Genomic DNA, 288,358 nt, shown 5'->3' with positions numbered 1-288,358 from the left:
TTTTTAGAATAAATCCTAGAAGTGAAAATCCTGGGTCAGAGGGTACAGCCTATGTCACTGCTAAATATTACAAAATTCCCACCAAAAATGTATGGGAATGCCTGGTCACTCAAAGGCTCCTCAATGTGTGTTGCCAAGCTTTAGAATGTCTGCCGATTTGACAGATGAGAAATGGCATTTCAGTGCAGTGGGATTTGCATTAAAACTTCTCATATGTCTCAGTCCCATTCGGATATACATTTCCCCAGGAGAAGGGCCACATCCCAGTAGATAGATTTCAGGCTGGTTGGTGGCTCAGGGGCCAGTGGGGTCTCCACAGAGAATTGTAGTTCCTCACTCCCCTTCTCTGGTTCCTCACAGCCACTAACCCTTCCCTCAGCCCCCCACCACGCCAACCGCCTCCTCCACACAAAGAAGACTCTGAGTGAGGAGAATGACTTGGCCTCTGAGAAATGCTGAAGTCTTGACCTCCCCCACAGCTCAGAGAGCCAGCTGGGCCGAGGAATGACGAAGTCAGGACCACAGGGTGCAAAGGATTGGGGTGGGACTGCTGCTTGAGGAAGCTGGATTTGGAGACACAGGGCACCCAGTCTCCCCGGGATGACTGACACAGTCTCTTGCTTACCTCTCAGACCTAAGGCTCATCAAGTCCATCCTCCCCTACCTGGCTGCCTGCATGACATGCCTACAACTTAGAGGTGACCAAGGCACTCGTGTATTACAGACTTCTTTTGGCTTCCAGTTGGGATCTGACCTCTACTCATTTTCTGAATAGAAGCTCCCTCCTTCCCTTCTTATCCCATATTCATCCATCCTTTCATCCATCTGTCCACTCATCCATCCATATTAGTTAGATGCACAACAAATTACCTCTAGCTCAGCATTTGAAATGAAAACAAACACTTATTTTTTTACAGTTTCTGGGGATCAGGTGTTTGGAAGCAGCTTAGCTAGGTGGGTCTGGCTTAGGGTCTCTCATGAGGTTGCAATCAAGTTGTTAGCCGGGGCTGCAAAGCCCCAAAGCCTTGACTGGGCTGGAGGGTCCACTTGCAAGATGGCTTGCTCACACAGCCACCAAGTTGAGCAACATGGCTGTTGGCAGAAGACCTCTGTTCCTTGACACATGAGCGTTTCCACAGAGCTACTCGAGTGTCCTAACAACACGGCGGCTGGCTTCCCCCTCACTGATTGATCCAAGAGACAGCAAGGTGGAAGCCACAATGTCTTTTATGACCTAGTCTTACAAGTCACACACTATCACTGCCTCCACATTTGATTCTTTTAAAGTGAGTCTCTAGATCCAACCCACACTGAAGGCGGCTCCACTTTGGGAAGGGGTGAGTGTGAAGAAATCTGTGGACATGTTTTAGAATCACCATGCTATCCATCCACTTAGCCAACAAACGTTAGTTGAGCACCTGTTGTGTGCCTGGCCTTGTGAGCAGCTCATAGTCTAGAACCTTTAAAAGCATAACATTTAGATCAGGGATGCAAACTCAGATGTCTGCAGGGTCCCGGAAGTAGCACGAACAAGTAAACTGAACCAAGCAGGGACACTGGTGAGCTGGCTACCACATGCCTGGATGCAGGGAGAAGTTGATGCCCTGCTTCAGAAGTTTATGTGATGCATCCTTATTTTTAGACACTGACAACTAATGTGGTTTTGGGTTTCTTTTAAAACTTCTGTATGGGTTTGGCCCATATGCCACCAGTTTGCAGCCACACGAAATTTCTCAACGTTCCCCCCAAATATTCATTCATTCATTCCACAAACATCTGTATGCACTGAGCCCCTTTCACACTACAGCAACGCCCTGCAGTCACGCCCTGCACACTCTGTTTCCTTGGCCTGGAGGGCCTTCTCATCCTTCTCCCCATAGTGAACTTCTATTCCTCCTTCACAGCCCAGGCCTGCGTCCCTGCCTCTGGGAAAGCCCCTTGGACCCCACTCTAGAGGGTGTTACTGGTTCCCCCCTCTAGGCTCCCATCAGGTTTGTGTCCACAGCTCCATTATAGCACTTTCCTGTTTCCTGGGCTCCTGAGGGATGAATGAAAAAACAGGTGCTGCTGAGCAGAGCTGGGGAAGATCACCTGGGGCCACTGGGCAGGGCTTCCAGGAGGTGGCGGTCCTGGGAGGATGAACAGGACTTGCACAAAGGGGATCTCTTGGCACGCGGAAGAGGATGAGCAAACCCCAGAGGCAGGAAAGCGTGGGTCGTGCCTGAGGCTGGCAGAGGACCAGCTCTTTCCTCCTTGGACCTCCCAGCAGCCGGACAGGCTCTTGGCGGCCTCCCCAGATGATGAGGGGCGAGGTCTACAGGCCCCGAGGAGCTCAAAGTAGCCGGGGAAGGGGAGACGGCTGGAATAAGAAACCCAACTCCTGGATGAGTCATCCATGGAGTCCGTCCCACAATAACAAGTGAGGGCTGGACCAGGAGGAAAAGAGAGGGCACAGACGGGTGGGGGCTAAGGGATGGAACAAGGGAAGCCATGGCCCTCAGTGCCCGCTGCCTCGGGACCTCCAGCCTCAAGTTCCCCTGGGGCCTTGGCTCCTGGTTTCTATTGCTCTTGGAGCTCAACTCTTCCCTAGCCCTCAAGAGACCCTTTGCTGGTGGGTTGGTCTCCTTGCAGCCTCTGCCTTCCCTCTACTGTGTCCTCCACCCAGAGCTAGAGGAATCTGGAAAAAAAAAAGTGATCATATTACTTCCTCTTTAATTCCTTCCCTCCATGGCTTTTCATGGTTCTAAGGAGAAAATTCAAGCTCTCTGTGATCTGCAGAACCTGGTCCACCTCTCCCACTTCTTCTCGTGTCCCTGTCCTTCTCACTCTGCCTCTTTTCCCTGCCCCTCTCACTCTGCCTCTTTTGTGCCATCAACCTGCTCTCCTGCCACAGGACTTTTGCATGTGCTGTTCCCTCTGAATGTAATGCTCTTCCTTGACTTCCTTCACCAGTTGATTCTTCCTCTAAGGTCAGATCTCAGCTTAAGCCTTCAGGGCAGCCTAGAATCTTCCTATTCCTTAATAGGTATACTTTTTCCCTTTTGACAACTGTATCACCATTTATATGATGCACTCATTATTAAGATTCGGTCCCTTCCTTACCACACTGTGAGCTACACAAGGGCTGCCAGTCATGTTCACCCTGCTATTCCAGCACCCAGCACACACGCTGTGCCTGGAAGAGAGTGGGCCATCAATCAGTGCATCTCAGGAACTGCTACCCCATGCTGGACGTGACAACTGCTCATGGCTATTGCCTCACAGCAAGCAGGGAAGGAAGCCAAAGCAGACGAAGTTATTAGTTCCATTGTACAGCTGAGAAAATTGAGGTTCAGAGAATTTAGGCAAAACCCCGTGATCTCCCAGGGAGGTGGTGGGCAGACAGGGACTTGAACTCAGGGCCCCTACATATATATCACGGGCTTCTCTACCAGGAAGCATATTTTTTCCCCCACAATATAAAAATATTTATTAGCAGGGGACTGCATGTGCATCTTGCCAGGTAGTTGTCCTGGCTGGGCAGTGTGACACAGTGCGAGTCACCCCTCTCTGGGTAGATCTCCCTGCTGTAAATTAGGACAGTTGAACAAGTTAGGGTTTAAGTCTCAGGGGTGATAAGAGGTTTTGTTCTCACGGGTTTGGGCAGCCTTCCCAAATCTCTGTCCCTGCCACCAGATTGTAGGCATCCTAGGAGAGGGTGGGACGGTGTCTGAGGTAACTGTGTATCCATGGGAGTCCTCCACTTCCGTCCCAACACCTGGTATCAGGGACCTGAGTGAGGCACCATATTTTCTCCTGCAAGAACAGAAATTCATTGAGGGAGAAAACCATGTCATTTCCATCTTTTTTCATCCCAGTATTTATGAAGTGGGCCATGATCATCAGAGCTTTTGTTAGCTTAACCTGTGTTTCCATCTTCTTTCTGGTTTCTTTCAAGAACTTCTCCTGACTCCATGGAGTCCTGGTAGAGCTACGATCATGTGTTCCCACCTAGGGGTGAGCATAGAATCTCTTCTGGTCAATCAGAGTATCCTTGTTACCCTGACTATACTGATTGGTTCAGGAATAGACACGTGACCCATGCAAGGCCAATCAGGGTCTTCTCTAGAATTAGTATATAGATGTAGGGGGAAAATGTTGTCATTGTACCAGGACTGCAGAGCTGAGACCATGTAAGCCTGGAGTTCCTGGAGGCCGTCTTCCCTGGCCACAGAGGAGAAACTGCCAGAAGAATGATGACAGGGCTCTGGCACCAGTTCTTATTACTTTTAAGACCTTAAAGTCCCTTTTTACTTAAGCTAGGTTGAGTTGAACTTCTGTCACTTACAATCAAGAATCCTTGATGGGTGAGGCCAATTTCATTCAGGGGAGGCCATGGGTTATGTTACTGTGCCCTTCAGCCTCCCTGTTCTGGGTCGCTTTTGGCCCCCAGCACTCACAGTAATCTCTGTGCCAACCACTACTGTCACCATCAGAGAGGTGGAGCAAGCCACTCCTTTCCAACCCAGACTTACACAACTCAGTGCTGTGTTAGTTGCAGCCTCTGAGAAACAGAAGCCAAAGACAGAGTTAGAAGTACAAGAGATTCATTGGGGGTGATGCCCGTGAGGATAAAGGGGAGAGGAAGCAGGCAAGGAAGAGCCTTCAGACCACAGGTCCGACATCTGTGAAAGGAAAGGGGGAAGAAAGGAGGATTGGGTAGAAAGAACTTCAGACTGAGGTGCAGCACTGAAGACGTCTCTGCCAGCCCAGTGGGGAGCTCTGGTGCAGAGGCTGTTTATGGAAGAACCCCACATCTGGCAGAAGTGGGGAACCCTCACACACGGTGTGCTCAGTCGAGGGCTGCCCAGCAAGTATGTGTTCTCAGCCACAAGCTGTATCCTGAGGCATCCCCAGCTCACTGAACTCCCTGCAGCGGGTTCTCTCATGAAGGGAGATGTGAGAGGCAAGCTCCACGGCTGACACAATGTCTCGGTACCTACTCATTTTGTAAGGGTATATAGGGGCTCCTAAGGCAAGATTCAAACCCAAGTCTTCGGCCTCCAGAGTCTGTGTCTTCTCCGATATCAATCTTCCTTATACACTAGGGACCACAGACAATTCAAAAAAAAAAAAAAGCATTGTCTCTAATGCCAACTCATACTGATTGGTAGCAGCTGCTGGGGCTCTGTGTTGAGGAGGATTCTGAGGCTGCCTTCTAGGTTCAGCAGCAAGTTCCATGATCGATTAGTGATGTCTACCGGGGGTTGTGGGTAGGAGACGTGTGCACGTACACATGTGTGCCAAGTATTTACTATCCTGATAGTAGGAAAAAATACACATTTGTTGAATGAATGAATTCTGAATCCCATGACATTCTTTTAAATTAGGCTACTCTCTTCCCCCAAGTAAGACTGTCCTCTGCTGAGATGTTCTGGCACCTGGCCCTAGGAATCTCAGAATCTTAGGGAGAGCTGCCAGGGACCTATTATATGCCAAGCACTATGTTAAGCCCTTTCAATGCGTTATCTCACTGAATTCTCACAAAAGTCTCGTGAAGAGAGGCTTCTAACCTCCGTTTTCTGCCGAGGATACCATGGCCTCAATCTGTGCAGGGCTACACAGCAAACCAGGGGTAAAGTCCATCCCCCCATCACTTCCCTGTTTTCTCTACTCCACCATATGTAAGACCGGTGATGGATTTTGTTATTTCTCCAAATTCAGTGCAGCAATTGGAGCAAGATTCGGTTATTCATTTACCAACGAGAGAGGAAATGAATACTTGAATAGTCCTTGGAAAACCCTCTGGAAAGTTCCTGAGAGATGAACCAAGTCCAAGTTAAGGCTGTGTATTTAGAGGCTGATTTCACAACCATTGGCCCCTAACATAAACAACACCATTTTAAGTGTTGTATATTAATTCTACAGGGTACCAGACACAGTGCAAAGCACCTTACACTCATTAACTTATTTAATCTCCTCCGTAGTCCTGTGAGGAATTAAATATTATTCTGCCTTACAAAGGATGAATCGGAGGCTCAGGAAGGTGAACCTACTTGAGGTCACACACAATATGAGGCCAAGGCTATATGGATAAGTGTGTGTACTTTTTGGTTTCATGTGGAATTGTACCATATAAGTAGGAAGTATTTTTGGAAGTACATGTGATGGGAATAAACTTGCAAAGGATGTCAAGAGGCCCAAGCAATGAACTTTAAAATGAGCACTTGTGGTTTATAAGCCATTTCAGATCCATTCCCACCCCTCATATACAACCAAATTTCCCTTTGCATGACCAACTATTCCTGAAATGTTCAGTGTTAGTGGGACCTTGGGCACGTGGCCCAATGAGAATCTCTCTTTTAAGTCTTTGAACCTTTTGAGGAGAGCACTCGGCTTGAGATTCATTCTGGTAGCACAGGAAGGTAGCTCACAGCATAATTTCTGGAAATGGATAGCCTTGTCTAATTCCGGACTCCACAGTTACCTAGCTGTCCAACAATGGGCAAGCTGCATAACCTCTCTGTGCCTCAGTTTCTTCCTCTTTAAAATGAGGACAGTAATAGAATCTACTTCATAATTGTCACATGCTTACAGAAGTGCCTGGCACATGGAAAGTTCTACTTTGGTGTGTTTGATTGTCTTGATGTAATTCCTTTAGTCTTCAAGTGTTTACAACTCATTCCTGCCAAGGAGACCCCTGGAGCATCTTGCTTATCTTGTGCTTTTCAGAGGATGGACCCCAGCCTTCTCACTGATTCTGATACTCTACCAATCCTCCACTTCTCTGCTTAACTAACACAGAGTCAGTCTGTGCTGTCTGCAAACCGAGAACACTAAATGTCATGTCAATGCTGTCTCACTGCAAAGTCGGAACTCTAGAACCCCCAAGCCATGATCCCCCAACTCCCACCAAAACCATCCAGACTGACTCCTGCGGGTTGGAGAGGGTTTATTTGACTGCTGAATACATACCACTGAGGGATCCTCTGGGCTGGATGGCATGGTGGAGCTATTGTTAGTCCTGAATTAACAATGAGCAAACGGCGGTCCAAGGATGTGAAGGAACTTGTTATAAGTTACATAGCAAGATGAGATGGCTCCTAGTTCACGTTCTTTCTACTAAAAGACTAATTCACCTATGTGGGTTGGGAGATGGACTGTGAATGATGCTTGGACTTTGAACTTAAACCCTTCCTACTATACGCGTCTGTTTTCAGTTCTTCACTTACTCTCAACTTTCCTTAAGCTTAATACACTACCTCAGGGCCTTTGTACATTCTGTTCCTTTTGCCTGGAACTCTGTTTCCCCTACCGCACCCCCCACCCCCCACTCTTCATTTATTCCTTCTCCCCTTTCAGATCTAGGCTTCTCTCCCACTTCCTAGACCACCAGCTGTAAGTTGATCTCCCTACTGTGCCCAGTGTTAACATCTGTCTGTTTCCTTCGTAACAGTTTCCACACTCAGGTTTGGTTTTTTTTTTTTCGTTTTTCTGCTTCTTGCCTATCTTCCCTACTAGACCTGTACATTACCTGAGGGCAGGGGCTCTGACTTGTTCTGGGTCAGTGCTTTACACAATGTTTCGACAAAGAAATGGATGCATCCCAGAGTCATCTAACCAGAACTAACTTCAGTTGTCATCTGGTTTCCCAGTTTCTCCCCAAAGCTGAGTCCTAGCAGAGAACAATGGCTTGGCCACAGTCACACAGCCAGTCACTATCTGAAAGAAACAAGACCAGAACTTGCAAACAGCCAACATCATCTCAGGTGGCCATGGTGGAGCGTGGGGTGGGCTTCACAGAGGAAGGGGGTTGGGACATATGCTTACTCCTCACCACCAAATCTAAGAGCCAGGTACTGTCATCACCACCACCATCATCACCACCATCATCATCACCGTCATCCCAACTCTTACAGGTGAGGAAACTGAGACTTATGAGTTCGTGACTTGTCAGAATCCTTCAACTGGCAAGTGGACGAGGAAGAGGCGCCACCCCAGCTCTGGCTCCGAAGTCAGTATGGGCTCCACGCAGCGCCTGGACGGTGGCGCGGGAGCCTCTCTCTGCCAGCCTGTACGGTGGGGGCTGCTGGGACCGGCAAGCTGCGAGACGGAGGCTGGAGCGCGGGGGAAGAGGGAGGAGCGGGGCCGGCTCAGCTCCCCTTGGCAGCCGGCGCGGCCCTGGGCCTGGAGGGGGGCGCCTGGTTCTCATCACGCGCTGCGGCGGGCGGGGCGGGGGCGCGGCGCCGGCTCAGAGGGGCCGCCGCCGGCCGCCGCCGGGTCCCACGCGGGGAGCAGCCCCCGCCGCGCCCGCCCCGCCCCTGCCGCCGCCTTCGGTGGTGGCCTGGCCAGCCCGCCCGCGGCTCTCCCCTTCTCTCCCTGTCTCCAGTCTCGGTCTCCACGAGTCTATCCCACACCCCTTCTCTCCGCCTCTCTTTCTCTCCGTCTCCCTCGCTCCCCTCGGAGATGAGGCCGGGGTCGGCACCCCAGGCCAGCCCGCTCAGCCCTCTCCAGGGATAGGCCGGGGCGGGGAGCTGCACTGGACAGACTGCACTGGACAGCTGCACCGACCAACTAAGCCGGAGCCCAGCCGGGGAGAGGAACACGCTGCCAGCCGTGCCCCGTCACCATGGTAATGCCTGCCAAGGCTTGGACCACCTTGCTTTTTCCCCTTCTGGTGGGACACAGCCCCCAAGGGGGTGTCCAGGGCAGACCCTTACCTTTTACACTGAGACAACCTTAAGTTCCTGGCCAGGGGTCTGTGCCTAACTGCCCCCACCAGCAAGGGTCGGGTGGAGGGTGCAGGATCCCATCTCCTCTCTCCTCTCTCCTCTCCGGGCCTCCATCTGTCCACGTGTGAAGTGGATGGAGTAAGACAGGATGTCTGATAGGCTTTGATCCTGTCCCATCCCATCACACAGGTCAGAGCTGGAATCCTAGCTATGGGCCGTGGACAAACTTGGGTTGGTGTTGCATTTCAGACTTGGGCTTAGGGTCAGATATGTCCACTGTTGCCACAGGGGCTTGGTGAGGATGGGGATAAAATCTCTTCAGCCCAGTCTGGCAGCACAGTCAAGGAAGGTTAAGGGTGCAGAATGGAGGGGAGGGAGTTGCTCACCAAAACTTGTGGTAGTTCTACTTTAAACTCAGGGCACCAAAGTCAAATGTGCACATTGTCCCTGCGTGAGATGCTCCATGGGAATTGGGTGGGGAGGTAGACCTAGGGGAGTGGGGAGTGGGAGGGCAATATCCCCACCCCGTGGTTTCCTGGGCTGGCACCTCGAGAAGGTTGAGGTGCTGTGTGTGTGTGTGTGTGTGTGTGTGTGCGCCAAGATCTGGAAACAGAGAATGAAAGGAAAGTCTGTTTTCAGGGAATCCCAGCCCAGCTCCAGACAGGAGCCCCGGGTGGATTCATAGGAGCGGTGGGGATTTGGAAAAGGGCTGTGAGGACAGGCCATGGCTTTAACCCCTTGACTGTGATCCACACGTTGAATTTGTGTGGGTTTTCACTATGTGAATATGCACATGTTGAATTCTACATAGACATGTTCACACACACACACACACACACACACACACAGAGCATCAAAACATGCTCCTACTAACTCACATGGCTGCACACACATACCCTCTCACACACACAAGCCTTGTCCACCTGATCTCCCAGACCACTAACATACGAGCATACACCTGCATACACACCACAGACACATTACAAAACAGGCTTCTAAATCCATACCCCACAGGGCAGGTGTACACACACGTTGCTCTTGGAGCTGTTTGACAATAATCATAAGCTAATGATTATTCACCTCTCGCCGCAGGCAAGGCCCTGAACTAAGCTATTTACATGCAGGAGATTTTGTAACTCACGTCAATTCTAATAATAAACCTGCTGGTGTCTCCACCCCACAGATGGAGACCCAGAGCTCTGGGGGCTTAAGTGGCTGCCCAAGGTCACTCTGCCAGGAGGTGGCAGTTCGGACAGCCTGAATTCTGAACCTGCACTCAGAACCACCTGCCCCAAGCAATATTTGCCAATCTTCGCCCAGTTTCAGACCTATCCCAGTTACTAGTTTTAGAATCCAGGAATTTCTCACTGAGGCTTAGACCCGTAGATCAAGGGTCAGGTGCTTGGTGGCTCCTCTCAAAGAGTGAACAATTCTTTCCTGAACGGGAGTGATGGACAGATTTTCCTCCCACCTTTGTCTTTAACTATTAAAGGTTGTCATCTGCCTGCCTCTCTGGCCTCATCTCGGTAATTAGTACTCAGGCGCCACAAACTGGTCTGTACTGGCCCCCGCCCAGCCCTGGAGCGGGCAGAGCAGGCTGGCCCCGGGTACCAAAGTCACTCTGACTTTCATTCAGAACCTCGTATGTTTCGTGCTGCCTCCTGCCACAGGGCCTCTGCACATGCTGTTCTTCCTGGGTGGAACACCTTCCCCTACTGAATTCCTAATCATGCTGTAATTTTGTGGGCTGATTTGATTAGTGGCTGTTTAGTGTTCTGGGGCAGCCCAATGTCAGAGCATCTTATGACAGGGCCTTAGAGTTTATCCAGTCCCTCGTTTCTGGAATTTCATTATCATCATAACAATTTTTGAGTATCACCTTACTGGATAAGGTATTACAAAGAAACTGATGAAATTGGCTACTTATTATTTGCTTAATATTTTTCTTTAAATCAACTTACTTTATAAACTGAAGAATACGTTTAAATAGGAAATGTCACATCATGACCGTGAAAATCAGTATTCATTGTCATAAACAGAAAGTAACTGTAAAAATATATACTATGAAGGCAAATCTACATCAGAAAATCCTGGCTGAATCTAGTTGGAAGTGGGTGATTCTGAGCACAAGGACTACTTTCTTTTTCTTCAAAGGAGTAATAGCTAAATGTCGGAGAGGGGTTCGAGGAAAACTGGCACTGGACTATCCCTTTGGTGTCATCAAGAGGACTGGGAGAGAACTGGAGCGCCTTTCTTACTGTGATTTCACACCAAGTTCGCTTCCTCCCCCAAATCGTTCTGTGATCCCTTCCCATGTTTTGAGAAAAACTGATTGAGTCCAATTCAATTCATTCAACGTTGCCGAAGTACCTATCTCATGGTGGTCCCCCAAAATACCTACTGTGTGCCAGGCCCTGTGTAAGGACCGGGGCATGGAGATAAGTAAGCTCTGGTCCCTGCCCTGGGGGCTGGCAGTCCATGGGAAAGGCAGACCACTCACTGAGGACTCTCTCCTGGACCCCTTTGCCTGGAAGCACATGCATCATGAAAAGAGAAGAGAAGCAGGTCGGGCAGGGCTCTCAAGGGTGGGAAGGAGCTCATCCCATCTGGGGAGGGGTGCAGAGAAGTTCCGGTAGTGCTTCCCAAAGTGGGGAACCCACCATGGGTCCTAGGAGGGGAGACTTTCAATGACACTTTTTTTTTACAATTTTTTTTTTACAGCTTTTCATCTTATTGAGTGTTAGGAAGTGATTTAAACAGCACAAATGCATGATAATAAATACAAATAAATTTAAGTTGAAAATGAATTGACAAAAAGATGAATATGAAATAAATAATTAACAGTAAGGAAACAATAGGTGAGGTGAACAGCAAGAAAAACTCATGAATGCAGTGCACGGGACATTGAGAAGCCCGGAGCTGGAGTGGAAAGTGTATTAGACACAGGAAGGGTGTGCTAGGTGTAGACTGATAGGCTGCTAATGCCAGACTGAGTTGCTCGGGCAGTGGGGAACCACTCAAGATCGTTGAGTAGTGGAGGGTCCAAGTTGGATCTGTGTGTTAGAAAGGCCATTGTGGTGGCCAGAGGGGAGCCTGGCCTGGTGACAGGGAGCCTGAGGAAGGGGCAGAAGAGCGGGTAGTTGTGTGTGCAGGTTCGTACCCCAGCTCTACCATTCACTGGTGGGAGAACCTTGGGCTCAGTTTCTTAACCTGTAAAATGGGAATAAATATACCCATCCCATAGAATTGTTAGGAAGGAACAAACCCAAGTCTAAGGCCCAAAGAGGTGAACTAACTTGCTCAAGCTCACACAGATGACATATAACAAAGCTGGACTTGAACGTGGGTCTTCTAATGCTCACTCGCTTCTCAGTTCACTGCGTCTGGGTTGTTTTTCCAGTTTCTGAAAGTTTTTTTTTTTTTTTTTAAACAAGGAGCCAATTCTCACTCATACCTCCACCCACACAAAACTAATAAGGATTTAAAGAGGGAGATGCTTTAGTTGGATGTGAGCAACAACTTCCTGGCAGCCAGAGCAACAAAACACTGGGTTTGGACTCTCCAGCCTGGAGAAGTTCAAGAGGAGAGTCTGGGTAGTTGAGCCTAGTGGTCACAGTCTAACACCCACTGGGCTGCATTTGGCTCACAGATGTGTTTGCTTTGACCCACCTTTAACATATTGGGAGGTTCAACTAAAATATCAATAGACCTGGCAATGCTGGCCAAAGGCAACACTTGACAGGAGCTGATGAGATGGGGTGTGCACCCGAGGCCCCACTGCTCCCTGTTGCTTCTCTGACATTGAGGCTGACTATCAGGGGCCACTCAACGAAGGGCTCGGGAGCTAATTCCTCACACCTGGACCAGTTCTGTCTTCCATGTCAACTTTCAGGCCCCTGTAGCACTTGCCTTTGTGGCTGCCAGTTTAGACCCTCCCTGGGCCTGAGTAAGGAGATGGATGAGACAGATCTTTGTAAACTTTCTCACCAACTGAGGGTTAACTGATTTCATTTGGGAACCACCTCCCAGGTTCAAACCTTCCTGAACCTGATTGTGCCTTGAATTCTAGAAAGACCCCACTGGACGGGCCCTTAGAGATAGATAAGCCCAGTGCCCCTATTTTATAGATGAGGAAACTGAGGCCAATATGATGCAATGCGTCAAGGGTGGAATCTCCCCTTACCCGGGCATTCCTGCCATAGGAGGAGCGTAGGGGTTGAAGGCAGTAGCCCTAGGACCCTGCCTGCCTCGACTTTCCTTAATCCTCTCTCTTCCCAAGCTAGGAGGTGTGATACTTGGTGATGCTAACATTTTTGCCTGTTGGAGTAAATGGATCAATCTGAACCTTTAAGAAGAGCTCAGCCCACATCTCAGAAGGCCCAACTAACAACATCTGGTGAGACCATTTAAAAGGGAACCAGACTTAAAAAAACCATGCACAATCACACTTTTATTCCACCCTCCCCCCCCCGCCCACCCCCAATTATAAAAGCTCTGTAGGCTGGTTACAGAGTTTGGAAAATCCAGCAACTATGAAGATAATTAAAACTGTGACTTACAAGGCCCCTGCCCCTCGCAGCCCTCAGGGGTAACTGCAGTTAACACTTTATTTCATGGCCTCTTGGCTTAACATTTTTACATGATGGGGATCATACCATATAGGAATTTTTCTTTAAAAAAAAAAATTCCAGTGGTCAGAAGAGTAGTTACCGCTGGGGTGGGGAGTGGTCTGGGAGGGGGCCTCTTTCTGGGGTGGTGGAAATCTTGTATTTCAGTCTGGGTGGTGCTTACAGGCGGGATGTACAGAGGTAAAAATGCATCAATCTATGCACTTCATATTTGTTTTGCTTCATAAAGATAAGACTTAAAATTGTAATATGAATAGAGGCTCATTGCAAAGACATTGAAACAGAAGTTGACAAACCCCCGTCCTCCCCGCCCCGCCCATGCCCAGACAGGACTGCTGGGAACAGACACTTTTCTATGTCCTTTGGCACCGTACATGTTTCCTTGGATCGGTCCAGAAGGTCTGTGAGCATCGTTTAGGCCCCAGCCCTGCGGGCCAGTCCTGCGAGCTGGTCTTGTCAGCCCCCTTGGTGGCCTCCTTCTCTGGATTGCAGGGGAGGGGGCTGGAGGGCTGTAGACTGGCTCTGGCCTGTGACATCCTTTTCCTTTTCAACTTCACGATGTCTCCTGCCTCAGCTCCCGCCCAGGAACAGTTAAAGGCCCAGACAGGCTGTGCTCACTGGGGAAGAATGGAAACACGTTGATTAAGTTTCACGGAAATCATTTTGAGGGGCCCACGTCTGGCCGACGGTGTTTGGGTTCCTGTGGTCCCAGGCTGGGCTGCCCGGTTGATTTGGAGTGGAGAGTGGCCAGCTCTCCTCCCTGCAGCCGTCACCCTGTGCTTCCCCCCATACTTGGACAGCTTTTGAGCTCCTGGGGTTCAGGCCCACAGCAGGTAATGCTCTGGCCAAGAGCTCCGAGACCCGTTAACTCGGAACATTCTTCCTTTTTCCTGGCTGCCCCTTATATGGTTACAGTGTGCAGCCGGCCGAGCCAGTTTGCAAAAGCCAAGGCGTCCCAGTATGTGAGCCTTGGTCTGTGAGAGGTAAACAGCATCATTAGGCCTCACTTGAAACAGCGCAGGACAGGCAGCGGGGAAGGTGGCCCCCAAGGCTGGTGGCTGCTGGTGGCCCCAAGGCGGACGAGGCACCCATCTTATTTATGCTCATCTTACTTTACCTCCCTCAGTGTTAGATGGACCCAGAGCTTGCAACCAGTCTGGGGCAACCAGAGTGGCTTTCATCAGGCTTTTGAAGAGTTGAAAATCATTCCCCAGGGATTCTATTACAGGTCCCTGGTTGGGAACCTCAGGTCTTGTCCCACTTGCCAATTTTTCAGATGGAAAAAGTGTGATTCAGGCAGAGCCACTTTATTCATCCTTTTATGTTTCTTGAGCATCTATTTTGTGCCAGGAACTGAGACCTTGGAGGAGAAGGAGCCAGTGCCTGCTGTGTTAGTTTCCATTGCTGCTGGAAGAAATGATCCCCAATTTAGTAGCTGACAGCAACATCAATTTGTCATCTTGCAGCTCTGTAGATCAGAAGTCCAACACGGGTCTCTCTGGGCTCACATCAAGGCCTTGGCAGGCTGTGTTCTTTTCTGGAGACTCTCAGGGAGAATCTGTTTGCCTTTTCCAGCTTCTAGGAACCGCCCAGATTCCTTGGCTCTGCCTCCGTTTTCAAAGCCTGCAGCATCGCCGCTCTCTGATGATTCTTCCATGGTCACATTTCCTTCCAACTCTCATCTCTTCTGCATTCTCTTCCACTTTTGAGGACTCTTGTGACTGGATTGGGCCCACCTGAATAATCCAGAATAATCTCCCTGTTTAAGGCCAGCTGATTAGCAACTTTTATTCCATCTGCAACCTTAATTCCTCTTTGCCTTGTAACAGGACAGAGTCCTGGGTGCCATAGAGTAGGATGTGGGCGTTTGGTGGTGGTGGTGGGGTGCATTATTCTGCTTACCACCCCTGTCCTCAGGGAGCCCGGGATCCACGGAGGGGGATAAAATCAGTGTGGGAACCACCAGGGAAGCTTAGAAAAGGGGACATCTGACCCAGGTCGGACGGGAGTGGGAGATCAGAGAAAGTCTCCCGGAAGAGAGGAAGGTTGATCTGAATCTTGCAAAAAGAGAAGGAGTCAGCAGGTGACAAGGGAGTGGAAGGGGAAGGCATTCCCGGGGGAAGGAACAGCCTGTACAGAGTCACGGAGGTGAGGGAGAGACTGTATGACTGCATGGGTCACTGTGGGGGAAACCTGGGGAGAACAGTGAGGCTAGAGGCAAGGCTGGATGCTTTCTGAAGGTGGTGACACACCCTTGAGCAGGTTTTGAGCAGGAGGCTGACCAGGCCAGATTTGCATTTGAGAAAGGTCACTCTGGGGCCTTGGTAGAGAGACATGGCTGGAAGTGAGGAAGACTAGATTGGAAAACAGTGAGGAAGGGATTCAATGGAAGAGGTGATGGGGTCCTGGATCAGGGCAGGGCAAGCGAACAGAGCAGAGGGAATAGGTTGGTGAGCTTTTGTAGGTGAGAAGACTATGTAGAACATGGCTAAGGGTTGTTTGTGGGCAGGGGAGGCAGGAGGAGGGGGCAGGATGATAAGCAGATTTTTGACCTAGGAGTTTGGATGGTGGGGCCATCACTAAGGTAAGGATGCAGTAGAGAGGAGTAGACTTAGGGAGGTATTGCATTGGGTTTATGTGTTGGTGTTCTGTGCCTGATAAACATCTAGGGGGAGCATCCTGGAGAGATATGGAGCTCATATATCAATTATATCAACTTGTATAAGTTAGTTATTGCTGTGTAACAAACCAACCCAACTGTGTGGTATAGAAGAGCAGTCACTTACTATCACTCATACATCTGCATGTGGTTTGGGGCTTGTCTGATCTAGTTGGGCTTCACTGGCGGCTTAGCTTCAAACTGCAGGTCTGCAGGTCAGCCAGGTGGTGGGATTTGGGGATGCTGACCTCCCTTTTCCCCTCTGGTCCTGACCTGGGTGCCTTCCCCAATTCTTCTACTCCACCTTGGACCAGCAGATGATATGTGAGCCAAGATCTGCAGGAGATGAGGGAATGAGGAAGTCTTAAGGAGGAATGTTGTATGCAGAGGGGACAGCTAGTGCAAAAGCCCTGAGGTGGGATTGTGCCTGGTATGTTTGAAGAACAGGAAAGAAGGCCATTATGGCTGGAGGGAGTGTGTGAGCCAGAGGGGGTTGGAGAGGAAGTCAAGAAGTTAACAGAGTCCTCAGTCAAATGGGACCAGGAAGGTCATGGGGAATGGCCACTACCCTTATTATTATTGTTGCTATCACTTTTTATCCTCTCCTCTGTCCCCACAGGACCCCCCATCCCTGGACACAGCCATCCAGCACGCCCTGGCAGGTCTCTATCCCCCTTTTGAGGCCACAGCACCCACCATCTTGGGTCAAGTGTTCCGTCTCCTGGATTCTGACTTCCGGGGCGATGGGCTGAGCTTCCTCCTGGACTTCCTGATCCCTGCCAAGCGCCTGTGTGAACAAGTGCGTGAAGCAGCCTGTGTAAGTCTGAAGGGACGTGGGGCCAGGGGACAAGCTCTCCCAGAAGGCCAGGGGCTGAAGGCGAGCAGGGAAGGAAGTGGGCTGGTGTGTGTCTTGTCTCAGAGCAAGAACTGAGGACGTGAGTTCTTAGGTATAACTGCTTCCCCAAAAAGAGACTTCAGCACCACAAATGGACAGGAGGGTCACTTGGCCCTTTACCCTCTGACATCGAGGAGTCAATCATGTTTGCACTTTGTCTAGTAGGGAGGGAGGCTTGGATAAAGCGCCCTTGTGGGTTCCCCAGCCCCTGGGAGCTGCCACTGTGGGCATTGCCAGGCTGCCTTGGCTGAAGTGGAGCAGCTTCGATGGAAACAGCAGAGAAAGTCCCAGACCTTCTCTGGAGCCCCTGTAGCGTCAGGAATCTTGCTTTCTTCCCTGGAGACTCCTTCAAACCCAGAGCTCAGGGAGACCTCTTCCTGAGGCAAAGTGGAAAGAAAAGTGTTTCAGGCAGGACTCATTGGCTGCAAATGATAAAGCCTTAGTCAGACCAGGACAAGGTGATCTGGACCCAGACCCAAGCTGATCTACTGATCAAACCCCTTGAGGACTTTCTGTCTCTTGTCTCCACTTCTAGAACTTGCCAGCATCATTCTTATAGGCTGAGTGTTCCCACAAGGCTGGAGCCCAGGGCAGCACTGGGATTAAATCCTACCCTGGAGAGGAAAATGAACACTTTCCCATTAGTTGCAGATTGAAAATTACAAGGAAGGATCCTGATTGGCTGGGCTTGGGTCCTGTGCCCATCCCTGGACCAATCACTGCAGTGAGAGGAAGGTAATAGGACTGGCCAGGCTTGAGTCATATGCCTACCTCTACGGTCAGAGGGTGGAGATTGTTTTGAGGAAAAAGGGGGGGGGAGAGGCCTTTGGAGACCAAAGCCTCAGATGCCCACTGCTGGAGCTTTCCCACACCCTTCACACAGTTGCTGACTGTGCCCTGCTCTGCTGTTGTTCAGTGCTCACCCACTGCTGCCCCTGCCTCAAAAATCACTAGGAGCATCTTAGGCTCCACCAGCTTTTCCTGAGTTGCTCGTGCTTGTCAGGGACATGGCCCAAAAGGAGCACAAAGTAAGAGGAGGGGACCATGTGTGTAATTTCAGTGATAGAAAGAAATTGAATGTAGTAGCTAAAAGTTCAGGCTTGGGAGCCAGAATTAGAGATGATTGGAACCAGAAGGAAACAGATCATTCATTTAATGTGCTTAGCACAGTGCCTGGCACATTGAAATAGCTCCTTACCCATTCACTGTTTTTGTAGGAGAAGGGTGAGTCTCATTGAAACACTGCCTGCCAATTTCCATGTATCCACGTTAACACTATTTAAGCCATATCCCTTCCCCTATCCTTATTTCTTTTCCCTGACAAGCTATGCAACCATCTGCTTCCTTTATTTGGCCATTAAAACTGCATTTGCACTGTTCCTTTCCACATTTCTTCCAGAGACAAGGGTCACAACATTTTGATTTCTCTATTTTTAATTATAGGCAACTTTAATTGTAATTATAGGTGAATTCACGTCACTTCAGAGCAAGGGGTAGTAGCATGGGATTAATATATGCCCTCAGAGGTCAGATGCCCCAGGGTCAAATCCAGTCTCCATCACTGTGAACTTGTGGGATCCATGTCACCTCTCTGAGCTTCAGTTTCCTCATATGGGAAGTGGGAATGTTAGTAACCCAGGACGTACCTCGCCTGAGATAATATACACAGCTCAGCACGGAGCCTGGCATGAAGTAATTGCTTAGTAGCTGCTGCCTGTTACTGTCTCTTTTCTCTCTCTGAAGCAAGAATGTGCCAGCCTCAAAGTGTGTCTTTGTAACCGCCAGCACCCTAGACAGTCAGCCACCATCAATGAAGTCTAGTGGGGGCTGGGGACAGACACAGCCAACTCCAAATGTGAAGGTCTAGGCACAGTCCTGCTTTTGCTGCTTTTCAGTTGGGTGACTATGAGCCAAAGCTTGCACCTCTCTGAGCCCCAGTTTCCTCATCTGTAAACAGAGAATAATAATTCCCAAGCTGCCCACCCCACTGAGTTACTGTGAGTCAAAAAGGATGATCATAACAGTCATTCCTATGGTGCTTTGCTATTTGCAAAATACCGCTGGGCCGTTTCATCTTATTCACTGAGAAAGTGAGGGAAAGGATGTTGTAAACAGCAGAGGGCTAAGTGAAAAGGAGGGACTCACTCACAGACTCGTGAGATGTATAGATATGAAGTCCCTTGGAGACAGCCAGATCTGCAGTGTAACTGAAATGAACTGGTTTATCAGCGTGATCAGTACAAGTATGGTCGGACCTCATTATTTCCCCAATTAATAATTCTAGGAAACACCTGCTTAATTAGCAGGAATTTCAGTGTCACTCTGTGGAGGTCTCCCACATACACCACATCCACATCCAAATTTTATAAGATTATCCAGGACTTATTCCATCTGCAGGAATCGGACTAGACTCTTCCAAAAGTCAGGTAGAGATAGACCTGTTGACAGTCCGCTGGAGCTGTTGTTTCTTTTGTTGCCACATGGTGTCACTGTTGAACACTGGGCCTGCACAGCCCTTGCAGCACCATCGGGAGGAATCACTGTGTGGAAGGAGGCTGGCCGGGGATGACTGACTGCGTCTACCTATACAGAGAATTGCTGGCATCTTCTGTTTAAAAGGTTGACGTTCAGACCCAGAAGAGTGGAATGGCTTTTTCAGGGTCATCTAGCATGTCAGTGGCAGGGTCAGATTTCCTAACTTCCCACTTCATAATGTTTCTGCTTCACTCCCTAATCTCTCTACTTTACAAATTAGAGAATGGCATGAAGGCAGTAAATAGCCTTTTTTTTTTAAATGGGATAATCTGAGAATTTTTCAAAATATTGCCAAAGGGAAAGAAAATTAAATATTTATTGAACTTCTATTTATTATAGGTTATGCACTGTGTTGGTTTTAAAAAATAGATGTATTAATTTTTAAAAATTTTTTGGGGGGGAGGTAATTTTGTTTTATTTATTTATTTAAGTCTTTTTTTTTTTTTTTTTTTAATGACAGTACTGGAGATTGGACCCAGGACCTCGTGCATGCTAGACATGCACTCTACCCCTGAACTTTACCCTCCCCCACTTAAAAAATATATGTATTTATTAACTCAATCCTCATCCCAACCCAATAATACCAGTACGTATCATTATTCTTGTTTGCAAATAGGGAAGCTGAAGCTCAAAGGTGTTACGTTGTTTGCACAAATGAACTGTTATTCAGACCTTAGGGACCTTGTCTTCCTGGCCCAACAGTGGAAGGCTCAGCTTGAGCTGGGTTAACAGAAGCTTTGATGGATGGAGAGAAGGGAGGCAGCAGGACCATCTTCATGGGAAAGGCGCATGCTAACTGGCGCCTGGTGCTCAGAGCTTTTCTCCCCCGACCCAGTAGGCCAACAAGTATTTACAAGGTCAGGGCCAAGACTAGGGTGAGGCAAGAAGCACCGAAGGCACAACATTTAAGAGGGGTGCTCGCTCTTGGGCTGTGTGACTTGCAGGATGCTGAGAGTGGGGCGTCCTGGGATGCTGTGTCCTAGGCATCTCTCTTGCCTCACCGGAGTCCTCGACCTGTTCAAGGTTCCTTTCAGGAGAGGGAAGGAAGCAAACCCACTGGCGGGGGGCTTTCAGGGCCAGATTCTCTAAAGCCATCCCCTTCTCTCCGCAGGCCCCCTACTCACACCGCGTCTTCCTGCACGAGGGCTGGCCGCTGTGCCTGCGGAATGAGGTTGTGGTCCACCTGGCACCCCTCAATCCCCTCTTACTGCGCCAGGGGGACTTCTACCTCCAAGTTGAGCCCCAGGAGGAGCAGTCTGTCTGCATCATGATCAAGTGCCTCTCTGTGGACCTCCGCACAGTGGACACGAAGCCTGTTCCCGTGGCATCCTACCCTGTACTTTTCACCCAAGCATGGCTGGAGGCCATCAACGGTGACTTTGAGGGAAGTCCCCTACACAACTGCCTGGTAGCTTCAGGAGATGGGATTGCCCCCTGTGCCCTGGACCAAGATAACCAGTCCAGAGTTTGTGGATGACAGACCCCAAGCAGTAAATGTCCTCTCCTCTGCTTGGAGATCCCTTCAATTAGAAGCACTGGATTTGAGCAGCCCTCAAGAGCTGCACCAGGCCAGGTCCCCTGGCAGCCAGGTGCTGCTCACCCAGAGTTTGGCCAAGGGCAAGGGCAGGACATATGGGAACAAGTATCCAGGACTCATCAAGGTGGAGCAAACTGGGCCTGGGGAGGTGGCCTTTAGGATGGATGACGTGACCAGTCAGGACTTGGAGGGAGATTACGTGGCTCTCCTGGACTTTTCCCAAGAGAGCAGAGGAGTGTCTCCCAGGAAGGAGATGGAGACATCCAATGGGTGTCGTTTGGGGGCACTGGTAGAGCTATCTGGAGCAAAGGAAATCCCTTTCTCGCAAAGGATTCTGCCTCTCTCAGGGGCCAGTGGAGGGCATTCCTTGGAAAAATGGGCTTGTGAGAAGCCAGCAAGCTCAGAGGAGGAACTCTGTGTTTTGGGCTTGAGGACAAAGGTTAATCATAAAGTCCCCACCCAAGACTCAGAACACCAACCCCAAGAGCCCTACCTCAGCATCCTTGTAAACCCACTGCATTGTGCCTCTGGCCTCAGGGTGGGTGTCTCAGAAGAGCCTGCTGCGTCCAAGACACAGGGACCTCTGGGAAACCCAGAGAGTATGGTCCAGTTCAGTCTTGGACCAAAACAAGCATCCTCTCCCCGGCTGCGCCCATCTTCTCCTCCTGCTGCTCCAGCCCCTGAAACCAAGATGGAAGAGAGGACCAAACAGGGAGATGGGAGACTTCCCAAGCCTGTGACCAGCCCCAGTAGAAACACTTCCTCTTTCAGTTCCCCCGCTCCTGGGCTCAAACTCTCACTCTTAAAGGGGCAGAGGCAAGCCCGTGCACCCCCGGAAAAAGTCTCACTCCAGCATGATGGGCCCTGGAAGGTCTTGTGTTCGCTCTACTCTCCCAAACCCAGCCAAGCCAAGTGCTTGGGGAAAGGTAAGATGCCCACTCACTCAGCTGGACTGGGGAACTGTTCTCTGGATGTTTTCAGGTGACAAGGTGGTACAGGCTGTTGGGGACAGAAACACACCTGAGCTGACTCAGTCTCAGAGGTTTAGAGCACAGGGTGGCATGTCAAGAAGCTTGAAGTTTCATGGGCTTGGAATTGAGCAAGGTGCTGTGACCATGTTGAGACAGCCTGAGTCTATACCCCAGCTTGGCCACATGCTGGCTGGGTGACCTTGATCAAGGACTTAACCTTCCTAAGTCCATGTCTCCCTCCCTGTGCAGTGTCGATCCTGCCTGCCTCCTGGAGTTGTTTTGAGGTTCAGAGACACAGAAATAAGGAGCTTAGCACAATGCCTGCCACATAGAAGGAGACCAGTATTGTCAGCTAGTCATATTACTCAAGAGAAAACATTTTCTCTGGGAAAATCCATCTTTTGCTTAACACCCTTTTTTGTTGTTGTTGTTGCTTTTCCCCAGCTGGAACAACTCAGACCAAAACATCTGGCCCAGACGCTGACTCAGACCCACTGACTGAGCAAAAGGATGGCTTCCCAGAAGCTTTGGCAGGCCCTCCAGAGAAAGGCCCCACTCTGACAGAGGACCCCCCAGGGCCTGAGCCCAGGATTGGGACTCTGAGTGTTGAGATCTTCCGTTCCAGGATAGCATGCCTGCCAGGTTCTCAGGGATTGTAGGGGCAGGGGGAGGGGGAGAGGAGGAGCAGTGGGGGTGGGGGTGGGAGTCCCTGAGCATCCTTAGATGCTGGTGGGTGGAAGGGAGGTAGGGAAAGTCCGGGAGGCCTGTGTTCTGGACCAAGCCTCCCTGGGACTCAGATTCCTCATCTTTTCAATGAAGGAGTTGGCTTATATGAGAGCAATGTCTAGGTATTCATCCATTCAACCTTCCATCCATCCATTTATCCATCCATCCATCCATCCATGCATCCATCCATTCGTTCATCCTACCTTCAGTGAGGGCATCAAGATAGATGTCTTAGGTCAGGCTCCCTAGAAGCAGAGCCTAAGACAGGGATATTTGGGAAAGTGATCTGTTTCACGGAAGGTGGCTCTCAGGGGAAGGGGAGGGAGGAAAACGTCCTCTTCTTTTAAGGACCCACGTCATATTAGGTTAGGGCCCACCCTCATGGCCTCATTTTAATTTAATCACCTCTTTAAAGACCCTATCTCCAAATGCAACCACATTTTGAGGTACTGAGGGGTTCGAGCTTCAACATAGGAATTTTGAGTGGGGAGAGGACAGCCTATAACCCAAAATGTAGGAAATGAGGTGAGTAGAGCTTACAGATCTTGGGGAGACTTAAGTACCAGGTTGAGAAGTTTGTCCTTTCTGCATGAGGCCTCGAGGATCCATGGAAGGTTATAGAGCAGGGGAGTGGCACCACGGGTACAGCAGACAAAATCTCTCTGTGTGGCGCAGGGTCAAGGGCTGAATCCGTCACGACCCCCACATTTGTTGGCAAATTGGCATTTGGATCTGTGGGATTGGAAAGCTGCTTCCCCACTCCAGGCCTCAGTTTCCTCATCAGTAAAATGGGCCCAGGGACATGAGGTAACATTTCTTGACCTGAGGAACCCAATGGTTCTAAGAGGATTTCAGAAGGGTCTAGACAAACATCTCTAACTTTGCAACTTACTGCAATTATTTTTTCATTTAAAAAAATATTTTAATTATTTCACATTTTAAAAACTTTCTTTCATGAACAATTTCAAACATACAGAGAAGTAGAGACTACAGTATAATGAAGACTCATATATCCAGTCCTCAGATTTAATAAATCTAAACCTTTTGGCATGTTTCACCTTTTTTTTTCCTGAAGCATTTTAAAGTAAATTACAGATTTTCATATTTTACCTGTAAATATTTCAGTGAGCATCCCTTAACTAGAGGACATTTCCCTTATAACCACAGTGTTATTCAATACACCTAACAAAATTAAAAATAATTCCAAATACTATTCAATACCCAGCTCATATTCAAATTTCCCATATTGTTCCCAGCAAAATGTTTCCCTTTTGGAATTTATAAATGAATATTAGGAAAAATCAAATGCATGATATCAAGAAGATACAAAGTTTATCTGTCTACACACACATACACAAATGTATATATTTGTGTAACATACAGTTATATATATTAATGTATACGTTTTGTATAAAAATATATATGCAAATGTAGATTTAAAAATTTTTTAAATTATGTGAAATTTCCAAACCTGTGTGAAACAAAGAATGTTCTAGATGGTTGCACCCCTGTGTAAGGCAGCACTTGTGAAGGTGGTTAAGTTTGTCTCAGGCTTCATGAGCTACAAAGGGTCTTACATGCTTACACACTGTGGAGGGTTGTGCCCACAAGGCGTAGGTGGTGGTCCTTGCAGGGTAGCCCTGAGAGAGGTGCCTCTGGAGGGCAGGGCTCCAAGCCCAGGCTGCAGGGCTGGCCCTGTTTCCAGAGGCCTGGGCCTCTTCCCCTCAGCTGTAGCCAGGCTGTGGGCCCCTGTGGAGAGAGAGGGGCACACAGCCCTGATTCCTGGAGCAGGAAGTAGTCAGTGGAGAGCTCACGGCTGGAGGTGGGCAAGAATAAATAGTCAGCCGGCGGCAAAGGCTGCACACTCACCACGTGGGAGGCCAGAGGCCGGGACAGAGATGATGATCATTGTAACAAGTGCTGTTTATTAGGCCTTTGCCATGTGTTATGTGCTCCTCGGGAACTGTAAAATTTAATCCTCCAAACAACCTAATAAGCTCAGTATTTTATCTTCCCCATTTAACAGATGGGGAAACTGAGACTCAGAGACACACTCACTTGCCCAAGGAAACACAGCAAGTCAGTGCAAAGCTGGGACTTAAACCCCTGTTTGTGTGACCCCAAAACTCATTCCGGGCTTCGCTTCCCAGGTGCCCAGTACAGAGGGACTCCAGAGGAGGGTGAGGCTGCCTCTGCATGGAGGACAGTCTCTGGAATGACTTTTCTGAGGAAGTGGCTTTTGAGCTGGGTCTTGAAGAATGAATGGTTCAGAGTTCACAGGGGAGAGAAAGGGCATTCCGGGCAGAGGGAGCAGTGTGGGCAAAGGCCTGAGGCCACAGAGCAGGTTCCCATAGTGGGGCTCCACCGAGGTTCTCACTGCTCGCTTGTGCCCTCTCTTCTCCAGGCGGTCGGGACAGGGCGGGGCGGCCCCTGCTTCTGGTGTCCACCACCAAGGGCCCCTGGGAGGCGCCATGGTGCACGGCCTCAGAGGTCACCAAGCTGTTCTCCTACCTGTGCACCGTCCCCAGGTAAGGGGCTGGGCCAGTCTAACTGCTCCATCCCCCCTCAACCTCTCAGCCCAGAGTCCAGGACCAGGTACCAGATGGAGAGACACCATATTCTTAGTCCCTGACCTCAGGGCATTCCCAGGCTGGCGGGGGAGATAGACAGCATGCAAGAAACAGAAGTGGACAAGCATCTCTCAGGAATGTTAGTGTGGTGAAGGAAATAGTGGAACATATATCTGTGGTTTGCAAACTCAAATGTGCATCAGAATCTCATGGAAGGTTCTTAAAAATGTTCTCTGGGCCCCACCCCTCAGAGTTTCTGATTCAGTAGGTCTGGGCTGGGGCCTGAGAATTTACATGTCTAACATGTTTCCTGGAATACTGATGCTGCTGGGCTGGGGACACATTTTGAGAGCCACTGTTGTAGAGTGAGAACAGTGGGGGACTAGTTTCAATTGAGAAATCAGGGAAGGCTTCCCTGAGGAGATGATAATTGAGCTGGCAACTGAATTCTAAATATTTGTTGAATAAATTAAGGAAAGAGTGAATGAGTGAGAGAGTGAAAGTATGAGTGAATGATGAGTGACCAGGCTGATTTCTAATACCGCTCTTCCCCTCTGGCCCCCATTCAGACTTTACGTTGGACTGGCTGGGTAAGAGACGCCATCTTCCCTCTGAGTCCCAGCCCCCAGCCAGGGTGGTCTCAGAGGTGATGTGGCTCAGGACTTTGGCTATAGATGCCAACCTAGAGGTTCTATGCTAGGGGTAGGGGGTGAAGGGACTTATGGAACCCTTTGGAACCTTCTCCATGCACTCCACCCTGTGGGAGCCACCACTGCCACCTGCTGGCCATTGAGATTTTTCTTCCTCTTGTCCAAGGTGGACTGGCTTTTCTGGCCCTAGGGGAAGACGGAGCCCACCTTTTTGTGCTAAGTGGCCAGAGTGGTAGACAGAATGCTGGAATCCCACCAACTTGCCGTATGAACTGGGGCAGCTAACCCCCCCTCTCTGAGGCTCACTTGAAAAAGGGGGATGACCAAGTGGGCTCTTAGGACCAAGGATGGTCACTAGAGGTGGGGGTGAGGTGCAGTGTGAACTGTACGTGGGGTTCTCGTGGGCTGGGCTTGCTTCTCCACCCCTGCTTTGAACCACCATTCTTGGGCAGCTGCCTTGGTCCCAGCTTCGTGTTGGGCTATGCTAAGGACCCAGATGCTCCTCCACTGGGCCCTGCCCTCTAGGGGCCTCCAGGCTGGTGATGGAGGCAGGTGTGGAAACAAACCTCTCTCCTAGCCTGGGCATAGCCAGAGGCAGGTGAAGAGTGGGACACAAAGTCAAAGACCCGGCCTCACCTCCAAGAGCCTCCTCACTGTCCACCATGTGACCACCCTGTGCTTGTTTCCCCTCCTAGGATAGTGGTAACAGCACACATTTACATCCCCGTTACTCCCCGCAGTCACTGAGGACCTCGCTGTAATGAACCCATCAGTCCTCACCACAGCCCCCTGCAGCCCGCCTGTTATTATCCCTATTTACAGACGGGAAATTGACTCCCCGAGAGATGAAACAATGCCTGCAAGTGACTAGACACTGTGGCAGTGTCACAGCTCCACCCCCACGCTGGCCACCTCTGGTTTTGTCTGTGAACTGGCTGGTTGTAAGGCTTGAAGGCAGTTGGGGGTTATTTTCCCAGCCTGGCTGAATAGCCAGGGCACTAGGAACCACAGACCCCCTGGCTCCACCCCCTACCTGCTGGACAGATTTCTTGGGGGACAGAATCGGGGTGGGTGAGGAATCGGTATTTTAACAAGTCCTGACAATTGGGCCAGTTTGAAAAATCTTAAGGTAATCACTGAAAAGTGCACCATGAACCAGGGAGTGTGTTTTGGCTACAAGTAAAAAATTCCAATTCAAAATGTCTTATCTGATAAGAAAATGTATCATACTATGTCTCTGACTTATATTTCTTTGTAAGAACTTTTTAAAGGAGAGAATGGCTTTCCCAGAAGTTCCTGTCAAACTTCCCCTCACATCTTATTGGCCAGAGAATGTCACATGGCCCCTATCTAAACCAATCATTGGCCAGGGGAATTGGGTCACAACTTTTGGCCTCAACCAATTAGAGACCAGCCCTTGAGGGGCAAGGAAGATGATTATATGGAGGGAGTTGGGTTCTTGAACAAAGTGAGCCTTCTGCCCACACAAAAGGGGTGGATGAAGGTTGGGTGACTTACCTACCGCACCTGGGATAGTGGCTTATAGTTTGTGATTATTGGTTTGAAAGAGAGGGCTGTGTGAGGTACTGTGGGAGTACTGAAGAGAGAGCAATGTATTATGCCTGGAGAAGAATCATGGAGGGCCTCCTGGAAATGGTGTGTGTTGCTGGGGGCAGGGTGAATACTGCAACTTTGTCTTGCAGGATAAAGAGTTCACCAGTAAATCCAGGCTTCTAGCAGCCAGTTTCCCTCGCTGTCTGCTAGGTCCTTCTGCTGGAGAACCCTGGTTTATCCAGCAAGACTGCCAATTCTATTTACCACCCACAGGCCTGAAGATAAAACCAAGGGGCTGGCAGTTGTGATTGATGCCAGGAAACAGCCCCCACATCCTGGTCTGGTCAGTGCCCTGCAGGCCACCCAGGTGAGTGGGAGGTAGACAGCCTCAGCCTAGCAAGTCTTGGGAGCACCAGATATTCACGGATCCTGGAGGGGCTCAGAGCTGGGACCAGAACCCCAAGCAAGGACTCTTAGTTGCAGATAACAGAAACCCCAGCCAAACATGCTTAAAGACAAAGGGTGTCCATTGGTTTATGTGACTCAGCAGTCCAGGAGTTAAATCCACCACGTGGACCCCAGCCAGCTGCCTAAGTATGGTTTGATTCAGGGGCTCAAATATTGTCACCAAGATCTGGTTCCTCTCTTTCCATTTCTGGCCCGTTCTCTGGGAGAGAGCCATTTGCAGCCAGGTCCCCCTCTTGGTGGCAGTCTGGTTCTAGCAGCTCTAACTTCATATGGTTTTCCATTTAAGTCCAGCGATTCCTTTCCCTGAGGTCCCAGCAAAAGTTTCTTTGTGTCTCTTTAGCCCCAGTTGGCTCAGGTGTCCATCCATCACCCAGTCTCCGTGGTCAGAGAAATGTGACACAATGATTGGCTTAGGCTGAGCACAAGTAAACCTCATGAACTGAGAATGAGGGAGGGAAGGGATTCCTAACTAACCACTATGGGTAGCAGAATCAGTGGAAGTTTGGCGTATGCTCACATCGTAGTCTGACCTCCACCTCCTCTTCCTCCTCCTTCTCCCTTTATAGATTGGGAAACTGAGACCCAGAGGGGGCGGGACTCTAGGAAGTTTGCAACCCAGCTTGGACCTGCTGTTCTCTTGACTTCCAATGACTCCCAATAAGTCATTTATTTGACTCACTCTCCAAATAAGGATCCCAGCCCTCCATACCACATAAGGATCCCAGCCATGGGGAATCTCCACTCGTGTCCCTGTGGCCCATTTGCCTACATCTTAGCAGAGATGCTCAGTGAAGGCCTAGGCAGATCAGCCCTAAAACGGTTCTCTCTGACAGGCTCTGGTTCCAGCCTCCATCCGTGCTATGCTATTCCTGGGGGAGAAGGAGGCTGCTCTCCAGCTGGAGGCATTACCTGACATCCAGGTGAGGCAGGCGGCAGCATTGGCTGAGGGGAAGAGGAGTTGAGCTTGAGCTGAGCACAACTGTGCTGGGTAAGGGCCCAGCTCAGAGGGAAGGAGTGCTGCTGTTGATTAGTGATGTCTGCCATGGGCACAGGCTAGGACAGTTGCAGTATGAATGCTGTTTATTTGCCATTCCTTACAGGACCTGGTTCTGAAATTTGATTTGTCAGAGTTTCCAGAGAAGATCCTTTGTCCAGAAAGCAACTCTTAAAGCCAGGACTAACCTTACTTGTGGGAGGTGGAGTGATGCTGGGCCACGGGTCTGGGTAGGACTTTCTCAAACATCTGTCTCTACATTGAGTCCTCTGGTCCTTCTAACTTGCTTCTTTTGTCTGCAGGTAGAGGTGCTGACCTCACTGAAGGCCCTCAGTCACCACGTGGACCCCAGCCAGCTGCCCACGGCCCTGGAAGGCCCCTTCCCCTACTGCCATGGCGAGTGGGTGCAATTCTTCCAGGTGTCTACCATCACAGCCTTTACCCCTCACCTTCACCCTTTCTCTTTCTCCCCTCACTGTCCTGCCTCACAGATCTATTGAGTTTGTTGGGTTCAAAAATAGTCATTCAACAAACACTTATAATAAGTGTACAGAGTGGAGTGATTGAGAACTTAGGCTCTGGGGCCCGGCTTCCTGGGTTCCAATCCCAGCTCTGCTGTGTGACCTTGGGTAAATTATATACCTTCTCTGAGCCCTTTTCCTCAACTACAAAATGAGGGGTAATGATAGTACCTCCTCATGGGGGCTGATGTGAGGATCGAGTGAAGGGGGTTAAAGCACTTAGAAGAGTGTCTGGTACAGCTCAGAGCTATGTTAATCTTAGCTGAAAAAAAATTTACAGACATCTGTGCTGTGGATTCATACAACTCACAGAGCTTGGGGGCTGGTGGAGGAAGCAGATGTGCTCCCTCCTGTGAGAGGGAGGAAGTAGGGACGCGGCCAGGGCTGGGCTCCTTTCCTGTGTGACCTCAATCCCTCCTCACCACAACCTCTCAAGGGGGCATCTCATGCCCAGTTTAACACCCACGGACCCACAGGATGGGCATGACTTGTGCACCGCACACAGGAGATTACAGGCTTAAACTGCACCAGGACCAGTGCCCATAAATGCCTGCCCGGGGATTTCTCTGGACCAGGCTGCTCGACCTCAGCGCTATTCACATTTGGGGCCAGATAAACCTGTTTTCGGGGAGCTGTCTTGTGCACTGTTGCATGATTAGCACCATGCCTGGTGCACCCTACAAATTATGACAACCACAGATGTCTCTAGACGTTGGCAAATTCCCCTGGGGGGCAAAACCACCCCCTACTGAGAACCACTGGTCTCCAGTCTAATGTGACCATTTGTTTATTTGCTTTTGGCCTGCTGTTCTTCTTTTAAAGATTGTGTCTATTTTTGAGTAGACTATATGTTCAAAATTCACGTGGTCCAGAAGGGTAGATATTGAAAAATCTCTTTTCCTACTTGTCCCTTCTCCAGTTTATCCGGTGTCTTTTGAACTGTATTTTTGCTTTTTAAATGAACTCTTACCTATAGTCCCAGAATATGAGACTGATCGTGATGATGACTGTGGTGCTGAGTGCCTGGCACACATTGATCCCATTTAATCCTCATACCAGCCTCTGGGGCAGGAACTACTCTGACTGAATTTTGCAGAGGAGAAAGCAGAGGCACAGAGAAGTTAGGAAACTTGCCCAAGGCCTCCCAGCTTGTAAGCCGGGCTGAAGCGGGACCCAGCAGAGGATGTCTTCCTACCCTGCCCTCTCCCTCCCACAAGGGCAGCCCCGCTGGCCTGGGAGTAGGTCAGGCCTACCTTCTTTCTTTTTCTCCCTCATTCCTAGCATGAGTGCTTCTCAAACTGTGGTCCCAGGACCAGCAGCATCAGCATCGCCTGGGAACTAGTGAGAAATGCACAGTCACAGGCCCTGCCCCAGAGGAACTAAACCAGAGACTCAGGAGGAGGGCTCTGCGGCCTGGGTTTTAACCAGCTTTCCAGGTGATTCTGATGCAGCTAAAGTTTGAGGACCACCATCTAATGTCACCACATGTCCTCCTGATGAGGGAGGGAAGGGACCCTCCTCACTGGCCCAGGCTGACACCCCTACTCTGGCCTCCTGTCCTGCAGAAGCTGGACCCTTTCCTTGCTGACCTCCGCCAGGCTTCCTCCCTGCTAAAGGCTTCCATCAAGGAGTTTGAGAAGTGCGACCCCCCTGGAGGGGTGCAGGTGAGCCAGAAGCACGAGGCAGGGAAGCCGCACCACACCCTGGCTTCCGCAGACCAAGGGCTCAGTGAAGGGGACTTGTTTTCATTCATTCATTTGACTGATATGACAGTCACTAGGTGTCACGCCCTGGAGACCCAGCCTGGGGCAAATCGACTTGTCCCTGTCCTCATGGGGCTCCTGGTGCAGCGGTAGAAGTTGCCATTAAAAAAGCAAACAAATAAATGGACGTTTAGCAGGGGAGGATAATAGCTCAGTGGTAGAAGCCTATGCTTAGTATGCACGAGGTCCTGGGTTCAATCCATAGCACCTCCATTAAAAAATAATTTTAAAAAGGAAGAAAAAAAGAAATAGATGTGTAGTTACAAGTTGTACTGAATGCTACAAAAGTAAGATTGAGACTAATGGGGAAGGAGGGAGAACCTGCCTGACAAGGTGGTGTTGAAGTTCAGCCTTGAAGGGTGAGACGGAACCTGCCATGGGAAGGCACTTTGTGCTTCATACATTCAGCTCTTCTGGACCCATGGGGCTGTATCAAGGAGTAGGTAGGTTGGGATTTGATTCTAAATGGGCAAAGAAACCACTGGGAAGTTCTAAGCAGCAACGGAGTGATCAGCTTGGTACTTAGAAATCCTTCCAGTTGTCATGCAGAGAATAGACTGCAGGGGGAGTCACAGTGCTGTGGGGAGATCCATGAAGAGGCTGGGATGGGTGTCCAGCAAGAGATTGTGGCCTTGGACCAGTGAGGTTGCCATGGAGATAAGAGGAGGCTCAGCTTGAGATGTTTTTAGAGATAGAAAGGATACACTTTCTGTAGGACCTTGAATGTCAAACTGGGGGAGTCAGGTGGGGAGTGCCAGAAGATTGTAGGGAGAGAATGGGAATGGGCCTCAGGCCACCTCCCTACCCTGGCAGGAGGCCTCTAGGTGTCTGAGCAAATCCAAGGAGCTGATGGAGGCCGTGCTGAGGGACCCAGGCCTCCTGGGCCTCCAGCGGGAAGGTGGAGCCACGCTGGCCAGGCTGCGGCAGGAAGGCAGCAGGCTGGACTTCAACCCGGACGTCAGGTATGGACATCAGGCTTTTCCACCCCCAATCCATCCTGTTCCCCCAGCTGGGGCTTGGACTGGGGACACACAGGGTAGGCACCACGGATGCCCAGAGTGTGGTGTTTGCAAGGCCCATATCCTGGGCTGAGGCCTGGTCACAGGCCCCTGTGTCTTGGCAAATTTCCATTCCCTTCTCTGCCTGTCCTCAGCCCCAGCCATCTTCAGCCTGGGGTGGGAATCAGAGGACCACTCTTGACCATTTCTGGTCACCCTCGTGGACCAAGCACTCTCTCTGACCCAGACACCGGGCTGAGCCCTTTCAAGGACCCACCTCTTTTATTCCTCATAAGACCATGTGAGGCTCACATCTTCCTATTTGACTGATGGACACCTGAGGCTGAGTGAAGAGAAGTAACAGCCAGGCCATCAGAGCACTAACCTCTGCACTGTCCTGCCTTCCCTGGCAGGGCCGGGAGAACCTCATGGTGTGTCGGGGTCTCCGAACCACAGAACAAACAATACACATTCCTAGAAAGTACCAATTTTCTTAAATTTAAGGGCGAGGGGAGTCAAATCAATAATTAAATCAGCCAGTAATTGTAAATATTTTATTTCTATTAGGACGAACACAACTGCAAGGTTTGCATAAGCTTCCAAGAACATTTTGTCTATTTAACCAACCTTAAATAGCACTTAGTATGAACAGAGCATTGTTCTAAGGACTTTACCAATATTAACTTGTTTAATTCCCCACCCCTACTGAAGTGGATCCTCGTATTTTCCTCGAGTGGAGGAGCCTGAGGCTTAGAGAGAGATTAAGTGACTTGCCCAGGGTCGCACAGCTTGGACGTGGTTGGGGCCAGGACTTGAATCCATGCAGGCTGGCCCAAAATCTCGAATACATCACTTGGAGCTGTGCCCGCAGACAGATTCGCACTAATGTGAGCAGTGGGGGATGCTGGATGTGGAGTTGTCCTCCTGCCCCTCATACGGCCTGGAGGCGGCTGGCACTGGGCCCCTCTGGTCCACGGTGGGCCCCTCCAGACCGCTGGCCACCAGCATCTCCACCAGGGGGCGCTGTTGTCCCATGTGAGCCACTCTACGTGTTTGCTTTGCAGCTCCTGCCTGTCGGCCCCTTCCTCCCTCCCTCTGCCTGGCATTGTCCATCCCGTTCACGTACCCTGGCTGCTCACCCTTTCCCTGGAAAGGCAGTGACCCATGGGAAGCTGCAGACAAAGAGGCTCAGAGCAAGGCTCCCTCCAGGAAAACAGACTCTCCTTCCATCTCCTCTTTTCCCTTTTCTGTCTAAAGGACCCATAGGGCAGAGGTGGGTGGGGTGGGATTTGAGCAGTATTGAGAAGACCCCGAGGTTCCTCCCTTCACCCAAGTGTCACCACACCTGAAACCCCATCTGCACCCCTTCATTTATGTCTTACTGGCTTTGACCATTTTAAAAAATAATGTGCAGAAGAGGCCATGAACTGGGTTCCAATGCAGACTTATGCATGCGAGTCAGTTCCTCTCTCCAGACCTCAGTTTTTCCATCTGTAAAATGGAGACCAGAGTGGAGAGGTGTGTTACAACCACTCACCATCATTGTAACAGAAATAACAAGCACTAACAACATTTTGGGCTGGACACTATGTTAAATATTTTGAGTGCATGAGGGCAGGTTTGCACTGATGTCCAGGCCGCACTCAGAGACAGGCTTGGTTGGCCTGGGTTGGGGAGGGGCCTGGGCTTTGAGATTTTTGAAGCTCCCAGAGCAAGTTCTAATGTGTAGCCAGGGTTGAGAGCCAGAGGGTTAGATCATTTAATTCTCACAAGCACCCTATGAAGGGGTTCTGTTATCCCCACTGTTCATAGCTGAGAAAACGGGGATACAGAAAGGGTGAGAAGTTTGCACGAGCTCCTAGTACTAGAAGGTAGCAGGGCTGGAATTTGAACCTAGATCTGTCCAGCTTGGCTCACATCTTCCCAGGGAAAGGGAGGGTCATTTGGTTTCTTGCTGTGTCCTCTGGTCTTCCCAGTCCCATGGAAGGCCAAGACTGAGGCCCAGAGAGGTGTAAGGACCTGCCCAAGGTCACACAGCAAGTCAGCAGCTGTAACATGCAGGCCAGGGCCACAGAGTTGTTGGGCGTCAGGGAGGCAGGTCTATGCTGAGCAGGAGCACTGGGGGTGGGGGATGGGGGCAAGCACCTGGGTTTTCTCTCATCCTCCTTGGCCTCCCAGGAGCCACCTGGCTGAAGCTGCTGCTCTGTACAGCCTCGTGGATGAGCAGCTGCATGTCCTTGTCACCGCGTCCAACCATCTCCTGAGGAGGCTGGAGCTCCGGGTCCGCCTGGGCCGCCTGGAGGCTGCCATCCACCAGGTGAGAGAGGAGGCTGGCCCAGGGACGTGGGGGCTTCTGCCTGCTCTGGACCCTGCCCCAGCCAGGGGCTTTGCTCTGGTATAAGGACACCAGGCTGTGCGAGAGCCAGGCAGTCATTCTCAGGACCTGGCCCCGGACATGCACCCCGTAAGCTTAGTGGGTGAAGACAGAGCTCCAGAAGCTGTATTTATTAAATGCCAGCTTTGTGCCAGGCCCTGGGTCAGAGCCTTTGCTTACATCACTGCCTTCCAACCTCACCCCTGACCAGTGATGTGGGAATGATGCTAGGGTTTCTCCTACTCACTGATAAGGAAACAGGCTGGCAGACATGATGTCACCTGCCCGTGGTCGCACACCTGGCGACCACTCTGTCCAATGGCCAGTGCCTGGAACCAACACATCTCTTCACGGGCTGGGCCGTGGAGCCCAGCGTGCCGGAGCCAGATGGCCTGGGTTCCAGTCCCGGCTCCAGCACTTACTAGTGGTGTGAATCTAAATGGGTTATTAAACCTCAGTCTCCTCATCTGTTAAATGGGGAATAATGTTAGTGCCCACTACATGGGCTTTGTGAGGATAAGCTGGGTGATGCTCCTCGAGACACCCCAGAATATGAAGAGAACTTCTGTTTGTGGGGGCAAGAGCCATCTTACCCTCTCTGTCCCTCTTCGAATCCTCACACCTACTTCATTTTGCCACAGAATAGACTGAAGCCCAGAAAAGGGGAGTGGTTTGCCCAGTTCGCTCGGTGAGTTCACTGCAGGCCCATGCACCTTCCTCTACAGCAAGCAGCTTTCTCCCTCTTGCTGTTTGCATGCCCCTAGGGACAGGGAGCTCATCACTCCTGAGGCTGCCCCTCTTATGGCTGGGCAGCACTCAGTGGTTAGAGTCAGCCTGAATTTACCATCCTGTGACTTCATTCTGACAAGTATGCATGGAGGGCCTACTATGCACATGGCTCTGGCTTTCTAGGGTCCCACTTAGGGAACCCTCTCTCCTTGAGTTATTTGAAGAACATGACAGTGCACACCCTCCCCCAGCTGTCTCTTTTCTCCTCCCCAGAACTGGGAGCACTTCAGTCCAGGCCAGTGGGCACAGGTCTAGCCCCTGAATGACTGAGGACAGGAAGACCTCAGCCTCCCAGGAAGGCGGGTAGCTGGCCAATGGATGTCTCTGCAGTAGCCCCTCATGCGCAAACCTCCCTCCCCTGCCCCAGGTCGGCAACTGGATAGAGCAGGAAGGAAACCGGTGCCTGCAGGTGCTGACCCCCAAGGACGGAAGCTTGGAGACAGTGGAGAAAGCCCATGCAGAGTTTGAGGACTTCTTCCTTCAGGCTGCGGTGCGTTCCTGAAACGAGAAGCAGGATGGGAGCAGATGGAGAGGACAGGGCAGGGGGTGGCACTGCTGGGCACAGGTGAGGGGGTGGGAGAGTGCAAGAAATTTTCCCAAGACAGGGAGGAGAGCAGCTTGGATCACAAAGTGTTCAGCTTAGATATCATTTCCTCCAGAAGTCTTCCTGACTACCAAGTCCAAAGATGATCAATCTCAGAATCCCTGGAGGATTTCTTAAAATACACATTCCAGAATCCTATTCTAGTCCTGCTGAATCAGCGTCAGAGAGCAGGGGCAGGAATCTGCATCCTGGATGTGCTGGGTCCTGGGACACAGGGTGATTCAGCCTCTGTTACAGCCCTCTGGGAACTCCCAGGCCAGTGATGGGTATAGGTGGGGGACCAACAGGGAAATAACCAGAAAGGGAGAACTGTGGGGACACAGATGAGGAGCCTCTAATTCAGACCCTAAGGTTGGGGAGTTTTTCCGGAAGGAGGTGACACCAAGCAGAGTCCCAGCTGGGCAAAGTGAACCCAGGGCTCCCATTTTATAGATGAAAAAACTGAGGCTCAGGAAGTCTCATAACTCAGCAGCGGGGCAGCAGGAGGTTCTTGACCTCTTGGGGAGACCTCAGCCTAGCTGTGAGCTGAGTAGACACCCCCTCCCTCCCTGCTCAGGCCCAGTACCGCCATGGCCTGGAGCTGTCCAAGGAGGCGGCCCAGCTGGGAGCTGCAGCCCGAGGGTCCGGGGAGGCAGGAGGGACGGAGCTTCCGGAGCTGGTAGCCTTCTCCTTCACCCAGCGGGCCTTCCAGGCTAAGCTGACCCACTTCTACATGGCGGCTGAGCGGCAACGCACCGACCTGGAGACCCTGCTCCACCTCCACCACTTCTGTAAGAAGGTGAGCCCGGGCGTCCCAGGTCCCACCCGCATAGATTCCCCCGCCCCTGCCATCAGCACCTAGGAGGTAGGGTGGGGACAGGGAGTGGCGAAGACGCAGCCCCAGGCTCTTTGCCTGATTCACACCCCAGCCCCACGATGGGGAGAAAGCATGACCTGCATTTTCCAGAAGCGAAACAAGGTTTGAGAGGTTAAGTTACCCTCCTAAACCAGGCCTGGCTGATCCCTGTCCCCAGCTTGTCCCGCAATACCAGGCAGCCTCCCCGTGACCTGGACATAAACTCTCAAAGGACTCTCAAAAATCACCTGCTTCTTAAATGTTGGGATTAAGGGCAGAGCCTGGGGATTTCCATAAGTTGGGTCAAACCTATAGACTTTTCCTCTATACACAGACCTTTGCAGACAACTTCACGGGGTCCAGACCAGGCTAAGAACCTTGATCTTGTCCCACTCCTCTGTTGCAGAGTTGGGAAAACAGGTTCAGAGAAGGGCCATCACTTAGCCAAGGGCACACAGCAAGCCAAGCACCATTCTTGTACGCTTTCCCATGCCCCACCTTGAGCCGTGCAGATGGGGGGGGGTGGGACGCAGCTGGGAAAGGAGGGACAGCTGGCTGAGGACGGGCCCTGAGGCTGCTCTGAGCCCCTTCAGAACAGAGGCCTCAGTCCTCGCCATGAATTCAGAGTTTGGCCACGAGGGAGGAGGAGAGGGTCAGGTTTCTGGGACAACGGTTCAGGGGAGGGTGGGCAGAGGTGAGGTAGGAGGCAAGAAGAAGGCCATCACTTTGCATCTGTTGTCCCTTGGCAACTCAGTGTGGCAAGGTTGATCTGCCTCATTTCACAGATGAGGAAGCTGAGGCCCACAGGGGAAGTACCTTGCCCAAGGCCACACAGTTAGAGGAAAGAACAGCTAGAATTTGAACCCAGATGCATCCATATGTTATGTTCTTCGCCAAAGGGGAGCGGGGAGTGACAGTTCCCATGTCCAAGCAGGCAAGCTGATGATGGTGACAGAGATTAGGTGACTATTAGGGGGTAGCCCATGTTACTGACACTGTACTCCACGCCAGACCCTCCAAACCCTGCCTGATTTAATTCTCACCATCTCTTTCTGAGGGAGGAGCACCAGCGTTGTTTCTATTTTACAGATGAAGAAACTAAGGCCCAAAGAGGAAAGTGGCTTGCTCAAGGTCCCCCAGAGGGCCGGTGGTCGGGCAGGATTTGACTTAAGAGTCCCACCCCCCACACCTCCTAAATCCCTTTGGCCAAATCCTGCATTTTTCCTGCTGGGGAAACTGAGGCCTAGGTGGGCCAGGGAGCAGCCTGGCGGGAGCTGTACCCAGATGAGATGAGAGCACACACTGCTGGCCTGGGCCCTCTGCCCTCAGCTGCCCCGGAGTGTGGGAAGAGCCTGACCCCAGCCTCCCAGCTGTCAGGCCAGCCAGCACACAGGGGACGAGAACACAGTATGCTTCGGTGGCAGCGAGAGGAATGCCGGTCAACTCCCGCCTGGGGCGCTGGGAGGACAGGCCCAGGCTGCTCTCTGTCTCCCTGGGGCGGCTGGCAAGGGAGGCAGATGTGGGCAGAGGCAGTGACAGTTCCCCGGCTCCTACCTATTCAGAGATTAGAGAGAGAGACAGTAGCAGGATCTGAGACGTAGAGTCAGGGCTGTGCCTGCCCAGGCTGTGTGACCTCAACAGCCGTCTTCACTGCTCTGGGCCTCAGTTCCTCGTCACTGGTAATGATAGTGATGATGATGATGATGATGATGATGATGATAATAATAATAATAGTAGTAGTAGTAGTAATAACAACAACAACAACAACAATAGCAACCAATGCTTATGTACAGAGTTCTTATTATATACCAGGCCCTGTTCTAGCCATTTCATACAATTTTATTGTCACACCAACCCTGTGAGGCAGGAAACTCAGAGAAGTCAAGTAACCCACCCAGGGTCACACAACTAGGAAGCGGCATTGCTGAGATTCAGACCCAGGTCATCTGGCTCTAGTGCTGGCCTTGCAAGGTAGTGAGAGAATTAAATTCAGTGTGGGCACCCTCCTGCCCCTATCCCGGGCTTTGTTCAAATTGGAAATTATTATTTTTAACACCCACATTATTATTACCATTAAGAGGAGGAGGAGTCATGCCTCATGGGTTAAGAGTATCTGGAAGCTTCTCTCCCTTGTTTACTAATTTTAGCCAATTTCAGCCCCCTTGGCCTTCCCTGGAGAAACCAAACCAGCTGCAGCTCTGAGGCCTTTGCACAGGCTGTTCCCTCAGCCTGGAAAACTCTTCCCCTCGAGGGGCTGGCTTCTTGCCTTTTGTATGACTCAGCTCACAAGTCCCTTCTTCACAGAGGCCCTTCCTGACCTCCGAGCACCTGCCCCTTATCTGCCTTCACCCTGTGCTGACGACTGCATGACGCTCTTTGTAATCCAAGATTATCCTGTTGCTTCATCACCTGCTCACCTGTCCCTTATCTGTCACCTGTGAGCTGGGCTCTCCGAGGCAGGGAAGGGGTCTGACTGGGTCCTGTTCTACTGCAGCACCCAGCACAGGGTCAGCCTCCAGAGGAGCTGGGTAACCGGCCCAGTGAATGGAGGAGGAGTGAGGAGGCCCAGGAGGAAGGAAGGCTGGGGTACGTGTGCCAGGGCGGAGTCTGTCGCAGGCCTTACAGGACAGGAGGGGGCGGCCTTGACCCTGAGTCCCACCTTGGCCATCTCTCGCTATTCCACCGGCCCCTTCTCCTCTCTGGCCCTGAATTGTAATCCGCACAACAAGGGGTTGGGCAAGATGATTTCCGACGAGCCTCTGACCAGCTCAGCCTGGAAGATCCAGTCCCAGACAGACAGACAGGACGGCTCAGTGCTGGGCTCAGCCCCAGCGGCTGGCGGCAGCTTTGGCACTAAATAATAATAACCCGACTGTGCCGCTAACGGAGATTTATAGAGCCCTTTCCCAGCCGTGAGCTCAGTGTGCTTCCGCGAATATGAAGCCATTTATCTAAAGACAAGTTCCCTTAATCCGCGGAAAGATGGTTTCCTCGGAGAAAATGGTTCTCCAATCCTCACCGCCTAACAGCTCGCTGTCGGCTTCTAAATTAATGGAGAGAAAGATTATGTTTTTCACAAGCTGCTGGGAACGTGTTGGCTCCTTTGCAGCCTACAGACATTTTGTGGGTGAAGTGGGGACAGGCAGTATTCCCCAAATGGGGCAGAGGCCTGTCCGGAGTGAGGAGGCCTCCGGGCCTGGGCTGGCTGACAGTCTCGCTGTGTGACTGCAAGGGCACTGCCCTGCCTGGGCCAGTTTCTCCTGTGCAAGGTGATGCTTGGAAGATACCCTCTTGGAGGCTGGACAGAGCTGAGTTCAAATCCCAGCTCCTCCTCAACTTGCAGTGTGACCTGGGGCAAGTGATGTCATGTTTCTGAGCCTCAGTTTCCTCCTCTGCAAAATGGGCTGCTGGTTCAGTGTGATCATATATGAGACGCACAGAGCCTAGCAAACAGTCAGTACTCCATACACAGCAGCTGGACTCCTCCCTGTGCACCACGTATAAAGGAATTCCTACAGTCTGAGAATCCAAGTTTTCAGCTCTCAAATTTTCCTGATTATCTAGCACAATTTACCGAGGGAGAAACACCCCTAAAGAGGTCCTTGCTGGCCCAGAATTCTATGAGACTGTGCCTGAAGATCTCAAGGATGTTGGGCCTGTATCCTGGTGGGCGCTGGAGGGCGGTATTGCCTGGGGAAGAGAGGGAAATAGTGTCATCATCGTCAGCGCAGAAAATCGCGACCACGTTGATTGGGCGTTTATTATCAATTCAGCCTCCCAATGCTTATTCTCCAAGCCCCGCCCCCACCGATCTGCTTGGAGAGGCACATTGCTGTCCCCACAGAGCCCCCACCTCCCTCTCTTTTTGTCTCCCAGGTGACCTGGTTCCACATGGACTGTCAGGACCTGATGGCCCAACTCAGGCTTGGCAAGGCCCAAAAGGCCAGCCCTGGGGACCAGCGCCGCCTCCACCGTTACCTGCAGCGCCTGGCGTCTGAGTTCCCTGCTGAGAAGCTCACAGCCGTGGGGCTGCAGGTGGCCTCTCTGAGCCAGGAGGGCGTGGGCCGGGACCTGTGGGAGGAAGCCCGGGTGAGACATGAGGAGATCCAGACCCTCCTGAAGAAGGCACTGGCCCACTGTCCATGCCCAGCAGGCCCCACTGCCCACCTGGCATGCCTGGAACTCAGAGGGGTGGCCATCAAGGGCCAGGGGCTGGAAGGAGAAGTCACTTGCAAGGGAAGACGGGACCTGCCACTCCAGAACTCACCGGGCCTGGATCATTCACCAAAATCCTGTTGGCCTCCTTGGGCGCCCAGACGGGGACAGAACAGAAATTTCCGGGCAGACCCTCCACCCCAGGAAGCTGGCCAGGCTGTTGAGGCTGGTGAAGGTAAAAGCATCCCCAGGCCCCTCGATTCTGCCCCCGAGCGTTTTCTGGCCACCCTCTTCTCCTGGCAGCGGCTCCCCAGGCAGAGTCAGATCCCCCGTCCCCCTGGGGGCAGCTTCTCCTCGGAGGGGACAGACTCACAGACGTCTCTGGAAGACTCACCACAGACAAGTCCTCCCGCGTCCCTCTAGCTGGGAGCGCCTGTCAATCACACCAGGCTCCCAGGTCAGGGGTGGCTGGGGTGGGGCCCAGCTACAGAGAAAGCTGGGGAGCCCTGGACGATCCATCGAGACTTGGCCACTGAGTTTGGCCTGTGCTGGGAAGACAAGTCCCGCACCTGCTCCCGGCCCCCGGAACGTCCAGGAAGACCTGACTCCACACATTCAGAAGAGTGAGAGTGGAGGTTGGCGCAGGATGCGGTAGAGTGTGGGATTGGCTCCAAAACCCCAAACTCTCACTGTGGAAAGAGCTATGGTACAGACCCTTCCAGAGGTCTCGGATGTGTGCAGGCCAGACGCCCACCTGGAATTCAGGGATATGCGAGCTTGCTTTTGGGGCACGAGGGGCAGGTTGCCCTCATACGGAACACCAAGTGGGCAGACTGGACAGTGGCTTCTTGTCTTAAGGTCCCACGAAACAGACCCTAGACAAGGATTCGAGTGTGCATTTATTTGGCAGGGATCCCAGGAGCCACTGGTGAAGGAGCAGGGAGGCGAGGCTGGGAAGGATGTAAAGGGTGTGCTGTCAAGCAGATTACCGCATGTAATTTTTTCGCTGTCACCACTGGCCTCGGGCAAAGCGAATCACCTGCTGGAGGCCAGTGAGTACGCAAGGGATGGGGAAGGGCGGTGGACTGTCTGCTGCGTCTCTGCTGTGTCATTTGGCTCCTCCAACTGCCATGGGCCATCAGTCGTGAGTTCAAGGAACCCCAGAGAGGACCCCCTCCCTCTCCCATGATCTCTGTCTTCTCCTCCTCCTCACCACTGGCTCCTTAGAGCCTCCATCCACTCTCCCCACCCTCAAGCCCCCTCTCAATTTAGGCACAGTCTCTGGTGCCCAGTGTCATCGGGTTCTGCTGTGGTTGAGACTGGGAGTGGGGGCAGTCTCCATCCAGCAGGTGGTGTGGGGAGACAGTGGGAAAAGGCCTTTCCACCTCTGATCTCAGAGCATTTGGAAGACAGAGAGCCTTTCCCACTGCCCAGAGTGACCCTGGCTAGCGCCTCCCCTGAATGTCATCATCCTGAGAGTGTGCGCCCCCTGCCTCTGCCTTAGGATGAGACCAAGATGACTTCTGGCAGCCTAGCCCTAGAATTTTCCTGGCTCCGGGGAGAGGGTGGGGCACACATCCTCCCACAAAATGAGGAGGCAGAAGGAGAGGGAGGCAGGACCAGAGCGGGCCAGGGAGGACAAAGAGGGTTTCTCAGGAGTCTCCTTGGCAGAGAGAGCCGCACAAACCTCAACGCCCAAAATGTCTTCAGGAATCTTCCAAGACTGAATATTTCGTCAAGAGTAGTCTGGGGCCTGTCTGTCTCAGAACCACAGGCAGAGCTCATCAAAGGTAGCTTCCTAGGAGATCCCACCCCAGATAATTAAAATCAGACCCTTGGGGACAGGGGTGGCTAGAATCTGCATCTGTAACCAACTACTCGGGTATAACCCATGCAACACAGTGAGGTGGGGGTGCCGTTGGGAAACGCTTGGGGCTGAGGTCTGAGCCGGCCCCCCGCCCGGAGCCAGCTCTGATGCTCCCGTTCCACTCTCCTGCCTTCTGTCCACACAGGCCTGAGGATGCAGGAGGCATTTGATCAGCCCATCTCCAGCCATGCCTATTGCCTCAGAGGGGGGCCAAAGTCTCTTAAAATGCTGTTGCTGTAGCAACAGCATCCAGCCAGTGGGGACCACAGGCAGGGAGCCAGGGTACCTGGGGTGCAAGTATGAAAACTGACTTCTAAGAGACTACAGCTACATCTAGGGATAAGGGGGGTTCAAGCACAGTGTGGATAATCCAAGAATCCTTGGGAGGGAGGGGTCCCTGAAGCCATCTTATGCATCTCTCTGTCTCCAAAAGAGCCAAGCCTCAACAACCTGTCTACTCACAGGAGCCCATGGAGGAGGAGGGGATGCAGAAATGAAATATAATAATATTAATAGCGAACATTTACTCTACATTTTCTTTGTGCCTGGCTTGGTGCTAAGCCCTTTATAAACTTGGTAGGGCTTGTTGCATTTTTCACAACAATCTGATGAAACCAATACTAATTTCACCCCATTTTACTGAGGAGGAAACTGACACTCAGAGAAGTCAAGGTGATACCTTGCCTAGTGTTATGTAGCGAGTGGCCAAGCTAGTACTTGATACAACACTGATGCTCTGGACTCACCCTCAGACAAACCTGGGCTAATCACTGGTTCTGCAGTGGCCACGGGCTTTGTCCCCTCAGCAGTCCTGCTATGCCTGGACTGTGCCCAGGGGCTTGGGCTGGGCAGGGCTTGGCCCTTTGGGCAGTGCTTACCCTGGCCTCCTGTACCCAAGGCAGTGTGGCGCAGAGGTCAGTCACATGGTTCTGGAGTCGGATGGACAGGTCCCCAGCCCAGGCTCCGTGACTTACAGGCTGAGTTCTTGGCCAAGATATGCCCCGTCCCTGCGCCTTGGTTCCCTCACCTGTAAAATGAGAATCATCAGACCCCAGAGGCTTGCTGTGAGTATTAAATGAGTTAATATGCGGAAAGCCTTAAAAAGGCCCCTGGACCACAGTAAGTGCTCATTAAATGGTATGTAGTATTATACTTTGGCTCCAGCCCAGCCAGCCTGTGCTTTCATTATCCAACAAATCAAGGAAGACATTTCTCCAGAGGCCACCAATGAATTCCCAAAGAGTTTTTCGCTCTTTGAATCATGTAGATTACCTCATTAGCTTTCAGGATTCCCCAGTTGTCTCTCAAAGGCCAAAGAAACCCAACTGATTGACTTTTGCCCTGACCTGCCCATGGAGGGGGCATGGCGTGGCCTCCGCAAAAGATTCCCACTGACCCCCAGAGGCTGCGCTGAGGAGATGGCGGTGTGTCTCTTCGTCGGATCTTTTAAGAAAGTTTGCAGCCTGTTCTGGTGGGAAGAATTTGGGGCTGATAGGGGACCCCACGTCTGCCAGTGACATGACTGGGAATAGCCCACAGTGATGGGAGCCCCCTTTTCAAGCTCCAGGGGTTGGTGGGCAAGGGGTGTTGTTAGGAGGAGTATGGCCTGGGAGCCAGGGACCTTTTGTGACACTTCTGCCCTGTTGCTGACTGCCTGTGTGACCCCAGGCAGGTTGCTTCCCCTTTCTGGCTCTCAGTTTATCTTATCTGTCCAAACAGGTCATTGAATGGTTAAGGATCTTTCTCATCTTTGGAATCAGAGAAACCGGCCTTCGAATCCTAACAGCCTGGTGACCCTGAGCAGATGGCTGACTCTCAGTTTTCCCCATCTATCTAATGGGTTTGTTAAGGATACTGGGCCAGGATAAGAAAGGATCCCTGAGCTCTACACAAGCCTTTTCCTCTCCAGAGGGGTGGCCATCATGTGAAGTCTGAGAAGTCCACTGGGCAATAGCTTGGGGCAGAGATAGGACTGAGCCCAAATAAAAGTTTAGGCAGTTTGCAGTTTACAGTTTACAAAGTACTTTTTTGTCCATTCATTTCTTCACCTGGTATTCCCTACAACCCTGAGGGCACAGAAGTCATACTCTAGGATGTCTCCATTTTACAGCTGAGAAGATTGAAGACTGGAGAGAGAGGTGATGTGCCCAAGGTCACACAGCAGGAAAAGGCCTAGAGAAGGGGAAACCTCAGATCCGGGCCTCATTCTGGTCCATGCCAAATCCTGGAGAGCAGATGTCGGCCATTCTGAGGTGGGCACCCCACATCCTCATGCCTTCAAGTCACCCACACCAAACCCAGACAGGGAAGCTGGCCAGGGTCAGGGCATAGGCTGCCCTCATGAAACTGAGATATTCTGTTCTCTGTGAGCTGTGAACTGGCTTCCAGCCCAGAACAAAACCATTAGGCCTGAAACCCCACCCTCTCCCAGTTGCAAAATAGCTCTCTGAGGCCAAGCCAGTGGGCCCCCTAGAGAATAAACAAGTCCTCTGGCTGGGCAGCAGGACCCTTGGATCCCATCCCCTCAGGTCTGGGGCATGATGGGGACCTGGAAGAATCACTGCACTTCCTTAGGCCTCATTTTCTCCTTCTGTGAAATGGGGGGATTGGGCATGACCAGGGATGGCAAACTGATGTGGTCTGGCCTGTGGAACTCCTGATCTACCCTCCCAGTTCTGCCTCCCTCTCTATGCACTGACCATCCATCCAGGCGCCCAGGCTGGAAACCTACAAGTTGTCCTTGAACTTCCCCACAGCTCCTAAATCCATGCCCTCTAATCTCTCCTTAATCTATTTCTCTCTCCCTCCAGCTTCCCACCCTTATCCCACCCTCCATCCCCTCTCCCCTGGACCATTGTAACAGCATCCTTGAGGGTCTTCTTGTAGCCACGTGGGCCCTTTTATCCATCCTCCACACAGAGAGGGACCTTTGCAAAATGTAAAATGATGACAGTCCCCACTTAACACAGCCCAGTGGACCCCATGGCTCTCCAAATGACCCCCACCCCGTCCATGGCTGTGATCTACAAAGCTCTGTGTGGTCAGGTCTCTGTGGTCAGACCACTGTAGCCTCTCCTTACCCCAATCTCCAGGTTCTCTGAGTTCCAGCAACACGGACTGCCTTTTAGTTCCTCAGCCATTCCAAGCCCTTTCTGAGGTCTAGTTCCCCTAGAAGCGGACCTGGCAATGAGGATTCAGGTGCAGGTGATTTGCTGAAGAGGCGATCATGAGAGAAACCATGGGAAGAGGGAAACAGGATGGAGAAACGAAGGAAGCCAAGGTGTAATTCCAGACCAAGGCTCAACCTCGCCTGATCACAAGAGGAGCTCTGGAGGGTATTTTTATTCCTCCGAGGCGCTGCACAAACTCCTACCTCCCAAAGCAGAGTCCAGGAACTCTAGGGCAGTGTTTGGAGAAGGGTTGCAGGTGTGGACTGAAGAAGATAATATTCTGAATACAAGTATACAGCAAGCTCTCACCACTAAACTTTAATAGGTAAAGGATGTGAACAGGCATTTCTCCAAAGAAAGTACACAACATGCCAATAAGCTTTTGAAAAGATGCTCAACATCATTAATCATCAAGGAAATGCAAATGAAAACCGCAACGAGATACCACTTCACATATCCTAGGATGGCTAGAATTTTAAAAGTCCAGTAATAAGTATTGACAAGAAGGTGGAGAAATTGGAACCCTCATGCGTTGCTGGTGGGAATGTAAAATAATGCAGCTGCTCTGGAAAACAGTTTGGTAGGTCTTCAAATGGTTAAACATCCAAGTTACCATATGACCCAGCAATTCCACTCCTAGCTATATACCCCAGAGAAATGCAAACATATGTCCATAAAAATTTCTACATAAGGTTTGTAGTAGAATTATGCATCATAGTGCAAAGGTAGAAGCAACCCAAATAATGGTCAACCAGTGAATGGATAAACAAACTGTAGTATATCCACACAATGGGATATTATTCAGCCATGAAAAAGAATTAAGTCACCTTCTAACTTATTCTGTGAAGTAAGCATTATCCTGATACCAAAGCCAGATAAATTTTTCACAAAAAGAAAATTATAGACCAATATACCTTATGAATCTAGATGCAAAAATCCTCAACAAAATACTAGCAAACCAAACACAATAGCACATTAAAAGAATTATACAGTGTAACCAAGTGGGATTTCTCCTGAGAATGCAAAGGCAGTTAAACACAAGAAAATCAATCATATTAATAGAATGAAGGGAGAAAAACAGGATCATCTCAATTGCAGAAAAGACATTTGACAAAGTATAACAGCCTTTCATGATTAAAAACAAACAGAAAAGAACAAAAACAAGAACAAGAAAAACTAGGACTAAAAGGGAACTTAACGTGATCAATGACATTTATGAAAAACCCACAACTAAGATCAAACTCAGTGGTGGAAGACTGCAAGCTCTCCCCCTAGGATCAGGAGCCACACAGGATGCCTTTTCACCACTGCTATTCAACATTGTACTGAAGTTCTAGACAAGAAAATTAGGCAAGAAAAAGAAATAGAAATCATCCAATTAGACAAGAAAAAGAACAATTAGCCTGCCCCCACTCAAAGAAAGGAAAGGTATCCAAAATGGAAAGGAAGAAATAAAGTTGTTTATACTCACAGATGACATGATTCTGTGCATAGATAATGCCAAATAATCCACAAGAAAGCTACTAGAGCTAATAGATTCAGCAAAGTTGCGGTCAACTTTGCAATCAACACACAAAAGTTGTGTTTTTACACATCAGCAATGGACAATCTGAAAAAGGAATTAAGAATGCAATTTCATTTCCAAAAGCATCTAAAAGAATAAAATACTTAGGAATAAATTTAACCAAGGAGGTAAGAGACTGATACAACACGAACTATAAAACATTGCTGAAAGAAATTAAGCAAGACCTAAATTATTGGAAAAACATTGTGTCCATGGGTAGGAAGACTTAACATTGTTAAAATGTCAATGCTACCCAAAGCAATCCCGATTCAACATAATCTCTATCCAAATTCCAACAGCCTCTTTTGCAGAAATAGAAAAGCTGACTCTCAAATTCATGCAGGATTGCAAGAGGCCCCAAGTAGCCAAAATAACTTGAAAAAGAAGAACTTGGAGGAGTCTCAGTTTCCAATTTCAAAACTTACTACAAACTTACAGTAATCAAGAGTGTGCTACTGTCAGAAGAACAGACGGCGAGACAAATGGAATCAGAATAAACCCACACATCTACGGTCAATTGATTTTCAACAAGGGTGCCAAGTCCATTCAATGGGGGAAAGAAAAAGCTCTTAAATGGTGCTGGAACAACTGGGTTTCTACATGTAAAATAATGAAGTTGGACCTCTGCTTCACACCACCTATGACAATTAACTCAACATAGATCAACAACCTGGCAGACTTTATGTTATATATATTTTACCAGAATAAAAATCTTTTTAAGGAAAGAAGTACTGATATTTGTCACAACATGGATGAACCTTGCAAATTTTAGGCCAAATGGAAGAAGCCAGTTATGAGACACTACATATTGTATGCTTCTATTTATATGAAATGTCTGGAAAAGGCAAATCTAGAGAAATGGAATTTGATTAGTGGTTGCTTAGGGCTGGGAGTGTGGAATGGGAGGGTATGAATCCATAAAGAGCAAAGCTGGTTTATAAACAAGAAGGTCATGCTGTATCGCGCAGGGAGCTATATTCGGTATCTTGTGGTAACTTATGGTGAAAAAGAATATGAAAACGAATATGTGTATGTTCATGTGTGACTGAAGCATTACGCTGTACACCAGACATTGACACAATATTGTAAGCTGACTATACTTCAATAAAGCAAAGCAGGTTTTTTTTGAGGTCGTGAAAATGTTCCAAAATTGACTACAGTAAAGGTTGCATGTATCTGTGAATATACTAAAAAGTATTGATTTGTATATTTTAAATAAGTGAATTGTATGACATATGAACTATATCTCAATAAATCTTTTCCTTTAAAAAAAAAAAAGGTAGACAGAAGCCAGGGGAGGGATGCACAGAAGCAAAAAAATGATCCTAGTTAATCTGGGTGAAGCACTGACAATGTCTACTTATACTCGCTTTCTTGTCTCCCACTTTTCAGTTAGTTAAGCTCCCTTCTCATTTCAGATATCAGCAACAGGGTCAGGCTTTCCTGGCTGCTTTGAAAGAGTCAAAATCCCCCTTTATAAAAACCTTGTAGTTCTCCTTCAGAGCACTTATCTCCATTGCCATTTTGCAATATTTTATTAATGCTCATATTCTCCACTGAACTCTGAGTTTCATGAGAGCAGGAACTGAACCTGCCTGTTCAATGTATCCTTGGCACAGGGAAGAAACTCAACACAATTTGCTAGATGAGTGGATTAATGAATGAATGCCAACTTTGATCAATTAGTAGGGACTGCTTAGAGCACCTGGTTGGCTCAGGAAGAAGACATTCTATGACTGATTAATGATGTCTGCCATGGATGAGGGCAGGGGTAGAGGTAATAGATGTGTCCTAAATTTGCCATCCCTGAGCTACACAGGGCCATGCCCCAGGGTCCCCCATCAGAGGGCGCTCTAAAAGCAGTCTCATCTCCCTCAGTTCCCAGGAGGGGAGTGCTGTTGTCATTCCACCTAGCCTTGATAATCAATCACACAGACACGCGGTGCCCATTAGAATTTGTCACTGTGCCACATCCAGGTGCACCAGGCAGGAGCAAGCGGGCTCATTTGCATCTCATCTACGTGGAAATTTGCATACGCCTCCACAGCTTTGGCTCCTTGCAATTTTCAAGCTAAAATGTCATTATCACTCCTGTGAAGCCTGTTATTTCTTGATTTCATTCTCCCTGCTCCTCTACCCCGACTCCCTCCTAAGCCCCAGATACTCAAGCCTGGGCTGGAAGAAGGAAATGGATTTGAGCTCTGGTTCTGCTGCTGATTCACTTGTGACTTCCCTCTCTGGGCTGCATCCGTGCTACTGGGAACAGGGACAGGGCTGGTCCTATGGGAGCTGCCCTTTAAGCAGCCACAGGACGGATGCCACAAACAGCCACTCAGGGCTCTCTACGTGAAGCTTCTGATTTCCCACCTTTAAGCCTTTGACCATGCTGTGCCCTTATCCTGGAAAAGCCTTCTCCCTTTTCTATAGGGTGAATGTCCCACGTCTCATTCTTTAGCTCTCTGCTCATACCGTGTCACAGCCTCTTGGTCATAAACAGGGTGGATGAACAGATAGACACGTGACCCAAGCTCATCAATAAGGTTTCTTCCCCCAGATTTGGATTTGGGAATCACAGATGCTAGGCATTTTCTGAACTGAGAGTGTAAACTTGAGTTCAAAGGGCCACTGTGTCCAGCTGTGCCATAGAAAGCGGGAAAGTAGTTCTTGGTTGGGGAGGACCAAAACTGATGGGCTGAGAGCCAGGTTCAAGAGACAGAGGCAGCAAAGGTCCTGGTTCCCGGTCCAGCCCCCATCCCCAAGCCTCAGCCCCACAGTCAGACCACCCTGCCTATAATTGGTTCCAACACCCAGCACCCCCGACCCCCGCCTGCTTTCATGCTTCAGCAAGCTCTAGCGCCTTGTGTTCCTTGTGACTGGGATGAAACAATAGGATGGAACGTGAGCTCAGGGACCCCAAAAGGAACTTTTGTGGCAAACGAATTTGATATTTGACATCTCCAAAAGAACATGGAAGTTGTCATGAAAAGAGAAAGCAGAACATAGAAGAACTTTCTTTTTTGGTGTTTATACCGAGAAAAGCCGGCATCATAAGTTCTTTACAAACAGGAGCTATGATTTTTTCTTTCTTTTTAAAAAAATTTTGTTGAGGTAGACTTGATTTACAATATTATATAAGTTTCAGGTGTACAACATAGTGATTCACAATTTTTAAATGTTACATTCCACTAGTAATTATTATAAAATATTGGCTATAGTCCCTGTGCTGTACAATACATCCTTGTAGCTTATTTATTTTATACGCAGTAGTTAGTGCCTCTTAATCCCTTCCCCTTATCTTGCCCTCTCTCGTTCCCTCTCCCCACTGGTAACCACTAGTTTGTTCTCTACATCTGTGAGTCTGCTTCTGCTTTATTATGCTCACTAGTTTATGTATTTTTTTGGATTCCACATATAAGTGATATCATACAGTATTTGTCTTTCTTTGTCTGAATTATTTCCCTAAGCATGATACCTTCTAAGTCATCCAAGTTGCTGCAAATGCCAAATTTCATTTTTTTTATCATTGAGTAGTATTCCATTGTGTGTGTGTGTGCGTGTGTGTGTGTGAAACTTTTTTTTATTTATTCACCTGTTGATGGACACTTGAGTTTCTTCCATATCTTAGCTACTGTAAATGATGCTGCTATGAATATTGGGGTACGTATATCCTTTTGAATTAATGTTTTCATTTCCTTTGAGAAACAGAAGCTAAGATCTTAATCTTCCAAAGAGCCTGGGCCATGACCCTTCCAGAGGCTACCTCCGCCAGGATGCTCACTCTGATACCCCCATTCAAGTCAGAAAGACCCTCCCACATCTCTAAACCCCACAGCCCTCTGTCTGTCCCTTCATGCCTAGCACTCACTCCCTGAACCTGGCCTTCATTCCCAAGGGACTGTGTGTGACCAGAGGGCAGGGCCCCATCTGAGGCCAGGAGGTCTGCCCACCTTGCTACCTGACACTGTTAATTAATAATAATAAAATGAATACAAAATAACAATGACCTTTTATTTATTGAGCATTTCTTCTGTGCCAGCATTGTTGTGGATGCTTTACCTGGGTTATATCATTTCATCCCTCACAACAGTCCTTTGCGGGTAGGTTGGTTTTATAAAGGAGAAAACCGAGGGTCAGAGAGGTTAGGTAATAGGCCTGAGCTCACACAGCCCATAGAAACAGGACGCAAACCCAGGCAGTCTCATTTCAGAGTATGTGCTCTGACCCTCTACACATAGATTTGATCCTCCCTCCCAGGGGTCCCCTATGATTTGAGGAGTTCTCAAAAATACACCTGCCCCAGAAGTCTTCTGTCCTAGCTTGTGGCTCGTGCCTGAGTGTCTGACATTTGTGCTTCTAATACTTTGAGTTAAGCAATGACCCATCAGTAGGGTACCCAGATATCTGACTCGGACAGTCTCAGTACCTGCTGTCCCCATATAATTATTAATAGCACCCCAAAATGTTCTAGTTTGGACAATAAATTACAAGGTCACCATACCTATCTGGTGCATTTCACTGAAGAACAATGCCCCTCTGGGAACAGAGGGTGGGGATGGCAGTGTTGTGCCCCCCTCACTGCTGAAGAACAAGGCTGGAGCAGGGAGGCAGAGGGTAGGGCAGCGTCAGGGCCACTGGGATGTGGGGATGAGTCATGGGGACCATCTGACCAGCTGAGGTCTGCAGGGAGGGAGCTGCTGGCTCATCCCTGTTCCTCCATCATTCCCACACATCCTGCTCACCCTGGGGAAGGAGCCGTGGGAGGATGTTAGCCAGGGTCCAGCTGCAGCTTCTGCTCTCCACCCTCAACTCCTCCAGAAAGGAGGTGACCTGGTTTTCTCTCTGGACTTCAGTTTGCCCATCTGTTACAATGGGGGAAGTTACTGGCTCTAACTGCTAGGAAGCTGGGATAGGATGGCTGGGGTCCTGGGATGCCTGTAGGGCCCACTGCATCCATACACCTCTCCCCCAACCCCATGAACTCTTACTGACATAGTCACATCTGCCTGGGGCTCCTGGAAGTTCTAGTTGCCAGTGGCCTGAGATAGGAAGCTCCAGTGCACCTGAGCAAGGGCTGGGAATATCCCAGCATTTCCAGCGCTCTCAGGATGGGCCAGTTCCCTCCCTGTAAACGTGCACCTGAGCATGAGGGCTGGGTTTAGGATCTCATCTCACTCAATCCGTTAATCCCTGTAAGTCACATTTCCTCCTTTGGAAAGTGGGGTTGCCAGTAAGAGTTCCTACCCTTCAGGGCTGTCGTGGGGTTGGAGATGCACGTGATGCTCAGCATTGGAGGGCTGTGAGTGGGAGGTGGCATTGTCATTAACAACTCATTTACAGGGGATTCAGAACCCTAAGAGGCCTCTGCAGGACCCTTCAGTGGAACGAGGCAAGGACTAGGGTTTGAGTCCCAGCTGGGCCACTGGTTTACTGTGACCCCAGGCAAGCCCCTCTCATTCTCTAAGCCCCAGAATCTCCTCTCATTGCTGGGGAGGGTATCAGATGGTGGAGGAGGTGGAAGTCTGGACTCATCTGAATCAGGGAACTGTTAATGTACCTGGGGGCTGGTCCGGCTCTTGTATCTCCCCCCAGAATCTCAGCAACCCTGATCTCAATGATTCTTTCCACTCTGCTCATGGCCATGTGACCCTGGGGGTGCCCTTCAGGCGCCCTATTTCAATCACCTGCTCTCTGAGGGTCTCTGCTCTGTGGATCCAGTCCAGAATCCCAGCCCCACCCTCCAGCCCTCAATCCATAACCACATCCTGGGACTCAAGGAAGCATTTCCCAGCTGGTTTTGTCTCAACATTTCCCCATCTGCTTAACCAACTGTCCTGCGAAAGCTGGGGTCACCAGGGCTGATGGATGCTTGGGTGGGGGTTTTGCTTTTGTTTCCTTCAATATTTATAAGGAAAAGGCTTAACAACTCTGACTGTTAATACATTCTTGCTGCAGGAATGGCCCTGGGATTAGCTCTGGAAGGAGACTGAGCATGAGCTGGGTTTGACCAGAACAGGCACAACTGGGTCTGAGGGAGGGGTCTGAGCCACATGGTCTCCCAGTGACAGGGCCAATGAGGCCTTGAACCAGAAGATCCAGGGCCCAGACCCCACTCGGGGGCCCTCACATCATCACATGGGGCAAACTGTAACTTCCCTGGGTGGCCGCGACAGCATCTACCATCTCACCTGCTTTTTTTACAGTGTGACCCTGACTTTCCTTCTGTTGAGCAATGAGGTCTGTTTCCTCCCTTTTGTGACTGCTTTGACCAACAGAGCGTGGCCAAAGCAGCTTCCAAAACTAGGTCATAAAAATGCAAATCTACTTGACTCTCTTTGTTACTGGAAGCAATGGGTCTGTTGCTTGGGGTGCTTAGCCAACGAACACACCAAGTATTTTCGATTAAAGCAGAAGCATTTATTACTTGTGATAAGTAAAGAGACAGGGAATTAGCTCTCAAAGCACTGTCTCCCCACATAGCAAGATCAGGGAAGTTTTAAGCTAAGGGTGCATGCATATGCATGGAAGGGTGAGTGTGGTCTTCCACGCAGAGGTGGAGCTCTAGATGAGATTGTGCAGTCAGACAACAGGTTCAAACATACTTTGCCTGTTCAAAAATGGTGGCCATCTCCACCCTCGGGGTGGAGATTTTAGCGTCAAAATGATGCAGCGCTTACTTTAGGTTGACAAACGCCAGACAGTATCTGAGTGAAGCCACGAGGGTCAGCAAAGTTCAGCATCACCATTCCTTAGGCTCCAGTTAGTCTGGTGGTTGAGTGCTCAAGGGGGTCTGGATCCTGCTGAAGGCTCAAGAATGTGCTTCAAGCTGATCTTTATCTTTGAAACAGAACTGGGAGTCTTTAGGATTGATTTATTATCTTGGCTATGGTTACTTCTTTTGCCTGATAACAGTCATTTGTTCCTGCACTTTATTCTTTTTAAAATCATTAATTACTGAGACCTATTCTTTGTTTCCACATGAAGACTTAAGAGGCTACTGGTCACCCTTCTCCTGATCATCAGTAAAGAGAACACAGAAGGGTTCTGAAATTCATGCTCTGGTTCTTACCTGAAGCTTGTCCAGCACGTGTTACAACTTCTCTTATTGCCTGATATTTTATTTCAGCAAGATATGAGGTAGTCTGGTTTAACCCCACCCTTTCTTTATTACTGTCTCGCTAATATCTTGGAACCCAGCCACCATGCTATAAGGCAGCCCAAAATAGTCCACATGGAGAGGGACCACCGGGAGGGGCCCTGTGTAGGCGACGGGCCCCACTGAGCTCCTAGCTGACAGCCAGCATCAAACTCCAGACCTGCAAGTGAGGATGCTCCTGCATGACTCCGGCCTCCAGCCACTGAATCACCCTTTAAGTGCTCCCAGCCGACAACATGGATCAGGACAAACTGTCCTGAGCTGTGCCATGTCCAAATTTCTGGCCCACAGAATCAGGGAGCATCATAAATTGGTTGTCTTATACCAGGAAGTTTGGGGTGGTTTGCGATGCAGGGATAGCACCAGAACAGTGGCCTTGCTGGGGGCTGCCCTACCCAAAGTTCTGAGCCCTGCCCTCACCGTTGTGGGTCTCAGCCCCCTCTCCTCGCTGAACCTCACTCAGAACCTTACCCAGAACATCTTTTTATTTAGGTAAAGAAACAGTTTCAGGGGGACCAGGGACTTACCTGGGGTCCCACAGCCTTCAGGGGCTAGCTACCCTGTTGCAGGGGAAGCTCTGATTAAACCAGATCTCTTAGAGCAATCCACCAACTTGGCCATGGGGTTGGCCCACTGCCTGTTTTTGTGAATAAAGTTTTATTGTAACAGCCTTCCTTACTCATTTACATAGCTCTTGTGGCTGCTTTCATACTGCAAGAGCACAGTTGTGAATGGTCCACAAAGGCTAAAACGTTTACTACTGGGCCCTTTACTGAAAGTTTGCCTTCCTTAAAGACTTGTGGAAGCTGCAGCCTCTCCAGGAAGCTCAAACCTCCCCAGGGGACTAGTTGGAAAATTTGCAGCAAAAAGCTCTAAGTTCAACCCTGGGAGACCTGGGTTCTAATCTCCTCCTTCTCTCCAGACCTCCTTCCATAAAATAGAGCAATAGCTGGTCCTGCTTCTGCCAGGTGCAGGGCGGATGGAGCAAGTAATGAGGGTAAAAGCCCTCTGCCTATAAGCCCTGGCACGTGGCGGGGCCCTCAGTCCTGTGAGCACCTGCCCAGCCCCTTCCCTTCCCTCCTTGAGGAGTTTCTGGCTTGCAGGGAGGGGCAAGAACTGAGCTGGAGCCTTCAGAGAAATTAGTTCCTGGGCCCCGTGGCTTCACCTCATTTGTGATGTTAATTGCATAGATTTGCATAATGTGCTCACTGAGGTGTTATTTCACTTGCACATTTAAATCATTTAATCATCTGTGTTTTCCCCCTCTTAATCTTGAGATGCCAAGATGAGGAGGGGGAGGTGAAAGAAAGACAGGAGACTGTAAATGCACTCCCAAATGCAACCCCGATGTTCAACACGCTCTCCATCTCCAATACTGGACTCCAGCCACACTGCCTCAAGCACACCCCTGCCTCAGGACCTTTGCACTTGCCTTCTCCTCGGCTTGGTATACCCTTTCTCCAGATATCCACACAGTTCCCTCTCTCACTTTATTCAGGTGTTTACTGAATATCACCTCTTCAGGGAATAAATACTTCCTTGACCTCCTTGTCTTATTTAGTAGCTTCTATCCTTTTTGCATCTTCCTGTAAAGCACTTGTCACCACTCGACATTGTACATTTGTCTGTTTTTCCCTTGTCAATGCTCTTAACAGAATTCGAGCTTCACAAGGGCAGGGTCTGTTTTTGTGTTACTTTGCTGGTTTTTTGTTTACTCTTGTCTCTCCTAGTGCCTAGAACAGTGCTTGGCACATAGTAGATACACAGTAAATGTTTGTCAAATTAATGAACACACATCGAAGGCTCAAAGGCCCCAAAAGGATAAGATATGATGACTGCACAGTCACAGTTGCCCAAGGACACACCCTGAGGCACTGTCAGCCGAGTCCAGGACTCAGGTTTGCTACCAGTGAGGCCAGGCTTTTTCCAGAAGTGGAGTTGTTTCTGGAAGTGCTCTCGAAACCCTGACCCCAGGTCAGCCTCCCCCTGGGGGCTGACATGTCCTGGGCAGGCAAGAACAGCCGTCTGGGGTTTGGGCCGAGGGAGTCTGTACTAGCAGCCTTCTGGGGAACTGGGCAGTTGTTTTGCAACCCGAGTGTCATCTGTGGCAAAACTCAGCGGTCAGACTGATAAGCCCCGAGGTCCCACTCTGACCACAAAGGGCACGAGAAGGAAGGCTCTGGGTCACAGGAACAGAGGTCACTGAGATTCCTGAGAAGATTGCTGTTTCCTCTTCTCAGTGGATATTTTGAGCCGAGAATCAGAGCTGGAAATTCAAGCCTCCTCTGTACCATTGTACAGATGAGGAAACTGAGGCTTAGCCCAGGGAATTGGCTTGTCTGAGTGTCCTGAGCAGGATTCACCTCCTAAAAGAGCTCCTGGGTGGAGAGGCCTTGATTGAGGAAGCTTCGGGCACTGTTCCCACTGCCTGTGTTGCATTCCTTCCTCCTCCAGAGCCTCCTCAGATGTCACTTCCTCCAGGAAACCCTCACTGATACCCGGGCCTGGGATATAGTAGGTGGGCGAACAAATGTTTGGTGAACGAATGAATGAATGAAGACATCAAGCCACCCTCAGATTTACCATCTAAGTTGGTAGCTCAGATGTCAGCGGGGTGGGGATACAACTGCTCATTGTAGGTTTATCTGGTTGGGGGTTTCATTTCATTTTCGGTTTTTCTTTTTCTAAGGAAATGGTTTCAGTCCCCAGGGGCCCTGTCGTAGCTCTCTCATTACCAGGAAATCATGGGCCCTGGCATCATGGGAACATGTGGCTGGTCCTGGGGAAGCTACTGACACCCTCCCCTTTGGGGTTTTCCCAGCACACACTGCACTCTCTTTGAGCCTCTTCCCACCTCCTCTGGGAGGCCTTGCAGGGTGTGGAGAGCTGGACTTGGGAGTCAGACAGATCTGAGTTTGAGTCTCAGGCTTGTTTCTCTGCTGGCTAATTGACCTTGGATGAGTCACTTCCCTGATCACTGCCTCGATCTCCCCACCTGATAAACGAGCATCTTCGAAGTCCTTGTAGGCACTCCGGGGCTCCTCTTCTTGTCTCTTGGCCTTGGGGGAAATGAAGGACCAAAACATGTGCTCAGAGAGCAAACAGGAGTCTGTTTTCCGAAGGGTAGGCTGGAGCCCGGGACCGGGCTGGGAGCCTCACACTCTTGGAGCTGACCGTCCTGCCAAGTGCAGCCTGGGTCCCGGGGAGGGCGGCCTTGCTACCAGGCTCCCAGCATGGCTGGGCAGGCTGAGCTGGCAGAGGGAGGAGTCTTATTTTTCAGAACCTGACCTTCTCTGGGGGCAGCCCCTCCTTAGCCTCAGGGCTTGGCCCAGCCCCCGTTACAGCCAGGCCTCAGCTGGGATGGGAGGTACCAGGGGGTGATCCTGGCCTGGCCCCACTTTGGCATTTCCTGCTTTTCAGCCTGGATATATCTCCCCTGGAGGCCACCCACAGGGGCCTGGATCTCCTAGATCAGGGACCAGCAGTGGTGAGGACCAAGGGGGCTGCCTGTAGCAGTGACCAGAGGGATCTACCAGGGCGAGATTTCTGGACCAGCATAGCATGGCGGTGAAGGGCCTGATGACTGTTTTTAAATTTTTGCCGGGGGAGGTAAAGGGATTGAACGCAGGACCTCGTGCCTGCTAGGCACACACTCTACCACTGAGCTATACCCTCCCCCTTCTGATGGCTGCTTTTTAAAATCCCAGCTCTGCCTTCTTACTTTGCTGGGCCTCGGTTTACTCATCTGTCGAATAACATCCACCTTTTGGCGTGGCTAAAAGGATTGGATAAGTGATATTATATTCGCTTGGCACACAGCCAATGCTTTATAGTAAGTCCGTACTCAGGTTCAGGGACCTGTGGGAGACCAGAAGTCCAGACCCTTCTCTGAAAATCTGGTTCATGGGGACCTAAGCAACACCAAACAGATGGGCAGCAGGACAGACAGAGTGTGCAGGGAGGGAGGGGAGGAGAGGGAGGCTCCCAGGCAGGGCAGAACATGGGGTAGGTGGAGGGGATCTTTGGCTGGGAGGATAGATCAGTTTGCTTTTACACACCTAAGGGCGTGTGCATGTGGGGAGGGTAGGACGGGGGTGAGGGTGATGCCCTGGACTGGGCAATGGCTTCCATCTCACCCAGAGTAAAAGACAGTGACTTTGGAATGTTCTAGAAGGCCTAAACAGTCTGCTCCTCCTTGCTGGCTCCTTCCAGTAAATACCCCTGGGAGGTAAGCAAGGGAGGAGGGATTGCTCTCACTGTACAGATAGGGAAACAGAGGCCTGGAGGATGGAAACTCGGTGCTTGGGCCACCCATTCCGGGGCTCTGTCCACCACTCTGTTCTGGATGCCTGAGCAAGCGGCTGCTAGTGTCCAGTCTGTTGGGCCGCCCAGCCCGTCCTCTCCACGGAGTGCTGGCGTCCTGCCCACTCTTCAGAGACAAGCCAGATGACAAAACAGACTTGAGGACATGATGCCCTTGGCTGGGAGAGGTCCCTGGATTCCACCCCTTTTTAGGCCAGATCAGAGCAGTGCACTGTCCACGCTGGGCTGCGGAGTAGCCATCAGAGGAATGTAAATCTCCTGGGGCCTGGAGTGGGAGAGCCCTGGGGCAGCCGGCTGTACCTCACTCTGACTCTCCTTTGCAGAGTGACCTTGCGCAAGTCACTTCTCTGTTCTGAGTGGCAATTTTTCCACTCTAATGAAGTTCTGATGTTTAAGCATTCTAAGAATAAGCTGATGTAACATGGGGTGCATCCTGTGAGACCGACAAATAACCAGAAGCCAGAAGAGGTCAAATACCAGCTCACTGTTGGCCCAAGGAAAGGTCTAGGGTGGACTGTCCCAGGATTCTGTCCCAGTCCCATCCTGTTCAAGTGTCTATCCATCATTTTAAGGTGGAAAAATGGCTTTTTGCAGTGTGGCTGGGAGGGGCAAATGAGACATTGGATATCCGAACCAGGGTGTCCAAAGACCTTGACCAGCAGGACCAATGGGCTAACTATAAGAAGATGAAATTTAATAAGAGTGAATGTCAATCCCTGTAATTGAACCCAAACCCCAACAACTGAGTTTGGGATGTAGAGAACAGGATTGAGATGAAGCTGATTTAAGCCAGTAGTTCTCTTGGGAGCATTTTACAAATTCATGATGTCATTTTGGGCTGTCACTACAATTGGGGGACCCCAGTGACATTTACGGGGCAAGGACCAGGGATCCTGGCCAACTCACATGCACAGAACAGTCTCACACTATTGAAAATTGCCCTGCTTCCTTCATAACTTTCAAATGTCCACCCAATGAAAACTCGGGACAAATATAAACAGGTCGGGCTTTAGTGCATCATAATACTGAAAGGTTTTCATGAGACGTCATGAAGAAAACCCAATGACTTAGGAGAAGTTTGTTATTGACAGGGACACAAAAATGATGTAAGGACAGTAACTCAATTACTGACAACTATCGAATAATTTTCTCTTTCTGAAGTCTGTCACCAACTACATACCCACAAGAAAAAGGTTCCAGGGCATGGATGCAGTTACTGCAAAAATGGTGAAACCAACTGTAAATATTTAATAGAGGAGATCTATAGCTTTTTTCTTTTATTTTTTGGGGGGGGGGGTTTAGGGCCAGATATTAATAAATTAGAAATGCAAGAAACCTCACTGAATTTCTTTAAGAATAGTTGTTTCAAATCGATGTTGTGAAAATTACATGTTGAGATGATTTATTCGGGGGTTACCTTTTGTTTTTCAGTCTTACTCAGGAATTGTCCCCAGGGATGCACCACATGATTTCTCGATAGCATCAGATGGAAAACTTTCTTTTGTGATCCATCTGTTCATTCCTAATGAGGGATGTGGTCGCAAAGGGCTTTTTTTCCCCTTTTTTTTAAATTTCCGAAGGCAGAATGCACCTTCTGTTGAGGAGTGAGATTCTAAGGAGGACGTGTTTCTGCGTGGCCACACCCTTCCCCTGTCCGGTGCCCTAAGAGGGGAGTTATTATCACTACACTCAGATGCTCATCTTCCTCATTCTCTCCAAATGACAGGCTGTGATATGTCTCGGTGTGTTCTCCCTACTTCAATTAAGATTCTTTCTCTCTTTCTCTTATCATACACAAATGGGTCAGGTCTGCTGTGTCTTGTCCTAACGATAGTTTTTGTTTTAATTTTCACCTGCACCTCCTGCCCTGTCATTTCTCTGCATTTCTTGTGTATAATGGTGTCTGATCTGCTTACATCTCTGGAATCCAAACTTATTCATTACGAGTAGATAGGGGTTGTTATGTCTTTTTGGGTAGTTGTGCCCAAGAACATATGGCGATACACATGGTTTTATTATAAATGACTTCCTTTTATACCTCCTTTATATTACAGACTGGGCATCATCTTGACATATATGTATTTCAGTAGATTATCACTCACGAATTTCATTTCAGAAAATTAAGTTGAAAGGAAGTATAAAATCTTCACTATGAAAAAGGGGCTTTGGCAAAATTATACCTTGAGGTTTATATCTGACTAGAATGTTAGGTATCATCAAAAGACATGGGCAAGAATGCTGGTGACAGCACATTTGTAAAAATCTAAACTGGAAACAACAGAATAGCTGTCAAAGATGGATGGATGGGTGGATGGATGCATAAACTGAGGTGAGCCACACGACGGAATCTTCCAGAGAAAAAAGAATGAGCTATTTGCAAGTATATGCAACAATGCAGATAAATCTTACCTGAACGCGCATTTGGATGAAAGAAGCCAGACACAAAAGAGGTCATCCGAAACAATGCCATTTCTAATTGTTTGTTTGTTTGTTTGTTGTACACAGAGGTACTGGGGACTGAGCCCAGGACCTCATGCATGCTAAGCACGTGTTCTGCCACTGAGTTATACCCTCCCACACCATTTCCATAAAATCCTAAAACCAGCACTAATCCATGCTGTTAGAAGTTGGCATATTATATATACGTATGTGTATACACACACATACACACACACACACATATATATGTTAGTATAGACTAATCTATGCTATTAGAAGTCAGGATAGCGGTTACTTCAGGGGGGTTAGTGATGGGATGAAAGCACAGGGAAAATGATGGTTAAGTCCTGTTTCTTGTTTAGCATGTTCAGTTTGTGAAAATTCATCACACTCTACCTTTTTGTCCACTTCCTGTATATATGCTTGTATTAAAGTTTTCCTGAAAAAGAGAACCAACAGGTGATATATATATATATATATATATATATATATCCTTCAACTGATTAAATGAGGCTCACCCACATTATGGAGAATAATCTGCTTTACTCAAGGGTTACTGATGTAAATGTTAATCGCATCTTAAAAAATATCCCCACAGAAACATGTAGAATACTGTTTGGCCAAATATCTGGACACTGGCCTAGCCGAGTTGACACATAGCAATGCTTTATCTCAATAAAAAGCTATTAGAGGGGGAGGAGGGGCTTTGGACTGACAGGGTTGAGAACTACTAATTTAGCCGAAGCTTATAAGGAAATCTACATTATGATCAGTCGTCATAGAGCCTATTCTACATTAAGTTGCATAAGTAGGAGTATTTTAACTAGATCAGGGAAGATGATTCATTCCATCTTTCTCTCTCTCTCTGTTGATCAGTCATCACCTGGAGAGTTTTGGTCATTTCTAGAGGTTACCCGTTCATAGTGACACAGGTTGTCACTGGAATGATGTGGCCAAGAGAGTGACCAAAGGAAAATAACTGGGACGTCAAAGGGACATGATTCATGTAACAAAGCAAAAGTCAAAAAATGGGTGAGTCCTCAACCTGATAAAAGGCTAACATCATACTTCCTGGAGAAAGATGAGATGTTTTCTGAGCTCAGAAACAAACCAATGACATCTGCTCTTGCCAGTTATGTTCCATATAGTACTGGAGGTTCTAACCATAATAATCAGTTAAGGAATATTATCTGGCAATAAAAAGCAGTGAAATTCTGATTTTTGCTACAACATGGACAAACTTTGAAATGGTTATGCCAAGTGAAAAAGGCCAGTCACAAAAGATCATGTATTGCATGACTGTATTTATATAAAGTGCCCAGAATAGGCAAATCCATAGAGACAGAAAGTAGATTAGTGGTTGCCTAAGGAATGGGAAGGAGAGTGGAGAGTGACTGCTAGTGGGTATGGAGTTTTTTTGGGGGGGAGTGAAGAAAATGTCCTGATATTAGATTGTAGTGATGGATCCACAACTCTGAGTATATTAAAAACCATGAAATTGTGCACTTTAAATGGATGAATTTTACAGTATGTTAATTATATCTCAATAAAATCATTTAAACAAAGAATGAATCCTTGATTGTATGGTTAGAAAATTCATTCTGAGACAATAATTGTCAACAGGCTCAAAATTGTAGTTTATATTATTCAGAGTTAAGTTGCAGGAAGCAGAAACCACATTTATGACTTTAAACAGAAAGGAAGTTGGGTTCTTGCGAAATTGTTGAAAGTCTTGGAGAGTGGGATGCATCTCCAGGAATGACTCTCATAACATCACCACTACACTGGCTATGCATGGGAGCTGCTGCCTCTACCACTTCCTGGAAGCTTGGTAACAGCTGTCTTTAGAAATTTGTCACTTTAGCTTTCACCTAGGGGTCAGATGTTGCTGATGCCCCCATTCACATTTTTGGATACCCATGAGCTGGTGACTGGACACTGAGATCATGGCTGCAGAAAATCTTAATGCATTCACAGTTGGCAGGAAACAGCCAAAGCAAGAAGACATCTTACTTCCTCCACCTTACTTTGCCTTTAAATCTCACACACGCATTTAATGGGCATGACCGAATTGGTCTCAAACCCTTCTTCACCTTTCCAGCCCCTGCAATACTGGAAGGAACATCGAAAGAAGTTGAAATGGATGTTGAATGAGCCAAGGCACTATAACCAATGGTTGCAGGGGTGACCACTGTTTGAAGTAGTGAAAACATAGGAAACAAATGTGCAACAAAAGGGGTTTGATAAATTAGGCTTCATCTTTTTGATGAAATTCTAGACAAACAAAAAAGGCATTGTAGAAACACATGTTGTGACTTGAAACATGTTAGACAATGAAAAGAAGGACTGGTGACAGAGTAGTATTTATAGGCAGTTTTCATGACATTAGGAACCACATCTGTCTTGTCCACCTGTGTATCCCACAGACTGGTATATGGTTGGCATACAGTAGGTGCTCAAAATACATTTCTTGGATAATGGAAAGTAATTCCATCCTTAGAAGTTAAATACATACTTATACGTATTTACACATACATATACTTAAATATGATATAGCAAGCCTGAAAGACAGAAAAATGTTAATAGTTTTTCTCTCTGATGATGATATTTGGAGTGACTTCTACTTCCCCCTCCTGGCTTTTACAACTTTTGAACAGTGAACATGCATTCAATCAATTAGAAAAATCCCCCACAGATGTTCTGTTAAAGTCACAGGAAGAAAACATGCCTGCCCCATTTTTCTGTCTCCCATAGGGCCTGGCACAGGTGTGGACCCCAATCCATGTAGGGTGACCAAGTGACTGCATTCTCCACTTGCTGCTTGAGGGATTTCTGGGTCTTTCTCAAGCAGACTGAGATAGAGTTGAGCTTCCAGGATAATCCTGACTCTAACACAGCATGCTTGTCCCAGCTAAAACTGGTCAAGTGCCAAAGTCATGTGACTTTCCCCAAGTGCCAGTCTTGAGTGTTGCAGAGGCTGTGCCAGGATAAGGTCATGCTCAAGGGTCTTGAAGTGCTAGATCAACGACTCAGTCCTGCCCTTCCCATGCACCCATCAGTCCCTGGACCCACTGATGCTTTGGCCTGCCGAGGCTGACGTCACCGCTACCAGCTGGGGTTAGCTAGGCAAAGGCTCTGGGGGGACTGGAAGAGCCGTATCTGTCCTTCTCCAAGGATGCCCCTTGATATTGTAAGTAATCTCTCAGTGGATGGCTTTTATCACCTTCACTTACACAGCTCCATTAAGAAGAGTATAGGGACCAGAATGAGAAAAGTGAATGTCCAATTGGCTCTGTGCCACCCAGAGCCACACTCAGGGTTATCAGGTAAATCATTGACCTTGTTTCCCCATCTCACTAAGAGCAACCCTCTGCCTGACACCTCCTGCCAGTGGACAGGAAACGTGGTCTTCTGCCTGGTCTTCTTCCTCCTTGGGGCCTTAGTGAGGGCTGGGGAGGCCCCAGGATGTTTGATAGTCAGCACCAGCCATCACTTCATTTATTACATCCATCAGCCAGTTGGAAAAACCGAAGCTACAGAAGGGAAGGGACATGGTCAGGGTCACACAACCAAAAAGGAACGTAGAAGCAGAGGACTCCCATATCTACCACAGCCTTTGGAGACTCTAGGGCTGGACCAAAGAAGAGAAGCGGAGAGAGGGACATCAAAGAGGATGGGAACAGTTCCTATTTGGAACCTCACAGGACATGCAAACATATCCCAGCCTTGAGATCAGCCTGTCTGCAGCGCCCAGCTGGGGGAAAATGTTTCTGCCCCTGACCAGCTGTGGCTGCCATATTTGGGCCTCAAATTGCTCATCTTTAAAATAGGGCCCAGGGAACATGATAATCACTAAACTGAAGCTCTAAAATTCCATGGTTAATGACTACACCGTTATCTTCCTAAACCTTAGCCCCAACTACGCTACTCCCTCATTTAAAATTTTTCCCACTGCTTCCTATGGCCTGAACTTAGACTGGAATTCAAGACCCTTTGTGGTCTGGGCACCACCATTTTTTCCAACCTTAACATTCCTTCCAAGTACCCCTAAACTCCAGCCACACTATAAGACACCCCCTTCTCATGAATTCGCAACACTCTTCCTCATCCCTCTGACTTTGCCTCTGTATGCAGAGAGATCCCTTTTCATGAAATGCTCCTCTCGGTAGTAGCTACCCAACAAACTCCTACTCATACTGCAAAACCCAGATTAAGTATTACCTCTTCCGTGAAGCCTGAGCCTGATCTGACACACAGAGAGTCTCTCTCCCATCTGGGTTCCCTCAGAACCCAAGCTTTTCTCCATCACAACCTTGAACACAGTATATGGAAATTAATATTTACATAGTGAGTCCTTGTAACCTGTTTCCTCCACTGATCTGAGAGTTCCTTGACAGCAAGAACTGTCTCACTCGTGATTCAACCCACAGTAAGTGCTCAATAAGTAAATTATTCAGTAAGTAAAATAATCTCTTTAAAAAAGAAAAAAAAAAAAAACAGCTTTGTCTCTAACCCTTTGTAGTCTCGAGACAACGTGCGCCTTAGTGCCCTAACTAGAAAATGGCAAGGCTGAACCGGTTGGCTTCAGAGGGCGTGAACTCTCTCTTCCCACAAGCTGTGATGACCCAGAGACACCTGGGATGATGTCAGCTCAATTAAGAGCTAAAGGAATCAATTTTTTTTAAAAGAGCTAAAGAGGAAATCGAGACAGAAGGCAGTTCTGCAATCTCTAAGGTCACCCAGCATCTAATGCACAGGGACCAACCCTTCACCCCTTCTTTCACTGAGTTTCCTCCAAGCTGAATGCAGCCCACTATTCAGATGCAGCATACGCTTCTCGGGCACTCACGCTGTACCCACATCACCACATCAGGGAAAAGCATCTCAGGCAGAGGGGACAGCCAGTCCAAAAGCTCTTAACTGGGAAGGTGCCTAGGGAGCTGAAGGAGCGTCAGGGAGACCAGCATGGCGGGAGCTGCAGAAGCAGGGAGAGAACAGAGATGATGGATGAAAAACACAGGTCCCCGCACGCAGTGAGTGCTTAGGGAATGATGGCCATGCAGCTGCTGATGTGGAGGCTGTTGGCAGGACATGTGACCTTGGGGTTAATATGAGAAGGACAGACAAGTACAAAGAACAGAGGGCAAAGGTACCAAGGGGTGGACAGGGCCCACCACCTCCCTAGCGTGAGCCTCCGTCTCCTCCCACCTGGACTCTGACACCAGCCTCTTGCCTGTTCTCTGCACGTCTTTACTCCCACCCTAGTGAGCAATTAGCCCATTGACAGGGGAAAGATATTGGTAAAAAGCATGGGTTTTGGAGCTGAGCAGCCTTGGTCCTGGGCAAGTGTGTCAGTTTCCCATCTGTTAAAGGGAGAGGGGTCCTGAAAACGCTTTAACAAAAGCCACTGGAGGTGGCTGAGCTGGTGTTTGCTACTCCCTGTGAACCTGGGAGGGAAAATTCATGAAGGCCAAAGACCTGTTGGCCTCTGCCTCCTTGGGGCACCACAATGGATGGCCTGTCTGAGCTCTAGCAAGGCAATCCCAGTGAGTCTTGGAGCTGCTGGTCTAGAAAGATGCACTTTTCCCGGGACTGTCTGATGGCAGCCAGGAAAGGGCAGGAGTAAGGAAGGCAAGTGAAGGTGGCCCTTTGGGTTCAGCTGGAGAGATGGGTCAGAACACAGGACTGGGACCCACAGGGAAGGGGCAGACCAAGAAAGAACCCACTCTGAGGGACCCCAGAGCCCATCCCAGCTCTGAAAGTTCCACCCCGTGACTGTGGGCAATCTTCTTGATCTCTCTGGACCTCACTCTTCTTATCTGGAAATTGGCCAATAGAGCCGTTCATCATGCAGACAGAGACAATGACAACTTAGGGTCTTCAAGGGGCCAGATGGAGCTATTTAAAAACAAAAAAAAAAACCAAAAAACAATGAAAAGCATAGAACAAAGAATGTGCATAAATCTCCACACAGAGCTGGCACACAGTAGGTGTCCGGGAAGATAGTGTCCCCTCTCACCCAAGCCCCAGAGCGTTGAGGGAGCAAAGGAAATCAAGGTGGTTGAGGCTCTTGAAAATATTAAGATTCATCAAAACTGCCAACATTTATGCAGCTTTGGCTGTGCCCTACCCTACCCCATGCAACTACTCATTTATTCTCGAGCTTGGCATAAGATTGGACAGCTGGGAGCTGTTGAACCCCGGAGCTCCCCATCACTCTGCCTCCCGGCTTCCTGATAAGCCTGAATACCACCCAGGGAGGGTTGGTGACCTGGGAAGAAGGTGGGTCCTGATGCAGGACTTGTCCTGATCTGAAATGGAGCATCAGTCACTTCCCTCTTCCCATCTCTCCATCCTCAAACAAAGCCAACAGCCCGACTGCCGCTTAGGAAAGGACAGGGTTAATCTAATTTGAGCCTCTAGAATGTGCACAAGGTGATTCATTTTATTTTAAAAAGCTTAAAAAAAAAAAAAAAAGAAAGAGAGAGAACTCGACCTGTCAGGTCTTATTTAGAAACCTGAATATTCTGAAAATATTGATGAAGAAAGGGGGCTGCATTCATGAGAAGATTCTCAGTGAAAGGGGTGATGATAATCCAATGTGACAGGGGTATTTTTTTTCTTAAGCCAGAAAGTCAGAGGGTGCAAATTGCTCCTCTGGGGGTCAACCAACTAGGGTGCAAGCTCAGGAAGCCATCTGTGGGGGCTGCTGTCGGGTGAGCGCTGGCGCCCCTCCCCCACCAGCTACATTTCCCAGGAATTGTAGATCAGTGGACTCCATCTTAGTCACAGGATGTTGAAATCACAACCTTGTCATTTCTCAAATGAGCAAACTGAGACCAGGAAAGGGAGTAAAGCATTCTACCAACCATCAGTCAATCAACATTTATTAGAACCCAAATTTTGAAGCCACTCTCCTCCCACCAAGATGACCTAGGGCTTTAGAAAGGCAGCTGTGGCTCCCTTCATGACTTTGATTTGGATTCAGGTCCCTGCTGTGTGGTCCAGGGCAGGTTATTGAGGCTCTCTGAGCCTCAATTTCCTCTGTAAAATGAGAACAATAATCCCTGAACCCCACAGAGTCATTGGGAGAATTAAATGAGAGAAATGTCTGTTCCAGTCTTTGGTTACGTGAACAGGCACAGACTCAGGGCAGCTTAACAATTCCCCAAAAAATCAATTGGAAGGACATGGGGATGGCTCACAGGTATTTACTCGAAAGAAATGAAAAAATATGTCCACACAAAGAGCCGTACCTCTGCGTTCATAGCAGGCTCTAGCCATAATCGCCCAGAACAACCCAAATGTCCTTCAACTGGTTAATGTAGAAATAACGACAGTAATGTATTCATTCGATGGAATACTTACTACTCAGCAACACAAAGGAAGGAACTGCCGACACTTGCAACAATTGGATGACTCTCAAATGCTTTAATGCTAAATGAGAGAAGCCAGACTCAAAATGCTATCTATTATATGATTCCATTTATATGACATTCTGGAAAAGACAAAACAGTAGGAACAGTAATCAGTCAGCAGTTGCCAGGGACAGAGGGAGTGGGGAAAGAATTACCAGGAAAAGGGCAGGGGGGAAATTTGAGGGGTGATGGAAACGTTCTATATCATGATTGTGATGTAGCGACAGGACAGTATATGTTTGCCAGCTCACTGAACTGTACACCTCAAAAGGGTGAAATGAATTGCATATAAATCGTAACTCAATAAATATGACTTTTTAAAAAGTCAAATAAAAGCTGAAAAGCCTAGCTTTAGAAAAGACAAGAAGTAAAGAAATTTTAGGAATGAACCAGTGAACTTTAGCCATCATTTAGAACTTGTGTTGGAGCTGGAAGATTCAAAGTCCCAGGAGAGCACCTGACTGGCTGAGTTTGGGCCCCAGGCCCACCCTTAACTAGAGTTGGGCAGGGCCATTTGATTGACAGCCCCATCAAGCCTGTAGGAAAGGGCAGTTTACCCAGAAGTAAATTGGTGGACCAGCTGTGTCTAACAAAGAGGGCACCATCAACTGCAGAGGACTGTAGCCTTGGGGTTTATTATCCTGGACACCAAGTTGTGCCTTTGCAGGAATGAGGCCAAACCTTCCAGCTCCTGTGACAACGGGACATGTTGACTGCAGAGTCCCCTCAAATGTGAAAATTGGGTTTCAGACTAACTGAGTCAAGCAGAGTGCTGCTTCAGACCTACAAATAATGGGTTCAGACAGTCGCCCAACTGGTTCATCAAACAGGCAGGAGAAACAAGTGGTTAGTACAGCCACATAAGTGTTCAATTTAGCTGGACGTGCTCAGCCACTGCCCTAGAGGGTCATTTATTTCCATGAAAGAAAGTGGGTTTTACTCTTATTGACTGAATGAGGTGTGTCAGGCAGACCCAACCAATGACTCAGCCAAAGTGGGGGAGATACAGGGCAATGATCCAGAATCCATGGTTCATCCCCCATGTCGCTGGCAGCCCCAACTGACCGTGGGGGCTTATCCAGGCCCCCACTTCAAGGCTGAACTCCCCTGGCATGAAGTTCCAGCAGATCAATTACAACTATGGACTTCAGAACACTGGCTCTGCCCCTTCTGAGCTTTGTGACCTTGGGCAAGTCACTTCACCTCTCTGATCATCCTTTTAACACAATAAAAGATTTTTCAAGCACTTTCTTGGATTTTACTGGAATAAAGTGCTCCAGAAGCATTTAAAGGCAAAAATAGGATTGTGAAGTAAACAGAAACTCAGTGTACCATTGGCAAAGTTCCGAATCTCAGATGTAGGAAAGCTCATAAATTTCCTCTTTATTCATGTGCAGTGCTTGTGGGTTTGGTTTTGTAAAATTGTGCCAATATTGACAAAAGTTTTTTATGGGATGATTGTGGATTTTTTTGGTAGATTTATTTTCTCTTTTATCTCCATCTATATTTTTTCTACCCACTTCACCAGAAATTCTTTATTTTGGAGTATTTCCATTTTCATAAAAGCCCAATTCTAAATATAAATAGATTATTCTTTTTCTCTCGAAACATTCATCATTAATAATCAAAGTGGTCCATAAAAACATTTTCCCACTTAAAAATTTTCTCTGCAGCCATTATGGAAAACAGTATGGAGATTCCTCAAAAAACTGAAAATAGACTTATCCTATGATGCAGCAATCCCACTCCTGGGCATATATCCAGAGGAAACTCTAATTCAAAAAGATACATGCACTCCAATGTTCATAGCAGTACTATTTATGATAGCCAAGACCTGGAAACAACCTAAATGTCCATTGATGGATGACTGGATAAAGAAGTTGTGGTATATATAAACAATGGAATACTACTCAGTCATAAAAAAGAATAAAATAATTCCATTTGCAGCAAGATGGGTGGACCCAGAGATTGTCACACTAAGTGAAGTAAACCAGGAAGAGAAAGAAAAATACCGTATGATATCACTTATATGTGGAATCTTAAAAAAAATCAACACAGATTAACTTATTTACAAAACAGAGACAGACTCACAGACATAGAACACAAACTTGTGGTTACTGGGGGGAAAATGGGTGGGGAGGGATAAATTGAGAGCCAGAGATTTGTGGATACTAACTACTATATATAAAATAGATAAACAGCAAGGTCTTACTGTATAGCACAGGGAACTATATTCAATACCTTGTAACGGCCTTCATGAAAAAGAATATGAAAAGGAATTTATATATATATATAAATGAATCACTATGTTGTACACCAGCAGTTAACACAACATTGTAAATTGACTATACTTCAATTAAAAATATTTTTTTCTCACCTAGGGAATACTGAAACCGCCTTTAATCACCAATACTCACCCTCTGATTATGGCCCCAGTACTCCTCCCATCACTGTTAGCAATTTGGAGTGGATTTTTCCAAAGCTTCTTCTATATACGTTCATTTAAACATTTTACATATAATTACTTACTTGTTCTCATAGGAAATGAACAGTCTTGTGGAATCATCCCTTACATAATGTCCTGCAATTTGCTTTCTTAGCTCAACATTATGACTTGGAATTGTTTCCATGTCCATACACAAAGGATGACCTCTTCTGCTTTTTAACTGCTGTGTAACATTTTCAGGCATGGTTTATTTATCCATCCCTCTTTCCTGGGCACTTAGGTTGTGGCCAATTTTTGCCGTAATAAATAATGCTCTAAAGACCCTCCCTGTACACACCCCTCAGGCACAAGTGCAAGTATTTCTTTTAGGTTTTTGATTTGAGGATGGGACCATATTTGCAAAGGCTTTCAGAGCTGTATTTCTCGGCTTTTTGTTGTTTGTTTTGTTAACTGCCATTTTTAAAAACTATTGCAAAAACCGTGCTATTGAGATATAACTTACACACCATAGAATTCATCCATGTATAATGCACAATTCAACAGTTTTTAGTATATTCACAGATTTGTGCAACCATCTTCACAACCTACTATCAGAACATTTTCTTCTCCTCACAGAGAAACCCTGTACCCATTAGCAGTCACTTTTCATTGCCTCTCCCTTTAGTTCCTGACAATCACTAATCTACTTTCTGTCTCTATGGATTTGCCTATTCTGGGCATTTCATATAAATCCAATAATACTATAAGTAGTCTTCTGTGTTTGGCTTCTTGGATTCTTTGGAAATTCATCCATGTTGTAGCATTTTTTTTTTTTTAATGGAGGTACTGGGGATTGAACCCAGGACTTCGTGCATGCTAAGCATGCACTCTACCATTGAGCTACACCCTCCCCACTACTTCATTCCTTTCCATTGTCAAATAATCAACCACTCTTTTTGAATGCTTATTCTCTACCAGGCATGCTGTTAATCCTCAGAAAAAGCCTGAGACAGTAGGCACTATTATTATCATATTCATTCTACAGATGAGGAAACTGGGGCTTGGAAGTGCTGGGGCTTTGCCAAGATCACCCAGGAAAGTAAATGGCAGAGCTGGATTTAAACCCAGATCTGTTGAGCTGAACTGTGTCCTTATAGCTGAACTACACTGCTTAGAGGAAGCAGGCGGGGAGTGAAAAGTGTCTCAGGGGCTCAATGTGCAGATCACAAAGTCCCTTTTACTCATAGGATGCCTCTGGGTCCCTGTCATGACCGCTGATGACGGCCCTGTGAAGGCTGGTTAGAGTGAGCAGGACTATTTACCCAACTCGAAATGGTCCCACATCTTACCAACGTCAGAGCCCCTGGGCCTGCTTGTGCTGTTTTTCTGACATTTCTCTGTCTGTCTGTCTGTCTGTCTGTCTGTCTGTCTGTCTGTCTCTCTCTCTCTCTCTCTCGGCATTTCCCACCTCTAGCGTTTCTTCTCCCCAGTCCTAATGTCAGCTTCTAACCTTTAGGGGCTGTTACATCAGTTAGGGTGTTACATCTTTCTTAGGACTGTATGCCAAGTAAGTGATCATTGGTTGTGAGTAAGGGTCTGAAGTGGGTTTTCCTATGAGTAAAGCAAATCTTACTGCCTGAAATGGTCAGGACGCTACTCTCAAAAATCCTAAAGCTCTCCATTCCCTGGGGTGTCTGGAGAGTCAAGAACAGTAACCACTTACTGGTGACAACAGTAATAGAATCAACTCATTCTCCTTGGGAGGGATTTCCACTTCTTCTTTGCGTCTCCTCCTCTGAGCCCAGTGGGTCCTTTTTTATAAGAGATTAAGACTTGAGGCCACACAGCCAGTGAGAGAGGGGCCAGGAGCTGTCAGACCCCGTGTCAGCCCCCACCACAACTCACCCTGGTTCCATCATGCAAGTCTCATATTCTACTCCGTTCTCTGCTACAATGCTGTGCCCAACTGCAAGTTAAATCAAAGCATCTTTCTACCTTTTCAAAGTTGGGAGTAGAGGTACAGGCCAGTACTTACTTTTCTGTGGGGTTTGGAGGTCCCATCCTGAGTCTGCCCGAACTTGCTGTGTGATCTGGAGAAAGTTGTTTGCGCTCTCTGAGGCTCACCAGTGGCTCTTCCTACCTCTGGGATGTGACTGGGCAGTAAATTGGGCCCAGACCTCTCATCTCTGATGGAGGTAACAAGAGATGCCCCAGTACCATGCCCTGGCTCTTGGTCCTGCCCCAGGCAACCAGCACACAGATCCTGCCAACCAACGCTCTGGGCTCTTCCCTCAAGGCTTGAACAAGTGTATCTCTCTGTTTCTGTCTCTCTCTGTCACAATCACTTATTCATTCAACAAACATTTATTGAGCAGTGACTAAGAGCCAGGTAGGTGGTCAGAGACAGAGACACACACACATTGGTCCTTATACAAGGCAGACTGTGACTGTGTCCTGTGGGTGTTGGGTGGAAGGGAATGGAAATCCTGCTCTGGATGGCCTCTGGGAGGAGGTGGCCTTTGGAGGGTCCCAAAGCCTGGGTGAAACTTTGATAGGTTAATACAGGAGGGTATCTTAGAGGGCACAGCTTGAGCAAAAGCCTGGAGGTAGCTAACTGCAAGGTGCATTTGGGGGCTGGTAGAGTGTCTAGTGAGGCTGAAGGGTGCAAACGTGGGAGGCACAGTAAACAGGGAAGTTGGATCAGACCAGCAGGGCCTAAAATTTGTGGCCGAAGAGCGCAAATTTTCCTCTGAGGGGTTTCAGCAGAAGAGGGACAAGCTCAGACTCTTCTCAGAAGGCTCCTCTTGGCCCCACTCCTCCTCTTATCCTCACAGCAGCCCTGTGAAGTCTGGGTCATGATTCCTGCTTTTACAGAAACAGAAACTGAAGTTTCGGAGAAGTAAACTCAAGTGTCCACAGTCCTCAGAGCTTAACTGGCAGAGTTGGGGCAGAGACCCCATGCTGGGGGAAAGGGCAGTGGAGAGAGCGACACATTGTAAGGGCAGAGCTAAGGACACTGGCCAGATCAGTTTTCCTATCTGCAAAATGGACACATTAGGAGGGCCCTCCCCAATCAGGTGCCCTGCTCTCTGCTCCCCGTGGCCTGGGACACCCAGATCTTGCCTGGGACAGGCCACTCACCACCCACACTCCCCTCTCAAAGGGCCTGAAAGGTCACACTTACTCCTTGACATTTTCCCCAAGTCTCCTGTCCTAACCCCCCTACCTCAGCCACTCCCACCTCAGGGGAGTCTGGCCCTGCTTTCCCTGGGCTTCATGCTAGACGCTGCTCATCTGCCATTAGTCACCAGCTGGTAGAAAAGCTGAGACCAAATCCTATCGTGGTCCCACCCACTACTGCCCAGACCTCCCTCCCCTCCCAGCTCAGCCATCCGGTGCCATCTCTGGTTGGGGGGTGGGGGTCCCTTGTCCTTGGGGAATACCTGAGCCGAGTCAGGGCCTGGGAGCCCAGCTGTGCTGTGTGACCTCAGTTTCCCTAACATCTCTGAACCTTAAACCTTCTCCTTTTCCTCCCTTCCTTCCTTTTTTCCAGTCTTCCTTTAACTCTCTCTGACTCATCCCTCCCTCTCATGCCATAGACATTTATTGAATGTCTACAGTGCACCAGGCACCATGGGTCACAAGCATGGACCACTGCCCCTGGAGGTCTTACTCGCCAAGGGCTACATGACTAGACAGGACCCTGGGTGGATGGGAGCGGGGGAGAGGAGGAGCACAGGACTAACCTCTGAACCATGGAAGAGCCAGCACAGGCTTTTGAACCAATTCTGGGTTCCATGTTCCCACTTACTGTGTGACCTTGGGCAAATCACTTTACCTCTCTGACCCCAGTTCCTCACTTAATAAACGACAAAAATCATATTATAAGATTTAAATGGGCTATCTGGCTGGTAATGGGTCATTCTAAAGTTCTAAAAATTCATCTTTATTTCCACCTTGAGGCCTGAAAGCCCTAATGGAGTGAAAGACAGATCCCTCTGATGGCGGGGGTGGGGGTGGGGGGGTTCAGGCATCAGTCAATGACCCTGGGTACAAGACTTATTGGGAGGCAAGTGTTTCTTCTAAGCAACCCCCTAACAAATATTTTAAATTGTTTGCAACCTGCTTCACCTTCATGTAAAAATTTCCCTTTTGTGGGGGAAAGGGAATCCTGACTTGATAGCATCATTATAAAAGATTTTAGGTGACATTTATGAGCACTTACTGTGTGCCCCCCACTGCACGACATGATCTCTGATTCCCAGAGGTGGTAACTCTTACAATACCCATTTTAGAGAGAAGGAAATTGAAGCCTGGAGGAGTCTACTAACTTGCCCAGGATCACACAGCCAAGAGTGGCCTCAGCTGGGCCCTGCACATCATCCCCCTGCATGGGGTGAGGAAGGGCCCCTTCCTGTACTGTCTGGGGACCTTGAGCCCATGACTCCCCTCCCTGGGCCTCAGTTTCACCCTCAACAAAACAGAATTTTGAGTCTTTACTAGCACAATGAGGTAAGACAAGGCAGGGTTTCCCGGCCCCTATGAACAGATGGGAAAACTGAGGCCCGGAGTGAGGCCAGGGCTCCCTGGTCACCCAGCCAGAAGCCTGGTTTTTGGGCCCAGCCTGGGGTCTGTTCTCTATCCGCCACTTCTTGGAAGGTAGTCCTGTCCCAGCTGGTCCTGTCTTGGGATTGCTCAAGGCACTGCGTCACCTTAGGTGGTTCCAGTACCACAGAAGCGGGGAGAGAAAGGAAGAGGAGGCCACTGGCTGAGTCAGGGTTTGGGACTCTGGGCCAAGCCCAATGCTGGGTGTGAGGAGCACCCTGAGGGGTATTCTACAGAGATCCACTGGATTCCTGCCCTCCAGGGAGCTCTCAGATGAGGGTTGTAATGGGGGATTAGTACCAAGTGGAGGAGAATGTGTAGTTTTCAAATGGAGAAGAATGGACAAAGGCCAAGCCATCCTTTCTTTTGGGGCAGGGCTGACACTTGTAGAAACAGAGAGCCTGCAGCCTTCCTTCTGCAAAGCCTGACTGTCCCCTGGGGCCTCCTGTTTCTCTTTGAGGTCCCTGTACCCCAGGGCCAGGTTCTGGGACACATGGCATTTTTGCTCCAAAACTCAGAGACCCCAGTTACCAAGTGCTCACTACGTCCTCGGTGCCCACCCTGAGTCATTCTGGTTGAGTCTATCCCCAGGCCTATGAGGGAGGAAATTCTTGCTCCCATTTTGCAGATGGGGAAACTAAGGTCCGGAGAGCCAAAATACCTGCCCATGGCTCCACAGTGGGAACTCAAACCCTGGCTTCTTGACTCCCGTCCCCTCCCCCTGCTTCTCCCTCTCAGCTCTCACCAGCTGCAGGGAACAGTTTCTATTAAAAAAAAAAAATCTGTAAAACGGGGCCATTACAAGGTTCACCCATGGGGCCCTTTTATGGGTCAGCAGGGCCCCAAACTGTTGTGAGCTTATTCAATAAGATGCCAGGCAGGGTCCATTTGACTCACGGATAAACATCCACTAAAGCAATACAGGTTTATTCCCTGTGCTGAGTCACATAGGAATGGAAACTGGGACCCATTTTGTAGCCCAAATCCATCCTAAATATGGAACTTATCCTGGAAAAAAAGGGCTGGGGGGAGGCTCACAGGCCCCTGTATCGCCAAGAACCCTCCCTGCTCTGAACTCATGGTGGGTAAGAATCCCCACCCACGGTGCTAGGAGTGAGAAGTCAGAGGTTGAGTCCCTGGGAGGTGGGCTTTGTTTCTTTCTGGCACACAGTGGGTCTGCAAGGAACTTCATCAATGCAAGGAGGAAGGGGAAGGGGAGTAAGTGGATGGGTGGCGAGTGGATGGATGGATGAATGATTAGATGGATGATGATTAGATGGCTAAAAGGACGGATGAGACAGGAAGATTGTCTGAGTTTTGCTACAGCGACAGGTGTGATGTGTCTGTCTTTGTGGGTGTGTCTGCATGTCTGTACGTGAGGCTGTGTTGGTATGTGTGTCCGTCTCCCAGTATCTGCATCTTTGTGTGTCTGTAGGTGCCCCAATCTGTAAATGTCCACATCTGAGGATGTGTTGTCTGTGTGTGTCTGTGAGCTGTGTGCATCTGGATACCTGCATATTTGTATGTGGCTTTTGGTGGTACCTGTCCATGTATGGCTGGTTGTGTCTATGTACTGGCACGTCTCTGATTTTAATCTGATTTTGTGTCCATGTCACCATGTCTCTGTGTCCAGGTTTATCTCCTGTATCTGTCAAAGTGTGTCTGTGTCTCTGGTTGTGTGTCTATGTCTGCTCCATGTGTATCTGTTTCCGTGTGTGTGTGTGTGTGACCTGTCTCCCAGGTCTGACCTGACTATGGCTCCACATCTATGTATCCAATTACGCCTGTGTGTCCTGGTGCAATTGTGTGTGTGTTTCTGTGTCCAGGTGTCTCTGTTACCCAAGATCCAACTCTGTGTATCCAGGTGTGTCTGGGTATCCTAGCCTGTGCGTTCCATGGCTGCTGTCCCAGCCCTGAGCTCTGTAAGCTCCCCCAGGGGGCGCCCTTACCTAGCCGCCACTTCCTCCCTTGAGCTCCTGCCCCCATGGCTGCGCCCCAGCGAGCTGCCCCGGACTGGGCAATGCTGGTCTCACCAGGTCCCCGCCTTCCCGTGAGGCCCCGCCCCTGGCCCGCCCCTAAACGAGCTATAAGTTCTCGTGGCTCTCGGCTTCTGCATTGCCGGCTGCCAGCAGTTCCGCACTTGGAGGGTCCTGCCACCAGTCTGAGGTACAGCCACCACCTGACCATGGCCGAGGGTGAGTATCAGAGTCAGCGCCACTGCCGCTTACAGGGTCCCGTGTCTGGCAATCCCTCCCTGGTTTCAGTGGTCCCACTGGTGCACGGGGGGTCAGGACTGGGCTGGGACCCAATCCCTAAGTCCCCCGTTTGGAGCACAGAAAGATGGTTGGGCTGGGTGAGAGGTCTCTGGCTCCGGGTGCTGGCTCTGCCTGGGGCCTCAGTTTCCCTATCCTCAGGGCACAATGATTAACCCCTGACTCCCTGGATCAGATGAGGCAGTGAAACACAAAGGTGTGTCGTAATTGTAAGGCACCGTGTTAGTGGACCACTGTCACCTCGTCCTCAGTCAGTGAGTGGGGGCTGGCTCCCTGCTGTGCGCCCCACGTGAAGCTGTGCAGAGGGTGCCGGCCTGGCCTCAGATACTTAGCTTTGGTTTGTCCCTGGTGCTGTGTACACCAAGTCTGTCTGATTCCTTGGCTGTAGGGGCCGGAGAGGAGCTTCTAGCATCTTATGGGGGAGTGCGCTGAGAGCAGGCTTGTTCTTCTAGGTCCCTCCCTGCCCTCAAGTTCTGCAACCCTCGTCCTTGGTGGCTTGTTGAGTGTCAGTTTCCCCTTCTGTAAAACATGGACAGTCAAGCCAGCCCTTGGTACATCTGTGAGGGCTGTGAGGAGGGGAGAAGGGCTGAATTCATTTCCTACTTGCCCCCTACACACACACACACACACACACACACACACACACACACACACGGGCAGGGATACCATCTGGGAGGAGGAATTTCTGTGATGGGGGATGCGCTGCACTAACACTTCTGGACTCAGCATCCTGGCTGACTTTTGGGTCAAGTCCATTTAGAGATGGCCCCTGCAACACACCGCCGAGGAAGGACAGTGGGCAGAGGGAATGTGGACAGGGATATGCGGCAGGTGGAGCAGGAACGAGAAAGGGGGACCGTGGCCCTGCCTGCCTGCTGTGTGACCTCAGGCCACCTTTGTCCCTCTCTGGGACCCAGTGCCCCAACACATGCAATCAAAAACCAGCTCAAGGCTGGCTGTGGACTTGTCACCTAGGTGGCCACTTGTGCCCGATGCAGTTTCCCACCCCTATCCCCAAGAGTGGGGCTCAGTAGGGCTGGAGGACCCTGGAGATGCCAGTTATGATAAACCCCCTGCCCCACTGCCAGAGTGGCTACTTCCTACAAGGGTCCCAGTGGCCTGGAAGACCTCCGGTCCTTTCTCAGTGCAGAAATCTGATGATCCTAGACCCCAGTATTTGTGCACCTCCAGGGTTGGGCAAGATTTCTGGAAATCCTTTTTTAGACAATAGCATGAGAAAGCGCCCCATCTGTCCCAGAGCAGGAATTGACCATCTCTCTAAGGTCTCCCAGAGGGACAACGGTGGCCTCTTTCCTGCCTGAGTTCTCTGGAGTTGAAGTTTCCCCAGACTGTTTCTTCACCCCAGCGGGTCAGCAGGAAGTTCTTCCTTGTGGCTAGCGGAGGTCTCCCCTGCTATGATTGCAGGGGCCTCAACTTCCCCCATGTCTCCTTCCAGGCTTGAAACAACAAAGGACTTGGGCGGGGGGGGGGGGCGGGGGGAGGAGTGGAGGGGGAGGCAGGGGATGGAGAACAAATCCTGAACTGTGAATGAGGTGGTGTCCAGTGTGGGCTCCAGCATCTGCAGCCCTGGAGTCAAACCCCAAAGCCGTGGCTGGCGCTGGCTGTGAGACCCAGGGCTGCGTGCTGTCTTTCTACAAAACGGGGATAGCGAGAGTAGCTGTGTAAGCGGGGTAGTTGTGAGGTTTGGCAGAGATAATCCACATAGATGCCCTCGGCAGACACTAGGCAATGTATTTGCCCCTCATTTGAGAGATGTTCCATGTAGGAGGTAGGAGACCTGCATGGATGTCCCCATGAAAGAACCTACTTGCTGGGTGACTTTGGCAAGTCCCTGCCCCTGGGCCTCAGGGGGACCACATACTCTCAAAGGTCCTACAACTCTGAGAGTCTGCCTTGCCCGCTCCTCCTACCCTACAGTCCCACTAATCTTGACCTAGAGTAGGTCAGATTGAGCTTGCCAAGGTTTATGAGATTTGTGCTTCCCTTAAACCCTCACTCTCCCTTCGCCCCCACTCCTGCCCTGGTCTTCAGCTCCCTCTGAAACTATAAAGAGAACTTTCCCATATCAAACTCTTCGCCCTAAGTTAGTCCCTGAGGACAGGGTGCCCTCTCCTAGCCCTTACAGCCGCCCTTTGAAGCTTCAAAAAAGGAGGCACAGAGAGGGAGAGACACCTACCCAGGATTACACAGCAGCACAGCAGAACTAAAATCCAGAAGACTCCAAACCCCTGTCACTTGAAAAACCTTTATTATGGAGAATACTGAACATACATAAAAGTAGAGAGAATAATATAATAAATGCCTATGTTTTCATCACCCAGTCCCGACCACCACCAGCATACGGTTACTGCTGCCTCCTGCCCCTCTCACCACTCCCTACCCACTCTTTGGGAGCAAATCCCAGACATCACCTCATTTCATCTGTAAATATTTCAATGTATCTCTCCAAAGAGATGGTCTTTTTTTAGACATAAACAAATTAAAAAGTCCTCAATATCACCATTATTCCATCAGTCTTCAAATTTCCAATGGTCTCGTGCATGTAATAAATGTTTAAAATAGTTTTTAAAATCAGAATCCAAATAAGGCTCACACAGCTCTGTGGGCTGAAATGTCTCTTCGGTTTCTCTTAGTCTCTAGGTTCTCCCTTCAGCTTTTTTTTCAATTTTTTTTCTTGCAATTTACTGGTTAAAAGAACCAAATGCTTGACCTAGAGTTTCCCAGAGTAGGAATGTCGTTGATCACGTCCTGGTTCTGTGTTTAACGTGTTCCTCAGTCCTCTGCATTTCCTGGAAATTGGAAATTGAATGTACAAGGCAAAGTCAGTCATGACAGCCTAGCTTGTGTTTAGTGAGCATTTATTATGCACCAGACATGAGGCTAAATAACTCACCACAGCCCTGCGAGGTGGGTCCTGCTGTCCCCTACCTGTGGATACAGATGGGGGAAGTGAGCTGCCCGAGGTCCCACGGCTGAGAGGCAGCAGAGCCTTCCCGACATGCCTCAGTGCACCACCCGTGATTGAGTCAGGCCATCAGCCCCTGGGTGACCGGGCGGGTAGGGGTTGGAAGGACTGGCTCCCAGGAGGCCCTGATGCCCCAAGTTCAGGGATCCCAGGGCTCACAGCTGGCTGAGGGATGGACCACAGCTCAAGCCCCTCACTGTCCCCACAGATCTGGTTCTGGAGAGATGCGACCTGGAGCTAGAGGCCAATGGCCGTGATCACCACACAGCCGAACTGTGCAGGGAGAGGCTGGTGGTGCGGCGTGGCCAGCTCTTCCGGCTGACGCTGCACTTCGAGGGCCGGAGCTATGAGGCCAGCGTGGACAGCCTCACCTTCAGTGCTGTGACCGGTGAGTCCCTCCCCCGCCTCCCTCCTCTCGACCTCCCTGTTCTGTGATTTCGTGGTGCCCTGATGGACCATGGGACAGGGTACGCCATTCCTCTTTGCCCCCTGAGAAATTCCCAGTAGTCAATACCCCATGTTACAGATGAGGGACCTGAGGCCCAGGAAGTGGAGTGATGTCACCAGTGAGCCACTCAGCTTTGTAGACACGGCTGTGCTCCTGGACACCTGGGTTTCTGACAACCTGTTAGCACCAGGGCTGGGGGAAGTTTCCTTCCTCGCAGATGCATCAAGACCCTGCCCGCCCTTTCCCACATCAAAACAACTTTACAGTTCTTATCAACAGCTGCTTCCCCAAGCCCACACAACCTGACAAGTCCTCTGGGATCAGACCCAAATGGCGTCTGGGTGGCAGAGAGAACTCAGCTGGCTCCAGCCTGCTGAGTGAGCAGTTTTGTGTTCCCATGGTTCCTTCTCTAAGCCTTGGGAGGCTGCCTCAGGTTCAGGGGCTGGACAGATGGACCTGGGTTCTGGTGTGGCCCAGACTGCATACCCGCTGTGTGACCTTGGATAAGTTGCTTAGCCTTTCTGAGCTAAGGCACTTCTGGCTCAGGGTTGTTAGGTGAGAAGGGCCTGACACGGGAGGGTGCCCGGCCAACGTGAGCAGCTGTTGCTGGTCTTGTTCCAGGGACTCCAGTGATGGAGGAGGGACAATGAGGGCCCAGCCACCCCATCCCTAGATGTCCAAAATCTCATCTTCTTTGTTTGCCGTTCTCAGGAAAGTGGCCTTGAATGCCAAATCTCTGGGTTTGGCTTCTGGTGGGAACCACTCCCTCGAGGTCAATGAGGGGCCACCTGGCTGGGACTCTGGCCCGAGGGTGGGAAAGGCCAGCTCTTTCTGAGGGCTGCGAGGTCAGAGAGAGCAGCGAGTGGGCTGAGGTCCGTATTTACCTGGGAAGCCGTTTGATAAGGCTTATCACAGAGCCTGCAGACTGGCCCCGGATATCCCCTCCATCCCTCTCCTCCCCACCGCTTCCCTTCAGGCAGGGGCACACCTACTAGCCAGGGGCACCCCCCACACACACACATACTCAACACCCCTGTGGTCCCTGAAGGGCCTCCAGCAAGTCTCTAATCTTTCCAGCCTCAGATTTCCCCCTCTGTAAAGTGGAAGGCTGGATCCATGGCAGTGAAGGGCTGGATGTGGTATCCTGAGAAGAGCCAGGCTTGGGCTGAAGAAAATTACAATGTCTTTGAGCACCCACTGTGTGCAAGCTCATTCTGAATCCTGCTGTTGTAGAGGCATAATGAGCCCCCATTTTACAGATGGGAGCACTGAGGTGCGGAATGGTCAAGTTACTTGCCTAGGTCACACAGTGAGTTAGGGACATGGCAAGATTCAAACCCTGACCCCAGAGTTGAGGTTTTCTGGTGCTGTGACCTGACAGCAGGGACATTTATCTCTTTACCACCTGCTGGGCTTCAGTTTGTTCCTCCATGAAATGGGTGGTAGATGAGCTGCTGGCCTGGGCAGCTTGGGATTTCTCACCTTCTTTTTCCTTCTTTCATTCTCAGGGTGTTCCCCCTTCTTCTCCATTTGTCTAGGCCGCCTGGCACTAGGTAATAAGGCCCCAAGTTCAGGGTTGAGGCCACAAGGGAAGTGGGCAGCAACTAATCTCTGTTCTCCAGTCTCCGACCGACTTATCTCAAACCATTGCCAACCGCCCGGGTGACTCCCACAGCCCCCGGGGCAGCCACGGAAGGCACTGTATCTCTGGGTGCACACGGCTTCCCTGAGTTACCAAGACCCTCCCGCAGGCTGGGGAAGCTAAGGGACTAATACCAGGAAGCCAGGCTTCCCCCACTCAAGGCCTGGCTTGGGTCAGCTTCCAGCCCTGGGCCTGGCCTGAGCATACTGCTCTTGTCAGGACCTTCTAGCTTACAGTCAGCCTGTCCTATCTCTTCAGGGAAACTGAGGCCCAGAGAGGGGAGAGGAGCTGGCAAAGGTCACTCACCGAATGGCCTGGTCCCCAGCCCTATCTGGATGCTGTGCATTTTACCCAGGCAGTTGGAGACCGGACAGGCTCTGTTGTGGGGTACAGGCCACAGCAGACAAGCACCCTCCTTGTTATAGAATAAAGCTCTGCTTCCCCAAAGGGGGGCAAGGGTTTGGAGGGTGGGTGAGGTGAGAGTGAGGTCAGCCTGAAGCGGTGAAAAGAGCCCTTATACAGCTAATAGAGGGCTTAACCTTGGAAGGTTCCCCTCATCCACCCCACCCGGCCCCTCACTGCTGTGGTCGGGATAGTGGCCAGGACCCCTCAGATCTCCAGGGTCATTTAGGTCTTAGAGGGGTCTCTGCGGTGCCTCTGGCCCCACAAAGAGTACCGTGTGGAATCACAGCCAAGGAATTTTCTAAACCAGCTTACGTGAGCAGTGGTGGGGCCAGGGGAACAGCCTGTCCTCATTCCACCCATCAGGACCCCTCAGAAGAAAGGGGTGTGTGTGTGTGTGTGTGTGTGTGTGTGTACACAGCTGCCCCGGGACAGAGAGAAAGGGAAATGTGTTTCCTGACCTGCCCCCGAGGGTGGTGTGTCAACAGTGACAGTGGCTATGGGACCTGGCCCAGGCTGTTACCATGGTGACCAGATCATTGATCATCCAAATAGTCTTTTCTGAGAATGAAAAGGGTGCTGTTAAGAATTATGCTGGGACCATAGGCATAAAATAGGACTGTCCTAGGAAAACTGGGACATACCGGTCACGCCAACTTTACCCCTCTTGCCCTCAGTTCCCATATCTGTGAAGTGATTCAATTGAACTAGACAATTTCTACATTTCACTCCAGTCCTCAAAACCTGTTATTTGGCCTGAGAATTCTGATTTTTTTTTTTTTTGATGGAGGTACTGGGGATAGAACCCAGGACCTCGTGCATACTAAGCACATGCTCTACCACTGAGCTATACCACCCCCCCTGAGAATTCTGATTTGTGATGGTCCTTTTTGATGACACTGAGGATAGCGCATGTTCGCTGCATAATTACGACGTCCTTGTCACTGAAATGCTTTCTGTGAACTCTCACTAATTCCTCTGATCAGCATTAGGAGGTGGTCATGACAGTAATAAACAGTAACTATCATTTACTGAGCACTTACAACGTGCCAGGCACTTTGTAATGTGCTTTACAAGCCTCACCTTCTTTAAGCCTCGAGATAACCTTATGAGGAGGGACTACAATCAATTCCATTCTACACATGAGGAAACTGAGGCACAGAGAAGCCAAATAGCTTGTCCAGGGTCACAGAGCCAGTTTTGGACCCAGAATCGGACCTTTCCAGGCATGTGATCTAAGCCTATTTTCTTCTTTGATGAGAAAGCTGCAGATCAGAGAGGCCTGGGGACTTAGCCCGGGTCACACATCTCTCAGGGCCTGAGTGGAGGAGCCGGACCCAGGCTGGTTCTTGGGCCCCAGTGCTGTCCAACTCCTCGAAATACTGACTCTGGAAGACAGTGTTTAAAGGCTTACAGCTGTCTCCTGGCACCCAGACAGGGCCCCAGAAGCCTGTGTCATGCCTGTTAGCTCATGGTTATATTTGGGCCTGGGTGTGGGTGTGGGTGGGGCTGGCAGGTAGCCCCTCGGTGAGCAGGCCCCCATATTGTCAGCAGTGGGCGGGCAGAGCTGCAGGGAGGGAGATGGAAGAATAAACATAAGCCCTCCCGGGCAGCCGCCCAGCCAAGCAGAGAAGTTTCTGTTTCTTCTCTCCGCCACCCAGTCCAGAAAGAGTGACAGCCCCCACCCATGCCCTCCCCATGACTCAGCCCTGCCTGCATGGGCTGGGCCCTCCCCTCCACCTGAAAAGGAGCCAGTTCAGGGCAGGCTTTCAGCACACCGAGCCCTGAGACCCCTGCTAGGGAGCATCCTCTTTGGGAATGAGATGCACTGTGGGGACAGCCGGAGCCTAGAGACCTGGACTCAGATGCTAGCTTTGCCACAGATCCCTGGGGGATTCTGGGAGAGCCCTTCTCTCGGAGCCTCAGTTTTCCCTCCTGTATAAGGGGTCTTGAGGGAAGGGGGAAGTGCCACGCCACTTTGTGAAGTGTAAAAGGCTGTAGGGAGGTGAGAGATGGTTCAGACCATCTCACTGGAGCTGCCGATGGAGATACCCAGGTCAAATGTTGGAGGGGGCCTGGAGAGACAGACACCTAGACCTGCATTGTTCAGCATCTCTGCTAGCCAACAGCGTGCGGGCTTTCAGACTGGCCCTACTGGACATCAGAGGACCAAGTTCCCATTTTACTCAGAGTCTGGGCTTCTTTTACTGAAAGGGAAAGGAGGATACTAACAGGTGGAGGATACTAACAGGTAAAGGATTTAGGCTGAAAAGAGGACCCTTGGGGAGTGTCTTGCCTAATTCCTGTCCATGCTACAGATGGGAAGACTGAGCCGAGAGAGGAGGATGGTCTTGGCCAAAGTCACGCCAGTCCAAAGCAGTGTGACAGTGACCCTGCCCCAGGCCACGCTGTTCCTCCTCCCAAGAGGACTCTCCCAGGAGACTGAAGACGTGCTGTATGCCTGCAGTTTTTTGTGCATTCCCACAAAACCACCCTGATTTCCATTTTACAGATGAGACAGCTGAGGCTCAGAGAGTAGAAAGCTCTCATCAATGTTCCCTCAATGGTCAGTGGCAGAACGAAGCCTCAAACCCAGGCCGAAGGGACCCTCCGGGTGTGTGCTCTGCCCCTGCCAGCCCTGGCTCTCACCCTCCCTCACCACCCTGACTCACAGCCCCTGCTTGCTCCCTCTGCAGGCCCAGCCCCCAGCGAGGAGGCCGGGACCAAGGCCCGCTTCAGGCTGTCTGATGCTGTAGAAGAGGGTGCCTGGGCGGCCGCAGGTGGTGGACCAGCAAGACGGCGCCCTCTCGCTGCAGCTCAGCACCCCGGCCAATGCCCCCATCGGTCTGTACCGTCTCAGCCTGGAGGCCTCCACCGGCTACCAGGGCTCCAGCTTCGTGCTAGGTCACTTCACCCTGCTCTTCAACACCTGGTGCCCAGGTGAGCTGCGCTTCATCTATGGGCAGGGTGGGGAGATGGGCAGGACCCGCCCGTGGGAACCACTAGGGTGGGGGAGTGGGGCGGGAGAGACCTCCAAGTGGATTGAGTGAGGCCCGCTCCGTACAGCTCCGGGCCCCAGCCTCCTCCGCCAAACCTCATGACGTCAGGACTCTCATTATGCCTATTTACGGAGGAGAGACAGGCTCACAGAAGCAAAATGACTTGCCCCAGGTCACACAGCGACCAAGGGATCTCACCCCCCACCCCACCCCTGTCTGAGGCCCGTAGGTGCCCCGGGCACTGTGAGCTGGGCATGGAGGTGGGTTCAGAAGCCCCATTCAAGAAAGGGCAGCCCAGCAGACACCCAGGGCCATACCTTCACTCTGGGCTCTGTTCTGCAGGGCTCTATTCTAATCTCACCAGGCTGGCTCGGGGAAGGGAAACTGAGGGAGGTGGTGGGGTGGGTAGCCAGGGGAGGTGGGCAGGAGCAGCTGGGTCCCCTTAGTGCCTCCTTATACACGCTCTCCATGATTCCTCTCAGCAGTCCCCGGGGTTGGTGGGGGTCGGCATCCTAGTTTTACAGGCAGGAAACTGAGGCTCAGAGATAAATGACTTTTGGCAGCTCCTTCAAGAAGCAAGTGGACCGTGCGGGACAAAACTAGAGGGTTAAGAAAGAGCTGAGTGTGTCTGGAGCAGGAGGGAGGAGGCGGGGGCTGCCACACCCCTTCCCCGGCCTCAGTTTCCCCATCTGACTCACAAGCCAGTGGAATCTCTCTGCCTACGCAGCAAGGCAGAGAGAGAGGCCATGTGGGCAGGCCCAGTCTGGGAATGGGCGCTGCTCCTCAAAGCCTAGGCCCAGAGCAGAAATTCTGGCCACTCCAGCATCGGACAACTAGTTTCCTCCTGGGCCAATGCTTTATTTGTTTATTCTCTTCTCCATTTTGGAACATTTTATGTCATATTTGAACAGAAAGATTTTTTTTTAATTTTCTCTCTTACACACTTTGGCTTCTATTTCTCATTATAACAGCAAGACGTGAGAACATCTTCTTTATAAAACCTTCAAGTTCTGCAGAGACACAGCCCCTCTTTGGCTTTCCTCCTTGGGAATCCCCATTATTTGCCGTCTTTGGGGGGCTCATCTCCGTAGATTCGAGTGTATGTGCCTGGAGACGTTGCTGTGCTTCTTTTTCTTCCAGTTTTATTGAGATGTAATTGACGCACAGCCCTGCAAAAGTGTTAAGTGTACAGCATCATGATTTGACTTACATGCATCATGAAATCATTATGACTACAAGCTTAGATCATCTCATACAGATACAAAATTTAAGAAATAGAAAAGAAGTTTTTCTCCTTGTGAGAACTCTTAGGATATACTCTCTTAACAACGTTCATACAGCAGTTTTAATTATATTTATCATGTTGTATGAGACATCGGCGTATTACAGGTCTCTCTGTCTGTCTTAAACATCAAAGGATCCCATGGTGTACAGCAGCCGACATCTTGGGTTGTTTTTTTCTTACCTCTTCTGTACAGGCTTAACATTCTTTCCACATCAGTCTGCATACATCTGCTCATCTTTTTTAAGAGCCGGGAGTGGCTGGGTCTTGCCAGGTGGACCGTTCATTCATTTGGCTCCCACCCATGGACATGAGGTGGTCCCCCGTGGCCCATCACAGGGAGGAGCCCCCTTGCTCACAGGCCCCATTGCCACACGGAATGGTTTCTCAGGACAGAAGTGGCCTTGCTGGACCCGCTGTACATTCATGTTGATTTTAGTCAATCTGAACTTACAGCTAGTTGGTGACCTTCACCACGAAGCAGGAACATGGCAGTGTGCCTCCCCCACCCCAACACCTCAAGGTTGCAGAGTTCAGGGAACGGGGAGCGAGGTTGGGGGACTCTCCGGTCCTCTAGTCCTGCCCCTTCCCTGCCTGGCGGGTTGAGGTGGTGGTGAGCCAAGCAGCACAGTGACTAAAGGGACCTACATCCCAGGGTGGGAGCTGGTGATGCACAGGGAGGAGTTGGGCTCAGTGGGGGTTGAGGTGCGGGGGGGAGGTATATGGCTCTCCCTCTGAGGGGAGAGGGCGGATCCGCCCTTGATAGGGGCGCCTCCTGTCCTTCAGGTGCCTCTGAGCTCCAACATGGACAGGATCGACAGCCAGTTTTGAGGCTTCTTATGCCCAGAGCCTCCACCCTTACCAGACAGAGACTTGAGCAGGGACATCATATTCTGGGCTTCCTGGGCTGTGGGGGGGACAGTTCCGTATGTTCTGACACTCCCATTCGAAAGGAAAACACCAAGGGCTTTTCTTTCTCTTAAATTCTTTCTCCTGCACTGCCAGCTGATTGACAGCCACATAGTTCATTGATCTCAAGGCTGATTTTCATTGCACGGTCTCAGGGCCAAAGGGCAAGATGCATAAGGCACTTGGCACCTTTCACATTTGCTTCCTTCAAGTGAGCGGCAAGAGTGGGGGTTGCTGGTCGCTGCAGATGTCCCCAGGGATCCAAGGGGCCAGGGCCTCTGCATCCGGGCCCCGCTCCACCAGGCACTGGACCTCCTTCCCCGGGCTGACTTCAGTAGGCACACCACCTGGGACCTGCTGTACTTTTAAGGACCTATGAAAATGTGTTCACTTCTTTTAAAATCAAGAGAGAAAAAATGAACTTTTAGGCTAGAGAATGTATTTTAACATGTGATATTCATATATCATCATTATACCAACGCAGTCATAAAATACATTTTTAATTTTTTTTAAATGGAGGAAGGGTCCCATAGAGGCAACAATGCCCAGGGCTCCCCAAAGTCAGAATGTGGCTCTAGATTTCCCCTTCCCAGCTTCAATTTCTTCCCCTGTGAAGTGGGACAGGAAAGGCCAGCCTGACCTTTGACCTCCTGCCCTCTGGCCTGACTACCCCAGGCCCTTTTCTGTCCTCACCAGTCACAGAGAACTAAGTGCCCTGCATTTTCCAGCCTCATCTCTGTGCTCTCTGGTCCTCTGCTTAGAATGTCATCAAGGCCACCTTCAGATACAACCTGGCCCCCAAGCTGGACAGGACCCCACCTGACCCTTTCTCGGCTTTCCCTCCACCCTGAGTCATGCTCCTTCCTTGAGCTGACTCAGGACTTCACTTTGCAAAGCATTGTTCAGATCTGTGGTCACATTTTACTCCCAGGGAAGACAATCAGGTGACAGGAGAAGGGAACTGCCCAGGGTCACACAGCAAAAGAGAATCAGAGCCAGGGCTACCTAACTTCTGGCCTAGAGTGCCTCTGTCTCCTGTTCTGGCATCAGCTTTCCCATCTGTGAAATCTTCCTGAGCCTCAGTTTTGCCATCTGTGAAATGGGGCCTCCAAGAATCCCTCCCACACAGGGTTTTTGTGGAGATTAAACAAGTTAATGTATGTCATACATTTATCACAGGTCCCACATGGGGTAAATATGGGATAAAAGACAGCTGTTGTTGTCACTAACCAATAACACCTTGTCTCATTGACAAAGGATTATTAATTAATGATTAGTATTTCTGATTAAAAGAGAGAAAGGCTGCTGAGAAGCCAGCCTGGCCCTGGGGAGCTGGCCCCTCGCCAGACCCAGAGCTGAGGCCCTTTCCTTTCCACCTGCAGCGGACGCTGTGTACCTGGACTTGGAAGAGGAGCGGCGGGAGTACGTCCTTACCCAGCAGGGCTTCATCTACCAGGGCTCAGCCAAGTTCATCAAGAACATACCTTGGAATTTTGGGCAGGTAGGGCCATGCCCTGCCCCTCCAACCCTCTTGGGCCCACTGCGTGCTGGGCCCTGAGTCTGACGCAGTCAAAGTCAAAAGTGTGAGCAGAGTCACCCATCCCATGCTGTCAAGGATTCAAGGGCCCCAAAATGGCTGGAGGCTCAGAGAGGGCCCAGTCCAGGCCTGAAGTCACACAGCAAAGGGTGGCCCTACCCACCATGGGAGCATCAGCTCTGGATTCAGGGTGGGAAGGAATCAGGAGAGCCTTTGAGATTTGTGGGGCTGACAGGTACTCTAAGAGGGAGAATGGGAACATTCAAGGCCATATATCAAAATCATAGGCAGCACTTGGAGAATGCTTACTGTGTGCTAGGCATGTGCTGAGAGGGGCTTTAAAACATTATCTAGATCAGTGGTCTCAAACTTAAATATACATCAGAATCACTGGAAAAGTGTTAAAACACAGGTCACTGGGTCCAGCCCCTAGTTTCTGATCTAAATCAGAAGTAGATCTGGGTGTGGGCTGAGAATTTACATTTTTAGCGAGGTCTCAACTGATGCTGATGCTACTGATCCAGTGTCCATACTTTGAGAATCCCTGGTCTGGTGTATCAGCTAGCTACTGCTGACTAACAAACAAACCCAAACTGTGGAGGCTTAAAAAAAATCATTTATTATTTCTCCTAAATCTATGGGGCAGCCAGGACATGGCTGTCTAGGCTGGGCTTGGCTGATCTCAGCTGGACGGCTCATCTCTGTTCCACATGGTTCCTCCTTGTCCAGCGGGCCAGCCTGAACTGGGTCTCTAAACCAGTGCTTTTATTTCCTCTACTATCCAGCATCCCATAAGAATTCTTGAGATATTGCTGAGAAAACTCATGAAGCAAGAACCATCACACCCTTGGCCTCTCAACCTCCGGGTGTTTTAGTGGATGTTGGCCTCCTGGGGGTCAGGTTCTCCTTGGGACACTTCCCAGCAGCCCCCGGATCAGGGTCCAGTGTTCAGGACTAAGGAATCCTGCCCTGGGACCACAGGAAAGTCCTCCCTAAGATCTGGGGCTCTGGCCTCAGTTTCCTCTTCTGAATATTGGGTATAATCATTGCAAAAATATCTTCCCCCAAATAATTGCCAAAACCCTGGAGCCAGCTGTGGGCTGTAAATGAAATGGTGACATGACTGCAATATATCAAAAAGGAATTGGCTCATGTTCCCCGGGGCTCTGTATTCTCCCCTGAGAAACAGAACAAAACCTTTCTGAAGAAAGAGTCTCCCTTTCATTTCCTGAGTTCCTGATCTGTGTCCAGTCTCTGCACAGCCTTGGGACATGGCTTTGCAAAGCTTCTGGAAGTCATCATGACCCAAGATGATAAGACCTAAAGGAAGGAGGGGAATGACTGCCTGTGGGCATCAGGGCAGGTCCTGAAATAGGCATCTGGGCTTTGAAGGTGGGTGCACAGTATTCTAGGCAAAGGGAATTGCGTGTACAGAAGCTCAGAGGTGGGAAAGTTTACATTATACCTAAGAAGTATGTTGTAGCTTGGGGAGCACTTTATAAGAGAAGGGGCCCCAGGAGATGACAGCGGGAGAAGTCAGCAGTGTTTAGGTTGTGAACAGCCCTGAATGTCAGGCTGATGGCAATAGGGAGCCACAGAATGGTTCAAGCCAGGGAGGACTGTTCTGCAGCATGGAGACAAGGCCTGGTTTGGGACAAGACCACAGAGATGGGGAGCAGGGGGCAGACAGGAGAGCCTTTGAACACGACAGATGGGTGGCCCAATGGAAGGTGACAAGGACGGATTTTGATAAAGATAACTTCTGAGTTGCAAGGATGAGAAGGTGTGAGTCATACAGGGAGAGGCAGGAAGAGCATTCTAAGCAAAGGAAATAGCAAGTGCAAAGGCTCTGAGGCCATGAGCCTGGGGCAGGATGAGTATGAGTGAGAGTGGTGAGAGATGAGGTCAAATTGGGGGTGGGACACAGATCACAATGGCCCTGCAGGCCACAGGGAGACGTCTGGAGGTTACTCTGGGTGCAGTGAAACAGGAGTGATAAGGTTAGATTTGTATCTTTATAATCTACTTGGGTTCCAATCTGAGCAGTGTGTGTGGGTGGGGTGGGGGGAAGAGGGACACTTATCAGCTCTGCAGGATGAGTCAGGCTTTAGAGAAGTGGAGGTTTGGCTGAGCAGAGAGGGAAGGGGCAGTGGCATGGCTTGAGGTGACCCTGAGGCTCCTGAGGGACACCCCAGGGATGCTGAGCTTTCACTCTGTGGTCTCCACTACAAATTCCCAGGACCGCAGCCTGGATGCAGGCACACCCAGCCTGGATGCAGGCACACCCTCCCCCATTTTCTCTCACACTGTCATTATCCCATCCCACCCTGTGAAGCTGGCACCCCAGAGAGGTGACAGACCCAGCCTGAGCCCCCAGGTCTGGTGTGTAAGACAGAATAGAGAGGTCCCACAGCTGCTGGACTTCAAGTTAGCCTTCCTGGAGGAGGTGACATCTCATCTCCCTCATCCTCCTCTTGTTTCCTCTGACACAGTTTGAAGACGGGATCCTGGACATCTGCCTGATGCTCCTGGACATCAACCCCAAGTTCCTGAAGGACGCCGGCCGCGACTGCTCCCGCCGCAGCAGCCCGGTCTACGTGGGCCGGGTGGTGAGCGGCATGGTGAGTGAGTGGAAGGCCCACCCCAGGGTCCCTCCCTTCCTGTGATGATGGGGGTCAGGGCCTGTTCTGGGTACAATGAGGGGACCTAGGAGCTGGGCTAGTCTCAGCTACGAGAGCTTATATTTGGAAAGACAAGATTTACACAAATGAGAGTAATGCCATGTGGTCCCTCAAAGCAGTTCATTCATTCATCCATTCATTCACTCACTCACTCATCCAGCAAGTTTTTATCAAGTGTACCCATGGGCTAGGCCTGAGGGAAAAGCAGGTGTAAGACATGAATGGTCTCCAACTTCCTAGAGCTTCCGTTCTAGTGGATGCATGGGAGGAGACAGACATTAACCACCATATCATGGGAGCACACAGTCATAGGTCATGATGGACGCGCCGAAGGAACCAGGCATATGAGTGTCTCCTACAGGACTAACCCCAGCAGTGGGGCTGAGGGACCTCCCTAAGTTATGATTCATGAGTTGATGTAGTAACTGGGAGGAGAGGAGTGTCTCAGGCAGAGGGGACAGCCTGCGCAAAGGCTCTCTCAGGAGGGATGACTATTGCAAGTTGGAGGAGCAGAAGGGACGCTGGTGTGGCTGAAGCAAAACGCAAGCAGGAGGGGCGGGACTGTGGAGGGGGCTGGGGCCAGACTGTGCAGGTCTCCTGGGCCATGGTTCTTGAGGCTGCCTTGTGTTCTCCAGGTTATGGGTGTATAGGGGGAATGACACAATCTGGATGGGTCTCTGTAAAGCAGATCACGCCATGTCACTCGCCTGCCACCCTGGGACAAATCCACATCCCCAGCATAATCTCCTTCGCAACCTTGACCCCTCTCCACCTCCTCCTTCCTGTTTCTCCCTCCTGCACCCCAGCCTCCAGCCCCAGCCATCTCCAACATCCCAGTCGGCCACACCTTGGTATCTTTGCACCTGTTGTTCCCTCATCCTGGAACACCCTTCCCTGCCTTTCACCACATGCTGAACTCTCACTCACCCTAGCCCAGTCGTCACCCTCTCCCCAGGCTCGGTCCCTCTGATGCCCCACTGGTTGCAGGTCAACTGCAACGATGACCAGGGTGTGCTGCTAGGACGCTGGGACAACAACTATGGGGACGGCGTCAGCCCCATGTTCTGGATTGGCAGTGTGGACATCCTGCGGCGCTGGAAGAACTACGGCTGCCAGCGTGTCAAGTATGGCCAGTGCTGGGTCTTCGCTGCCGTGGCCTGCACTGGTGAGCTGCGCACTGGGCTGTGGGAAGGTCTGGAGCCTGCTCTGGGAACCCTGGGAGTGGGGCCCAGAGAGTACTGGAGTGGGAACTGGGAGACCCCAGTTCAGTGCCACCCACGTACTGTGTGGCCTGGAGTCGGTGGCTGCCCTTCTCTGGTCCTTTTTCCAACAACTCCCCTCCTCCACCCACCAGGTGGTTGTTCAGATCCAGAGATGTTAGGAGGCAGCACAAGCTTAGGGTTGAGAATATGGGCTTTAGAGCCAGGCAGACCTAAATTTAAAATCCCCAGTTACGCTCACTTGCTCTGTGACCCTGTGCAAATGACTTCTCTTGGAACCTCAGTTTCCGCATCTGTAAAATGGGGACAACAACATGACCTGCCTCCTAGGGTGATGACATAAAGCCGCTCAACACAGAACTTGGCCCCAGGCTAGCTCTCAGGAAACATTAGCTGTTCATAACTTGATAATAACAGTAATATCTATTGATGTCAAGAAAGAGAAGGCGCTTTCTGAAATGTAAAGGAGGAAAGCTAAAGCTATTTTAAACCAAAAAAGTAAACTACAAACCAAGTTTCTTTAAAAAAACCTTGAATATTTGAGCCCAGAAGACGTTGAAGAGAATTCCCTTATGAGAACAGGCTAGTATCATACGCTCGTTAAAAGCAAAGACTTTGGAATCAAGGCCTGAATTCAAATTCCAGCTCTGTTTCTTACCACTGTGTCTTCGCTGTGTGTTTTTGAGGAAGTTACTTAACTCTTCAGAGCCTCAGTGCTGTTATATGTAAAATGGGCATGATAACAGTGCCTTTATCCTGGGATGGTTGTGAGTTACCATGTGTGAAGTGCTTAAAATGGTTTCAGGTGCGTAGCAGCAAATGTATAGTGCTGCCACTTACTATTATTACTGTTACTACTATTATTGTTATTATTATTATCCCTCAGCTCAGGAAATCTAACAGGCTGATCTTGGGTTCCTAGCTTTTTTGACTCCAAGACCAGCGCTCAGGCCCAGAGCAGGGTCCCGGGGAGCCTGTCGACCTATGCTCCACACCAGCAGTCTGGGGGTGGGGGCAGCCTGGCCGAGGTTCCCAGCTGGGCTTTCTCTGCTCTCCCTGTGACCTCTGAATTCCCCTTTCTTATGGAAACTGCCTCACCTCAGACCCTTCCCTCTGATGGGCCTAAAGCCCCGTGGGTTTTCTGGAGAAACCTCACCGCCCATGGCCCCAGACTCGCTTGCAGATGCCTTCTTCACTCTGGGCTGTGACCGTCTGAAGGTTTAGTTTCAGAAGCTGCCCTCAGTTGTCCTCCCTCCAGGCCCGGGGCTGAGTCCGGTCCCTGCAGCCTTCTCCCAGGCCTGATGTGTAACACAGCCAGGGAAAAAACTTGGTCAATTAAGGCGGCGTCAGACCCCGATGGCCACAGGGTTTCTGCAGGGAGCTAAGTGGTGGGTCGGCCCAGGGACTCGAGCTGAACTACCTGGTCTGAATCCCAGTTCTGCCGCTAACCCCTGGGTGAACTTGGGCTACAGAGCCAGTGTCTCCAAGCCTCAGTTTTGTCACCTGTAACATGGAGACAGTGTAGACTGACCGGAGTCACAGGGAGCTCTGGGGACCCGGGGTGATGCCACTTAGCACGGCCTCTGGTTCAGGGTAGGCTGGGTTTGTGGGATTCTGAGGGCAGCTGGGATTCTTCAGCTGGATCGCAGGGTATTTTCTCTGTGTCTACGAGTCAGTCGACAGTGACCGGATGGACATTGGCAGTGACGGGCATGGTGACACACTTTGCTGTTCTGCCAGACTGCCCGCACCCACCAGCCTTCTGAATCATCACAGCATCCCGACAAGCTGCTATTATTAGTGCTTCTTGGAGGAGGAAATGGAGGCTCAGAGAGGGAAGTGGCTTGCCCAAGGTCACACAGCTGGTGTGTGGCACAGCCAGGCTCGGAACCAGGTAGGCCCGATCTGGTGCAGCCTCCTGACCTTGGACTGTGATAATGAGGCCTCCTGGGACAGCATTCCTGGGACAGGAGTGCAGCCTTGCTTCTTGCACAGCTGGGGACAGAACTCCCCAAGCCTCAGGTGTCTACTCCGAAGCCTGTCACAGTGGTGGGACGGTGGGATGGGGCCTGGGATTGGGACACCAGCCTCTCCCACGGGCAGCAGAGCATCTGACCCCTACCCAGGCCAAAGGGCACAGGAACACCAGGCAGGAGGTGGAGGGTCACAGCTGTTTCTTCATCTGGCCCTCACATCTCTTGGCCAGAATCCAGGGCCATCCGGGAATCCCTTCCCTGGTTGATGGCGGGCACGGGGCAAAGGTCACATCCCTGCCCCTCCCTCATCTCTGAGACTCAACTTCAGTCAAAACTGAAAGTAAAAAAAATTCCTACAGGTTACAGTTAGTAGGGCTTTCTGTTTCACTTTTTTCTTTTCTTTTTTTTCGGTTTTACTTTCCTCTGTCTTACCCCGAGAATGTGTTACTTTTACAGTACACAAAAAAAGTGGCATCCCCTCTGTCAGGAGCACCTAGCACCACCATTCGGGCAGGATTTGCCCGGGCTCTTCGTCCCTCCTCTGTGGCTGCAGATGCCACTTGACATCCTGCTTCTTTGTCACTTATCACTGCAACACCTGTCCCTTTCCCAGTGAGTGTGGTCTCTCTGTAAACTGGGCTGCAGCACGAGTGCAGGTCCTCCTTGTTCACGATGGAGTCCCAGCACACCCGAGGACCCTGCACCTGTGCCGTCCCCGTGCTAAGGAGGTGGAAACAAGGCCCAGAGAGGTGAAGGGACTGGCCCCAGCCTGAAGCAGCTGGGGCTGGAACAGAAGGTGTCCTGACTTGTTTCCTCTTCTGCCAGCTCTGCTATTTACTTCTCCCTCTGAATCTGTCATTTCTTCACTTCTTCCCTTCCTCCTTCTCTTCCTTTCTTCCTTCTTCTCTTTCTACTTCACTCACTCCTTCACCCCATTTGACAAAATCGTCTGTGCCAGGCCTGTGCTGGACTCTGGGGATTTAAAATAAGACAGAGCCCTTGCTGCCTTCAGAGGACTAATTAAAGAATCTCTCACATACCCATCCATTGAGAATGAGGATGAATCCTCAGTCTTGCTATGAATGCAAATGATGGAATAATCTAAACCTGGCTTCATGGCTGTGGGAACAGCATGTGCCAATGTCCTGGGGCAGGTGGGAGCATGGAGTCCTGGAGGAGCACTGAAGCCATGTGGCTGGAGCAAAGTGTGCAGGAGGTGGTTAAGGGACAGACCCCGCAGGGTCAAGGGGCACAGTGGAGGTCTGGCCTTGACTTCGAGGGCCATGGGGAGCCATTGCAGAGGGGTGTTAATGTCAGATTTGCATTTGAGAGTCTTCTTCTGTTCACTGTGATGTGAAGGGGAAAGAGTGGACATGGGGCAGCTAGAGAGGTGGACGCCATTGTCTTGGCAAGGGGATTTGCACACCACCTGGACAATGGGTGCAGTGCTCCCTGGTGTACAGATGGGCACGTGGAGGCCCAAGCAGGACAGGTATCTCTAGGGCCTCAGCCAGTCCCCTAAGCTCTCTCCATCACGTTCCCCCACCGCCCCCAGTGCTCCGGTGCCTCGGCATCCCGACTCGCGTCGTGACCAACTATAACTCGGCCCATGACCAGAACAGCAACCTGCTCATCGAGTACTTCCGCAACGAGTTCGGGGAGATCGAGAGTGACAAGAGCGAGATGATCTGGTGAGGTGGGGCCCCGGGGAGGGTCCCCTGCAGAGGACACGTGGGTTGATTTCTCAGAGGAGGCCACATTTGAATTGGGTTTCAAAGTTGAACAGTGTTTAGACCAAAGGAAACAGTGCCTGGGAAGGCTCGCCGGGATGGGAAGAGCATGAACGGAGGCTAAGAAGAAGGGAGGTCAAGGCACAGTGCTGAAAAGGGTGTCAGGGAGAGCACCTTGTCCGGAGTCTGGACAGCCAACCTGGGAGACTGGGCTTAATTCTAAAGGCTTCCGACTGGAGAGGGGCATGCTGACAACTGTGGAGCAGGAGGTCTGGTGGGAACAGATTGGAAGAAGGGGGCTGGGGTGTGGTCCAGGTGGATGATGATGGGGCCCAAATCCAGACAGAACCTGTGGGCTGGAAAAGACAGAACAGTCAAGAAAATTACAAGGTCAGGTCAGCTGGACTTGAGAGCCACTGAGAGAGGAAGGGAGGTGGGGAGAGCAGTTGAGGAGGAGCAAAGAGGAGGGAAGTGGGAAGAGGGGTGTCGAGGGACATGCTGGGCTCAGCTTAGGACACGGCAAGTGTGGACGGACTGGCTGCAGGAGGTGACAGTGGAAGTCAGAGTGTGAGTCCTTACCCAGTGTTCTGCTTCGTCTCCCCGACAGGAACTTCCACTGCTGGGTGGAGTCGTGGATGGACAGGCCAGACCTAAAGCCGGGGATATGAAGGATGGCAGGCCCTCGACCCCACGCCCCAGGAGAAGAGTGAAGGTGGGTGGTGGGCATGGCCCCGTTACCCAGAGGAGGAAACAGAGGCTCACCCAGGGTCCCTCGGCTGGAGAGGGGGCAGAGCTGGGATTCTAACCCAAAGGCTATCGACTGGTCCACATGAGTGCCAGGTGGACCTCACTGATATTTTATAATACGCCTCTTTGATGATTTGAAAAATAATTCACACACAGCAGAAAATATGGAGAAGCATAAAGACCAAAATCAAACATCTTTGTCCTCGTCCGTATCATTAATGCTCACACACAGCTTCCAATAATTTCAAATGAATCCTTTCTCAGAATAATAGTTTAAATATACACAGAATATAATAGCTAGGCTCTAATGATGTTGAGATCTTGTTATTAGAACTTTTTAAAAATCACTTTGTGATATAATAATACATGTTTTATAGAACAAGATCTAGTCGTGGAGTCAACAAGTCCCCTCGTTTGCTGGTAGAGATGAACAGTTGTTTATTTATTTATTTCCGGTTATCTGTGACACTATGGAGTGATACGAAAATATCTGTGGTTCTTATGAGTGACAAGTCAACAGGGCACCTAAGACTGTGGTTTGTGGTCTGCTTTCACAATCAAAGGAAGTGTTATCAAAATATAGTGAAAATAAAGATGTCATTTTTTTTCTCATCTGAGTTCATGAACTCTTGAATTCCTATTTCCTGCGCCCTGGGCGGGGGCGGTCCATGGACCCCGAGCGAGGAACTCTGGCCGCACGTGGCCTTTTATTCTGGCCCTGTCACTCCTCCATATAGTACGAGCATGTCTTTATCAGATACTTTTCTGTGATTTACGTTTTAATTTAATGTTACCTCATTCCATCAAATGGATGCATCGTAATAGAGCTACCAAGTGGCTAGTCCTCAACATTTAAATCTGTGACCAGTTTGAGGCAGTCGTAAACCACACCAAGATAAACATCTAGCTCTCCTGTCCTGCAGTCAGCGCACACTCCCTGACGATGTGTTGGGCACTGACTGCTACTCAGTCTGGGCAGGAAACCAGACAGACACACGCCCTTGCAAAGTATTGCGAACTGCTTGGCGCCCTCATTTCCTTAAGTGCCTTGGGATAACTTTTTTATCTATCAAACAGATAGCATTTTGTGCATCCTCTATTAGGTGGATACAAATATCCCCATGTGAAGCTAGGACTTAGAGAAGTGAAGTAGCCTCCCCGAGGTCACACAGCTCATAAGAGGCTGGGCTCAGATTTGAACCCCAGAAGCTGCATTCCAGAGTCCCCATTCTTAATTCTTGCCCCATGTCGCCTTCTTAGAAATGGAGTCCCTGAGTCGAAGGGCTGAATGATCTCGAGGTTTCCTGCTACGTGTGGTTGAACTGTGGAAGGTTTTGGAGGGTGTCATCCTCCCTAAAGCCCAGGTCCATCTCTCCCTCCTCCTCCCCCGACCAGGGACATACTGCTGCGGCCCTGTTCCCGTTCGTGCCATCAAGGAGGGCGACCTGAGCACCAAATACGACGCCCCTTTCGTCTTTGCTGAGGTCAACGCTGACGTGATAGACTGGATCCGGCAGGATGATGGGTCTGTGCACAAGTCCATCAACCACTCTCTGGTCGTGGGGCTGAAGATCAGCACGAAGAGTGTGGGCAGAGACGACAGGGAGGACATCACCCACACCTACAAGTACCCGGAGGGTAGGTGCCTGCAGGCTCAGAGCCGCCCATCAGCTCTGCCTTGCAGATAAGCAGCCGATTTCACCAGCCCGTCGGGCTTGTGTGTACGTGCTCGTGGGCGCGTGTGTGTTTTATCTAGCAGCCTGCATACAACAGCGACCTGTAGATCACGCTCCATTTTAAGGAATTTTTTGGAAACCAAGTGCAAACTTGACAAACATACTGTGAGGACAGTGGTGAAGGATGATTCATTTAGGAAAAGAATTCTGTATTCCATAAAAGGATTCCGTTTGGTTTTTAAGCCTCACTTTCTTGGTGGGTTTGACTCTTAATAAAACCAAAAGGGACGGCTGTTACATACGAGGGGCATGCATCTCGACAGAAGAATTATAATGTCCATGTTGTTTGTTAACAGAACTTATCAGTAGTGGGGGCTACAGCGATAGATGGGCACATCTGTGCTTTTTTATTGTGATGTGTTTGTGGTGGAGAGGCTTGAAAGTTCAGAAGGGCCATGGAAGAGAGGTTCCTGGAACCCTGTAGCGTTTATTGTTGCAGTATTTCATGTACAGCTGGGGAAAACGGGCATGAAGATAGATGGGGAAGGTTTAAATTAAAGAGAAATGGGCCAAAAGAAACTCATACTAAGATGGGCTCAATCAGACATAAAGATGAAGCTTCTTTCTGCTACCAGCGTTAAATCAGTAGGGGGAAAGGACGTGGTTTATTTTAAAAATTGGATTTTAGCACATCCAATGGCCAATTCAAGATGACAGTTATTTTCTAAGCATCTACTATGTGCCAGGCACAGTGGGATTCAGAGAAGGGACTAAGAAACCAGAGCCCCTGCCTCATCTGACCCCCACTGACTTTCCAGGGCTGACTGGGGTTGGGTATTAAGTGGTCATACTCTAGATGGAAGGGATAAAACGGAAGGAAAAGGTGCATTCCCTGAAAGGCTGAGAGCTGATGGTTTGATAGAAAAAATAGCTGTGTACCCAACAACACTGGGGAAAAAAAAGGAGCATAGGGGAGAGGTAAACGGAAGGTAAAGGAAGGGACAGCCATTCCTACTGGAGGGCATAACAGGGAGAAGGGAGGGAAAGGATTTCAGGTAGAAGTAGTCCCCGTGCAAATGCTTGGAGGTGATGAAGTCTCCATTGTAGTAGTGCCTACTATGCACCAAGAACTGTTGTAGGCATTGGATATGACTTAGTCCTCAAGATTCCAGAGTGTAAGCACATGAACAGAAAACAACCTGGTAGGCTAAAAAAAAAAAAACAAACATGTTAGGCAATAGGCAGCTGTGAAACTCCGGAAGACATTGTGACTCATTCATCTTGGGGAAGGAGGAGTCAGAAGGCTTCCTGGACTAGGGGTCCTTTGGGGCTGGGTCTTGAAGGATGATAGGAGTTTGCGCATGGGAAGTAAATCAAATACTCTCCTCTTCCTGGCACAGTGATGTAAAGAAGGGGCTCCTTCAGGGCTGCTCTGAGTCACCAGGACTCTGAGAAGCCAGCTTGCCCTGCCCCAGTCTCCTTCTCGCTGATCCCCCTTCCAGCTCTGCTGAAGCTCTCTTCCCTGTCCCCACAGGATCCCCAGAGGAGAGGGAAGCCTTCACCAGGGCCAACCACCTGAACAAGCGTGCTGATAAAGAGGAGACGGGGGTAGCCATGCGAATCCGTGTGGGCCAGGACATGAACTTGGGCAGCGACTTTGACGTCTTTGCCCACGTCACCAACAACACCACCGAGGAGCACACAGGCCGCCTCCTGCTCTGTGCCCGCACTGTCAGCTACAACGGGATCCTGGGCCCCGAGTGTGGCACCAAAGACCTGCTCAACTTTTCCCTGGAGCCCTTCTCCGGTAAGGCCCTGTGTTCCTGGGGCAGCTGTTGACCACACTGACGACGTGCAAGGTAGTGCCCTGAGCACTGAACGTGTACAGTCCATCCCCCTCACTCTGGGTCAGGCCCTGTCCTCAGCACTTTATAAACAGCAACCGGTTAATTCTTATAACGAAAGTAGGAGGTGGATTCTTTTATGGCCCCCACTTTCCAAATGAAAAGAGTGATCATAGAGAGGTTAAGTAACTTTCCCAAGGCCACACAGTCATGGAGTGACAGGACTGAGACTTGAATCTGTACGCTTAGCAGCTATACTATTTGTTCCATCTCATCTTCGCGTGACCCCTGACTGCTTTCCCAGACTCTCTGCTGCCCCTTCCAGAGAGTTCCTTTTCTCTGTCTCCAGCAACTCACAGCACAGGAGCCTCTCCCCAGAGCCCCTTTGAGAACCTCTCCTGTTCCTATAGAGGGTCTCAGGCTCAGGCAGAAGAGGTTCGAGACCAGCGCTGCCCAGAGAACTTTCTGTGATGGTGAAGATGTTCTGGGTCTGCGTTGTCTGGTGCGGTGCCCACTAGCCCAGTGTGGCTGTTGAGCACTTGAAATGTGGCTAGTGCCACAGCTGAACTAAAGTTCTAATTTCTTAACTTAATTAAATAACAAAGTTGAACAGCCGCACGTAGCCAGAAGCTGCCCTGTTGGACCGTGTAGCTCTAACAGCGATGGGAGAGGAGAGTGCTTTCCATCCAGCCCTGATCGCCTCCTCTTAAATGGCTCCGGCGACTGGCCTGGCCTCCCTGTGAGCAGATCCCCTTCCCTGTTTGGGGCTGAAAGAATGTAAGTACTTAACTCAGCCCTCAGCCCTGGGCAGAGCCTCTGTCGCCCCAGCTTCCTGGTCATTGTCCGCTTGATCCCTTTCACCGCCGGCATTGTCTCCATGCCTGGTTACCTCCCTAAAACTAAGCCGGAGGCCCTGAGAGGGGTTGTGGCTGCCGAGGTCACTCAGTGAGGCCACATTGAGCTTGGTCTCCTGTCCCTACCCCCCAGCAGCCTGATCCTGTTTCTTGTGTTTGGAGCCTGCAGGCGTGAGGGGGGCGGAGGGGTCTTGGAGTTGGGAGAGGACCCAGGGACAGTGTGATGTGAATAAAACATCAGTCCACCCTGGGCCTCTGTCTCAGCCACCATGGGCACTCCCGGAGCCACACGCCCAGCTCAGGCCCTCTGTCAGGGTCTCTGAGCAGGGGTGAAGCTCTCATGACAGAGCCATTTGACACCAGGGCAGGGGCCCCAACACTTAAGCTGTTAAAAGGCATGTTTGGAGGCCAGACTTGGCTTTAAATCTGGCCTCTCCCACCTTCTAGATATACAAACTTGGGCCTCGAATCATCTCGCCCCTCAAATGGGGCAATAGCACGCCCCTGATGGGCCGCTGTGAGGACTGAAGGAGATACGTGCTCAGGAAATATCTGGAGAGTGTGAAACTGATAGGGTGGGGCCCTTCGCTCCTCACTGAGCAGCAGTGCAGACAAGCGTGGGGAGACTGAGAAGCGCCGTGGGCCTTTCCTGAGCACCTGCCTCCCCAGACAGTGGTCTCAGGGCTGGGCTCAGTGGATCCTGATACCCTGCTAATCTTGATGGCACACAGAGGCCCCGGCCCTCACCTCTGCATCCAGGCCCCGAGTCAGGGGCGGGGGTCTGTCCCTACAGGTGTGTGGAGTGGCCGGGACACCCAGTTCCCAGTTCCTGCAATTCTGCCGAGAGGCTGTGGGCTCCTGGCTACTTCTCTTCTCCATTGCAGGCGTCAGGTTCCCCATTCGTACAAAGGCTGGTTCATCTTTGAAGAGCCCTCCCAGCTCCTTTGTGCGAATGCACACATGTCAGTTCCTTCTCATGCTCAGAACTGCTTGAAAGGGAAGACGTGTCTTTCCTGGAATCTGGATAAGAAGGTGAACTCTAGCCCTGAGCCTCGGATGCCAGAATAACTTCCTCCCAGGCCTCGGTTGAGTCACCCTTTGCCTCTCAGATGCGTGGGGGCTCTTTGGAGCTTTGTTTTGCTTCAGTCATGCCCACCAGCGTTTCTCATCTCCCCGGGGATGTGTTCACAGCAGAGGGGTCCCTCCTGTTGAGGAGACCCAGGAGGGGCACAGCCTGCCTGCCAGGAGAGGCCAGAGGAGGGCAGAGATCCTATGTGTCGCCCTCAGGCTGGAAAGGGGAGCTAGTCCAGATGTCCTATTGAGGCCCCCAAGGCCAAGGTCAACCTGAGACAGAGTCTCCCACCCTTGGAGATCCTGCGCTTTGGCTGAGTTGCCAGTTATTCTTTGATGATAAGATCTGGGGAATTTCCACATGTTAGTCGACAGGAAGGCAGGCCCAGGACAGCTGATCGGAATCCAGGCGCAACCACCGCTGCCTCCAAGCTGTCCTGCTCTCTACCTTCCTGCCCCCACCCTTTCGCTTTCTCTGTGCCCTCCCCTCTCCAGGTGGGTCCCTGGGAAGGCAGCCAGCTCCATCTCTGTGATTACTTAAGGAAACATCTAAGGAATGAGTGAGACCAACTGTACACGTTTTCTTCTCTCGGCCAGCATCTGGCCCGAGGCGAAGGCCAAGGTCCCTGCTGTGGATGGCAGTTCTCAAAGGTCCAGCCCCATCCTGGCCTCAGCCTCTTGGAAAAGTGAACAGTTGGGGCCACCTCCTCCAGCTCCGGGAGGACAATGTTTCCCTTCTTTCCTGTGGAGCTGGTCAGTGTTTCCACTCTGCGCCACCAGGTCCTGACCTAGGAATTTTCACTCCTTTTTGTCCTCTTTGGCAGAAGCTTTGGTTTGCCTCCCCCCTCCCCTCGCCACCACGTCTTCTGAGCAGAGGTGGGGCAGATCCAACCTGGGAATGAATGGCTAGGAGGGTGGGCACGCATTTTCCAGAGAGCGGGATGGGGACATCAGCATGCACGTCCAGGACCTAGACCTTGACTCACACGGAGAAGTTGTCTGTCTACCCAGGTCTTATAGATGACCTCTCAGTGGGCGCTAACTGGTCTAGGAACCCCTGACCCTTGCTACCCTCCCTGTTTCATAGTCAGCGTGGGTCTCAAACTCGGAGCCCCTCAGCAGACAAGAATATGCAGCCCAAACTGAATAAACTTGACTTTGTTTGCTGATGTTTGCTTTTATCAGCTCCACTTACGGCAAATAATGATGAAAAGGTTCTCTAAGCAAAAAAGGTTAAAAAGTACACAGCGAGTGGACGGAAAGAAAAATAATGAGCAAATCGTGAGGATTTTTTCCGATGTCTAAAAAATCCCATGAATGGCTGGAGTTTGGGAAATGCTGGTCTGGTTGGGGGAGGGAGGACGGGTGGCAAAAAAGAGGCACCAGCATCTCCCGTCATGGCACTGGGATGGCAAGGAGAGGTTGGCTGGGCTCCACGGAGCCCCAAGACCATCCCTCCAACATTCTCGTTTGACAGGGAGGCCTGAGGAGCAGAAGGAATTTGCCCAGGTTTCTCTGTGACCCAGTGGACAAGCAGGGCCTGGCCCAGGCCTGTGGATTCTCAGCGCTGTGACCTTTTCATTGCTCTCTGCCTCCTATAAGCTGACCTCTGGTGCCCTAGGGCTTCAGTGTTCTTGTCAGGAAAATGGGGCTAAAATCCACACTGTGCTTCTCTGCAGTGGGAGGAGTGGGCTCTCCCGGCCTCTTTCTCACCCCATTGCTGTGTCACTTTTGCTTTGAAATGACCTCTGGTCTTAGCTCTGCCTAGCAGGTGCCAGATGTGGAGAACAGAGGAGAAACAGAGAGGGGAGGTCACCTTCCCAGGCTCGCACAGCCAGTCAGTGGCCATGCAGGGCCAGCTTTCCCGATTTGAACACTTACTGGCAGAAGTATTTCTTCATCTGTAAAATGGGTACAATTCCACTAACTTAATGGAGGGAAATGGAGGTTCTGACAGGTGGAATGACTTGTTAGCTATCACCGGCTAGCAAAGGGCAGGGGTAGGATTAAAGCCAAGGCCTGTCAGAGCTCCAGCCTCCCCTCCCCACTTCCTCCCTGGGAGCCCTGAAGCCAGGGCAGGTAAGGGAAAGTCTTGGGACCTGCCCATCCATTCCCCAGCTGTGTGACCTCAAGCTCATTCCTTGCCCTCTCTGTGCCTCGTGGAAATGCCATCGGAGAGGTGGGGGCCATGATTCAGACATCATGAGTGTTCTCCCTTCTCCCCTCCTGCAGAGAAGAGCATTCCCCTTCGCATCCTCTACGAAAAGTACTGTGACTGCCTGACCGAGTCAAATCTCATCAAGGTGCGGGGCCTTCTCATCGAGCCAGCTGCCAACAGCTACCTGCTGGCCGAGAGAGACATCTACCTGGAGAATCCAGAAATCAAGATCCGGGTAAGGGCCACATCCCAGGACACGTCCCCACTGCATCCCTGCAACCTCAAGATGCTCCAGACTTCCTCAGATCCTAGCTTCACCGAAGAAAAGCATCGTGAAGCAGACAGAACTTGGGACTCAAAGCCCCTAGGAATGAATCCTAAAGTCCCAGAGTGCTAGGGTCATGGCATTTAAGGATCTCAGAATCATGGACTCTTAAACCCTAAGCTCCTGAGCCTATAGCCCCAAGCCCTGAGGCCCTGGTGGGTCAGGAAACGGTGGGAGAGTTAAGGGCATGGACTCTGGAGTCTGACTGCTTGGGTTTATGCCTGGGTGGCCCTAGCATGTTACTTTGCCCCCAGTGCCTCAGTTTATTCATCTGGAAAATGGGTGTTGTAAGGATTAAATATGCATCTATAGGAAGCACATAGACCCATATCCAGTGCATTTTAAGGGCTCAATATAAACTAACTATTCTTATCACCATCTTCATGGTCATCACAGTGATTCACTTGGAAGAGCCACAGCCCCAGAGCCCCAAAGGCAACAGTTACAAATAACTGGTAAAGAGTGGAGGGGGAGGGAGGGAGTGCTGTGTGCCATACTGTCTGCTGGGAACTTGCTCAGTTAATCTTCATGAGAACCCTGCAGTCAGGCATTTCTCTTCTATGAAGAAACCGAGGCTCAGAGAGGGTAGTAACTTTGCCAAGGTCACACAACGAGGAAAGGGAAGAGATCGGCCTGGCTCCAAATCCTTTGCTCTTTCCACTCCAGACTCCAGAACAAAGGAGGTACTTTACACATCCCGTGGGTGGCATAGAGCATCACTGCATGAAGGAGGCCTGGGCAGGTATCCTTATCTGTGTTCCTGGATGAGGCAGGAGTGATTGTGGCAGAGCTCGGCAAACACTGGGCCAAAGTGCAGCAAAGACAGAGATGGCCCAGTCGGGACCCTGCCTGCCCTCGAGGGGCTCTGGGCCCCTCTCCTTCAATGCTGCCCCTGACATCTGCCCTGTGCCTCTTCCAGATCCTGGGAGAGCCCAAGCAGAACCGCAAGCTGGTGGCTGAGGTGTCGCTGCGGAACCCACTTACGGTGCCCCTATCTGGCTGCGCCTTCACTGTGGAGGGGGCAGGCCTGACCGAGGAGCAGAAGGTGGTGGAGATGTAAGTGCTGGGCCCTCCAGCGTGGGGGCCCTGGGAGCAGAGGGCAGAGGCTCGTGCGGGGTAGGGTGCCCTCAGGCCCCAAATCCATGTCTGTAACCCCCTCCTCTCATCGCTCACTCACCCACCCGCACATCTGCCTAATATCCCCGAGTCTATTCCCAAATACCCACACGTTAACTGCATTCTGTGCACACATCTTCACAAACCCGAACAGTTACACTTTTAATCACCAAGCACTACCTCCGGATACAGAGGTCTTCACAAACACACAGGTGTCCACAACTGAATGTCTCCCTGTGTGCCCGTGTGATGTTCCCTCGTGGGTACATGTTTATATACACATACACATTTCTTATTTTTCATTTTGTCATTGTAATGCAATTTACATACAGTAAAAAATCACGGAGGTACAGTCCAAGGTCATGCATGTGATCCCGTGAGCATCCACACTCTTACCCCCAAGCACACCATCCACTTACACACACACACTCCCACATACACACACCCTGGCTCCTCTGCACATAGAAGGGCAGGTTGCCCAGGCCCTCAGAGAGCGGAGAGTGGTGAGCAGGGCCCATTTTATTCTTGTCAGCATTAAGCTATACATCCCTGGAGGCTGTGGGCTAAGATCTCAGTAGTCACATGTCATCCTGGCCTGTCCCCAACACGAGGACCAGACCAGACTAGGGCCCCTCTCCTCATGTTCTTTCTCTCTCTCCCTACAGCCCGGACCCTGTGGAGGCAGGGGAGGAAGTCAAGGTGAGGGTGGACCTGCTGCCCATGAATGTGGGCCGCCACAAGCTGGTGGTGAACTTTGAGAGCGACAGGCTGAAGGCAGTGAAGGGCTTCAGGAACGTCATCGTCGGCCCTTCCTAACGGGCCCCCGTGCCAGCCCCACCTCAGCCAGCTGAGGGCCCCAAATTGACCCCAATCTTTATCCCAAGCTAATGAGCAAAATTTGCCCCTTCCTGGGCCTCAGACCCCAGGGCAGGGGTGGGATGCTGGTAGGGGTCTTTGGAATGGAATGTCTTTCTCTCCTATCTTGTTCCCCTGAACCTGGCTCCCCACCCCCTCATCTGTGAGGGATGTTTTGTGCTTCCTCCGTGGGAGTCCTGATCTTGGCTGACTGGGCCTGGGGCAGGGGGAGGTTAGAGGGGCTGGGGAGGCAGGCCTCCTGCCTCCCTTTCCAGCCCAGATGCCTGCTGGAAACCAACCGACCAATCGCCATATTGTTTGATCTACCCCAGGGCCCCTTGGAGTAGACAAAAAAAAATTATGCCCAATAGCCAGATCAAGGAACGCAACTCTTTAGAGTGTCCTGAACCCCTTCCCCAGACTGTGCCCGGGCCCTAGGGCCCCTTGGCAGAGCCAGAGCAGGTGCGGATGGGAAGGGTCCCGGGAATAGGCCAGACCCATGCTCCCCACAACATCCCAGCAACCCTGGCCCCATAGTCCTCCCTGCCACCCCCACCTCTAGTTATGAGGCACCTACTAAGTGCCAGGTGCTTCCTGTGCTCACTGGTACTCACACAACCACCAGCCCATGTCATCATGACAAGAAACTGCAGAGGAGGGGCTGCTTTCCCAATGAGGAGACTGTGGCTGGAAGAAGGGAGGCGGCCCACTCTGCACCCGTGGGCTCCTGGATGTTTGCAAGGCCTGGGTAATGTGAAGGGGCCAGCATGGAGCCCGGGCCTTTTGACTCTGAGTCCACTGCCCTGTTAAGGCGCCCAGAGCTGAGAATGTCAGAGAGGCCATTTGCGACCTGTTAGAAAAGGATCCAGTGAGGAGGTGGGGGCGGGGATCGGAGGGGTCAGAGCCCTAGGTTGGAGCCCCAAGTCCAGCCAGCCACTGCCTTCCCCTCACTGGGCCTCGGTCTCTTCATTGGTCACAGGAGTGCTTGAACACAAGCGCATCCCCAAGGCCCTCTCAGCCCTGCACTTCCAGTGCCTTATGTGGCCCAGCCTTGCCAGTGACAGGGAGTCCTACTCCCTGTCTTCGCAGAGCCTTGGGTCACAGGCCCACGGATTCTGAGTGCGAAACTATGACCATGAGCACCCTCCTGCCCCAACCCTGAGTCCCTCACCTGTGCCCAGGCACCTTGCTTCAGAGCCCCATTCAGGAGAAAAGAGCCCCAGGGGCCCCTGTCCTACCCATGAGCCTGCCCACCGCAATGCCTAGACGTCACAAGAGCCTTAGCTGCCTGTGCTGGTCACTCACCAACAAGACTGCATCTCAGCAACGCCCTCTTTGAGGAGCCTGGGCCCTGGAACACAGCCCTTGCCCCAACCAAGCGCGGGGATCCCACGAGTTGCCTTTTCTGGCTTTAACCCTCTCTGTCTCCATGTGCCTGGGCTTCCCTCAGCCTGGAAGAGGGAAGCGGGGAGAGTTCTGTATCTGGAGAGGGGTCACAGCCTCCTGGGCCCCCAGAATCCCAGAAGGGGACGTGGGGAGAGTCACGCTGATGCACTTAGAACTATCTGCTTTGCACAGGATGAAGCACAAAATGAGCCGACGTGTATATGTTCTATATAAATATTGCTCAATTTCTCTATGGTTTTATAAACACTTTGGGGTTCCAAACAGTAGATATGCTTTTGAGCCATAAGGAGCGAGCACTGAAATAAAGAGTTTATTTTTCACATTCAAACAAGGTCTGGTCCATTCCTCTGCATGCTTTTGAGGAGCATGGGTGGGTGAGCTCACTTACATTGGACCAGCCACCTCCTGCCTAAAGCCTTTCCCCAGCCTCAGCACCTCCCTCAGATCTAAACTTTACTAGCATTTAAGGCTCTACACTGTCCAGCTCCATCCTCATCCCCTTCTTTGAACAAGCCATGTTTGTGCCTGAATGAACTTCCTGTTTCCCTTCTAACATCCTGTGCACTCGTCAACCTTTTGGCTTTTGCATGTATGTAATTCCCTGAGCTTAGAGTACCCCTCTTCTTACTCATCTTGTGAATACCTACTCATCCTATAATGCTTAACACCAAAGTCACCTCTTCTGGGAAGCCTGCCCAGATTTCTTCTCAGGCCCCTAGAGCTCTGGAACACAGACCAACTCAAACATTTATCCCCGTGACTTTCAGTTCCATGTTGATATATCTATCCCCTTCCCCATCCTGTCTGAAGTCCTCAAGGCCAGGGACCAAGTATCTCTTAAACAGATGCTAATAAATGCTGAATTGGTAAATCATTGTGTTTCAAATCAGCTCGCATAAGACCAGTGCTGTCCAGTAGAAATATAACTTGAACCACAAATGCAAGCCACATATGTAAATTTAAATTATTCCAGTGGCCATATTACAAAGAGAAAAAAAAACAGGTAAAATGCATTTAACCTAGTATGACTGAAATACTGTTACTGTAACAGAATTAGCATAAAAATTATTAGTGAGATATTTTACATTCTTGTTTTCATACAAAGTCTTTGAAATGTGGTGTATATTTTGCACTGACAGCCTGTTTCAATTCAGACTAGCTGCTTTTCAAGTGCTCCGTGGCCACGGCGGGCTCTGGCTACCACATTGTTACTGAACAAGGACTCGTGCACCCACAGTGTAGAAAGTCAAACTTTGCCTGTGGGTGTTTGCAGCAAAGGGTTTATTTGTAGGGCACCAAGCAAAGAGAACAGGCAGCTCAGTCTCCAAAGACCCAAACTCCCCGATGGCTTTCAGACAAGGGTTTTAAAAGTTGTAGGATGCACGATCCGCTCATGGACCTTCTTCGGACTGGTTGGCGGTGTAGTAACAGGTGATGTTTCAGGAATCTCAACCTTCTGGTTCCAACCAGTCTGGGGTCTACGTGCTTGTGGTCAGCCCATAGTCACCCTCCTTCACCTGGGCGGGGGGTCTTAGTTTCTGCTAAAACGACTGAAAGATACACATCAGATTGTTATCTATATCCCTTCAGGAGGAACTAGGAGTGTCCTGTGACTCTGTTGTCCTCATTACTAACTGCTTGATTCTGCTCTTTGGAACTCAGGAAGGCCTAGGAGACAAAAGCCTTTCTTTTTTTAAACAAACAAGAAACGGGAGACACAGGCTACCTGAGAAGCCTCCACAGGGTCCTGCTTGGTTTCAATCCCCACTTGTCTCTGATATTCCTCAATCCTGAGGGGAACAGAGGTGGGACAAGGAAGGGAATAAAGTTTGGGATGGAGAGGTTAATCATAAACTTGGCAGGGGGACTCAGTTTCAGTTGGACGGCACCAGGTCTAGATTGATTCCAGGAGTGTGGGGACTTGGTCATTCATCTCATTCCCCACCAGTGAAGCACAGATAAATGTTTGTTGATTGAATAGATGATGGAGGGCAATCCCTGCCCTCAGGGAATCATGTTGAAACATCTGACATGCACCTAAAAAATAAATCAAAATCAAAGTGCGACATCACATTTTCTGGGGGCCGAATCCTTCTGTCCCTTGAAAACTACTCTGGCTTAGATGGCCTGAACATTTTATCAATTAGTGGCCAGCAAGGAAATAAAAACCACTTGGTTATTTCAGGTGGAGAGGGAGTTCATAAGGGAAATTGATGCCAAAGGCATCTGAAGTGCTAAGAGCAGAGGGAGCAGGAGTGTTGCCCAGAAATTGGGAAGCAGCTGCTGCCTGGGATGGTCAGGAGCCCAGGAGCCGGTACCCACCATCCAGCTGCTGGAGGCACTGCCACTGCACCCCTGGAACCAAAATGCTGCTGAATCTATGAATCCTGCTGAAGTTGGTCCCGGCAGGAGCCAGAGGGAGAGGGGTATCTCTCATGGTTCTGCCTTCTCCCCCCCGGCAGACCCTAACCAGAAACTAGCTGGTCGGGGGCTCTGGCAAATATCATTTTCAGGCTTCCAGTCCCTGAAAAACAGAGATGACAAGGCAAGGGTCCAGGGGGAATGGAGCTGAGTAGCTGATACCTGCTGCTCTCTCTGCGAAGAACACACTTACCCTCACCTCCACCTAAGGAACTCTTCCTCAGCCTCCAAAACCCTGCTCCAAAGACATCTCCTCTGCTAAGCCTTCCTGGACTACAGCCAACTGCTTCAACCTCTGGCTCCTCTCCGCATATTATAGAGAAACTTTTGCAACACTCAGGTTGGCCTGGATCAGGACCAGCTGGGTGTACTCCTGGCTCACGCTCTGGAGCACTCCAAGAGCTGGGTCAGGGCACCCCTCCCACAGGGCGACCCCCAGGTGGACTCAGGACTGGCACCTCTAGCTCCCAAGCCTGACTGCCTCCCCTCTAAAGAACAGGGACAGGGCTGGCCCAGCCAGGTCTGCCAATGCTGGGTTCTGATGTCCAACAGACCCTGGATCAAATTCTGGCTCTGCCACGGATTCACAGTGTGGCTTCAGGCAGATTCTCAACCTCTCTGTGCCTTTGCATCCTTACCTGTAGAATAAGGATGATTTGGTGTTTACTTTCATGACCAATGCACAAGTTCAGTAAAGCAGTGCACATAACATATTTAGCTGGCTCTTGGCACATTCTAATCGTAACAGCCAACTTTCCTCCAGGTCAGGAACTTTTACATGCACTGAGTTACTGACTCCTCAAACAATCTTATCAGGCTGTCCCCCCCATTTTACAGATTTGATAGTCACACAGCCAGTAAGGTGCAGAGCGGGGATTTGAACCCAGGCAGCCTGCCCTCTCCAGTGCATGGCCTAGCCCAGAGGAGGTCTGATTTCTACCTGGACCCTCCCTTCCCACCATGTCCCCAGGTGCACAAGGCAGAGGCTTCCACAAAAGCCCTCGTGGAGGGGGGAGGGGAGGTCTGATCAGGTCCATCTTTCCACCCCTAAAAGTCCCTCTCCTCTCCAGCTGCTCTTGTTTACCTAGGATGCCTGCCAGCTCACCCCTTGGCCTCAAGCCAAGCCCAGAATAACAGAATGTTGACCAAGTCCTAGAGGCGAGGCTTAAGAGGGAGGGCCAGGCAGGGGCCTCCTAGAAACACATGCACCCTGGGGCCAGGACTGGGTCGGCACATACACTTCCCAGCCTCCCCACCTCCCTCCCTGACAGGCCTGAGCAGATGCACAGAGACACCCGCCCACAAGATCGTGAAGCCCTGTGTTTTGTTTCAAGAGGCAAAGTCAAAAGTGTTCCATTAAAAGCAGAAGAAATGAAACAATGGTGATGCACGCTTGAGAACAGGGATCCCTAACGACCGAAGCTGAGCAAGAGAAGCAGACACCAAAGACCACGATCCACATAATTCCACCTGTGTGAAGTTCATGAACTCATCGACAGTATCAGAAGCTGGTGTTGTGAATGGAGAAAAATGGATTAAGACAAAAGTGCTGTGATAACACACAACCAAGACAGGGTTCTTTTAAAATGGATTTTACGAAATGAATGAAGATATAGGTTTCTTATTCAACACAAATGGACAGTGGATTTGACTTTCTAAAGACTTTTTGTATCATTAAAACAAGAACATTTTTGATGTTGGAAAAGAAAGATGGCACATTAACAGATGAAAGTTTGTATGCCTGGAATTTTTTGCAGTTGGATTTGAATGAGTATGACCTTGTGGAATGTGACTTTAGTAAAATTTCTAACACTTTGAAAAAAAAAAGGAGTTAAGGCTGTTTTTTCCTGCAGGGGAGAGACTGGACAGGAGCACGAGGAGGCTTGGGGGCTTTGGGATGGCTTTGGTTTTCTTCATCTGGGTGCTGGGTTACCAAGTACATCAGCCTGTGAAAATGTATCTTCTATACACATATAGTGGTGCTCTTTGTATATGTAGGGTTGACTTCAATAAAAGTTCAAAAATGTAGTTCTGGAATGTTCTAGAATTAAGTCCAAAGTGGGGTGGAAACTTGATCCATAGACCTAGGACAATGGGAGTAGTATGTCTCCCCTCAACAGGGAAAGGTCAAGAGAAAGCCAAGAGCTAGAAGGTTGGGCTCAAAAACGTAGTTACCATGTGACCCAGCATTTCCACACCTGGGTATAAACCCAAGAGAACTGAGAACATACAACCACACAGGAAGTTGCATATACATGTTCATAGCAGCCTTATTCATAATAGCCAAAAAGTGGAAACAAACTAAATGTCCATCAACCAATGAATGTTTAAACAAAATATGGCCTATCCACACAGTGGAATATTATTCAGCAATGAAAAGGAATGAGGTACTGATACACGTTCCACATGGATGGACCTTGAAAACATACTCAGTGAAAAGAAGGCAGTTACAAAAGACCACATATTGTGAGTTCATTTCTATGAAATATCCAGAAAAGGCAAATGTATGGAGTGATTATCTGGGGCTGGGGTGGGGTTGTAGGGACTGGGAGACGGGGACAGCTCAAAAGCATGGGGTTTCTTTTTGGGGTAATGAAAATGTTCTAAATTTGATTGTGATGCACAATTCTTTCCAAAAAGCCATAGAATTATACACTTTAAAAGGGTGAGTTGCAGCAAGTAGGGTATAGCTCAGTGGTAGAGTGCATGCTTAGCATGCACAAGGTCTTGGGTTCAATCCCTAGTACCTCCATTTGAAAAACCAAATAAATAAATAAATAAGCCTAATTAACTCTCCCCTGAAAAAAAGTTTAAAAAAATCTTTAAAGGGTAAGTTGCAAGGAATGTGTATTATAGCTCATTAAAGCAATTTGAAAATAAATAATACTCAACAGGGAAAAAAAAGGAAGGCTGAGCCCCAGAATCTCAGACTTGATTTAGGCTTAGGAAGTCTGCCTGGGTGTGCGCATGACCTTGGGTAAAGCTCTTCCCTTCTCTGGGCCTTAGTTGGCCCTGCTGTCAAAGGGGAGACAAGGGAGTTGCAGCAGAAAGGCCACCGATGTGGGCATGTTGTCCATGACCACGTCTGCTCCTTGCCCAGCCTGTGAAGTCCGGGGGTCGTCCGGGGGCTGGTAAACCCCTAGTTGTTCATCGAGGTCTTTGCACTCACAGTCAACAGGCCACATTTCATCAGTGGCCTTTAAAAGTGGCAGAAGAGACGCTTTTCCAAACATTGTTCCCGGCCACTGCTCCATGTCAAGGATACCAGAGGCACAGGTGAAAACCCCAGTTTCTCTCCAGGCCCTTAGTCAGCTCCCAACTCCCCATTAGCTCATTCCAAAGTCATCTGGAGTAGACAGACAGACAGACAGATGAGGGCCCGGGGAGAAATGCCAGCCAGACCAAGTAAGACAGGGATCTGGCTTCACTTGGTAAGTTAACCCCATTCACCCCATTCAGAAGGGGAAACAGCACTGGTGGGGCAGGGGCAGGGCCACGATCCCAGAGCCAAGGCTGAATCCAAGGACTTTCCTCTTTCCACTTGTCTCAAACAAGCCTAAGTGCGGACTATGTGCTCAGCCTGGCTGTTGTCCAGAAATGGTGAGAGAGGTGCCATGACCAAGGGTGGGCAGCCCCTCCCTGGGAGGCCTGGGCCTGTGTCCCCTCTCCCTTCTCTCTTGCTGTTTGACTTTGAGGAAGCCACTCTCCCTCTGGAGGCCTTTGTCACATTGGTGCTTTCAATTACTGCCCTGTTACCCAACCCAGGGATGTAATGATGGAAGGGAACGGGACTTGTAAATTGTAAAGGGCTGTAGACATGGAAGCCAACAGAAATTCTGGTCTTGGCTGAGGCTCATTTGTTTAACCCGTGCCTGCTACGGGTCAGGAAGGGATGCTGGTGGCCTGGACCAGGGTGTGGCTGCCTTGGAGTCATCTGAATGGATCTGAGGCATGCAGAGGAGATTCACTCATTCAACATCTTTTTTGGCTCCTACTGTGGGCCAGGTGCTGCATTAGGCCCTGGGGAGACAGTGGTCAGCGCGGCAGGCCTGTCCTACAGAGCAGTTAAGCAGCTCACCAGCGTAAAGTGACGTGTGTCAGAAAAATAGTCTAAGGCTCGGGACAACAGGGCCACCAGGACCATGATAGAAGCGAGGGGGCCGAGCATTACACGCATTAACTTGCTGGGTCCTCACAACACCCCATGAGGTGGGAGCTAGCATTACTTTCTCTGCTCTACAGGTGAGGAAACTGAGGCCCAGAGTGGTTATGTGACTTGTCCAAGGTCACACAGCTAGCAAACGGTGGAGACAGGATGCCAACCAGGCAGGTTGGGTCCACAGCAACTTTTCCTAACCCCTTGCTTTGTCATCATCTGTCTGGGGATGCAGACTTAGAAAACGAGAGGGTCTTCTTTGACAAGGAGGTCAGAGAAGACCTTCTGAGAATCTGATGCAGAAGCTGAGACCCTAGGGAAGAGGAGCTCGGCCAGGGAAGGGTTGGGGTGGGCGGGGCAGAGGCCGTTCCCCAGACAGCTGATGCTCTAGGTTCTGGGCCCCTCACTTGTGTGGGGCCTTGCTGACACCAGGATGGCAGGCAGCTGTGGAGTATTCCAGGCAGGGAGGGAAGCCAGGTTGCTATCAGGAAGCATTTCAGTGTAAACATTTCTGGGAAACAGCCTCAAAAACTCTCACTCAGAAGAAGGGAATCTGCAGCTTGTAAGTCTCCAGCAATTTGTTATGATTTCTTCTCACATTGCTCAGAAATTTTCACTTTTGTACCCAATTTTATATTTATAATTTTATTTTGTATTCTTTTTATTAAAGATAACTCTCCCAAATTAAAACTAAATCAGGGGGAGGGTATAGCTCAGTGGTACAGCACATGCTTAGCACGCACATGGTTCTGGGTTCAATCCCCAGTACCTCCATTAAATAAATAAATAAATGAATGAATAAACGTAATTACCCACCCACTTCACCCCCAAATCTAAATCCACAACGTGATAACACATGCTTCTCACCAGAATGGCTAAAATGCAATATATATATATATATCTATCTCAAATTGTCGGTGAAGATATGGAACAATGGGAACTTTTCTATGTGAGGGCCTGTAAATATGTATGACCCCTTTGGAAAACTATTTGCAGTATCTAAATGGAAGTTCATTTATCTTTGTGAGGCAGCAATTCCTCTCATGGATGTTTACCCAACAGGAATGAATCCATATATTCCCCGAAAGACATGTGCAAGAATGTTCTAAGCAGCCTTTTTTTTCCCCTAGTATTCCAAAGCTGAAAACAGCCTTAAAGTCCAACACTAGCAGAACGGGTTACAAATTGGTATAGTCATTCCAAGTAACGGAATGAATGAGGAAGAATAAATGACAGCTACATGCAACAACTTAATTGAATCTCACAAGCATGTTAAGCAAAAGATGCCAATCACACAGTACACACTGAATGATTTTATTCAGGTGAAGTTCAAACCTTGGCAAAACTCATGTGTGATGTTTGAAGTCAAATTGTGCTAACTTTTAGGGGATGGGTAGTAACTGGAAAGGGGCACCAGGGAGGTGTCTGGGGAGCTGATGATGGGCTGATCCTTTAGCTGGGAGCTGGTTTGTATGGGTGTGTTCAGTTTGGGGGAATTCATCCAGCCGTATGCATGTTGTACTCTAAGGAACCCCCACTCTAACGATATAAGCTTTAAGCCCCTTGAAACCTCGCCCTTGAGACTAGAGGAGGGTTTGAAATTTATTATCATGCAGTGGTTCCCACTGAAGGGTTGTGAGCAGCAGGTGATATAATCTCCTTGATGCTTTAGGAAGCTCCCTCCAGCCACCCCAGGGAGGGCGTGATAGCGCCAGGGTGGCAGTGGGGAGACTTGGGAGGGGCTGCAGAGGTGGCCACTGAAGGGAGAGGGGCAGAGAAGTCTTCCTGGGGGGGAACCTCAAGGGCACGCCTGGCATGGAAGAGGTGGAGGTGAGTGAGGAGGATTGTTTGGGCAAAGAGGGGGAGACTGAAATACAACAGGAGCAGCCAGTGTGGGGGTCCGAGGAGCAGAGGGAGGTCTGGTCTCTGATTATTCCACAAGTGCTTGGTTGCCCTCCGCCTAGCCAGGCCTTGAGCTCTAGCCCTGGCACCACCCGGAAGCCAACTCTCTCTCAGCCAACTCCCTTTTCATCCCTTTCCAGGCCCTGCCAGGCCCTCTAATGGAAACTTTGAGGGGCCCACAGCCAGCTCTTGGCGGCCACCCAGACCCTCACAGCGCTGACAATTTATCTCTCCTCAGTCATGACTGGTTTTTTTTTTTTTTTTTTCCTCTTTCTGGTTTTATTGACCCAAGCCTTCGTGAGGGCCTCTTTGGGGCAGACTTCAGGACTGACAATGTTGTATCTTGTCTCATTGAGGTGCCTGGAGGCACCCATTTTACAGATGAGGAAAGTGAGTTCTGACAAGCTGAAGTGACTTGGGGCCAAGATTACCCACTCAATAGGGGGCAGAGCTAGATGTCAGCAATAATGCCAATGATAGCTGCCATGTACTCGCACGCAGGGGTGCCAGTGCAGTGCCAAAACCAGTGCAGCAGTGCATGCATTGGTTCATTCGGTCCCCCGCTGTGACCCAGGGAAGGGAGCTTCAATTATTATCACTCCCTTAAAAAAAAACCTGTTTATTGAAGCCTTACAGGCCTGTGCAGAAAAGTCCACAAATAACAGCCTGATGAGTTTCCACAAACTGAATTCACCCAAGAAACCTGCACTCAGGTTCAAAAAAATAGAACAATTGATACAACACCAAAAGCATAAGTGATAAAAGAGAAGACTGATAAATTGGGCTTCATAAACATTTACTACTTCTGTGTTTCAAAGGGTACCATCCAGAAAGTGAAAAGACAACACACAGCACGGGGAAAATATTTGAAATCATCTCTCTGATAAGTCCAGAATCTATAAAGATCCTTTACAATTCAATAATAAAAAGGCAAGTAACCAAGTTTAAAATAGGCAAAGGACTTGAATATACATTTCTCCAAAAAAGATATACAGATGCTAATAAACAAATGAAGATATGGTCAACATATTTAGCCATTAAGAAATGAAAATAGAAACCACAGAGAGATGCCACTTCCCAGCAACCAGATAGCTACGATCAGTAAGACAGATAACAAGTGTGGGTGAGGATATGGAAAAATTGGAACCCTCATATATTGCTGCTGGAAACATAAAATGGTATACAGCTGCTTCGGAAAACAGTTTGACAGCTCTTCAAAAACACAGAGTTAAACACAGAGTTACTGTTTGATTCATCAGTTCCACTCCTAGCGGAATCAGAGAAAAAACACATTATGTCCACACAAAAAGTTGAACACAAATACTCACAGAAGCATTATTCATAGTAGCTAAAAAGTAGAAACAACTTAAATGTCCACCAACTTATGAATGGATAAATAAAATGTGGTATATCCATACAATGGAATATTATTTAGCATTAAAAAGCAATAAAGTATTGATACATGCTACAACATGGATGAAACCTGAAAACATTTTCCTAAATGAAAAGGCCACATATTCCATGATTCCAATTTTATGACATGTCCAGAATAAACAAATAGAAAATAGATTAGTGGTTACCTAGAGTCAGGAGATGAGGGAGGGTGAAGGTGAGGTCAAGAGGATTAGGGTGACTTTTTTTTCTTTTCCTTTTTTTTTATTAAAAAAATTTTTAATTGAAGTATAGTTGATTTATGGTGTTGTATTAGTTTCTGGTGAACAGCACAGTGATTCAGATATATATATAGATAGATAGATAGATAGATAGATAGATAGATAGATAGATAGATAGAGATAGATAGATAGATAGATAGATAGATAGATAGATAGATAGATATATGTATATACACACACACACGTATATATTCTTTTTCATTATGGGGTACTATAAGCTATTGAATATAGTTCCTTGTACTATACAGTAGGACCTTGTTGTTTATCTACTGTGTACATAGTAGTTTGTATCAGCCAATCCCAAACTCCCAATTTAACCCCCTTTCCATCCTGGTAACCATATGTTTGTTTTCTATGTCTATGAGTCTCTATCTGTTTTGTAAATAAGTTCATTTGTGTCATTTTTTAGATTCCACTTATAAGTGATGTCATTTTCTTCTGACTGACTTACTTCACTTAGTATGATAATCTCTAGATCCACCCATGTTGCTGCAAATGACATTATTTCATCCTTTTTTATGGCTGAGTAGTGTTCCATTGTGTGTGTGTGTGTGTGTGTGTGTGTGTGTGTGTGTGTGTGTGTGTGTATACCACCTTTTCTTTATCCATTCATTTGTTGATGGACATTTAGGTTGCTTCCATGTCTTGGCTATTGTAAAATGTGCTATGAACATTGGAGTGTGTATGGCTTTTCAAATTAGAGTTTTCTCCAGATATATGCCCAGGATTGGGATTGCTTGATCCATATGGTAGCTCTATTTTTAGTTTTTAAAGAACTTCCATACTGTTTTCCATAGTGGCTGCATCAATTTACATTCCCACCAAGAGTGTAGGAGAGTTCCTTTTTCTCCACACCTTCTCCAAGGGGTGACTGCTAATGAGTATTTTCTTTGGAGGAATGATGAAAATGTTCTAAAATAATATTATGATAATGGTTGCATAACTTGTAAATATACTTAAAAACCATTGAATTTTACACTTTAAATAAATGAACTTTGTGGTATGTAAATTATATCTCAATAAAGCTGTTAAAAAATAAAAAGATACTCCATGCCTTTTTTCACGCTGTTCCAATTCCTGGATTGCCCCTACCTTCTAGTTATCTGAATGCCCCCCAAAAAAGACAATTTCTAAGGCCCAACTCAAGTGCATTACAATGATTTCCTTGATCCATTCTCATTAGAAGCAATTTCTCTCTCCTCTGAACTCCCACATTAATTCAAGTCATTCACTCAGAGGTGATTTATAAGACATCTATCATGTGTCTGGCTGGCACTTATTATATTTCACATGATTATTTAAGACCTGATTTCATCTCTGCTACTATATTGTAAGCTTTTGGAGGGAGGAGATTATATCTTGTTCCATTCTGTGTACTCAGAACCCAGCCATGTGACTGGCACACAAAAGGCATTCAAGGAAGGTATGTAGAATTCCTTCTACATTTCCTTTTTCTCATATCAGCCTCCTTCCAGGACATAGCTTCTCAATGGAAGGTTCCAGGCCTGACGCATCCTTGTATTCCCCATAGAAACAGCCCAGTACTTAGTAGATATTTTTTAGTAAACACAAAATGACTAAGTGATGAAGATGGCTTTAGTTTCCATCATAACTGTCCAGTGAAAGGTTTTGAAAGGAGGTGAGACTTACATCCATGTATGGAGGATGTGTAGGGATAAGTGAGGATTTTAAATCCAAATGGGAAACAGTAGGAAGGAAGGGATGTGATCTTGCAAATATCTGCATGGAACAGGAAACCATAAGAGATACCTAGAAGAATTAAAATGAGAATGAAACAAAAGTTCTAGAAATAAAAATATAATAACTGAATCTTAAAACTCAATGATTAAGCTTGATCATGGATTAGACAGAGCTGAAGAGAGAATTAGTGAAGCAGAAGATAAATGATCTAGAATATAGCACAGAGAAATATGTAGATGTAAAATATAAAAGAGAAATTAGAAGGCATGGAAGATAGGGTGAGAAAGTGTAAAACAGCTTTATTAGGAATTTCAGAAGGATACAAAAGAGAATAAGAGGCAGACACAATAATTGAAGGGATAATGACTGAGAGCTCTCCAAAACTGATGAGAGCTAATAATCCACAAATTCAGGAATCTCAACAAACCCCAAGCTAAACAATAAAGATAAATCCATGTCTAAACACAAAATGGTAAAGCTAAAGAATATCAAAGACAAAGAGAAAAATCTAATGAGCATCCAGAGAATAAGAGAAATACCTTCAAAAGAATGACTGAGTGATGCTGAGTTCCAAATAGCAACAGTCAGTGGAAGCCAAGTGATGGTGAAATGGTATCTTTGATGTGCCAAGAGGAAATATCTACCCAACTAAAATTCTATACTCACCAAAAAGTACCTGAAGAACAGGGCTTAAATGAAGACATTTTCAGATAAACAAAATAAGAGCTTTCTGCTCATATAACCTCATTCAAGAAAATCCTAAAGGATGTATTTCATGTAGTAGGAATATGAACCCTGACAGAGGGCTTGAGACAAAAGAAGGAATGAAGAGCAAAGAAATAGATAAATATATCTGCAGGTATATTTGACCATTAGCTATACAAACAGTAATATTAATGTCTTGTAGAATTTCTTTCTCTCTTTTTTATTTGACAGATTTATAATACAAGAAAAATATGCCATACACATCGAGGTAGCATTTTGGTGGCTGGAAAAAAATTAAGGTACTGACTATATAAAGTTAAATAATCATGTTGTAATTTCAGGGGTAATATTTTAAAAAATAGAAACAATGTATAATCTCCACACTAGTGGAGAGAGGAAACAGAATTTTAAAAATCAATCTAAAATAGCACAAAAAGAATAGAAAAATAACATAGAAAGGGTGAGATAAAGCACAAAATAAGCTAGTGGATTTACACCCATATACATCAATATTGTTATTAAATATCGAAAAGCTAAATGCTTCAGTTAAAATACAAAGATCGATGTATAGCTTGGATTTGAAAAATCCAACTATATGTGGTTTGTAAGAGGCATATGGGAAACATAGAGATATAAAAGGATGGAGAGATTTATGTAACTTATAAAAGAATGGTGGTGTAACTATATTAATATAAAATAAAATGTATTATTAAAAATATTACTAGAGATAAGAAGGGTGCTGTATAAGGGTAAAAGTAATTTTAATTTATAAACGCATATAACTGTTTTAATTTTGTATATACCTAATGACACAGTTTCAAACTATACAAAACAAAAATTGAGAGAACAATAAGGAGAAAAATACAAATTTAAATCATAATGAAAGATTTTAATATAGCTCTCTCAGTATTTGACAGAACATGGAGACAAAAAGTCAGCATGGATATAGAAGATGGATTTATCAGATAGGGATAGGTTGTGCTGCAATAACAAAAAAATCCAGTCTCAGTGGCTCAGTACAACAAAGGTTTATTTCTCACTTACACAAAGTCCAGTGGAGTCAGGCAGTTCTCAGGAACAGTTCTCCTCCAGGCAGTGGCCCGGAGACCAGTCTTTTCCCATCACATGCCTCTGCCATCTCAACGTGTGGTTTCCACAACTGTATCTCAAGAAGATTGAGTGTAGAGGTAGCACACTGGCTCTTAAATGCCTTGGCCCAGAAGTTACACACACATCACTTCCATTCATATCCTCTTTAGCCAGAACTGGTCACATGGTCTCTCCTATTCTAAGGGTACTGAGAAGTATAGTCTGCCTTTGTTTCCAGAAAAGAGAGGAAAACCAGGTAGGAATGAGCATTTATAGTCTCTATGCAGGGGATTTAAACCAAACGATGAACAAATTTGACCTAATAGACACATATAGCTAATTCTGTGTCCAACATCTTATTTTCAAACACCTAAGACAATTTACAGAATGTAACTACAACCTGGGCTATAAAGCCAGTCTCACCAAATTTCAAAGAACTAAAATCATATGGAGCATATTACCTAACCATCTAGTTCTTATAACTAAGGTATAAATCAATAATGACAGATAATTAGAAATCTCCATAAGCTAGGAAATTTAAAAATACACTTCTAAATAACCCATGGGTTAAAGAAGAACTGACAAAGGAGGCTAGAAAATCTTTTGAATCAATTGATAACAAAGAAAATTCATATCAAAATTTGTAAGTGTAGATACATCAGTATGAAGAGGGAAATTTATAGTCTGACGTATGTCAGAGAGGAAAAGAAGCTGAAAATTGGTAAAATCAATATCCATCCAAAGAAGTTATAAAAAGAATGTCAAAACAAACCCAGTAAAAGCAGGAAGAAGTAAACAATAAAGGCAAAACCGAGAAATTAACAAAATAAGAAAGCAGAGATTAAAACAGAGCCAGAAGATGGTTCTTTGAAAAGACAGCAAAATGGACAAATCTTTCAATGAAATTCTTCTAGAGAAAAACAGAACTGGCATCAAAAAAAAAAAAAAAAAGAGTTACGAATAAAAACTGGGACATCAATGCAGATCCTGCCAATATTAAAGAAAACAGAGGGTATTCTGAACAACTTTCAGTCAATACATTTGAAAGTTTCAGTGACATGAGACCAACCAACAACCTAGCAAGGTGTAATATACCAATTTTCACTCAAGACAAAAGAAAATCTAGAGAATCCTCTAACAATTAAGAACACTGAAAACCCCTTTCATTAAGAAAACTTCAAGTCTAGATGGCTTCACTGGTAAGTTCTATCCAATATTCAGAGAAGAAGCAATTTTGGTCTTCCAGAGAATAGAAAAACAGTAAACAATTCCCAGATCATTTCATAAGACTAACATAACCCGCATACCAAAACAGCACAAAGACATAGCAAGAAAAGAAAATTACAGGCCAATTTTACTTGTAAAGCTAAATGAAAAATCCTTAATAAAGTATTAGCCATAAAAATCCATCAATATATAAAAGGTTATCACAACCAAAGTGGGGCTATTCCCAGGAACACAAGGTTGGTTTAACATTAGAAAATCTATTCATGCAATTCAGCACATAAACTGATTAAAGGACAAAAACTACATGGAGAAAACCACTTGATAAAAAAAATTAATATTGGAGAGGGGAGGGTATAGCTCAGTGGTAGAACACATGATTAGCATGCATGAGGTCCTGGGTTCAGTCCCCAGTATCTCCATTAAAAATAAACCTAGTTACCTATCCCCCCACAAAAAATTAAAAATAAATAAAAGGCCTTGCAAAAAAAATTTGTGATGAGAACAAGTTTTTTTAAATTAATATTTACTCACGATTTTAAAACTAAAAAATTATAATCTATAAAATTATGAACAGAAAGGAATTTCCATACTTTGATAAAGATTATGTCTGCAGCTAACATAATGAATGGTAAAATATTGCAGGCTTTCCTTTTGAGATCAGGAAGTTAAGGACGCCCACTGCACCCATTTTATTCAACATTTTACTGGCAGTCTTATTCAGTGTAGTGAGGCGAAATAAGAAATAACAGTCATCCCTGGAAAAATTGTATTTGGAAAAGTTGTATTTGGAAAAGAAATAAAAGTCATCTTTCAAAGGTGCTATAATTAGCATGTATAGAGAAACGTCAAAATGATCTACAACTGTGTTATTTAAATTAACAAGAAAATTTAGCATTTTTATTAACTACAAAATAAACGTATTAAAAATATGTTTCTACATAACGACCTACTGAATTATCGAATGAAGCTGCAGTGGGAAGCCGGGAAGATTTGCACTTGAGAGGCAAGAAGATCTTCTGAGCGTTCAGAGGTCAGTGGGTGCGAAGGGGTTACTCTGTGTGTGAGTGAGCTTCCCATAACTGGAAGGGTTCAAGCAGGGGCAGGACAGGATGGGCTGCATACAGCGGTGCTGGAGAAGGAAACTGGACTCATGGTGAGAGGCTTGTTCTCCCCAGGCTGGACCTCAGCTCTTCTCACAGTTAGCCCTGGGAGGCAGCCTCTTTTCTTTCTTTCGGCGCCTCTCAAAATCAATTTAATCCTGGTCAAGTGGGTAAAATAAGCCAGGATTTAAGGTTCTGGAACATGTTTGTAATAATCCCTAATCTTATCTCTGTCCACCCCTATCTCCTAGGCGCTCCTTTCAGAGAAAACCCACAATGGTATTTCTCTTGCCCTCTCCTGTCCTACTCCACCCCACCAACTTATCTTCCAAGTTCAAGCTCTGTGGTAGAGCGCACAGCTCCCCTGAGTGTGGTGGGTGTTAGCCTTGGAGCTTCAGGAACAAACTTGAGAGGGTTCACCCTGTTCAAAGCCTTCAAAGGCTCCCTACTGCCTAGAATGATGTTTGTTTGTTTTTTGTGTTTTTTTCCAACACACAGACCCCTTGGAGAAAGGCAAATCCTTCTTGCAAACAGCACCCTGGAGTATCTACTATGTGCCCAGCCCTCTGCTATGGCTTTACAGGCTTAACTTCATTGAACACCCATGATTGCCATGAGGTAGGACCTATTATTAGCTCCCCAGGTCACACACTAAATGGGGATTTGGGATTGGAACATTCTCAGTACAGCCCACACATTCTGAAACACCATGCTACCTGGTCTGGTTTGGTTTGATTTTTGTAGCTTTGTTTTCCAAGTCAAATTTGACATGCTCCCCTAAAGGCACAACATGGAAGAGTGGGAATGCTTTTACAGGGGGCCTGGACTCCTCAACTCTCCCAGTTGATCCCCCAAAGTAGCTCCCCCCAAACCACTAAGCCACCAGATCCCCAATCCTCACCAGAGGGGCCCAGGAGGCAGAGCACATAAGCGTGCAGATGTTAGCGTCAGACGGCCCTGTGCTTTCCAGCTACCTGACCTAGGGCCTCAGTTTCCTCACCTGCAAAATGGGGCTCATGGGCTTTCCTACTTTTGCAGGGTTATTTTGAGGATTAAATGAGACGGTGAATGTAGGGCTCGTCACCCAGGAGGTGCTGCAAACATGTTGTCTGTGGTTACTGGCAGCCTCTGGGGTTTGGGGTAGCCCCTCAGCACCTCTCTCTGGACTCTCAACACAGCAGATTAGGGGCCATGAACTCCAGAAGGTGCTGCCACCCAGGAAATGAGGCAGCCCTGACCCCTGCAGGGACATGGCCATAGAACCTCATTGGCTCTACCTGCCGCTGGAGAATCAGAGGCAGATGCCGGGAAATGAGGCTGTTAATAAATCTGTCAGTTTCCAGGATCCCGCTCCATCCACAGTCCGGGGCCCCTGCTCTGACAGGCACTGCAGGAGGGCGGAGGCCCAGCTGGCAGCAGACCCAACTGTTGGCAGAGCTGCTAGATAACTCTGTAATGAACTGTCCCTCAAGTGGGAGGCATTAACAGTGCTGCATGGCCCCTGGGGTTAACCCTTCCCTTTCCAGGCCCAGGGAAGCTGAAAGCACATCTTGTGTGAGGGAGGGCTATAGGATTACCTATTGCTGCCTAACAAGTTACCCCAAAATTCAGCAGCTGGAAATAAAAAATAACTATTAACTCTCAGTTTCTGTGGCTCAGGAGTCTGAAAATGGCTTAACTTAACTCAAGATTTTCCAGATAGTGGCAATCCAGCTGTCAGCCTTGGTGGCAGTCAGGTCAAGGCTTGACTTGGGGAGGATCAGATTCCAAACTCACTCGCACAGCTGTTGGCCGGCCTCCAAACAGCTGTGTCCAAGCTCACTCACACGGGCCTGTCCACAAAGCTGCCTCACGTCAAGGCAGCTGTCTTTCCCCAGGCAAGCGATGAAGAGGAAGCAGGAGAAAGCAGCCAAGATGGGAGGCACAGTCCTTTCAGAACCCCACATTTTTACCTGTCACTTCTGACATTTTCAATTTGTTAGTTGTCAGTCAGTAAGTCCAGCCCACACTCAGGAGGGAATTACACAAGGGTGGGAACCGGGAAGCAGGGGATCCCTGGGGGTCATCTCAGAGGCTGCCCATGTCAGGGGGCTGCTGCCAGGACACACACATAGATTAGAGGCCTGGTGCTCCTGCCCAGAGAGCCAGGCGTTGGCCTCAACTCCTCATTCCATCTATCGCCAAACCCTGCTGATTCAAAGTCCTAACTAGCTCTCAAGTCTCAGCACTCGCCATCTCTTGACCATCATGGCTCCGCCCAGGCCCCCATCAAGTCTCACAGGATGTCCTCACTCGTCACCACCTGCTTGCTGGTCCCCCTCGCATCTATTCTGCTCCCCTTGGTACCCCCCATCCCTCCCACCATCACCTGCTGCTTCCCAATAGTATTCAGAGGAGTCTTTTCAAAACACAGATCTGACACGGTTTTGCCTTGCTGAGAATCCTTTGGAGGCTTTCCAAGATTCTTAGCATGAAGACCCAAGTCTTCTCCGTGGATGACAAGATTCTGCAGGGTCTGGCTCGCCCTGACCCTCAGCGGCCCCACCACACAGCAGTGCTGGCCCCTTTCAGTGCCTCGAACATGCCTTGTGCCCTCCCGGCACGGCCTTCACATGTGACGTGCTTCCTGTGGAAACATTTTTCTCATCCCCTTCACTTAGTTAACTCCTCATCACCCTTGGGATCTCGGCTCAAGAGTCATTTCCTTGAAGAAGCTGTCCCCATCCAAGCCTAACTAGGTTCAATTCACCTGTTGAAAACACATCCTCGTGTCACAGCACTTTGCCAGGCCCACTGCGCCTTCACCTGACTGGTCACTGTCTGTCTCCCCTGAGATTCTAAATGCTTGATGGCAGGGACTGTATCTGGCTTTGCCAGCTGCATCCACAGTGCCTATCACCAGTGGGTGTTTAAGAAACACATACTGAATTAAGAAAAAAATTAAAGTCCTTGGGCAGATGATAAAACCACAACTTTGAAACATAATTCTTTAGAATCACAGACCTCCAGGGCTGCAAAGGGCTCAGAAACCAGCCAGCCAACCTCCTCAGAGGACACTGAGGCCCAGAGACAGGGGAGAACTGTCCGGGCTGCAGAGTGAGTGGGAACAGGGCAAGAGCCAGTCTCCTGTGTGACCCCCTCACCTGCCATTTCCCATCTGTCATAAGACTCACTTACCTTCTGTCACCACCGAAACTTCACCACTGGCACTTGATGAACGCTAACAGATTATCTCCATCAGCCCTAAAACCTTGGCACAAAAACTCCAGAAGCTGCAAAGCCTCCCTTCTGGTAAACTCTTTTCTTAGCTCTGGAACTACCAGTTCCAAAAATGCAGAGACAGTTCTGAAAACAGCCATTTCGCCCATATCAAGAATAAGGCTTGCTTTTGAAAATTCTCCGTTTGGGGTTCCTCCAAACAGAGCCCTAGACCATCTGAGATGGCAGGGCCCTGAGATATTCTGGGCCAATTCCAGAAGGGGAAACTGAGGCCAGAGAAGGACAGGGAATTTCCCAAGGTCACCCAGGGAATCAGAGACAGGGCTGGGACCAGAACCTGGGCCCCCTCCACTCTCTGGCCAGTGCTCCTGTCTCTACAGCAGGCTGCAAGTAGCCAGACTGAATTAACCTCAAGGTTCCTGCAAGTTCTGGTCTGAGGCTAAGATTCTTCTAAGAACAGGGATTCATCCTCGGACTATAGTCAGCTTTGCAGACTCCTGTTGCAAGTCCTCAGCAGAGACTGATTTTCTACGTGCGAAAATGACAATATAGCATTCCAAAATAAAGTGGCATTCTAAGGACAAACTGATATTGAAAAATAATTCAAAATTGGGATCCAAATCAGTTGCCAATGTTTAAAAACTAAAATATTTTATTTGCAAATCCAGTTTTCCACATTCTCTTAGAAAAATTGGACAACCTGGCAATACTGATTCTCCCTTACGGCATGCGACACTTGGCTGAACTGCACAGTGCTGTCACACACTCGCCTGTCCGCAGCTGGCCAAGTTACGTCCTTTCTATTGCCTTCCCAGGTCTTGAAGGCATTTGAGTTTGTACCCCTGTTCTATTGGATTTGAGAATCCCCTCTGTAACTATTCCCCAGATGAGGGGTAGCATAGGCACTGTTTGTTGCCTCCAGGGGCAGGGAGTTTGCTTCCAGTCTGTTACATGGCTGGTCAAGTGGATGGTGGTGGGGAGGGAGAGCTTGATTTGAACCATGGCTTATCTGAATCCATGTATAACAAGTCATGCTGTCTAATGAACTTTAATTACCTTGGAATGAGGACTCTCCATGCTTGTTTTGGCTGAGGCAGATAAGAAAGCCACTCTTGGGAATGACTTCATAGATTTCCAGGCCATCAGAATGAAATCCAGATGCCATTGCATTCCAGGCAGACTAGGGGCCAGGTCTGGATGGTCCTTTTGAAGTTTCAAAGGCAACCCGTGCTGATATCCAACGAGGGTTTGGAGGTCTGTCTTCAGGTTCTTGAGCAATGATAGCTGTCAGTTAAATTGCCTTCCTATGACCTTGCCAGGAGCTGTCACCACCAACCCATGTTTCATCATCCATTGGGGTGGGGGGTCTTACAGGCATCTCAGGCCGCTGAGTACCTCATCAGGAGGTCACCCAGGGAATCTGGGTAGACACTCTTATAGAGTTCTTGGCGAGCTTCAGGCTTTGGAACTTTGAAAGCAATGGCTTTGTTCCTACCACACTTATCAGTAGTCAAATCTCAAAGCCAATGGAAACATTGGAGTCCAGGACTGTTCCTTCTGGGAGGGCCCTTGTATACTTCATCTCCTCTAACTCTCTGCCTTAACTAAGCAGCTCCCAAAGGCACCCCAGACAAGGAGAGTCAGCCAGCCTTGGTGGGGCAGTGTCTTCTGGATAATGGGTCAGAAGCTCTCCCCATTTTCAACTCCCGCCCTCTGTTTTATCCTCAACTTAAGGACCGTTTTTCCTGCCTGTCTTCATCTACCTACACTGAGCACCACCACATTTACTCTCTCGTCTGCAGACTAAACTGTTCCAGGTCATCCTTCCTGGGAGGCCTTGATCTTGAGGCTTGGCCACTCTCCTGCAACTGGCCGGTGTCCCTCCTCAGTATCTTCTCACAACAGCTGTGACTGTAAGAGGACACAGTTCTTGCTCTATGACTCCCGGAGAAGAACAGCCGAGTCCAGACAGCTGTCCCACATCCCAGGCTCACATGCCCAGAGTTTGCACGGATTGCTCCATATCAGTAAACAGCTTTTATTTATTTAACAAATACTCATGTAGCTCAGCTTACTTTAGCAATATTTATCAAATCCCCATAATGCTCAGCATTAAGAGCCTATTATCATCCAGGGTGTACAGATGATGAAACCAAGACACAGGGAAGAAAGTTACTTGGCCAAAGTGTCAGTTAAGTGGGGAGATCGGGACTTAAACTCAGATCATTGGAGACTGGAACTAGTGCTCGCAACCACCCCGTGCTGCCTCTCCATGCAGTTGTTAACGTTAAACACAAGGATGAAGATCTCCAGGGAGATCTGGAAATACCAAGTGTTCCCGATATGTCAGCCTCACCCTGAGATGTGAAGAGACTTGTCTGAAGTCACTCCATTCATCACTGACGGAGTTGGGACTTCAACAGGGTTCCAAATTTAGGGCTCTTTGCTCTAACCTAGAGCATGCCAAGTGAACTAATCAGATTTAATTGAAGCGGAATCCTCCAGGGTGGCATCACAAAGATTCTATCCAGGGAAGTGAAATGGATTTTAACCTGGCTTTGAGCCCACATGTTTATCTAACAGGCCACAATTACCCACTGGGTTCCTGGCCAGGGAGAGAGAACCACCCAACCTAGGCATCTGATAGTTTGAAAGTGCATATGTTAGGAGATACATGGAGACCACATTAATTCATAGCCCAATAATGTGCAAGTCATCATGGTCTCTGTTGGGCTGAAGTGTATATTACATTAATTCGGGGATGGGCAAACTTTTGTAAAGGGTCAGATAGTAAATATGTTGGGAAAGGCGGTGGTCCCGGAGACTGAAACATTTTCTTACAGGAAGATAAGGATGCTCACAGCCAACGCTGGACATACCACCTTGTTTGCAAATGTCTTTCCCCTGCTAACAGGCTTGATGTGCATGTCTTTGTTCTGCTTAAGCATGTGCATCATAAGGCACGTGGCCAACCCCACTGCTTGTATCTACTCCTGGTGGGAGGTCCTCCTCCTGCAGAACAAGAGGGGCGCGTGCAGATCATCTTCCTGCATCAGCTACAGGACAGGACCTGCTGGCCCTGGGGAACCAATGCTCACTATTAAAGCAGATCTTGTGTGGTCTCTTCTCCCTGTGAGTGAAGCATCTTTCTACCTAGTTGCCTAGGTGACCCATGTCTTTCTTGGTGACTCTGACACCTGAAACCACGCACTTTAAATTTCTTACTATCTCTGCCTTTTAATTGAGGCATTTAGACAATTCATATTTAATGTGATGACTGATACGATCGGATATTAGTGTATCATCTTGCTGTTTGCTTTCTACATGCATCAACTATTCTTGGCTCCATTTTTTTCCTCCCTTCTTTTGGAATAATTGAATAATTTTTATGATTTCATTGCATCTCCATTGTTTACTTACTAGCTACAACTCTGTTATTTCAGTGGTTGTTTTAGTTTTTTTAGTGTATATCTTTACCTTATCCCTTATCACATTATACCCTCAAGTGACATTATAACTTCATAAATACTATAAGATCCTTTTAATAAAATACTTCCATTTTTCTCCCTTCTGACTTTGTTATTGTTGTCATACATTTTGCTTTTTTGTATGTTATAAAACCCCAGTACATTATTATTTTTGTTTAAACAGCCAATAATCTTTTACAGACACTTAAATTATAAGAAAAAATTATATACTTCCCTGTGGAGTCATTTTTAGTGCTCTCCATTCCTTCGTGTAGATCCAGATTTCTATTTGATATCATTTTTCTTCAGTCTAAAAAACTTCCTTTAATATTTTTTATAATTCAGGTCTAGTGGTGATGAATTAGTTCAGCTTTTGTTGCTTTGAGAAAGTTTTTCTTTCACCTTCATTTTTTTCTTCTTCTCTTTTTAAATTAAAGTAAAATTGACTTACAAAATTAAATTAGTTTCAGCATAGTGACAATATTTTTAAACATTATAAAATGATCATCACAATAAGTCTAGTTACCACCTGTCACCACACACAGTTATTCCGATATTATTGACTATACTCCCTATGCTGTACAATACATCCCATGGCTTATTTATAATTGGAAGTTTGTTCCTCTTAATCTCCCTCACCTATTTCATCCATTCCCCCAACCACCTTTCCGTCTGGCAACCACCAGTTTGACCTCTGTATCTATGAGTCTGTTCTGTTTTGTTATGCTTGCTTTGTTTTTTAAATTCCACATATAAGTGAAATCATATGTGTTTGTCTTTCTCTGTCTGACTTATTTCACTTAGCATAATACCCTCTAGGTCCACCCATGTTGTCACAAATGGCAAGATCTCGTTCTTTTTTAGAGCTGAGTAATATTTCATTGTACATCTATATCCCATCTTCTTTATCCATTCACCCGTTGATGGTCACTTAGGTTACTTCTATATCTTGGCTATTGTAAATAATGCTGCAATGAGCATAGGGGTCCATATATCTTTTCAAATTAGTGTTTTTGTTTTCTTCAGAAAAATACCCAGAAGTAGAATTGCTGGATCACGTGGCAGTTCTATCTTTATTTTCTTGAGGAAACTTCATACTGTTTTCCATGGTGGCTGCACCAGTTTACATTCTCACCAACCGGGCACAAGGGTTCTGTTTTCTCTGACTCCTCACCAACTTTTGTTATTTATTGTTGTTGTTGTTTTTCTTTTGATGACAGCCATTCTGACAGGTGTGAGGTGACATCTCCTTGTGGTTTGATTTGCATTTCCCTGATGATTAGTGATGTTGAGCGTCTTTCATGTGTCTGTTGGCCAATTGTGTGTCTTCTTTGGAAAAAAGATCTATTCAGGTCCGCTGCCCATTTTATAATAGGTTTTTTTTTTTTATATTGAGCTGTATATTTTGGATATTAACCCCCTTTTTGCTAATGTTTGCAAATATCTTCTTCCATTCAGGTATTTTTAAAAATGTCCTCAGCAATCCACTGGTTGTTTAGTAGCATATTGTTTAGCCTCCATGTGTTTGTGTTTTATGTTGTTTTCTTTTTCCTTATAGTTGATTTCTAGTCTCATAATCATGGTCAGCAAAGATGCCTGGTATGATTTCAATCTATTTAAATTTACTGAGACTTGTTTGTGACCCAGCATGTGTTCTCTTCTGAAGAATGTTCCATATGCACTTGAAAAGAATGTCTATTTTGCTGCTTTTAGATGGAATATTCTCTCTCTATGTATATCTATTAAGTTAATCTGGTCTAATGTGTCGGTCAAGGACAGTGTCTTACTGATTTTCTGTCTGGATGATCTGTCCATGGATGTAAGTGGGGTGTTAATGTCCCCTACTATTATTGTGTTACTGTCAATTTCTCCCTTTCTGTTTGCTATGATTTGCTGTATGTATTTAGGTACTCCTATGTTAGGTGCATATGTATTTAAAATCATTATATCTTTTCATTGTTCCTTTTTTCATTATATAATGTCCTTTGTCTCTTGTTACAGACTTTGTTTTAAAGGCTATTTTATCTAAGCATTGCTACCCAAGCTTTCTTTTACTTTCTGTTCACATAGAATCCATTTTTTCATCCTCTCACTTTCAGTAGTGTTGAGTCTTTAGATCTAAAGTGAGTCTTGTAGGTGGTATATACATGGGTCTTTTTTTTTTTTTTAATTCATTCAGCTACTCTATGTTTTTCATTGGAGCATTTAGTCCATTTACATTTAAAGTAATTGATAGGTATGTACTTGAGGCCATTTTGTTCATTGTCTTCTGGTTGTTTCTGTAGTTCCTTTCTGTTCCTTTCTTCTTTTGCTCTCTTCCTTAGTGATTTAATGACTATCTTTAGTGCTATGTTTGGATTCCTTTCTCTTTGTGTGTGTGTGTGTATCTATTACAGCTTTTTGGCTTGTGGCTACCATGCGGTTCATTTATAACTATATATACCTATATATACACACACATATATATTGTATATTTTAAGTTGATGATCTCTTAAGTTCAAACACATTCTAACAACCAAGCATTTTTATTCCCCCAGCCCATGTTAAATGTTTTTGACATATTTTACACCTTTTTGTTTTGTGCATCCCTGAACTACTTATTGTAGATATAGATGATTTACTACTTTTGACTTTTAACCTTCCCACTAGCTTTATAAGTGATCAATCTACCACCTTTACTGAATGTTTTCCTGTACCAATGAGATTTTTCCTTTTGTAATTTTCATATGTCTAGTTGTAGTATTATCTCTTCTGCTTGGAGAAGTCCCTTTAACACTTCTTGTAAAGTCAGTTTAGTGGTGCTGGACTATTTTAGCTTTTGCTTGTCTGTGAAACTCTTGGTCGCTCTTTCAAATCTGAATGACAGCCTTGCTGGGTAGAGTATTCTTCCTTGTAGGTTTTTTCCTTTCATCACTTTAAATATATCATGGTACTTCTTTTTGACCTGCAAAGTTTCTGCTGAAAAGTCAGCTGATAGTCTAATGGGAGTTCCCTTCTATGTAACTTGTTGCTTTTCTGTTGCTGCTTTTAAGAGTCTCTCTTTGTCTTTAATTTTTTGCCAGTTTAATCATAATGTGTCTTGTGGAAATTTTTGGGTTCATTTAGTTTAGCCATTTAAGAGAGGACTCTATTTCCTATAGCCCTCCAGCTCTCCTGTATGCAAGCCTGCTGGCCTTCAAAATCAGACATTCTGGTGGCTTATCTTCTTGGTGCTGGACCCCTAGACTGGGGAGCCTGATGTGGGGCTCAGACCCCTCGCTCCTAAGGAAGAGCCCCTGCAAATGTGATTATCCTCCCAATTGTGGGTCACCTACCTGGGGGTGTGGGTCCTGACTACACTGCATCTTCACCCCATCCTACCCATCTTGTTGCCTGTGGGAGGAGGTGAGCTCAGGGTCTTCCTACTCTGCCATCTTGGCCACACCCCTATCCATTTTTGAAAGACATTTTTGATAAATATAGAATTCTAAATATTTTTCTTTTCCCATTCAACACTGTAAAGATGTTATGCCATTCCTTTTTGGCTTGCACAGTTTATGACAAGAAGTCTGCTGCTACTCTGATCTGTATTCTTCTGTATGTGTTTCTTTTTATTCATTATCAGTGGTTTAGCAATTTGACTATGATGTGTCTTGGGATGTAATTTTTTTTCCATGTTTATTCTGCTTGAGGACACTGAGTTTCTTGGACCCATGCCTCTATCATTTTCATCATATTTGAGGAATGGCCATTATTTCTTCAAATATTTTTTCCGTCTCTTTCTTTCCTCTCCTGGTACGTATTTTTTACACTTGGTATTGTTTCATAGGCTATACCGTTCATTCCTTTTCTGACACTTTCTCTTTGTGCTTCATTTTGAATCATGTTTTATTTCTATGCCTGTAATTTCACTGATCTGTTCTGCTGCAAATTCTCATTTCTTCTGCTGGTAATCCCATTCAGTTTAATTTCTATGCATCCTCTCCAAAAATTTGATTTGGATTTAAAAAAAAATATGTATCATGTGTCTTTCCTCATTATATTCATGGCTTCCTTTATATCCTTAAGTATTTATAATATTATTTAAGGTCTTTTCAGCTAATTCTATCGTTTGTGTCATTCTGGATCTACTGAATTATTTTTCTCCTGGTTCTGATCATATTTTTCTACTTCTTTTCATGCCTGGTGATTTTGTGGTTGTTGTTGGATGCCAAACATAATAGATTTTATGTTGTTTAGTGCTGAGTTTTGTGTATTTTTTTAAATGATGCTGGACTTTGTTCTGCCAAGCAGTTACATCACTTGCAGATCAGTTTCAGGATTAATATTAAGCTTGTTTTACGGCAAGCTAAAAGCAGTCTTTACTCTAGGACTAGTCTGCCTGTCACTACAAAGGCATAACCTTAAGATTTTATCCAACACACTGTGTTACAAGGCCTCTTTAGCCTGGCTAGCAGACACTTCAACTATCCCTAGACCTCTGTGAGCCCTTGGAATTACTTGACCTGCTTCTTTCTATTTTTCCTTTCTCTGGTTGCATGGAGTTTCATCCCACACATATCCTGATCAGAACTCACCTAAGGGTCAAGGGCACCCTCGCGGATTTTCTGAGCTCTGTCTCTGTGCAGCTACCTCCTCTCTGTTGTTTTTCCCTGTAAATTTTAGCTGTCTCAGCCTTCCTGAACTCTGATCTCTGTGTCCTCAATTCAGTGATAACAGTGGGCCTCTGGTTCCACATCTCTGTGCTGAAGATTTGAAACATCCTAAATGAATAAGGTGAGCAATCACCTCTACCTGTGTTTCCTTCTCTCAGGGATTCACAGCCCTGTGCTTCCTGACATCCAATGTCTGAAAATACTTGTTTTATATATTTTGTCTGCTTTTCTAGTTGTTTATGATGGAGGGCAAGTTCCATAGCACTTAATCCTTCCTGGGTGGAACTGAAAATCCCTACCCTAGTTGTTTTCACCATTGGTTTATACTTCAAAATATCATTTAACTAATAGACGGTGACTTCATTAAAAGTTGTTAGAGACAGTTTAAGAAAATTGTGTTTGGCGTTAGTTCATGAGTATTTTTGAGTTTTATAGTTCTACCAGGAAGTCAGGCTCTGTCAAGATTTTATGAAAAGTCGAACTGGGAAAAGGTTGACCCGAATTGATCAAGACACAATCCATTACTTAATCTTTAAATTCACCTTTAAAAGTGTTCAAGATTTTGACAGTGGTGCCAAGACCATTCAAGGGGAAAGAGTAATCTCTTCAGCAGATGGTGCTGGGTGAGATAACTGCATATCCACGTGCAAGCATGAGGCTGAACCCTTACATCACACCGTATGCAAAACTTAACTTAAAAATGTACCAGTTACCTCAGTGTAAGAGCTAAAATTATAAAATCCTAGAAGAAAACATAGGGATAAACTTTCATGGCATTGGATTTGGCAGTGTTTACTTAGATATGACACAAAAGCACCAGCAGCACAAGAAAAAAAACAGGTAATAGAATTCATCAAAAATTAAAATTTATGTACATCAAAGGACACCATCAAGAGAGTGAAAAGACACCTATATCATAGGAGAAAATATCTGCAAATTATGTATCTGGTAAGGATCTAGTATCCAAAATACATAAAGAACTCTTACAATTCAACAACAACAGAGGTAACCCAATTCAAAAATGGGCAAAGGACTTGAATAGACATTTCTCCAGAGAAGATCTATAAATGGGCAGTAAGCACATGAAAAGATGCTCAATGTCATTAGGAAAATGCAAATCAAAACCACAATGAGCTATCACTTCATATCCCCTAGGATAGCTATTGTTATGGATTGAATTGTGTCCCCCTCCCCACCAAAATGTTCCTGACCTCCAGTATCTGTGAATGTGAACTTATTTGGAAATACAATCTTTACAGATGTAATCAAGCGAGGATGAGGTCATTAAGGTGGACCTTAATCCAATATGACTTGGGTACATATAAAAGGGCGAGATTTGGACAAAGGCACAGAGGGAAGATGGCCATGTGAAGATGGAGGCAGAGATTATAGAGTTACGATACCATAAACCAAGGAATGCCTGGGGCTACCAGAAGCTGGAAGAGGCAATGAAGGATCCTCTCCTAGGGATCTGGAGGGACCGTGGCCCTGTGAACACCGTCATTTTGGATTTCTAGCCTCCAGAACTATGAGACAATACATTTGCTGTTTTTAGCTACCGAGTTTGTGGTACTTTCTTATGGAGCCCTAGGACAGCAATACAGCTGTAATTTTAGATATGGAAAATAACAAATGTTGGCAAATGTGATGGTTAATTTTATGTGTCTACTTGGCTGGGCCACAGTGCCCATATATTTGGTCAGACATTAATTTGGATTTTTCTGTGAAGTTGTTTTTAGTATGAGATTAACATTTAAATTGATGGACTTTTGAGAAGATCAGATTACCTTCCACAATGTGGGTGGGTCTCATCTAATCAGTCAACGATCTTAATGAAACAAAGACTGATACTCCTCTTGAGTAAGAAAGAATTCTGCCAGCAGACTGCCTCTGGATTTAAACTGTATGTCTTTCTTGGGTCTCCAGGTGCTTGTTTACTCTGCAGACTTTACACTTACTAAGCTTCCACAATTGTGTGAGCAAATTCTGTAAAAGAAATTATCTATCTATCATCTATCTAGCTATCTATCTATCTAAACCTCTTGTTGATTCTGTTTCTCTGGAAAGCCCTGACTAATAGAGGAAAGAAGTGGAGAATTTAGTACCCTCGTACATTGCTGATGGAAATGTAAATGGTGCAGCCACTGTGGAAAATCATTTGGTGGTTCCACAATCAGTTAAACATAGAGTTAACATACGACCCAGCATTTCCACTCCAAGGCATATATCTAAAACAACTGAAAACAGGTGTTTGGGGTTGTGGGGTATAGCTCTGTGGTAGTGTGTGTGCTTGGCATGCACAAGGTCCTGGGTTCAATCCCCAGTGCCTCTGTTAAAAACAAAAAACAGGTGTTCAAACAAAAATTTGTATGAGAATGTTCATAGCTAGGTTCAGGGTTAGGGCTAGGTGCGTAGTTAAGGCTAGGTTCAAAAAAAAAAAAAAAAAAAAAAAGAATGTTCATAACAACACTACTGACAATAGCCAAAAAGGCAAAAGCCACTCAAATGTCCATCAGCTGACTGATAAATATTGGTGGATATAAGGCATATCCATACAATGGAATATTATTCAACCATTAAAAAATAAAATCCTGATAAATGCTACAACATTAATGAACATTGATAACATTATGGTGAGTGGACAAAAAGACACAAAAAGTCACATATTGTATAATTCCATTTATATTAAATATCCAGAATAGGCAATTTCATAAAGACACAAAGCAGATTAGTGGTTCCCAGGGGCGTGGGAGTAGGAGTGATTGCTTAATGACTATGGGGTTTCCTTTTCCTTTTAAGGGGATGAAAATATTCTAAAACTAGCTTGTGATGGTTGCACAACACTGTAAATGTATTAAATACCACTGAATCATACACTTTTCCCCCTTTTCTCTTTTTTTGTGTGGAGGTACTAGGGATTAAACTCAAGACCTCGTTCATGCTAAGTATGTGCTCTACCACCGAGTTATACTGACCCCCTAGTCATACACTTTTAAAATGGCTAAAATGGTAAATTCATATCATGCATTTTATGACAACTTAAAAAACTGTGCTCAATACACACATAATTCTTGAACCTATTAATTAAGAAACAAATTGAACTTGTGGAAATGCACTTTTTAACAAAAATGAAACAATGAATCAAGAATTAAAGGCCATAAAACAAATCATGTGTGTAACCATTACGATAAACAAGGAGGCTTGTGGAATTATAATCACAAAGCAACTGTATTTTTGTCTCATACTGTCCCTTGCAATCCAACTTGTAAGTGTATCCCTTAACTCTAGAAGCAAACTCAGGCCTCTACAACTTCTCTAGTCAATCTTATTTAATAACAACAACAACAACAATAATATCACTCTGTGGTAACAGTTAAGGTGCAAAACAGTAGTCTCAGTTCAAAAATTTAAATGTCCAATCCTGGTTATGATCAAAATGGCTTATCATCTGAAGCTGAGGCTTCTCTGGGCCTCCTGCAGACGGGAAGCCAGCATCAGGGAAGTGAGATCTTCCTTGTGTATTAAGGTTTCTGATGGTTCCATGGGAACCGGGACATGGGAGTGAGGAAAGGAAGGCAAAGCAAGAAAAAAATGCTTAGCTGAGATGTGGTGACTGGGCACTAGCTTGGCAAGAGTTTAACTGCATCTTTCTCCTCCGACATGGGCTCCTCCAATGCTCCCCAGGATGGCTCATCCATCCTCTCCCTTCTCCCAGTCATCCCACCTTCATCCCCCAGGGATCTCAGGGGTGACGCCTTCCCCCGTGGCTCTGCTTTCTGCTCCACTGTCAGCACTGTGAGTCGGAAGTCTAAGTCCACCTCCTGGAGGAAAACTTCGCCTCTTGGTCAGGCTCTGAGATGACCCTGTGCCAGCTCTCTTGCACACAGCCCCCATCTGGTCCTCGGGAGGTGCGCGTGCATCCCCTGCCCCAATCAGCTCCAGAAGTGAAGGCTGCACTCAGCTGAGACACCACTCCTTTGCTCCATCATCAAAGTACGCAGACAGCCACTGGTATCTAACCCTTTCGATTTTTCCAGGCCAAGGTCTGGTTAATCCATGGAACTGTCACCCTCTAGAGGATGCAAATTAAGCTCCACTGAGGCCCTTTCTCTATCTGTGAGGTGAGGGGCAGCTGGCAGCCACTACTCTCCCTTAGGAGATTCCAAACACACAAACGGCTCTCTTTAAAGAAATCCCCACCCAAAACTCTCCTTCAACTTTTTTTATACCCTCAGTGTGGGTAAGGGAGTGTAAGAGGGCTACAGGTTTCTGACCATCTCCATTATAAATACAGCATACCATATAGATATGTGGTATCTATTATCGCCTTTCTCCAAAACATCCATTTTAACCTCATTAAATGTACATTTAAATACCTGCAATCATTACTGAATATAGTAACATCTACTGCTGAGCCCGATCTGTCCCAGACATGGCATTAGGCCCTTTTAACAAACATCATTTAAAGTTATTAATAGGTATGTTTGTAACGACTCTGATTTATCAATTTCTTAAGAGTTCATACAGATGACTGTCATTTAAAAATCTACAGAGTGCAGTATTATTGATTCTCAGGAGCAAGAAACACTCTGAAAACCTAGTTGCAGAACTTTCGATCTGGAAAGGACTTCAGAGGTGAGTTAACCTCACTCATTTCCTTCAAGCAGCAGCTGAGGTCCCGAGAGGCTGAGGGACTTGACCAAGGTCATCACAGTGAGAGATCAGAAGATGGGGGTTATCACTTTCCACAGCTGCCTCTTATTCATAAAAAGTATTAAGTTCTGATTCATATTGCTCATTTTAATATTTATCAAACCAGTGGTAGAAATGAATTCTTAATGCAAAATAATTATTTCAGAGTCTTAAAAAATTGAACAAACTGGGCTTTCAACACTAGATAAAGCTGTGTGAGTCCCAATCTACTGTACAGGAGAAGAATGGATTCTTAATTGTATCTGTGCTTCAGAGTGGAAGAATGATTTTTAAATGGAAAATCCCACGGAGGTGGCGATGAGAAATGAGTTTAGCTAGATGAATGATCTTAGGAGAAAGTAAGATAGCAAGCCAGGCTGAAGAGTAGCTTTTTCGTTGAGTTCAACTAAACCACATGTAGATTGTCTGTGCCCAGACAGTGAACTACCGCGTTTACTTTCATCTTCCTAGTCTTGGCACTGTCTCTTACGTTCTGATCCTTGTGGTCTACAGTCTTCAGGATTTCATATATATTTTTAAGAAAGTTGAGTGTACACAGCACAATGATGACGTTATTAATCTATCTAACAAACACTCCTGGGAACCTAGGACATGCCATCCAGCACTCTGATTTCAGTCCTGCATTCTTCTGCAACACAACTACCATATGCTTTAGGGCTGGCAGGGTGTCTAGAAATAACTCAGACCAGCACATTTCAGAGATAAGCAAACTGAGGCCCAGAGAAGAAAGTACCTCACCCAGGAGGGGCACACAGAGAGTTCATGGCTCTAGTCACAAAAGTTAAGCATTTTGACAGATTCATGAACCCTTGGGCAGTTCTGGCTTCTGCTCTGAGGACCTCAGAGTCACATTTTGTAGCCTGAAGTGCTAATTAAACCAGAGGAGTTACGGAGTTACTATTGATAGGAAGGAGGCAAGACATTAACTAGGCCACGAAACCTGGGGACACAGAAGGAGAACTCGTCTCCTGAGACTCACATATTATATTCAACCTTTATATTTTAAGACTGAAGTTGGTTTAATGCAGTCTCAACTTCCCAAATCTGGACTTTGACTTGAGTTGCATTTAGCCTTGAAGGACTACGGCTGCTGCAGTTCGCATCATGAGATAAACAGGATAAACGGGTAACCCTACTTCTCAGAAATGCTGCCCTCACCCAGTAGAAAGATTAAAACTAAAACCATCCTTCTAAATCCATCAGTTGCTTCAAAGGAAGCTACTTCAAACCATTTTCCTATTATTTTGAGTTGTAATCAATAATACTCAGTTGCAACCAACTGAATTTAAAGGTAAAAAGAAAGTAGAAAAGAAACCCACAAAAATGTTTTTAAAAGACATACTACTTGAGTTTGCAATTATCTCACATTTTTCTTTTTACTGATCGGAGTGGCTTTCGCTGTACTGCCAAAATCAAATCTCTCTCAGAAGGCCTAGTGGTGTGAACAAAAGCACTGGAATCAAAGAACTTACCAGTTTTAATCTGTCAGAGACTGTGTGGTACTCGGGAAAGAGTCATTTAACCTCTCTCCATTTGTCCCAGTTCTGTACAATAAGGTAAACTATGAGTACTGTGTGGACTGGCCAATTAAGCTAATTAACCCCCTGGAAAGTATCCAAAAATACTATTTATGGGCCACTAACAGTCACAGAAACTCCTAAGAGATTCTGTACAGACAGCACAATCTCTGCGGGTGTCACTTTACCCACAGCTTACAAAGAAAGCGCTGGGTGTTCCCTAACACAGGAGGAAAAAGAAACAGCACACGCTGTCGTTCAGCAACACCATCTTTATTCAAAAATATATATCTATGAGACATTTCAGAATATACTGCTACCGCCAATGGCAGCCTATACTTCTAAATAAAGTCCTAAATTAATATACAAATTTAAGCTTTAAAAATATTCTTTAAGAAAACAAAACAAAACAAAAAACAAAGGAAGAGTGAAGACTCTCTGAGGAACATGACCTAAAGGAAAGGTCTTTGAGGCCAACGGATGCCCTAAATAAAGGAAAAAACACAAGACAAAAACCACCCACCCCACCCCGCCAGATCGCCTCATACGTACAAGGAGAAAGGTTCATTTAAATTAAACAAATGAAGTAATAAGCACACTTGGGGACGATGTGGGAGAATTAAGATCTAAAAAACAAGAGCATTTCATTGAAAAACAAAAATAGAACTAACTTCCTCACAGGAAGTCCACAAGTAACAGGTGTTAAGAAGCCAACACATTCATTTACATAATTGCTACGGGTTTCATTTCTTGCTCCTGCTGTAATAATTATGCACCAATTGCTGGTCAGAGACTCAATCAGGTAAAACACAGCAGTGGGCAAAATCCATTATGTTATGTAACATTTTCATCTAGCTGATCAGAGCAAATAACCAGTATACCTTTTTGGTTGGTTTGTGGCTGGTAAAATTTTGCTTTCTTGCTGAAAGAAAGCATAGAGAATGTCCAGGATGGGTCTGTTCAGAAGCAAGCTCATTCACAGGACTGAAGCAGCACACCATGTGGGGAGGGGGCTTTTGCACAGAAACAGCAAAGACTGGAATTTATTTTGCAATTTGAGTAAAGTCACTTACTGCCCTATGGCCTCTGGGAGAAAAACTTCCAGACTCGTTAATTTAATAATGGCAGGACAATAGGCAGTGTCAATACGCAAAAAACACAGTCTGTATTCAATCTGAAAAATAGCTTAAATGCTACTAGGTTCTACACAGAGTTAAACTGCATACCTGCTAGGGCTTTCCAGCATTTTCACTTCATGGCAGGCAGGAGAGCTTTTTGAAGGGAAGTCTGTTACACTTTTAAAAACATACATTCCATTCTAACACGTTGAATATGTAAAATTCCATGTAATTGGCTTTCCAATTGGTAATCCTGAAAATAGCAACTCAAAATAATGGAGTTCTGAAGCCCCCTCCTCTGAATTCCTTTTTATAGCTTTTGGACTTCAGCCTCTGGGCTACAATTCCTATTACACTATTGGGGCAAATTGTTTTCTGCCCTTTCCAATGTCAAAAATAAGCCTGCCCAGTTAGAATGATTTATAGTCAGCAGGTCTAACCTTTACTAAAAGCAAGGTAAAAATCCTCTCTAACTACCTTATACAGTCATAATGTCAGCTGGCATGATAATGGAATTAAAACCCCCAATTAATATCCTTCACTTTCCCCCTTCCCGAGATGAACATTCAGTAACACCTGATGCAAAGTTTTCCTCCTGCTGTGGGCACAAGGACACGTGCAGTGGTGTGAACTGAAGGACACATATGCGCAGTGTCATACTTGCAGGGGAGATTCAAGTGTAGTCACCATGCCGTGGACATGTGCCCACACCGCAAATTAAACGTTAGTGTGCACCCTACTCCCCAAAGGAAAGGGTCAAAGCAACACCCATGCAGAGCCCGGGCTCCCAGTATGCCTTTAGCTTTGGGGGCCCACCAGCACCATTTCTAACAACAGCCTTCACAACCAACTTGGGCAAAGACCATGTTTCAAGGAAGGCGCTCTCTGACAGTGGGTGGAACCCTAGATAAGTGCAGCCTGGGAGGGTCATCAGTAGGAACCCAAAGCAAGTAACTCATGTTTAACTCATGCTTGTGATCCCTGTTAGTCTGTCTCTGAACTGTGACTTGATGTCCCAGATCAGCTTTGAATCTTTTCGCTGGATTCTCTAGTCTGCTCACAAAGCAAATGCACCTAACCTTCGTCTACGCATTGCTAGAAGTCCTGGTAAGAGAGAAGCAGAGACCTGGCAAAGTCTTTCTGGCGAAGCTGCTTATCAGTCGTGACTCCAACCTTTGGGGTGGCAGCCAGGAAAGCCAACGGCTCCAGACTGAGTCCCTCAGTGGAAGCCTGTACTGAACTTGAACAAGCCCCACTCAGAAAGGAGAGGCTGCTTGCATGACACAGTGTTGTCATAAGGGACAAGATTCTTCTGAAAGCTTCCAGAAGTACACATGATTTTCATAACTTCTTGGGTGTAGACAGAGAATGGAAAAGAATGGAAAACCAACAGGGGCAAGGAAACATGAAGTGAGACAGTTCTTTCCAAATATAAATCTAAACTGGATTCCACTTGCCACTGCTATGAATTGTGCTCAAGAGGAGAGGCCGGAGAGGAGAATCAGAATCTGTGGTTCTTTCTTGAGGCTCGGGGGGCAGGTGGAAAGAGTGATACAACCAGGGGCTACTAGGTTATTTCCAACCATGACTTGCCCTCTTTCTGCTGGTACAGATGGGAATCTGGGGCATGACACCTGCCCTAGTCAGTTGAAAACAGGTCACCAGCAGAGGGCAGGGGGGCCAAGCCTCCTGTGACGTTGGGCAGCAATGAGAGGTCTGGCAAGCTCTGAATATGGGACTTCAGTTCCTTGCGGACCTGGGTTACCCGAGCAAGCTTCTGTTTATATTCCTAAGGAGACAAAGAGAAGACAATGCAGTTAAGTCTGCGTGTGCTGATGGTCAGGTTTAAGGAGCCAACACAGATACTTTCACCCTCTTGCCCTACATGCTCCTCACCAGATCGCCCTCCCCCATTCAGCTACACTATAATCCATGGGTTTTCAAACACTCAAAAGGCAAAACTTTATATAAAAAAGGAAACTCGAGAGTTCAATACCGGCAACAGTGAATTAAACGGTATATAACTTAGCACTTGAGATCTGGAAGTAAAAAAAGTGACGTTTTGTATTTGCAGTGTCTTTGGTTCTTATCTATTTCAAAATGCTTTATAAAATAAAACTGCAAAGCTCAGGCTTTACAATTATTTTGAAGGCTCTACCTAGACAGGGCTAGAAAAATCACTATGAAGTTATATTTTGTGTGTTAAACTTAGATTAGCCCAGATTTATTGTTTTCGCAGTCAAGGACTATGGAAGCTCAAATTCCCACCATCCCCGCCTGTGTCCAGAACCTCCTCACTCCACACCTGAGTAACTGCAAGTCCCTGATGAGGCCCTCTAGTGGTCTCCCCTCAACGTGCCAGACTTACCTTCCACAAGCCCAGCTATCATCAAGTCACTGCTCTGAGAACGTGGGGCATGGCAGCACTACCTCCACCACTGCTCAGAAGTCCAGGTCTTCTAAAATTAGCTCCTGCCCACATGCATTCTCACAGCCTTCCCAGGGCCAGAGCCTGCACGGGCCGTTTGTACAGAATTCCCCTCAAGCCCGAGGGATGTCTTTCTTCTGGTCCCAGCAAAGTCTTGACTCCACTCCTCTGCCTACCTGCTGAGTCCCACATCTCAAGAAAAGTCCTTCCTGCTCATCCAGGAGATCTGTCCCCATCTCCGCTGGCCCCGGAGCCCTCCTGTACACTGAGTGTGCATCTGCGCCCCTGACAGGCTGCTCTGAGGTGCTCTCTCCATACAGGTTAGATTTCTATGTTCCTCTGAAATATGACTCCCCTGGTGACAGGAATAAATATACTATTTTCTTTCCTCAGCTCACAACTAAAGGTCCTCTTGGTAAATGTATGGAATAATAATCCTGGCCCTGTCAGTTCTGTGGTATATGGCTCTCTTGGGGTTTGACTTTTTTTCCTCTCGCTGTTACCCCCCATCCCCGCAGGGGTTTCTGCAAAGACAGGGAGGTTTCTGAGGCTGGGCCCTCGCTGACTATAGCCTCTCCTGCAGGAATGTAGCTGAAAGCACGGGGCTGATTCTCAAAGCTCTGGGTTTAGTTCTGGCTCTGACTCTGAGCTGCTGTGTGACTGTGGACGTGCTCCCTCTCCTCCTTCATCCATCCTTATCTGCAAATGAAGGAATTAGACCTCCTGTAAGATTTTTCTTCAAGTTCCAGATTCCCTCATGCCAGATACCTTATGCATATTTGGGGAGGCAAAGGGTTTGAGGGCACAAGCTTTAGCACTCCTAGGAAGAGTGATAAGTGAGGAAATAGGTTAAATGAAGAACACTTAATCTGAGTTGTAAACAAAAATTCCAAGCAAGGAGTGGGAGAGGGGGTATCAGGGAAATGGGCAGGGAGGCTCTGCCCCACATCACTGCAGGCAGTCACCCTTCCACTTGAAATGAGAGCTGCTCACAAAAGCCATCAAATGAAGATACAAGGCACAAGTTAAGAAAGTAATAAGCTCTCTTAGTATCCCATTTCTTTCATTTGTAGATGTAATAAAACTAAAATAATGACTTAAGTAAATCATTAATAGTGACTTCCCATCAAACTAGTAAGCTTGAGGAGGCCAGGCCCAGGCCCATCTGCTTCACCCAGCATCCACCATGCCCAGCAGTGCCCTGTAAACAGTGGGTGTGACGCAGCTGCCTGATGAATTAACAATATATAAAATGTAACATCACATACAGGTACACCACATGAAGTAGTCACCTTTCATTCTTGAAATTGAAAACTCATTTCAAATCTGAGGGTCTGAAATCTCAAGGTTCCCTGTCCTCTCTACAAACAGTTTTCTTCTTTGGCTTTATAGACCTCATGGGAAATTAATAGAGGAGATCAATTCTCTATTACAGGACATGGATTCATCTAACTTCTTCTGAATTCTAGGTACAAAAAGGGTGAAATAATTACTGAATAATTACCCCCATGCTCTCCGCCCAAATCCTCTGACCAAAGCTGACAAATGAAAGCCACCTGAACTTGGAGCCATCCACTCTTGGCAGCCACAGAGCACTTCAGCTGAAGGAATTCCTCAAGAGCAGTCTGAAAATAGTACTGAGTCTCTAATGAGCTGACCTGGGATCAGAATCCCAGGCGCCTCGCTCTCGGGTGATCCTCAGACTGATACATCTGCCCAAACCCACAGAATGTACACCACCAAAGTGAACCCTAATGTAAACTTTAGACTCTGGGTGATTATGATGTGTCACTGTGGGTTCATCAACAGTAACAAATGTACCACACCTGTGGGGTGTTGCTAGTGGGGGAGATGTACAGTATAATGTGTAGGGATGGGGGTATACGGCAAATCTCTGCACCTTCCTCTTAATTTTGCTATGAACCTAAAACTGCTCTAAAGATAGCTTTTTTAAAAAATGACCTATGGACCAAGACATTTCAATCTGTGACTAGGTACATACTCTCAATATCCAAATACAGATAAAGACTGCCTCTAAAACTGTTAAAACACGTACCTGCTTAACCAGGACAGTTGAATGACCTACCTTAATGCCTTGAGGAGAGATGAGCAGGTTAGAATTCACAGCAAGTTCTGATTGAGTCAAACTGAAGCTACAGTAACTTTAGAGTCCCCTAAATAGATTCAGCAGTGCCCCTGTGATCCCCTCTTCTCCCCCACTTTTAAAAATTAAATTTAGTCTTTTCCCAAATACAGTCATTATAATGTTGCCACAGACCAACAAAAAAAATTAAGAGTGAATCCAAATAAAACTCTCTCCCAAATAAAAATCCAGCCTTCACTTGCCTCCAATTCCCCCCCCCCCCTTTTACACTCCCTCGTTCGGGTCACTCCCTCACAGCTGTCTTTCCAGCTATTCTCTTAGGTCTGGATGGGCAAAGGAGACAGAGCTCAGGAGAATCCAAGAATCTTTTCTCTCAATCTACTAGACTGCCTTCTGTCAAGTGCAGGCCCCAAGCTCTGCTGCTGTCAGGTTCCTAACCTCAGCTGCTCCCGCGCTCGGCAGGAATCCAGGCTTCTCCTTTTCATAACATGAAAACCAACTTCAAACTGGTGCGACCCGCTCAGATCCTTTTGACTCATTTAAGTGTGCTGCATCCCACAGTCTTTTCCCTACACCAAGTACCACTCAGAGAAATGATGTGACAAGACAGTCACGTGCTCCTTGTTTAAAATACCTTACTCTCGTGTGTAAGAGAGGGCTTAGCCTTTAATCTAGTGCGCACGCTACCCTGCCTGGTACGGAATCCCGCCTTGTCTGTACCAGCAGATGACACCGCTGCACGGCACCTGCTCATCACTCCTCTCTCCCTGCTGGCTGACTCACCTCACCCACGCTGCACGTGGCTCTTTTCTGCACTCTCGTCTTCAGGCACTTGCCTTTTCCTCCACTACCAATCTTAGACAAGAAAAGACAAGGCAAACCCAGGTAGTTCTGTTCCTTTTCCTTCCCTGCTGATGCATAATTTCTATCAGGGCGGTGGCAGAGGTGAGGGGTTGAGATGAATCCTCCATTCAGCTCCAGGCACCTACTGCAGCAAGCCCCACCTCACCCCAGAGAGGCCGTGGGGAGCCATGGAACAGGTAAGCGTTCTACCAGACTTGCTGCTACTGCTGCCCGGTGTCAGGATCCTTGAGGAGAGGAGACGGAGGGGAGAGCGGGCTCCTGTGATGAACTGCCTAGGTTTACTTGACTGCCAAGAAGTGTGTAACATGTGGAGGCTCAAGGTCCCAATGTGTAGTTCTGAGATAATGCCCAGGATTTATGCTCCTGGCAAAGCTCTGGAATCTTGCCTCACAGACTCTCTGAACTTCAGGAGAAAACGTGTTCAACATCCCCCTGCTTCCTGTGGATCCAGCTGACGCTGTGGGAACACAGATCAGTATGGAGCACCGAGACAACTGGCTGAAGGAAGCAAGGCCGACACATTCTTTGCCTTTTTTGGTGAGAGCAGTAAGCCAGACCTGACATGCTGCAGACCAGCTCGGGGATAAGGCGCTTAGAAGTGACAAGGGGCTGACACTGCAATGACCTTTCACAGGAATTTCAATTTCAAAACAAACAAAATTGTAAGTATTTCCTCTAGCAACTCATGTAAGAAATACCAATCAAAATGTAAACACTGTCAAACCTACTTTTTTTTCTTGCTAAGAAGTATTTACGTAAGAAAAATTTATGTTAGAAATAACACCACAGGCAGGGGCTTGATTTGATAAGCTCTCCAGTAACAAGACTCTCGTCTTCCTTTTACCCTGCCCTGTTGTGCTATAGGACCTGGTATATAAAAAACACTCACTGCTCAGCTACTCCTAATTAAGAATCATACAGGATTATTATGCACGAAGAGGTTTACAAAGGGCCCCGTTTTAAAGGTGACCTGTCACACTCTTTGACTGAATTTAAGTCAAAGAGTGGCTTCATCGCACGAAGGGTGAGAGCCAGGCACAAAGGGGAAGCTGATCCTCGCCCTAATGTTACTTAACACACCCACTCAGCCCCCCTCCTCCTGCCAGGAGGCTTACGAGATCTACACTTAGAAATCACAGCTTCTACTCAAACCACAATTAATTAATTGATTAAATTTTTCTTTCATTTATTTTTTTAAAGGGAAAACACAATATATAAATCTTTGGACTAAAAATAAGAATGCAGCTTTTTTCTTCAAGGATCTATGCAGGAACGTTAAAAAAACCATCACTGACCTGCATCTCTCTCCTAGCCAGCTCCGTGATCCATATGACTTAGTGGCAGCTGCCACATTTCAAAATGATACATTCTGGGATGTCACAGCAGGGCTGGAGCTGCTGAGTAAGACGCTGGGGAAGATACAGGAAAAGAGGAAGTTGTGGCTCCAATCCCAGTGCTCAGGGCCTCTGAGCTCCATTACCAAAGCCAGTTAACAAAGGTACTGCTGGGGCTGAGTGGGTCACCCCAAAATATGCCACAATGACATATTGATTATTTTGAATTAAAGCTGCCTGCAAAGCAGCCAATGCAAGAAAAAAACTCCGACCCTCCTCTGAAAAGCAGGAAATAAATTTCTCATGTGAAAGACTCACTCCCTGCACGTGGAGGCCGAACACCCTTACTGTCAGAGTCAGAGAATTCAGAGTGGAGAAGCCTGTGTAAACAAACCTTGTTGCTTCTTTAATTTACTACCCCAAACCCAAACTCTGTTCAGATTTTTTACTAGTTAAGCACCCAAAGCCTAAGTTTCTTTGTTCTGTCAATTCCTCACAAATTTATTGCTTGTGTAAAAAGTATAAAAGCTGCCTGCTTTGGACACTTCTTTGGTCTCATTTCTGTGAGACCTCCCTGTGCATGATTAAAATTTGTTTCTTTCTCTCCTATTTATCTGCCTTCTGTCAATTTTATTATCTGTCCAGCCACAAGAGCCCAAGAGGGGCTGAGGGGGAAACTCCTCATGCCTCCCACCAACAGGACACACAAAGTGCTTCCCAGAAGGGAAAATGACAAAATGAGCACAGAGAAACAGTCTCAGAGCAATTCAACGATCCACTGGAGGAATCAAATGGGAAGTCTTCTGAAGCCTGAAACCATACCTCAAAGTGTTTTCGGTGTTATTTTTTTCTCCTCAGAGGGCCCTCTACACAAAGGGCTTAGGAGCTTCTACCACCATAACAAAACCCCCCATTCTAGCAGGGATTTGCAAAAGCAAGGGAAGAAGAATGAAAAGTTAGTGTCTCCATGTAGCTAAACTAATACAAAAGAAACTAATAAAAATAAAATCAATTTTAGGAGCAGGTGAATTTGCAAACCTTAATGTAGTTATAAAGTTCAAATTTACAACTTAACAGATGTCCATAAAAGTACTTTTAAAAGAGACATTAAAAAATGCACCTGGACCTTCAAAAATGCTTACACCATTTATGCAATGGGTCCCTCATTATATAAAACCAGGTAAAACCAAAATACTAATGTACAAGAAGAATTCTTTATAATGAATTCTTTTTTTTTAAGTTAACCATCAAAAATGCAAGCCTTATGCAAATAACAAAGCCCCCACAAGCTTCCTTAACAACCATTTTAATAAAAAACCAGGTCGCTGATGTTGTGCAAACATCAAAGGACGCAGAACTTTAAACCGTTTCTCCCTTTGAGCCAAATACTGGTGGAGTCAAGCATTCCTGGAGGGCAGATGAGAAGCAAAGGGTAGAAAGGAAAAGAATATTTTTCACAGAAAATAATTTTAAGCAATGTGTATTACATTTTTAAGTACTAAGAGGTCTGCCTGGAACAAGGCAACCCGTAGGCTACTGCACTGTGTTTGGATACAGTTCTCTCTACAAGCAATAAAAAGACCAATTCCTTCCCATTAAAAACAAAAAAAGGAAGAAAATGCATTTCCTAGCTCCTCCAAAAGACTGAGGGTGTGTCGTATCCCTCCCAAGGGAGGAAGGTCTCTGGCAGAACAGAAAAAACTGAGTCAGAAAATCCTACTCTATCCCTTGCCTGTGGTGTGACATATGACTTCACCTGGCTGGGCTAAGTGTCCTTCTAGCTCAGATAGGAATGGAAATAGTGCCTATGTCCTGGGGTAATGGTAAGATATGAAGAAGACTAGGCACTTGTTAAATCGCTCAAAGTCAATTAAGCAGATTTGAGGAGGAAAAGAACAATCACCCTCTCCCATGTTTATTATTTTACAAGCAATAGTTAATCCTCCTGGATTTACATGTTAAGAAAAGATGTGCAAAACTGAAGAAAAAGAGAATTATTAATGGAATACAAAATCCTTCTTCCCACAAACCATTTGAGCATGTCCTGAAACTTCAGCATATTTACTAGAAGCTGGCTTGAGAAAATGAAAGCGCCCTCGACTTCCAAGACTTTGGGCAAAAAAGTCACAGAATTTTATAATCAGGTGGCACCACAGTCCAACCTTATCAATCTAAGGACTGACAGAGGGGAAAGCTTTTGTCTCAGGAGTAAAGCTAGATCTTGTGAGAACATCCTCAACCAGAAGGAGTCCCCATCAAATATATGCTCTGACCTAGCCTGGAGGTGAACTGAGCTGCAACCGTACCTGCCACCTGAGCTGTCAGATGCCGAGACAAGCATCAGGATAGGGTTGGAGATGAAAGAGTGACAATACAGACAGGATTCTGCAAACTGCTCAGAGAAATAACCAAACAATCCATAAATAGAATGACAAACTATGAAGCCAAATGATAGGGAGCTATCACAGTATATGGGGGGTGGGGGAGAGACCTGGCTTTTTGGGGTGGAGGTGGGTGTCCTGTGTGATGAGGAAGGGCAGATACTAACAACTCAGGTTTGACTGTGTTGGAACCTGTTTGCCCCAGGTGAAGGTAAAATTGTTATTTTATAAATGAAAAACCACACCAAAGATAAGAGGCTACAAAGACCACTGGCCGCAACAGAGAAAGCCAGAAAGAGCCCAGAATGGAAACTGAAGATCCTCATCACAAAATCCTAACGGGGGTAAATGGTATCTTTCTGGGAATAAAGCCCATGTCCCACAGAACAGGAACACTGTGGGTAAAATAAAGGGACTTGGAAAAGCACCAAATACACCATACCAGACATCATGAAGAAAAAATGGGATGTGTGTATTTATAATCATTAGCCAAACCCCAAGAATGCTCAGAAAGCCGCTGGCAAGTTTCTGTTGAGCTGAAATTTGCAAAGTTACTTTGCTTAAAATTCTCGAAGTACCCAATGACAGGATTAAGCAAGGGAATTGTCCACACTTTTCCCTAAAGAATCTGAAAAAGGAATAGAATAAATAAGGAGGCTTGCCAAGTCATAAAGACAGTTGGCTGGTACCACATCTTCACACAAAGCCTTCGGAGATGAGGGTCTTTGTTTGAAAAGGTTTCATTTTAACTCCTGATTATAATCATGCACATTTTTGCTCTAACCACGGAAAAAGACTCACTCTGACCTTATTTCAAGTTCTACATTTTAATAGAGAAAAATGAAGTCAAAGGTGTAACTTCCAAGGTTGCAGAGTATGCCACAATCCAATTTTCCTTTCTTCAAAAATCACAACTTGAAGAAAGTCCACCTTAACAGGAGTAGGAACATTCATAAAGACTAAAATAGAACTTTGCTCAAAATAACATGCACCCATTGGGTCAAACAGGCACTTAGACACAAGTGCTCAAATTTCTGTAATCTGAACTCTGCCCTCAGTTATGCTCCCTCAAGTCAATGTTAGAAGTAGCTATTTTCCCACAGCTGTTTCAAATGTAAACGGGTAACTTAAAACCCAGACAAGAACTCCATTTGTCTAATTAAACTATTCAATGTTCATTCCTTCATTAAACATAGATTAATCCTTAACTTGTCGATATATATGTCTTCTGACTGTAAATAAAGCTCAATGAAGTTCTAGACTGCTTAAGAATGCTTTGAAAAAGAGCAAGAACTTCTAAGACAGAAATGCACAGTGGTGGCAAAGGCCTTGTAATGTATATGACCTTCAGCATACTTCAAGATAAGCAGACATCTGTAGCATAACAGAATCCATTTTTAGAAATTCATAGGAAGACAATAATCCAAATACAGAAAGTTAGCCCAAAGGAAAGAAAAGTAGGAAGCGAAGGAAGGAGGAAAAGGAAACATAAATGCTCAATAAAAATAATCACTGAATATTCAACCACAGGTATTCAAGTAGCCTTCCAAAATGTTTATAAAGTTTTTGTTAATAAGGAAAAATGAGATCACATAAAGTTAAAAAAAGCATGACATTATGATAATTTTAATTTTAGAACAGGAGGAAAAAATAAAAGAACTATACCAAAATTAAAAGTAGTTATCTCTGGGTAATGAGATTATGATTTTTTTCTTTACATTTATTTTCTAAGTTTCCTATGACATGCTTCCTTTATAATCAGAGAAAAAGAAAAAGAACTGAATTTTAGCTGAGTAAGAATGGCAGACAAGCAGTGACACGGCGCCCAGATGCTGTTTGACTTAACATGTACATGCACTTTATAAATAAGTATGAAAAGTTAGCGCTACATACACTAGCTAAAATCTATGGAGCTGCTTCAGGAAGCAGGAGGAATTATCAAAAGTTGAACTATTAATATGAAAAAACGCTATGGCTGAAAGTATGGAATTCAAGCTGGGGAGCTTTGAAATCATGTTGCCTTTTTCAGAGTGAAGTCTCAACTGTTGATGAACACGCCCTTAGGCCACCAAGTACGTGAAGTACCTTATATGTGGCTTTTTTTTTTCTTCCTGGAGTGAAAAGAGATTAATAAAGAAAGAACACACACGCACCTGCACACATATCCTGACAGATAAAAGCTCCAAATCCAGCATGAGCTATAAGGGTCAGTAGTGCCTGAAATGAATGGAAGGAATCCAAAGACCTAACACACAGCCTCCAAACTCCAAATTACTTCACAGAACCACACAGCTCAAGAAAAGCCCCCAGCTACCAGGGGGAAACCTATTTAAAAAAAAAAAAGGCTCTGACATCAAAGCAAGGATGTAAAGCAGCGGACAAGCCAAGGCCTGCCGTAAGAAGGAGACGACTTCTTTGGTGTGAGCAGACTGACCCACTTCAACAACCATTAGAATGGCCTGCAGTGCTGACAGCGCTGCCAGCCTAGGGAGGAGGGAATTACACGCTAAAGAAGGGCAGTGAGGCTAAGGACCAGTCGGCAGGGGGCCAGACAGGGCTGTGAGGGGCGGCCTCAGACAGGGCCTCTCAGCTCCCATGGGAACACAGCAGATGATCACTGGAGTCTGGAGACTGGGGTTCTGGTTCTCACTGACTTCCTCTGCGACCCTGAACTGCTCATATAAACGCTAAACTGTTTTCTCATCTAAAAATGAGGATTAGATTACCTGTTCCCATCTGCCCTTACTGTAATGGACAATGAGATGCCGGCTTTCATCACCATGGGGAATGGGGAGAATTTACTCCAAAGCTGACAAAAAAGGAGCTCTCTATCCCCACCTATTGCCTGCCCTATTACTGAAGTGAACACTTTTAACCATCTGCACCCTGTAGGAGGTGGGGGATGCTGCCAAAAACAACAGACGGCCATCAGTTTGGTTTAGTACCCCCTCAGCTATAGCCAAAGAATTTCTCAAGTTGTTATAACCAAATTACAAACAGATATATGAAGAGTCATAAGGCAATGCCGGATCCTGGGCCATTTCCCCCTTCCCAGCTGTGCTGTCTGAAGCAGAAAGCTGTACTCCTGAGTATTCATTACAGCCAAGGGGGAGGTGCCAAGCTAGGGAGAAAGAGCAGCAGGCCCAAGTTCAATGAGCTGACTTCTTCCTTCCCCTCAGAGCAAGAGTAGGCAGTTACGGCAGGAGGGCGCTTAGAACCTTGGTGGCAGACGTGGGCTCTCCCAAACTCAGAAAGATTTTCTCAGGGGCCACTCTAGAACACTTTCATGCAACCATTTTAATCCCCCTACATAAGATGTCATACCTCTAAAACAAGATTCTTGGGATTGTTGAAATGATTCAACTCTGGCTACTCTCTTGTGTAAGGATGTCTTTGTGCTGTTGCACTTGAACTTATGAAATAAACCACCAAAAGCCCACAGCAAACAAACAAAAACACAAATTTTTGGATGGAAAATTATAAGATGTCTGCCTTAAACTGTATGCCTGGTCTGAGGCTAACTCCCCAGCTCTGGGCCTGAGTTTCTTTACCAATCCATAAGTCAGACTGCACGATCTCTAAGGTTCTGTCCAGCTCAATAATCCTTAACGACCTTACCCAGACCGCCAGGCCTTATGTGCCACTTTACTCTGCAGAGGGAAGCTGGCTGTCATGACTGTGCCCTGGTGATTCTGGTGAGCAAACACGCACATATACGCATACCTGCTAGAGGTGGGTACACACTACCTATTGAAAGGAGGCACATACTGACCTCTACCGTGGTCCCCAACACCAATGGCACCTAAACAGGGCCTCTGTAATGTCAAATGCATCAGTGATACTCGAGTATGCCTTTTAAAATTCTGCAACAGAAACGAAAGAATATCTAAATAAATGGAAAGACATCCTGTGTTCATGGCTTAAAAGACTTAAGACTGTTAAGATGGCAATAGTCCCCAAAGCAATCTCCAGATTCAATACAACTCCTTTTAAAATTCCAACAGCCTTTTTTGCAGAAATGAAAAAGCTGATCCTCAATTCACACAGAACTGCAAGAAGCCCCAAACAGCCAAAACAATATTGAAAAGAAGAACAAAGTTCGAGGACACATTTTCTGATCTTAAAACTTAACTATGAAACTATAGTGATCAAAATAGTTGTGATATTGGCACAGGATAGACAGACATATCAATGGAATAGAATAGAGTCCAGAAATAAACCCATACATCTATGACCAAGTGATTTTTGACAAAAGTGCCAAGAAGGAAAGAATCACCTCTTCAACAAATGGTGCTGTGACAACTGGATATCTATATGCAAATAATGAAGCTGCCCCCCACTCCGGCCACATACAAAAATTAACTCCATCAATGACCTAAATGTAACAGCTGAAAGTATAAAAATTTCTATTAGAAAACACAGGAGTAAATCTTTATGACCTGGGACTTGCCAATGAATTCTTAAATGTGACATGAAAACACAAGCAATACAAGAAAAAATAATTAGAATTCATCAAAATTAAAAATGTACATGCTTCAAAGGACATTATGAAGAAAGTGAAGACAATTTGCAAAAGAAAGTGAAGAAAATATCTGCAAACCATGTTATCTGATAAGAGTCTAATACCCAGAACATACAAAGAACACTTACAATTCAAGAACAAGAAAACCAAACAACCCAATTCAAAAATAGGCACAGGACTTGAACAAACACTGCTCAAAAAAATATACACGTGGCCAACAAGCACATGCTAAGATGCTCATCACCATTAGTTCACAGGGAAATGCAAATCAAAACCACAAGATATCACTTCCCATCTACTGGGATGGCTAGAACTTTCAAAAGGTCAGACAATAACAGCGTTGACAAGAAATGTAGAGAAACTGGAACTCTCATACACTGCTGGTAGGAATGTAAAATGGTACAGCCTCTGTGGGAAACAGTTTTGATGGCTCCTCAAAAAGTTAAACATAGAATTACCATATGACCCAGCAATTCCACTCGTAGGTATACATAAACCCAAGAGAAGTAAAAACATATGTCCAACACAAAAACTTGTACACAAGTGTTTATAGCAGCATTACTTTGTCCAAAAGGTAGAAACAACCCAAAAGTCCATCAACAAATTAACTGATGGGTAGACAAGTTGTTGCATAACCATACAGTAGATAACTCAGCTATAAAAAGAAATGAAGCACTAATATATGCTACAATGTGGATGAACCTCAAAAACATGCTAAGTGAAAGAGGCCAGGCACAACTACATGAAATAATGGGCACAGGCAAATCCACAGGGACAGAAAGCAGACTGGTGGTTGCTGAGCTGGGAGGAGGGGCCCACAGAGAGGGACTGGCTAACTGGGAACAGGGAGGGATTCCTTCGGGTATGATGAAATGTGCAATGCTGTGGACTCTGGTACAGGTGGTGGCTGCACATACTGTGGATGTACAAAAAATGTCACTGAAATGCATACACCTTAAAATCGTTATTCTCTGTCTGTGAGTCTATTTCTGTCCTGTATTTACACTTGGTTTTTGTTTGTTTGTTTTTGTTTTTGTTTTTTAGATTCCACATATGAGCGATCTCATATTGTATTTTTCTTTCTCTTTCTGGCTTACTTCACTTAGAATGACATTCTCCAGGAGCATCCATGTTGCTGCAAATGGCATTATGTTGTCGGTTTTTATGGCTGAGTAGTATTCCATTGTATAAATATACCACATCTTCTTTGTCCAGTCACCTGTTGATGGACATTTAGGCTGTTTCCATGTTTTGGCTATTGTAAATAGTGCTGCTATGAAAATTGGGTGGAGGGTGGGAAGGGATAGACTGGGATTTCAAAATTGTAGAATAGATAAACAAGGTTACACTGTATAGCACAGGGAAATATACACAAAATGTTATGATAACTCACAGAGGAAAAAAATGTGACAATGAGTGTGTATATGTCCATGAATGACTGAAAAATTGTGCTGAACACTGGAATTTGACACAACATTGTAAAATGATTATAAATCAATAAAAAATGTTAAAAAAATCGTTATTTACTTTTATGTTCTATAAATTTCACCTCAATTTAAAAACAAAAACCCTGCAGATAGGAACACACTGCCCCAGAGTCCCCTCCTGTGTGGTGGATCATCGGTGTGTGCACCAAGTGGCACGTATGTCACACAGAACGGTCTGCTTTCAATTCTAGAGCACCGCTAGTCAAACACCATGATGTAAAATCATGAAATATGAAAATAACTGACACATTAAGGTGGTAGAATTATGGCGACCCGCCCTGATCAGTCAGACGGAACACACCCACATCGTGCTTTCTCCAAACTGACAGGACAGGAACTCTGTCCATTCTACTCTATGGCTTGTCAGCTCCTACCAGTCACATGGGGTAATGGTCACCTCTGTCACCCAGAAACAGACCTTCCCTGTGCTCTAAGAACTGAAGTTAAGAGGCTTTTCTGGTACCTTTGGCTTTTTCTTTTTTGAATCAACCTTCTTCTCTATCTTCCAAATTCCTTAACCTTACCTCTGGGCTGCTACCTGTGCTTCCTTCTACATGCCTTCTTTCCCATTTCTATGTTTCCTCATGTTCAGGACAAGAGCACGACAAGAATAGTTCTCCTTTTTTATTTTTAAATGGAGGCACTGGGGATTAAACCCAGGACCTCATGCATGCTAAGCATGCCCTCTACCACTGAGCCATACCCATCCCCTAAGCAGCTTTCCTTCTAACCTTGCTTAGAGGTTAAGGGAAAGGTGGGAGGCCAAAGTCAACCGTAACACCCAAAGCAAAAGCAAAACAAACATAAAAACAGATTAAAAAAAAAACACCATCTCAAAATGAATCATGATTCTACTTAAAGGAAAAAAGGAAAGTACTACAAAAAGAAAGCCCACAGGATTTTCTATCTAATAGTCACCTTTCTTTACTAATATGTTCTTTACAACAAAATTTAATCAGATTTGTTAAACCACTTTTAATGCAATCTCAAAAGTCATCCTCTTTATAGAATAAGGTTACATCAGGTGATGAATTTCAGTCACAGGACAAATATACATTGAGAAACAATTATGGTCCTGACATTGTACGAGCAGCCAAAGAGCAAAGTCTAGTGGATTCGGAAGACCCACTGAAGGCATTACGGTGTTCAGAGACTGCCTGTGGGTTTTATAATTCTCTTATATTTTTAATAAACTTCTAATCAAATTAATATATTATTAGTAACATTTTCGTTTTTTCTTGGTCTGTTTCAGCTTAGGCACAATGAGGTAGGCTGTTCCCCTCACTTATAACCGCCCTCACATTCTACTTTAACTCCTTGTTTGCCTGCCGTTTCTCCCCGACTGGAGTGTGAGCTCGTTGAGGGGAGAAAGCACCTCCTGCTCATCTTCGTATACCCCTCCTGCTGGTGTGGGCTTTGGTGACGTCACCAGTGAATAAGTAGCTCCTTACAGAGTACACAGCCTAATCCCCACAGGTGGGCTCCGGCACCCCGTCCCACACCTTCTGTCTTTTGTCTTCGTTCACACATCTGTCTGCTCTTATAAATTCCCCTTCTTTGACTTCTTTTACAAACAGCCTTTATTGCCTGCCAGAAGTTTGGACTTAACCTTAAGCCACAATCACAGTTGCCAATTGTCTCTCTGCATCTATATTACACATCGTCCCTCGCTTTGGTTTTATGTTCACCCACGCTGTTTATGCAAGAATACAATTTCCTTGAGGGCAGAAACACAATCTCTCTGTGAGCTGTAACTCTGTCCTCTACATCCCAGAGTCTGAATCATTACACTCTTATCCCAAAGTTTAGGAGACACTGAGAAATCTAAAATAAAATTCTCAAGTTCAAGGAAAAGAAGGTATACTTATTATATAAGAAGATACAAATTCAAAGAAAAAGCTTACACGTTAACAAATGAGAACTTTAAGAAGAGACTCTCAAGCAAATAATTACATTTCCAGAGTTCTAAGAATTTCATGTTTATACATTGAAGGCAATGAAACGAATGAAAAATAAAAGCAGACTTCATTAGCATTCTGATGTGGCCAGTAGCATTAAAAAAAAATAAGAATGTTAGAAAGATACATATACTTTATGTATTGTCCTCCATCAATAAGAGACTGTGAGAAGATTCAGAAGTCACAGTACTAATGGATCTTTCAAGTGGCACATACTTAGCAAGTTTTGTCATCGCCATAAAGATATAATGGAATTAAGACCAGTCTATTATAGGATGTGAGAGAAAAATCCCCGATTCTAGGGAGCAGACCGTTCATATTTTTAGCAAACATGGTTAAAGAGAGAATTAAAGCCATCTCTCAATATTTTACGTTGTATGCAGTAGTTTGGTTTTTTAAATGCAGCAAATTTAGCTCCACTTTTACAACAAATAGTTTTCTCAAGTGGCTGAGAGGAATGGTTTGGAGTAAGAACTGTTAGTTCAGAAAATGTATTTCCAGTGGTGGGACATTCCTGGTCTGATTCTTAAGCAATGCAATTCCAATACCCAGATGAGTAAAGACATTTGGGCTGGAAAGCTACAGAACAGACTCAAATCTCTGATCCATCTTTCTGCCTTAATGACCTCTTGTGGCATCTAGCAAACCACTGGTTCTACAGAAAGCAGAATGATCCCCCAAGAAATAGAGGGAGGGAAGTACCACTATGAGGCAGGGAGACGACCAAAGAGTTAATCCACTCTACCAACCCAATCTCCTTCTCAAAGACTCTGTCCTCTATGGGAGCTTGCCACGTTCCACCCAACAGCAGCTGCTCATGATAATCAATGTCTGACAGATCAGAGAAAGCCCTTAATGTGTCGCCAAGGGGCAGTTCAACAGATGGCATGGTGACTTACAACCAGAATCATTAATTACACTCTCTTATTAGTCCCGGGGCACAGTGCTGAAAATGCTTCCTCAGTGAAAGATGAGCATTTCAGATAAATGACCGTCTGGTACTGCCTGTGAAACTCCCTTCAGGATTTCTGGTCAGTGTCGATTTCTAAATCCAAGTCATACCATTTTTACAGCTGTTTCCTATCTTCCACTTTCAAGCTGGTTAGGAATATGAAGTTCTCACTACCACTACCCATCACAGTTCCCGTAATCATTGCAGGTAATGACATGGTAAAGAGTGCCCATCCTTCACTTCCCCACACAAGTCAGACGACTGTGCTGAAAGGCAAACGCAGGAATGTCAGCCACAGGGCTGGCTCACGTTCCCTCCCTCTGTGCCAGAGAAACATGTTTCTGAGTGCAGGGCTGGTCTGCTCTGATCTACTCTGCTGTTTCTTGTCATATGTAACTGATTCTCCAACTCAAAACTGTCTTTCCTTCCCAAACCACTGGCTGCCACTCTTTTGCATCATGTCTCTTTGAGAAAAAGAAAGGCAGACATTCCTGAAAAGGAAGCCTAGCAGCTTGAAGCAAGTAAAAGTTCCCAAATGTCCACACTGTTGGTTCTGTTACCCGAAAGGACTAAGCACTGAGGTTAAACCACCAAGTACTTAATGAAGACCCCAAACAGGAAAGGAAACTAGTTTTGAAGCCTCTTCCGAAGGGCACTCAGACAACATCAACTCAGGGTAGAAATCAGTTCCTTCTCAATGGTTTGAGAACTGGGCTCCATAAACGTGACTATGCTTATGTGAAATTTCAGAACAGACTGTAGACAGAGCTTGGAGGCAGACTACTTACTAGCCTTAGCATGGATACAAGTTGGAAATAAATCTCAATATAACCCAGAAGAAAGAAAATTTTATGCATTTCCCAAATATTACCAATCATTCTTTGGTTTTGCTGAACACCTGTTCTTGGACCTCAAATTACAACTGGTTTTTTTGCTCTTTTTTAAAATGTGAGTACAAACTAAAGCAACAGTATGACCCTAAATGCTGTGATTTAACACTTCATTGCTTTCTGCATTCCCACTTGTTCTTTCCTGGACATATAAAAACATGACTTCAATTTTCAACTAGGTTCAAATAATTACAGTATCTGATGGATGTTCTCATTCCATGAATTTTTTTAAAGAAAAAAATATATTAATTAAAGCATAATAAGAACCTCCAAATGTGGGCTATAGAAAGGGAAACTTGGGAAGCCTGGGCCTGTCTTGCAATGTACTCACTTCTAGTTTTTTCTCCTTTTCTGACAAAACATCTTTCTGGTTCTGGGTGTACTCCACCAACATCCGAGCCAGCTGGCGGCGGTCTTCCAGTTCTGCTGCCAGGCGCCCGTTATATTCCGCGAGTAACAGACATGCTTCATCTACTGTTTTAGAAAGACGTTCAGCTGCCTCTTTGTCTAAGTACAAATGAGACCAAAAAAGAGAGATGATATACAAATCACACAGGCATGATTGCAAACATTTCTGGGGGAGGTTAGCAGCTTATCCCCTAACATCTAAGTCCAAGAGTACGCCAGAACCTGTAGATAAACAATGGACTGATGGACAAAGAAATCCAACGGTACTGACTCCTGTCAACAAGATGGGACATTTCTGAATTACCCAAAGTGAGGCAGCTGTACAAAGAGGGGAATCTGGCAAAGGATGTCGAAATGCCTATTCCTGCAAAAGCCCTACAAATAAACAGAAAGAGAATTTCAAAAGTGCTTTCATTCATATTATTTCACCAAATATTCTCTGCACATTCCTCTGAAATACAAAAGCAAGCACTAATTTCTTGGGTGTGGAAACTAAGACTTGTAAATAAAAGCTACACGATAGGTGTGGTATCATGCGCTTCACTGAGGAGCTGGGACTCAAAATCAGGTCTCTGAACTGGACCCACAGGACCCGGCTCTTAAACTGTGCCAGCCTTGAACCTTGGAATGAGCTCTCTTCTGCTCAGCAAAACACAGGGTCTGAGAAGAAGAGACACTTTCAGATGCTTTTAAATATGATCTACACTAAGAAATATACTTTATATAAACATAAAAGTAAAAGAAACAGAAATTTCGTAAAACAATGCTTTCCTCAGTCTGTGCAGAGTGTCCTCTGTTCTATTAAAAAAAAAAGTTAGTCATTACCTCCCGGACTGATTTCAGGTCTAATTAATGGGCTGCAACTCAGTGTTTGGGGAAAAACTGTGCTGAAGAATCAATTATGAGAAAGGGTAGGCTTGGAAAGAAGCAGTGGACAAGGCCCAGAGTTAGGAAATGAAAGAAAGGACAGGATGATTTGTACTTCAAAGAATTGACATAATTAATTACATGTGGGTGTGGTGAGATTAGAAGTTACATATATACACCTCATTTTAAAAAGGCCTTCAAGGATCCAAAGGGTAGATCGGTGCTTTGAAACCAAGCACTGGAGACTCCAGTCGTTCTAGGGGACAAACTAGAAGTCAGTATGTTGCTTCCTGTGCACACAGGTCATCCGAGGTGGGAGACCCCGGCGCTGTCACAGGTCACTGCAATTTAAGAATTCCCAACGCAGTCTCTCTGGCAAACAGTCTGTCTGACTTTCAGATGCCTTCTTAGTATGAATACTGGAAGATGAACTGTTGAGGGATTCCAAATTAGGTCTCATGCCAAAGATCAGGTACTTCTACGCTCCTTGGGGATAGGGAAACAAAAGGATGTTCTTGGCGGAGGAGGAGGAATGCACCAAAGAGAACACAAAGGAAAGAGACAATGTCAGTTGCCAAGGATGAAGAGGACAGGAAAACGTATTCTACCTTGGAGGTGCAGTCTGGGAACACGCTGCTGGGGTGCTTAGGCTGGTTTAGCTTTGTCACTGCTTAACCATTTTTTTAACTGGTTTTTAAACGGTTAATTCATTAAGATGTTTAAGTGCAAAAAATGACAAGGAAAACACTAATTTTTGAGATTTTTTAAAAAATCAATTCTCACATTCTAAGAAATTGTATAAGGGAGGTAATTCATTCACAATTACAATTTCTGTAAAACATTACACAAAAAGACCCTGTAACAGTTTCATGAGCAATAGAAAAAATGCAGTCAGAATGTAGCAGTGAGATGCTCACTTAGAGAACTGACCTGTGGCTGTCCTCACAGCTCTGCCCTCCCTGTTACGCAGACGAGTGGTTGTATGCCCCTTCGGCCAATCCCCTCACTTGTGCATGGGCACCCCACCCCTCCTGCTTACTCCAAGATTCAGTTTCTGGGACTGTCCCCTGTTTCTCCACACCTCATCGATGTCTCTCTCCCTCCAGAAGCACTCCCACCTGCATCCACACATGCCACCCTGTCTTCTAGCGTGTCCCTCTCCAGCTATGGCCCCTTGTCCCGGCTCCCTTCACAGCAGGAATTCTCAAGAGAGCTGTCTGTCCTCTGCATACTCACCTCCCCTCCCACCACTGTCACCAAACCCACTCCAATCAGACTTTTATACCCCAAGCCTTCCAGTTAGCCTGACTCCTATCGTGTGTCCAACACTCTTCTAGGCTTTGGGCCAACAAGTTAACACAAAGGACAAAAACTCTCTGCCCCCAACTTTGCATTATCAGGGAGGAAGAAAAACAATATACCATACTTCACTTATTTATTAGCTGAAGATAAGAACTCAAGACAAAAATAGGGCAAAGGATTAAAAATAGGGGCACTCAAGGGAGGAAGGCAATTTCAAATAAGGTAGCCACGGGTAGGCTTCCCTGAGGTGACATGAAAACCAAGGGCTGGAGGTTGTGAGAACAACGCATGTAACTATCTGGGGAAGGTCATTCCAGGCAGAGGAAACAGGCAAGGACAAAGGCCCTTGGAGGTGAAAGTGTCTGGCAAGGAGCCCATATGATAAGTGCTCTGAGAAGAAGGGGGAAATGATCCACTTCCATTTTAATGGTCCTCTCTGGTTACTATGCTGAGGACAGGATGATGGCTGGGGGACAAGGAGGAAGCAGGGAGAACACATGGGAAGCTACTGCAATAAGCCAAGTGAAGGTGGTGTGACTCGCACCAAGTGGCGGCAGTAGAGATGCTAACAAGGTATCAGATACAGGGTGTTAGCCCAGATCACAGGAATACGAGGGGTCATTTACTGAGATGGGGAAGGCCATGAGAGAGATTCTGGAGGGAAGATGAGAAGTTTGGTTTGGGACAGGTGAAGTCTGAAATGCCTTTTAAGATAACCAACCAGTTAACACTGAGCAGGAGGCTCGATGTGTGGGTCTCCAATTCAAGGGAGAGGTCAACACTAGAGATGTGAATTAGGGAATCATTAAGATTATTATTTAAAGCCATCAAAAAGGATGAGAGGAACTATCAGTGACACCAACTAAGGAGGAGGGCTAAGTACTCAAAATTAGGAGGCCACAGGAGAAGGGAAGAAACCAGAAAAGGAGACTGAAAAGACATGGCCCGAGAGAGAAGAGGAACGCTAGAATATGGGGTCCTAGTTTCCTCCCGCTGCTGTAACAAATCACCACAAACCTGGTGGCATAAAACACCACAAATGTATTCTCTTACTATTTACTATGATGGCCTCTTCCTCCATCTTCAAATGCATCTCTCCAATTTCTGCTTCCATAGTCACACCTCCTCTCTGACTCTTGCCCTGCTATGTCTCTCTTCTGAGGACTGGGCCCACTTGACTCATCCACAATAATCTCCCCATCTCAAGATTCTTAACTTAATCACATCCGCAAGGTCCCCTTTCCCACGTAAGATAATATATTCCCAGGCTTTGGGGATTAAGACATGGACATTTTGGGAGGGTCTGTCTACCACACCAAGTGAGAAAGTATTTTCAGGAAGAAGAAATGACCAATCGGGCCAGATGTTACTGAAATCAAGTTAAGAAGACCTCAAGGTAAGATTGGGCAAAAAACTTCACCGCTGAATTGAGCAACATGGAAGTCATCAGCAACACTGATGAGAGCGGCGTCGGTGAAGTGGAAGCAACAGAATGGGGGATTGGGTGTGGAGAGAGCCGAGCACAGGCAATCTATTCTGAATGTTCTTCTATAAAGAACAGAGAAATGAGACAGGAGCTAGAGGAAGATATAGGTCAAGAAGAAAAAATTTTCTCACATGGGAAAATAATACATGTGTTTATGCAATGGAGAGTGACCCAGCAAAGGGGAAGAAATCAGAGATGCAGGGGAAGAGGGGAGACCTGCTAGAGCAGCATCGTCCAGCAGGTCAGGAGGCAAAGGTCTAACAGACAGAGAGGCTGGTCAAGGAAACAGCATGTTCATCCACAGAAATAGGAAGAAAAGTCAGCCACTGTTTGTTGTTTGTTTTTCCCAGCACGTTCAGCTGTGCAGATCCAGGAAAAAAATAGATTAAAAGGCTGGATTTAAGAATGGTGGCTGCCAGGAGGTGGGAAGTGGGGGAAATGAGTTTTTGTTATTTAATAGTATAAAGCTTCAGTGTTGCAAGATGAAAAGAGTTCTGGAAATCAGCTGTACAATGTGAATATACCCGTTACTTCCGAATGGCACACTTAAAAATGGTTCAGATGGTAAACTGTTAGGTGTATTTCACTGTAACTAAAAATCAAAATAAACAAATAATTTTTAACAGCTCTATAAGTCCTTTAGGCTGAGTGAAAACAGATAAATGAAATCACTTACACTGCTAGTTTTATATTAATTTGCTTCCAATTTTGAAAATTAAGACTTCTGACAGTAAGAATAAATGAGGCTGGTTCTTATAAGAACAACAACATTGGAGTTAACCTGGAGAAAAGATGGGTTTTTGCCAGGAGACTACAGTGAAGGGGAAGGGGAGTAAAAGGGACGGAGGGTGTATGTGAGAGAGTGATTGATCATAAAGACCCTAAGCTGAGTAAAGAAGACAAGGCCGTAAGGAGAGTACAGGCTGGGAAAAGGTGGGAGGATCAATGGACTGTGAGATCAATAGGCTGATAAATCCAGTGGATTTAACTGCTGGGGGAGGGTAGTAGAGAGAGTGAGCCAAAATGCTTCCTGTACGATTTACATAAGGCCTCTGTGTTGTGTTCTCCAACTAAGCCTACCCCTGCCTGAAGGTCTTTCCCTGTACTGCTCCCTCTGCCTGGAGACACTGCCCTCCCTCACGGCTCCTCACAGCTTGCTTCCTAATTTTCGGGGGCCCCTGGTCAAAGACCATCTCATCAGGAAGACCGGCCTTGCGCACCTTTATAACACATCTCCCTCAGTCACTCTCCACCCCCACAACACCTCTGTTTTCTTTTTCTATTGGGCATCTAACCTGAGAGAGGATGTGGGTGAGGGGATGTGGGTGGGGTACCGAGAGCAGATACTACACAGTGCATCTCAACTATCAGTTGAATGAAGGAACTATTTAACGGACAAACTTGATTTCCTTTAAACGGAAATGGAGGAAGCTAGTGAAGCAGCCAAGTCAAGGGACTGGAGGAGGAAGCAGGGGCCCTCGGAAGAGAATGGAATGAGAAATCTGAGCTTTTCTAATGGAAAGAACACAGGCTCCGTGCCGGGGCTGGAAGCAGCACCCAGCACAGCGCGCTCTATGCAAGTTCACACTTTACTCCTTCCACTGCCCACGCATAAAGCAGGGACAGAGCCGACCGCCCCTCCCTGTTTAATTGGGTTTGGTCATCAAGAGGGCAAATCACACGACTGACAGCACAAACCTGGAGTTCCCGGCACTGAAGACACCATCATCTGTGAGGTGTGTCAGTGTGTGGTGTGTAAGTCACAGCACTGAATCATAATCTTTTTATAAGAGGGTCATGAGTTTAAATGCCTCCCCAGTCCCCCAACCCCGGTCCCCCTCACACACAACTGGCAGTTTTCAACAAACCTTATTTGTACTGAGTCCCACAGGTCGTGGCATGCTAGCATTTCTACACTAGTTCCTAGAGCCACTATTCAAGCTCGGACTATTCCAGCAGCTTCATTGTTCAGTATGTGAGTTATGTTTGCAAATTTCAAGATGACAGAGAACCCAACACTACGTGGAAAGTCTGGACCTGCAGACATAAGCATGTCCTGGTGTTTGATGCATTAGAGATAGGTCCCTCTTCCCTCATCTTTCACCCAAACTCTACCTTCTCACCTGTTATTTTTTCCAAAAGAGAAACATCTTGCACTTCTTGGGGTAAAGAAGCAATTTTCTGTCGAACAGTAGCATCCCCTGATGCAGCATTTTCCAGGTCCTGCAAAGCTTTGATTAGTTCCTCAGTCTGCACAGTAAAAACACAAACAACACTATTCATTAAGACCTATGGGATTTAAAGAAAATTAGTTGGAGTTAAATGAGATGGAAGTAAATTCTAAAAATGATCTTTCCCGAGATTTAAAAAAAATCATTGGTCTTAGCCCTAGAGCATATACTGAAGTCAATGATACAGATTTTAAAAGAACGTACATAGTTAATTTTTCTATGCCCACAGAAGAACAAAAATGAAATTTAAATAACTATTGAAAGAAAATTTTTTTAAGAGCATGTTTCTGGTGACTTAAGACAATGGAGTCTGGTTCATATTGCTTAGTTTCAAAGGATGCATGATTTCTAGTATAGAATGGCCTCCAGTATAAAATAAAGATACACATACCAGACGCTAGGCAATTGTTTACAGACTAAACGAAATGACACCACCTACTTCGGTTCTTCCTTGGATTTGCTCTACAAAACGAATGTCACAAAGATGACATTTTCAATTCTCGCAGCCACTCCCAAAATGAAATGTGTCAAACTCATTAATTACAAAGAGGGAAGAAAATCAAGAAGAGCAAACCAAGAATACATATTCTTGCATGAAAATGTTGATAATTCAGGCTGTTCTCTTGTGTTTTTAAATGCAAAGATACACGGTCTAGCACTGCTTTCATTCTAACTCAACATTTTAACATAACACAAATCAGATATGCTTCCTATTTATACAGGCCTTAAACACACCCATGCGCAATAAAGTAAAGCTATTTTAGGCAAAATGAGAGGGAGTCCAACTCAGTGAAAAGAGCATGGGGCTCTGAGGTCAGTCAGACACAGATGTAATTAAGACATTGGACAAGTTACTTAATGTGTCTCGAGCCTTGCTTTGACTGTAAATGAAGAAATAAATAAAAAAACAAACAGCTAAAATGAACCAACCACACAGAGTTCATGAGCTAACTTAACATAAAGGGTCAAACAATGCAAACATATGTCTAAAAACTTAGTAAATGCTAGCTCCCTGTTTTAATATTTAAATAGGTTATACTGTAGCAAATTTGCTATTGTTACAGACTGTCCTTAGAAGCTAATACGTTGTTTACTTATCAGAAACAAGCATGTATTGGATATAAGCCATAGTAGAGGACTTCTGAATGTCTTTGTAACATTATTTACTTCTTTACAAAAGTGTATTTTTAAAGAACATTTTCAACTTCTAGAGTGAAAAAAAGCCAAAGCCAAGTACTCTGTAAAACACGAATTTATCCCAGAGTCGGGACATGCAAAGACAAAACCAAGCCTGCTGACTAGCAAGCTCCACCAGGTGGATCTTGCACCCAGTACCATGAGCGACCCTCTGGTGAGTCCATACTATTGGTCATCGGCGCCACCTTGTGGCCAGAATCTTCAACTAAAGGTCATGAAAGTCACTCTGGGGGTCAAAACATACCAAGAGGGGTCCTGCGGAAGGATCTTGGGGAGAGTAGCTTCCAGGGTAGTCGTCATCCTCCTCCTCTTGTATTTGTTGAAAAGTTCGCTTCAGAGATTTCTTCTCCTCTGTTGCTAGAGGAAAGAAAAAAGTGACAAACTTGGGTCACCATAGCCTGTATAGGTGAGAGTCAAATGCTATGTACAATGGGTCACATGTAAAAACCGGCAAAGGGGTGTACATTTCCAGAAACGGCTTAACATTAACCTTTACACCAGCTATTTTCAATTGGTGGTCACTCCCTACATGACTGAAAAGAGTCAAAATCGCCTTGGTATGTCATCTCTGATTGACTCATTGGAAAAACACTACTGAAAAAAAAAATTTTTAAGTGTAACTTACCAAACCAGCATATTTCATTTAAAACTTCATTATCTTAAAAAAAGTTAACACAAAAGGTAATACGGTAAGAGACCTTATCAGCCAATATAATGAAGCAAGCCAGTGTGTGAGAGGGTCTGCAGAGGATATATTATGTATAAAATGAGATATTTTAACGCTTTTCAGGATAATTTCAGAAAATAAGTAGTAGCAAGAAACCCATCAATAAAATTGATAAAGCAAATATCCTTTAAACTATCCTTTTAAAAATAAAACACTTAGTTTTACTTTAAAATTTTAAATAACCATTGCTGAACAATGTGACTGATACTACCGAGAGAAATTACTTAAGTCAATATTTTTAAATTAACCACTTTTGAGGCTAACAGGTTACATTTTTTATTATCTGTACCACATGCTTTTAAATTGTTACGATAGATGTGTTAATTCCAAAATCATTCCTTTTGCATTAAATTGGACAATACAAAATAAATGCCAAACAACTGAGAGACATAAATCTAAATGACAAATTCAGGTTTGGAAAGTATTAAAAGACTTTAAAGAAACTATTGGTCACCTAACATGTGCCAAGCATTGCAATAGTTTCTTTTCATTTCATCCTTCCAACAATCCTAAGAAGCAGTAGCTCCATTTTACAGATGAGAAAATGAAGACCCAGAGAGGCTAAGTAACCCATGTTAAGGTATGACTTCAAAATCTGTGCTCTTTCCACAGCACCACACAGTTTCCCTCTCATCTGTCAGATGAGGGGACACCATGCACCTTCCTCAGAACTCTGTTATAAACAGAATAATGTACTCCTCCTGCTTACTTAAATGTTTTCTTCTGTAACCAAGGATGTAGTTCCTGTTCTCTACCTTACACATTAACTCACCACACTACGTTTGACGTGAAAGCCAAGTCAATACCGTGGGTTTTATTTTCTCTTTAATTGTTTTTTGTTTGTCTGTTCTAAAGAAAAGAAACAGCAACATTTGCATTACTGGCAGTCCTGGCTTTGCCCTATTCTACTATGCACAGATTTATTACCTCGGTTTGGTTAAATGACATCATTCCCCCAACAACAGAGTTCAAATTTCAGTTACCACCGCATATTTACGCTGAGTAATTGCATAAAGAACAAACCTCCCTGCTAACTTCAGTCCACAAATCACTACATAAATAATCGAAGTGCATCGTGATTAGCGACCACATCACTTCTTTCAAGGTCAGTAACTGGTCACTGCACATCTGTTATTCAGTTCACACACAGATAGCAAAGTGTTTGGCTGTGTTGTCTGCTAGTGACAAAACCCACATGATATTTAATAAAAACGAATAATCAAAACACGGAAATGACTGACAAAAAATGAGAGCCACGAAGAACTTAAAACTAATGCTGGAAGTGAAATCCAAATGGAACATAAATGGAGCTGTGGAAGAACAGCTGGCACCGGGGATGCTGGCGCTGCCCTGCCTTTCCAGAGACTATGGACTCACAGCCAGAAGACGGTAGTGAAGGCCAATCCATCAACAGAAATGAAAGACGTGAAGAAAGGTTGTGGTTGTGATGAAAAGGATGACAATGTCCCCGAGGAAGTGAAGCTGACAAAACTTCATATTAACAGCACTCTCAGAGATACTGCGCTACCCTAAAAGCACAAAGGAAAAATGTTGGAAGCTAATCCAAACTTAGGGAGCAGTATGCCAGAGATGGAAAAGATGCTTGCTCCAGGTCATAAGTTATCCAAGAAGACAAACTGTTCAAACTACTCTTGATAAGTTTGTTAGAAATAAAAACTTTAATTCACGATGTTTCTAATTTATATTAAAGAATGCTAAATAAGTCTTAATTTTACTCCCTTTTTTGTTTCCTCACACAATACCTGGCTCCTGTACCTGGGGAGACAGGTATATAAACTCAAGCAAACTCTAGTTCTAAAACAAAATCCCTAAGCTCACACATTCTCCAATGTTAGAACTGTTTAAGTTCCACAGGAAAATTTTCATTCCAGAGGTAATAAAGTTGTCTGAAAACAGAGAATTATCCATAAATTAAGGCTGGAGTATAAAAGGACAATTTAAATTTGGAAATAAGCTTCTGGAAAACTCATCAATATTTTGAAAGGACTGTATAAAATATTCTGATATCAGGTACAAAGAAGACAGAAGACAGAGTGAGTTAGCTGAGACTATCTACACACACTAGAAACTTTCAATACGTGTTTTCATCTTTCCAGACGAATGAAAGAGAAATTATCTTTATATCCGCATTATCCTGCACATTAGAGGAATACCGCCTCTATTGTTGTTAATGTCTGGACACTCAAAAAAAATAAGAAACACAACAGAGCTATTTTCCAACCTACCACCGCCACAAATCCCCCAATTTGTCCAACTGCTCCGAGTGCGGAACTGTTCCTCACTCCTCTCTTGGTCTTTCATGTGCCATCTAGCATATCTGTTTACTCAAAGCACATGTCTGGCAAATGCCTAAGGAACTGAAATTCAGCACTTGGCTTCAAACATCATCTTTCAGTGCTCTCCTACTTACCCAAAGGTGTTTTTAAAAAATAAGGACTATTTACCAATGAACTTGAAGTCAGAGAGAAAAGAATGCTGGCTAATTCCCCAACACTGTGCAGAATTCCTCCAAAGGACACAATACAAACACTGCTAGAATCAAAAGTAGGAAACATCTTCCTTTTTTCTCAGAAGCCACCACCAGAGTGATCCCAAATTGTTTTCTATCAACTCCAAGTAAAATAACGACCTGCAGCCTGAAAGCACTCATGTCATTCATTCTTAGAAAGCCTCTAACCTCTAGTTTCACAGCAAAGTTGCCTCACCTTAAAATGCATATAAATTTAGACCTGGAAGAGACCATGAAAGCTACATAATAAAGAGCTGCTGAATGAATAATATTATCACGTATGCTAATCATGGTTAAAGTCTGCAGCAGAGGCATGTACAAGTACCAGAGGAACATAGAAGGAATGGCTACATGTGCCCAGACAAGCTAGTGAAGATGTCAGAATGAGAGCAGCATTCTTGAATGAGTTCAGTGCACAGTGAAAGGGGCAGAAGGATGTTTTAGGCAGAGGTAACAGTAGATGCAGAGGATGGAGTAAAAGCAGAGCATCCAAAGGGGAAATTGTTGGGTATGGCCAAAGAATATGGTTCATGGGAGGAAATGGCAGAAGAATCTGGAAAAGTAAACTAGTTCACATTATAAAGGGTCCTAAATACTATGTTAGTACCTGGACTTGATCCTCCAGGCAATGAGTATGTGGGCAGCCAGATCAGACCTGTAGCTTAGAAACATGTCATGCCAACTCGAATTAAACCACAACTAACCAGAAGCCAAGGAACCAAGTAACATTCAATCTTACTCCTCTTTAAAGAAAAAAAATAACGGCTCTTAAGGACTTGGTAAAATTCACACACATAACACGTACACACTACCTGAGGAGATTCTGGGTTTAGTAAAGACCAGTATCAATTTCAGTCAGCAAGCTGACAACCATCAAAAGTATGTCCCCAGACCACATCAATATTTAATGAAACCAAGTTCTATAAGGGCTAAAGGACTTATCCAAGATCCTATAATAGTTAGGGGCAGGGCTGGGACAAAAATCTTAGTCCCGGTATTTCCCAGTCCCCTACAACTCTAAACAATTTTGTTGTTCCTTTCCCTTGTGCAAGGAAAGTCTCCAAAAGGCAGAAAAGAGCCAAGGAGAATACAGAGCAAAAGGTAGGGTATGAGATGATGAACAGCATGAATACTAGAACCAGGCTTACACGCTGCAAGCACTACATAAATTCTCACCATCATTTACGATCATCTCTCTCTGAAGAATCATATAATCGCTGGTGGTTCACAGCAACCCCCACTGCAGCTTTTCACATTTGATTCGAAAGTAGGCAAAGACCAAGAGCTGTAAACATGTGGTGATGTTTCTACCTTTGGGGGGAGGGCTCTTGGAGTCCTCCATAGACAGCTTCAGCTGCTGTATGAACTCGCCGCCATACACACTTCTTTCTTGCCAGATGTTCAGCAATCTTTCTAAAGGTTTTTTACAGCCTTCATCTGCCTCTCTGCCCAGAAAAGACGAAAAGATATATATAAGCTTAAGATTTTTTGGTTTTAATTAGGACAGATTTACTTTAAAAAAAAAAATCAACAACTGACTAAATGGTTTACATATTTAAAAACAGAAGGAAGATTAAGGTACATATTGTAATTAATAGATAACCAAAATTTGACCAAAAACTACATTCTTCCTGTGGTGTGTAGGAAACAGAGAGGGATTATGTTACAGGAAGTAATCTGTGTCTTTTAACCTCTTTGAAAAATGGGGCAAACAGAGCAAAAAGCCAAAGGCTGATTTTTACCTACAGAGAATTATCAAAAAATCAATCATATTAATTGCGACAGCTTGCTTTTTAGAAGGCACTAATTGAAATCTAGTGCCAGACATACTGCCAGAAATTGAAGCAGGCCAAAACTTTTTAAAGATAGGGAAAGAATGATTAAAACCAAATGTTTAAATGGGTAATAAATTCCCAATAACTCATCGGTGCTAACATACCAACACCTCTAACATGCATAAACACAATTGTACACACATATATGCCAAGACTGATCTCAACTTTAAATTTACTACTTCATAATCATCTTAATTCTGGGCTAGGTCTGTGTTCCAGGTTCAAACAAAGGTGTCTAGTAGATAATCTTAGAACACACCGAGCATGATACAATCCTTTGTAATTTACACCTGAAAGAAGCTAGATGGTTTTTTCCCTGACGTATTACTTTCTTAAAACAAGAGTATTTTCCAATGATGTGACTATAATTCGCACTCATTGTGAACCAGTTGCTTACCACAGAACGTCAGACAGCAAGTGGAAGTGTGGGGGAAAGACTTTCCAAAAAGAAACAAATTTCCTCACCATCCACTGTGTTACTATGAATTGTTCTGTTTTGTGGGGCTGTCCGGATGTCAGTGATTTTACAGAGCAACTTTAAACAAAGGGATACCCTGACACCTTAGTATCTAAGTCAGGATCTTTAATAGGTTTCTCAAGAAGAAACCACACCAAATTCAACTCAGATGGGAATTTCATCCACTCCCAGCCCTGCCAGCTCTTTTCTAAAACTTACTGTTAACACTGAAGGTGAGCTGAGGTTTCAGCCTTATCTGTCAGATTATATTACTTATGAATTATTAGTGGCAAATTTCACTAAACTGGAGTCAGTGTACTAAATCCAGATATATACAAACTAATTATTCTTTTGCTAAAGCTTTTTTTTTGTCAGAGATAAGGGTGAGGAAAAACAGGGAAAAAAATTTCCACTGATAGTTTAGATATGAGCTTGATATTTGTGATAAAAACACCTTTACTCCCCCTTCAAAATACACCTAGAAACAAATTACTTCTCACCTCTTTCTCTGCTGTCAGCCTGATCCAAGCCGCTACCATCTCGTGCCTGATGACTGCCACAGCCTCATTACTAGTCTCCCTGCTTTCTCCCTGTCCTCCGACAACCTTATTTATCAAGTTTTAAAAATACAATTCTAACTGCTGTGTCATGGCAGATCATTGCTCCTTTGCTCAAAACTTCCAAGGGTTCTTCTCGTTCTCCCTTAGAATGAAAATCCTAATAAAGCCTACAAAGCAGTTCTCATTATTTCTCTGACCTCACCTCCTACCCTCACTCTCCTTCCCTCCTCAATAGCTCCCTGGCCCTCCTGCCTCAGGGCCTTTGCACTTAAAATTCACTGTCTGGAACCACATTTCCCCAGATGGCTCAAGGCTCAGGAAAGCTCAAGGCCAGGCTCTTCTGCTCTCCTCATCACATGTATAGTTATTCACACATCCTTCCCTAATTTCCCTACTGAAAATTACACCCCCTACTCCAACTTAATTTTTCTCCAACAATTTGTCTTCTGATATGCTCTATGGTTTCCCTGCTGTTTATACTCTCTTTCCACTTGAATTTAACTTCCACAAGCAGCAGGGATTTGTCTTTTTCCCCCACTGCTATGTCTTAGAACAAGCACAACAAATATTTAATTGCAATCTTTTTGAAAATTTTTAGATAGGTTTCAGTAGGCCAAACAAATTAGTTAATTTTCAACAATCATTTTACTACATCAAGGTCATTCGTGTCAGACATCAGCTAAGCACTCACCTGCTCATTCACGGAGGTTTACGAAATACTGTGCTTGGAATACAAAGAACAAGGCCTAGGTCCTGACCTCTGGCGCTTGACCCACAGCCCTTCACCTTTCCATACCCTACCTGAGGTGCCACATTCCAGAAACGCTCTACTGGAAGTATTTCCTACTCAGCACTTGCTGCCACCAGTGCACATGCCTGGGCTCATGCTAGCTCCTCTCCTTTGAATGGGGGCCCCCAAACAGAACAAGGTGGCCAGAGTATATGGGGAGTGTGTGGAAACAGGAGAAGAATCTGGAGCGACAGAGTGGAAATAGATTATAGAGGATAGAGGACCCTGAATGCCATATTAAGCATGTGGCCTTTATCCTGAAGGCAATGGGAAGGCTCTAATGTGATCAAACATACCACTTTAGAAAAATAAGTCATTATAACTACTGTAACAAAATCACACCTAATCACAGAACTTAATCAACTGGTTGGTACTTTTAACATAAAACTCTGCAAATTCTCTTAAAAGAGAAATCAATCATGACAACAAATTCTTATAAAGGATTTAGTTAAAAGGGATGGGAGAGACACAGCACCCACCCACCCACCATTCACCATTTCTGGGGCTATCTGGGGCTACCTGGGGCTCGATTAAGCCTGATTGTGATAACAGCCTCATCCACATTACTGTAACAGTGGATACTGATGCTCAAACCCATTATAACCAAGACATTTTTCTACAGGTTTTCACTACTAAAGGCTAAAGCCAAAAGAGGGTTCTAGTTTAATTAGTGAATGTAATTAACCATGATAGGCTAATTCTTATAGCACTATAGTAAATCAAGGTTGTGACAGTTAAGTTCCAAAGATACAGACACGAGAGTCAAGAAATCTTTTTACTGATGAGGTTTTGCCATAAGGAGCTCCAATGAAGTGGAAGTCACTTTAGTACCTGGAATTGGATACAACTAAAGCAGTAATTTTATGACAGAAGGAGATACCTTTTCAAGTTGCACTAACTCCATTCTAAATTGAGAAATCTTTTAAGAGAAAAAATACCCCCAAAAAATCTTTGCCACTTCTCAATGAATAAACTGAAAGATGATAAATAAGTACATACATAACTTATTATGTAGAACATAACTTAGTACGTATCTTAATTCTAATTAATTATGAAATTCAATCACTGAAAACTCGATCTGAGAAGTGAAAACTGTGTATCACACACACATAGGACCACTGCCTGAAGCGTCAGCGGGACACTTGAGGGCGTGCCCAGCCAGCCTGGGGGCCTTTCCTTCTGCAGTTCTAATGGCACCGCCTTGGTGCACCCACTGTAATTTGTGTGTTTCTGTCTTATCCCATGCACAGGAGGCCTATGGAAGGCCTACTCACGGCAGAAATTCTAAGTATCCTTAGCACTTCCAAGAGCATCTTAATGTAAAGCTGGAGCAGAAACCATCCTTTGCAATTGTCAGAAAAGAGTTAACATAGCAGGTCTGAGACTGCTGCCCTGAGAAAAGACCTGCTCACAAGGTTGGCCCTTGACTGGCATCTGGGAACCTGGATTTCAGGAGTGTTCCCACCATTTCCTAACTGATAGGGGTGGTGTACTGTGCCTAGACTGTCTGTACAAATACAATTTATGCTGAACACCGGCTTTCCTTCTGGGAGTCTAGAATTTTGGCAAAGGGTACCTGTGACCAATCCCAATAAAACCTCTACACTAAATCTCTAATGGGCTTCTCAGGTAGACACTTCACATGTGTTGTCACAATTCAACGTGGGAGGAATTAAGCATGTCTTGTGTGACTCCACGGTGAGAAGACTCTTGGAAGCTTATGCCTGGTCTCCTTTAGACTTCATGCCTTGCACTTTTCCCCTGGCTCATTTTGTTTTGTATCCTGTATCATAGCCATGAACACAACTAGACAGACCTGTGAGTCCTCCGAGCAAGTCACTGAACGTGGAAGTGGTCCTGGGGACCCATGATCTAACAGGAAACAAATATGTATATAGTGATAATTTCAAATTCATGTCTTGAGGAATTAATTTCCGACTAAGCTTCAGACTATTTCATCCATCTGCCTGTCTGGCATCATCCCTTGAAAAATCTATTAGCCATCTTGAACTTAACACAGCCACGACAAAACTTGATTTCCTCTACCAAATCATTCCCCCAATCTCCATTTCAGTAAACAGCACTATCAGCCATTCTCTTACTCATGTCTAAAACCCAGAAATAATCTTTGATTTCTCTTTTCCCTCACTACCAGTTCCCACTCAACTTCTTCGAATTCTATCAGTTTTACATGGGGGAGTGGGGGTGGAGAGAAGGGACACACAAATTACCCATAAAGTAAACATTCAATAAACAGAAGCTATTATCTTCTCCGTGCTCCTGAGTCCTGGCCATTGTCATCTCCAGCCTATACTAGAGCAATACCCTCCACACTCAGGGCTCTGGCCCTCCTCCCTTGGCCTTTATAATCAAATTCTGCACCCCAAGCTGGAAGAATCTTTTAACAAGGTATTTGAAATATATCATTCCCCTGCTTAAAACTCACTGACATCCCATCAGAACAAAATCCTCTCTCCCAAGGCTCACAAGGCATATGTGACTGGCCCCTGCCTGTCTCTCTGATCTCATCTGGATGTCACTTTCCCTTTGCTCACTGTGTTCTAGCCATAATGGACTTCATTCTGACCCTCTTAATATGCCAAGATTATTTCTACCTTAGGTTCTTTTTAATAGCCGTTCCTACTTCGCATGATTACCTCAAATGTCATTTCCTTAGAGAGGCTTCCTTCACCACGCTAGAAGAGATATCACTCCACAGTGTCATTCTATTTTATTATGTCCCTAATATGACTCTCTGAAAGTATCTTGTTCATTCTGTCCTTCCCTGCCTTGTTCACCACTGCTCCCCTAGTGTCTGGATTAGTACTTTGTACAAAGAAGGCACTCAAATATATTCTGAAGGAAAAATGAGGTGTACAACTATCTCCCAACTGAGAAAAAATGAGGCATTTGTGTGGAAGATAAGTTTAAAGTCTGCTAACTTAACCTGATACTCAAATTAAATCTACCCTATGAGCTTGACAGCTTTCTCTGACTTGAGCGGTTTGTTGGTTTTTCCCTACAGGGCAGGGGTTTGGAGGAAGGAGGTAGGAAATTATCATAAACAGATTTCTTATCAATTTTGGTCAGTATTAACTGGCCCGCTATCTTTGTTAATTAATTGGCCACAAAAAAACCGTACAGAGAACACTTCTTACTGTTGGTAAGGTGCATCAGGATCCAGGTTGAGAGGCTGGACTTTCTAATAATGGAGGTGGGGGGGTAGGGAGGGAGCTTAGAAACATGGGGACCTTGAATATAATAACCAAACAGGACCTTAAAAGAACTAGAAGAACGCAAAAAAGAAAAGTAACAGGGCTTTTTTTATTTAAAAGGACCAGGTCTATTTTCTCCACAGTGCTACAGAATTTGCTAAGACATTTTTACAATGCCTCCTAGGCAGGTTTTAGGATGGTATCAAGGAGAAAAGGAATTTTTAATCCTGGTATCACTCATTCCCCCTTCTCATTACCCTTTTCTGGTTTGGGGGCAAACGGTCCAATTTTTAAGTAAAAATGTTATGCTTACTATCCCTATAGGAAATTATTTTAGTCAATGTCCTATACTCTAAATTGATTAGCTTATTCAGCAACTATTTACTGAATCCATACTCTGTGATGGGGCAGACCACAATGTTGCTCAGCTTCTGGAACACCATTCACATCAAGACTATCTAAATGGTGTTCCCTAAGCTACGTAACCCCGTAGCTCTGTGCCAGACACTCCACTAGGTGCCTGGGATACAGCAAAAAACAAAAGGAAACAGTCCTTCTCTTCAAAGTTTATAATTTAGTATGCTCCCGTGGACAAGCAAAGAGCGTGGATTGGGCACTGTTGTCTTACTTTAGCCTCACAACAACTCTAGTGAGATAGGTGGTGACATCCCCTTTTAACCAACTAGGAAACTTGGGCTCAAAAAGCTAAGTAACATGTCCAAGGCCACCCGGACAGTGCTGGAGGCGGAGCTACAGCCAACATCTAAGAAACTGTGAACTAAATCTCCTCAAAACAAGAAAATGCCTATCTCCAGTTTCAGACAGCTACTCTAGCGTCTGTTCTAAACTTACTCTCGGCTATGAGGATTCAGTATTTTTCCAAGTTCCTAACACATTCTGCTTTTTCAGTATCCATGTTCACACACACACAAAAAAGAGCCAGCTGACAAACAAGTCTTTTTCCCATCTCTATAAAGTTAAATGTCATTTCTTTCTTTTGGATGTTTCATTTCATTCCTTCAAACTTTTCAAATCTTTCATGGAATGTCGGACTTATTTTCACACTTAAGGTCTTTCACTTACACTTTAGACACTAGAACAATTTCTGTTTAACCCACTAGTCTCCTTCTCACCCTTCCCAGTTTCCTTTTGCAAAGACGTTTAGTTTCATATGCTAACTTAGTAAAACTCTACTGAAAAAATAGTTTTCCTTTGCTCCTCCTGGGCAACTAACTTGTGTCCACAAAAAAGTTTGTTTTTAAATCAATAAAAATGATCTATAAAACCTTAATTCCAAAGTATATTTTTTGTGACATCAGCTATACGTATATTCTACACCCCTGTCCTCCCTGTGTCACATCAGTGGCAGGGACTTAACATGACAGAGCCAGAGCAAATCTCTACTTTCCACATTAATAATTATTATCTTTGCAGTTACAGTAATGACTACTATTTTAAGTCAAGTTAGACATCTAGACATCAAGAAGGAAGTATATAAAAATGAAGGCACAAGCAACTAATTTCTTGCTGTTAAGGTTTTGTTACTGGAAAATTCCCTTGTACTATTTAGCTTTTTTTTTTTTTTTTGAGACAATAAGCTAAAGAGACAACTCAGTCAAACCAAGGAAAAATACCATATTCAAGCAATGAATTCAATAATGAATACATCACAGACAAAAGATGTGCTTTAAGTGCTAGACTGAGTCCCTTCAATGCATAAAAATATTTACATGTCTGAGATAGTTCTCACAGGCCCAGTCAAAATATAAAACCATAATTTGGCCTCTGCAATACTCTCTATAAAGCACATCTCTTTAAGGTATGAAGTTGTCAAGTTACAAAGGCTATCACACACACACAAAAAAGAAAATGAAAAGGAGGAAAAGGTAATTCATTTAAAAACAAAGCAAAACAAAACAAAAAAACAGAAAACATACCTGGCAACATGAGAAAAAGCATCCACAAGGACAGATTCAAATTCTCTAGTGAATTCAGGTCCTTTCCTTTTACTGTTCTGAATGACATCATTTGCTAAGTACAGAAAAGTAAGCTTTCTATTTGATTTGGCTGGAAAAAAAGAAAAGAAGATAATTTAACTTACACAAAGGAAATTCTCAATCCATAATTCTTTTGCCCTAAGCTACTCCTAAAGAACACTAAGACAAGCATTATCTACTTGAGGTCAAGACTGCTGTGTTTGAAAAAACAATTTAAGGAACTCCTGGAGGTCTCTAATAAAACAGGTTCAAGAATACAATTTTGAAAATAAAAAACAATAAACAAGAATGAGCCCTCTTAATTTCTGTGCTATTTTAAGTAGGGAAATTAAGTGGCAGTAAAAATGAAGATAATCCAAAGAAAATTCCTTAAAGAAAAGCAGTCAATATTCTATAGAAGATGTGTTAAAATCAAGGTTTTCATTTATTCTATTGCAAAGATGAACATTTCTAACTCACTGTTAATTACCAAATACCACAGAATGAAAGGCTGAGTTAGGTTTCAATTTTAAAATAGCTTCTTGCAATTTATGCTCCTAGACCAAGAATTTCTCTTTGAACATTCCAATAACCATCATCAGTCAATGATGTCAACTCTACAATTCTGACAAATCTCTAGATGCACAAATGATATTTATCTCAAATACAAATATACATTAATGATACATCATCATTGAAAATTTACATGTCTGAAATCTGTGTATGCAAAATTATGGCTCCCACAAAAGCCATAATTCTTCTCTCTTATACCTCTAAATGTAGTACTTCGTATTACTCTATATGGTATCATATATTAAACCATAAAAACCTCATGCAGTATGTCTGAGTTACAGTTGTTTGGGGGAATATTTGTGAATTTCCTGGCTTCTATGCACATAACTTCTCAACTGTAAAGTTACATCACTGCTGTTTTTGGTCCCAGCTTTCTTTTAAAAGAAATAAATAAGAACACAATCAGGTAGTTCAAAACATTAAGTTTTCTCCAATGCTAAAGTACCCGAAAAATTCAAGCAAGCCCTATGTCAACCTTTACACACCTGAATTACTAGTCCTTACTCCACTGCGCTCAGAAACCATTTTTGTTTCTTTTGAAATGTACACAACATGTATAAATTCTGACACCACAGGCATAAGATACAACATTTTAAAATGTAGCTACAGGAGAATAACCCAAGTTAAAAACAAGATTTTGAAAGCATGTTAGAGTTTAAACTGATGACTTAAAGTGCTCATAAAATTAAATATGGATATCCTAAACTGTATAAACCTTCTGGTAATAACCTAGTTTAGATGGCCAACTGATGAGAATATTAAAAACCTGGAGCTATCTTTAACTGTTTCAGTTATTATTCAAATGCAGAACAAAAGTGTCAATAGTTACAATATCCCACTGTTGCTACAAAGGTACAATTATGGCAAAAGTTTTTTTTTTTTTTTAAGCACATTTTGTTCTAGGATGTTGCAGCAGGTAAAACTGCCAAGTCTACATCACTATGAAAGTCAGCAGATTCAAAAGTAAAACAGAACTTCGACAAAGAAAATTGGAGTAAGTGAAGCTTTACAAATTTGATATACTTCATGTTAAAAAACCCAGAATCTATATTGTAAAACGTCAGTTTGGCCATTCAAGACTAGATACATTTTTCAGTATTACAAGCTAAGAGGACAGTCATAAAGTTTTCACTATCTACAATGCCAATTAATCTTCATTACCCTCAAACTTAACAATGGGGATTTATTTAGGATAAATCTTTATCCCTCCACATCCAGCATCCTGCATAGTCAACATAAGCACCATATGTGCGAAGGTAATAGAACAAAGCCCTAAAGTACCTGAACACACACAATCACACAATACACACAACACACATACCCTCTACTCCAACCCTGGGTGATAACTCACTTGTTCAGATGTCTTTCCAGTATGACACTACAGATCCTTTTTCTCCCTACAGAGGCCCATTCCAAATTGGCTGAAATAGTTATTGAGCAAAAATTCTCACTTGTTTGGCTGGTTTTGACATCTAGAGAAAGTAATTTTTTTTTCTTTTTAAAAAAGGCTTGTTTACCTGCAACCAGGCCAAGGTACAAAAACATTACTAAAAAACGTTCATCTAAGAGCATTTTACCCCAAACTGCTCCAAAAAGAAAGGTTCTACCTGGAACAGAGCCCAAAGGGATAAATTAAGAATTACTCCTAGGAAATGGAAAGAAAGTAACATATCAGGAATAGAAGTAGTATTTAAGCAAGAAAAAGAAAAAATTAAGGCTTTAATTTTTAAGTACTTTTAAATACTTTTATTTAAAATTAAATTCTTTGAAGGCAACTCAGAGACAACTGTGAATGTCTCAGGGAAGTGACTGCAGATAGAAATGTTCACTTTTAAAGACTTGGAGAGGGTGGATAGAACCTAAGGGGCTAGTCAACTTGATTATTAGGGCACAAAATCTTTTCCCACTTTAGTATGGGGGCATTTTCAAATCATGAAGGAAGTCTGGGTATTAGGAAGCTGTACACTGATGCCTGGAAGAGCATCCTCTAGTTCTGCACTGTCCAGTATGGCAGCTGCTGGCCACACGTGGCTATTGGACACTTGATCTGTGGCTAACAAAATTCAGGAACTGAATTTTCAGTTGTATTTATTTGAAACTTTAGTTCCTTAGTCACACATTTCAAGTGCTCATGCAAGAGGCTACCTTGCTGGGCAGCACAGACATAAAATATTTCTATCATCACAGAAAGCTCTGTTAGACAGTGCTGCTTGGATCCCTTACTCAGCCATAAAAATGATGCCAGAGACCACAATTTAACTCCTAAACTATGTTTTAACTGTGTAACAGGCACCATGCTAAATGCTGTGGACATTACAAACTAGAAGGCCTAGTGTCTCCCTCAAAACACAATCTAGTGAAAGAGACAGAACTAGCAAAAATAAAATAACTGCTGATTAATTCTAATAAATGAAAGCACTACAGATTTGGCTGGAGTCAGATGATCACCTTCACTTATTAAGTACACTGATGCACTGGGTACTTGATAACAAGTTTGGTACTTGATAACAAGTTTTGGTGACAGAGAGCTCTGGGCTCATGTCCCAACTGTACACTCCCTAACAAAGCACTTAATCTCTTCACACCTTTATCTTCTCATCTATAAAATGGGGATAATAATGCTGGCCTACTTACAGCATAAGGTTCCATCATAAGAGATTAGGGTTAAAGGAGCTTCCTAAATAGAAGTACCCTTTAAATTGTTATTCCTGGTAACTCAAATAGGGCGAGGTGGGGCATCAAGAAGGCTTCACAAAAGAAGTGACATTTGAGAGGGATTTTGACCTGCCTCTGAGATCCTACCAGACAGGATCCTGTAGACGCAATTCAGATTTCTCCTCCACATTTCAAATGATAGAAATAGTATCTGAATGGCTCAGTGGGGTATGTGAAGGAGGCTCTGGAGCCCCAGGCTCAATCCCCGAACTACCTAGAGGGCTGAGGGGACCCCATTTCAGTACAGCACATGATATTTGGGGGGTCTCTGCCAGAGGACTAGAACTGGGTCTCCTGAGAGAATCCTGGATTTTGGTGTCTGCCAGCTTGATGTTCTGAGCCTCACTGGTTCTAAGGCCTTGAAAATACCATTTAGCCACTTCAGTTTCCTCATCTGTAAAACAAGGTGACATCCTGACCTCAGCAGAGAATACATGTGAAGGCACTTCCTATGCTATAAAGGGCCTACTACCCACAGGTTGTCCAAAGCAGCACTAAGCTTCATTTCTTCAGCTTTCTGCTATGGAGCGCACTGGTGTATCAGATAGTTGGGTAGGTGCCCATTTTTCCCCATTAGATTGTAAGCAACTTGAGGTAAAGATCACACCCCACACTGAGTAATCAGTATTCGACCTCACCATTACTTATCCAATGCCTGCACTGTACCTGACACCATGTTAGACGATCTTTTGTGTCATCCTGCTTACTTCTTCACCATAAGTCATTTGAGCCTCAGTTTTTTTCTCATCTGCCAAGCTTCTACTTAGGACTCTGAAAATTTAAAAACTGACAATGTCTGTAAAGATATCAGTACTGTACTTGGCACAGAAAAAAGGCACAGTAAATATCAGCATCATCTCCATTTTACAGATCAGGAAACTGAGGAACAGAGAAGTTAAGCTGCAGGGGGTCAGGGAGTGGCACAGTCAGGCTTAAATTCCTGGCAGTTGGCCGCGGGAGCCAACATGCTATCATGCTCCTAACCCAGTGCCTGGCACATAACAGGCTGAGCTCAATCAGTGGCTGTCAGATCCTGAGCAAGATCTAGAACCAATGAAAGTTGCATGAAAACAGGAGCCTGAGAGGCAAGGTCTAGATGATGTGGCCCCTTACCTTCTCTATAACGACAGTAATTGTACCCTCCTCTCTGAGCAATGCTGAGAATTGACTGTGAGGATATACATAAGGTCTTAGCATGGTGACTGTACAGAATAAAGGCTCTGTAAGTGGCAGCTACTCTTGTCCTCATTATACAGATGAAAAAACAGAGGCACAGAGAGAAGAAACTTGGCCGACATCACTCAGCTAGCAACTGGTTGGGCCAGAACTAGATCTCAGCAGTCTCACTCCTAATGCCCAGTAGGCGCCTGGCACACAACAGGCTAGGGCCTGTCTCCTCCACAAGGCGCTCAACACCTCCGAGAGAATAGTCATAAGCATCAGGAGGAGAGGGAGGGGGAAACGGCTGAATGATCTGGGAGTCTAGGCACCTGAGCTTTGCTCGGTAGAAACCCAGACAAGTACCTTAAACCTTCCCGGGCCTCGGTTTCCTTCTCCGAGAAATGGGGATAACACTATCTCCAACCACAGAAGTGCAATCAATCAGAGGCCCGGGCCTGGAAAGGAAGGTTCTTCTAAGAAGCTAGAGGGGCCTCGATAGACAGTGGGAGAGGGCAACCGGGAGGAGGACCAAGGGGGTGGGAGAGGGTGTTTACCTTTGCGGAGCTCGCGGTGCCACACCGAGACGATGGGTCCCGCGTGCTTGCGGTGGTGGATGAGCCACAGGGAGAGGGTTTGCACGCTCTGCTGAGAGTTGCTCAGCTCCGAGAGCTTCTTCTCCAGCGCCGACTCGGAGAAGGAGGACATGGTGGCAGCGGTGAGGCCCGGCAGGGAGCGGCCTGGGCCGCCCAGTGCGGCGGGAAGAGCGTCGGCACGAGGCCTGGCCTCACCTGACCGCCTGCAGGACTCTCTACTGACTGTCAGACAGCCCAGGGGGCCAGGAGGGGGAGGGGATGGGTCTCCGCAGTAACAGCCACCCGCGCCGCCGCCACAAGATGGCCACCGACCTCTCACCCCGCCGCGAGAGCAGGGTCAAAGGGCAAGGGCCGGAGTGGCGGGGCACCAGGAGATGTCAGAGCTATAGAAAAACGCCCCTCCAGTGGCGGCGGCCTCTCTGAACCTCGCTCGGGACACTCCGAAAGCGACAAACCTGGAAAAGAGCGCAGTTCGGCGGCCTCCGGAAGGCGCTTTGACCGCTCGCGCCCGCACGCAAGCGCAATGCGTCTCACCGGAACCCTTTCTCCCGCTCTCGCAGAACCTTTCTGGCGCGGTGCGACGCGCGAGTTAGTACGTCACTTCCGGCGGGGCGGAGAAGGCGGGAGAGTGAGGGAAAGACTGGAAGACGAGGTAAGGGAAGAGTGGCGCGAGCAAGAGGGAGTCCAGCAACCGCGAGCCCCTAGAGGGTGATCCGGAAGGAACGCTGAGGCTGAGAGATTTTGACCTGAGAATGGGACAGGGCCTTTCTCCCCAACCTGGCAGGCCCCAGGGCACACTTTTCCTCCGTATATGTCTTGCTTTCTGTCCACCCCCAACCCTCCCCCGAGAAAGCTTCTTTTAATTGTGCCAAGCCACCCACATGCACTTTTCACGCCTTGGCTCTTGCTGTTCTTTTTGCAAAGGTGACGCACTCCCCCCTTTTCACCGAGTGGGCTCCCGCTCGGCCTCCAGGACCACCCTTTACTGTCCAGTCTGTGACGGCACCGCTATAAAACACAAACTTTGTGCTCTCAGCTCCTGCTTGTTGTATTCAGGGAATTACGGGCAGCCCTTGCTCGCCGGGGGTCCATTTGACTGTTGCTCAAATTTAAGGAATATGTCAGCTTTGTGAGGGGTGGGGGCAAGGAAGTCAATGAGTTCATTGACCGTCAAGAAACACTATTTGAGAAGCTGTTCCCTTTTTCCTGTTTTTAAAAAAAAGTTAAATTCCAGTTATCAAATCAGCAGAGAAATTTGTCCTTCTAACTGCTATTAAGTTGTGGTGGGGAGTTAGGTTATTGTAGACCTAACAGAATTAAAATGTCCCGACCGTAGTGGAACTGACCAGTTGTGAGCAGATTCCAGTCAGGAGACATAGTGGTAGAACGCCTATTTTTGCTCTTACTGCGCTGTGTTGTTTTTCTTTGCTTAGATGCTTTTACTCCTCCTCCAGACTAGAATCATCATAATCATAGCCAGTGTAGTGAGTAGTTACAATGGGCTAGACACTGTTTTCACATAGGAACTCAATTTAATCCTCACAACAAAGCTATGAGATAGGTATTAATGTTATTCCCATTTGGCAAATGAGGAAACAGGCCGAGAGGCTTAGGTGACCTACCCAAGATCACATAACTAAGGTTAGAGAGAAGAGGCTATTTACCCATCTTTTTTACTCCAGCACTTGATTCATAACTGATTGAATTAATATGAAAGAGGTGAATGGCCTAAAATCACACTAGTAAATATCTAGTCATAATTATAACCTAGGGCCTTTGAGTCCAAATTGAGGCCATCTTTCTGTATTAAGTAACAGTGTCATACTGAGCACTTTTATACCAAGTCACTGTGTATTAAGCACATTACATATATTCGTTTATTTAATCCTTACAGCAGTCCTATGGGGGTGGAGGTTATTATCAGTATTTCATGGTATTTCAGATTTCGTGATCTGTTAAATGTCACTTGGACACAGGAAATGACAGAAACAGGACTCAAATCAAGATTATTTTAGTCCAAATCCTTTATTCCCATGCCATTGGTTCATTTATTCATTTAGCCAGTAATTTTTGAGTGCTTATGTCCGAAGCACTATTCTAGGCAAGCAGACAGAATCTGTGTTCTTGGAGGCTTACCTTCTGCAGGGGAAGATAAACAAACTGTAAAATGAGTTGGAAAGTTATGGGTCTTTCTTGAATAAAAATAAAAATAAAAGAAGGTAAGAGGGATGAGGAATGCATGTATGGGCAGATAGGTGTCTGGTCAGAGAAGGCCTCACTGATACAGTGACATTTGATCAGAGCTTTGAAAGAAATGAGAGAGAAAGCCCTATGCTGTGTGTTGGAATGTTGTGCCAGGCAGAGGGAAAACCAAGTACAGAGTCCTAAGATTAGACCATTGTTGGCATTTTCAAGGAACAGCCAGGACAGCTGGAGAGATGTGAACTGGAAGGCTGGAAATGAGCTCAGAAACTAAGTTCTCAGGGGCCACATCACATGGGAACTTGTAGGCAATAGTAAGGACTGGGTATTACAATGAAATAAGTCCACTGGATGGTTTTAAGCAAAGGAGGAACATGTGGCTGTTAAGTAGAAAATGGTAAGCAGAAGAGTGGGAGCAGGAAAACCAGTTCAGCTGCCCTTGTGATAACCCAGGTGAAAGGAATACTCAGACCAGGTAGAGAGAAAGGGTCAGATTCTGGGGATCTTTAGAGGAAGAGATCGCAGGATTTGCTGACAGAGTAGATAGGAGGTGTAAAGGAAACAAGAATTTGTATGGCCCTAAGGATTTTAGCCTAAGCAACCATAAGAATGGAATTTGCATTTATGTACTTAATTGTGGGAAGAGATGGTTTGGAGTGTGAGAACAGCTGATTTGTATATGTCCTATCCAAGTAGAGATGTCTCATAGGCAATTAGATTTATGGGTCTGGAGTTCATGGGAGAGATCTGGAGTAGAGATATACGTCATAAGGGAGAGTCATAAGGGGGAATAGGTGTAGAGAGAAAAGGAACCCAGTGACTGAGTCCTAGGACACTTCATACATTCAGAGATCAGAAAGATGAGGATGATATATAATCATATGATTTTTCTTCTTTAGCTTGTTAATATTAATTATGCTGATTGATTTTCAAATACTGGACCAGCCTTACATCCCTGGAATCAATCCTATTTTGCCATGATGTATAATTTTTTTTATAAACTGCTGAATTTTATTTCCTAATATTTTGTTTAGGATTTTGGTATCTGTATTCATTAGGGAGATTGGTCTGCAGTTTAAAAAAATTTTAGTATCATCTTTGTTGGGTTTTTGTATTAGGATAATAGTAGCTTCATAAAATGGATTGGAAAGTGTTTCTTCCTCTTCCATTTCCAGAAGATTGCATAGAATTGATGTTAACTTCCTTTAAATGGTTGGTAGAAGTTTGCAGTGAAACCATCTGGGCCTGAAGGTTTCTTATTTCTTTCTCTTATTTTTATTTTTTAAATTTTGTGAGTTTTTAAATGATAAATTCCATTTCTCTATGAGGCTGTTCAATAATTAATAATTTCTTTATCTCTCCCTCCCCCTCATCACCCCTGTCAGTCTTAAAAGAAAGTCACAATTTTATTGATATTCCCAGAGAACCAGTTCTTTGTTTCAGCGACTTTTCTCTACTGTTTTCTGTATTCAAATTCAGTTTCTACTCTGATCCTCATTATTTTTTCCTTCTGCTTGCTTTGTTTTTTTTAAATAATAAATTTTATTGGCATTAGATACATGTTCAGTGTTAAAACTTCTAAAATACAAAAACATATAAAGAAGAAAAATTTTAAATCAATGTGATTCTATCACTGAGGTAACTTAGTTTTAATAAGCTTTATCTGTCCTTACCCTTCTGCTTGCTTTGGATTTATTTTGCTCATCTTCTTTTAGGTTCTTGTGGGCTTCTAGATTACTGATACTGATTTGAGAGCTTTCCTTTTTTCTAATACATGAATTCAGTTTCCTCTAAGTTTTTGTAAAAGTTTCTCTCTCAGCATGGCTGTACCTGTGTGCTACAAAGTTTGGTATGTTAAATTTTCGTTTTCATTCATTTCCATGTATTTTTTAAAAATTTCCCTTCATATTTCCTCCTTGATCAGTGAATTACTTACAAATGTGTTGCTTAATTTCCAGGTGTTTGGAGATTCTTGCTTTTCTCTCTCTTGTTAGTGATTTCTAGTTTGATTCTGTTGTTGTTGAGGAACACACTCTGTATGATTTCAGTTCTTTTAAACTTGTTGAAGTTTGATTTATGGCCTAGGATATGGTCTGTCTTGACATATGTTCAGTGGACACTTGAAAAGAATGTATATCCTGCTGTTGTGGCTTGTAGTATTCTGTAAATGTTGACTATGTAAATATTAGTTGATGTTGTTGAGTTCTGTTATCCTTGCTTATTTTCTGAACAGTTGTTCTATCAGTTGTTGAAAGAGGAATGTTGAAGTCATCACGTTTACTTGTGACCACCTGTACTTTTCCTTTCACCCATTTTTGCTTCACACATTTCGCATCTCTTATTTTGTGCATACACACTTTGAATTGCTATGTCTTCTTAATAGATTTACCCTTTAATCATTATATAATGTCCCACTCTGTTCCTGGTAAGTTTCTTTGCTCTGAAGTCTACTTTATCTGATATTAAATATAGCCACTCTTGCTTTCCTTTGATTAATGTTTGCATGATAATGTTTTTTTCCATCTGTTTACTTTCCCCTTGCCTGTATTGTTATGTTTGAAGTGAGTTTCTCGTAGACAGTATATAGTTAGGTCATACTTTCTCATCTACTCTGACAATCTCTGTCTTTTCATTGGTATAATAGACCTTTTACATTTAATATAATTATCGATATGTTAGTGCTTAAGTCTGCCACTTTACTTCTTGTTTTCTATTTGTTCTGTTTTTTGGGTCTCCATTTTCTTTTTCCAGCCTTCCAATGGGTTACGTGAATGTTTTTTAGAATACCATTTGATTTATCTGTAGTGTTTCTGAGTGTATCTCTTTGTATAACCATTTCAGTGGTTCTTATAGGTGTCATATTATATGTATGTAACTTATTTTTACCAGTTTTAGTGAAGTATGTGAACCTTACTTCCTTTATGTCTCTTTACCCTCTCCTGTTTATAACATAAATGTCTTAAAAATTTCATCTAGATACATTTCAAACCACATCAGTCAGTGTTACAATTTGCTTCAACTGTCAAACACAACTTAGAGAATTTAAAAGAATAAGAAAAGCCTATTGTATTTAGACATATTTTTGTTTACCATGTTTTCTTCCTCCTTGATGTTCCAAGATTCCTTTTTTTAACATTTCCCTTCTGTTTAGAGAATTTCCTTCAGTCATTCTTTTAGAGTAGGCCTGCTGGTGACAAATTCTTTTAGTTTTCCTTCATCTGAGAATGTCTTAATTTCTACTTCTTTCCTAATGGACATTTTTACCAGGTATAGGATTCTGTGTTGACAGTTCTTTTCTTTTCTTCCAGCACCTAAAAATTATTGTGCTGCTTCCTTCTGGCCTAGATGGTTTCTGATGAAAAATCCAATGTCATTCAAATAGTTTTTCCCCTCAGCAAGGTATTGTTTTTCTCTGGCTGCTTTCAAGATTTTTTGTCATTAGTTTTCAGAAGTTTAATTATGATGTAATTATAGTTGGTGTAAATTTCTTTGGATTTATCCTATTTGGGGCTCGCTCAGCTTCTTGAGTATATAGATTAATGACTCTTGCCAAATTTGGGGACTTTTCAGTTCTTTGAGTACTTTTTCAGCCCTGCTCTTTTTCTCTTCTCATTCTGGGACTCTTAAATCTTCTGTTATAGTCCCACAGGCCCCTGAGGCTCTTTTCAGTCTATTTTCTCTCTGTTGTTCCAATTGGGTAATTTCTCTTATTTTTGCTTCTAGTTTACAGATTCTTTCCTCTATCCCCTCCATTCTACTGTTTAGCTCATCTGATGAGCTTTTTATTTGTTGTTGAATTTTTTAGTTCTAAGATTTCCATTTATTTCTTCTATTTCTTTGCTTTGGTTTTCTGTTCTTTCATTTGTTTTAAGCAAATTCATAATTGCTCATTGAAGCATTTTCATCATGGCTGTTTAAAGAACTGTCTGATAATTCTAACATCTGTATCATCTCAATGTTAACATGTATTGACTGATTTTCTTTTTTTATTAATTTGGAGTTCTTCCTGGTTCTTGGGTATGATGAATGATTTTTGATTGGACATTTTTGTATTCTGTTCAAAGACTCTGGACCTTATTTAAATCTTCTTTCTAGCTGGCTTCCTCTGAAGCCACTCTGGCAGTATAAGGGAGGCTGGGGGACCCACCTTGTTACTGCCAAGTGCAGGTAGAAGTCCGCATTCCTCACTCAGCCTCCTTTGATGTGCTTGAGGGAGGGCTCCTCATTGCTGCCGGGTAGGAGGGGAGTTCTGGCTCCCTGCTCCTGCTTAGCCTTCTCTCTTTTTTTTGTCCCGTCTTTTACTGAGAGAGAATTCACATACAACATTGTGAAAGTTTAAGATGTACAATGCAATTATTTGATACATATGTATCACATATATATGGAGAAATGATTACCACAATAGGGTTAGTTAACACTTCCACCACCTCACAAAATTACCCTTTTTTGTGAGTGTGGTAAGAACATTTGAGATCTACTCTAAACTCTTAGCAATTTCATGGATCATCAGACTGATTTTGCGAGCTTTTGAAATAGATTCTCACACATACCTGTCCCACCCCACCCTCAATATAGATTCTGATTCAGTACATTTGGTGTGGGGCCCAGGAATCTGTACTTAATGCTGTTTCCCCTTGATTCTGATAAACATTTGGGTTGGGAATCTCTGGTATAGTGGAAAGAGTGTATACGGTCTTTGGATCACACAGGCTTGAGATGAATCCCAGGTCTGGCACTGTTTGTTGTGGGACCCTGGGCATCACTTAATCTCCCTGAGTTTTATGTTGTTACTCAGCTGTGGATGAGGAATTTATGTCCATAATATACCTAGCACATTGCCTGGCTTATGGTGGGTTTTTCCAATAAATAATTCTCTTCCTAATATTCAAGAACTTGTGTTGGCAATTCTTACATGTAAACTCCTATCTCTGGGATCTAAACCCAGTCTTCCTACCATATGCTAGCTATTCAGTTAGAAGTTTTGGAGATCATCATCCACCAAGTTAATTTTATGTTGAAGAAACTGAAATTCATGGAAACCATATAGCCAGGAACTGTCAGAGCCAAGACTAGCAGCCAGATTGTCAGATTCCTGTTTTCATACTCATTCCGTCCCTTACCTGGAAACAGCCTAAAAATGGGCTGGCATACAGCCGAAATCTAGAACTGTGATTGCCACCTGAGAATAAATCTAGCAAGATCCTTCCCTAATGGATGAGACCAAGTATCTGTAGGAATTACTCACCCCAAGAGAAGAATATGATGCTTTTTACCCAGAATCCAGTTCAGACATAGCTGATATGAAAGCTCTACCAATGAGAGAGCCAGACCTTGGTCTGCGGCTGTTGGCTCAGCACGCATCTACTGAATACCTGCACTTTGCTAGAAGCGATAAACAAACCTGTCAAATGTCACTGCCCTTATAGAGCCTGTATTCTAGTGAGAGGAGAGGGACAATAAACAAATAGGTAGATCACCTGGTTGTCCAATGGTACTGATTGCCATGGAGGAATATTTTAAAGGGAGGGGAAGGAGGTAGAGAGTGCAAGGCAGAGGAGGAGTAAAGATGGGTTGCAGTTTTAAATAGGGGTGATTAGGGAAGGCCTCACTCAGAATTCACATTTGAGTAAAGCCCTGAAAGGTAAGAGAGGAAGCCATGAGGCTATGTCATGGAACCACAAGCACAAAGGCCCCAAGCAGGTGATCTCATCAGAATGTCACCCCTGTGTGAGGCATGGCGCACTTGCCGTGATGGCATCTCTGTCTTGTTTCTGCCTTCATCAGGTGCTGTAACTTCTCTGCCTTACGGCCTTTGCTTGTGATGGGCATTGTACCTTGAACACGTAGCCCCAAGTGTGTAATCCCCTCACCTCAACACAAGTCCTCCCTCCATGAACATTTCCCTGTTGGTGTTCATTCTTTTTCAACTTTTTTTTTGTACTTTTTTTCCTTCCCTTTTTCACATCTTGATTGTATGATACAGTAAGTACCTTGTGGTCCACCATCTTGTCCTTTCAGTGTCTGCAAAGTGTAGCGCCTTATTCTGTACAGATTATCCCATTTGTCTTCACCACCTGTGCGCCATGGCCCAGGGATCTTACATAGCCCATCCCTGCGGCAAGGCAGAAGGAGATGGGGAGGAGGAGAAGAGGCTGCCAGGGGAGTGGGTTCACTCAGACACTTTGATTGCAGATCTCTTCTCCCCCCTCCCCCAGTGACTGCTTTCCACGACCGCAGTAGGAATACACTGAACCAGGAAAGGTTTAGAGTCAAGAACTGGTTTATGCAGTCACTGTCTGCCACAGTTGAACTCTGGGTTGTTTTCCCTGCTCACCCAGAGAATCACCTCATTCTGAATACCTCATCCCAGTACCACTTTCTGGGCCAGAATGCCCCTGTTGCTATCAGTTATATAAACATCAAACTTGGCAGTGACACTTTAAATAATCAAGGTTGCATTTTATAGGAATAGAATCTAGGACTCCTAAGCTTCTAAATCTCTAAACAATTCCTTCGGTAATTGACATATTGTCACACAAGTGTGATTTCATGGCTATCCCATAAAGGTATATGATTGCCTTTTATAGGCATGCCAAAGTAGCAATTTGTTACACTGTCTTCCTTACAGAAAGCTGGTTTCTATATTTCTTAGCCCATAACACATTGTTTTGAAGGTCTCCAGTTGTGGTAAGCCTTCATCTGTATAGTATTCCACTGGGAGAATATACTACAGTTTATTCATTCTACTGTAGATGTGTATTTGGGTAGTTTCTATGTGGGGGCATTTGTGGCTAGTGTATTCTAAAACACATCTGTTGGTAAATTTATGTATGCATTTCTATTGGGTATATATCAAGAATGGAATTTCTACATCATAGAGCATATGTGTATTTACCTTTAGAATAAGAGATACTGCCTAAGTTTTTCAAAGTGGTTGCACCTCGCAGCACTGGGTGAGAGTTCTAGTTGCTTCATATCCTGACCAACACCTAGTATTTTCTTTCTTTCTTTCTTTTTTTCTTTCTTCTTTCTTCTTCTTTTTTTTTTTTTTTTTGTCCTTTTTTTTCAGCTTAGCACTTCTGGTGAGGGTGTAACAGTATTTTATTGTGGTTTTATGTAGCATTTTCCTGATAAATGATTAATGTCTTTCAGTATGTTTATTCGCCATTTGGATATCCTTTATTGTGGTGTGCTTGTTCAGATTCTTTTCCATGTTTCTGTTGGATTGTCTTTTTGCTAATGATTTATAGAAAATCCCTTATATTAGAAATATGGGTGTGTTGTCAGATATATAGCAAGTGTCTTTTCTCACTTTGTGGGTTGTCTTCACTGTCTTAATGGTATCTTTTGCTGAATAGAAATTCTTAATTTTAATATAGTCCAGCTAATCAATTTTTTTTATCGTTAGCTCTTTTCTGTGTCCTGTTTAAAAAGTCTTTGTCTACTCCAAGATTTCAAAGATGTTCTTTGTTTTCTTCAGAAAGCTTTATTGTTTGACATCTCACATTTTAAATCTAGTGTGAGATATAAGCAAGACCTATATTTTCTCATATGGATAGCCAAGTGACACAGTACCTTTCATTGAAAAGACCATTCTTTCCCCTACTTCATTTCAGTGTCACCTTTGTCAGGTGTGAGGACCGTAAATCACAGAGGGAATACAGAAGAAAGAGCAGATAAGTTCAGTTTGGGACATTGTGTGTTCCCACTTCATTAGCTTTCTACTGGGGGGTGGGTATAGGGCCTGATTATATTGCGAGCACGCCCCTCCTACCATCCTGCTATGGTTCCCTCTTTATGTTTCCAGTTGAAGATCTTTTTTGCAAGGTTCTGGTCTTTGTTTTTGATGGTTGTTTAGCAGTCAGTTGTGGTTTTGTTGTAGTCGTGAGGAGAGGTGAGCTCCTGGTCCTACTACTCTGCCATGTTGACCGTAAATCCCCCTTTATCTTTTAGTGTACAGGAATTTTACCAGAATGTGACAGGTATGTATCCTTCAGTCTTCTCAACCTCCAGATGAATCTTCTTGCAGCTTAGGGAGATGTTTCAGTTATTTATTTGTTTTAGCTCCTCCATCTGTTCCTCGTTTTCCTTCCAGAATTCCCAGCTATTTATATGTGGTTTCTCCCAGATCTGTCCTCCAGGTCTCATGTTTTCCATCTCTTTGTATTTCTGTTCAGAGTTTTAAGACAGCCCTGCTTGATCTTCCAGGCCACTAATTGGGGTCTAAGCAATTAACTGTCTTTTTTTTTTTTCCCCATCAATTGAGCTTTTTTGGAGTGGAAAGACATGTTTTTAAAATTCTAAGAAATATCTTTTGTCTTGTAATTGAATTTCCTTATTAGTCTAATTATTTTTCAAATTCTAATCTATCTCCTTTCGTGGTTCTGTTAATCTAAGATTCACTACCTCAAGGGAGCTCTGTTTGCTTTTCCTACTTCTGACTGCTGGGTCCTATTAAGTGGTTACTTCCTTTCCTTCTTTTGTTCCAACTGCTAGTATCTCAGGCAGGGGAAGGATGGCACAGCAGCCTCCGGGTCATCAGTGTGTGAGCCGGTGCTGCTGGGGTGACAGTCATCCCTGGCCCAGCTTTCTGCCATCCACACCTGGCATTTTGCTAGCCTGGAGCAGGAAGATTTGAGCTTCTTCCCTTCCCTGGCTTCTTGGCAGGTCACAGAGACCAGGCGATATCTCTCCACAGAACCTCACAGATCAGCATTGCCCTTCTCATGGAGCTCTGTGGTCTGGACTCTGTCCCGTGTACTAGAGCCTGATTGTTGCCCTGGAGGCCTCTCCTGATGAGGGGAAAAATCCAGCACCAGCTCTGTCACTGGACTCGGAGGTCTTGCCCACACCCACCAGGTACCACTTGCCTGCCAGCCCTGTTGGGGACAGGGAGAAGCAGCAGGCACTTTCTTGTTGTTATCTGTTTCGAAGCCCCCAGCAAGGAGAGCTGAGAGAGAGGGAGATTGAGATTGACAGTTACCAGACTACATGATCTTAAAGCCTCCATCCAGTGCCAGCGTTTTACAGTTGTGCACATTTATGGTCTCCAGCTTTGGCTCAGTCCTCAGTACTCTATTGGACCATACTTTTATGTCTTCCCGGCATGCTCTGCTTTCCCAAAGGGAATATTTGAGACTTTTATTTCTCTCCTCAAGCCCTCTGTTTACCCTCCTTCTTGTTCACTGTCAGCCCGTGACTTTGCATTTCCCCTCACAGAGAAAAGAACCTCTCTTATGTAAAGTTGCTCAGCTCCTTTGCTTACTTATAAACCTGTCTCCTTTCACTGCTTGCCTGCCTGCCTGCCTGCCTGCTTGCCTGCTGTCCACCTCTCCGTCTGGCTCGAATCTCTCTTCTCCCATGATTTCTGTGATAGCGTGTGCTCCAGGTTTTCCTGTTTCTCTGGCCATTCCCTTTCACTTTGTTTTGCTTTTGGTCTTACTAGGCTCTGATTTTTTTCTCCCATATGACTGGCTGCCAGGGGTGTTTTCAATGCATGAGGTTGATCCTATCACCCATTGCTTAAAATCCCTCCATGACAAGAATAGGCAAAACTAGTCCATGGTGACAGAAGTCAGAGTAGCTGTTACCTCTGGGCAGGAGAAAGAAGAGCTGATTGCAAAAGGGCGTGAGGGAGCCTTCCAGGGTGCTGGAAATACCCTATATCTTGTTTTGGGTAGTGGTTCCATGGATCTCTGCATACATTAACGTTCACTGAGTTGTACGTTAAGACTTGTGCATTTCACTCTATGTATGTTATACCTTAGGTTACAAAACACAAATCCTTCAGTGGCTCTCTGTCTCCATCACTCTCACAGGTTAAAAATCCATACTCCTTAGAATAGCTCGCAGATTCCTATTCACTCCTCCCTTGAGTCTTGGCTCAAGCCTCCTCCTCCTGTGAAACCCACCCTGGCTTTTCCAGGGTGCTGACACCTAGGTCTTGCACACCGGAAGCACAGACCTGTTCTCATCCTTAACAGACTGTGTTTTAACTGTGCTTCCCTCCCTGGACTAGGGGCTCCCTAAGACTCAGAACCAGCTCTTCGTCCCATTGCTCCCCTAGTGTTCTGTGCGGTGACTGGCACATGGGCCCCTGCTAAGTGTCTGTTGAATGAATCAGTAAAAGTTCACTTTGTATTTTCTTTGAGCTTGACCTTCTTTACAGAAGTTTCCTTCCTCCAGCCAGCAGGATGTTTTCCTCAGTGAGAGGAAGGCTGTTGCACAATGGCAGTTTTTGACACCCCGGAGGAGGCCTTTGGCGTCTTGCGTCCTGTCTGTGTTCAACTCACCAAGGCCCAGACAGTGGAGAACGTGGAGCGTCTGCAGGCACAGTTACAGGCCGTGAGTGACTCTGCCCTGCAGGAGCTTCAGCAGTACATCCTCTTCCCTTTGCGATTTACCCTGAAGACCCCGGGTCCCAAAAGAGAGCGCTTGATCCAGAGTGTGGTGGAATGCCTCACGTTTGTCCTCTCTTCAACATGCGTGAAGGAACAAGAACTTCTCCAGGAGCTCTTTTCAGAGCTCTCTGCCTGCCTGTATTCACCCACCTCCCAAAAACCTGCAGCTGTGTCAGAGGAGATGAAGTTGGCTGTGATCCGGGGCCTCAGCACATTAATGCACTCGGCTTATGGGGACATCGTTCTGGCTTTTTATGAGCCCTCCATTCTGCCTCGTTTAGGATTTGCTGTATCTTTACTATTAGGCCTAGCAGAACAGGAAAAATCAAAACAAATTAAAACAGCTGCCTTAAAATGTTTACAGGTTCTACTCTTTCAATGTGATTGTCAAGACCATCCGAGGTCCTTGGATGAGCTTGAGCAGAAGCAGCTGGGGGACTTGTTTGCCTCTTTTTTACCTGGAATCTCAACTGCACTGACCAGGGTCATCACAGGAGACTTTAAACAGGGGCACAGCATTGTCGTGACGTCCCTAAAGATCTTTTATGAGACAGCGAGCTTCGTTATGGCTGATGAACAGCTCAGAAGAGTCTCAGAGGTCCAAGCAAAGCCTGCCGTGGAGCACCGAGTAGCGGAGCTGATGGTTCACAGGGAAGCCAATTGGGTAAAAAATACCAGTGACAAGGTGACTGTCCTTATTAAAAAGATAATTGAGTGTGTTTCAGTTCACCCACACTGGAAGGTGAGGCTGGAGCTGATAGAACTTGTCAAGGCCCTCCTTTTGAAGTGCAGTCAGTCACTGGTCGGATCGGCAGGTCCCCTTCTGAAGGCTTTGGTGAGTCTGGTAAATGATGAGAGCCCTGAAGTCCAAGCCCAGTGCAATGAAGTCCTGAGACATTTTGCAGACGAGAAAGTAGTGGTGGGCAGCAGAGCCATTGCCGACGTCTTGTCTGAAAACCTGCACTCCCTCACCACGTCCCTTCCCCGCCTGATGAACTCCCAAGACGACCAAGGCAGATTCTCTACTCTCTCCTTGTTACTCGGGTACCTGAAACTCTTGGGCCCCAAAGTGAACTTTGTCCTCAACTCTGTGGCCCATCTCCAGCGCCTTTCCAAAGCGCTTACCCAAGTCCTGGAATTAGATGTGGCCGACATCAAAATTGTTGAAGAGCGGCGTTGGAACTCCGACCATCTGAGTGCTTCTGCAGAGACTCTAGCCTCCCAGCCGTGGAGTCGCATCCAGAGGAGGTATTTCCGCTTCTTCACCGACGAGAGGATTTTCCTGCTCTTGAGGCAGGTGTGTCAGGCTCCTTGGTTTTTATGGGAACCTCTATTTGCTTGTGGATCACTTTATGGAACTGTACCGCGAATCTGTGGCTTACCGGAAGCAGGCTGCCATGATCCTTAATGAACTGATTGTAGGGGCTGCTGGGCTAGAGGTGGAGAATCTTCATGAAAGACACATTAAAACAAGCCTGGAGGACCTGCGAGAGATCGTGACATCTATACTTGAGGAATACATAAGCCAAGAAAACTGGTATTTGGTCACTTGTATCGAAGCTGAAGAAGTGGGAGAGGAGCTGACGGTGAGGCAGTCAGGCCTGCAGGCCCTCACATCTGGTGCACACACCCGCCAGCTCCTCTCTTCTCCTGCCTTCTCACAGCCAAGTCCCACTATCTGCTCCATGAACAGCAACATCTGGCAAATATGCATCCAGTTGGAAGGGGTTGGCCACTTTGCACGCGCACTAGGAACAGACTTCCGTTTGCTCTTGATGTCAGGCCCTCTATCCAGTACTGGAGAAAGCTGGAGACCAGACACTGCTCATCAGTCAGGCGGCCACCGGCGCCATGATGGACATTTGCCACGCTTGTGGCTACGAGTCCCTGCAGCACCTGATCAATCAAAACTCAGACTATTTGGTGAATGGGATCTCTTTAAATCTGCGTCATCTGTCTCTCCACCCCCATACGCCAAAGGTCTTGGAAGTCATGCTGCAGAACTCAGATGCTAGCCTACTTCCGTTGGTGGCAGATGTGGTTCAAGACGTCTTGGCCACCCTGGACCAGTTTTACGATAAGAGAGCTACTTCCTTTGTCAGTGTACTGCACGCCCTGCTGGTAGCATTAGGTACTTTGAGAGCCTTTTTTTAATGCTGATTTGGGGGAAGGACTAGTATGCTTGTTTGCTTAACCTTATTTTTTTTCTTTGTGTGTGGTTATGCTATGGACAATGTAGTTGTCTATCTGGTCCCAGATGTTATGGTAGGGTTCCATTGCTTATTTTTTTTTATGGTTTTTAATAATCTCTGCCATCTGCTGAGCTCCTCTTCTGTGCCAGGGACATAAACCCTGCAGACTGAATGTAAATATTATTTTTATTTTACAGATATGGGGAACTAAGGCTCAATGAGTTCATACTTAGCCAGGGTCACATAATTAATAAGGAGTCAAGTCAGGATTTATGACAAAATTTCAATACACCACACTGCTTCTGATGATACTTACTGTCAGCAGTATTCATGCTAATGGAGAACAAGACTAACAAATTATTCAGTCCACAGATAATCCGGAACAGTACTATACAACAGAACTTTCTGTGATGACGGAAATGGTCTTTATCTGTTCTGTCCAACAATAGCTACGTGTGGCTAGTACAACTGAGAAACTGAACTTTTTCATTTTTGTTTAAATAGCCACGTGTAACTAGTGACTGTCGTATTGGACCAAGCAGGTCTAGAAACTTTCTTTTAACCTTTTAATTGTATGAGGGGGTTTGAATCTTTCTCTTTCCCCTTGACCCTGTTGGGTATCTGTCAGAGGTGTCAGCCACCAGTAAAATGGCAAAGTTTTAGACTATAGAAAAAGAATCCCTCAACTGGGTAGTCACTCTTTGAATGAAAAAAGAAATATATGAACTATAGATCTGAGTTCCTTTTATCCGGTGAGCATATCTCCAGTATTCATTTCAGTACTGCTAATGGGCCGCCAAAAGAGGTAGAAGGGTCTCTGACCTTGTTTTGCCAGCTGAAAAAGCTAAGACCGTGTCAGGAAGTTTCTCACGGAAGATGACTGAACGGGGACAGTCCTCTGCCCTGTAACTGATGCCACTTCCAGTGTTCGTTCATTCATTCATTCATGAACATTCACGTATAGTGTAAATGTTCTTTTACTCATTCATTCAATGAGGAATGCCTGCCGAATGTCAGACACCGTGCTAAGTAATCAGGATATAGCAGTGAACAAGACGAATAAACTCAAGGAGAGTGACCAGGACAGCAGCAGAGTGGTCAGGGAGGGCCTCTGTAGTAGCGACACTAGAGCTGAGACCTGAAGGCTGAGAAGGGCCTATCAGTACAAGTTGACCTGTCACATCCTTTTTATGGTTTCTAAGAATATTCAGGCAAAGGGAACAGCACGTGCAAAGGTCTGGAGGGAAGAAAGGATTTGGGGTCTTTGGAGAATGAAAGAGAGATCATTGTGGAGAGAGTGATACAGATGGAATTGGAAGGGTGGGTGAAGATGAATCCCACAGGGCCTTGTAGACCAAGGGAAGGAGTTGGGGGTGTATTTTGCAACCACTCGGAAGCCTGTGTACTGAACTAATCTCTGGGACGCCAGCAGTGACCAAGAAGAACCTGGTCCCTGCCCTTATGGAAACTCCCTAAGACTGGCTGACAGTGTTTCTATTTTAGGACTATGAGTGGCTTCCGTGGTCCAGATATACCCCAGACTTCTACCTTTAGTGCTTTGGGGAACTCTATTATTACATGTCATTTTTTTTGTTGTTTCAGAATTAATTGTTTATTATTTATTTATTTATTTTAGTTGAGGTATAGTCAGTTTACAGTGTATCAATTTCTGGTGTATGGGATAATGTTTCAGTCATACGTATACATATATATTCCTTTTCATATTCTTTTTTCATCATAGGTTACTACAAAGTATTGAATATAGTTCCCTATGCTATACAGTATGAACTTGTTTATTCTATTACATGTCGATTTGAGTTTTAAAAAAATATATTAAGAAAAGGACTATTAAATATAACCTCTCAGGAGATACCTCAGTTTGGGCCTTGAAAATTGAATTGCCTTGGATTGCCGATGTCCTTGGTCATCTCCAAAGGGGAAATCCTGTGTAGCACCTTTTTTTTAAATTGCAGAGAGGAAAATAAGGGTGGTTAAGCTTGACTTGACAGCACCCTACGAAAAGAAGCAGAATTAGGGATAGCTTTTTCTAAAAGTTTTGAAATAGCTCAGAATGTATACTTGCGTTTTGAATGGTGAGCAGTGCTGTGGGGAGTGGATCAGTCCTGCATGAACCAAAGTATGCTGGCATTTCCTTTTGTCATCGAATTGCATAACTAATGGTCACTCTTAAGATGGGAGTGGAAGTGTAGTCTTAGAGAACTTCTAGAAGGTTTTAAGAGAGCCCACTATGTGTTTTAGGAAATTGAGTTACCATAAACATGGTGTTTCACAATCATTGACTAAAAAAGCATTAGGTAGCACAGTGAAAGCAAGAACCATTAGTTAAATTACTGCTTAGCACCAGCTACTGGCTGGCTGATTATTCATAACAACAAAAAAATCTGGTAGCTTTGAAAATGAGGAAGTATCCGTGCCACATCCCTCAGCACTTGGAGATGGTACCACATCCATCCGTGTAGGGCTGCCTTGTTGTTTTGATGGCTGCATAGTGTTCTATGATATGGCTGCACCATGATTTAAGCAGTCCTTTTTTGGTGGACATTTTGGTTGTTTCTGACCTTTGCCACCACAAAGTATGCTGCAGCGAGTATCTTTGTAGGTCATTTTGAACATGTCTAAGTATAGCAGTAGGGTAGATTGCTAAAACAGTTGCTGGCTTAGAGGATGTTAACATTTAAATTTTTGATAGAGAGTTTCAAATTGCTCTGGAAAGAGGTTGTATCAATTTAAACTCCTGTCAGCAATGTAAGAGACTGCCCATTTTGCCACACCCTCACCCACACTGTGTATTAACTAGCTTTTTGATCTTTCTAATCCAGTAGGAGAAAAATTGCACACTATTATAGTTTAATTTGCGTTAAGAGTGAGGTTCTTTTCATATGTTTAAAAGCCATTTGTGAGCAAAGACTTTTTAGTGTCTGGCACTAGCCTTAAATCTCGAAAATAATCTTTGCAGCGTGTCTACTTACAGCATTGTAAATTCTGGGTCCTGCATTAAGGAATGCAGTCCCTTAAAGTACACTAGGACAGATTTCTGTCTAGGATGGGGCGTTCAAGAAATGGCATAATTGATCCCTTCATGTGGAAACCTCCAGGTAGCCGACTGAAGGCTCTCATGTCCAGCATTTGCTCTCTGCTGCCCCCCATTTCCCGGCCCCAGCACAGCCCACGTCTGTTGGGAGGTGCAGATGCTCTGTGATAGATAGATTAGCAGGTGCCAGAGGTCATCAGACACTGTTTTCCCTGCTGTCTGCAGAAGGAAGGCAAAAATTCAGGCTGTGAGGTTTTCTTGTTGTTTCATTCTTTAAGAGCATTTTTTGAAAGGAAGCCCTAGGGGACCCCCAGTATACAGAAAGAGCTAGTAGAGCAGTGCTGGTTAAAGACGGCACGGAAACCCTGTTCCCACCCTTTGCCGGCTGTCTCTCGGTGCCCTCCCTATTGTGACCCGAGACATTTCTGCAGAGCCCTAGGGCTTCTCAAGTTTGAAAACCCCTGGTTCGGTAATGTTTAAAACTTATTCTGTGGTGACATATCAGACGTATTGGAACATCACTGAAGAAGGGAAAATCTTCAGAGAGAAAATGCCAGCCTTCTGAAGCATTGTATATCAAATGCCTATGTGAGACTGTCTGTGCTCAAGGCTCTGCAGTGCCCCTCTTCTGCTAATGAGTAGTGAGTGTATCCTACACTCAGAATTTTGTCACTTGTAGCATATTTATTCACTCAGCGTATGTTTCGAGCAGCCACTTGATGCTGGGCGTATTGACTTTCCAGTGGTGATCAGTGGAGCACAGTGTCTAGTGGGAGGTACAGACACTAAACAGTACATACAAAGTAAATACAGCAATTACAAATCGTGATGAGTTGAAATGAAAGGAAAGAAGATGGTCCTGTGTAAGACAGCATGTAAGGGAACTAAGTTAGATTAGGGGGTCAAGGGATGGCTTTACTTGGCAAGGAGTATTTGTATTGAGACAAGAAAAGTGAGATAGAATTAGCCAGATTTGACATTGGGGGCCAGAGCATTCCAGACAGCAAGAGCAGCATGTGCAAACCTTCTAAGGCAGGAGGATAACCTGGCGCATTAGAGGAACTGGAAGATGGTCAGTTGACAGGCAGTGGGGAGTGGTTAGAAGAGGATGCTGGAGAGGCAGGTAGGGACTGGATCATGTGGGGGCCGTTCAGACCATGGCAAAGAGCTTATTCTACTTATAAAGTACTAATGCCTGTTGTCAGTGACCAAGGTGAATGTTATAATGATGACATTTTATTTACAGCCCAATGGTTCCCAGATGCAGATAATCTCGGGCAACTACAAGAGCAGAGTGTAGGGGAAAAGGAAAGTCATTTGAGCCGAAGACCAGCAGCTCTTGAGAAAGGACTTGAGAATACCACAACAGCTGAAGACATCGAACAGTTTGTGCTGAACTACCTCAAGGAAAAGGATGTGGCAGATGGAAATGTCTCAGATTTTGATAGTGAAGAAGGTAACTATTATTTACTTTGGTTTTGGTTGTTTCTTCTTTTTGGAGCAGATTATTATAAAAATGATGAAACGTCATAATAGAAAGTTTGGAAATAAGAAAAGCCACTCATAACGCCGCCATGCTAACACAGACTTTCTCACTTTGTGTGTTGTCTTTTTCCATTCTTCTCTGTTGCAAACCTGTTTTTAATATGGTTGCAGCCACAGCTGAAATGCATTAGACCCTTTCTGCATTTAGTTACATAATAAGGAGCTCTTCTTGTTGCTATGGAGTTTTCATAATTAATGTTTTAATAGCTGCTGCTAAGTATCCATTCCCCTGTGGGAAGTATAGGTTGCTTCTGGCTTTTCACTCTAATAAACAGTCTGCAGTGGATGATTCTGTGCTTGTGACCTTCTCCTTTTTGCATATTTCTTTATAAATCCCAGATTTCTGGGTCAAGGATATGAACATTATTTTATGTTTGCCAAATTGCCTCCCAGGAAGACTGTGTCAGTTTCCACCTTGCCTTCAGCAGTACGGGATTAATACCGGTTTCCCTACAACCTTGCCGACACTGGCTGTTACCAGTTTTACTTCCCGCTAAATTAAAATGGTTCTTGGTATTTGACTTTGCATTTCTTTGATTACTAGAAAGGTTGAACATCTTTCTATATGCGTCTTTCCTAACAGTTTTTTTCTTATGCCCATTGTCTACTCTATATGGTTTGTCCATTTATTTTGTTTATTGGTAGGAGGAGATTTCACTGTTTTTCTTACCAATTTATATGATGAAGGACAAGGGAGTTCAGGCTAGTTGAAGCTCTGGCCTGTTGTTTTATTCACAAGCTCAATCTGGAGCTTCAGGTCACGGAAGGATTAATAAATTATTAGAATCTCCTCGGCAAATATAAAATGCCAAGTCATAATGAGCTTGGTGGTCTCAGAACTATCCTAAATCGAACTTAGTCCCAAATTAGTTTGTTAGGTTGGAATTGAGCAGATTTTTTTTTTTTTTTTTTTGGCAGTCTCTACTCTGAGACTCTTGTGAACTGAAGCCAATACTTCAGGATAACAGGAAATAGTAGTTAAATGCAACTAACTGCAACAAATTCCTTCTAAAGAGCAGGGAAGCATCACAGGGCCCAAATATCCGATTTATGTAGAGTTGAGTTGTTACTCTCCCCAAGAACAGAATTTTCTGATCAGAAACCAATCAGGCTTTTTCTTCTCAGTTTTGTTTCTTGAGCCAACCCAATCCTTCTTGTAAACTACACCCCTCACCCAAACCTGGAAACCCCGAAGAAGAGGAGGCATCTTGATCCCTCGTAATCCAGATTTGACATTCTTGCTTGGAATTCTAGCATTGTCAGTGAATCCATTCTTTCACGATTACGATCTTTTGGTTCTAGTCAATGTTCGCGAGGAGCAGATTGTATGAATCAAATCTTTCTTCTGCTAACAAAAATCCACATCCTTCAGATAACGATTCTACAATGGGTAAATTTCAAACAACAAATCCTCCTCTGGAAAGAAAAGCATAGCCTTATCATTCGTATAATTATCGTTCATCAAGTACACACCACGTACTTGGCATTGTAAGGAATGTTTGGATTGATACTGATTTGACTTGGGTTTTTTACTTTAACCACAAGAAAAGTGCCTTGTTTATCTGAGGTCCCTTTTTCCAAGAAATCCAGGCATTCTATAAGTGCATTTTCATTTATCTTTTCAGCATCTGTTAGAGACAGGTGTGGCCTCTACTATAAGATTCTGCTTTTCCAGCAAAGGAAACTGAAATGGGAAAAAAGGGGAGCAGTGCTCAGCTCAGTGGAAATGAGCACAGCTGGTGTTGAGGGGGAGGGGAGGGGAGGCTGAGGCTATAAGCAAATAGAGGAAAAATTTCAGGGTAGGGATTTTGGCCTGGGTTTTATGTAACTCTCAAGTCTTTTTGTTGTTTAAATTTATAAACTTAACCCCTACCTCATGCAGTGCAGCACTCCAGTCAGTGAAAGAATGATAATAATAGCTGGTGACATTCATCTCACTTAATTCTCTCAACAAGCAAAAGAGATATACATGCTTTATCCCCTTTTTTTCAGATGAGATAACATGGGATGAGAGGAGTTACTAATAGGATGTAGAGGCCAGACTCTGGTCCTCTGACCAAACCCCATCCCTGTGCACCAGGCTGTCTTGGTATTATTTCTCATCCAAATGAGTAAGGCTTGATCTTGGCCTTCAAAAGAGCTTACAGGCTGGTAGAGAAGGACAGACATGTACCTGCTTTAGTCAAAGGATGAACCAAGAGGAAAGGCGAGTAAAGGGCGGAGGCCAGCCAGGGAACTGCCCAGCCTCAGGGCTCCAAATTAGAACCTGCCTTCCTATGTTTTTATTTCAAATGTTTATTAGTGGAAACTTAGAAAAGACCAAAGGTATAGGGAAAAAAATTTAAATCATCTATTGTGTCATGACCTCATCTCCGTTAATGTTTTATTGTACTTCCATCTTTACATAAAGCTGAATATAATAGTGTTCACACTGTGCTTGCAGCTTCCTCTCCTGCTTTTCTCTTTTTAACACAATGTTATTTTATAAGCATTTTCCCTTGTCGTTAAAGCCCTTGGTAAACACAGATTTTCGGGTTCTCATAAGGTGCCACTCGTTGTGTGGATGTACCGTGGTTTCTGTAACCATTCCCCTTTGAGTAGACATGGAGGGCTTTCCCCCAGTTTTTAGCTATTACAGGTAATGCTTTGGTGAATATTTTGACTCACTGCTTGACCCCAGTTTTACATGGTTTCCTTAGGTTCAGTTCTTAGACACTTTCCCTCATAAGCCCTGTTCCTGAACTGAGTTTGGGAGATCAAATTGAGATGGGGCATCTCTCATAAAACACTGCCCCAGTTACGTTCTTTTTCCAGAGGAGCAGTCAGACCCTCCCAGAGTGAATGAGGATGACACGGGTCCCGATGTGGAGCCACCACTGCCCGTGCAGATCCAAATAGCCGTGGACGTGATGGAGCGCTGCATCCACTTGATGTCAGATAAAAATCTGAAAATCCGCTTGAAGGTCAGTGCGGCCCTTTCCCAGCACTCACAGGGCGGCAGGACTGAGGTTTGGTCTGTGACTACATGGACGAGCAAGTAGCTGCCCTAATCTCCTGGTCCATGCGTGGTGGCCAAGGGGAGACATCAGAGGAATTATCCGTGGGATGCCGGTCTCATGTCTTCCTGTATCAGCCCAGATGCCAAAAGAGACCTGAGTCCCCTTTGTGGAATTAAAAACCACAAGTTTTGGAGATTCACTGAATCTCCAAGGGGGTAAAAAGTCATGCTTTGGAAAGGATATCATTTTCTGAGCTGACTTCATGCGGGACACAGGTTTTAATACTTTAAAGTAGTCATTCTTCCAAGCCTGACACTAGCCCTTATCTCTGTCTCTGTTCCCATTTTCATCCGGGACCAAACTCCAACGCTTTTCTTAATCTCACATCCTCATTTGCTGGCTGTTTCCCAAGCAGCATCCCCATCAGCCAGGACCTAAACTTTACAGTAGTGACTCCAATAGCAGGACGGTGGGGTGGGGTGGGGAGGGCACAGGGGACACAACTTTCAGAATTCACCCGGAGGAAGATCTTACACCCAAAGGAAAACCCAGCACGGCCTACCCCTCTCTACCCACAAGCAGGCAGGAGACACACAGCTGCCTCCGTGAATTACTGACAGTGATGAGAACATTTTGCCCTGAGCAGGGTGGAGGGCTGGGAAACCCCGATCCACTGGTGACCGCAAACCTCAGCGTCTGGGTTTTGGGCAATTTGTTTAGCCTTCCCAGAGATACTTTGCGTTCATCTGTTGTTCCATGCTGGAGGCACTTTTCAGGCGCCTTTTGTTGGCATCTGGTTGATACATTAGAGAAGTGTCTTCCTCTCGCGAAGCTGTGTAGCAGCTGTGTACACACTGTAGCTACTGAGAGCATCCACGCTGGCGTCAGACCTACATACCTGGGTTCGAATCCTGGCTCTGCCCCTGACTAGCTATGTCACCTGGAGTAAGTCAGTTCACCTTTCTGAGCATCAGCTTCTTCATCTGTAAAATGGAGATGATGGTACCTCCTCACTGGGTTGTTGATTATAAATATAAAACAGCATCAGGTATGGTGTTCACACTCACTCATTTCTTCACTTATTCACTAAATGCTTATTGAGGACTGCTGCAGGTCAGGCAGAGGTACACTGAAGGAACAAAGCAGACACGATTCCTGTCTTCATGGAACTTCCTGTCTCTTGAGAGGAAAGAGGTGACACACAAGGACACACATACACGTGGAGGAAGCGCTGTGAAGGGAGTCAGCAGGTTCTGTGGTAGAAGATAGCAGTTCACCCACATGGTAAACACGTACTGGGGACCTACTCCACCAAACCCTGTTGCACAAGAGGGAGCTTACTTTCTGCTTTAGACCAGGTCATCAGGTGGTAAGGTTTAAGCCGAGTCTTAAAGAGCCAGCCATGAAGGGGGGAGAGGCAGGGAGGAGAACATTCCAGGCAGAGGAGGAAAACGTGCGTCTTTGATTCAGTGAAGTATGACGTCACTTGCCCCATCAGTGACAGAACTCAAATCCAAAGCCCGTCAGCTATACCAGCACCATTTCTACCCTAGGACTCTGCTCTCCGCCGTAGCTGAATTTCCTCTTCAGCCTGCAAGGGCGGGGCCTGTTCTTTATTTCTGTACCAGTCTCCGTGTGACCGGCACATTGTAGGCATCCAGTAAAGGTTTACTGCAGACCTCGCTCTGTCTTCCTGACTCAGACGTGCCCCCTCACCTGGGAAGGCTGGCCCGTCAGTGCGTCGTCGTGGTGACCAGTGCCTGGGACACTGAAGCAGGCTGTCTGTTTTCAGTAAGCATTGAAACAGGGGAGATCAGGAAATGTATTCTCAGGGAAGGTTAAAAAAAAAACCCAATTTACATGTAGGCTACCCCAGACCTTTCCTCTGAGATTGACCTGCACCCCAGCTGCCCACTTGACCTCTCCATTGAGAAGTGGCAGAAGTTGCCCTCACCCACCCTCCCAGTCTCCTCTTCATCGTTTCTGTCTCGTTAAGCAGCACCCGCACCCATTCAGTTGCTAAGCCTGAACCCAAGCAGCTCTTTTTGATGCCTCTCTTCATTTCCCCAAAAGCGAGTCCTTCAGCAATTTAAGCCATTTCATCTCCAAAACAGATCTCAAATCCTTCACTTCTCTGCCTCTGCCCCCATCGTGTGGCCGTGTAAACTCTTTCCCCCTCACGTGGACGTGTTCCGTGGCTTCCTCAAGGACCTCCTCACTTTTTCTTTCTCACTTCAGGTCCCTTCTCCACTCAGCAGCCAAAATGACCTTCTAAAAATATGAATTGTATCATATTACTGTCCTGAACATTTCAATGGCTCCCCACCGCATTGAGTACAACATAAAAAGCCTTCATGTCACACCCTTGAGGTCCAGCCCCATCTTCCCCTTCGTCTGTCACACTCCATACCGCCCTGCTTTAGTTTCCTAAGCACCACAAGCTCTCCCTCCTCTGGGTCTTCCTCCTTACCGTTTCCAGGTCTCGGAACCCTCTTCTACTCTGAGGAGGAGTGACTAACTCCTACTCATCCTTTGTGTCTCCTTACAGGAATTGCTTCCTCAGAAAAGCCCTCCCAAGAGCTGGTATGGTATAGATCCCTCCCTTGAGTTTCTGTGCATTCCTCCCTTTGCTTTCCTTCCTAGCACTTGTCACAGCTGGTAATCATCCCTTTACATGGGTGTTCTCCACGGACTTTCCCGAGGTGACCATGAACCCCATGGAGACAAGGAAACATGTATTTTGTCCCTGTGTGCCCCCCTACCCAGTACCTAGCTAGGGCTTGGCATGTAGTCAGGACTCCATAAATACTTATTTCACTAGTGAGTTTCTAAGTTTTATTCTTTTAAAACAGTGACTTGGTCCCAGGTATCTGTCTGCCAAAATCATGTCCTCTTTCCTTTCAGGTCTTGGATGTGCTGGATCTGTGTGTAGTGGTTCTGCAATCCCACAAGAACCGGCTCCTTCCCTTGGCTCATCGGGCCTGGCCCTCACTCGTGCACCGACTCACAAATGATGACCCCCTAGCAGTGCTCAGAGCCTTCAAGGTACCACACTGATGCCCCACCACGGTCAGTCGTGGCGATGGCGGGGAGTAAGCACAGAGCTCAGCAGTGTCTTTGGGAATTGGTTCTCTTTCTATCTGATTGCGATGTACTACATCCTGAAGAAAGTATAGAAAAATAAGAAAAGCACAAAGAAGGAAATAAAAGTCAGTTTCCTTTTGAATTTGAAGCAGAGTGAACTAGATGAAGAGAGCCACCAATATTTTTTGAGCACCTACTATGCACTGGGTAGCATGCTTGGCACTTCCCCACACTGTGCTCGTCTCCTTGCCACAACCTTTCAAGGAAGATACTATTATCCCCATGTTTGACAGAGGAGGAGGAAACAACCCCAGAGAAGTTAAGGAACTTTCTCAAGGTCACACAGCTAGTAAGTGATAGAACCCAAATCTGTGAGTTCACGCCCATGTTCTGTGCACTGCACAAGAGTCAAGGTGAAGAGGCCAAGGTTCTAGCAACAGGCATCTTCTGCCCAGCCGAGCAACTCTGGGCAAGGCCCATGACCACCTCTCCCATCTTTTTCATAGTTGCATTGTCAAGGATAAAATGGGACTATTTGGTGAAATGCTTTGAAAAGTTAAAAGCCCTCTGTGTATCTATTCTTCTCCCTGATTTAGTTTGGCTTGTATTAGCACACATATTTTGGCTTGTTTATTTATATCCTTCCTTACTCTAAAAAACATTTAAAGCAACTTATGGAGATACATTTACCGTGGCAAGCTAACATAAATTAGATGTGGGTGAGCAAGATGAGGCAAAGGAAAAAGATGTGTAGGGATATAAAATGAAGCCAGGAATGCAGCTAATCTTACTTGGCAAAAGTGTTTTGGGTTTCTGTGAGATTCTTCAGCATACACTGGACCAAAATGCAAGCTTACATTTAAAACATATAAAATTGTTAATTGTTTTTCCAGAGCAAAATACACAAAATGACACACATACACGTGTGTGTGGAGAGAGAAAGGGAAGGAAGGAAGCTAGGGTCGAGGAGAAGGAGGAGGTCTTGCTAAGTCCTGTTCAGATGTGTTTTCCTTTATGAAAATTAATAGGTTATCTGAAATGACAGCAAGTGTTGAAAAATGAAAAAATATAAAGATCTGTGCACCGTAACAAGCTGCTTTCCCACTCCCAGACATGTTGATGACCCTTGAGGTCCGTATGGCCTCATGCAGTCCAGCTGAGAGCCCTGAAATAAGTGCCCTGTTCTCCGCAAAGTTGACCAGCACTCTCTGTGCTGGATATGGCTTGCTTACCAATTTTTAAAGAAATTCCTATTATCCTGTATACTCAGTCTTGTGCAGCGGGGCAAAACATTTCAATATGTTCTGCTAGAGAAAGTTTAAAACGAGACATGCAAAGAAACTGCCTGTTGTGAAAGACTGAAGATGGATATACATAAGAGATTGTGCCGTAGGATAGAAGGAACTCTGACTCGGCTCTGCCCACTGGGGGCCCCACCCTGACCCAGGCCAGGGACCTCGGCCAGCCCCTGCCTTCCCAGTGCCCATACGTGGCAGCTGCTGAGCTGGGCCTTGGCTGCTGGACTTGTTTCTCTTTGTTCAGCTAACTAGAGTTAAAAGCACAAGTCTTTCCTCAGAGATGTTAGGAAGATTCAAGAGATGGTCTGTACAAACTGCTTTAAGCTCTTCTATTTTTTTTTTTAACAAAAAAGGGAGGGAAACCGTATTATTCATCCAACCCAAGATTCCTTTGAATTATTCTCCATATAATCTGTATTTATGGATAAAAACAGCCATGCCTTGGGAGCTGAGATCTCCAAATTCATAACTGTCAGAATCACAAACTGTGGGCAGGGGATTAACAGCAGTAATTCAATTTTTTTTCCAAACAGAGACCTAGATGAAATTGAATTACCAGTCATTCTTTTAGCACTCTGGCTGCCTTGGCGATGTTCATTCACCAGGTTGGGGTCTATCTCCGCAGGTTTTGGGTACCCTGGGAGGCAAGTGTGGCGATTTTCTAAGGAGCCGGTTCTGCAAAGATGTCTTGCCAAAGCTGGCTGGCTCCTTAGTCAGCCAGGCTCCCGTCAGTGCCAGGGCTGGACCAGTTTACTCCCACACACTGGCATTCAAGTTGCAGCTGGCCGTCTTGCAGGGCCTGGGCCCTCTCTGTGAGAGACTGGACCTAGGTAGGTACCAGCCATTCTCACCCAGACACAGACTGTGCGTTCTGTCACCCCTACTGTTTTCCTTTTCACTCAGCCATGCTCTCCTCATCTCTCTCCATGTGCACATCCTTCCATCTTACTCTGGCCTCATTTAACCTTAGTTTACCTTGCTGTGGTTTTAGACCTGGGGGTGGAGTATAGAGCCCACGGCATCTTGCCTAGCCATTCCAGTTTCAGCAGACAGCAGTTGGTTACTGCTCGTCCCCAGTGAAGTCTGAGGGCCAGTGCTTGTTTTGTTTTTCCTCTCTGCAGGTGAGGGTGACCTGAATAAAGTGGCTGATGCCTGCTTGATTTACCTCAGCGCCAAACAGCCCGTGAAATTACAAGAGGCTGCCAGGAGGTACGTCTGCTTGATCACCCACATCTCTTTACGTTTGTCCTAAATTATAGATGATTTGCTAATGGCGAGCAGAGTCGAGGCATCTCTGCTCTTTTCTCTTCTCTCTCTTCTTGCCAGGTTAAGATGATTTCTTTAACTGTGCCAACATCTAGAGATGGTATTTTCACTAGATGCATTTCTCTTTGCAAGTAACCTTTTCTTCTGCCTCAGTGTCAGCAACAATTCCATAGGGGCAAAAAGCGGAAAGACGGTGTCCCGGAGGGGACAAAGCACTCGCCGGGTCGGCGGGTGATCTGCTTCTGTGCCTTATTCTTCTGGTGGCCAAGTGACCCTGGGCATCAGGTGCCGTGAACCCTCACAAATTGTATGCAGAATTGCGTGTGTGCAAGCAGACACGTAGGTGTCTTTTTCTAGACAGAGTCCATATCATTCATCTGATTATGATAGGAGTCTTTGAACCAAGAAACGTTCAGAACCACCGGGCTAATGGTTTGAAGGGCCTTTTCCCAACTCTGAAATTACATGATTCTAATTTCCAAGAGTTCTGCTTATTAGAGAATAGCTGTACGACCTCTAACAGAAAAAGCTGTGTCTGGTTCTGTGAGTCCTAAAGGATTTGTCTCAAAAGCTAAAATTCTGAGCACAGCAGCGCTCCCCAGACTTGAGACCCAGAATGCACCCCAGCCCCCTTCCCCCAGCTCTCCTGGCCGGGAGCAGCTTGCGCCCTGGAACTGCCAGCCCTGGACATGTGCAGCCAGGGCGGAAGCCGGCCTGTCCAGCCTGGCACTGCCTGCTGCCCTGGACCCTGCGGCTCCGCATCCCCAGGCAAAGAAACAGTCCCTCCCACTTCATTGGCTTCTGGGAATGTGTCCCTGATCTTTCTTGGTCGGGTAGGAATCATCTCATTCCCTGAAGGACTGAAAGGCTGCTCCGACCGAGAAATGAAGAAAGCCGACTTGCTCCCCTATAAACCTGTGCTCTCTGGGAGTGATGGAAGTATCTCTTTGAATTGATTTATTATCCTTTGCAATTTTTTACTGTTGATTTCCCCAGGTCCCTTTTTTCTTTCTGCCCCTTTCCTGTCACATCCCCTAGGCCCAGAATCAGTCATGGTTTCTCAAGCACAGGAGCGCATCCCAACCAGCTTCTTGTCCCCAGACATTTTTATTCCTTGAAGGACCAACTTAGGATGAAAAGGGTCCTCCCCCAGGCAGTGTCCCTGAAGCTAATTGTGCCAGGATTTAAAGTACAACTCTTGAACATGATGAATCCATCTAGAATCAGATTCTTCTGGGTGCCTTTAACAACCAGGAGTCACAAAGATCTTATTTTCACATTCCCTGCCCTCTCCTACTTTTCCCACACCCGCCCCATACCCATCTTTCAAATTGAGACCCGTGAAACAAGCTAATAGTCACAATACGTTATCTTTTCATTTCTAATTTTCCTTTTTGCTGCTGAAAGCAGTTAAACTCAAATCAGACATTGCTGACTCTTGAGTTGGAATTCCAGGGGCCTCTGAAGGAGGAGAATATGGCCAGACTGCAGCGCCTTTGTTTGCTCTACCGCATTCCATTCAGGGTTGAATCAGATGACCTCCCTCTGCCAGGCAGGCGGGGAGGAAGTGCAGGGTTGATTGCTTCACAGACATATCATCTGCAAACTTATTTTGAAGTCAGGGGGAAAAGAATTCAGTTGTCCTTGATCAGGAGCTGATTTGGCATCTTGATTCAGAAATTAATAAGCTCCCTAAATGGGAGAAGAATCCTGAGACAGTAGGAAACCTGGTCTCTTTGTGAGTCTCATTACCAAGTGAGGAAAGGGAGATGGGTGGGCCTGATTAATATTAAAACAGTCAGACCTACAGGAAGCAGTGAATGAGGTTCCCTGAGTGAGACAGAGTGCCCAGCTCTGCAAATGGCCGTACATCCATCCAGTTGTTTGTCATTAATTTTCTTTCCTTCATCCCCCCAACATCCATTCCAGAAGTGAAGCCTGTCTACCTAACCTGTGAAATCTCTCTTAAAACTGTGTTTCTCCTCACCTCCAAGCTGCCAGGCCAGGCCACCCTCATCTCTTACCTGAATCACTGCAGGAGCCTCCTCCCCAGCCCCCTGCTTCCACTCCTGCCCCTCAGTGTGCCCCACACAACCCGTCAGTGACACCCCGCTACCCACTCATGGGGAAGAGAAGGCTCTGTGTTCTTTGCCGGGGCCCCAGGAGGAGTTCTATAGCTGGAGGGATTACAAAAACTCAAGCTTCAGCTCTGTATTCAAAAGAACCAGTAAAAGCCAGAGCCATCCAGAGATTCCCCGCCGACTCCCTAAGAGGTCGTGAGTTTCCAATAACCTGCTTGCTTTGGATGTGGTGGGGCTGGTGAGGAACCTGTGAGGGCACGCGGCTGTTTTGAGGTCTCCCGCATTCTGAAAGGTGGTAGACGAGCAGCTGTGTCTGTAGGTCTGGCAGGTGGGGGCTGGGACCTCAGAGGGGCAGCCTCCCTCAGGTTGGAATAGAGGCAAACCTGGCTGCTCCTTAAAAGTTCCTCTTTGTGTGTGCATCACGGTCGGGTATTTCCTTCCTCCTGTTTGCTTTTCCTGGCTCCAAAGAATGACCAGGCGTGTGTTTGCTTTTTTAATTTGTCATATTAAATATAGCCTTTGTGGCAGGCTTTTACATCCAGGCTGTAAACTCTAGAAATGGAAATTGATCAGGGGGTGGTTGATATAACCAAGGCTGTAAATGCTGAGAACGGAGATGCCATTCCAGTTTAATGCTTTTATCTAGCGAATGTGCCTTGTAAGGAGGGACATAAATCTTGCAACTTGGTTGGGGGGGTGCGGGGAGGAGGGTAAGAGCAGGGTATAACCTTGCTGTTTGTTACCACCAGGTGTCACTATTATCTGGCTGTGCAAGAAAAAATATCAACTCCCCCAAGTTCCACCAATTAAATAACTTCAATGGAAAGCAAGTGAGAAATCTATATTTGGGGTGTGGGAGGAGGGATCAGCATATCATGAGTTGTAAATAAGGCTGAGTTCCTGAGAGTAAGCACTGGATTACAAAATAACAGGTTATATCAGCCACACCCCCATCTCACCTTGGCAAACTTAACTGGTGTAAATTCTCCAGTGGCCCTGGAAGCCTCTGAGATACCTCCCAGCATGCAGTGGGCCTCCGCAGCTCTGTGCCTTACTGGCCATGGAGCTTTTCCTTCCTACACATGAAAGGAATTTGAGATGAGAGCACATGCCCTGAAATCTGTTTTTCCTACATGCGCTCGGCCTGGTTCAACTCAACTCCATGAAAACCACACTCCTTGAGCTTCTCTGAGCAGCTCTGAGGCACCCTGTCTTTAGCGTGGAGGTCTTAAATCATTCAATGAGTCTTCCACCCTGGGGCTAAAAGGAACAAAACTAGGCAATACCTATTTTTAAAAAGTTGAAGTCCATGCCCAACAAAGGAGGAACAATGCATTTAGGCCTTTCAGTCTCTGCCCCCTACTCCTACCTCCACCTGCCAACCCCAGAACCCAGGTGGGGATGCAGGGCGCCCGTAGTAGTGACTGGCCGTGCGCCTCCTGGTTGTGTAGATGCTGGATGCTGTGGTTCTTGATGTGTGTGGCGGGGAAGGGAGAGTGCCCTTGACTCTTCCTCTCCTAGCCATTGTACATACGGGTAAGGGCACAGTCTTGGAGGTGGGCAAGCCTAGGTTCACATCTTACTGGCTCTGTGACCTTGAACAAATGACTTAGTTTCCTTGCGCCTCGTTTCCTTCCTCTATAAACTGGGTTTGGTGCTAACACCTTCCTCCAGAATCTTCATGCAGGTGAATTGCCTTAATATGTAAGAGAGTCTGCTTGGCGTTCATTCATCCTGCTGGTTGGCTGAGGGGCTGCTGCATGCCCGGCACTGTTCTAGGCACTGAAAATAGAGGGGAGCAAGAGGGCCTCTGCCTTCCTGGTGCTTCCATTCTGGAGGTATAGTTGTGTGTATACAAACCCACGTGGGAGATACATAAATCTGCCAAATATATGATGTATTGTACATATGTTACACATACACATATACACTTGGGCATGGCATTTCTTGTTGGAAGCCTGCTTCATCTTTACTGAAATCTGAGCAGGGCTTTTCACCAGGGAAGGATCTTTTTCATGTTAATTGTACCACCTCCCCCTACCGCCTTTTGCAGGGGAAGTCAGGACCAAGTTGGAAGGTTCATTTACTGACTGACTTCCCTGCTTGCTTTCCAGCAGTAGGATCCCAGCCCATCAAAGACCCAGCCGCTGCTTTCAAACCCTAGACAAACTCAGACTGGCATAGGCTCATTCATTTCATCCCCGTCAGAGCCCCAGCTCCTCTCTTTACCCACATGTGGGCCTATTATATTTGAATGGATCAGGAGCCACAGAGGTGATCCGTTAGTTCAGCTGAGCTTGAAATTAGTAGCTCATCCTCTCAAATGGTGTGGGCAGTTGGTTTGAGCTGGGGAAGCAAAGCTGTTAACCCTCAGATTGCACCCAGCATGGAAATGAGGGCACTCTTAATATTTTCCCTTTTGACATTTGATTAATAGTTGACAAATCCAGACCCAAGTAGTTAGCTTTCCTATTATCCATCTTTTGACAGGCATTGCTGCTTTTCTTTTCAAGGCTGATTGTTCTAAAAATACACTCAGATCTGAAGCTGTTCACTGTGCATATATAGGCATGATTTCCTGGTGTCAAAGATAAGAGATATCTGCTGTGCAGATTACAAACAAAGTGGGTTGCTGGGTTTCAGATCTCAAGGCAGGGACCTCTGTGCTACTTAAATCAAATGCTGCCAATCCTGCCCCTGCTTCCTTGGTGTTGTCATGTGATTGATAATCTGCCAGGGTCATCCGTTTCACCACCCAGTGGGAAAGCCAAGTGTGGGATGTGCATTGCACTTGTACATGTTGTGCTGGGTCGGGAACCAGGATACTCTTGACAGGAGATGGAGCCTGGTAGCTGGACCGCCTGCACAAAGTGGATTTCAGATATCAAAAGCCTTGGCCAACCACAGGGTGGCCATTTCATCCCTTTGCAGGGTCTGTAGTCTGTGCTGAACACCTAAGAGGCAAGAGTGAATGTGATGATCTCTGTACCAAGTACAGTAGCCAAGGACATGGTTTCAGTTGCCTTGTTATATCTGTATATATTTAAAAGATCTTTTGGAGCCTCTTACTATAAGCCTGGTACTGTGTTGATATCAACAAAGGTGTTGACAGTTCAAAGTCCAGGGTAGAGTTGGCCTCACATCACTGCTTAGGAGCGCTGTAGTCTTGGGCAAATTAATTTCCTTCTCAAAGTCTCAGTTTCCTCATCTACAAGACTAGAATAAGCATATCTATTTTTTTCCACCGAATACAATTATTACAAAGATTTAGTAAAGTCATATGTATTAGTCTTTAGCACAAAATGTCAGCCCAGAGTAAAAAGTCAATAAGTGGTAGTTATCATTATTTAAACTTCCTCCTTATTCCAAAAAAGACCTAGGGAATCTTATAACCTTAAGTGTATACAAAGTAAATAGGAAGTGAGGACATTTTTTAAGGGAAAAATAAATCAGAGGGAAAACAAGGGGAAGCCAGGGTTAAGGTTGATATATGAAACGCAGACTTTGAACTCTGCACCCCTGCTGGAGATGAACTTCAGTACGGCTCTGGGTTTCCTAACAGACAAGGCAAAGAGGGAAGCGCATCTGCTGTGCAAATTCCAGTCATTTCTGGAATAAGAAAGGAAAGCTTTTCAGAAGGAAGCACAGCTCTGAAATTCCCTTGGTACTGAAGCCTAAGAAAATTTCCTTGTGGGTCATCTTAGAACACTGGATACCACTGTGACCGATTATCCCTAATGTCCTTGCAGTAAATGCAGAAGTATATTTCCTTGAGCTGTTTCTTACAGCAACATCAGTGGAGGCTGCTGGCTTAGTGCCAAAGCGTGAGTTACAGGAAAACAGTTCGGGGTGGCCGGGAGGGGGACGCAAAACAGGTAGTCTGCCACGAAAATGTGTCTATCTTCAAGGGTGTCAGTCTTCCAGGGGGGACCAGGAGGCACAGTGTGGCCGGCAGCGCTGTGGTGGTGGTGGGCTCTAGGCCGGTGCTGGGGCCTGCATTGGGGAGAGCTGGCTGGATGGAAGGGGCTGCTTTTAAATCTTGCCCCAGTGGGATTTAAACCCTTCTCGGCTCTGGCTTATTTTTGTATTGTCGGTAGCAAATTGGGCCTCTCAGTGCCATATCTTTTTAAATATGCACAAAACAATGGAGTCATTCCACTGCATCTATGATACTTTGTCTTGTGGTACTTTAGGGACTCGATTAGCATCATAAGCTTCTTCTGGTGTTTATGGTTTTAAATCCTGTCCCCGTTGCATTTAAATATTCTCAATGTCAGTCTCTGTGTGAGTGTGCGGGTTGGTGATCGATAGATGAACGACTGTGAACAGGTAAATACAGCCGAACGAGTATGTACAGCTGCAGAGGTAATTGGTGGTATTTATTTGGAGAGTGAATCGTTGCTTCAAGTCATAATCCTCCATTTCCAACATTTAGAAACAAAAAACGGCCTCCGTGCAGGGGAAGATAGCTAAATTGAAAAGCAAGAAAGGACAGGCTTGAAATACTGGTTAACCAATGAACCGAGGCCCATTAGTGTGAATTACCGAGTGTGGAAGCATCGCCCCAATGCTTGCTGGCTCGGACACGTCGACACCTTGAGCATCCGTTTATTTAAAAGGAAACACAGCCTCATTTGTAGCATCAGCATGTTCGGAGCCACAGGAGAAGAGGTGGCTGGAGGAAGGAGGAGCGTGGAGGCTGTTCTGCCAGAAAGGGAATAACAGGGAAGCCAAAATAACTTTGCAGATGTGCCTCACTTTCCAACAAGTGAGTTTATTTTCCGATTGCATTTAGTCGTGCTCAACGTATAGACAGCCTGTGTCGTTTTCCTAAGAAGACACCCTGAATAACTTCTTTAGACTCCCTAAATAAATAAATAAATAAATAAATAAATAAATAAATAAATGGATCACAAAGCCACAAGCTCTTTACCACTGGCATTTACGCAGACAGCTCATGAGAGCATTTTATAAATCCATAGAGACCAGGAGCAGCAGATCCCTCAAGCAAGTAATTGACAGAGAAAGAATAGCCTGTCACCCAGGAGAACTGGAAGTTCTGAATTTCAGTTACAGTTTATTTAGCTCTGCTGGGCCTTGGTTGGCCAGCAGTTTTCTAGAGCTTCCCTTGAGCAGATGTTGTCTAGCCCGAGATGGTGAGGACGTACTCTGGCATATTTGTGTCTTCAACCGAGGAGGGTCTTTTTGGTTTTGCCACCTTTGGGGTGGAAGGGCCTATGATCCAGCCCCCATGCCTGAGAACTGCTGGGGAGTGTTTGGGCTGGATCTGATGTACAGAGAAGTGACTTGCCACGTCCCCTCCCCAGGAATCCTTCCCTGGCTCGGGCCCGCATGTGATCTGAGCCTGGCCCTCTCCACATTGCATTGTGCACCTCTGATCAGTCTGTCCTCCCCACCAGACAGGGAGCCCCGAGGCCAGAGCCTCTGTCCCTTTGTGTCCCACACACCTAACACAGGGCCTGGTGCTAGCAAATGCTTGGTGAACCACACAGAGAGGGACTCAGACCCAGCCAGCTGGATTCTAGCAGCACATTTCCCACCCCCACCCCCCACCCCAGGCTGCCTCACCCCTAGCTTTGTCACTCGGAGCACCTGATATTGATCGTAAAGGAATGAGTCACTTCTGTTGGTTTGGTGTCTGGAGTTTATTAGGTACTTACTGATACCCGTCAACTGTAGATAGGGCTGAAGTGCAGGGGAATGGCTGCCTGCATGAAGTGAAATTCAATAAAACCGCATTTTAAGTGAAAAATCAGTATAAACACCAGGCTTCTTTGCCATGGAAACAGAGGTTGCTTAGAAACTGCCTAACGGCGAGTTCTAAATTTTTTAAAGTCAAGTTATCATTTAAGCTACACGGCCCTACAGGTTATTGAGAGATAATCACTCGCCTCAGGACACTCAGAGGCATGAGGCACAACTGAGTGCCTCCCAAAACTCTGGGGACCAGATCATCTCTTGATAACTGTGCTCCCTGGAGCCACTGATTTGGGCCTGGGGGAAGGAGAAAGAAATTTCTGTTCAGAAGTTAAATGGTGTACGTATATATTTTTTCAAGTGTTTCTCTTCGGTTGGGTTTGAAAAAAGGGAGCTGGCCATTTGGCATGTTCAACAGCCATCTCGGCCGTGTCTCAAGATGTATTAGGAACATTTTCCAGGCAGTTACTCTAATGACTTCAAAGCAGAGGTCCCATCTTTGTCTTCTGCCTTTTGATTATGCAAAAGGGTGCTTTCGACGTCTTCAGCTGGGAAGAAGGAGCCCCTTTTCTGGGAGCCCCTCTCCCCAGCTCAGGATGGGCAGGAACTGGTCACAAGATGAAGTGGTATCAGAGTTTGGAGCAGGGCTGGGCCACCGAATACTCAGACAAGACCTCCTGGGTCTCAGGCTCAGCTCCTAGAGCCTCAAAGTGAACAAAAGTCCAGGTTCAGAATTTGTCGGTGTTTAGAGTTCAGCGGGTCGCATGCCTTCTGCCAGGCAAAAGCACAGCTGTGCCTGCCAGCCACCTGGCCGCGTGGCACAGCAGTTGCTCCCGACCTCGGGCACGCAGAGGGCAGAGTGTATCGCATTTGTTTCTTCCTGAAAATAATGGGCAGAATTGAGACCCCTACCTAGTCAGTATGAAGGAAATTATGAGTGAAACAAAAGACAAATGTTCTGCCCTTTCCAGAATATCTAAGAATTTTTCATGATGTGACGGTGCTGCCAAGGTTGGTAGTGATAATTATTCCTCAGACACACACACTCTTTCTGGAAGAAACGGTGTTTTCATTATACACTTCAAAGTGTTTTCCTGCACCTCATCTCCTTAGGGCCTTGGAACAAACCTGTGAGATGGGTGGGGAGGGTGTGATGATCATTTTCCTTTGGAGAAAGAGGAAGCGGGTTCACGGAGGCAAAATAATTTGCTCCCCGCCACAGAGGTGGGAGAATAAATTGCATTGCCACCTGCCGTTCTGGGGGGTCAACCCCTTTAAGAGCTAAAAAGACCCAAAATAATTCTCCCAAGAGTTTGGCTCTTGCTTAATAAAAGAAGGCGAACTTCGCCTCCCTGTTAGCATTTCATTTGGGATCTCAAAGCACAGAGAGAGTGGCTTCCTTCCTTTTCCTCTCCTGCCAAAGAGTACAACACCCGCATTTAGCAAGTTAAAAAGGGCTTCGAAAATGAACATTGCAACGTTTCTGTGCCATGGAAGTCAGAACAGAGCTAGGACTGAACTGGGCTGTGACACTACTTTGGTGGGTGTCACCCAGATCAGAATACTCCTTGAAGCTGAGAGAGCGCCCATGCTGTAGCTTGAGGAATTGTTCCAGTACTTGAAGGGGGAAAAAAAAATCAAATGAAACCATTTGCATTCTAACAGTCTTTGGCACCAGGGAAAACTGTCAACTGTGTCACGTGTAAACAGAAATCCGCTTCCCATTTTTGGTGCATTTTTTTCCATAATTTCCCTTGCCACTCTAATTATCAAAGATATTTTTGTTTTTAAACAAAAATTGTCTCCCACGCAGGCCCCATCTCCTTTCTGCGGTGAAGTGGTAACAGTGAATTAGAGTATTCTAATCACTTCTCCAGGAACCACCACTGAGGTTATAAACTCGAGATTACCCTAAGTAAAGAAAACTCTAATTGTTTAGGCACGAAACAGGCCAGAACATTTTTCAGAGTGCCCCACTCCACCTGCCCCCCCTTGCCTCCTTAGCATACATGTCTGTTAAACTGAAAGAAGAAAGCAAAACTGACTTTGCCAGGGTAAAACCCAAACCCCCTGAGAGCACAGGCTTTTCGGATTAACAAAATTAAAAACCAGAATTTAGCTCCGTTTGGCTAACATTTAAGTTCATATTTGATGCCCAGCAGTACAGGAGAGGCTCCTAGGAATGGTCCTCAAGAAGAAAATTTGATCCATCAAACAGCTTCCATCTGCTGTCAGTTGGTAGGCAGGGACCGCCTGTCCTAGGCCCTGTGCAGGGCTGTATCTGTGTCTTCTCACTGAAACCTCAGCAGAACCCTGGGTGAAGTACGTCCCCAGTTTTTAAAAATCAGGAAACTGAGACAGAGATGGGCCACACAGCTAGTGACATCTGCAGTAACGTGACTCCTGTTAGTAACGTGCCTCAGCCCTTGGTGGTGAAGCAGCTGACTTCTCCTTCAGATCATTTTACAGAATATAAATATTTCTGAAGTCATTAGTGTGCAGTGAAGTAGGTCACTTATTAAACATGAGAACCTGTTCGATCAGGTATCGGTTGTTGACCGAGTGCTGTGCTAGGTGCCTGAGGTACAGGAGTGAACCAAACAAATACGGTCCCAGCCATCAGGGGCTTGTGCTGCGAGGAAGGGAGGTGGTCAGTAAACAGGCGGTTGGTAAGTGCTGGGAAGGGTGTCCTGAAAGAGAAAAATAAGAGGGCAACCACCTAGGCAAGATGGTCTGGGAAGGCCGACCTCTCTGTGCAGGTGACAGGGGGACTGCGAGAGAGCCGCCCAGCTCAGGGAGGGCCTTGTCCTTCCTGAGATTGAGAAGCCAGACTTCGAGTCCCTGGGCCAGTCGGGTGTATGAAGTGTACACTTGGATTGCCCAGTGCAGTGGCCCTGGACATCATTCAGAAACGGGATATAAGCAGACAAGAGGCGAGGGTTGTGACCCTACGGCTCAGACCAAGAAAAAGAACGTCAGCCATGGTGGGTGTACAGCGTCCAGGCCCTTCAGTTCTCTTCATGTTGCGTGTGGGGCACCTGTGCTCTGCCTCTGCTGAAGGTCACGGGGCAGGGCTCCACCAGTCCTTTCACAGAAGAATAACTGTATCTGATCCCTGTCCAGACCACCGAGAATCGTGGCTCTCGGGGGCCAGAAGGGGGCCGGCTGCCGAGTTCAGCAGTGAGCTGGAGGGCCAGAGATAAGGACTGAGTGAGTCTTGGGAGTTAAGGGTTTGCTGAGGCTCCCCAAGTGGGACGGGGAGCCCCTGCTCTGGGGCTTGTCCTGTGAGCTGAATGGAGCCTGTCAAGAGGGGTGGGCCCTGTCTGTTTTCTTCCTTCTGAAAACTCCTGCTTTATACCCCAGAACTTAACCACGTGTCTTTGCCAAGAGCTTACTTGATGTCAATATTGTTCTGCTCAGACTAATTACTTTCCTTCTCTATGTCAACGGATATGAGACTCCTTTCCTCTATCTCTGTTAGGTCTTGGGACCATTCTAATGGCCCTGTTTATGAAGTAAACTGGGTTTTGTTCTGCTGTGCAAAGTGATGTGATGTGAGTACCAGTTTTTTCTCAAACAGGCCAGTGAGCAGCCTCTCAGGTAGAACACCAGCATCCCTCCCTCATGCCCCCCACACTCCTTTTCCATCTCTCCACAGCGTTTTCCTCCACTTGATGAAGGTAGACCCAGACGGCACCTGGTTCCTCCTGAACGAACTTTACTGCCCAGAGGACTTCATACCTCCCCACCCCAGCCTCCACCCTGTGCAGCTGCGGGGGGCCACTGGGCAGCAGAACCCATACACGGCCAGTGTGCTCCACCTGCTCCAGGAGCTACAGTGACCCCCGCCCCCACCGGTGGGCAGTGGATGCCAGAGGAGGTCCCCTTCCTCCCCTGCCAAGGACGAGGACCTGGGACCAACCCCACCCTGGCCAAGGGCGGTGGCAGCAGCAGCAGAGAAGACTGCAAAGGTGGATTAGACAGCCAATCAATTTATAAATTGATCGATCACACAACTGCTTAGAAATTGGGTTGAAGGAAAGTGGCTGACTGTTATTTATATTTCATACCTGGTGTTTTCAAATGACATTGTCTGGCAGCTCTAAGGGCTTAACTCCTTAGTTTACCATCTCTGCTGCCCAGCTGCCTCACAGGCCACCCCTCACACACCTGCGGCTCTCTGACTGACACACACCCACACCCGAGGGGGAGCTTGAGGACACTTCTGACAGAGGCCTGTACTACGCATCGTGTGTGTCCTGAGTGCCTGAGGACCGCGTGGAAGTGTCCTGCATCCAAGAGTTTTCAGAACACTGGCCTGGAACGCAGATTTACATGCCTCCATCTCCAATAAGGAATGAACTCTTTGCACCTAACCTGTTCTTTGGAAGAAAGTGAAATAAAGGCACTTCTCAGATGAAGAGTATGATCAAGACCTCACTTTGAAGTTTGTTATTTAAATTGGGTGATTTTTTTAAAAATGAGTTTATGTTCGTGAGTGGGTAATACAGTCATGGTATAAAATCCAAGCAGTACAAACAGTGAAAAGTCAGTCTCCCCTTCCTCGTTCCCCAGACACCTGGTTTCCCTCTCCGAAGGCAAACACTCATGACAAGGGGTACCTTTTAAGTATGTTTAAACTTCCTGTCGTGGATAATGGTATCCTGAAGCCCCATGTGCCCATCACCCAGCCGCACTAGTTACCAGCCGTGACCAGCATTGCTTCATCACTGCCCCTTCCCTCCGCGCACCCCCACCGGGCCCTTGAATTATTTTGAAGCAAATTCCAGTACCGTATCCAAACTTTTTTTTATAAAAACGTACAGCCAGAATAGTATTTTCACACCTAAAAAATTTAACAATGCTCCTTTAATATTGCATTGGGCCAGTGTTTAAATTTTCCCAGTGTGTGTGAATCAGGATGCAAATAAGGTATGCACATTGCCATTATCGATACATCCTTTAATAAATCTCTTCTAATTTATAGATTCCCCCCTCCACTTCTCTTTTCTTTTCCAGGTAAGTTGCTTATTGAGGAAACAAGGTCATTTATTCTACAGCATTTCCCACAGTCGGGATTACTACTGATTCCATCCCTGTGGGGGTCATTTCACGGTCTCCTCCTGTCACCTGTATTTCCTGTAAATGAGGCAAGAACAAGAGGCTTGATCGGGTATGATTTTGTTTGTTTTTGTTTTGGGCAGCACTCCTCCATCGGTGATAATTCTTTCCTTCCATGTGACGTCTGATCTCTTCCTGTGATGTTGGCAGCCATAGGTGAGCCTCCCCTGAATCCACTCATCAGGGATGGCAAAGCAGGGCCGTTCCAGCCCCAGTGCTGGCTTGCTTTTAGCTAGAGACTTGCGTCCCTTCATCAACCATGTGGTAACCTTGAGGGAGTTTGTGTGTAGAAAGGGCAGGATAAACACTTGATTTTCCTAGCTGGGGGATTTACAACCCACAGACTATGTAAATTTTGGTACACAGCCACACACATGTGCATGCACCTGTGCTGAAGGACCCCAGGAGTGATAAATGCTTCCTCACCAGATGCATGGTGAGGCTCCAGCTCCTTCAGTGACATAAATAATCCCCAAGCTCTAAGAAGAATCCCAGAAGGTGGGTGGCATGGGGACCTGTTGGAGCAAGGGTCTGCAGCCAGTTCTGGAGAGGCCCCACTCATTTCCTTTTAGGGCCTTCCCTGCAAGGGCAGAGGGTGTCCAGCTCGGGTCTAGGTGGCAGCAGCCTGGCTTCTGGTCTGGCTCTGTCCATGAGTCATTGAGCCCCCCCACCCTTTGGGCCTCAGTTTTCCCACCTGTAAAGTGGAGGGAATGGGCCAGAGAGCGAGCTCGTAATCTCTGGGGATTCTGGACTCTTCCAGGAATCAGATGAAATCTGAGGACCCACTCTCCCCTGAAATGTTTGTCCTCCTCTCCTGTCACTCACAGGAGGGCGCTGCATCCTCCAAGACAGCAGTCACACACATCTCTATCTCCCGCTGGGTCTGCTTAGCTGACCTTGCAAATTCTGTCTACAATTTCAGACTTCACCTATGACCCCACAGGGACTCCAAGTTAAGAACCACTGAAAGCGAGAGATAATCATTTAACTCTCTTCCGGTTTTAAAGTTCTGGGATGATTTCCTTTGGGAAAGGGAGGAAATGCCCTCTAATTGAGGGGATTGTAGAAGGATTCACAGAGCATTGTTCCTAATTCCACTGGGGACACAAAGTGACAGGCTAATTCAATCTGTAGGTCCTGACAAATGAGAAAACAGGTCAGAGAGGTGGCGTGACTTGTTGAGCATGACCTGGCTCCCAGTGAGATTAAAGTGGCCTGCCCTCCTTCCCCGAGCACCCAAGTGTGGCAAGTCGTGATAGTGCACTGACACGCGGGGGAACGTGCACATCTGTGCCGTGATAAAACTCAGGCCCTGGGGAAGCCCTCCAGAGGGTAGTCCTCCCTCTGCATAGGACCATTTGTGGTGATGTTGCAAAAACCCACCTCTTCCTCAAGGAGTTAAGACATCCTGAGTTGCTTTCGGATTCCTGCAGGCAGATTGTTGCATTTGATTAAAAAAAAACTAATTAGAGTGCCTCTCCAGTTATTATTAATTCAGGCAACTTTAATTTTGAACCCATCCAGCTGACTCAATCTAGCCCTCGTTAACGGAGGCTTTGCAGAGTGATCACTTCCCCCCGTTAAAACTTGCTGGTGCAATGAGGATTTCTCCTCTCATTCAGGGTGCACCCTGAGTACTCTTGAGTATTGGGGTGGCTGGAGTTGGGGGTGGGTCAGGGGTTAATAGGCAGATACTGAAAGGCCTTGCATTTTGGGTTGAGATGTTTGAGCTCTGACCTGCAGGCAGTGGGAGGCTCTTGGAGGATTCAGGGACGTGTAGAGCTGGATCCAGGGGATCCTGTGAAGGGCTGAATGTGGTCCTTGCGGGGCACCATATTGTGGAAAGAACATGGATCTTGAGTTCATCAGAGGTGGGGTTGATTTTCTGATTCTCTTAGTAACTGTGTGACCTCAGGGGCGTCCTTTACCTCATTTTCCCGTCTCTACAATGGAGTTGCTCCCTCTGTGTCTTTTGGTGGAGGAGGAGTAAGTGCTGTTGTGTTTATGGTGTTTAGTGCCCGGGGCTTGACAACGTGCTCTCCTTCCCCTTCTCCCACCCCTTTGCGCCTGGCTTTGTGAGAAATGCAGTATCTGCTCCTCAGAGACGATTATAGCTGAGGAAGTAGATGGTTGTATCTCAGAGAGAACCACCCAGGAACTTCCAGGGACCACAGCAGAGGAGGAGGTAAGATCCTGGTAAGACAAGCAGACTTGGCAGGCAGACAGGATGCAGGGCATTCCAGACAAGGAAATGCCACGCCCAAGGGCATCGGGGCGTGCCTGCCAATGTACTCATCATAAAACTCCTTCCATTGCGGTTAGTAGGAGACCCAACTCAAACTGGCTTGAGCAAAAAGAAATGCCTGGGCTCACGTGACCAAGCCCAGATCCCTACAGATCCCAGATCTGGGCTCCAGATCCCACCCCACAGTGCTGTCCCCAGTGTTGCTTTCCTTCTCTAGCAGCCTCTCTCTGTCAAGTGTCAGAGATGGCAGGTAGTTCCAGGCTTATGTTCTTTCCATTGGACGAACCTAGAAGAGCGTGCACCTCCTTCTGACAGATCCAGCTCAAGTTCAAGGATCTGCTCTTCTCAGCTCACCTGTCCGTCCGCCACCGCACCCCAAACCAAGCATTGTGCATCCAGCAGGTGTCAGCAGACTTTCTCTGTAAAGGGCCAGATGGCGAATATTTTAGACTTTGCAGGCATATATTCTCTATGGCATCTTCTTCTTTGATTTTTTTTTTTACAACCTTTTACAAATGTCAAAATTAGTCTTAGCTCAGGAGCCTTTCAGAATAGGCCGGGTTTTTTGTTTGTTTGTTTGTTTTTTCCCTGGGACCTAATTTTGCCAACCCTGATCTACCTTGTCATGGGCAGACCTGGAGGCAGGTGTCAGGTCAGCTCACCCAAACCATATGAGGAGAGAGCTGGAGTGGAGTGGTTCCCCCTAGAAGGAAGTGCTGCATTTGGTTACCAGGAAAAGAGATACGGGGTGGGGAGGGGGCAAAAATGACAGGCATTCACCGCCCCACATTTGTGGCAGGTGACAGGAGTGGCTTGGCAGTCGGGGAGGGGGTGTGCAAGGAGGCTGTGGTCACCGAGGCCACATTTATGAAGGCCCTTGACTGCCAACTTGAGGATCCCAGCCTTAAGAGATCAAGAGGCAGCCTTGGACGGTTCTTGAACGGATGAGTAATGTACTAGAAGCAGCGTTTTAGGAATATTCATCTCGCAGCAGCATACAGGAGAAATTGGAAGGGAGAGAGACTGGCGATGAAATTGTGTTTCTGAAAGTCCCAGGACGAGAAAATGTACCTCTTCCATCAACCCCAAACTGTTTGACATGCCGTGGTTCATGGGCAACTTGAGGCACATAAATATGTGCTTTAAAGTTTAAAAGTAAGAAGTGAGATGAATGGGACCTCTGATGAGGCTTCCTCCGGCTTGTTCGGAAGAGTTGAGAAGCCCTAGAAATGATTTTCCACGGCTCCAGCTGTGATGAACAGTGCAGGGCTCCTCTCCCTTTGTGTGATTCACCCCAGCCCCTGTGTTGGGCTTGATTGGAAGCAAAGTGCCCGTATCGCCTTTCCCCCAGAGTAAGGAATAGAGGCCAAATTTCAGAAAATAATTCTGAGTGATGGCTGACTCTGTCGAAGCGTTGATTGCTTTATAAATGGCCTTCTTCTCTCCGCACCACCCCCCTGCCCCCCCACCACCACTGAAGTTTGGAGGCAGCGGCTTTTCAAATTACGCTTGAAAAGCAGCCTGATTTCCCACAGGAATCATCTGCTAGATTAGGAGCTGTTCTACCTTTTCCAACAGTTTAACCCAGCGTACAAAACCCGTCTGCAAAGGGCGAGGAGGGAGCGGTGTTGTCCTCCCTTCAAAGCCTTCAGATCAAGCCATTTATGAAAATGTCTCTCACCGCAGCCATCTCCCAGCGTCTGGGACCGCCTGCTTTTGCAGCAGGAAAGGGTTAAAAAGCACAGATGAATGGCTGCCTCCACCACCCCCTTCTGTTTTCCCTCCTTATATAATTTGCCATTCTTTTTGCACAACAGCTCCTGGGTCTCAACCTGCTCTCTCAATCAGTACCCTCACGTCCTCATCTTCCTCCCACACAGGCAGGCTCAGAAGGAAGGAAAGCACCTTTCAGAATCTCTGAGGCATTTCCAAGGGAAAAGATGCTGGGGGGAGGGGGTGGGGACAGGGAGAAGTGATGGAGTAGAGCCAGAAGTCTCTTCAAGAAATAAAACATGTTGCATTTCCCAAGGTGGAGGTGTGGAATGGACACTGACCTTGGTGCATCCCATCTCTCCTTTGCCCCATTTCTCACCTCGTGGACCCCACCTGCCATTCACACACTCCACTGCCCAGTTCCCTAGAAGATGGCAGAGAGTCCAGAAATGAAAAACGAACTGTGCCCCAGTTCACAGGTGACCTTGGCAGTCCCTCCTCCTCCCCAGGGCCTCAGTTTCCCTGTGTGTTAGGTAAAGGGTTTAAACCAGTCAGTCTCCCAGCATTGCTCCACTTCTTAAACAGATCACAATTTGATAGTAAAGTGTTGGTAAGGATGTGGGGAAACGGGTATGTAAGATGGTACAAGCTCTCTGGAGGTCATTGTGGCTGTATCTCAGAAACTTAAATGTGCACACCTTTTGACCAGTGATTCTGCCTCTAAGAATTTAATACGCATCTGCACAAAGGTGTACATGCATAGGCAAGTCACTGCAAGGTTGTTCCTAGCTTATAGAAACTCAGAAATGTTGAATGCCCAGTATGTACCAAACATTACGCCTAATGCTTTACATTAATATCTCAAGAGACTGGGAGCAAAAGATAGGAAATAACCTAATCATAGGATTTAAACATCCATCCAGAAGAGACAGAAACGCCCCCTCGTCACCCCCCCAACACAGAAATTCTAGTGAGCTCTACTGAACAATGGTATATCAGAAGTCATGAAATGTTACTCTTAACTATTTCCTAAAAGTAAATATGGAATGGAAAAGAAAGCGGGACAAGGGGTTGGGGAGGGAGGGAAGGAAGGAGGGAGGGAAGCAGGGAGGGATGAACTGGGTAAATGAATTATGGTACATCCATATAACAAAATGAATAAAACAGCAATGGCTATCAGAATTTTAAATGCACATACCCTTTGACTCAGCAATCCTGCTTTTAGGAGTTTCCTTGTCTGTATGCAAAGATGATGAAGCATTGTTTGCAGTATAAAAGGTTGGAAACAACCTAAAGGTCCATCCAGAGAGCCCTGGTTAACTAAGTGTCTTACTGAAAGAAAGAGCTAGTTCTCTGTGTATATCTCCAAGATATATATATATATATTTTAAAAGACTTTATTTTTTTAGAGGGGGGTAGGTAATTAGGTTTGTTTTATTTGTTTATTATTTTACTTATTTATTTTAACAGAGTACTGCAGATTGAACCCAGGACCTCATGCATGCAAAACACGCACTCTTCCACTGAGCTACACCCTCCCCTCTCCAAGATATATTATTAAAGAAAAAGACAAGCAGAACAATGCTACTATTTATGGGGGACAGGGGTACTTTGTGGAATTTCCCTTCAAGAACACCCAAGTGGCAGCCTCTAGGGTAGCAGGATCAGTGATGACATGTCTTTTCACGTTATACCCTTTATACTCTTCACATTTTTTAACCATATACATGTGTAGCTTACTCACTCAGAAAAAAAAAAAATCTGTTGTTAAAATTAAAGACACTTATGAGTCTATAATTCTATGGTAAACTCACATTTTGGTGATAGGAGCCTAACATCATCTGGGTTCCCTCTCCTGTGCTTTGCATTTCTCATGGGGAAGCAGGCTTGGGGGAGAGGAGGTATTGCTCAGGCCAAATAAGCAAAGGGATCTTGGAGAGGATCCCTTCAGGGGATGGATGGATTGTGTGCCCCGAGGCAAGGAGGTTTGCTTGTAGGAAGACCATCTGCCATTCCGCGCCCCAGCCCGTCTGAGCCCCCCAGGACCCCAAGAGAAGGAAGTCGAGCCTCAGAAGCTTTCCTGACTGCCCAGGTAGAATTTAGAGCTCACACTCGGTGCTCTCTGGGTATTGCATGTTGCCCTCTGCCCCAGCCCCCACTGCAGCTCTGGCTTGCAGCCATTTCCCATCGCATTCATAACTGCATCTTCAGCACCTTGGACAGGGCTGTGGTTTGTGCCTTCCTCTCATTGTTAGGTTGACAGCTATCCAGAGATGGGCCCAAAGGCACCAAATAAAGGGCAAGGATGGATTCAAACCTGAGGCTGCTAACATCACCTGATGAGTTACATGATCAGTTACATTAGGTTTATGCAACAGAATTCAAAATCTGCAGGTTGGAAACTTCAGTTCAATAAGCATTTTTCGAGGCTCTTTATGTGCCAGGTCCAGAGACAAAAAGACATAAGTGCTGTCTTCTAGGAGCCAGGCTCAGAGGAGAGCTAAACAAGACAGTCATCATGAAAAGGCAGAGATAAAGTCTGGATTGGGAGGCGGTCTGGAGCAGCAGTTAAGAGCATGGCCTCTGGACACAGACAGCCTGGGTTTGAATCCTGACCCTGCTGCCTTAGGTAAGTCTCTTCATTACTTTGGGCCTTGATGAATAGAAATAATACCTCCCTGAGAGCATGGTGAGAATAGAGCATGGTGAGAATAAAGTGCTAGAGTCAGGGCCTGGCCCCCGGGCAGTGTCCTGTGGCAGTTGGTTGTCACGGTGATGATGACACCTTAGAGGAATTAATGGCAGCACAGAGGTTGAACTGAAAGGAAATTGGGAGGCTTCATGGAGGAGAAGGACATCCAAGGTGGCTTTGTAGTACTTGTCCCTCAGACACAAAGAGAAGGGCCCCTCTGGGTAGAGGGTACAGTAAGTGTGGAAAATGCAGAGTGTGGCTCATGTGAATGGGAGGTGGGAACAGTAGGCAATAAGGCTGAATGCAAGGGTGAAGCTTCAGGAAGGGAGGCTGGTCTGTTCAATACCCCAGAGGCAGACCTGACTCTCCCACCAGTAGGCACTCAGTAGGTGCCTGAGGACCGAGTTGGTAGCATGGCCCCAGGGAAGTTGTTCTGTGACTTTCTGCAGGGCTCTAACTGGATGAGGGGCAGCGCTCACCCTTGCCAGGCCACCCCAAGCCCTCCCCTCCACCGTTCCTGGGGCCTGTTTTGGGGGCAGAACTGTTTCTCCAGGGGTGTTGTGTGTGGGCTCGGAAGGCAGACACTTTCCAGCTGTGTGACCTTGGACACGTCAATTTCCTTATCTGTAAGGTGGGAATAATAGTTAATAGCTCCCCCTATAGAATTTTTGTGAGGACTCAGTGATTTAACGCAGGGAGAGCACTGAGACTAGTATGTAGTTAACTCTTGGACACAGGTAGCTGTTCCATTTCTACAGGGCACCAGGTCCCTGGGAACTGGAGGATGAGTAAGACCCAGGACCGGCAGCCCCACCTGATGGAGCACAGACTGGGGAGACCACATTTCTGCCTCGAGGATCAGCGACAGCTTCCTGGAGGAGACAGCTCAGGGGAGGAGCAAAGGCCACGGGCAAGTGCCTCTTCTCTCCACGCCTCAGTTTCCACATCCACAAATGCAGGTAATAATTGTCTTGCAGTGAAGATGAAATGAGCTAATGCAAGCTCAGGGTGAGCACAGCATGGACTGTGAGCCTTTAAGCTGGGTTGCTTGGGAGTAGAGAGGAGCCTGGTTGTTAACAAGAGTTCATGACAGTGGGGCTACATTCTCAAACTAGACCCTCTACCAGCCATCAAGGAGGATAATGCCAAGCTGTGAGCTGACACTCCTGGTACATAGCTCCCTCTAATCTTCACAACTAGTCCTGAGATTGAATGTTGTGTCCATTTTAGAGGGGCAGAAACTCAGAGGTTAGAAGGCCGAAGAAGTAGGTACCTAAAGTCCCACTGTGAAGGGGGACTCAGATCCTCGTCCAGAGTAATTCCAGCTTGTGAGCACCTGCTTTCCTAACTTCTGGGAAGTCTAGACAAAGTAGGGGGTGCAGCCTTAGAATTTACACTCCAGTGTGGGAGGCCAGACTTTCCTGAGAAGCATTTTCATTTACTAATGGATTTAATGAGTGCAAAACTTCTGTTTTAAACAAACAAGTGATTAGCATTGACTACAGAAGTGAAAATGGATCCTAATGAATTGCTAATTAGCCTCCTCTTCCTGGGGTCTTTAGCTGGTAAATTCTCTGGCTACTGGGAGTCTTAGTTGATTGGACTGGAATTCATTCATTCATTTTTCATTCATTCACTCAACATATGTTTCTTGGGGACCTACTATGTGTCACTGTGAACAAAGCAAGCAGTCTTCCTTTAAGTCTGATTGGAAGACAGTGCTGATCAACTAACCTCACAAATATAGTAACAACACACTTAAAGGACAGGGAGCTGGGACAGTGTGCAACAGGAGGACTTGTTCTTGTCCTGGGCTAAGCTGGGGTCCCTCAGAAAAGGCTACCTAGAGGAAGGGACATTTGAGCCAAGATCTGAAGAATAAGTAGGACTTGACTAGATGAAGAGGGATGGGAAATAGTAGAAGAGTGCTTCAGACATTCCCACTACAGCATGTGCAAAGGTACTGTGGTGGGAGGTAACAGGGTGATTCTAGGGGAAAGGGTGAGGCCAGCATGACAGGTGTGCAAGGAGTGTGTGTGTGTGTGTATGATGAGGCTGGAGGTTAAGGATTTGGTCTTCTTTGTACCAGACATGCTGAGTGCCTAGACCACATCCCTCAGATCTTACCACCTCAATGTTCTCCAACCAACTTCCAGCTGCCCCATGTTTGCATCTCTGCCTGAGGACTTTATACAGGTAAGGAAGGCCTTCTGTCTCCATACTTAGTAGGCCCGAAGTCCTGGCCAGTTAACACCCTGGGAGCAGCCTTCAGCCAATGACTGATGGAAGTTAATGCATAAAATCCACAGCTCCCTCAGCCCTTGGGAGCCCTGGGGAGCTTTAAGTTGTGTGCTCTACAGTGGCTGCCAGAGTTCCCGAGTAGGATGGAGCCCCATCTGCTCACTGTGGACACTTGCCCGACTGTGCACACTTCCCCTGTCTCATTTCCCACTCCCCTACTAGTGCTTTCTGGGATCACCTCCCAAGTAAACCACTTACCCTTAAATCTTCATCCCAGCACCTGCTTCTGAAGGAGCCCTTACTAAAACATCCTTTAAACAAGACACGGATACGTTTCCTGCCCACTCTGGCCCCTTGCCTGAACACCTTCCTCTCTCATTTGCTTCCTTTGCAGGGTGTGGGGCCCATGGTCCCAGCTGGGGTCTGCCTGGCACAGTGTAGATCAGCCCCATCACCTGCCTCTTTCTTGCTCTACCTCTGTAATTCAACCTGAGATGTCTTTTCTCTAGGGCAGCTATCCGATAGAACTTTCTTCAGTGATGGAAGTGTTTTTGTCTGCTTTATTCTATATGGTGGCCACTAGCCACAGATGTCTGTTGAGCACTTGCAATGTGGCCAGTACAACTTGGGAACTTGGGAACATTTAATTTTATTAGTTTATATTTAAAAATACATGTAGCTAATGGCTACTGTATTGGATACACAGCTCTGGGACATGCCCTGCCCTCTGTAGGCTGCCAAGTTTCCTGGACACTAAGCCTGATGGACCATGGGAGGGGCAGCTGAGTGGACCCAGCTCTCTGCAGCCAGCTCAGCTATCGGGCCCATCAGAGCTTCCTCAGGTAGGTCACCAGAATGCAGTCACTTGGGTCCTTGGAAGGTCAGCAGTGTGGACCCATCTACACATTCCATCATTAACTTCCCCTTCTCTGAATGCATCATCCTTCAACTGCTCCCCATTCCCTGTAGCTGTAACAAACAACCTTCAGGGAGAATCCAGGGTGGCTGGTCTAAGTGGTAGGAGCTGGTGCCTGGAGATGCTGAGTGAGACACCTCCTTACCCACCAGCCTGGCTTTTTTTGTGTATAGTGAGTTGAAAGGTTCTCCCTGGAGTTTAGGAGCAACCATGTTTTTCAAATAATATAGTTTATTAAAATCAAAGTGCCTAAAGTTCAGGACAAAGTCAAGCTCAGGGTAGAGCCTGCCAGAAGTCATAAATATCTACTCTCCCCTTCTTCTAAGTAAAATAACACTGCTGCTTATCTAGGCATACGGCTGCTCAGAATAAAGGCCACACTTTCCCATGTCCCTTGTCGCTAGATGCGGCTATGTGACTAAATTCTGGCTCATGATAGATAAGCAGAAATAATCTTCAACTTCAAGCAAGTATCCTTAAAAAGAGAGTGTATGCCCTTCTCTCCCTTTTCCTCCATCCTCCTGGCTGAATGCAGACCCAGTGATGGGAGGCAGAGTGGCCGTTTTGGGCTGAGAAGAGAAGTCTGGCTAAAGGGGACAGTAGATCTCATAGTAATGGGGTAGAATGCCAACTGGTTCAAAACAAGCATCTTGTGAAATGTAGGGAGGGAGAAAACAGGACTCTAAAAAACTTCCTTTGCTTAAATAAGATGCAGTAGGTCCAAACTTTGACCCAACCCTTAAAAGCTGTTAATGCCTGTCAGTGACAAATCTTTATTCATTGATTCATTTATTGAGTGCTTGCCATGATTCAAGACCTGTGCTCGGCATTGGAGATACAGCAGTACACAGGACCCTGAAAGTCTGTGCCTTCCCCCAGCCTTCATTACCATCCCTGGCATTTTATAGCTCAGTGTGCATTCTAAAGTGTTTTTACAGTTACCCACAGTGAAGATGGCGTTGAGTTCATGCTTTAAAAATAACCTGTTCCTCAACCAGAACTCTCATACATTGCAGATGGAAATGCAAAATGCTGTAGCCACTTTGAAAAACAGTTTGGAAGTTTCTTATAAAGTTAAACATACATTTACCATGCTGCCCAGCAATCCCACTCTTAGGTATTTATGTAAGAGAAATGAAAATATGTCCATACAAAGATTTGCGTAGGAATGTTCATGGCAGATTTATATAAAATAGCCCCTAACTAGAAACAGCCTAAATGCCCACCAATAGCAGAATGGATAAGCAAGTTGTGATGCATCCAAACAACAGAATACTACTCAACAGTACAAAAGAATGAAGTACTGGTGCATGTAACATGGGTGAATCTCAGAATCACCATGCTTAGTGAGAGAAGCCAAACACAAAAGAGTATATATTGTCTGATTCAATTTATATGAAATTCTAGGAAAGGCAGAACTAATCTATGGAAAGTATAGACCAGTGGCTGGGGTTTGGGGAAGGGACTTGATAGCAAAGGGGTACAAAAGAAGTTTGGAGGGTGATGAAAGTATTCTTTTCTTGATTGTAGTGGTGATTATACGAGACTTTATCAAATTATACACTTTAAATGAGTGCTTTTATTGTCTATAAATCACATGTGCCTCAGTAAAACTGATGTAAGAAAATTTAACCACACCATCCATGAATTAGTGGGGAAAAATAACCTCTGTTTATACACTGCAACAATAGATTAATTGTATTTTTAAATGATTAAACTCAATAGCCACACCTACAAATACGATAACTTAAGGAAACAGAAACACAGAGATAAATGGAAGCTGAAGCCTCAGACCTGCCAAGCTCTGGGTCTGGAAACAGGCAGGAGTGACTAGGAATTCAAGACCAAAAGGATTCCTCGAGAAGCAGAGGTCCAGCATCAGACTTATTGCTTGAAACCATATCTCAGGTAACAGAGAGGAGTAGATGGAGGTCTGGTAACTGGGGACCTGAACCATGCCACCTTGACTCACTAACTGCATCTGTGACATCTCTGATTGTACCCAAAGCTGGGGATCCCGAGCTGCCAACAGGAAGCCCAGTTTGGGACTAGGGCACTGAGGATCTGTATTTAGACAAGTGCAGAGAAAGAAAATGGACAGAAAGATTTCTCTTGAAAATAAGCTTGAAACCAAAATTCTAAATCACTTGCAGAAAACTGACAGAGAGACAGCCAACAAACTCAATTCTTAACAGATGAATTTGCTCATGGTAAGTGCAAATAATAGAGCTTATGAAAATTATGTTAAAGCTTTAGGATCCTAACAAAGGTAAAGGAAAGAATAACTTGTAAAAAGAAAAAAAAAGTTATGAAACAAAAACAAGCAGAATTAACCATTGATGTGAAAAAGAAATAATTAGGAATCCTAAAAATGAAAAGTATCATTACTGAAGTGAATTCAAATGGGGTAAATTCTAAATAAAACATAGTTGAAGAGACAATTAGTGAATTGAAAGATATTTCTGAGTAATTTACCCAGAAAGTAGCACAGAGAGATAAAGAAATAGAAAATATGAAAAAGCAGTTTAGACACAGCAAGGAGACAGAAAGACTCCAACATATGTGTAATAGGAATTCCAGAAGGATAGAAGAGGATGTAATGGAGACATAATATTTAAGAAATGGTGACTGAGAATATTTCAGAATCAAAAAGAAAATCCTCAGATGAAAAACACATATACCATGTGCTAAATAGAACAGTTAAAAATAAATCTCAACCAAACACATTGTAATGATAGAATAGAATGTCAAAGATAAAGAGAAAAATCTTAAGAGTTACAGAGAATAAAGACAACAAAGGAAATCCAGTTGAACTGACAGCAGATTTCTCATCAATGTGCAATGGATGACAGAGACAGAGAAATAATATCCTGATCATGCAAAGGGGAAAATATGACCAGCCTACCTCAACAAACAGCTGGATGAACACTGACAAAGGAAATCAAATAACAGGTATTTTCAGACTTTCATAGACTAAGAGAATTTACCACCTGTACCCTCGCTGAAAGGATTACTAAAGCAAATACTTCAGCAAAAGGGAAAAATAAAAGAAGGAATATATTAAGTACAGAAATTGGTCAAGTACATTGGTGAATCTAATTAATTTCTGAACATATAAATACTAAATGTTGTGATAAACAATGGAACTAAAATTCTAAAACCAAATATGATGGAGAAGAAGGCAATTCAGTTGGTAGTTACATGGCATTCGAGGGATTGCCTTGTCGAAAAGAAAGTAGAGATACAGAAAAACTTTATGTTGTTAGGAAAATATATACTTAAGTATGTTAAAAAGTAAAATGAAACCACTAAAAGAAATGTTATACAAAGCTTTCAAATCAGTGGGGAGCAAAAAGAATTTGGAATGCTAAAGAATGCTATCCATCAAAAGTCAAGAAAGAAGAAAAAGCATAAAGTAACCACCTGTGCTATCCCCCCTTAAAAAAAAAAAACAAAAATAACTCATGGTAACAGAAAACACACATACATTCAAAATAAGATGGTAAAAAATAAGTCCACATAAATCAGTGATCACAATAAATGTAAGTGGATTAAACTTACCTATTAAAGACAGAGACTACCAGATGAGATTTTTTTTTTAATCGAAGTCCAGCTATAAGCTGTGTATAACAGATATAACCAAGACAATGACACAGCAGTGTTGAAAACAGAAAAAGATACCCCAGGCAAATACTAACCAAAGAAAATTCACCTAACATTGTTAACATCAAGCAAAATAGAATATAATACAAAAAGTATTAGGGATAAACTGAGTCATCATATTTATGATGAAACCAAGAATCTCACCAAGAAGATGAAAACTCATGAACTTAAAGCTTTTCATAGCATTTCAAGGGAGTCCTTTTGCCACTACACTTACTCAAGGATTGATCGTTCATTAAACTGAATCTTCACTCAGGCCTAAGTCCTTTAATGTAAAAAAGGATGAGGCATGAGGACAAAGGGAGATTAAAAAATAAGGTTGCTCACTAAATTATTAACTATAAAGCTATGGGCTAAATCAACATAACTGCAACTAGGACAGTAAAGGCTTAGCACATCCTAAATCACTTGTGGTACATTTGCATATTAAATTGGAACATTTTTATAGCTGTAGCCTAGAAAATGGCCTTTATTAAAACGTGCACACAGTTAACGCTTTCAGGAACCAAACTCTTGTGGCCGTGAGTGCAGCTCAGCAAGCCTAACCTCCTCCTCTCAGGGGCAGCAGTGGGGGCAGTGAAAGGACTGAGTTGTGGGTGAAGGAGATATAAGAGGCTCAAGAATCTGGGGCATTTGACAAAAATCACATTTGATGACCTTGTAGATAAGACAAAGAAATGAGCTGGATGAGGCACAATTAGGTAAATTTGTCTTGGGCCCCGAAGGGCAGCTGATTAATTGATGCTGTTAAGCAGGAGCAGAGTTCTTAATTGTAGAGTCCTATAGCCCAGGGTCAAATCTTGGGTCCTTCATTTATTTACCAGCTAGCTGACCTTGGGAATTGTTTTTCTTTATTTCTCTAGACATCAGTTTTCCCAAAAGAGATAGCTGCCCATTTCAAGGGTTGCCATGAGAATTAAATGAGATTAACTCCTTAAAGCACTTGGCACATAATAAGCATGCAATAAAAAACAGGGAGATTGTTTAGGAGCTACACGTATGACACCGGTTTTAAAGTTTTGGTGACAGGCAGTTCAGTAGTATGAAAAAGCAGTCTGCAATTTGGGCTGCAGTAATAGGAGCATGCTGTTCATACTGAGGCAGGCGACAGTCCTGCTCTGCTCAGCACTAGTCAGACCCCATCTTGAGTAGTGGTTTCATTTTTTAAAGCTGTGTTTTTGTAGCGACATTGACCAGTGGTTTTCAAGGCCAGCAGCATCAGCATCACATAGGAATTTGCTGGAAAATACAAATTATTGGGACCTACTCAAGCCCTGCTGAACCTGAAACTCTGGGAGTAGGACCTGGAAATGTGTGCTTTAACAAGCTAATGTTAACAAATGTTAGCATGATTCTGAAGCATGCTAAGGTTTGAGATCTGGATAGACATGCACGTTAGGGGTAGATAAAGGTCTCAAAACCATGGCGCATGAGTCCAGTTGAAGGGCCTGAAGATGTTCAGCCTTGAGGAAAGAAGATCTGACCAATCTAAATTAGGGTCAAATGAAAGAGGGAGCTGGCCTGTTTCTCTGTGTCACCCCAGTGATGGTTAGGACCAAGTGTGAAAAAAACACAGGGGAACAAAAATAGCATGGTGCATTAGAGAAAGTGCTCTTGTCTGCAAATAAAAGACAACTGACCTGATGGCCTAAATCCTAAGGGATTTATTGATTGATAACCAGAGTCTAGAGGTAGGGAGGTTCCTATCTGGCTAATTCACCAGATCAACTACATCCTCAAAGACCCAGGTTTCTTTCATCCGTCTTTTCTGTATCTCAAGTGGATCTCTCCACATGGCTGCCCAATGGTGGAAGAAATTCCCAGCTCACATGCTCAGACACTAAGAAGCAGAGGAAGAAAGTATGACTTCCTTGTGTCTTCTCTTAAGAAACCTTCCCCAAGAGGGACTCCACTCTCCTTCCAACAGATCCTTGCATCTCATTGTGAGTGTAACACACTAGGATCACATGGCGCTTCCTAAGCTGGTCTCCAGCGATGATGATGGAATTGCCAGCATTGGCTTAGACCAGGGTTTATCCATCTCTTGGACCCCTTTGGCAGTCTGGTGAAACCTATGGACCCCTTCCCAGAATACTCCACTTAATTGCATGGGAAAGAAATGACGGGATTACAAAAGAAACCCATTATATTGAAATACAGTTTTCAAAATATATATATATTTTAATGCAATATAGGAATAAAATTGCTTCTTTGTTAGTGCCTTAAATAACAAAATCTAGTGGCAGATCTAATAACAACCATAATTTTTAAGCAGTGATGGGTGTAAACAATGTTCTGAGATACCTGTAACAACTGTGTTGTGAAATGAAAATGTTTGTGATTTCCATTGTTGACAACGTCACCAGTTACTGCTAATGATGAATGTTGCTTACATTCATAGTAGAAGGAAATACTAAATTTTGGTTGAAGGTTAGTGAAGATAAAGACAGGTTTTTTGGTTTGTTTTTTTTTTTCCCCAGTGCAAGTTTGTGAATCCCATGCATTTCATCCACGTACTCTAGGTCAGGGAGGTCTGTGGACTCCACATTAAGAGCCCCTAGCTTAGATTAAGATTCACATGCTGAGTCGGGGAGTGGGCAAGACTTTACTGAGACAAGTGGCCTCAAAGGAGTGTGGATACCGAAACGAAATCAGGACTGACTCAAGCGAAAAAAGAAGTGGGAGTGGGAAGAGGGTGGGAGAGTAGGCTAGAGGGGGAGTGGGGTGAACGTGACTCCAGGGTCTGCTCCACGTGGTGTCAGCAAGGGCTTCCGTCGGAGGGAGAGTGCCTCTCATCACTGGAGGAGGGGACCTTGTCAAGGGGACTCAGACATTCTAGGATTCCTGCCAACCTTGGCATCTTACATTCCCCTCATTTTATGTACTTTTGTTTCTTGGTTGATTTTCTTTATATACTTGTATGTGTTTTAAGTCACAGATATAATACTTGCTCTTTATAAATATTCAGCCTACTGGGGTATATCCTTTCTATCCCACTCCTTAGAAGTGACCACAGCTCTCCGCCTACTAGATGTCTTTTCAGGCAACTTAATATGCACAGAGCCCACCAGCAGTGCAGATTCCAGGCCCTGTCCTCCATGCTGTTGAATGAGAATAGCCTCAGTGTGCTCGGTGCTGAGCTCACAGTGTCCCCTTAAATTCCCCAAGGAAACTTTGAGGTTCAAGGAGGGGAGGTGACCTTAGAAGTGGCAGAGCTGAGGTTTGAAACCATGTCTATGAGACCTCAAAGCCCATGCTCTAAATGCCATACCTGTTGGTGTGCAGAGCTGTATTGGAAAGTTTGCAGAAATTTTTTCCTTTTTTTTTTTGAGGGGAGAGGGTATATAGCTCAAGTGGTAGAGTACATGCCTAGCGTGCACAAAGTCCTGGGTTCAGCCCCCAGTACCTCTCAAAATAAGTAAACCTAATTACCTCCTCCCCCAACAAAAAGAAAGAAAGAAAGAAATGTTCCCCCCCCCCCCTTTTTTTTTTTAAAGGAGTGGAGTGGGCATATTCCTGGAACCTAGCTTGGGTGGTACCTGCCTGAAATGGGCATTCATACTGCAGTGTCTGGGTGTCTCATCAATAAGGCTTGAGTCTCTTAAATCATTTACAGGAGACTCCAGACATATATTCAAAAGCCAGGATTGGAAACATGAGAAGCATTCATATTAAAGCTAAAAGCAAGGCACAGATGTCTCTATGAGTTCCATAATTTAACATTATCTTGGAAGTACGGACCAATGCAATTAGACAAGAGAAAAAAATAAAGCATATATATATTGGAAAGAAATGAAGAAGATAATCTTACTTGGGGATATCATTAATCAAATGAAAAATTATTACAAGCAATAAAAATTTAATAAGGTGGCTGGATACAAAAGTTGAACTACAACAACCAGCAGCACTCACACTTACACAAACTGCGTCTAGTTGGAAGACGTACAGAAGAAAAGATTCCATCACGATAGCAACAAGTGTTTTGGAATTAAATTCAAAAAATATGCAAAGTCTACAGGAAGAAAACTTCTAAATGCTCTCTCTTTCCTCAACATCTTATTATAAAAAAATTGTAAACACATATAAAAGTTTAAATAATTATAGAGGGAACACCCATATACCCACCACCTAGATTCTCCAGTTAACATTTTTCTATATGGGGGGAGGGTGTAGCTAAAGCGGTAGAGTGCATACTTAGCATGCACAAGGTCCTGGGTTCAATCCCTGGCATCTCCTCTAAGAATAAGTAAACCTAATTACCTCCCCCGGCCAAAAAACCCCACATTTTTATATATTACACACATCAGTCCATATATAATCTTTCTGTGCATCCAAAAATCCATTTTAAAAATACCCTTTTAGAAGCACACACAAGAAGTCTTAGAATAAGAGGGCATTCCAGAGAGGGGAGAGTTGAGATATGATAGAAAAACATGGTCATAAAATGTAAGTTCTGGCTATTAACTTATGAATTTTACTGATCCCAACTAAAATAACAATCAAAATTTTTTAACTAGATAATTTGATTCAGAGGTTCACATGGAAAAGCAAAAAAGAATCTAGGCAATTTCTGGAAACAAAAATTAAACAGAAAGGGAAGTAGAAAACAGCCTTAGAATCTATTAAAATATGTTACAAAACCGTAATAATTAAAACCGTGTAGTGCTGACCCATGAATGAGATCAAGGGAGTAGAAAAGAAAGTTGAGATGCAGTCCATATGTATGTGGGAATTTGGAATATGATGATGATGGCGTGTCAGGTCAGTGGAGGAAAAATAGTGTTGAGATAAGAGATAGAAATCTAGGGGGAAAAAAAACTGGAACCTTATACTTTAAAGCAGTTTAAATTCCTGAAGGGTAAAATTTACACTTATAGAAATGAGACATAATACAGAAATGAGAAAATAAAAGATTAATGGATATAAACTATCTAATAATTTTTTTAAGTTTACTTGGGGAAAAAACACCAAAAGCAAAGTCAAAAGACCAACAAAAGACTGAGAAAAATATTTGCAATCCATCTCGCCAAGAGCTCCTACAAATCAATAAGATGACAAGCAACAAGCCAACAGAAAAATGGGCAAAGATTATGAACTTGTCAGTTCATAGGAAAGGAAGTACAAATGGTTCTTAAATAAGCAAAAAGATGCTCAGTTTCACTTTTAAGAAAAATGCAAATTTTTCTTAAATGCACCATGTAACCCATGGATTGACCAGGATCAAAAAAACATTTGATAATAGGGTTGGTGAGTGTAGGGGAGTCAGGGGGAAATCAGGACACAGGGTCGCTCTCCCGCATACACAGCTTGTAGGAGTGTAAGCCGGTCCAACTTCTGTGGAGATCAATATTGCAATATTTACCAAAATTAAAAATGCAAAAACCCTTTGACTCAGCAATTCTAACTTCTAAATATTTATCCTACAGACATATTTGCATATGTATGCGCAGATTTATAATCTAGTAAATTGACAATAAACATTGTTTATGATAGCACAAGATTAGAAACCACCTCAGTGTTCATCACCAGGGGACTGGCTGCATAAATCACGGTTCCTCCATATCATGGGCTCTTCTACAGCCAATAAAAAATCCATGTGGAACCATTGCCAAGGAAGTTTGTTAAGTGGAGAAAGCAAGGTGCAGAACTTCGGTGTATTTAACACACACACACACACGCACAGAATGTAACTGGAAGGAGAGCCAAGAACTTCCTAATGGTAATTGTCTCCAGGAAGAATTGTGAGATGTGGATGGGTGGGAACAGAATGTAATTCTCTCTATATACATACTCTTTGAACTTTTAAAATTCATACCATATGCCCTTACCACTTATTCAAAAAAAAAGTTTTTAAGATTGTCAAGGTTGTTTGGGGAGAGCAATTTGATAAAATATCTGGTGCAAGTAAATCCATGTTTAAGGATTTTCCACACACTCTGAAATACCCCAAGAGTACCAAGCTGTTCCTAGAGCCATACTCAGATTATCATTACCTGTAATAGCAAATCATTAGAAGTAAGTTAGATGTCCGTCAGGAGGCAGGTGGTTTGGGTAATTGCAGCGCATCATGTGCTGAAACGCTCTTCAGTTACGCTAACCGGCAGCAAAAAACATGATAGGTCTCCAAGAGCAGGTAAGAAGCAAGGCCCGTAGCATGTGTTAAGTGACACAAGCACCCATGTTTGTAGTTACTATTTTTTAGTTATGTGTGTTTCTTTAAAGAATCATATGGTGCAGTGTTTCTCCAACTACACTCCACTGGCCGCCTCCATTAGAATCCTGTTGGACATACACATTCCTGGGCTCCACTCTAGGATGACTGGGTCAGAATCTTCAGGGATAGACCCCAAACCTGGGTTACTCACACACTCCCGTGACTCAGATGGCCCTGGGTTTGAGTGATGTGTGGGCCTCAAGAGGTCAGGGAACCCGGCCCATTTCCAGGGTCCCTGATGGGGCTCCTGAGTTCCTTCCCCTCTCCCTGTTCCAGGCCTCTGTCATCTCCTGCCCCAAGCTCGTTCCTCACTGAACTGCTGGGATGATCTTCACTGTCCTGCCCTCCCAGTTAGCTGATCACACAAGCCAGCACTTACTAGGGACTCGGAGTGCGGTCAGTCCTGCCCCTGCACTGGGAGGGTCCAGCCCCTGGGTTGAAACTTACTGAACACTCTCTCCCCTTCTGAATTGGGGCATCGCTGCCTCACACTCTGAATCCCGGGATGAAGGATCAAGAAGAGGGGGCAGGGGCCTGATCCTTGCTGTCAGTTTCCCCCATGCCCACCCAGCAGGGAACAGAAAAGAAAATTCTGGGACAGAGTTGACAGGGGAGCCCTGGGAGGGTCCCATATCTGAGAGCAGCCAGGAGACCAGGGTGAGTGGAGTTTGGGCCGGAATTCAGGACCTTGGAGACCAAGGGATCTGGGGAAGGGGGGTGCTGGAGTCACTCAGGAACAAGAGTGTGGGAGGCTATCCACAGCCAGTGGTCCTCTCTCCCCATCATGAGACCCACTAGGGTGCTGGCTATAGATAAGGGTGGGGCAGATCTAAAGGACAGGAGGGGGCCTGGACAGCTAAATTTGTAACAAGTGCCTCGCCCACTTTATTCTTACGCTGGGGAGCAACTAACCTGGGGGTGCAAGGACAGTTTTCTAAGCCTTCAAGGCAGGGCCTGGGTACCCCCTTTGGGAACTTCCCTCCTCCAGGTCCCTCCCACCTCAGGCTGCCCCCTCCAGCTCTGCTCTGAGGTCGGCACAACTTGGCTTTGGCTTCCACATAAAAAAATCACAGCAATACTAATAGGAGCCAGGATTTTCCAAGTGCCTCCCATGTGCCTGCTGTGGGCATGTGGGCACTGCGCTGTTGTTAAGAGGATCCCGTTTCTCTCAACAGCTTTATTGAGATATAATTCACATGCCGTACAATTCACCCATGTAAAGCGTACAATACTGAAATTTCAGTGGGTTTTTTTTGTTTATTTACAGAGTTGTGTGTCCATCACCCTAGTCAATTTTAGAACATTTCCATTGCCCCCAAAAGAACCCCATACCCGTTAGCAGTCACCCCCCCACTTTCCTTTCCCCCAGCCCTGGCAACCACCAGTCTGCTTTCTGTTTCTATGGATTTTTCTATTCTAGACATTCCATACAAATGGAATCACACTACACGTAACCTTTTGTGTCTGGCTGCTTTCACTTAGAACAATGTTTTGATTATCACTTAGAATAATCCATGGTGTAGCAAGTATCAGTACTTCATTCTTTTTTACTGCCAAATAATATTCTGTTGTCTGGATACACTACCTTTTAATCATCCATGCATCAGTTGATGGGGATTTGGATTGTGTCCACTTTGGGGCTATTATGAATAAGGCTGCTATGAGTGAGTACTCAGGCATAAGTTTTTGTGTGGACATACGTTTTCAGTTCTCTTGGGTATATACCTAGGAGTGGAACTGCTGGATCATACAGTAACTCTGCTTAACATTCTGAGACACTGTCAGACTGTTTTCCCAAGTGGCTGCACCGTTTTATAATTCCACCAGCAATGTGTGTGTTCCAGTTTCTCCACATCTTTGCCAGTGCTTGTTATTATCTGTCTTTTTGATTCTTAGTGTGAGCACAGTGGTATTTCATTGTGACTTTGCTTTGCATTTCCCCAGGAGCACCCCCATTTTACAGAAAAGGAAACAGGCTCAGAGAGGTGAAGACCCTTGCCTGGGTTCCTGCAGCAAGGATGGACAGAGGCAGGATTCTAACCCAGGCACTGTCTCTCTTCTGGGCTGCATTCTAAATGGAGCAAAAAATACCCTCCAAGGAGGTGGGGACCCATCTAAAGGGGGAGGAGATCGGAGATGAGGCAGTGAGATCCTGTGGAGTCTCAGGATTTCCTGTGGAAAGCCTTTCACCAGAGCCAGGTGCACAGTAGGTGCTCAGGACCTGTAAGTATTGTTATCACTCTAGTAAGAGCCTGTACCCACCAGACCTTCCCAGAGGGACCTGGGCTTTTCAGGGCCTTCCTTGCACTTGGGTGTTTCTGGAAGGGACGATTTTCACTGAATAAAGATTAGCTGCTGGCCTGAAAGGACCATGGGTCCTAGACTGTCCAGCTCAGGGATGCCTGCATTCTGTAGCAGGTCCAGAGCCCTGCCTGCTTCATAGCCTGGTTTATTCATGTCCTCAGCCAGCCAGCCATCCTCCAACCCACTCTTCTCCGAACTTCAGTTTCCTCATCTCAAAACGGAGGATACATACCCCCCATTGGGGCTGCTGTGGTGATCGACGCAGTGCCTGGGGCACACTTAGTGCTCAGCCAGTGTCAATCATCATTTCAACAGTTCCCAGTCCCTGCCCTTGAGGGAGGCTGGCTCAGTCTGGCTGGCAGGGGAGCTCGGGGACAGCAGATGCCCCAGGCTTAGAGTGGGTGGTGCTCATGGTTTCTGCAGGTGCTCAAAGGAGGCACCAGCTGGACATACTGGCTAGGAGGGCTTGACTCCAGACCAACATGCCCTCAGGTAGATTCTCAGCAGGAACATGGCAGGTGGGACTCTTGGCTGGGATGAGCCAAGGGGAGTCCAGAGCCCAGGGCATGATGGGAGTGGGGGCCAAGCTTGGCAAAGCAGAGTTCAATAGCTATGTGACCTTGGGTGAGCTACTTAACCTCTCTGAGCCTGTTTCCTCAAATGTAATATGAGGATGGTGATACCTCAGAGGAGAAAATGAGATCCCTGAGTGACCTGGCCAGTCCACGCCCGAGCTTCCGTGCTCATATGCTCGGGGCAGTGCCATTGACTATCGTGCACCCAAAGGGGAACACAAATTCTCGTCAACGGTAGAATGGATATATAAGTTGACAAGCTGTAGGATAGTCATGCAATAATAAAAATGGACAGATTAGATACATATAAGAACATGGATGAATCTCACAAATATAGCAGTGTGTGAAGGGATAGATACAGTATGATTCCATGCATATAAAGTTCAAAAAACATAGACAAAACTCAACTATATTGGGGGACAATATAGCTCAATGGTGGAGTGCATGCTTAGCATGCATAAGGTCCTGGGTTCAATCCCCAGTGCCTCCATTAAAAAAAAAGCTAAGTAACCTAATTACCTCCCCCCTAAATAAATCAACAACACAAAATTGTTTTAAAAAGTAAATAAATAGGGGGGTGGGAAAAGATAGACTGGGATTTCAAAATGTAGAATAGATAAACAAGATTATACTGTACAGCACAGGGAAATATATACAAGATCTTACGGTAGCTCACAGAGAAAAAAATGTGACAATGAATATATATAATTGTGCTCTACACTGGAATTTGATACAACATTGTAAAATTATAAATCAATAAAAAATGTTTAAAAAAAGTAAATAAACCTAATACTGCCCCCCCACAAAAAATCTTAAATTAAAAAAATTATTAAAAAATTCAACTATATTAAGATGACATACATATAGGTAGTGAAACTGTAAAAAGAACATTGAGAATGGAATTATCTTGAGGGTGGTGGGTACCTCTAAGAGGGAAGGCGGGGGATGATCTGGAAGACACATGGGCGGGGCAGAGGGTGAAGCTCTGGGGTCCTGCTTGGTGAGGTGGTAGCTCACCCCTTCCCTGCTTTATAATTTATTTATTCACAAAATAGTGTAAACATGTTTTATGCTCTCTCCTGTATGTGTAATTATCTCAAAATCCAAGAGTAATTCCAGTGCCTGATAATTGGACTGGAGCTGGACAAAGGCTGGTTTTCCTTCACCTTCTCCTCGTGCCCCCACCAGCACTTGTTCTGTGCTTGTGGGGCAGAGAGCAGGAGATGCTGAGTGAGGCGTGGGTGTGTGCTGGCCACGTCCTCCACGCTGGCACTGCTCCCAGACACAAATGCCCCAGAAAGACACTGCCTGGAGGTTTTTTTTAAACCGCTTTATTCAGGTTGGCTGGTAGTCACGGATTGGATCATGTGTTCAGGGTTACCCACACACCCCTAGGCAAAGCCCTCAGCCTCTCCCATATCCCCCAACTCCATCGCTGAGGGGTGGCCAGAGATTTGAGCCAGTTCTGAGGGGGTGCTGGGCCAATAGAAATATTTACAAATCGCCAGGAGGTGGGTGCCCCCCGATCAGGAATTATGAGGGGATTGGATTGGGGGGCCCTTGGCTCCCAACAGCCCCAGGCCCTTGGGTGGGTTTGGCTTGGGTCCTGGGAGGGGGCTGGGACGTTAGGAGCTGGCAGAGGGGGGATCCTAGGAGAGCCTCGAAGACCCTGGAAGGGGTCCTGCTGGTGCGAAACTGACTGGGGCTGTGGGGTCAGAGGGGAAAGGCCCTCCTTCCGACTTGCCACGTGAAGCGGCAGATTCCTGGTCGCCTGCCTCCCCGTGGGTGGGACAGGGGCCGTCTCAGTGTAAGGAGTGGAACATGAAGGGCCCAGGAGCAGTGGGGGGGTCTCCCTCTCCTCCCAGGGCCCCTGTGAGCGACCCTGCCAACGGCTCTCCTGGGGCCTCGGTGCCTCAGTTCTTCACCAGAGGACAGGCCCTAATTCTGCTCAGAAGATTCAAGTCCAAATCTGGGGAGGAGTCACTGTCCACACCCCCCAGGTCCAAGCAGGGGAGGGTAGGTAGGAGGCAGAGTAAGGCTGGGAGGCCCCGGCTTGGGACAGGATGGGGGACAAGCAAGCAAAGCGAAACACTGGACTCTACTGAAGCTGGTGACAGAAAGGGGGCAGCCTGGCCCCGGCACAGTGCCCCACCCCAGCGTTCGGGGCGGTTGTCCCCTTGGTGCCCCGGACCACCTTCTCCGAGCCAGGTCACCGCGAGGGTCTAAAGGGGAAGGGTTGGGCGGGGCTTACATGCTGAGCCAAGGGGTGGTGGGCGCAGGGCCGGCGTGGGGGCCACGGGCGGTCTCGGGGATGGGGAGGCAGCTGGACCCAGGCAGCCCCGTCCCCAGCGGTCCAGCGGCTCCTCATGCACTCGGTACAGCCGTAGGGGCGCGGGGCGGGCTGGTGGCAGGGTGGCATCAGTCTAGAGGCTGCAGGCCTCCTCGTCCACCGAGCGCTTCCGCAGCTCCTTGCCGGGCTTGGGGGGCGGCGGGGCGGGCGCGGCGGGCGGGGCCTCGGGCAGGTGCAGAACGGAGTTCTCTCCCGGCTGCACCCGCAGGTAAGCCTTGACCTTGTGGTGCCGGGCTTTGCCGTCGCTGAAGTCGATGACACGGCACTCATAGGTGCCTTCGTCCGTGGGCTTCACCCGCGACAGGCGCAGCTTGTGGGAGATGTTGCTGCCCACCACCTTGACCACCTGGGGGCGACAGAGAGATGGTAACCTGACTGGCGGCGCCCCCGCCGCGAGAGCCCACTCTGGTGGGGCCTCAGAGACACTCCCACAGGCCCTCGGAATTAAACAGCAAACAAGCAGACGCAACTTAAGTCTATCAACAGACTGGGTAAATAAGTAGTAGTTCAGTCTGTGGAATATTGCACAGCAGTGAAAAAGAATGAGCTAGCACTGGCACACACGGAGTGAAAAGATCTCACTGCAAAACTACAGTGTGGTGCCATTTCTGGAAAGAAACACATGAAAATACCCCACACTGGTTTTGGAGACGTGTGTGTGCATGTTTGAAAGTAGGCAGGAGGAAACACAGTGGCCTCACAGCAGTGTTATCTCTGGGGTGGAGCCCAGGGGAGGGCCGTGGACCTGGGGTAGACTTCAAAGTGAATTCTTCGCTTTGTTTCTCTAAAAAGGTAGAGGCTGGTCACAGATATATCAGGATGCTAACAACTGTTCACTCCAGTTGTGGGGGGAGCAAGAGTGTAATGTTTATGCCTGTACTTTGGCTTTCTGCTCATTTATTTATTTGAGTGGGTTTTTAAATTTTTACTTGAAATTTAATTTATATACAGTGAGGTGCACACAGTTTAAAGAAATTTTACTTGCGTGTATGTCACTGTGACCACCATCCGGAGCAAGACACAGGGCATTTACAGCTCTCTGGAGCACACCCTTGTGGCCCTTCCTGGTCAATATTCATCCCATGGTGTTACCCACTACTCTGATTTTTATCACCATAGATTAGTTTTGCCTGTCCTTGGACTCTTTCATGTGTGGCTTCTTTCACACAACATAATATCAGTGAGAGTCCTCCATGTTTCAAGACTCAGTCTGTTCTTTTTTATTGCAGCATAGTATTCCATTGTCTGGATATACCATAATTTGTTTATCCAGCCACCTGTTGGTGGACATTTGGGTAGTTTTCAGATTAGAATGCTTATGAATAAATCTGCCACAAACATAAAGCTACCATGAGTTTTTTTTTTTTTTTTTCAATTAAGAGAGAAAAAGCAGCTGGACAGTTGTAGAAAATACATCATTGGGGAAGCTGGGTGAAGGGGAAAGGGGACTCTGTGATCTCTTTTTGCAACTTTCTACGAGTCTGCAATTCAAGTAAAAAGCTTAAAAAAAAAAAAGGAGGAGTTGGGGTGTGGTGATGGAAGAGGGCTTCCATCCTTCCCTGGCTCCTTCTTTCTAGAGCCAAAAGGAGCCTGGCCCCACCTCCTGTAGCCCCCGCTCCACCTCGACAGAACAGGGGAGAAGAGTCCCCAGCTGCCAGCTGCTCACCCCTGCCCAGTGATCTCACCGCCAGCTGGCACTGCAGGCTCACGAGGGCCAGGAAGGAGCTGAGTGGGCTTCTGACCTGTGGTCCCAGTTCCTGAGCCCTTCTGGTCTCTCTCCCTTGTGCAGGGGAGGTAATGGGGAAAGACAACCAGCCTGCCTGTTCTTGCCACACCCCAAATCCTGGAGGGCGGGGTGCCTCTGCTGATCAGCCTTGCAGTGAGGAGGCCAGGAGAAAGAGAACTGTCTTGGGGGGAAGGGGTGCATTCACTGTGCAGCTGGGCACTCACACGTGACTTGTAATCACCCCACTAATCTGCCCCGGCTTCTCTGGCCCTTCTTCCAAGAAGCCTTCATGCACACCCCGCCTCCTTGCTTATTTCTTCCCTAACAGTCGTCACATTTGTCTGCTGACTTGATTTCTGTTTCTCTCTGGCTGAACTGTAAACTGCATGAGGGCAGGGATGATATCTATTTTGTTCATTTTAATGACCGTCACAGATACTTGGTACCCTGTAAATAATATATAACAATAAAAACATTTTTTTTGAGTGAATGGACTCACTCTAGTTCCTTCTTTCTTCAAATGAATGGTCCCCAGATATCATGCTTTCTAATAATACACATGATCATACCCACTTTACAGATGGTGAAGCTAAGGCTCTGAAATAAGTGACTTTCCCTTGAACACTGAGTCTGAGTGGCAGAGCAGGGTACTGAGCCCAGGTTGCCTCCATGCACTCTAACCCTCCAGATGGGGTCACTCTGAGCTGGCAGGGGGCTTCCCAGGCTCCAGAAGGGAAGAGGGTGGTGGGCAGCAGCAGGAGGCCTGGCTCGTCCTGCCTTATTCTGAGCTTTTCTGGATGGTCATCATCCCCCAGGAAGCAGGAAAACACTGATGGCACAGCAGGGGGCGGGAGGTGGGACAGAGGCAGAACTTCCCAACAGCAAGCAGTGGGACACTCTTCCAGCTGCCCTGGTGGGTGTGGGACACCCCCTCCCCAGTACTGGGGCTGGGCCTAGCTGGAGGCCACCAGCCCTAATGGTTCCACCACCTCTGACCAAGGGCACGGAGAGGTCCTGCAGCCCCACCACGCTCTCAGGCGAGTTAGGAGATGCTGTTGCAAATGCGCAGCAGGGAGCAAATTACCTCAACATCTGTTTCTCCTCACGGATATTAATTATCCTTCATTTGTCAACCCTACAAGGCGCTAATGGAGTAATAATGCGAAGCGCTGGGAGCAGCGCTGGGGAGGGAGCATCCAAGCACGGCCCACCCCTCAGCCCACCTCCTCCCAGCTCCAGACCAGAGGCTGACACCTCCAGCCGCTCTCTCCCTCCCACCCTGTGGCCCCTCTGACCTTCCCCACCCAGAGAGGAGGGCGGCTGGGAGCCCGGCAGGCAGGGCTGGGAGGCTGGGAGGCTGGGTTCTGACCTGACAAGTCACCAGCACCCTGGGCTCGGACTCCGTGGGCTAGATCCATCCACTCACTCAAGGAACATTTAGTGAGTGTCCATTCTGAGTGGGGATCCCAGCAAAGCCTGCATGGGCTCCAGGTCTAATGGAGAACCCAGGCCTGGAGCCGTCCTCCAACAGGAGGAAGGGAGAGAACACACAGAAGACCCTGCTCCCTCCCAGCCCCGGGGGTCTGTGCCTTTAAGCACCATCCGGAGAGGGCAAATAATAAAAATAGTAACAAGGGTAACAGTCGTGCTGGTAGCTAGTGTTTACGGAGCAGGTGATCGCGGTGAGAAGGCATGCTAAAGCGTCCTACACCTTATTTAAACCTCACCATAACCCCGGGATGTAGGCCCTGCTAGGACACCCATTGTATAGGTCAGGAAATGAGGCTCAGAGAGGTGAAGTGATTTGCCCAAGGCCACCCAGCTGGTGACAGAGACCAGGCCTTACTTAACCACATCTCTGGGGGGGCCTCCCAGGACCAGTAAACCACAGATCTGTCCTTCCACCCCCTCCCTAATCATCCCCTAGGCCCCCTGCCCTCCATGTCTGGGGGGACCCCAGCCCTTCTTCAGAAGCATCATCCTACCCCAGCTTCTTGGGGGTGGCGGAGCAGCCTGTTGGATTTCATCACTCACAAACTGGGCAGAAAAATCCTGCAGCCCGGCCCTCCAGCACGACCGGAGAGGCTATGAGGTGAAGAGACCCCCACGCAGAGGCCTGGCTGTAAATCATAATCACCTCGGCACAGGCATCGACAGGCCTTAGCAGTGCAATTAAGCACCTAATTACGCTGAAAGAGACAAGGCCAGTCCACACCACGACCAAGCTCAGCCTCCTCCCTGCTTGCCCACAGCCCAGGCCTTTCTGGACACGGCAGGGGCCCACAGACCATCGGGTGGGCAGGCTGGGATCTCTCTCCTGAGTCATGCCAGGAAGAGTGAGTGGTGCTGATTTGCGTCCATGGTGCCAAATCTTTTGTGCACGTGGCCTCACCCCAAGAGGGATATGGTGGCCCCAGGAAGGTGCTGGGTGGGGAACAGGGCTCAGATGGTCCGCACCCCAGGCCGAGGCTTGCTCTGAGCTCCACTGTACTGGTGCCTCCATCAGCAACACCCAGCCAGCTCACTGGCCCCTTGGCATGTCCAGAACCCAACTCAGAGTCTCCCCAAATCTGAGCCCCACGAGGCCTCACCCACTCCAGCCAGACCCTCCCAAGTCGTCATCCCCATCGCTCCTTCCACACTCTGGCACAATCCATCTCTGAGTCCCACTCATCTGCTCTCTACACGTCACTGGGCCCCTCCCCTTCTCCCCAGAATCCACACCTCCCTGCACTGGCCAGAGCAATGTCCCCACTTCTCGAATCTGGGTCAGCACCACAGCCTCCTGCCGGGTCTCCCCAGGGCCACTCTGGCCCCTTCTAATTCATTCTCACAGGGTGGCCAGACAGATCTTTTCAAAATACCCCCAACCTAGAACCCTTCCTTTGATGGCTCCCTGCAATGGCCATGGGGGGAAACTTTGGGGTCTCATCCCCGCCTTCCCCTCGGCCACACCAGCCTCCAGCAGTCCCTCCAACACACACACCCAGAGAAGTTCCCCCTACTCCTAGTCACAGCCGCTCTACACTCGAGTGCTCACTTCAAACAGCACCTCCTCCAGAGCCCCCAGACGAGCTCAGGTCCTCTGTTACCAGCCGCTCTCCTCATTTTGAGGGAGGGTCACAGATGTAATTTTACTCTTTATCATGTGTGATTATTGGGTTAACGTTCATCCCCCTGGGAGCACCCTGAGAGCAGGGACTGGGTGTGTACGTCCAAGGCCTTCACAGAGTCATCTCCAAGGCCGCAGCCAAAGGCTGGCTGCTCTGTGGATGTCTCAGAGAATTTCCAAGAGGCATGGAGTGATTTTGACTCCACGGGAGTCTTACCTCCCTTTCAGACTTCAGAATTCCAGGCCCTATATATACTGCAGATCACTGCAGGAATTTCAAGAAAATACAGAAACATCCACTGCAAAAAAATAAAACCACAGTACACCATGACCCACCAGTTGGCCTGTTAATCCTTCATGAAGGATGCAGGCCTCATGTGCTGCTTGCTCTCATGGTCGCAGCCTCAACCCCCTCATCCCCAGAAAACACGTGGTATCTATATGCGCACCATACTCATGGGGCAGCCAGGTGGGGCAGGAAGGGGCTTGACCTACAGGACCATTTGATCAATCTGACAAATGCTGTTGCCTTTTCACTGTTTATGGAGATTTGGGGATGCGGGCTGCAACACAAGTCCTGAGGCCTCTTTGGCTGTACCTGGCTTTTAGGGCTTGGCTGGAGAGGAAGGCAGGGGTTAGGATGAGCGGGCCAGACCACTGGACTACACGTGTATGTGGACCCGGTCTGCCTAAGGCTGTTTTGGACTGAAACAGGTTACATGAACTGAATCTACAGCACAAACAACTCTGGTTAGACCAAAGGAGGGACTAATGGCAATGAAGGCAGGTGAGCCCCCTGGGAAAGAAGGTGTGTGTGTGGAGAATTTCACTTTATTTTAAAATTAGGAAGTCGGGGAGCATCTCTACTTGCAACACTGGCTAAGGGGAAATTCATCTAAATTCTAAAATAGAAAACTTCAGTTAGGTCAAAAGAAAAACTTCCAGAACTGGAAAATGCCCATAAGCAGAATTTGCCTGAGCCACAGGAATGAGGCCCTGATGTGGAATCCTCATCATATACAAGCTCCCAAGGGAGATGTGTCTAAGGCCAAGGGGCCCTTCCCCAGGCCCCCAGGTAAGTGAGATAATTCATGCAAAGTACTCATTGTGGCTCCTGACATATGGCAGGCACTCAACAAATGTGAGCTACTTTATTATTTTATTATTATTATTATCACAGATGCCTGTCCTCCCACATAAACGATCTCCCTGTGAGATTCTGAGCTCTTTTCATTCCCTCTCCCATTTCCTGCAGAGAGCCTGGACCTCCCTTCCCTGCTGCAGCCACCACCCCCACCCCAAGCTGGGAATAGGAGTCATGTGATTTGCAAATTAATGTTTAATTTCCACTCTAGTAACCACTGTCATTCACGCGGCCAAATCCAGAGGACTTCACAGTTTCCAAAGTGTTTTCATATATTCATTAGACAGCAGTGAGGGGGAAGGGGGTGAGAGGTGCAGGGAGGTGGCAGAGCTGGACCAGGACCCAGCTCCTGGGATGTTCAGTACTGGCCCCCCTGCATCCTCACAAGCTTGCCCCGCACTCAGCATGGCTGCTCTGAACCTTCCCAGGGCTACCACGGTGGCCCCAAGAGGTCACGGAGCCCATCACAGAGCCCTGCCCTCACCAAGCTCCTGGAAACTGACTGTACTTCCACCCCAAAACCTGAGACCTCCCCACCAGTGCTGATGCTGCCCAGATGGTAGACTGCACAGTTTGGCTCCCACAAGCCCCTTATGGCTTCACATGCCCTGTACACATACACGTACAGGCACGATGCACATCATGTTGGCATGTCTGCATGTCTGTGTATCAAAATCTGTGTCTGGGTTTACACCACCATTGGCCTCGGTGTGTTTGTGTGTGTGACAGTCTTTTGATAAATATTTATTGGGCACTGACTACTTGCCAGGCACTGTGCCAGGCTCTTGGAAATCTAACAGTCAATCAGGCAGGCACAGCCCCAGCCCCACTGTCTCCAGGGAAGACCGGCATGAAACATGCTCTCATGCATGGATGTGCAGACAGAAATGCAGCCAACAGGGAAAAGTAAGGGGCGCCGGCTGAGTCACAGGGTCAAGGGAGGCTTGCTGAGCTGAGCTCTGAAAGAGGGAGGAACGGCTTTCTGGGCAGAGGGACTGGCCTGTGTGAACGCCAGGAGGTGGGAAGGAATGGAAGACGGGAGGCAGCCAGGGTCGGGAGGAGAAGGGGAGCCAGGTCAGGCAAAATGAGACAGCCCGGAGCGGGAGCAGAGAGAGTCACACAGAACCTCGAAAGCCACGGGGAAAAGTTCACGCCTTCTCCTAGGCTGCAGGACGCGGGCTGTGCCCTGCTTACAGGTCTGCTGGCTGCACTTCCGTGTACTTAAGGCGTCACGTGTGTGACACTGTCTGCATGAGGAGCCGGGTCTCTGCCTGTCTGTGAGTCTCCTAACCAGACCCCCAGAGCTCCATCTGGTGCAGGAATCGCGGGGGCTGGGCGTGGGGGGGTGAACTGCACAATCACACGGAGCACTTTTATTTTATTTAACTAATTAGCATCTTTGCATTCCCCTCACGTGGGGCCCAGCAGCCTCGAATTCTAATCCTTTAAGTCAATTAGATTATTCTCTCCTTTGCCTGAGATGCTCCTTAAACCCCAAACAAAATCATCGGTGAGAGAGTTGCTATGAAGGGGGTATATTAATATACACCCAGATCTCTGCCCGTCCCGGCTTAACCAGTGGGTGTTTGGGCAAGAAACAGGATTTACGCATGGATGCGCCTTTGGCAGAGGATGAGAGTTAGGGGCCAAGGGAACGGGGTGGGGGGATCAGCAGCTGCCCTGCACTGGAAATGGTTCAAATTCCCAGACCCCCAACTCAGAAAGGCCTGGGGCAGATGGCACAAATGATGCTTTGAAGGCCCTTGTTCTGTCATCTGCCCACCTCTGGCTGAGCCTCTGTGGGATCCTCACTCCCCAACCCCAGCCTCCCTTCCTCCGCTCTGCATGACACCTCATGCCTCCCGGTGCCCCCTCTTCACACGGTGCCTTCTGCTTTGGGCGCTGCTCTGTGCATCTGTGTCTAACTGGCCCTGGGGTCCTGAGCTCCCCCACGGTCCCTGAAGAGCTTTGGAAGGAGCAGCAGAAAAGAGTGAATTCGGAGGTCATTCCTACACATACCCCTGCGGGCATCTGCATTTTCTGAGCATGTGGCTGGTGGATTTCTAGCCTCCTGCCAGAATGACCATATACCCCACCCACAAAGCCAGCCTGGTCCCATGGCTGCAGGTGTCACCAGGCCGGTCCCCTCTACTCAATCCCTTTCACCTCCTTTCTCCTGCCTGCCTCTTCCAGGCCCTGCTGTGGGTTCCCTCCTCTACAAAAACTGTCCCTCCCTGAGTCCCCTGGGTGCCCCACCTCACCGGACTCCCACGTAGCCTGGAGACAGAAAGCTTGAGGCAGCTCAGCCAAGTCGCGGCCTCCAGCAAGGCTTTGCCCCCTCTAAGCCTCAGTGGCTCTACCTGTAAAATAGGCCAACGCTTGCCCTTCCTTCTAAGCGATGTGGCAACAATAAAATGAGTCCATGCATTAGGAGACATGGCCAGTCCTGAAGTCCTCTGGCGGCTGCAATTCCCCTGTCCCACCTCATCGCTGGAGCCGGGTGACCCAAGTGACCATGAGATGCCGCAGCAGTCATTTGTGACGGGCCAAAAAAAGCCGGCTCAGTCTCATTAGACCCTGTTGGTTCTCCAAATAAAAAATGCTGCTGAGACAGACACGAAGCGTCAGGGATGCACACAGCCTTGGCCCCGACAGGAGAGAATGTGTCTTCTCTCCCCCTGTCATTTGTTTGTGCCTGTCATTCAATGAACTTGAAAAATCTCCAGCTTTTAAAAACCAGAGCAGGGACATTTTTTTTTCCTTCCTTTTTCCTTCTCCTCCATCTTCTTGCCCAAGCTCCCTGCTGAACTGGACCAATTTTGTTTTTTGTTTTTTGTTTTTTTTTTTCAAATTACAGCTGTGTCCTCCATTAGAGCTCGTATGAGAAGCCATTATCAGAACTCACACTTATTTTGGTGGCGTCCTTCCCTGCGTCTTCCTGCTGAGATGCTTTTAGCTGTTGGGAGGGGAGGGTGGAGAAAGCAGAGACAAGGCGTTAGCATCACAGGGTGGGGATACGGGCAACAGCTAAGTTCCTCGCGATGGCGGGTGACGCTCTGGGGACCATGGAGATGGGGCTCCCTCAGCTCTGTGTCTGCACGGGGGATGGGGTGAGTCAGAGCAAAGGAAGATAAAGGAGGTGTTTGTAAAACTGACTGTGGACATGCTCCGAATTCAGCTATGCAGGGTATCTGGAGATCTGTTTTGGGGTGGGTGTGTGCAAACAGGCAAAAATGTGATTTGGCTTGCGTCTCTCTGTCTGTCAGTGTGTTGTGTTTTCAGGTGTGTTTGCAGCACATGCTGTCGGAGCCCTGCCCACATGCCATTCCCTGCAAGCCGACCCCCGAGGCTTCCCGCTACAAGTGCTTTCAACTCTTTGCCTAAGGGCTTTCTGACTACTGGGGTCCTCTAAGCCAGCATGCTGGGAGTTGACACCCCAGGGAGCTAGATGAGTTTAATACATACTTGTGAATATGTTAGAGGCCACTTCATGGAACACGCCAAGAACACGTGAGTGTGCCTGTGTGTGAGGGTGTGTCACGTATGTGTTCATATGTGAACAGGTGGGCAGTTATGTATGTGTTTGCACAATATTTGTGTATACACAAGTGTAACAATGAGAATCTTAGTTTGGGTTCCCCCAGAAGCAGACCTTGAGACAAAGATTCAAGTGCAAGTGGTTTATCTGGGCGGTGATCCTGGGAACGTGAGAAGGGGAGGGAGTGAGTGAGACAAAAGAGGGAAGGAAGTCGGTGATGTCATCAAGCCAGTTGCCACCACGGGCAGCGGGAACTTACTCCTGCCAGGCACCTCAGGGAAAGAGTGTAGAACGCTCTTCACTTCTCCCAGCTGAGGGGTGAGGGAGCAGGGGTATTTATCCTCCAACTCCTGCCAGTCATTGGTGGAGCACTCCTCCAGCCTACCCTGCTGGCCAGCAGGCTCTGTTGTCCAGAGAAGACCTTCAGGCAGCGTTCTGAAGGTTGGCTACTGGCAGTGGGGCTGGTAGCAGGGGATGGTGCTTGCCTGGCATGTGGATGGGGACACCGATAGCGTCTGCCCCCATGGGGGGGGTGTGTGAGCATGCACCTGTGCAGAGGCGAATGCTTGTGCTGTGATTGGGGTGCCTTGTGTGTCTGCACGTTTGTGGAAGGGCATGACTGCACGCGAGCACATGATGGAACTTGGCAACAGCGCTTCCCCACATTTGCAAGGCCCTTTTTGCAAAACAACTGCCCAGGTGGCCTGGAGACGGCGAGCCACCAGACCCACCTTGCCTCATAACCTGGAGCCAGATTCCGTCCCTCTTGCCTCAAGTTTCCCCACCTGTACAAGAAGGGGGGTACTCTGTCCCTTTGGAGGGCCTTTCATGCTGCACCCACCCCAAATGCTCAGCCCAGCTCTGCCTTCTGCCCCTCAAAACAGGCTCTATTTCAGGAAGACGGGAGGGAGACAGCTGGGTGCTGCAGAGGATAAATGCAGCTGGAGCCCGCACCCCTCGGAGGAGATGGGGGGCAGACACACCCCTACCCAGGGAGGGGGAGTCTCCCAGCCCAACTCAGGAAGTCTCCCCAGGGGCGGTACCTGGTTTGAGGCCCACGCCTGCTTGTCCGTCCAGTCTCTGTGGCTCCGCACGTACCACCACTGGATCTCCAGCGAGTAGGAGGGGGAGCCGCTGCCACGGAAGGAGCAGGCCATCTCCACGTCCTCGCCCGTCCGCGCCGTCATGTCGTGGGGCGTCTCTGTGAACAGGGCTGTGCGGAGAAACCGGGGGAGGGCCAGGGCTCAGGAAGTGGCAGGGCCAGCGGGCTGGGGCTGGTGGGTGGCAGAGAGGGGGGAGCGCGGGAGCAGCCAGGCCTGTAGGTGGGATGGCCTGGCTTCAGGTGGGGCACCTGGAAAAGCTCTGTAAGGCTGGGCAGAGGGGTGTGTGGCAGCAGCTGGCAAAACACGGGGATAAAAGAGTAGGTCCGGGACCCATCCTGGAGCCTGTGGGTGCCACAGGGTTCTCGAGAATGGGGTGATGGAGCAGAGGAGGGCTTGGTTGGAAGGTGTTAGCCAGGAGGCTGGGGAGGAAGATGCCATCCTCATCAGTTCTTCCAGATTTCTCCAGCTGCCCCCACCCTGGGTTATTCCCACCCCCAGTGCACAGCATTCAGCATCGTCTTGTAAAACCAAATCAGACCTGGCCACTTCCTGATCAGAACCCTCCCCTGACTCCCCCACAGCGCCTGGTTGGGGGTCAGTCCCCGCCCACCTCCCCCGGTCTCCATGCTGTCCTGTGAACATTTCTCACTTTCCTACCTGACTTTTGCCCCTCCTGTTCCCAAGGCCTAGAATGGCTTTGCCTTGGTCCCTCTTTGGCTGACAAGTCACTCAAAGCTCAGTTCACACTTGACCCCCTCCGAGAGGTCCTCTCTGACCACCAGGGTAAGCATCCCCTCAACCCCCAACCTGCCCAGGTCATGGTCATGGTCATGCATCTGTTTACTGCATGCACTGCCTGTCACAGCTGCGTGAGGGCAGGGACCAGAGCATCCTGTGGCTACACCTAGTAGGTGCCCCCAATGGGTGGTACACTCCCCATTCTCTCAGGGGCCCCAGGGTGTGGTGGGAGCTACACGTGCCTCCCGTCCCCACAGCAGAGCCTGGCCCCCCTTCCAAATCCTCGAGCTGGCAGTTTCCTGGATCCAGCAGGTGCCTACCCACCCCCCCCCCCGCCCCCCACACTACCAGATAAATGAGAAAACAAATCCCCACTCTATGCGTCCCAGCACTGTTCCCCACCATATGGCCTGTCTCTCCAAACAAATACTGTCCTGAGACATAATTAGAATTCTTTCCTCTTCTCAGGAGAGATTATCTCGCCCTGGAAAGATGCCTGGCAACGAGCAGGTCACCCAGGGAATGTTGCCTCTGTCGGTCCCCCCATCCCGTGTCCTCACTGCAGCCTGCAAGGCACCGCAATCCAGCGAGCAGACATGCCCATCTCGCAGCCCCAGTGGTCCCCCCTGGCCCTACTCAGTTCAGGGCAGAAGGAAGATGAGGTCTGACTGAGGGCAGGGGGTCCTGCTCTGGGATCACCTGCCTCTACCCACTTCCTATGATCCCGAGGGACCAACAAGCTCCCACATCTTCTGCTGTACACAGAGGGTCTCCTGGTGGAGCCTGACTCCAGCACGAGTTTCTGGACTTAAAGAACATCTGTATGTCCCTGGTCTCCAAGGTCATGGGTTCAGGGCTGCCCACGTTCTCTGAGGTTTGGAGGGACTGGTCGCTGTTGCATAACAGAGCCCGTTTAATTAGGATGGATGTTGTTTGGGTTACTGAACACGTGCCAGGTGCCAGGGATGGTGTGTGCTCATCTGAGAGCTGGGACTGTCCTTACCGACACAACGGGCTCCTGGAGAAGGTACCTGCCCTCCCACCTTCGCCTTCCAGGTGTCCGGGCCCAAAATTGTACGTTCGCCCTTGTCTCCCTGATTCTCTTCTACCCTCATTTGGTCTCTGGGGAACCCCATGGGTCCTCCCTCCAGGACAGCTCCCAAATCTGGCTCCTTCCCCCGACTTCCATGCCTGACCTGGGCAGCCACCACCATCCCTCACCCGTAACAGTGGAGTAGCCTCCTCACTGGCCTCCTTGCCGCCACCAACAATTTATTTTCAACACAGCTGCCAGAGGCAATTTGGCAAAACACAAATCAATCCCTGTTTCTTCTTCCCCCAAGAATTCCATGGCGTCCTCACCCTAAGAATAAAAAACTAAAGCCTTCACAATGGCTGACGAGGCCCTCCATGTTCAGGCCAGTCCCTGTGGTGTCAGCTTCTACTTTTCCCTTGGCTTATTCCATTCCTAACACAATGGCCTCCTTGTTGTTCCTTGGACATTCCAGCTGAGGTCCTACCTCAGGACATTTGCACCTGCTGTTCCCTCTGCCTAGAAAACTCTTTCGCCAGATTCCCACATGGCTCCCTCCATCCCCTGCTTCAGGACTCTGCTCAAATGCCACCTCCTCGGTGAGGCCTACTCTGACCATCTCATTTAAAACTGCATCTCTGGCCCCAACCCACTGCTTCAAATCCCTCTTCCCTTCCAACATACTATGAGTGCTGTCCACTAGAACTTTCTGCAAAGAGGAAAATGTTCCATATCTGAACTAATACAGTAGCCTCCAGCCACACCGAGCACCTGAAATATGGCTAGTGTGAATGAGGAACCGAATTTTAAGTCTTACTTCATTTTAATTGATTTAAACATCAATGGAAACAGCAACCTGTAGGTAACAGCTACTGTATCGGACAGCACGGCAAATGTACTTATTTCATGTATGTTTACGGTCTGCTCTCCCTTCCAGGAAGCAGCAGGGGTGCTTGTGTTGTCTATAGATATAGCCCCAGCCCCTAGAACACTGTTTGGCACATAGTAAGTGCTCAATCAATGCTTTTGGAATAAATGAATGGACAGACATGACTGGTCAGTGGTGGCACAGGCCCAGAGCCAAGAGGGCCCCGCTCCGAGAGTCCAGGCCCAGCCCTCCATGCCTTCCCTGATGCCAACCTGCCAACTCAAGTAGGACTGAAGGGGGCCATCGAGGACCTGAGCCACCAGGAGCGGGCTGGGAAGGGATCAGAGATCAGGGGCCCATTGGCCCCTGGCCCTGGGACAGCTGGATTCTGCTTTGATCCAGGCCCCTGCCCACCCAGCACCCTTTGCAAATGGGGGAAAGAGGAGAGTGGTGAGCCTCCTACTGGATCCGAGGTAACCAGCTGTGTGACCCTCCTGACCCAGAAACCGTGGGACACAGCTGACTTCCTCCAGGTGCCACTGCCTGATCCACGCGGATCAGAAAGTACCTACCATTTTCCCTCATGAAGATGGATAAAGGGGTCCAGAACTACCTGGGGGGGCTTGTACATCCCAGGATCACTGAGCTGGGAAGGGCAGGGCCAGCGCTGGAACCAGGGCCTGTGTGACTCGGCCACAGCGCCTCTCCCCCTAGAGACTGGGTGGAGGGGAGCACATCTGTCTAACAAGAGGATGGGTGTGTGGGTCTCGTGGGTGGAAGGAAGGGCAGAGATGGGCTGTCTTTGGGTGGGGCCCCATCAAGGTGACCCGGGGAGGGGCCAGTCTCCATCCACCCTCACTCAGCCTCCCCCTGCCCAAAGGTGCCCCTCCCCACAAGCACCAAATGACTGAAAACCCTGACCCTGGCCCACCAGCTCTTCTCACTGATGCAGAGAGGTTCAGAGAGTGCAGTATCTGGCCAGGGGCTACTCAGCAGCCAGGGGCCAGAAAGGTCAGGCCCCAGGCCCTCTCCCCACCCCTTCTATAGCCTGAGGGAGAACCTCACCACACAGTCACCTCTCCCCCAACCCGAAGCCCAGTAACGGGTCACCTAGGGGGCACCGTCCAACAGACACAGAACACAAGCCACACACGCGAAGGCGGCACATACGGAATTTTTCTTTTCCTGTAGGCATATTTAAAAAAGGAACAAAAAAGTTTTTAACAGGTGAAATTAATTTTAATCACTTATTTTATTTAACTCAAGATATTAAAAAGTTATTTCAACATGTATAAAAATTATTCATGAGAGATTTTACATTCTTTTTTGCACTAAGTCGTGGAAATCCAGCATGTATTTTACATGATTACAACACATCTCAATTTAGGCTAGCCACATTCCCAGTGCCCAGCTGCCATGGACGGTGGGCGTCATAGCAAGTGGTGACTGTGCCAGCCTCAGCCCCCCACCTCCTCGCGTGTCTCCCATTGCTCAGAGCAGGGCAGCAGGCCCAGGATAGGGCAGGAGCCCTTCCAAATCCACAGCCACACGGCAGAGCTTGGATTCGAACCCATGGCCTGACTCCCAAAGCCATGATCTTCCCAGAGAATTCAAACTCTTTTTGGTGGTAGGGCTCTTTCTTAATAAGGAATAGTCCAAAATGGTCAGCTTTGCCCTGTAAGGTCCAAGAGAGGACCTCTTCTGTGGAAAAGGGTGAGGAGTTTGTTTTATTCTGAGTGCCAATGCCTGAGCAGGTACAGAGGAGGCATTTCACCCAGCCCGAGGCCATCAAGGAAGGCGAACCTAGGTGTAACCAGCAGGTGTGACCGAGACCCAGGGGACCATCAGCCCCCATCAGAATTTGATCTAAATTAATGAAGCAAAGTTCAGCCACCAGGCTCCACATTTCTGCATCCCACTCACACACTCCAGAGATGGGGAGCTCAGTTCCTCCTGCTGCCACTGCAAGTGGGCAGCTCTAATTGCCAACGAGGTTCTTGCCCCCTCTCCTAATTCTGTGATGAAGACGCAGCATCAGCACCAGAAACTGGAAGGTGCCCCACATCATTTTGATGACGATGATTATGGTCTCTTAAGAAATAAATACGGAGCACCTGCCAGGCATTCTGCCAAGCTCTGTACATACATTTTCTCATGCTCCAGCCTGGATGAGCTGGGGTAGGTGTGATCATGATCAAGCTCATTTTTCAGATGGGGAAGCTGAGGCTCAGAGAGGTTAAGTGACTTGCCCAAGGCCACAGAGTGAGTAAGTGGTTACATTTTGAACTCTGCTCTAGAGGACTCAGGAGCAGGAGCCCGAAACTTCTAGACCATGCTCCCGCAGCCCCTCTTCCCAGTCCTCCATCCCCACCTCCTTCCCTCCAGCCACTCAGACCCCACCCTCACTGAGCCTCCCTGCTGAGTTTGGGACATTAAAATCTGTCTCTCCTCCTGGACTTCTTTCCACCCCTGGGCCTGCCCTCCCTGTTCAGGTAATGCCTCACAACCGGTCCCCAGGGAGGCTGGTGTAATTTTAGATTTTTGAGAAGGAGGCAATTGTGTTCTCCAGCCCCAGGGTCCAAGCAGAGCTGGGCTCGCTGGGAAGACAATTAAAACCGGTGTCCAAATCAGGATTCTGCAGGAGAAGGAGAAAGGGGCTTGACTTGAATGCACCATCTTCTTCCCATCTGCTTTTAATAGGGGGAGCGATGTCTTAATTAACCCCAGGCCTGGTTATCAGGGGGTCATCCTGCAGGAAACAGCTCATGGCCCTGGCCCGAGTCACTGAGTCTGGCATCTGGGAAAGGCAGGGGATGACCTGGAAGATCTTGTCAGCCCTTCAAGAGCAGGACCCTGAATTCCTTCCTAACCTTTCAGGCCCTGGTTCATCATAAACACCGAGGGCTTGGCCACAGGCCTGGATTTAATCCTACTTCCTCTAGTCCCTAGCTGTGTGACCTGGAAAAGCCCCTTCACCTCTCTGAACCTCAGCTTCTTTAGCTGAAAAAGGAGAGAATGAGAAGACAGAGAGGAAGTTTACACAAGACAACATATGCCTTATGCCCGACACACAGTAGGTGCTCAACAAACAGCACTCCCTTCTCACCTTCTAGCTCGAAATTTTGCCATCTCCAGAAAGATTTTTAAAGATGCTTCCTTGTAGCCTCATCAGATTATGCAGTGTATGCAACATCTGTATTTCATGGACACCTGGACCACGAGAGCTCCTATCCATCAGTCATGTGCCTCCTCTCCTTCCTCATTTGTTCCCAACAGTCCCTCCACCACCCCCTCCCCGCACCAAGCCAGCAGGATTCATGCAGGTTCTGGGGGGCTTGTGGACCAAGGAAGCCCCAGCCCAGCCCACACCTCCCTCAATCTCTGAGCTCAGGTTCCCCATCCCAGACCTTCTGGTCCAGCCTGAAATCTACTTTCTCCCTCTGCACAGCCCTCCCTGCCCTTCCAATCTTCAAGTTTCTGGTTTGAGAAAGGCTTCCTCTTCCAGGAAGCCTATAGGGATTGGACCCTAGCCCACCCACCAGTCTTTGCCAGAGTGAGAGCAGTATTCCCTCCCCCTGGGGACTAGTAGCAAGAGCAGCTCCCAGTCAGGGGAACCAAGGCAGAGCTGGAGCTAGACAGATACACAGAGGGCAGAGCAGAGAGAACCAGCATGGCCCTGAGGGCCCCTTGGTCACCTCTCACCAGGACATACCATGTCACTGCCTGCTCAAAACCGCCAATAATGTATGGATAGACAAAAATGTGGTCCATCCATACAATGGAGTATTATTCAGCCTTAAAAAAAAGGAAGGAAATTCTGACACACGCTCCAACATGGATGAACCCTGAGGACACAATACTCAGTGAAATAAGCCAGGCACAAAAGGACAAATACTGTAGGATTCCACCTTTATAAGGTTCCTAGGGTAGTCACACTCATAGAGACAGAAAGCAGAATGGTGGTTGCCAGGTTGAAGGGGGAGCTTGTTTAATAGGTACAGAGTTTCACTCTGGAATGATGAAACATTCCTGGAAGTGGGTCATGGAGATGGCTGCATAGCAACCTGAATATTTTCAATGCCACCAAACTGTACACTTAAAAACAGTTAAAATGGTAAATTTTACACGATACATATTTTACCACAATTTCAAACAACACTACCACCTCCCTTGGCTTTGCAGACCTGCAGCAGCAGTTTTCCTGCAACAAAAATTTCCCTAGACTTGTGCCTGGAATGCTCCCCCTGCCCCCACATCCACAGGGCTCCTCGCCTGTTTCCAGTTTTTGCTCAAATGTCACCTCCTGTGTCTTCCCTGCCCTCCTCTATCTCACACTGTTCCTTACCACTTACTACCACTTACTAATATATTATATTCTCATTTATTTCTCACATTTATTGCCCATCTTCCAGGCCAGAGTGTAAGCCCCTCAAAGGGAGGAGATTTTGGTCAGTTTTGTTTACTGCTGCATCCTGGCAGCTAGAACAATGCCAGGCACATAGTAGGTGTTCAATGAACACTGCAGTTATTACACAAGACACACACAGCGGCTCTGGTGGAAGGCAGAGAAAGGATCCCATCCTCCCTGCTCAGGGCCACCAGGGAGCTCCAGGAACCCCCATGCTTGGGATGCCCTACTGGGAAGCTTCCAGCCCTCACGGTCAAAGTCAGGCTCCCAGGCCGGGCATCCAAAGCCTGAAGCTCTGGCCCCGCCTGAACCCCAACTGCAGCCCCTCCTGCCCCTCTCGCCACATACGTGTGTGTCCCTTGGGACACAGGCTGCGCACGGTTCCGGGTCACAGGTGGCCCTCTCCCTGGAGATGCTCTCCCTCCCTGGACTAGGGTAGAAGCCCTCCTTGGCGCCCCAGTGGTCTCCGAGTCCTCCTCTCACTGCCCCACCGGAGCATGTTAGATGACAGGTATTGAGGTCTCCCTGTGTACCTCCCAACCTGGCAGCTCCCCAAGGGCAGGGCTCCTGCATTGCCCAGTGTGGAGTAGGCATGCAGGACATGCTGTTAGGCACGTGCTGAATGAATGAATGAATGAACAAACAAAGTGAGAAAGACAAAACCTAAAGGACTTAAGTTAGAAATAGTAAGAAAAAAACAAGAGATATAGCCTATCATTCATTCATTAATTTGTCCCGTCATTCATTCATGCAACATTTACTGGGCACCTCTGATAGGCCAGATTAGTGTTTTGGGGGGACTGCACCCACGAAAGTAGACATATGGACACAGGCAATCAGGGAGGTCCTGAGTTGGGCCCCAGCAGACCGGCCCTCTCCCCACCCTCCCTCCCTCTGGCCCTCATGACCACCGGCACCCAAGCCCAGCGGGGCCCACTGGGCCCAGCCAAAGGGCTGCCTAGCAAACTGACAGGCAAGCTGGAGGCTCCCCAAGATGACCCAGAGAGTTGTCATGTGAAATGTGACCAAGAATGAACAGGGCACTGAAGAGGGGCCTACAATGCCTGCTTCCCTGGCAGCTCCTCCACCCTTGAGGCCCATGGACCAGCGCCACCAACCCTGTGGGGTCATCTTTCTGACTGGAGGCCCACGAGGAGCCAGAAAGTTGATGTGCCTGTTCCCAGGGTCACTGTCCCCTTATTACAGGTGGGGAAACAGGCTCAGACAACCTGGGGACCACCAGGGCCAGTCCCCTGCCCCAGGGTTAAAGGAAGGACACCATCCTGGGTGGTAGGCACTATACACAGGACCCCACTTCATCCTCCCAGAGACTAGATGAGGTGGTGCTGTTTACTTTCAGCCCATTTCAGAGGGAGGTACCCGGGCTTAGCGCCTGAGGGCACAAAGCATGAAAAGGCAAAGATTTCAATCCCTGGGACTGACTGCAGAATTTCCCAATCAAAACCTGAGTCCTCCCTAAGCTCCCTCTCCCCCACTCAGCTCTAGAAAGTGTGACTCTCTGCGGGCCATTTCCAGAAAGCCTGCTCTGTGCCCAGCTCAGCAGGGTGCTGGGGCTGAAAGGGTATGTGACACAGGGTCTGCGGCCACCTGAACTCCCAGCTAGGAGGTGGAACAGGGGAAGGGGCCGCAGACAGTGTTGGCGAGGAAGCCCCAGCTCACACCGAGCTCCTGAAATCAGAAGATGTCAAATAAAATCTAAATAAGTGGGATGGAAAAGCCTCCAGGAACTGAGAAGTCTGGCGGAGAGAGGGGGCCCTTTCCTCCCCACCAGGATGGGAGCAGAGTGTCTGCCCTGCGAAAGAAGTGAAGAGGAACTGCATTTTGTACAAAAGCTTAAGGAACCGCAGTATGTTTTATTAGGAAGATGATGTCCTGGGCAGGCGGTAAGGGTTCAAATGCTCCTTGCAGAAGGAATGAAAGAGATCAACTTTCATGGTCCAGCTACCCTGGGCCTGGGCCTGGGCCTGTGCTGGGCTTCTCAAGATGCTTGGGCCAAGCCCTGGCCCTCAAGGGGCCCACACACTGCGGGAGTGACAGACACAGAGACCAGTGACTGTTGTTTGGACCACAGCCGGGACTGAGCGTGGATCAGCATGTACAGTTCAGGGTGTGCACCATTTGTACAGCCATGAATCATCGTGGCCCCAGAGATGTGCAGGGCACAACTATATGCAGAAGCTCCAGACGGAGAGACACGTGCTTGGAGAGGAAAAGGCAGGCTCTCGTCTGCCTGGGGAGTCAGGGAGGGCTTCTAGGAGGAAGGGGACATGATGGGACTTAACCACTGAGTGAGGTTTGCACAGTCGGGGGTGCTCAGGACAGGAAGGGACATTTTAGAGAGTTTCCCAAGTCCAACCTTTTGGGGACCACCTTTACCATTTCTGCAGGAATCCTGTACCACCTGCACTATTATTTACTTCATATGTATTTTCAAAGCATCTTTCCCTTTTTACTTAAATAAATTCAGTTTAAAAGGGAACTTTTATTACTGCCATAAATGGAAAATCAGCATCACTGGCCATAAAGAGAGGGTAACTGTAAAAATAAACACTATGAAAACCAAACAGCGTTCGTAAATTCTAGCCAGGGAAGGTTGCTTACTGAAGGCTAAGAAACTCAGTCTCCATTTCCTCTCGTTAACAGGGGAGATTTGGCAAGAGTTAGGTGTTAAATTCAGAGCAGCACCAAGCAGAGACTTTCTTCTTGATCAGAAGGGCTTGGGATGCAGGTCCAGCTGACATGTGGACACTGGTGGGCAGCCACCTACACCACCGTCACTGGATCTAGCTCCCTTGGCCACTGGCTCTGTCCCAAAATTCATCTTGAGTTGGCACCTCCAAGACCTTGCCTGCTCTGGCCCATAGACCTGGAAGCCTTCCCTGCCACTCATCTCTATGGGGCAGCATCCTGTCTGATTCACTGGAAGATTCCCTGTGTATGGAGGGAGGACTAATGCCCTGCCCGAATGGGTGCTCGTGGAATGAATGACCAAAGAAATGAAGGGAGGGCTCCCTTCTGGGCTGTGCTGCTCAAACCAGGGAAGCGACTTTCAGAGGCATTGGTTTTCCTCCCCACAAATGGGGAAAGAACATTATTTCTGTATTAAAACAAGCATAAATATATTATGGCACAGAATACAGAATTCATGAATTTTGAATGAAATAGGAGACATCAAAGATAAGTTGCCCTTGGTGGGAAGCTGTTTACTCTCCTGCATGGGGTGAACTCCTCGTCAAGGGCCACCATCCTCATCTCTGCAGCCTCCGGTTCCTCATGTCTGGGCATCACTGTATTGCTGTGTCAGCAAAAGGGAAAGGGGACAGAGAGGAAAGAGAGGGGCCGGGGGGAGAGTGAAGCCCAGGACCTGCAGGTGAGGATGGGAATTGTGGCTCCACCCAGACTAGCTGTGTAAGTTGCTTCACTTCTCTGGGCTTTGGTTCATTGTTTAAAGGCTTATTTTGAGGATTAAATGAACGAATGCAAGTGAAGAGCCTGTTTCAGTGTTCAGGACAGTCGGGCCTCAACACCGACTCGCTGCTGAGTTTTAGAGACGCACAAGCACATTCACCCAGGTGGGGTCCCCGCCCAGCCCACGCTGACTGCCCACCTAATAACAACTGAAGTAGCTAACATTTTTGAGCACTATGTGCTAAGCACCTGGAGATGCTGTACCTCCATCTGTAAAGTGGGGCTAATAACAACGACCACCTCATCAGGCGATGGTGAGGATTAAAGGCATTAACTTTTATAAAGTGACTGCCTGACACCAGGTATGTGCTTATAAAGATGTTTCCTTTTTATTTAGTTAGCTGTAATTAAAGTGAAATTCACAACATAAAAACCATTTTAAAGTGTACGAGTCGGTGGCGTTTAGTGCATTCACAGTGTTGTGCCACCACCACCTCTGTCTAGTCCCACAACATTTTCATCACCCCAAAAGGAAGCTCCATACTCATTAAGCAGTCACTCCCCGTTCCCCCAGCCCCTGGCAACCACCAATCTCCGTTCTGTCTCTATGGATTTGCCTATTCTGGATGTTTCACGTAAATGGAATAATAAAATACGTGGTCTTTGGAGACTAGCCTTTATCATTTAGCATGTTTTTGAGGTTCATCCTTATTGTAAAATATATCAGATTTTGTTCCTTTTTATAGAGGTGTTTCTTTAATACAGTATCTCACTGAATCCCCAATACAACCTGGGAAGTAGCTACTACCATCCTCCTCTTCTTATAGATGAGGAAATTAAGGCACAGAGAGGGCGGGGACTTGCCCAGGTCGGCCGCCAGGCAGCGCCTACAGAGCGGGATGGCCAGTGCTGGCACCTGCAGCTGGGGGCAGGGTGCCTCCCAAGGCCATAGCACATATTGAAGGAGACAGCAGTGGAATTACAAATCTAGGGAGATGTAAGGAGAGTGAAAATATTCTGGCATTTGCACGATTGTGGGAGTTGAGCAGGTTTCCCCAGTGGAATTCCCGCCTCCTCTTCCCACACATCTGGGCCACAGGGGATGAAAGGGTTTGGGAGGGAGAAAGGCAAATGTGGGAATGTGCAGGGAGCCAGGGACAGGGTCAGGGAGCCAGGGATAGGAGAAGGAACAGGCATCCTGATGTCTGTGCAGGTACCACTGCAAAGCCAGTGGGGTGAGCCCATCGCACCGATGGCTAGTGAGGCTCAAAGAGGTTGCATGGGGGCCAGGATTTGAGTTCAAGAGTAATCTCAAGACCCAGGCACATATCTATCCCTGCTGCCTGCCAGAGGCAGAGAGGGGGTGAATGGAGGAAGCACAGGGAGACTGCATCAGCCATAAGGATGAGCAGTTGCCCCAGAACCCCAGAAAGGAGCATCCCCAGATCCACTGAGAAGCGGAAAGAAAAGTGAGATGTTGGGAGGCACCAAGGCTGAAGCGAGGGAGGGCCAAGGGCCATGCAGAACAGAGCAGAGAGGAGAAGGCAGAGACGAGGGCACCTGAAAGTCATTTGCAGAGACCAACAGGAGGGGAGAAACTGAGGCAGCCCCCAGGGATGCTCCAGAGCAGAGGTTCTGGGGGTGCCCAGCAGGCAAGGCAGAGAGCAGGGTGGCCATGCTGCCCCACTCCCTCCCCACCAGGCTTGGCCTAGGGCAAACCCAGCCCCACTCGGGATCTGGTTCCTGCCCCCACCCTAGCCCCTTCCACTCCCGCCCAGTTGTGTTTGGGAAATCCAGGATTGCAGCAGTAAACACATGGGCTCTGGAGTCAGGCTGACCTGGATTTGAATCCCAACTATACTTCATGGTGGACAAATCTCTGAGCCTCAGTTTCCTCATCTGTAAAATGGGCACTGTGGGGACTCAATGGGTTCATACATAGGTGTCAGTGTCTGGCCCATAGTGAGCTCTGCAGAGAATGATGATGCGATGATCAGGCTGCTATTCGCACTGCCTCTCTGAGGGAGGTGTTCCTTGAGCTCCTGCTTCCCCAAGGCTCCCACTTCCATTTTCCTCACCTCGAAGACTAGCCTTTTCAAACACAAGGACTATTCTAGAACCAAACAATTCTTAGCTCAAGGGGCTCTGCCCTGCCCCAGGGCCTTTGCATTCACTGCTCCCTCCTGCCTGGGAGGGGATTTAACAGAAAGTAGCAGAGCTGGAATGGGGCTGGGGGCACCCAGCATCTAGCTGGAGTTAGGGACCACTGCTGGGGTCTCTGGGGGACATAAAGAGACCAGCTGGTGAATCTCAGGGCCCCTACCTGAGAGGCCCTCCCATCAGCTGTCAGCCAGCCTGCCCTCCCCCTCCCTCTCTGCCTGCCTGAGACCATTAGTGTGGCTTTGTTTTGAGCACTATTTTCGACTACCATGTACTCTGGCCGCCAGGCCTCCATTAGGGACCCTTTCCTGGGGCCGATGACAGGCGGCAAACAGCTCCCCAGCGAGCCAGCCATAATTGCTGCCGCCTCTGAGGTCGGAAATGATTTTTTTAAACCTCACAAAGCAAAACAGACACCCTGCCGTCTGCTCTTGCCTTCCCCCTCCTCAGCCTGGAACCACGCCTGAGGTTTCTGAGAAAGGGGGGAGGTTAGTCAAGACCCCTCCCAACCCCAAGAGATACCCTTAACATGCCAGGCTGAAGGAACACCGAGTTTGGGTTCTGCTCCCTTGCTCTAAACTAGGTGTGGGGCCCCCTGACCCACGGCACCTCTCTAAGCCCCAGTTTCCTCCTAGGCAAGATGAGCGTGTTGATGGGTGCCTGGCATGCCTGCTGGGGTGATCAGGAGGCTCGGACAGGAGGTCGTGGGCCCCTCTGAGGAGTAAATAAAGCAGAGAGAACCAGAAGGCAGGAGAGGGAGAAAGAGAACCTGCCAAGGGGAGAAGATCGCTCAGGAAAAGGTTCTAAGGAGGAAGGAGCTTGTGTGCTCAAACACAAGAAAGGAAGCCAGTGTACTTACACAGACACACACACACACAGACACCCAGAACCTTCCAAGCCCATATTTCCATCATTCCCTGGACACTTCGGCCAGCCCCAGCATCCTATAAACCCACACACTCAGTCCCTTCCCAGGAGAACAGCCTCCCCTCCTCTGTGAGCCCCTCCAGCCTCCAAGTCCTATTTGAGCCCTACTTCAAATCGAAAGGGCCATCCCCACCCAAATGCCAGCCATGCCCTGTGCCTTCCCCACTCAGAAACCTCCCAGGGCTGCTGCTGCCCTGGGGGTCAAGCCCAGGTTCCCCAGCCTGTTCTTAGCAGCTCCAGCTGCAGCCTGCTTTTCCCGATACGCACACACGACTCTCCAAAAGAAGCCCGTCAGACCCAGGCAGTCGGGCAAGGCTCCCTACTGGCCTCCAGAGTTTCCTCTCAGCCCTGGCAGTCCCTGGATACAGGTGAAGAAGGAGCCCACTTCCCCCAGGAAGTCTTCCCTGACTGCACCCCAGCAACCATTCTCCCTGGGAACCCTCAGAGATCTCCCTCTGATGGCTCACCTGCCTGTGCCATTTCCTGGGTTCTCATCTCTGGTTGACTGTTCTCCATTATCTCTCCCAGCCGCCACCCCCTGAAGACACTCACCAAGGACTTGCCAGGGAAAGTGAATGAAGCTTCCATCAGAAGCCACCCACGTTGCATGAGAGCACTGCAGGGAGGGGAAGGACTCCAGAGCCTGGCTTTGCTGCACACTGGCCCTGTGTCCTGGGGACAGCCCTGCCTTCTCTCTGCATCTCAGTTATCTCCCCAATGAAATGAAGGCTGCTTCCCCCATGGACCACAGGCAGGCTTTGGGGGCCTCGATAAACTCTCTGCAACAACAAAACCATGTGGCATTTTTCTGAAGAAACAATCCAGTTTTCATCAGATTCTCAAGAGAATTGTGACCCCCACCCCCAAAATTAGGAACCATTAGTCTAGACAAGAGCCAGTGTCCCTTGTAGCTTCCCCACGTGGTCATCCATTCCTTTACCTGCTTCATTCATTCAGCTGACATTTCTTTGGTGCCTGCTCTGTCTAGGTGTCATCACGATACACAGAATATGTGTACATGTAGTCCTGAGATGTCATCTCAAGAGAGGAATGTGTGTGTGTGCATGTGCGCACAGAGAGACAGAGAGAAAGGGAGGACCAAGGTGGGAGAGATGAGAAGAGGGAGGGACACAGATACAGCAGACTCAGGGAAAAAGACAAAGAAAGATGGAGAGAGACTGAAAGACAGAGATAGAGATCGAAAGAAAGAGAGAGACAAACCTGAGGAGAGAGAGAGAGATCCCAAGGGAGGGGGCAGGCAGAGCAGTTGCCACAGATGGGCACTGCCAGCCCCCCTAATTGATGGCTTTGAGCAAGGGCCCCTGCCGGCTCCAGCTCTAACCTTCCAGATGCTCTCAGAGCCTCTATGCCTCACGTCCCAAGGGCAGCAGCATGGAGGGAGCGGGGGAGGCTGGTGTCCAAGCAAAGGCAGAGGGCGCCAGCCTGGCTCCTCAGGCCGGTCAGATAAAGGACCACCCAGGCGCCTTCTCACCTCGCCCCAGCTCCTCAAACCACACACAAGCAAACACCCGAACACACTCACTCCTGGACTCAGGCTTAGATGAAAACAGCAGCCCCTTGAAAAACACCCAGGCTGTGCCCAGGGCCCTCGTGTGCTCCCGGTCCCACTGCTCCTCGCTGACAGGGCTGGCCTTGGACCCAGGAGCCTAGTCTCCCTGCCCCATGCTCTTTCAGCCAGACTCAGGCCTTCTCAGCATTTGGCGTCACGGGCCCTGAGAGAATCTGAGGAATCCAGGGCACCGCTGCGGAACAAAGCACCTGCCCACACACCCAGCCGGCTTGGCAGCTAGGAGAGGACAGATGAGCGGGTTAGGAACCCCAGCTCTGCAGCCCCACAAGCTGGGCTGAGGCCTGGCTTTGCCATCCAACATCTGTGTGTCCTCAGGCAAGTCACGTCACACCCCCTCAGCCTCAGTGTCCTCCTCTGTAAAACAGGAGCACCTTCCTCACAGGGCATGCGAGGGCTGGCTGCGAGGAGGTGGGGGAAGTGGCAGGCACAAAGAAAGCCCCCAGTGAGCACTGGCTGGTGGCTTGGTTCCGAGCCCAGAAGGCCACTGAGAGCTAAGCACAGACACACAGGATGGAATCCCATTCCACCATCAGCTCCATCCTCACCTGTTGATTGGAGGAAAAGGATATTCTTGGGATTATACAGACGGAGGACTTCTAGACACTGAGAGCTTAGGAGAACTTGGCATTGTTCAGGTGGGGAGAGAGGCTCAGAGAGGGGCAGGGACCTGCCAAGCCACCCTGCAGGTAGATGCAGGGCGGAGGGTGGATAAAAACTCATTTCTCCACCCCACCTCTGGTACTTTAACTGGGAACTGAAATGACAAAGGAGTCACTTTCCCAACCCCTCAACACAGGGAGCAGTGAAGGGCTCACCCCTGCCATGTTCCCTGGGTGGAACCAGGCATCCTTGGAGTTGGCAGCTCCTCCCACCTAGGCACTGGTCCCAGTACCACCACTAAACTGCTGTGTGACACATTTTTATTAACCACCCACTGTGTTCTAGCTTCTCTGCCCACTTCATCAGTCTTTGCTCCACTGGGAAAGAGGGCAGGAATCCCCTCTGTAACATCCCCAGCTTATATCTGGTCAGGTCCAGCTGGCATACCTTCTGTGATGGGGAGCTCACTACTGGGTACCGTCACTGCTCCAGGAGTGAGTGTTCTTCTTCAGGCTAAACAACATCCCTGCTTCTTAACTCTCATCACAACTATATTCATATATATTTTATAGGTGCAGTTGTCTGACCAAGAACCTTATCTGTCTTCCTCACTGATACATCCCCAGTGGCTAAGAGTCTGATACACGGTGGGTTCTCAACTGATACTGTTGAATGAATGAAGGAATGAATGAATGATCATGCTTCTAACACCTGGCAGCCACCCCTGTTAGGCCAGCAGTTCCCAGTATGAGGAGTATGGAGTCTGAGATGGGAGTGGGTGGCCTGTAGGCCAGCAGTCCCAAGTCTGGTCACCCCCACACATGGAAGTGCCTGTGTACCACCCGTACCATGATGTGCATAATGTTTTTCCATAAACTAACCCACTATGTTTTAATATCCCCATTAGTCTCATCCTAAGCAATCATATCTGTGAAATCACAGCTTTGATGTGCTGGTTATATTTTTCCAGTCCACATTAAAATAAATGCATAACTATTAAAATGTAAAAGGTTTGTCTAGGTTCTGCCTAAAATTCTCTCTCAGGTAGGACCCAAACTTGCTGAGGGCCCTGGGGTTTCTTGAAGAAGGGTTTCAACTGGGGATGGTGGAGCCGAGTCCCAGAGACTCCTCTGCTGGCTTCGAGGAAGGGGAGGGGGCACAGCAGTGGGCGGGGAAACTGGAGGAGCAGCAGCTCCTCTGTGCCCCCATCCCCACCTCCCTTCTCCACAGCAGCAGGTACCAGAGGGATTCCAGGGTCACCAGCTGGTAGAGGGGTGGATTTCTTCCCGCAGTGAGATCACTGCCCCCTTTTCTGTGGTAAGAGTCTCACTGGGGTTTGGGAGAAGAGGACACATCCCAGAACCCCAATGCCCTCAAGGTTGCAGCATCCCATATGCACCCCAATGGGCTGGGCCTGGGTCCACCCATTGCTTACCCACCCCAAGATGTGCTTGTCGTGGTCAATAAGGATGAGGAGGGGCTCCAGTTTTATGATTTTTTTACTAAAAACATGCATGTCTTATGAAAGTTAAATTATATGAATGTTTAAAACTACATTAACTTCAGACTCGCAGACATAGTAAAGAAACTTATGGTTACCAGGGGATAGGGAGTGGGAAGGGATAAATTTGGGAGTTTGAGATTTGCAAATGTTAGCCACTATATATAAAAATAGATTTAAAAAAAAAACTACATTAACTTGGAATTAGTGAAAGTTTAAGAATTCAGAACTTAGACCTCTGCCTTATCCTCCTTGCTATCTGTTGCTTCATTCCCTGCCACCTCCCTGGGCGGGACACTGTGGTGGGTACCAGGACACAAGGGAATCTGACCCATCCCTGGCCATTACAAGGAGGGTGGTGAGGGTGCCCGGATACCGGCCCCTGTGTGCCCAGCTGACCCCCAACTCCCTTTGGGGCTGAGAGATCCTTCCCATAACCCCATCAACAGTTGGTTCAGTCCCTAAAGTCCCAGGTCACGGCCAAGCGCCAGGAGGTGGGCTTGCTTCATGCCACCTTTCCCCTCTCCTTGACACCTACCCCTCATGGGGGCACTGATGTCACTGTTCATACCACATACTTCCTCTCCTCACCCGTTTGATTTTCTCAGCCTCCAACGGAAGCTGGAAAGTCACTGAGGCAGGGTCCTGGTCTGGGGGTCGCCACATCCACTGCCGCACAGCCAGGGCATGGAACGTGGAGGTCACCACGCTCCTCCCACCACAAGTCTCATGACCTCGGGCTTTTCCCTCCTCCTTTCTGGACACAACAGTGTCATGAGCAAGGGCCCTGGACCCACATTCCTGGGCTCTGATCTGGGCTCCAATACTTGCTAGATGCGTGACCTTGGGCAAGTCTTATAACCTCAGAATCCCAGTTTCCTCATAAATACATCCAGCCAGGGAAAGCTCCCTCTTCTTAGGGTTCCTGTGAGATTCAGATGAGACAACGCCATTTAAGACCCTGCCATGACAATAAACATTTGCCTCTGTATATGTTTTTTTCATTCTTTTTGTACCGAGCTGGGTAAAGTGATCCCCAAAGCCAAGCACTAGCCTCTCTGGCAATTCGGGCATGTGCTCCCTGGTGGGTGGCCTTGGTCTTCTCCTCTGTGAGATGTGTAGAAGGGGATGGCCCCAGGGGCCTCGCCGGCTTGGCTTGAGCCTCAGAGATTCATTCCAAGCGCTCCATCCATCTCCTGCCCCAGTGGCTGCTGGGTCGGAAGGGACCACTCTCCCAGCACCCCGACCCTGCCGACTTGCTTGTCGCAAGGAAACTTCCCGCAACACCCCTGCTGTCACTGTGGCAATGAGCCGAATCCCCCAACCCGCTGGCCGCCTGCGGGCCCCTTGCTTAGGGAAAAGGCCGAGGGAGCTGCTGATAGGCAAAGTGTCAAAACCAATTGGTATGAAGGATGTGGGGAAAACTGCTTGTGAGGACCAATTCCCCACAGGAGGCCGGGAAACCCTCAGCCCAGGGCAGAGTGTTTACGGGCATAATTGATAGAATAATCACCAACACCAGAGACAACGGCGAACACATTTTTAACATCACAACCTTCAGAAGACAGCACTCAATTTTCTCCATCTCCCAGCCACCAAACTAGCCAGCTTATTGATGGGGAGATACCAGCAGTCTGGTAAGGAACGCAAGAAAGCCAGAGTCATTTTTCAGTGCACCGGCTGTTTGCCAAATGGCCCAGCGGCCCCCGCCCCCTCCCCCAGCGCCCCGCTGCTCCCTCCCGGCAACAAGAAAACCTCAGGACAGTGAATCACTCAATGGACAAAGCACCAGGCCAAGCCAGGATCTTTGTCTGCATTGAGGTGTATTAATAATTGAAGGTGCTGGCCTACGGGTGTGTGTGTGTATATGTATGTGTGTGTGTGTGTGCGTGCGCGAGCGTGTGGCAGGGCGGGGGCAGGAGGATGGATGTTTGCTGCAGTGTAAGGCTTCCTGGGGTTCCTCTGAGGGTCCACATACCTGCTCCAGCCTAGACCTCTTCCTCCCTTGCAAAACCAGACCAATCCAGCAGCCCCTGGCACCAACTTCCCATCCCTACACGTCTCATCAGGTATGGGTGAATACTTAAGGCAGTGGCTCCCACACTCCAGGCTGCTTAGTAGTCATCTGGGGGAGCTTATTAAAATGCAGGTTCCAGGGTCATCAACAATTATTTTGACCAATGGATCTAGGGAGGATCCCAGGGTCTGCATTTTAAAAAAACTCCCCGGGTGATTTCAAGGCAGGAGGTCCATAAAGAGTCTGTCCTCCAGCCCTCTGTCCCGGACAAGATCTGGAGAGTCCTGGAGAAGTCTAGCCCAGCTTCCTGCTTCTAATTTGCATGTGGCCTCAGCAAGATCCCATCACCTTTCCCAACTGCTGGTTCCTCTTGGTGGAACCCACTGACCTACCAGTTCTCTGTGGAGCTGGAAGGGGGACACTCGGATAGGGCTGCACAGAGAAGAATGGGTCCCAGAGGAGGCGCAGAACTGCCAGACACCTCTTCATTGTAGGCACAGCTCTCCAGCTCCCTATACAGACTCAGTGACCTTGGGCAAGTCACTAGCCCTCTCTGAACCTCAGTTTCCTCCAATGTCCAACACCAGTCTTGCATGAATAATGTCAGCCTTAGTGAGTTAACACTGGCAAGGTACTTGGCAGCACCTAGCACACAGTAGGCAGCTTCTTTCCTCCCACCTCTGCAGTGCTCACGGCAATGAGATAACCCTGATAAGGAAAAAAATCAGAACAGCTGCCATTAATTGAATACCTACTGGGCGCAGATGTTAATCATCACCATCACCACAATCACCACTTCCTGACACCTTCTTAAGAGGCAGGTACCATTCACTCCCCATTCTTTCCTCATGCCTTTAAAAAGCCCTCTGCAAAGTGGGCTGAGTGGAGGTAGCGGGGAGATGGGAAGCAAAACAGATGTCCTTGCGGACCCATCTGACCGCGGGCTTTCCCTGTGACAAGCCCCAGGGCAGGCAGGTGGAAGGCATTAGCCTGGCAGCTGGGCTGGGCTCGGACTGAGCTGAAGAGGTGAGCGTTAGGGTCATTGGGGCCCTCCCCAGGAGCCCCCACTTCCAGCCTCCCACCCCCACCCAAGACATAGAGACGCCTTGCAGCCACATTTCCTGAATCAGCTGAGGACACGCAGAGCCCAGGAATAATGAAACGATCAGGCTCCAATCTGCTAAACAGCAATTTCTGGGCTTTTTCAGCACACACAGCTTTTATCAAATTGGTATTCTCCTCCTGAACACAAACGGCTTATTAGACATGACCCACTTATCTGCCGCGTCTCACTATCATTAATAACAGTTTCTTTTTGTGATTAAGTGAGTAGCTCCAAACCCTTCCTGTGGTGGCAGGCGCTTGGCCCAGCAGAGGGGCAGCAGTGGGTGCTCCTCGTCATCCACTACTTGGTGACTTTGAACCTGGCAATGTTGGGGGATGGCAGTCTGGCCCCTGCAGAGCAGTCCAGCCTCCTCCTTTCTTGAGGGACAGAAGGAGCCCCAGAGGGGTGACTCACTTCCCCGGCACTGCACAGTGGTCACTGAGAGAAGCCAGATTCCCCACAGCCAGTGCTGTGTCCTTCCCATCCAGCCCCTCCTCCTGGCCTTTGCTGGACCTCTCCAGGGTTTGGAGGGGACGTTACAGCCAATGGGACAGCTGTGCCCTAAGCATGCCTGGCACCAGGGGGCAGGCAGAGACTACCACACAAAGGGCAAACCCTGCTTTCCTATGGGGGGATGGACACCTCGGGACCTCAGGAATGACAGACTAGCACCTAAATCCCTGGGCTCTAGTACCCCAAGGACAGGATGATCATAAAGCCCCAGTCCTCATATCTCTCAGGGACCGCAAACTCAGGAAAGCCCTTTCTTGGAAAAGCCTTCTAGTCTAAGTTCCAACCCTGCCAAGGAACTGAGCGAAGCCAGGAGGGGAGCAGAAGGAGGAATTCCCAGTTTCCTTTGAATGGAAGGGAATCTGACAGGGAGATAAATGTCCTGGATAAAGCATTGCCTTTGCCTGACAGACCCTGGGGCCAGTCCCAGCTCAGCCACTCACTCACTGTGTGACCTTGGGTAAGTCCCTTCACTTCTCTGAGCCTTGGTTTTGCCATCTGTAAACTAAGGATCAAAATAACCCTTCCCCTACTTATCATCGCTCCAGCCAGTTCAGTAGAAATTAGATGAGGGATAGGAAGGGTGCATAAATGATACACAGAGCAGTTACTATCTAATGTGGTAAGGAAGGCGGGTGCACAGAGTCGTGGTTCCCCAAAACCCAAAAGTAGAGCCCCTGAGAAGAGCTGTGGAAGCCCCCTATTCTCCAAAGCAACCCCACTCCTGCGTCACGCCCCGGGCAAAGCCTTCTCTGATTACCCACCTACCACCACCACCACCCCGCACAGCCCTCATTCTTTTCCATCAGAATAAATCACCCAGTTCTCTGCCCTTTGTGCAAACCTCTCCCCAGCCCTGGGCATACAGTGCCCAGCATTGGTGCCGCAGCTTCCCCTACCAGATTAGAAGCCCTCACAGGGAAGGGATGGATGGAGAGTCCCCATTTTCATCTATGCCCTGGTCCCCATACAGTAACCTGGCTCATGGGGGGAAGGGGGAGCCCCCACAGCTGCCAGCTTCTGACAATCCAACTCTGCTGCCAACTTGGGCTCCTCTGGGGCTAGAAGGAGCTTCTGACACTCAGGCAACCAGTGCCGGGAATGTTCACTTGCTCCCTGGCTCCCACGGTGGCTGATTTGAGATTTCCCACCTTTCAGTCCTCCAGGGTCGAAGATGAGGATAGGTGGGTACCCTACCGAAGGATGGCAGGGGCTTCCTGCCCACTCCCAGAGGCAGACAAAAGCTCCTGGCACCCCTCTTCCCCTTCCATGCTTCTGTGTGGAAGCAGCAATGCCAACTATTCCAATGTCTAGGAGGGGCTCCCACCAAGCCTTCATCCCCGAGATGCCACCCACCTGACAGGGGAAGCTGCAGCCCCAGGCTACCAGTTATCAAGAGGTGGGGGTCTTCTGTCCCCCAGAGCCTTTCCCAGTGATATACGGGGCAAGTGTGGACAGGGAGGGGACAAGGATAGTTGTGGTGTTAAACCCACAAAGGGTAGAGGCAGATGGGCAGAGAGGTGGGCAAGCAAAGTGTGCTCACAAGTGTGTGTATTTGCCAGTGTGTCTGCAGGCAGGCGGGCAGGCAAGAGTTGTGCGCCTGGGTGCCAGCTGGCAGGGTGTGAGCCATCCAGCCGTAGTGCCTGCTGTGTGTGTGTAGTGGGCATAAGAGTGAGGAGGGGGATCTGAGAAGATGTCTAGGGATGTGTGAGGGTAGGAGTTATGAGTGTGAAAAAGCAGTGAGTGTGATTCTGAGTGTGTCCATGGCTGTGGACATCTGTGTGGTCGTGGAGGTGTGTGTTTCGGCGCGAGCGAGGGAGGTGGAAGGAGGGAACCCTCCGCGGGAGTGGGATCAGAGGTGTACACGGGGTGCCCCCTCCTCAGCAGGGGTGGCCAGGGTGCCAGGGCCGGTCCATAGACCCGGCAGGGGGCGCCCCGGGACTCCCGCCACGACCAGGGAGGGTCTGAGCCCGGGGACAGCCAAGTTGGAGCGGCGCGGCCCAGGGTGGGGTTTGGTGGGGAAGTCTGCGGGGGCGGCGACCCAACTTACCGTGGCCGGAGATGTGGTTGTCCCAGGGCGCGTGGCCGGCGGGCCGCGTGGCGCCGCCGAGTTGCAGGAAAAGTGCCAGGTAGTGGAGGGCGCCCAGCGCCACGGCGAGCGGGGCCCCCATGGTGCGCGCTCGGGCCGGGGGCGCCACCGGCTCACATTGGGGCTCAGGAAACCGCAGACCCCGCGCCCGCCGTCCCCTGCCCGGTGCGGCCTGGCTGCCCTGCTGCGGCCGCTGCCCCTCGCCCACTGAACCTGGCCCGGTCCCGGCCCAGCCCAGCCCCAGCCCCAGCCCCAGCCCCAGCCCTAGCCCTCGCCTGGCTCTGGCCCAGCCCCGGCTGCGGGTAGCGAGCGCACGCCCAGCCGGCCGCCTCCGACTGCGGGACTCTTCCCTTCCGCGGAAGGCCACTCCGCTCGGCGCCGCTGCCGCCGCACCCCCTCCCTCCCACTCCCTCCCGCCCGCCCAGAGGAGGAGGCGGCGGAGGGATCTGCCTCTTGATTTATCATCAAAGTTTTGCCCAGGCTGGGATTTTTAAAGCGGTACCCGCAACTTCCCCCGCCAGAGATCGCAGGTGGGGGCGGGATGGGGTGGAGGAAGCCACCCCGGGGACCTGGTTCGGGCAAAGCATAATGTAACTAGCTTCGGAAACGGAAATGCTCTCCAGCGGGATAAGGAGAAAAACCAATCTACCAGCCGCCAGACCCA

The 288,358-nt window shown here is 47.1% G+C and overlaps 5 protein-coding genes and 1 non-coding gene across 9 annotated transcripts; 3 read left to right on the top strand and 3 right to left on the bottom strand.

Moving 5' to 3' along the window:
* The first annotated feature begins 8,189 nt into the window (after positions 1–8,189).
* On the top strand, positions 8,190–43,956 carry KIAA1755 (KIAA1755 ortholog). The gene is given in 15 exon segments (XM_014562508.2): positions 8,190–8,611; positions 16,618–16,815; positions 20,540–20,860; positions 20,862–21,891; positions 22,381–22,578; positions 25,067–25,190; positions 27,710–27,803; positions 28,738–28,824; positions 29,201–29,317; positions 30,985–31,083; positions 31,996–32,144; positions 34,359–34,497; positions 35,711–35,833; positions 36,504–36,725; positions 40,659–43,956. Coding segments are annotated over 15 exon segments (3,606 nt in total). The 5' UTR covers positions 8,190–8,608; the 3' UTR covers positions 41,361–43,956.
* A 33,983-nt stretch (positions 43,957–77,939) lies between these two features.
* TGM2 (transglutaminase 2) lies at positions 77,940–110,367 on the top strand. The gene is given in 15 exon segments (XM_006188624.3): positions 77,940–78,096; positions 81,369–81,548; positions 86,349–86,431; positions 86,433–86,592; positions 90,225–90,343; positions 92,872–93,000; positions 94,048–94,225; positions 97,812–97,947; positions 98,594–98,645; positions 98,647–98,698; positions 100,129–100,371; positions 101,944–102,216; positions 106,411–106,571; positions 107,581–107,717; positions 108,443–110,367. Coding segments are annotated over 15 exon segments (2,064 nt in total). The 5' UTR covers positions 77,940–78,086; the 3' UTR covers positions 108,594–110,367.
* TRNAT-AGU lies at positions 84,438–84,509 on the bottom strand. Its single transcript has one exon. It is a non-coding gene; the product is annotated as a tRNA-Thr (tRNA).
* A 947-nt stretch (positions 110,368–111,314) lies between the features above and the next one.
* RPRD1B (regulation of nuclear pre-mRNA domain containing 1B) lies at positions 111,315–188,759 on the bottom strand. 4 transcript variants are annotated; one of them, XM_032462284.1, is made up of 8 exons: positions 188,186–188,759; positions 183,144–183,273; positions 175,661–175,794; positions 171,337–171,449; positions 169,788–169,914; positions 163,933–164,108; positions 151,373–151,486; positions 146,337–146,470 (listed from the first exon to the last, which is right to left on the bottom strand). In XM_032462284.1, exons 1-7 carry the CDS (start codon positions 188,334–188,336, stop codon positions 151,412–151,414), a joined length of 906 nt encoding a protein of 301 aa, XP_032318175.1. In that variant the 5' UTR covers positions 188,337–188,759; the 3' UTR covers positions 146,337–146,470; positions 151,373–151,411. The 4 variants fall into 4 exon arrangements, with proteins under 4 accessions (XP_032318177.1, XP_006188685.1, XP_014418011.1 ...); XM_032462286.1 differs by lacking the exons at positions 146,337–146,470; positions 151,373–151,486 and adding an exon at positions 111,315–111,589 and having other exon boundaries at positions 188,186–188,757; XM_006188623.3 differs by lacking the exon at positions 151,373–151,486 and having other exon boundaries at positions 143,819–146,470; positions 188,186–188,754.
* Positions 188,760–200,591: 11,832 nt separating this feature from the next.
* On the top strand, positions 200,592–228,496 carry TTI1 (TELO2 interacting protein 1). Its single transcript, XM_032462283.1, is given in 9 exon segments — positions 200,592–202,132; positions 202,134–202,607; positions 202,609–202,957; positions 207,317–207,526; positions 210,430–210,578; positions 213,519–213,659; positions 215,622–215,826; positions 216,118–216,205; positions 227,720–228,496. Coding segments are annotated over 9 exon segments (3,279 nt in total). The 5' UTR covers positions 200,592–200,653; the 3' UTR covers positions 227,904–228,496.
* Positions 228,497–253,060: 24,564 nt separating this feature from the next.
* VSTM2L (V-set and transmembrane domain containing 2 like) lies at positions 253,061–288,018 on the bottom strand. The gene is made up of 4 exons (XM_032462282.1): positions 287,656–288,018; positions 264,659–264,828; positions 262,983–263,033; positions 253,061–254,441 (listed from the first exon to the last, which is right to left on the bottom strand). The coding sequence occupies exons 1-4, from the start codon at positions 287,774–287,776 to the stop codon at positions 254,169–254,171; spliced, it is 615 nt and encodes a 204-aa protein (XP_032318173.1). The 5' UTR covers positions 287,777–288,018; the 3' UTR covers positions 253,061–254,168.
* Between the last annotated feature and the right edge of the window lie 340 nt (positions 288,019–288,358).

The sequence above is a fragment of the Camelus ferus genome, chromosome 19 (assembly GCF_009834535.1).
Source record: "Camelus ferus isolate YT-003-E chromosome 19, BCGSAC_Cfer_1.0, whole genome shotgun sequence".
Lineage (NCBI taxonomy): Eukaryota > Metazoa > Chordata > Mammalia > Artiodactyla > Camelidae > Camelus > Camelus ferus.
Note: the sequence above shows the minus strand (reverse complement) of the source record. Positions and strands in the feature narration are given on the sequence as shown.

Coding starts and splice junctions, on each gene's coding strand:
- VSTM2L (XM_032462282.1), bottom strand. CDS start 287,776: ATGGGGGCCCCGCTCGCCGTGGCGCTGGGCGCCCTCCACTACCTGGCA. Junction 263,034..264,658: donor AGGCGTGGGCCTCAAACCAG/GTACCGCCCCTG, acceptor CCCTCCCAACAG/CTAAAAGCATCTCAGCAGGA. Junction 254,442..262,982: donor AGGACGCCACCAAAATAAGT/GTGAGTTCTGAT, acceptor TGTCGCCCCCAG/GTGGTCAAGGTGGTGGGCAG.
- RPRD1B (XM_006188623.3), bottom strand. CDS start 188,336: ATGTCCTCCTTCTCCGAGTCGGCGCTGGAGAAGAAGCTCTCGGAGCTG. Junction 171,450..175,660: donor CAAGAGCCCTCCCCCCAAAG/GTAGAAACATCA, acceptor TCTTTCCTCTAG/CAACAGAGGAGAAGAAATCT. Junction 169,915..171,336: donor CTTCCGCAGGACCCCTCTTG/GTATGTTTTGAC, acceptor TTTACTGTGCAG/ACTGAGGAACTAATCAAAGC.